Below are 288,358 nucleotides of genomic sequence, written 5' to 3' on the forward strand. Positions count from 1 at the left end.
GGTGGCTTAGGGCATTCTCTGAAGCAAGGTTCAGAGGAAGAAGTTAATCTCCAGTCTTAGATACTGAGTAAAAAGCAGATTTTTTGTAGGGAGGAGTTGCTCCTTCACCAGTACTTTGTATCTTGTCCAAACTGGTAAGAACCCCTGAACATCTACAGGATTGTGTATCCTCTCCTTGGGAGAAAGGGAGCTTCCAGCTTCAGAATCCCAAGGTGTCTGGAGTAGGAAATAGTTCAAGTGGCTAAGATCAAAGCGCTTCTGAATATGCCCAGAAAAGGAGATTTACATAAGCAATCGTCTGCTTTGAGAAGTTGGCTCTCTGTGGACTTTAAGATGTTTTGCTTTAGATCTGGGGCGCACAGAGATTTTTCCATAGCTAGTTTGCCACCAAGTAAGGCACTTAAAAATCTGTGTTTCTAGAATGTAGGTGCTCCTTAAAATAGCACTCCGTTTTGAAATTGGCAGATAGATTATTTGTATACACGTATTTAAATGCACACAGACACACACACAAATATATGTCGTTTGAATCCATTCACACACAAACACACAAGTCTATATAACATTTAAGCATAGTATGCATATATAATAAGATAATATATAAAATATGTTTCAAAAATGTTTAACTCCATTCAAAAAAGCCAGTACTGTCCCTTTTTCCAGATTTTGCAAAACTGCTATTTTGTGTTTATTCTTCAATTGAAACAAAATGTGAAGGACTTCTGTTTGTAGAAAGAAAGCAAACTATGATTTATTTGGGAAGGGTTTTTAGGTTTTTTTGGCAACCCAAAATTTAAAACAAAATAGCAAAAAAAAAAAAAAAAGGAAATTATTAAGTCTCCGATTTATTAAGTCTCCGATTTCTCACAAAGTTTTGCTTCATGAAAATGTTTTCACAATCTTTTTGAAATCTGTGTGGAAAGTTTTGCATCAGCTTTTGTGCAAAAGCAACAGTTAGGACTACAACTGATGCAGAGGGAAGGGACAGAAGTCTCCTGCACTTACCTTCAGACGCCTGCAAAATCTGCCACAAAATTTGGTACATAAGGGTGTCCAGGCCTTGACAGCGTCCTTCCTCCTCAAGAAGCCACTTACTGTTGTAGGTCTTCACAACAGGCTGATAGATCTGCTGATATTTCAAAAGCAGTTTCAAAATGACTCCAAAGGTGATATTCAAGATAATTGTGCCCAGTTGGGATCAGATTTTCAGAAGACGTCAGAAAATCTCATCCTTTCTGGTATATTTTAACTGGGTCAGTGTTTTTAATGTTCTGGCCCTGGGTTATTTTGTCTATGAGTTAGAAGAAACATTGAAATAGTAGCAACATCTTTTTCCGCACTGTGTTGATCACATGCAACAAATATTTCACAATAATAAGAGTAGCTTTGTTGAAGTGAGCTGCATAAATTGACTGCACAGCCTTAGGCATGGTGACTTTTCTTTTGTAAGGAGCTATTTCTTTTCTGTGCTCATTTAATTGTTTACTCCTACCATGTATTGTACATGGGAACTGTAGTCTCTGCTTATCAGATACCTGCCTTACACCATTTCTAGTGCATTTGTAAACAATTCCCAACTTTATAAGTTATCATTCGGGTTGAACTTTCAATCATCAATAACCCTAGTGATATGACAACTGGGGACTTGGTTAATAAGGCTGTGTGTAAAAGCTGGTTGGAGTATAGTTACTGTACTGCACTCTGGACTGGCACATCTTCCTTGACAAGACAAAAATTCTGCGCCTCTTTTACATGATATTTTGTTTCTGTATAGGAGAAAGTCAAGTTTGGCTTGCAATACATTGTCATTTTATGATAATACAAGGCAAGAAATTTCAGTTTAAGTAGTTCGGTTATCACAATTAGATTTGATCTAGCAAGATACATGGCTTGGGGGTAAAATAGTGGATTAAATTCAGGTTCTACTGAAGTCAATGGACAAACATCTACTGTATTCAGCAGAGCCTGGATGGAGCTCAGTCTTTCATTTTCAAAAATATGAAGGATATTTTAGGCAATAGGTAATTTAATTTTTGCACCACAGACGGGTGTCACATTTTGACTTCTTTTCCCTACCATATTAAAATATGTCTTCTTTGCTTTGAACCGCAAGTGAAGACCTCCTGTCTTTAAGTAAGTTTAAAAAAACCCAAATCTATCTCCAGCCCAGTTCAACTACACCGAATTGGTGGTGGGGCAGGGAGTGGAAACAGGCCATTTTAAAAGAGGGAATTAGACTACATTGACTTTATTATTATTGCCCTTGAACATTTTTAATAGGTACCAGTGGCTTATAAAAAAGAAAATCTATGCTGCACGTATAATCATAAACAAAAGTAAATAAACAGGCTTAGGTAATCTGTTTTAATGCACAAAGGTGAATTTCATATATTGTAGTGAGAGGCATAAACAGTGTTATCCAGGTTAATTTTCCTCAATATATTGTGTGCTGTCGGATAAAACTTCACGGGTATTCAGGCTCCCCCTCGATCCTGATTATCGTAAATAAAAGAAAGTTTGGCCCTTATATAAGTTATATTTTCAGGTTAGCAACCACTCTGTTTTGCTTTCCCTCTTCTCATAAATCAATTATTGCGACCTATTTAATTAAGAACAGATTAGAAACATTTTAATTGTTGTTTTTTAAATTTCCTTTGTACTGAAGTGCTACAGAGTTAGAACACCAAGCACAAAAGTGCACAGCCAACCATGACTAACCGCATAAAGCAAATAACAAGCTGTATGATCAAAAACGAAAGCCAGCGCCGTTCATGTGGAATAATAGAAATCATACCACCAAAACACTTCATACACATCTCATCTATCGACGTACACACTTGCTCAGCTCACATCACGCCTCAGGAATGCAGTTGCAAACAGAAAGGGACGTGCACGAGAGGTAAATACCCAGAGGGGAAGCCACGTTTCCCTGTGCCTCATCCTGATGGTACCTTACCCCTTCAGCTTGAGGCTCATCGGCTGCGGGGAGGGAAAGGCAGAGCAAGCTGTTACTCAGGACAGGCTTCTCTCCTTCCAGCTCTTCTGGAGACGTCCTCAGGGAGCTACGTCAAATATACGCACCGAACACTATTGCTCAGTATGGCTAAACGTGCCATGTTTGAGCTGGAAGGCTGGTAAGGGACAGTCACTACCTGTTCCCACCAGTCACAAAATGATGCCCCCCCAGAGCATACAAAAATCATCATGCAATGTTCTATTTGGGCCTGCGACATAGCCCGTGTCTTCAACACCATTAAAAATAACTTCCCCCCCCCCGCTGATTTTTCTCAGGGGTTGCAAAGGCCATTCTTATTTGAGCAAAGAAAATCTTACCTGCTTATGGGGTGCAACTGACAGTGGGGAAACACTGGATAGTTCTGGGAGAGGATAAAGAGATTTTACCAAGCGCATATTTTTTTACGTAGTGTTTTGAAACAAGCAAACAAAAGGCCAACCCTCTGCCTATTAACTGGAAAACAAATCCAGCTTAGAATTTTTGCTCAACTCTCGCTGCAGGAAATGGGAAAATTTCTGCTGTTTTGTGGGGAATGGGAGCAGGCCAGAGAGATGGGAATAACAACAAGCAGCCACCCACCAATAAAATACATGTAGTAAAGTACTGTCAGAGAGATCAAGGGCTTTGCATTCGCTTTAGGAAGGATTCAATTTCATTCTTAGTTCAGGCCAAGGAGGAGGAGATTCCATATTCCTGCAGTCGTTCATCCCAACTACTCCCCTACTGATTTTTAAAATCTGTTATGGCTCAGACCTTTCCTCACGCTTCAGAGGGGAGAGATGGCAGAGGGAACAAGAGCTCCTGAGGTTCCTCTCTACTCGTTATCCAAATACCCTTTAAAAATGCTGATGATGAGCGCTACATCTTTTAAATCCTCTGATTGTGACTTTAGTCAGGAGAAATTATATACCGGCCTAATTCTCTCTTGCATTCAGTGGGGACTCTAGCTGAGGGGAAAATTCAGCTCCACTGTAAATGGAAGGTGAATGCTGGGATGGCTGGGACAGAAACCTGCACCCTCTTCTCCAGCTCTACAGCCCCAATGCTGCTGCATTTTGCATTCACTGGAAGCAGCACATCTGTCCCTTTGGAAATCAGTGCTGCATGTATCAGTGCCAGAACAGAAACTTTCAGTTTGTTGAGTTGTTGACAGGCCAGTGTGCAACTGGAGATGATAACTCTGATATAAAATTTTAACTATGCAAATTCTCGTCCTTCAAGTCGTATCAGATACCCCCATTCACACAGGCATGAGTCTTTTCCTGTGCAAGTTCTTAGTTCACTGACCCCCAGAAGGTGTTGAGAAGACTTTCTGAGAGAATACTCAAGGGCCCTATTTTCTCTTTAGCATAATTCCTCTCAATTAGTGAGTGTTATAGGTCCAGAACTGATGACAATTTGGGTTGCGAGTCCTTAAAGAGTTGAACACAGTGTTGACCACAGTGTCCCGAGTAGTCTGCTAGATAGGCAGACTGCCTGTCCTAAGCCGTGTTCCTTATTTCTACCTTATTCTGAAGCACCAGTTTGCACCTCAGATCCACATTGGTAAAATATGGCCTTTGCTCATCTTTGAAAGCGCTCTGAGATCCAGGATGAGAGGTGTGGGATGCGTGCTAAACAGGGAACTAAACTATTCTTGATGCTTTGCAACCAGTTTGACAAAGTCTTTACCTCAAAGAAGGTATAATCTAAAAAATAAGAATAATAATAAAAAAAACATTAATTGCTGCCAGAAAAGTAAATTCAACCCTTTTAGAACTAATAATAACATTCAAACATATTGATACTCTTCCAGTGCCCATCATTAGCTAATTATTAAACAAAACTAAATATAAAGTTTGCTCTGTTCCACGTGCCCCAGTTTACAAAAGCTTATCTAATTTTAGGAAGCAAAATCAGAAAGAAAATCAGGTTACTGAAGGAAAATAAAATGGGTTTCAGATCATTGGACTTAAGCCCTCCCCAGCAGCTTATCGCTTTGCTGTTCTCCACACGCACTGGAGCAAGCCTGGCACTCACTGCAGAGGCCACTGGCAGCAAAGCAACTAATCTGAAGTTTACTGGGCACATTTTTGTGGCTGTGCTTAGGGAATGGCACCAAGTATCAAGCTGTACCTTGAGCTTCTGAGCAAACCAGTACAAAGGGTTTCTCTGTAGTGATGGGGCAGGGAACACACCACGGAGGTTCTGTTAATGCCAGGGAGACCATACTGCCAGTCTCCTCTTCACATCTGTCCCAGCAAGCTCAGCCTCTTGCCCTTAGGACACAGTCATCAAGGAATGGGTTTGCCTCTTCTTTTTGTTCTTGTTCTCCGTGGGAGGGGACAGTAATGCCAGTTGTACTCTGCATACCGGCAGGTACTGCTAAAGCACAGACTGAGCCTGTTTCTGAGCTCTCTGAGCTGCCTGCTGAGGTGAAGGAGCAGTAGAATTTCTGCTCCGGTTGCCAATTAGGCAGGTAACATATCCCTGAGAAAGATGATGTGCAAGAGCTAATTATTTTTGTGTGCTGCTGCCTGAATAATTTGAGTCTGCCAGATGCCCCTGAAAATCTCCCAGTTCTGTGGGAACTGAAAGGTTCAGCTTGTTCCTGACTCTTTTATGGAGTCAGACCCCAGAAAACTGCAAACTTTTAGCACAAAGGCTCCTCATCTGCTGGGGGGAAAGTGAATCACACCCATGAGAAACATGACGTAATAAAAAGGTCTCCAAATTTTTAGTGACCGCTGATTTGGTAAGAGCATGATGCACGCTACCCTGAAAGCCCGTCGCAGAGGTGAATCGACGCCACCGTACCTTGCACCATTTCCTTACGTTGCTCTTTGTCTTCTTCCCTGCGTGAGTCACTTGGGTTGTGATCCCTGGTTTACATGCCTCTAAAACCTCGTGCAATGTCGCCGTGACTGTTGTGCAGTTGGTAGAAGCTTTATGTGTTTATTGCATTACATTAGGTTTACATAAAATAAAATACCTCTATTTTGGATAAATAAATGACCTAAATGCCAGGATGACTGGTCTAACACAGTAAGTTTGCAGAAGGTGGTGGCATGGGGGAAGGTAGGTTGAACCCTGGCTTTGGGCTGATAGCCAGTCAGTTGTTAGTTTGAAATTGGGTTTTTTTCACTTCATGCTCTTAGTTGTCTACCTGTGAATGATAAAGAAAGAGACGACACTGTCACTGTACACATGAACTGATGTGGTTTTACTGCATTTGGCCACACACTTAGAAGAAATATGCTGGTACAGAGCAGCCACAGGTCTTGTCTCTGCCGCCGCTCCTTTCACAAAAGAATGATCTTTACATCAACAGTCTTCCATCCTTGGCTTCATAACGTTGCAGTCCTACCTTTTGCTCTTGGTCCGAATGCAGAGATTAAAAACACTCAGTTGATGCAAACGGTGGGTTGATACAACACACAGAATGGGGTGTAGATGTGCTTCACACAACAGAGAGCAGAATTGAAGGGGGAAATGTTGCTTGGAGGCAAGACGCCTCTTTAATTGAGTATGGCAAGGAAAATCAAATACCATATCTGCTTTTTTCCTGGAGTATATCGAGACTGATCATAACTAACATCTGTTCATGTTAAGCAAATACTTGTCATGATTTAAACTTCTGTTTGCATACAACTCTGAGTAGTGCATCTTAAAGTCATACATATTCATATAGGATGAAGAATGCATAATGTCTGCATAAAAAGATAAGCTGTATGACTATATATGAAGACAACAACTACAATTCTCACAGCACTGTCATTGGTTAATTTTAAAATATTCAAGCATTATTTAAAAAACAGTAAGCTGAACTTAAAACTACACTACGAAAAAATTGTATAACTGAACCAATGCTGACTTGTTTTCCTCCATATTAATCGATTTTAAAGTTTCCCTTTTTTTTTTTTTTTTTCCCTACCACTTTTTGTTAATTAGTTGTTATTTTAACCTCCAGTAACACGATCAGACTTCTTCTGCCTCTGGGCAATTGAGTTATGCTCTGATCTCGAGTTCTAAGGGAAATGTTCAATTTTATTTTTTTCCACAGTTGAATAAACAGTACCATGTATACTATCTCTTGTGTTAGAATAGTGTTGTCTTCACATAAGACTCAAATAATGGTATTAGTCATTCATTTCCTTGTACACATACACCCTATTGCGTGTTGACAGGTTTATAAGGATGCAGTGGCAGCCGTGGGTGCTGGGAAGCTCCTAGACGACAGCCTTTGAATCCTTGCAGTCCTGAGCAATGGTGCCTGAGTTAGTCTGTTTATTGTCTGCTTTCTCTCCCAGATGCTTGACTTGTCTGAAAGATTAATACATTAACAAGAGCGGTAAGGTCCAGGGTTGCACATCTTTAAGACATGTTTATTAGCAGATGGCACATGAGATTCAAAGGTCACCGTGGAAGGTAACATTTTAAAGTGAAACAACAATATTTATGTTCAAATGCTATGCTGATGAGATCATACGGAAAAATGTTTCTGATTAAATTAGTTTATAAATACCCACAATATATCTATTGAAAATTCCAAATGCCACTTTTAGTCTTCTTTCTTTCATTCTATTACTTCCTAATTTATTTAGTAACACAAGACTACCTTATTTTGTAAACAGACCAGCAGCTGGAAAAAAAAAATTTATACTGGACAGACAATCCCACTTTCTTAAGTAATTGAAAATCCAGTGTGAAACCTGGTTCTGTTGTCTACTACTTAAAGCTAATATTCCATATAAGAGTTTTTTAAGACCTGAAAGAAATTTTAACTTTTAAATTCTTTAGGGTAAAATTCATCTTGCAGACATAAGGACTTATTGGCAGATAGCTGTCCTTATTTACAGGCAATATCGTGTGCTACAACACATTTGACAAAAATCATGTTATGCTACTTACACAGAATCCACACAATGAAAAGAAAATCCTTTTCTTTAGGATTTCCATAGGAGGACTGTCTCATAGCTCATTAATAAACATTATTAGTAATGCTAAACCTGATATCTTGTTTATCCTCTCAAATTGTCACAAACTCTACGTAAATTCCAGAGGAAAGAGTTTTGCACAGGTTTAAAAGGGCAACTAAGCTCTTTAATTAACATTTCTTATCTACCACACCACACGGGCATTAAAATGCAGAAGATTTAAATGGTACTTACTTTTCATGTGATCCGTTTTCAACTTTCATAGCCCCTTCCACTGGATCCAGTCCTTGTTCTGAAAACTGTTTCAAGGCACTTAATGCTGCCTAAAGAAAAAATGAGTTGTCAAAAAACCCACTGACACAACTGTATTAACACCGAGTGAAGGAAGGTGTGTATTTTGATATTCTAGATTTAAATAATTTCCTGTATATCAAAGCCATTTAGGCTACAGAGCTAACAGAGCGGGTACATAACAGCTCCGTGATAAAGAGCTGTGCTTGTGCACGGGTTTGAGGTTATCTTCGTCTTCCTGGGTATATGAGTGACTTCCTTTTGTGTTCAATGTAAGCTTCACCATCTACATGAAGAGCATGATATACTTGTAGGGTTCTTTCCTCTCTGGCCTCTAAAGTCCCTCCAGCTTCCCCGTGTGCTTCCCTAGATCCCGCACTTTCTGGAGCTCCTAAGGACAAACTCTTGTCTTGGTAGATGATTGCAGAAGCTGTGAGCAACGGGAAGAGAGGGTCAAGCAGGACACTACCGACGCTTCAAGGCTGGATCTTGACCAACGCAGCAGACTGATGTCTTATACACAGGGATTGAAGTGTGCTAAACGGGGTGAGCCAATATGGGATGATTATGAAGCATCAGCAATAAAAGAATGATCAATTTTCAGCCAACATTTTTTTGCCCGAGTGCATTCTTTATTGACCAGCTTGTCTCATCTTCATGAGCCCTGCTTTAGGACGCAAAATTTGTTTTTCTCCCCCCACACAGCTGACTTTGAAAACACAACCAGCACAATAAAATAGTTGAGGTCAGTTCTGTCTTGAAGGTGAAATGTAAAGCAGAACTGAAAAACGGATTTTTCTCTTTTATCGCTCCCACCTAAGATGCATTCAGAACTAATCACAGGGGGAACAAAAGGTAACTTTTCACAGACACGGTCACCTAAGATAACAACTCAAACACTGGAACTGACTGCAGGCCCTATGGCACTGTTCTTCACTGTGAGGCAACAACTGCTGTTTAGAAAATTGGAAGTTGCTCTCTTCTTGATTGTTGGGACAGAAAGAATCTATGTCTCTGTCTTCACTTTCCATTCCTCTCGGAGAGCAGGGATTCTGTCCGGAACAGGAGCTGCCATTGTAATGAAGTACTAGATTTGCTTTCGTACTAATTCTTTGCCTGGATTCTCTCAACAGCTCCTTCCCTTGAAAGGTATGTTTATACAACTTAAATATTATTAGACAATGTGTATTTTGGTGAGATGAATAACAGCACAAAAATTGTCAGGCTGCCTTAAAGTAAGAGACCATATATCTCAGATTTGTCTATAGTAATGACTAACTGCTAAAGCTTCAGAAGGCTGTACAAGGTACTCCCCCCGTAATGCATGAAGGTGGAATCTTTCTAGTCTGTGAAGTTTTATCATTTTTTTGCCCTAGCAAACAAATAAAAACCTAAACATTTTCTGAAGTGTCTTGGTAAACCTCAGATTTCCACTGTAATTTACCCATCCACTCTACCTTTACCGTGTGTTCTGGGCCCCCTGTATCTGACAGCTAACCTGCTCTCTACTTGCTCCTTCTTCTCATCCATTGACATAATTTTCCCCTTCTTCTTAAAATCTCTGCTGCCCACATCTTTCTGTTTATCCTTTTTCCATGCTATGGCTAAGGGCTGAGCCTCAGCTTCACCTCAATAACAACTTTCCATTACAGGATCTTTCACTTTTGCCACCCACTGAGTTCCCCAGTGAATGAATTCCCCCTTTCCCCATTTCTTCTGTTTTTCTCGATGTTTTGATGTATTTGCATTTTTTTTTTTATAAGACAGCTCTTTCTCTACCACCTCATAGTGTCCCTTGCAATTTTAGATGTGCATTCTCCACTCCTATAAGCTCTACTCACCATCTGCCTTTCCATCCTTGATCTTGACTGCACAGCAAAACCGCCGTTTGTTCAATCCAAATAATTCCTTCCAGTGGCAACAAGGGTTTTGATCTACTCTCCTCTCAACTTCTCTGTTTATTCCAGTAATCAAACACATGTCTTCATCTCGATTTCTCTCTTCTCCTCCTCTCCCTGGGGTCCTTTTCATCACAATGCAAGCGCTACTTATCATGAGAGGAAGAGGAGGGATTTGGGCTCCTGCGCTGCCTTGCACAGGACTGCTTCTCTATTGTGCTTTAGTTCGTCATGGGTTAGCAACTATGAGAACCAAATAATTCAATGGGTAGGGTTTGGCACACAAGAATCTCCTGTCTTCTCATATCCTTTTTTCCTGATGCACATTAGCAAAACAATCAGGATCTCCCTTCTTATGCATGGTCATCTAAAAACCATTACCAGCGACCACGGCTAGGCGAGAAGGAAGCTGAGACATCTGCTCCTCCTACATTGTTGAACTTGTACCTCATCTGTTTTCGAACCCACCTTGTTTACTTTTTCATATCCATTCTTAGCTTCCGGGTCTGATGTGTGAATTGTAAACTTGTTGTGGAAGAACTGTTTGTTCAGGTTATTTGTTTGTACAATGGCTTGGATGAAAAGGCTCTGATCATAGCTGCTAAGGAGTACGGCCAAGCAATGTTTCATTCAAGATGAGATCACAGGTTGATCATATGATATGCAGAACAGTCTGATCTTGATCAGTGGTCACTGAAATCCCCAAATCATCAAGAGATGAATTAGACCAACCCAAACTTCCTAATTCCTTTCTAGAATTGCTCTGAATATGCGTATGTCTGTTACTTACTACTGTTTTACTCATAGAACTGGCTATTGCAAGGCATACCACATAAATTACAGAGCAGCTTTCAGGGTTGCTTTCCAGAGAAACTGCTTTGGAACTTCCTGGAGGAATATTGGACACCATCTCAACAGAAACAGATCACGAGAGCATCTCTTCTAACAGCAAGGGAAGAAGTACTACAGTATAAATAACGAATTCTTTGCCTGTAAGCATGGATCATTACTATATGGGTGTCAAGAAAGTAAATAAGGAACAATTAGAGGAAACATAAAATGAAGGTATGATTCAAGGTGTTTAATGACAAGCATGTTTAATACCAACACAACATCCAAATCCCAGTGCTTATAATGTGGTGCGGTCTCACTTGTCCATCTCACCGTTCTTCAACTCATGCCCTTGCCAAGCTGAAATGTGATATCAACGATAAGCTCTCAGATCTATTGTGTTTCTGAAACTAAATATCAGAGGGGGGAAATAGCAGGAAAGCAGTCCTGTACCTGCATCCTTGATCTTCCAAGTGGAGGTGTCAGGGTGTTTGCGTGAGCACTGTTGAAGAGCCAGCACTTTACACTGCCCCTCATTGCTACGTTTCTCACCTTTGCTGCTCTGGAAACCAATGATGTCTTCAAAAGTTCATGCTTCTCACTATTGAGTCCCTGCTCCCCACATCTTTTGCCTCGGTCCCACATCTTTTCCGAGCTACTCCAGTGTCCCTATTCTTCCCCTCCCTGCTATCCATCCCAGAGCTCTGATGTCTTATACAGCAGAAGCGATGATCACCTCTACTTCTTCACAAATCTCCCCTTACTTTTTCCCGCGTCTAAATGTTCTCCTACCCCTAACTGATCCCAGCTCTCAGAGCTAAACTTTCCTTCCCTAAGTCCTCCCAACCTCCTACACCTCCCAGTCCCTCTTTATCTTCCAGTTTCCTAACATATTCCAGGTTTATATGAGATCTGATTTCTTTTTCATGGAACCGTGTCTCTTTCTCTATGAGAGACCTGTGGGAGAAGCCTAACTACTTATATCCTAACTTTTGCAGCAACATTTTGGGAAAGTTTCTTTCCTTCTTAAAATGTCCATTCACGGGACGTGACCGATGTGCAGTGGAGGAATGGTAGAGAGCGCCTTGCAGTGTCTTAAAAACTCCCCCTTTTCCTTCTCCCATAGCCTGCTTACATTTGCAAGGATCAGCAAAGCAGAGAGAGGTTGGTAAGTAAACAATACTTTGGACTTTAATAGATGTCCTTAATGTTTCTCTTCTCCCCGTCGTGCCCCTAGACAGACATGAAGATGCTGGTTTCAGGAAGGAAGCTGGTAGCTGAGAGGCTGTGACCTGAATAGTCAGCAGAGTGACACAGAGCCCAAGTAATCTGCAGCGAAGAAGAGTTACAAGCAGACACCGGGCTAATTTAATCCATGATTCAATTCTATTAGTCCCAACAGATTTACACCACTTGGCTTAAATATAACTTGTGAATGGCAGAGAACTTAGGTTAAATGAAAAGGAAAGAAAAGAATGGAACATTTGACAGTGAATCTGGTGAACAATTTCCTCTTTTAAAAGCTCAACACTTCCTTCCATTGATATTTTTCTTACAATAGAGCATCTGCACAGATATAGAGAAATTTTTCTCTCCCCCAGAAGATTTTACAACTGTTTTGTGAGTGAAGCCCCATAGGTTACAGAACAGATGTCCTTACACATTTCTTGTATCACTTGTTTTCTGTGTAGCTACAACAGTGCCAAAAATACGATGCCAACAGGATGCACTGTGCTGCTAGCTGTTTGTCTTGGCTGCCATTTCCATTATTAGTATGTGTGTGTATCAGGATGGGGATGGATGTTTCCAGTCATTTTTTTAGCTTTCCTCGAGTCAATTGGCAATTAGTAAATAGCATTGAAACTTGCGAATATTCTTCCTGTTTCTCACTCTGGGGATTAAGCGTCTTATAATGACAATCTAGTAACATTAGATCATTCTTTTAGCAAGAACAGCAGACAGGCACTACACTAGCCCATGTGCATTTAAGACCACATCCTCATGATAAAATTTTCACATGTTTGTTTTAGCACAGCATGTGGTTTGCGTTTTTGCTCTTAAATCTATATTATATTTCAGATTATTCCATGAAGCTGAGAACTGTAAAAGTTTGTTGTTCTCTGTGGCCCTTCCAGTTGACTTTACCAAGGAGGTCTAAGACAATCCTAATAAACACACTGCTTGATACTCTTAGTTTACTGGTGATATGTCTCCTAACATCAGTTTTCTAAGTACATAAAAAAACATATTCAGCTTGGCTTTCATCAGTGTTTTCTGAAGACATAAAATTATAGGCAGAAATAGTTACGCTGCAAAACTGAATTGAGTCAGGGTCCAGAGCAGGTCACAAAGGACAAGATTTTACTACCTTTAGTAGCTGGGTCTTAGTTCCAGGTTGCGTTTGCAGAAGCAAGTGACTCACTGTGATTGTACTGCTTTTAGGCACATGCTATATTCATGATCAAGTCTCAGGCTGTGCCCGAGTTTAGGCTTGAGAAAATGCTTGCATGCCAGCTTAAAATGATAGACAGATCTAACTCTAGTCCTCGATTTCACTTGCAGGCCAGAAGCCTGGGCAACAGCAGAGCTAACGCATGAACAAACCGGTAGCAAGTGCATTTAGAAACGATCAATGTTCGTTTGTTTTCGAAGCCAAGAGAAAAAATGCCCCCCAAATCAGGGAGGCTCTTTCCCTCTCCCTGACAATTGAGGCCTCAAAAGGCAATATCATCTGTGCAGTAACATTGCAGCGAAGCTGTCTGCATCAGTAATGAGATGCTCTTCATGACTTTTTAATATGTGGATTTAAATTTCACATTTAAAGGCTATTGAAAAAACCCCAACAATATCACAGCTGTAGAGGTGAGTTTGAGGACTTAGTGTCCCAAAGCTGAGCAACTATTTAAATTTGTATGTATTCAAAATTATTGTTCTTGGTGACTATTTTTGCTTTCTCTTGATGAAGAAGTTTTTGACCAAGCTTCCACCTGGCTTTAACGAGTCCACACCCCAAATTGCATGCATAGAGAAACACGCAAAGGGAAGATATATATTGCTTGTGTAGACTTACATACATACACAAAGAGTAGCTAAAATTTGACTCCTTAACATATCCATTTAATTCTGGATTTACCAGGTTGGCTAAACAAAAACTATGTGATGGGTATTGCAAACAAATCCCTTTTTTCCCACAGCTTCTGTTGTAAATGAATTTACTATATCACAAGCAATAACTTCTGCTAGTTTTCGCCACTTTCCTCACAATGTGCCGTTCTCCCCAGTTGATTAGATTTCATGTGAACCAGTGTTAACATCTGTGTAAAAATTAAATTCAGAAAGGCTTTTCACGCTGCACAATGTAAACCTTAATTAAACGACTTTAAGCCCTTTCCTCACACAGTTTATGATATGCATGAAAAACACAGGGTTATAATCTGATTAACTCATGTAGTTTACATGGAAACAGCATTTTCCAAACTGATTAATCTCTGCACAAAGGCATAGTCACCTGATAGGCACCACAATTAAGGCTACTGATTGCACCTGTCAAGAGAAGGAGCTTGGAGGACAGAAGGAGTCCAGTATCTTCAAACAAAGAACGATGATTCACGGATGTAGCTTAGAGCAAGTCCCACGTAGTAGTTAATGCCACCCCCAGGCAACTCATGCAGCCAGCGTTTAAATGACACACAATCCACGTACAGACTGACCTTGCCAGCTTTCTGGGGGTAATCCTAAAGTAAGGATTAACTGTTCTTGAACAATTTTTTCCAATATATTAAGCAGATCTTCTGTCAAGAACAGCGTGCATGTCACCTTCTTTCACCTAGTTTTATCGGACACATGTACTCATTCCTCCATGCCTCTCAATATCCCAAGAAGTGGATAGAGTGAAAGACACTATTCAACAAGGAATTTTATTTCTGTAGGTTTTCATCTTCAACAATCTGCTTAAGAAGACTACTTGAATTAACAGTAGAGAGAGTCAATTAGGCATGGCTTGTTTTAGCATGTAAACCACCACACCAGAAATCTGACCACCATTCTTGGGACTATGCAATAATTCCAGACATAATGAATTACAAAGCATTATCTCAAAGGCCAAGAAAAAGCCACATGATCATCTGGGGTGAGACAGTTCTATTGCTTTAATGGTGATTCAAGGGTTTCTAGCCACAAAAAGAGAAAACCATACTGAAAAGCACCTAATTTTTACAATAATTAGAAGGTATGCTTTCATGTGAAGAGTCTTTGATAAATAATACTGAATGTCAAACTTAACGCTAATGTAAGAGATGAATCCAGGGTGGAGAGGCTAGTCTGCTTGCCGAGTTCAGGTTACTTGTGGGTGGGAATAAGAGAGGAAAGGATTGCTGAAAGATCTGTATGGGGCTCAGAGAAGAAATGTTCTTAAACCTGTATCTTTTCAGACTCCTCTCTCTCCACATATTCTCAACTGTGAGGAGCAACATTTTCAAGCGATACCAAAACGCTAACGTTTGCCTCCACGGCAATCTGTGCTGGAAACCAGTAAGCTGGCACTCCTTCATGAACATCTTGAAAGGGCTTTCAGGTTCAATGCTAGTATCTGCTGAGGTGTGTCTATGTCCTCCAACAGAGCAGTGTGAAAGTTCAGCCCCAGTATCAGCAGTTAAAAGAAGTCCCAACCAAGCCTCTTTTGTCAGATAATTTCAGTACCTTTTCAGTGTATGCTCTTCAGTCTGTACTGGTTCTGGTCTAGAAACTTGGAAGTTCTTTTAAAGTAAATTTATTTCTAAATTGAAAACTTCATATTTTTTCTTCAATTGTTACAATTGAAAGAACAAAGACAGAAAGAGATTCGTGCATCATCACAGTTTACTGATTAGCATGGGGAAAAATATTTTAAAATTAGATTTCCAAGTGTTTACAATGAATATATACAACAGAATTTCACCAGACAGCAATTTATCTTCACATTAATCTGGCTTCTCATTTTGTATGCTCAGACAAAAGCTACTTAACACTAACTTTCAGAAGGAGGTAGACATCTAAGTAATATAGGTGCTTTCAATAATTAGAGACTTCCAAATGAGAGCGTTTAGATGGCCAATTATTGTATGGGTAGGTAGATCATGCAATTGAGACAACACTCAAGCATGGTTAAGAAGCTGCAGACAAAAATTATAGGCGATTTTAAGAAACATGGCTTGAAACCCAAAACTGAAAACAGCAGAATGTATATCCTCAGGCAAAATCCTACACCAGCAGGGAAGAAAGGCCATGAATCACTGTCTCTTTCATCACTGATGGCTGGAAAATATCCTTGTCAGCTGTGTTCTCAGAACAATTTGGTTTATTTAATTATTTTTTTATAGGCATTTCTCCGCATCGCTGCCATAGATTTGCAAGTCCACTGTCATTAACCCCATCTGTATTGCAGGAGATTTTGACCTCGTGATTTCAAATAAGTGGACTGAGGTTCTCGACTGTGTAAGAGTTCATGGTGGCATCTAAAATATGCTGCAATAGACAATCCTCTTCATCTGTCTGACCTCCACAGTTCCATCCAGTTTTTAACATGACTGCCTACATAGCTAGCAGTACAGAAACAAGGCAAAGACCATGTCATTCCTCACCAGGGAATGGACCCTGACCCATATGATGAGTAGTGTAGATGCAGCCAGAACTGTTTTAACAAAACGAACGAGGGCTAAACTGAGCTGCATTTAAACAGCATGTAAGCATTTATTCTCTTATGTAAGTGGTTTTCTTAGGCAACCACTCATGCAGGACGGTAAAAAAAAATGGGCATTAAAATATTGTTATGAATTCTCAAAGATCCACACCAAAATTGAACAAAGTTCAAACTATCAAGTATTACCCAGCGTTTACTTCAATATGATTACTTTTCCATGTAAAGTAAACTGAACTTGTAAAACACACTCACTAGCGTTTAATTACTTTTCACCTCTACTTGCAAATACCCTTTTCTTCATGAAACAAAATGGCACTCAGGACCAGAGGTAGTTTTATTATTCCTGTTTTTAAAGAGAAGGAAACTGAAGCGAAGAGAGAGTGCATGAGCACATAAAAGGCTGGCCCAAGGTCAGGCAATAAAAGTAAGAATCAGTTTTACTAGTTTACATGCATTTTATCATAGCTCAAGACAGACAGAGAGCGATTCTGAAAAAAGGGTCTTTAATGATAGAAAATAAAAGAACAGTCTTCACGGCAGCCACAATTTTAATTTGAATGCCTCATTCCTGTCACTGTCACCCAGCAAGCTATAATTATCCCATTAATGTTAAACACTTTCCGTGACATAGCAGAGAAAAAGGCTCCCTTTTAAGAGAAGAGAGCAGGTGAGAGCCTCTAACAAATTTGTTTTGCTGAAATATTCTAAAGAGTACTTTTCCCCCCAATATTTTACCAAAATACATTTTTTTTCCTTTAAAGCTTGACATGTTTCTATTTCTAAAGACCGTACACTTTGCTGCAGACATGGGAGTAATTTCCTAAATATCAGATTCCTCGATTTTAGCAATTTTAAAATGAAAGAATGTTTGTTCTCTCATACCAAGACCATTACCTAAGATTTTAATTGCGTGTCGGTCTAAACATGACCAGAAACTTTGGTTTGAAGACAAAAGCAATAGATTACACTTAATGCAACGGACTGCCCATTGGCTTCTTCAAGCAGCACATTGTAGCTGGAACAATGGGGGACTTTAGCGCTGCAGATTCTTGCATTACCACATCTGTGATGAAGCCCATGTACTAAATTGTATCGTATCCCTGCTTCTGTGTAACTCTACTCCTGTGGCCAACATATCAGCATTCGGAGAAGGTTACTTGCACCTTCAGAGCCCTAACGACCAATCCCCCTCTTCATTCTCCAAGTCTCATTTTACAAGTCTGCATGTACGTCCAACAAAGTGACAAATCTTGATTGACAGCTAAAAGCATTATATTTAGCATATATGGCATGTAATTAGAAATTTGAGTGTTTCCAAAAGGCAAAAGTTTTTTGATTCTGATCTCAAAGTATTTTTACACTGCATTAACTGGTATTTTTCTCCTAATTGAAGTTGATTCAAGCGAGATCAGAGTCAGGCCCAAGAGCTACAGGCCAGACTTCTCATCTGAAGTAGTTTGTAATGTAATTTTGTTCTTGCTAACTGTTGATGGCTTGTCCTCATCCCATTTTAACCTGCAACCATCAGCTCCTTTAATGGAAGCGTCTATAAAGATCTTCTCTAAAATATGCTTTTCCAGCACACTTAATGTCTTTTAATGTCTTTCCAATTAAATCCAGATGTGAAAAGCTTAAGGAACAGTTCTCAGGACTGAAAAAGATGACATAAATCTTGCAGCTGACAGAGATCCCACTGAGCTCAGTTGGGGAAACTCACAGAGGACTTCTTGTGGGCCAGAAAAGCTGCTGGGTATAAAGACAGATGTGTATACTCCTATTAAAAAAATTTAAATAAAAACTGACTCCTACAATGAGGTATCCACAATTATCAGGGACATTACTAACTCAGTCCCTCAATGTGCTGAGCACATCCTGTGCGGTACAGATTTCCCTCATCTTTTCGGGAAGTTTATCAGAGTTGAAGGGGGTCACATCTGTTCAGGAAAGAGCCCTTCACCTTTCAGGATTGCAGCTCTTAAACCAGCGTAGGGGCTGATTCTGGAAAACGCTGTCCGTCTTGGTCTCATACTGCTATCAACAGGGAGATAGTGTGCTCAGCAAAGCGAGACTCTGAATTTCTGCCCTCTCTCCTTTACCTCCTCCATAATCAGGTTAGCAGATTAAATTGTGGTTTCATTATGGAAGAGTCCCCAAGTGTGCTATTAATTATAAATTCTTACCAATCATATGGGAAACTGGGCATTCCTAGTAGCTGACTACCACTGCTGGGCAAGTGCTGTTTGTGCAGCTGTCAGTTTGGGGGTTGTTTTGCTGCAATCACTTGTACGCTCTCAGGATTTTCTTTTATTTTTATTTTAACAACAGCAGATCATCTTATTTTGCCCCTCCCAAACTGTTTGTAAATGTGGGCTCAGCTCAAGCCACGTCTTTCAGAGAAACAGGAAACAATCCCCCCCACACACAGCTTGCGTTGAAGAAAGTTTCTAGAAAACTGCCCAACACTAACAGCTTTAATACTTTCCTACCCTCCTGCTACTTACTGATTTATTTTTGAAATTGGTAAATTATCCAGACAGATCAATGATTTTTAAAGAGCTACATCCTCATGAGACACCAGAAAGAAAAAAGGAAAAATGTTCCAGGACAGAAGAAAAACCCATTTCTAAATGAAGATGAAGTTTGAATCCACGTTCATTAGTGGCAGGAACTTCAGTAGAGACATTTTGGGTAGTGTTACTTAACTTTGTTTTTCTAATGGCCATAAAAAGGTTTTAGCACTGTTTGTGCTAAATGAGTGAGTGTACGGAAACATGAAACTAGATACCTGAATTAAAGGACAATCTTACATACTCAAGGACAACAATAAGTGATCAAATGTGGGATTTGGACGACAGCACAGGCCTAACACCGAAAGCCGTAGGCTCCTAAACACACACACACAAGAGCTCTTGAAGATAAAATTCCTCTAGTTCTTAAATTGCTTTATTTTCCACAATGGCCAGCACTTTTCAGACTATCACTCCTGCAGGGCTGAAGGCTGGATCTGACTCCCACCAAAATCAGTGCTTCATGACCATCACTCAGGAGACACGAGGAATGCCTTCCCTTGGAATGAGCCGCTGTCTCCACGAGGATCCCACTCTTGGCTAGCTCAGGGAATGAGCTCAAATCTCCTGTGCTTTGCTGCCAGGGACCACCAGGCCAGCTCTGATTTATAGCTTTTTCTTTGCAGTTTTATGATACAAGAATGTTCACTTGTAATTACAACAGCATTTTGTTGGCTTCCTGCCTTCACTTGGGTATGCACAACACCATATCCTTCATTCCAGCCTTTTTATGTCAAGGCCCAAAATTTGAGAAGAAAAGTACATCAGAAGTATTATAAAGATGCTGCAGATCTTGCTGCTTCCCAAAGAGGGGACTCATTCGTGTCTACCAGAGGGGACGTAGGACCAGCTGGATAGGACACCGAACGAGGAGTCGGCAGAAGAGCCGCTCAGGGTTCTTTCTTAGAAATACACTAAATCAAGAAACAAACCTTTTTATGAAAATATGTCAGTTTTGAAAAAAGATTATCTTGGTCCAGGATAGACTCTCGAGTCAAAATATCACAGACAAATGCCACAACATAACCACTGGGCTAATGACTGTGCTTGTAGTGGCACATTCATAGTTGCTTGTTCTTCTGTGTGAAAAAAAAATTCAGGAGGTCTCTAGTTCATTTCAAAGTGAATGAAAATACTTCAACTCTTAATGTGTTTTGTAAGATAAAAAAATCTATCTCACTCAAAAGACAGTGCCTCTGCCACTAATCTGCTGTGAGACCTTGAAGAACCACTTTAGCTCCGTATTTTTCAGACATATACTTAGCGCCTGACTTTGAGACCATCAAGTAGTATATTTCCATCACTTGTGGTGTAAACTTGATTTTGTCATTCTCAGTAGAGGTATACACTTCTTCAGAGGCAATTCCAGGTATTTTAGATACCATTTTAATAGTTAACTGTCAAACAATTTCCAGGTCTTTTAAACAAAGAATACTTCTGTGCTAGCTTAATTTATAGAGCCATATATGTCCCGTTCAAAGTGGCTGTGATTAAGAAGAAACACTAGGCTTAAATTTTTCTACGGAATGAGAAAAGTTTAAAGCCAATAAACTGTATCTAGGATTTTAGCTGGGAGATGAAATAAAGGACACGTTTGTTCCTGGTCACTGAATTTTTAACCTGGGTCTGCTGCTCCTGCTGTTAAGCTCCTATACATTCCTTAATAGCCTGTAGCGTCCAGCAATCCCAGCTCTCACTGTTTGGAATTAGGGGTGAATAGCAAATTAAAACCACTTTCTGGGGAGAGCTAGTATATGGCCAGTGGCACATATTCTGACAGAAGGCAGCAACTGAAAAGGTTAATATTTAAAAAGTGGGCTTCTTCCACAGATTTTTAAAATGTTTAGATTAGATGTATAAATTCCAACTCGGATCTGAGGATTCTGACAATATCTGGAAAATCTGGAAGGTGCTGCCGAATCTGGTGGATAAAACACAAGCTGTACTTTGTCTGGCCCTTAAGTACAGGAGAGGAGAGGTTGAGCCTTACACTTGGACTCAGCTATCTGTCTCAGGTATGAGAATACCTTTCAAGTCCCCCCAAAGTTTGCTTTTGTTGCACAGCAAGGAGGAAAAAACAACCCCAGTTTTCTAGCAATAAAAGAAAATTATACTATTTCTGTCCCCTCTATCCCTTTTCAAGCTTATATTCTTTTTTTTTTTTTAAGTAACATTTTTTAACCTGTCTTTTTGCAACACAGGAGTAGTATCATGACTTCATTGCTTCTCCTTTTACCTCAAAATCCTGTGAGGGTACTTGAGTATTTCCTAAAGGTGAAATAAAAAACTAATCTGCCGACAGTGACTCATCACTCCGGTGATCAAATCAAATGACAGCATTGCAGAAAACTCTAGTAATACATATTTTTCCCCTGCCTAGTCAAGTGCTGCTGTTTTACACACAAATTCAACCATTTCTTTAGCAAATGCATCTTGAGGTGATGGATTAGTCTTCACCTAAAATCTATACCAGCTACTTTCCTAATTATTTTGTGAAGTGGCAGATGTGATTTTTATTGGATTATTTTATATTTTCCACTGCTTGCAGATCCCCTTTTTAATGGAAAGGCCAAATCTACCCTCATATTCAGCTTCTACTAATGTTTGTATGTTGATTTAAGTAGGAACTTGCTGTGTGCACCTGGATTTGCTCTACAGTCATTAACTCCTACTTCTGGCTGCTACTGCAATACAGGTAGAAAGATAAAAAGAGTACTAATGATGTGGTGTGGATCAGGCACCATGAATACTGTCCTACATGCTTCTCTGGTAAGAAGGGTATACCTCGGGAACTATGTAGCTCAAAAAGTGCTTAAAGAGAGACATTAACGAGCAGGAACCAGATTTCCTCAAGAACTCTGACTTCTTAAATTCAGCAACGTCTCCAACTGGCAGCTCAGCAATGCAGATTAGACACTCCTTGACTCTGATTAACTGAGCTCTGCAACTACGGGCCTGGTTTTCCTCCATTTACAGTTACAGTCAAAAATATAGATATATGTTCAAAAATTTTACTGAACAGCTGGCTTTTAGTCTGGAAGATCTGCTAACGGCTATTTTATCATTTCATTCTAGCACCTATTATTAAAATCCATTAACCACAGCTGTCAAAAAGAGCTTACTCAAAATCTTGCTAGTTACAAAATAACCTGTCAGGGTTAGATTCAATAAAGAATTCAGGTGCTTACAAATTAGGCACTGTAAGAGCAAAGTTTTAAATAGCACATCCCTGGAATAAAATCAAAGGTCTAAAGTTAAGTACTCAGTTTTTTTATTTGGTGTTAAGAGGAGAGCCAGGATTTTCTGAAGAACGACCTGAGAAAGCCACATGCTGAGTAAGGAGCTACCTGCAAGCAACGAGGCACTCCAAGCCCAGAGCTGAACTCCTGCTCCTCTCTGGCACTCAGCTGCAAAGCCAGGACCACACGCAGAGGACCTGGCAGCTTGGTCAGCTAGTATCTACAGATGCACAGTCCTCTCCTCAAGAGAGCTGGCTCTTCCAGCTCTTTCACAGGCCTGAGGAGCGCTCACTGTTTTCATGGAGATGACAACCACTGGAGAAGTGGTTGGAGGTGAGACTCCCTTTTTTGACAATGGCACGGATGTGAGAACACTTGTCCAGAGTACGAGAGATACAGATTTTAGATTTCTTAGGTTTAAGCCAACGAACCACACGCCCTTTCTCCTAGGTGACAACTGAACCTCCAGAATCAGTGACAGGGAAGATACAGCTGTTGCAGAAACAAAGAATTCAACATTCATGGGTCGAAGAAAAGAGCACAGGGAAGAGCCTGACTCCATAGGCTAATGATCACAGCAGTTACTGAGCTATGCTGAGGATCACCCCATGCTCCCTAGATAATTTCTGTCAGTGGCTTCCTTAACTGGTAGGATGCAATAATAGTCCTTCTCATGCTTTCTCTGTGCAGTCCTGAGTAGTTCAAACTTTTGTTATACAGTGGCTATGGTTATCTGGGAAGGTTGATAAATAGCTGTACTAGCATTTAGACAGTCTCCTGTGACATGTCATTATGAATACCTTAAGGCTGTGGAAGGAACAGAGTCCGACTTCACATTTCCTGAGTAAGTCTATGTTACTGTGTAAAGCATGGAAACCACCAGCAACTGCTCCAACCACAGCTAAGAAAAGAAGCCTTCAGGATGTCTAATATTTTTCCACATGAGGCATGTTAATTAATATACAGCTGTATCTTAATAAAAGATTTTATTAAGATAAATAATAATAATCCTTCATTACTCAAGCTCTCTTTATGCAAATGATTCCAATAAACCTGCTCATGTATGTAAACCCTATGAGAAGGTTTCCAGGATCAGGCTATCTGCCATGATAGAGTAAAACCGAGTTGCTTAAAATCAACACACTCACAATAAAAGCAGAAATAATAATGTAACCTAAATGGCAGGAAGAGTAAAACATTATGCCCAGTCTCAGTTAGCTCTAAGAATTTGATATTTTTAGCTGTTACATAAACAATACAATTATAGCATGAGAGAAACACTAGCTAACACCAGAAGCAGCGAAAATACACTTATAACCACGCATATTATACAGCAATATTCTTCAAGCACAAATAAGACCTAACTGAAACCATGCTTAACCGTCATGCTATCGAGTTACAATAAAGAGAGGAGGAGATCAGACTTATTCTTTCCTTCACAATGAAATCAGTATAAACAAATCATATAATGTTTGGACACCAAACTCCTGAAACAAAGAGGCCTAGAAAATCTCTTAAAACCACCCACAGACTCCGCATGCTGGCCTGTGATTATACAACTGGAGAAGATCATCCAAACTGCGATGTAAACCAATGTCAGTCTGCAAATGATAGTACTACAATGGTTCTAACAAAAAATAAAGCAAGTCCCTGGAACAGCCACCACTTTCATGTTTATCTAACCATTTTCCCCATAAATGAGGAACACTTTTTTAAAAACTTAATCCCCATACTGACGATAATGGCTCTCTTGTGTGTCTTCACTAGACTGCAACACACATCCAGCTAAACAAAAATCAGCCTGGGACCAACAGTAAAGGAGAAGGCTTCCTAATGCCCCCCCAGTGCCTTCTGCATTTCAACCTGCTCCACTATGAAACCCATTTTGCCCTCATTATTTGTTATGTGGGAATATTCACCCTCATTTTTAGAAATATATATGCCAAACGGCATATCTCTTTCTCTTATAGGCTACACAGAAAAACAGAAGCCCAAATGCTGAAAACTTTCCAGTTCTTTCAGCAAAGCACAGTGTTTCTGTAGACCACGCTTCTGCCTCAGAACCGTAGTTTTTCTCCTTGCCTGGCAGCCAGGAGCGAATTATTCTAGATCTGAAAAAACATGTGCCTGTCGTGAAGAGATGCGAAAGAATATAGCCAATTCTCTGTCTACAGATGTCATCTCGAGAGTGTAAACCACTGTGTACTTCTTAGGTAAGGCTTCACAAGATGCAAGTCACACAGCTATATTCAGGACTCTAAAGCACTGGACCTACCCAGTTGCCCTGAAGGTGGGGTCTATGAGCTATCCTTTTTTTTTTTTTGCCTGTTTCCACTCAATTTAAGTTCCTACAAGGCTGAAAAATATTTTACTCAAATCAGAAGTTAACAATATGATACAATTGCTTTCCCTTTCACAAGTGCTGTGAAAAGCAGTGGCATTCTTTCTTTCTAGCTATGCTATAGAGGTATTTGATCATTCATACATGTACTTAGAAAAGAAACTTATTTCATTAAAATTAACTGCCTCTGCAAATTGGTTAATATTTCCCTAACATTAATCTCATTCTTGTCTTTAAGCCACAATTGACTGAACTGTAACTCAGTATCAACAATGGGTATTAATCATCCAAAAGAAAACAGAAGAAGCAGTAATGAACTGACAAAGCTTGTTAGTCTTCTCCAGTAAGGGTGCAACAATTAACAATACAGTGAATGAATATCAATCATTCAAATGCAGTAAAAAAAAAATCACTATATAAATAGAAGAAATGAAGAACGGTAGCTGACAAAAACTCAACAATCCCGGGGGAAAAAATCTAGTCATTATTACACTTCACAGACTGTGAAATAACAGTTTAATTATTAAGAAGATGGGGGGGGGGGGGGGGGGAGGATTGTATTAAAATGAATAAATTGCCATTCTTAAGAAAGTATCTTCTGCAGTACTTCCACAAAGGCTGTTCCCTCATATAGTCATATATGCTTCTTACATTGCTATATTACTAATATTTGATCTTTTCTAGTTTTTATTTACAATATAGGGCCTGGCTAAAAGCTGTGTTACTGGCATCAGTGTTACCAGCAGTTGCATGTTGAGTTAAAAACGCACTTATACATGAACAGTGCTTTTCGGGAAAAATAAGAAAAAAAAAAATCTTAGCTGCTCTTCGTGATCACTAGTTCTCATGTGTTTTATCTATTGCAGAGATTTCATCAAAACTGGTCATATATGAAGAGCTACGGTTAATTAATTTTCCCCAATATTTTGATATGATTTTTAATATGCAATTTTAATTTATAATGTTTGTAATTTGAATAGAATTTATTTTGAATTCTGAAGGCTAACCACAAAAGTAAAAAAAAAAAAAAAGAAACACGTCTTTTTAAAGTTGCATGTTCAATCCAAATGTAATTCCCAGCCTTCACTGGGGTAGGGGCAGGAAGGGGTTCTCGATAAACCCTCAGAATCGCACGCTGATATTTTTCGTACCGTAGTTACGAGTTCACAACGTACACTACATATTTCAATCAACAACATGCTTACTTTGCTAATAATTTCTAAAAAGAGCAAACCCCTCCTTATAACAGCTGCGGTGGCCTAGATGCCATAAAAGCAGAATGCCTTCGCTATGCAGGGGAGGGGCAGGCTTCCCCTCTGCGCAGGCACGCGGAGGTCCCAGCCAGCACCAGCCTTTCACAAGCACATCGTGCCCGATGGGGTTTGGCCACGGGAGAGGGCAGGAGCGTGTGCAGAACTGGTGTAATGAATAAAACACGGCATTAATTTATTCCTCGCTGTACAGATGGCAAAGGCGTTTCAGACCCGGTTTGCTGAGCGGAAAAGAGCAGCTTCAGCCCCGTGCCGCAGTCTCCCTCTTGCACCACAGCGCAACTGCCCAGTTTTTCTGATTTGGCAAGAGGATCAAGCTCCAGCCCTGAAAAACTGACTCCATAAAGAATATGACGTGCACATGCCAAATAACAACTTACCAAGTAGTCAGAGTTGATTGTTTCTGATGAACAGCACAGCTTGGCAGGCAGAGGAGCTTGTGGGAAGATAACATTTTCTATTGTTGTCTCTACAAAGCTCTTAATACACTGCTAGACTGAAAAGATCAAGCAACAAAAGCACTGATTTCTCCTGGAAAACAGCAAAGCTTCTTCCTTGTAAAGTATTGGGGAAGGTCCTACCTGGTAGTACTGCAAACGCCAGCCCCCCGTGCAGCACAGAGCTCCTAGCCTCCTCCCAAGATTATTAGTCTCTCTGGGCCTCATTCATGGTTTTCACCAGTTCCCCTCAGCAGTGAAAAATCAGTCACCGTGCTCATTTTACCCTTCGCTGTTTCAGTCTGTAGGTTGCTTTGGCTGATAGGGCAGATGCCGTCCCTGGGCATCCAAAGAGCTAAGCATGGGCTCAAACGGAAATGGAAGAAACAGGTTTTTGCCTCTAACATCCCGTAACAAGAAAAGGGTAAGCCGAGGGTGAGGTGAGGCTTGAGATCAGACAGAAACTGATCTGTGATCCTCATCATGCAAATGAGGGACTTAGTCATGCAGTTTTCTCTTTGGAGAATGCTACCAGGCAGGAGTAACTTGACAGCTGCACTCTCATAATAGCCAGTTCGGATTCCTGTGTACTCTTCAGTCCTGTACATTGTTTTATTACTTTGCATTTCGATGTAGAAACCTCCATGCACCTGCACTACACAGCACTAAGCCCTGCATCTACTAAATCTGCCAACACAGAAGCCAATTCAGCCGGTGGAATTATTCGATGTGGTCACTCACTACAAAGTGGGTCGAAAGCACAAACTTCTCTCAAGCCCACCACTGCGGAAACAACTGTAGCGTTTTACTGATGTGGGCAGGACCCAAGCGAGTAAAGGGCAATTTGCGGCACACTTGAAAAATAGGTTATTTTTGAAACAAAGGAACAAGGTTCCTTTGTTCAGTTTTAACATGTTTCTTGACTTGTGTTACCCACTTCTCCCTTTCCCATTCCCAAGGAAGGTTCCATTAATCATCCCTCTAATGGAAACACTTGTGTCTGATCACTGAGCAGTGGACACAGGCATAGTCTTGGGCATGCACTGAACAAGAAGCCCAAGGGAAGCCTAGCTGAAAAGTTTGGGAAAGCAAGGATGCCTTTTTAAAATAAACTTTGGAGAGGTCAGCAGGACAGCAAGGGGTCAGCACCAGGCAGCCAGTGGGTGGATGGCACAGGAGAAAGACAACAACACTTGTCATTAATTATATCTGTTGGAATGCTACACATTTTCCCCCCCAAGTGGTAGTACTCCAGACATCCAAGCACAATCTCTCCCACGTCCTACTCGACCCCAGGCAGGGCACATGCCAAGAAGCTTTCATACACTAGAAGCCAAGAAGTAGCTAATACAAGCAGAGGTTAAAGAATTTAAATTGTCCCTCACTTTGAAACGTTTTTTCTCTAGTTTAAAGCCATCCTCTCGTAACTGTCTCCTCTACCAGTGAAATACACGTTCTCTTAGAGCTACATATGGCTAGATTTCCGTGCCCAGCCTCAAGCTAACAGCACTCTGACTTTCTTTGGAGAGGATAAACTACTGGGAAGCCGACTGCACGGAACAAGAACTCTGCTCCTAAAATTGATCCTGCAAGATCCTAGTACCTTGTACCACTTACCAGGGCCTGGATGTATCTGATCTGCAAATCTGTTTTCTCCTATAAACATTTTTTGCAAAATGTCTGCAATGCAGTGCACCACTACAGGTGATGCTCTTGCAAAACTTTGAACCATCCCTATTTATAAAGCTAATTGTTTCATAACCAGTAGTATCTTTTATTTTAATAAAATCCCCAATAAATTGTTGATTGGAGAAAAAATGGCAGGCTAGTGATGCATGGACGGATCCATTCTCGCTTAACCCTGAACTCGCCAAGGACATAGTCTAAGTTCATTGTCTATTGTGAGCAGAAGGACACAGGTATCTCTGGAGCACGATTTATCCTGTCCTAAATAGGAGGGAGGAATCAACCACTGGAAATGCTTCTTTCTGTACTTTCACTATAGAGAAACCCATAAAACTAGCCCAACCCAGAGGCATTGTAGGTATTTGAAAGGTATGCAATATGGTTTAGTGACTGTATAGTTTATGAGGAAGCTTTGGATATTAGAACTCCAGCACAGTAGTTATAAATCATAAAATTTCTGCCCATTTCTGCAGAGTGGCCTGAGATGTCTTAAAATCAGCTAGTGGGGTTCTTTAGTGTGCGTGGAACAAAAAAGCAGAACCTGTGGGCAGGGTCGTGCCCAAGGAGAGTGGGGTGTCCCCTGTACACTGCAGAACCCTGTTTCGCACTAACGGAACTAGACAGAGATAACAGCTTGAGCAAGATCGATCTGGATATGCTAAGCCTTGTTAATGGGTTCTGATTATTAAGTAGGGAAGAAAAGAAAAGCCCGTGCCGGGGCCGCTGAAAAGCACTGCACTACTCTGTGGCTTAAGAAGAAATTCCTCTACAACGCAGGGAAACCCCCTACCCTAAATCCATCTAGTTAAGATTGCAGTAGAAAATAATATATATTTTTGTAGAGAACAAGGAGATCTTTAGAAAGGGAGAACTCCTCCAGCAGATAAAAAATAGACCGTGGCTGTGTTTTCATCTGAATGATGCATACAACAGGGAATATTTAAACTGAGGGTTACTGCCTGCCAGTTCAAGATCCAAGAAAGGCTTTGAACCCACAGCTTCGGAGCCCAAGTTAAGTCACCAAATGGTTTTGAGAGGTTTTATTTAACTTTTTTTTTTTTTCTATAGTTTTCAAGCTTTCATACAGTCATAAAACATGGGCAGAAATAGTCTCACTCTACAAACAGAAAAATATTGTGGAAGGGAGCATATGCTGTGGTAAGGCACAGTACCCACAGGAAAGTATTAATCATTTTTTTTTTTTACTGAAAAAAGGAAAAACTACCCAATGCTGAAAAAGTAGTAGCAGTGTAAAAGTAACTTGTTTGTTAGATGGATAAAGAACTCCAGAGTGACCCACAGTATTTGGCACTCAGAGGTCTCTTCTTCAATCCCAGCATTGAACAAGAGAGGTAAGAACAGAGACTGTTCCACATAAGAAATTAAAAAGCAACCCTTCCTGTTTTCCCCTCGGAAAACAACAGCAAATAAGGCAAATAATGAGCCTGCTTGTGTTGATTTAAACCATTTGCAAAACTGCAGTTCTGAGTTGTGCTTGTATTAACCAGAGACCGGATGCCAGGCTTCCTTTCCTATTTTGAGAAATTCATCATAGCTAAAAACTGCTTCCACGGGAGATGGAGGGACAGGCCTAAAACACAATGCAAAGACACTGAATTCACTATAAAAAAAAACCAAAGAGAAATTAAAAAGAGACCTGACAGAATCATCAGTTTCAAAAAGAAGCACCCTCAGGTAGCAGAATTTATTCCTCAGATTTCATCTGAGACCTCATTAATGAAAGCAAGTTGGCACCACACCCCAGTACACTTCCTTCAGTTTAGCTCCTCTCCCTCTCTGAAAACGTGCATTGATTTTCCTGGTCTGTGCTCCCTGGACCGGTGATGAAAGCTACGGGTTGGTGAGATTACTGTCCCATAGTTATAAACCACACAGATTCATCAATTCACAAAGCCAGAAGGGAATCCGAGTTGGTCTAGTCTGTCCTCCTAGATGTCCTACTATGATAGTGCTGTCCTTGTGTGTTGACCAGATAAATGCTCTCTCGCTCCACAGAACATTAGAGACATTTAGCAGCTTCTTTCCGTGGGTAAGCATTTTTCTGCTCAGAACTCATTCTTTGTCATCTGAATTTGCATACCTTCAGATTTTTGCTATTGGTTCTTATTATGTCCTTCTCAGCCAGATTAAAGAGTCCCTTAGGAACGAATAATTTTTTCTTCATAAGTACTTTGACGGAGTCAAGTGAGCTCCCAGTTTTTTCCTTTAGCCATTACATCAAATAAGCTTTCAGGTCTTTCACCAGAAGGCATTTCCCTCCACTTCCTCCAGCAGATACATTTTTGTGGCTGTTTTCTGAACTTACCTCAGTGTTTCCATATCCCTTTAAAAATGCTGACACCAGGACTAGATGAATTCTTCCAGAATCAGCTTGACTAATGCCATATACAAGGATATACCTTGTAACTCATACTTACTATTACCCATGACATTCACGGTCAAGTACTGTAATGGGAACTCTTATTCAGTTGCCCATCTTATATGACCCCCTGATCAGTTACTTACTTTTAGGCTAAAATTCTCCGTTGTGTCAGTATGGCTTTCATCCCTTGTTCCTTGATGATTAATTGTGCAGTTAGCTGTGTCAGGATGGACTTTGTTGAATCAGCTAGGCTTACCGCATTGTATTCTGCAACTTACCACCATTTAACACTCTGTTGGTCTTTGTGCTATCAGCAAATGTTACCGAGAGGTGATTTTATGCTTATTTCCAGACCACGGATGAACACACTGCATATAACCCAAATTAAAACTGAATTTTGAAGTGTTTATTCCTGTATAGTGTAGAGAAAGAGCAATAGAGTCTATTGCGTACTGGAACAGATTTCTCAGGATAACTCAGGAAATGCCACATATATATAATAAAAGTAAAAGGTCAGGTCAACTTTTCTGCTCTAGTCTCCAGTTTTGTGTAAACTAATGATAGGATTAAAATGGAGATATTTATATGTGCCCAGAAGACACTGCAGGTCAAGCTATCTGACTTCTGGGCAAATTAGGTATGTGGACACTCCTTTTTGAGCCTAGCACATGGCATGCTCAAAATCCATGGCCTTCTCACACTTCTTTGGCAGATTAGGCTTAAGGAATACATATGAGATCAAAGTCTTGAACTCTGTATCTCAGTTTGCTGCATTCTCAACAGAGCTAACAAAGGAGAAAAGAAAAGAAAAAAAAGTGATACCTAGCTCACAACTTTGTTATAATGTGAGAATAAAGTTGAATATTGCCAGCAATGTAAACTATCAAACTTGAAGCTGGGAGCCTTCAGTACTATATAGCTCGCTAACACAGAATACTGTATTCTGCTGAAATTAAATGTTTGAAAGTGTCCAAAAAGATCTTGCCTACTTGTGGTGGCTTCACTCTGGCTGGCAGCTAAGCCCCCACCCAACTGCTCGCTCACTCTCCCCCAGCAGGGTGGGGGTGAGAATTGGAACAGCAAAAGTGAGAAAAACTCATGGGTTGATAAACACAGTTTAATAATTGAAGAAAAAGGAGATAGATAAACACAAGTGATGTAAAGCCAATCACTCACCACCACTTACCACCAGGAGATCGATGTTCAGCCACTCTCCAAGTGATTGCTACCTTGGAAAAACTCCCCCCCCCGCTTAATTGCTGAACATGATGTTATACAACATGGAATATCTCCTTCACCAGCTGGGGTCGTGTCCCAGCTGTGTCTGCTCCCAACCTCTGGCCCACCCCAGCCTGCTTGCGTTGGGGCAGAGTGAGAAACAGAGGTGGCCTTGACGCTGTGCAAGCACTGTTCAGCAAGAGCTAAAACAGTGGTGTGTTATCAACACTCTTTTTATCACAAATCTAAACTGTAGCATCAGTCAGGCTGCTATACAGAAAATTAACTCCCTCCCAGCCAGACCCAGTATACTACTGGGCAACAATGGAACAATAACAGGTACAGAATTCACGATTAGGAAAGCAAGTGGTCAGATTGCTAACAGCTCTGCTCTAGCCCAAGTGGGTGTTTACCTTATTTGGCCACAGAGTATATAAAGTTGTAAATGGCTGTATATCCTGAATTCAACATCCTGAGACTGTAGATTGTTATAAACAACACAACTATGAATGCCCACCTCCTCTAAACAAGATTGCTTTCCTGTCAAGAAAATAAAAGCTATCCGTATCTTGTAAATGACAGGACTCTTTCCACACAAGACAAAAAGTTTCTTAAAACATAAGTTGTGCTTCACTGCATTTGTGCTGCTTTTTTAAAAAGTTGTTTTTATGTGAAACCCATTTGTCTTTATGGCCTTGCAGTCTTAAACTTCATGCTCTGCTTGCTTCAGTATTTGAAAATCAATTATTTCAAAGTATTAATGTTATGAAGAGTTAGTTGCACAGATTACCCTGAAAAAGATTGTTTAAAACATTTAAACTGCTTGAAATTATTTAGGGTGGCCTTACTTAGATATAAAAACAATGAGGTCCTTGCATCTTACTCTTTTATTAGCTAACCAGCTCATTTTAATTCTCAAAACTCACGTACTTACATGCTACTCACTGTACAGTAGCAGCCTGCACTGTCTCAATGACAGGATATTAAATACCCTGCACTCTGTTTCCATTTAGTGTAGAAAGGAATCTAGGTCTGTTGCATCCAGAAATGGAATTAAGTTATCAGAGAATATTGATTTCAACATTAAGAAATGTTGCGGCTTTGATGAAAAATCTAATTGTGAAATAAATTTAAAATAAAAAATAAGATAGAATATTAATTTCAAATAGAGAAATATAGACAAAGAAATATATAGACATAGAAATATAAGACAGAGTTCTGAAAATTCAGGTTTCTGCATCTTCCTCACTCAACTGTGATGTTATTACTGGCCAAAACCACTTGGGTTTGTTCCCATAGCTTAGCTAAAAGTTTATTTGTTGATATATGATCCCAGAAAAATCATTTTCTGAGTTGGGATAGGAAAACAGCTTAGACATCCAGCCCTTCCTCTGGAAAGGTTTTCTAAAGGCTCCATTGCTTCGGTCAGACTTTTGTGTCTGGGCTCATAATCTGGGAAGAGCAAATCCATGAATCCCCCAAAGTTATTATTTTATATAAAGTGACCTGTTCTCAGGCTGTTACTCCAACCAGGGAGGCTGGCAAGAGAGATGAGGGTTATACCTGCCTATAGTATAATAGGCTCTTCCCACTAAGCTCCTGAAAGCTGAAACACTGTGGATTTTCCATCTTATAAATATCCAATTTAAGAAGAAAAAAGCATCAGGTAATCCATAAATTTAAGTGATGCTGGGATCCCATTAAGAGCAGAAACCTTTGGACCTTTCTAAGTTTTACATTCCATCGCCTGAAGCGTTTCCTTGAATTCTTTCTTGCAGAGTTCAGTGTGTTGAACAATGGGATTTGAAGTTTGGAGGGGGAAGATTTTCGATACAATGGAATTATTTGAGACATGAACATAAGGTGGGAGAACGGGCACGGTCCACAGACTTTCAGCGCTCTTCAGGGCCAGACTCAGCTTATTTCACTCACTTTGGGGACTACTCCCAGGGTTTGCAATGCCTCCCACAGCCCATGCGCTTGGATTATCTTCAGGGAAAGTCAAAGTGGAGAGAAGGCAAGAAGGAGGGCTGCTGGGCACCCGCTTCTTGTCCCTGTATGAGACTGGGAGATAGCCAGAGTGTCTACCAGTCTCAGGAGCTCAAAAGCACTTCTCAAAAGGATTTTTCTAAATAGTGAGCTCAAATATTTTTGCTAGTAGTTATACCAAATGGATCAGAAAGTTGGAGAAAGTAGGTGGCAAGGGCATCTTATTAATTTGACTGTACAGATTGAAAATTACATTATTCTGAATTTTGCTCTTTTCTAGACCTGCCAGAAACAGGATGTCCTGAATCCAAGGTCTCCACACATAAAAAAACATCAAATCACATTACAAATACTCAGGCAAAGTAGCTCTGTCTTATGACAAGTCATATTCAATTCTCATTAGTATTTATCAACAGTGTCCATCCTTAATGAGAAAATTTTAATCCCTTGTTAAGTTTGAAGGAAGTACACAGGATGGCTTTGAAAAGTGGCTTTGTGTTTTTCCATTTATTATTAAATCTGTTTTTCTTTTTTTTTTTTTTTCTTTCTCTCAGGAAAGAAACCCCACTTCTTTATGTTCTCTTACAAATACTTTTTTCTCACTAGTTCGGATGAAACTTCACTACTTCTGATGAAGGAGGAAGTGGAGATGCCAACATTTGATGCTGATTCAGAGGCACCCACCACATGTTGTAAAAGTTGCTGCCTAAAAGGGATTATGTGTTCCTTGAACTATTATACACTTAAGAAGATATGAATAAACTTCCAAATTCCAAAATGATTAAAAAAATAGAAATACTCCCACAGAAGAGAAAAAAAAAAAAAAGAGAGAACCAAAAAGAAACTTGATGAAATGGAACCAAATCATGCCAAATTTTGCCAACACATTTTATATGAATAAGATGTCAGATGTCCTGGAGTTATTTATACAACTAGTCTACAAACAAGAACTGTCAGTACCAGAAAAAAATGGGTTTCATCTGCTTATTTTTTAGTTCCAGAACATTTACAAACCTGTAGCAAAGAATAATCTAAAAAAGACTGTCATGTTCAGTAGATTAAAGAATGAAGAATCAGAAGACTAGTTCAGTTTGTTATAATTCAGAGCAGCATTGAGGCTGATTAAGTCATGCTAGAGACTATACAGACCATACACGATGTGCAGTCTTCTTTGACCTCATCCTCCAGATCCTAGTTCAGAGGGTGAAAAACATCTGAAAGGATACCAACTTTTCAGAGCTTTCTTGGAGGCGATGGTCACTTTTCACTGAGGCTAGTTTCATTGTGACTGTCCTCAATCACCTCTTTGAAATACATTTGATATCTCCATGTCACTATTCAGTTTTTGATAAGTGTAAATTAAATTATTATCTCCTTCTTGTTTTCAAAAGTTCAGACAGAAAGAATAGAAAAGTTAGACCCTTAACTTCACTAGTCCTTGGCATTTATCAGAGGATTTTTTTTAATCAACAAAGAACCGTAGTGGCTGAAAATCTGGATGTAACAATCCAAGAATTACGGAATCAAACTATTTCATAATATATTGCAGTTCAGTTTCAGTATAACCCTAAGCTTTATTGCATTCTTCTCTTTAGAAGCAAATCTGCCTTAGGCATCCTATTTTTGACAGTCTAGAGTACATCCTCCATAAACCTAAATTCATATGGTAAGCTCTTATTCTTAAATCCAATTTTATCCTTATTTTAGGGGAAAAACTAGAGATAAGGATCAGTTTCTACACTTGCCCATAGCTGCTTCAGAAAAAGGAATGCAAACTGACAAAGCTTCTTTATTTCTACTTATTATTCTAATTACTTATCCAGTTTGGATCATGATTGCTTCTATTTATACTGGGAGCCTACACATTGCACTATTTCTGCATGACTGCTTGTCAAACAGACACCTCAAACAAGGATAAACAGCTCCCTTTCATAATTAGAAATTCAGAATTTTTTAGGGGAAACAAGTGAAACATATTTTTTAGATAGAAGGTGACTGAGCTGCGAATTGGAGCTGTATACCTCAAATTTAGTAATAGAGACAGCGAGAAGTAAAACAAAGTCCTAAAATAAACATCAGGGCTCACAGTACAGAAAGTAAACTTTTAGTAATAAACCATATTTGCACACATGAACTATTCAGTTTTTAACATGTTATTCAGCATGCAGCTATACTCTGTAGACATACTTTAAAAGTACGTCAAATGGTCCTGTTCTGACTAAAAGGTTACCCACAGTTAGTATGAAAGAGAACAAAAAAATTGTGTCGCAGTCGCTCTGCCTCTCTTTTGAAGAGTCATAAGAAAGAGGGTGAATGTGCAACACCAGCTTTCATTTACAAACCAACCAACATTTTAGGTCTTGTTATAAAGCCTTTACACACGGTACAGTTAGAAAAACAAAATCTGCACATCATTGTATGTTAGGAAACGATGCAGTTAAGCCGAAGTGACAGTCAAGTTTCCATCTGAAAATTAGGGCGGCTAATGGGGAGCATTGACACAAACTGTTTTTAGCCTCCGTGTAAGAACCTGACGTGCCAGTGACATGCCCTACAGGTCTGACTCACAGGCTGCTCTGCGTGACAAACTTCCTCCTTCACACACCGCGGAGCAAAGTAACACTGAGGAATTACTCGAGAGAAAGTTTGTCAACCCCTACAAATTTGGGCAGAAAGAAAAGCACGAGCCATTTTAGGAGAGCGGTACTTGACTTCCTTCCGAGGAAGCTAACGTAATGCAGTCCGCTTGTCAAGCGCCTGCTGTGGCGAGGTGGGGAGAGCGCTCCAGTTCGCCGGGCTGCAGTCAGCGTGGGATGCTGAGCACATTTCGAGTTGCGCCCCGAATCATGCAAGCATCCAATATGCTCACAACCGTTCTAGCAGTCATCCCGAAGATTTGCACATAACCCACGGCCACACAAAAAGAAGGTTGGAGCATATGGCAAGATTTTTAATTGCTCCAAAAGACATCAGAGAACTTTATAGGCAACCACAAACCATTACATATCCAAATGCTTCAAAGCTGTTTGTAAAATACCACTATCATGCTGTGGGACTGATCCTGCTGTCCTTCTGCTTTCCTTCAATAACCCCCTGTGGAGAATCTGAGAGTGCCTTGGCCCCGCAGCTCTTCATGGGATGGCATTTATTGAAAAATACCAGCAGAGAAAACACGAAGCTGTAGTTAGAAGATGCTGATGTAAGTGTAACTCCTTCAGATGCTAAGGAAGGCGTACATATACAATTACAATATCTTGCAGGTTCAGATTTGTCCTGCCGTCTGTCCAGTCTGTCTGCTCCAGCTTAGCAGTTTCGGTAAGGTGAGCATGCTCCCAAACAGGTGATGCGACACCTGCGAAATTCCCCTCATGTTCCCAGCCCCTTCCTCCTCCCCCATTCATCCTGCGTGAACACCCAGCCCTGAATATGCTATCTAATCCTAGAAGCTCCTTCTAGGACTGACTTACTGCCAGTTTTGGTCAGACAGCTGCTTTATCTTACCCTGCACTCAGGGCTCAGAGTCGCACCCACTTTGACCGACAAGAAGCAGCAAATTGCATTGCCTTGTTAATCTTTGAGACTGTCACAATGATTCACAGTGTGACAAGTTGGCAGTAGGGTTAAACTCAGAACTTCTGCTCCAAAAGTAAATGTCCCTTACACTTTAGATAAAGGAAAGCCTTTGAGAAACCTTTACTAGAGAAATGGTTATATGGATATTTCCTTTGGTGCAAATATCTGCTTAAGCAGTTCTTCTCCACTGCTATTCTCTCCACTCCCCAATCACCATTCCAGCCCTTGACTTGCTCCATTAATTATGCTGCTACAACTGTCTATCAGGACTTACCAGTGACCCGTCTACAATTAATTTGCCAGGAAGAGAGAAGTTATATTTCGGGTTGGTCAGTTTTCTCATCTCATTCATCTTAGAGGCCTGAAGAGTTGCACCAAGACAAGGGGCGGCATGTCACGCATACACGTTAGTGTCACCGCTAACAGGTGGTGTGTGTAACCATGCCCAAAGAACTACATTAGAAACATGATTCATTGGGAAGGTTAATTCAGTTATACAGGCTGACTCACAACAGGAACCACAGGTTTATTGTGGAATAGTGCAACTATGTTACTCTCTACAGAATACCAAGGCTAGTTTGGCAAGACGGCTAAGCCAATCTAACACCGTGTCACTGCTAAAATTAGCTGTCCAAGCTGTCACCTCCCACTCCAGCAACATGCTCCTGCTCCTGGTCTTCCACCACCATGGGCACCTGATCGACCCCCAGGTGGAGTCGTAAATCTCTTCACGTATTTTCGCAGGATTCATTTTTTCTAGGTCTAGACCTCTGAGCGGAGTCCCCGTGGGGGCAGGTGCCTGCACAAAGAAGCCAGGGTGATCGTGCAGTTGGGAGCGAGACGGCAGGAAAGGGACGAGACCGCCTCTGTCAGTAGCAGCTAGCAATTAAGTTGGTTTAGCTTTAGTGTCAGACTACATAATGACTAATGAAACACAAAGAAGCACTACCTGCCTGTCAGTCAATCCTCCAGTGAGCACAAAAGGGTAGGAAGGTTCATTCTCCTGCCTTAACCTGGTGGCATGTGTTAGAACTGGGCAAAGAAAGTGGATTAATTTCTGCTGAGCCGAGAGTTTTGGGAGGATAAGAGGCATGGCTCATTAGCTCCACTAGGTGTAGGGGAAGGGAGGGTGGCTTTTCACCTAGGGGCTTAGGTAAACACAGAAATTTGCAGGAAAGTCCTTTAAGCACTCAAGCTTGAGAGGAAACTTCAGACTAAAGTTCGCGTCTTAGCTGTCTTTTTAACTAACAGTGGAGATACATTTTCTGGAAATTACACATCGAGGAATAACTCTGTTTAGTCTCTACTCTGTGCAGGTTGTCATTTTTTATAGCCTTTTATCGATTCTTTGCTAAAAGGTTTCTGAAACGCAACTTCTCTCAGTTGGTGGTTTGACAATGCAGAGACTTTGGCAGTAATACCAGCTATAGAGTAAAAAGGGCTGATTCGGCATCCCTCTTAGCCTGAGATTTCCCACTTCTTGTAAGTGCCTATGCACTAAATGAGAGAAGGTAGGCTGTACAGATGAAGAAAGTCTTGTAATAAAATACTATGGTGCTTAGAAGCATGCTCTTCTACTCTGAATACCTAGATCTACTGGAAGGTGTGCCTGCCTATGGCAGCGGGGTTGGAACTAGATGATCTTTAAGGTTCCTTCCAACACAAACCATTCTATGATGATTCTATGAGTCTATGAATATCACCACAGGAACAACAACAACAACAACAAAAAAACTGGAGTAAATTGAGGGGAAAACAAAGATTTTATTTCTCTCTCTCTCTCTCTCACCTTGCCCACATCACAGCCTCAGCTGGGGGTATGCTCTGCTCCTCCCGCTGAGGCTGTGGCACTGTGCAGGCAACAGCTTTTAAGGTTCCCAGCAAGAGAGGAGACAGCTGCCTGACTCTATACGTGGTCATCTGGGAGAAGAAAGATCTGGATTTCATTTTCTATTATTAAGATTTGTTGTCTAGCTTATCTAAAGTTTTATTTTCTAAATATATGCACAGGTTTAGGTAATTTTAAGGTATAACAGGAAGATGTACTTGGAATTAAGCTACTATTACTACGATAGGAGCGTATTTGTTTATAGGGTGAGGTACAGACCCATAGCTCTTACATCTTCAAGTTAATCAGAACATTGGAGGTTTTATTAGCACCTAGTTTTAACCAGTTAACTCTTTGACTGCCTATAACACTAAAGACCTGTTTTAAAGTCAAAAGATCCAGTGAATTTAGTCCCAGTCTTTGAGGACTACACAGAATGTGGCAGGAACTTGGGCCATCCATGGTTAACGCTCTGCATGGCCAGTGCTACCTCTGTAGACGTACAGCCACAAGCTTGATGGCTATTACCCGAGGGGTCATCAGGAGCCTGGGCAGATCTCAGTGTGATAGAGGGAGCAATTTGTGTAGCTTTTGTAGCCTGTGTATAGGTTTAGCAATACTCTGACCACCCCAGTTAGCAGCTTACAGCACTGCAAGTGGACTCGAAGGTAAGTGCTTCTTCACTGCTGACGTTTTCTCCCAAACAAGATCTGTCAAGCCAGTTTTTCCTTTTAATTCTTCCAATCGAAGATTTGGGGCTAAACTACTGCCATTATCACAGAATCACGGAATGTACAGAGTTGGAAGGGACCTCTAGAGATCATCTAGTCCAACTCCCCTGCTAAAGCAGGATTGCCCAGAGCACATTACTCAGGACTGCATCCAGGCGGGTCTTGAAAATCTCCAGAGAAGGGGACTCCACAACCTCCCTGGGCAGCCTGTGCCAGTGCTCTGGCACCCTCACCGTAAAGAAGTTTTTCCGTGTATTTGAACAGAACTTCCTGTGTTCTAACTTGAGCCCATTACCCCTCGTCCTGTCACTGGGAACCATTGAAAAGAGCCTGGCTCCATCCTCCTTCAACCCACCCTTTAGATACTTGTAAGCATTAATAAGGTCTCCCCTCAGCTTTCTCTTCTCCAGGCTAAAGAGTCCCAGCTCTCTCAGCCTTTCCTCATAAGGCAGATGCTCCAAGCCCTTAATCATCTTAATTGCTCTTCGCTGGACTCGCTCCAGCAGTTGCCTGTCCCTCTTGAACTGGGGAGCCCAAAACTGGACACAGTATTCCAGTTGTGGCCTCACCAGTGCAGAGTAGAGGGGGAGAATGACCTCCCTCAACCTAAAAAACGGGATGAAACTGTGACTTCTCTCTTGTGGAATCCAGCCCTTCAAAGTTTAGGCAGTAATTCCAGGTTGTTTTCTTATCCAGTATTGCTTATTCACCTGTTACCAGCCCCACAATGTTTTCATTCAACAGAGAAAAATTTGCTTGATTCCTACCTCTCAACAAACAGAAATTAACTGGCTTGCTTGCAACCATGCATGAAGACATTAGATCCAGCTGCTGTATATCTACAGCAGGCCTCAAGTTAAGATTAAAGCGGTGCACAGTGCCAAGTAAATTGACCTAACCAGCAGTTTTCTCTGGAAAGAATACCGAACAGAGCTGTAATATACCTCCTCTAATTTTCTTGCATCAGCACTGAAGATAACATTAGGTATTTGCTTCACATCATTTACGAGGGAAAAAAAGCGTGCATGGGAAAGCGTAGCGAGGAGCTGAAGCGGTGAGAGAAAGGACTGGTGAAATGCAGGCTTGCGGGAAGGAATCTGGGACAGAAATAGCGAAGGGCATTAAAAACCCTTTCCTTTGGCATTTGCTTTCTCCAGGGCTATGCCACCCAGTAAAGAGAACTCCCACTTAAAGAGAACAGCCCGCCACAAAGCGGTTTGGGACAGGCTCCTGCTCCACTGGCACGACCTTACCCCAGGAGAGAGCTTGCGTGGGTGCCGATTTCACGCCATTTCCCCGTGCAAGCACAGCATCAGCAGCAGAAGCCCCCATGTCCCACCCACGTCCTCACCCGACACCTTGAGGCTGGGTTTCTGCGCAGTCCCTGCTCCGGCAGAGATTACTAATTACGGCAGTGGGGGTCCCTCGTGCTGACACCTGCCTACCCAGCCCCAAACTTCCAACTTCCTTCACAGAGGCCTCCTACAGGCATCACATTTGAACAGCCGTCAATCACCCGTGCCCCGGGCCAGAATCACGCAGGTGACCCGCAAGTGAAAGATTTTCCCTTCCTAATCCCCAGTAGCCATCGAGGGCTCTCTTTAACAACATAAGATGTCACTATGTCAAACAAAAATGGTACTAATTTCTGGTTAGGAGGCGAAAGTTAAATTTTGTTTCCTAATAATTATTTATATCAAAGAAGAAGAACACCGAATCAGTGACCCGTCCTTTACCTTTAGTTTTCTTTGAGCCCTCTGTTCCTTGGGAGAGCAAGAGCCATGGGAACCACGGTTCTCTAGGGCCCAGCAGCTCCACAGCCCAGCAAATCTGCTGTGTTACTTTGCCTGCCGTTATGCTCTAGTGAACAAAGAGCAGCAAGAAAGCTGAGCATTGAACGGTCAAGGGGACCGGGGACCAAAGGACATTCCACCTCCCTGCTTTCGAGGGGTGATGATAGGACAGGCAAAACCCATGTGCTAAATATGGTGTGGAGATGGCATCTTCAGTGGGCACTTGGACATGTATTAACCTTTAGATATTCATAGCTCAGCTGATAAGTCAAAGCACGTACTTGCTCCCTCTACCACTAAAATGATAAGGATCTAGATACTTGGGATTATATATGAGAGAGAAATCTTAATGAATTCAATATGGCACCTTTATGTTCCTTATTAAATGCAGATATTTTAAAAACATAAATGTATTCCTTCTGTGGGGAAACAAAAATACGGCTATTCTTCCCCCGTTGAAAAAAACAGCTTATGTGGCAATTTTTAGCTAGATTTGGTTTAAAAATGAACTGTGCACATAGAAAAAATACATCTTTTTCTAAAGAGAGACTTTCAAAGAAAGAGCCTTATGAAAATTAGCTATGCATTGGAGCCAAATATTTTATAAAAAGAACTTGGAAACAAAATACTGGTATTCTTTCTTGGATTACTCTCAAACGGAGGCTTCTGACTGTAATAGCATGCAGCACTTGCATGATATGGACAATTGCCTTGGGACTGAGAAATCAATTCTGCAAAGCACTAAAAATGTTGAAGATCAGCACTTCGCGGGATACCGCCGATACTCTTTCTGGGACCAGTTAGTTGCTGAGACACCCAAACTGACTTAGTGCTACTGATATATTTCAAATGCTAAACAGGATCTGCAGATCTGAATACTACTTTACTAAATGATGGTTCCTTCAAGCATGTACAGATTAATCCTTCCAAGTCGCTGCTGCAACAGACCGGTGTTTGTAAGTATACAAAAATTCTTCCAGAAAAGGTGTGGATTAACTTTGCAGGTCAAGGTATATGCACCATGTAAAACTGTGTTTTACTGGAGAGACAGTTAAATCCATTGTTTGGGAATGGATTAATTTATTTTATAGAGAAAATACTTAAGAAAAAATAACCAGGTATATACGTTTGTGGCTTAAGAATATCTAATGGTAAATAAAGGATCTACTTCATAAGGCATATATGGACTACAGCCATTTTACGACGTCTTAGATTGTTTCATCACCATTTTTTCCTATTCAGGTGCAATACTTCTGAAACAAGCTAATACTTATAGATTAAAGTGTTACAGATGAGTAACTACAGTCCAAAAACTTTAGGGTGAAGATTTAGAAAAGAATTAGCAAGAGTAGCTGTGTCAGTGCTGGTTGGCTTTCAAATACCTACCCATGGCTTCATTTTTCCTCATATATTTCCTCAGTTTTGAAAAATCAGTTTCTCTGATGACTTTTTTTTTTTTTTTTTTTTTAACCAAAGCATCTACGATCTCAGGTCACTTGGAAATCTATTCTCTCTTCCTACTAAAGCTTTTTGATAACTACACATTTTACACTTCTAACTACCAGTAGTGAAACAGTGAAGAGAGAGTTTCTAAAACTGAATCTTGTCAACAAATAAATCATTAGTATGCCACTTAAATAGTTTCACTCTTGGCATGCTAAATTTTCATGCTCTGATAAGATTTTGGCATGATCCTTTAATTATTCTTGCAAAGAACACAAATAATTAAATCATGAAGCACTCAGTTTTCTTGGTATTGTTCCCAATCAAAGGCAATATGACTATATGCAAAACATCACCACTGCTATTACAATGTAAATAAGGCAGTAAAACCCTAATAAAGAGATAAAAAGTAAATCATTACAGTGTATGAACTCTGCAAAAACTAAGTGGTTGGCTTCGTCATCCCCTGAAAATAGAGAATAATAAAAACTGCTTTAAAATGCCTATATAAAGGCTGAAGAAGTAAGCGGCTTTCCTTACGGAGTTTCTCAAACTCTCTTGTACAGCACAATTGGCTTTGTGTGTGTTTGGGGGAAAGGGGTCCAAAAGCTTCGTGAGTTATTCAAGAAATCTAGAAGTATTACAGAGGATGCGTCCCAGAACATTTTGTCCCTGGCTCAGAGCCTCTGCTCAGCAGCACAGACTAAAGGAAAGCATATTCTGAGGCTCTATAGTTGGTGCCTACCGGTGCTTATTTTCTTTGCACAGATATCCCGCACCCGCTCGCTTTCTTCCCCTAAGTGCCAGTGTCGGTGCAGAGGAGCAGTCTTCTCCGTGCTCCTCCTCTTTCGCCATGCTCTGTCTTTCCATTCTGATCTCTCTGGACACAAGGATTAGGCAGAAAAGGCAAACGCTCCAGGCCACAAACTGCTTTGTTCCTGCTGTAAGTAGGATGCACACATGGATAAGTCACCACTTACCTGTCACTCTGATACCATTGTATAAATTCTGAACGGGGGCTATGGTACAGAAACAGATATAAATGCTTAGTGTGTCCTCAGAGCCAGCTCTGGGCAGCTCCTTTTTCAGCTACAAATTTATGCGAATAATGTGTCCGAGATAACTAACTCTATCTGCTGCCTTGCCATCTATCTGCTGCCAAGACAGCCACAGCCTGTGGAAAGGAACATAGAACTGGGGCTAGCAACCTAATATACAAGTATAGCCTATTTCATAGAGCTTCAAGCACTTGATTAGACATAGTCCATAAAACTGTAAAACCAAAACCTGAAAAACATAGAGGCATTACCTATGAGATTGCCTACGCAACCTTGGTATGGTCCTTTACGTATGTGCAGTACGGCACAATCTTTAAATACATGCTCGTTCCATTCCTGTCCAATGCCACTCACAAGATAGAAGATGGGCATATTCAAAAGAGTAGCTTTTTTCCAAACTTGTCCCATCACAAACCCAAAGCTTCCTCATAAAGAAAGTGGCAAATTGAAAGGATGCTCTGGTATATGGGAAAGCAGCAGAGCTCACTGAGTAGAGCACTGTACCAAGGTTTATACTTCCAGATTTGTCACCAGGTTTGCTGAATTTTAGCAAGATGCTGAGCATCCTCGTGCTGCATTTCCCTATCTGTAACATAAGCAGAATGATACCCACTTTCTTGGTAAAGTACTTGAGACGCACCAGAGAAAAGTGCTATGCAATAAGCAGGTCTCTCTTTTGAAAGACAGGAGTTACACACCTCATACAGCCCTCCCTTGTCAGTGGAAAGATTGAAAAAACTCCACACCTTTCAGTTTAAACAAATCTAAACATTCCTAGTCCTTGGATCGCACCTGGAACTATTTATTACCAAGATCTGATCCTGTGATGGGATTAGTTCAGCCTCAGTGTTACAGTAACTCCACTGTGGTTTCACTCTTGTAACAGGGAATAAATATACATACTTCTGGCGTTATGTTTCATATTAGATGGTGAGCATATTTGTATGAGCCCTCATTTTCCCATTCAGCTTCAGAGGATCCCATTACAGAGTTTTGTATGGTTATTTTCTACTTCTGCATTGGGTCAAGCTTTCCCGAGGGTACACTTCTAATTCATGGTCTTCTACATTATTATTACCCTTTTGACCTAAATGATTAGCCAAAGTTTGAGGCCCTGAGGGCTGTTTCTATTAGGAGGAGAAAATTATGAAGTCAAGCATCATTTAGGCATATCTAGTTAAAAAAACACCTCCAAAGTCACCCGTCCCCAACTTCACTCTTGTTTCCTTGAATGCAGGAGACACCTACACAACAACAAAAAATCTCTGCCATCCCTTGCTGAAGCCTTTTCAGCCAGCACTCAGACCTTCGTGGAACCCGGCATAGTGCTTAAGTAATGCTTTTTTTTCCACTTTCTTTTCCTCCTTTGAGTCTTTTGCTGTGCTTTTTCTCCTGCTTTATCTGTTTTTCTTTCTTTCCCTTTTGTCCTTCTCTTTCAGATAAACCCAATCTCCACAGAGATTAATTTAATATCCAGTCATACCCATCTTCCACCTAGTTCAAATGCTTGAGCGTCCCCACGTACACTTTTGTTTCGGGAGGTGAAAAGTGCCTGAGATTAAGGTGGAGGCGGCTCTTGTTTGAACTGCTGCTAGCACGAGCTTACCTGTTCCTTACAGGAAGGATGTAACATTCACCAAGTTCCACAGGATTTCACCCAAAGACGCACGCCAAAAGTTTGCATTTTTCGAATGCTGTGGAGATCCTTCTGGTTTGCTTACGTACCCCACTCAGTTGGCTCGAGGTCTGCAGCCAAACCAACCCTTCTGCTGGTTGCGCCAGCAGTGTGAGTGGAGGAAGCAGCCCCGTCCTCCCCCAGCCTCATCTTCCTCACCGCTTGCAGCATACACAGCTGCAATAGCTCAAAGGAAAGCCCGGTAGAAGGTCAGGAATGAGAAGCCAAGGGTGGAGGGAAAGCAGGACGGCGCTTTTGGCATTGGTGTCAGCACACCTGGCTTGAAGTATTCATCAAACTAGCCTCAGCCCTTGAAATCTCCCTGAGCCTCGTGCAAGCAGAAGCGTAAAGTAGATGCCAGTAGCTGCCGGTTCTAATCTGAGAATTTGGATAGAGACTATCCAAATTCTACATCAGTTTATGGAAAAGCAGTGCATTTTTAAATTATGACATTATGAGCATAAAGGGTCTCAACATTTTCGACATGACGTATTTAAATATCTATGCAAATGAATCAGAGAACATAACAGGAAACATGCTCATGGTGAACTCTACCTTGATCCTGCACCAACACAAGGGGTTTTTGGTATTTCACAGCCTTAGTAGCTGGAACGCTCAAAAACTTTCAGAATTAATGACTCTCCAAAAGACCACTGTGAAAGAGGAGTACAATTTAAAGAGTGACTCGCCCAATGGTAACGGTGGCATTTGTGGCAAAGCACCTTCGTGCCCACATCCCCATCTCCCAGCCCATCTGATCACAGTGCTTTCCTCACAACGGGAGTCCAACTATTATCTTCAAAGGGGAAAACCCTGTGTGAGTAAGCTGTAAAAATAGCTAGAGAGCAGCACATCAGAGAATGCCCTGCTATTATTTCCTCTTGCAGATGCACGTTTTCAAGTCAATCTCTGGCATCAGATCGTGAGGCAATACACGCAGCATTCTCTAAACTACTTTAGGGGTTGTGCTATACCTATAAGCCCAATCTGTAACACAAATATGAAAGCGGAAAAAGTGTGCATAAAATATATATTACCACATTAATCTAAAAAGGACATTTGGCTAATATAAAATTCAGCATCATCTTCACTGATGGTTCAGGGAAATAAAGTTGTAATAAATTGCTGCAAGGCACAGTACTAATGATTGAATGAGGCTATGCAATTAAGATGTAACTTTTTAAATCACCTTTGAGGTTAAACGTAGAAGAATTATGAGTAAAAGGGCAATTAAATGCCAGACTTTTCAGTCTAAGGTCTCCTCATCTAAGATTCAGTTACCTAAATTGTTTTTCACTATTTCAGAGGAAGAGCTGGGTGTAACAATATTTCATCCCCTACAAGAGGAAGTAAAGAATACTCTTTCAAACAAAAGCATTACCAGGCTATCAAAATCTTTACAAAGAAAAATAAACTAATCAAGATTGATCTACAAGGGCTCTCAAGTTCCCAAATTCTTAAATGTTAACATTAGGTTATAAAAGGGAAAAGAAGTGTAAAATGTAGCCGTTATTATCTTCATATCACAATCTTGAGTAATATATATCTTAATGAAACATGAGTTGCATGAGCAGTGTACTTGATATTTCTATAATCTGTAACTTTTTATATAAATCTACATGCTGTGTTTAAAAATACTTTCCTTCTGAAATATTTTAAGATTTCTTTTTGAGGAGAAACATGGATCCACTTATGCTCTGATCCTGCAGACCCTTACATATCTGACTGACTTTAGTGTATATAACGTCTCTATTGAGTAAAACTATTCAAATTGAAGTGTTTTCAAGATTGTGAAGCCAATTTAAATTTTCTTCAAGGGACACATGAAAAATCCAATACTGACTGAAAAATCAAACTAGCTGCAAGCTACAGTTGTGCATGAAAATTATAAAAATATGCTTTGCATCGTATTTAAAATAGTAACCTTTTTTCTACATTTCCTTTCTCTTTCCAAGTGGCAATGTGCTAGTACATTGGTATAAATCAATATCAGAATTTTGTGCTGTCATATCATATCCCATCCAAAGTTTCCAAGGCATGTTAAGATGCAGCAATTTAATAACCTCCCTCATTTCATGAGGTTTTGTGTCTCTATTTCTAGCAGAAAAAAATGCGGGAAAAGGAACATAAGGAAAAAGGAATATAAGAAAACAGGTTTCCCACCCAAGATCAGTAATATTTTGATTACAGAGCTGTAAGATTTAGACTACTATATCTGCATCATATAAACAAATAAAGACCACATGCAATTTTCCCTTGAGCAGAATGAAGAAGGGAGAAAAGAAAGAAAGAAAGAAGCACATTTGACAGATGCTAGTCACATCACTTACTGCATGTCTAGAAAGACCTTAGAAGGCACATCTATTCCAAAATAACTAAATAAATTCAAAATTCACACCAGTTTGTTGCAAGAACTCAGTTTTTATTTTAAACTAAGAATGTGCTATTTTGCTCTGACTTAAAATAGCCATGCACAACCCTCCTTTAAAAAAATACCACACTGAAACATGTTCCCTTAAGACACACAAGGCAAAACTGATTCTCTTATGCATTGAAGTTAAACCAAAGTATCTCTAATTAAAAAAAAAAATAAATAAAAGAAGTATATTAAAATGTGGTGCTTTTTACCTTTTGCAAAACATACATCTTTATTTTCTCTTCATTTACACCATTAACCCTGTAGCAACTGTTGCAACGGTACTGTATGAGTTTAACTGTACAGCAGTTCAAAACAAGTAATGTTACTTACTGCTGCCAGATTAAAAATTCAGTTCTTCTATTTTCCAAAAACTTACAAGCCTCCTCACGGAGCTGTTTACAGTGGCCTTTCCAGCTTACCATTTCTGAGATACGTGGGCAGCTTTCCTGACACATGGAAAAGAGTGCAAATTACTTGAGTATTCAGCATCATAAAACACAGGCACTGATATAAAAGCTGAAAATGTGCATACCAGCTTTTTATTGTGCGTTTACAGCCCAATTGAAGTTTATGAATAAAGTTTCATTAAAACTTGAATTATTACATACTGGGCACGCTGGCATTATATTAGCACTGAACTCAAAAACAGAGTCAACTGCATTTCTGCTTGCTGTATGCAACTGAGCTTCTCTACGTCCATCTGTAATTTTCAAAAATTCCTCCTGCTTCTCCAACAGCCTTCTGCTAATTTTCTTCAATTTTCTGCTCCACTAACTTAAAAGTCATTTCCTTAAGAAAACAGATGACAGACAACCTGAGTGACTGATTATATTGTGCCATCACTTTGTTTTTTCTCCGAGGCCTTGGTTTAAGAGGATGGATGTTAGTGTAAATGACAGAAAGGGGAGCTTCGCATAGGATTTCACTTCTGTTCAAAGACAAGCTAATGCAACCTCGCTGAGGTGCAATCAACTTGACAAATGGATGCTGTGCAGCCCTGTGCCTCCCACTGAAACCCGAGAGTCTGATTTACACAATATTCCCCCTGTAAACGGAGGGAAGCCCAAATTCCAATCAGACTTAACGCTGCTCGGCTGTATAATGGGTTGATCTGATAATTCCTCCCATATAATGAAATCTGATAATAGTGGGAAAAAATACATCAGAGAGAAGGGAATACATTAATGAACTTGTAAAAATACACTTAAGTCTGAACGGATTTAATAAACAGAGGAGGGACGGCTCAAACCGGGAGTCTTCATATGTGGTCAGCAGTTCTCGGGTTTAACAATGAAGCTGACTGAAAATACAGAGTTTCTATTTACAGTTGACTACATTCACCACACCTTTTTTCAGATGGCCAGGAAAAGAAAAAAAAAGCATTTAAATATCAAAGTAAGCTTTGTAATATGTTTACATGTCTTGCCTTGTTCTGTTTCCCCTTCAAACTAAACTAATTCTATGATACAAGCTGTTTTCTCAGGGAAATGTGAGTCAGATAGAAATGTTTTCCTACTCAAGAAACAGCGTTTCATTTACTAACTGGAAAAAATAGGAAACATTTGCTTTTAGACTTTCAAGATTTTTTTTTTTAATTGAAAAACAAAGACAATTCCATTTCAAAACGCTTTTCACACAAGTTCAACAGCTGGCACAAAAATTAACTGAATGTTTACGCTGGAAAAATGTCACAGAAATGTCTATTAAAATCAGTATTTTTTGTGTATCATAATAAACTGCTCTGATTGTCATTGTTCTCTACAAATAAACATTTTGCCTTAGCAGCTACAATTGCGACCAGAAGCTGTTCTCACACATATATGAGTTGAGTAGTGCAGGACTTTATTTGCTTTGCTGTTGTCACAAATAAAAGAAAAAAAGAAAAAAACTTATGCAAACATTTCATGCTGAAGTGAATGGATTTCAACAGCTGCTGATTTGGTGACATCGAGAACCCCAGTGGAGATGTCCTGCTGAATTAACGTCTTGGAAATGTTAAAAAGAAACTTCAAACAGCCCTTGTTTAGCAGGCGGTCGAGGCTCGCTCTCGGTGGGGATCATGTGAAGACTAGCAGAGCAGTCACTCAGTCATGAATCAGACTTGTCAATAGTTGCCTATTTTCTCAACAGGTGTCTCAATCACACGCCATAATCCTTCCCCCCATAGTCTTCTGTTTAACAGAAATCGCTATCGCACAGGACACTGCTTTTGCTTGTATGAGATGTGTATCGATTTCTTCATCACCGACTCCCTCCTAGAGTCTCTACTGGACTTTGTACTTGGTATAAACATGTCTCTCTCGCCTATGTGAGCTAGCAGGGAAAGCACGAGAACTGTAACACGGGAGCGAGGAAGCATTTAATCCTTTGTTATTGCTGCAGATAAGCACGGCAAACACCAAACAATCATCCGCTCTTTTGTCAGATAATTATGAAATGCTATTATCTTGAGGTACCCTTTGTGAATCACTACGAGGTAACCACTTGGTACTCGGATGGAAAAAGGCATCACTGGCATCAAAGATCTTAGTGTAAATAAAAATGTTTCATAGGGAAATGTTTCGTAGTAACTAAATAAAAAATAAAAAGTTTCAATTAAAACCCCAGGAAGCCATTTTCAAATTATTATTTTTTTTATAACTAACTTTCAATGGCGAGTTTTTACAGCATTTTTTTTTGCAATTAAATTAATTTTGTTAAGTTTGGAAATCCTCATTTCTTTTATGTGACTCATACACACACATAACTACAAAAGTAAATTAAGCCCTATAGGTCACAGCTGTCAGAATCCTGAAGAAATGCAAGCATGCACAGAAAATTTTAAATTACCCACGGTTTTTACCCTATTAAAAAGTGTTTATCTCTATGCTTACAGCCAGCCACATCAGCATTACACAACACAACAGAAATATCTAGAGAACTTTTTCTTGGCTTTTCTGTCAAAAAGCAACGAACCAATAAATATTCTACAACACTTAGTAAGCTTGCGCAAATTGCATCATATATGATGTGAATGAGAACCAACTTTGTATCACCAAACTACTCTGGGCTTCCTGTTGTTACCTCTGTTTTCTGATTTTATGTGTATCATATGTACACAAAATACTGATGACCTGAAGTAATCTTTTGTATTTTCAGGCCGGTCTCTTCCTGTATGAGTGGAAGAAGTACGACTGTAAAATAATGTGGGCAGGTTAGTAGCAGCATGCTCCACTTCTATAGTAACAGCTCCTGTAGAAACTACAGCTTCTGCATGACTTACAAATTAAACATAAAAGGACACTCACCAAAAAATATATCAGCTTTATGCAATGTTTTGAGATCATAAGCCCCCTCGTATCAGACTTTGTAAAAAAGTTCCCTAAGGAAGGTAAACTCTCCAAATGTAGCATACAACTTAATAATTTCCAAATACGCTTGAAATTCATGCCAAATGAAGTTAGACAGTAAAACTGGTGCAGTTTGATCATACCAGCTGTATGTCAAAATTCTTCCACATTGTTGGATAACATGAAAGTGCAGCACCAGTTCCTGTCACCCTCAATTTAAAAACTTTTGATGTACTACCTCTGAGCATGGAGTTGTTTAAATACTATCTCTAACATCAGTAAGCTGCATGTACCACCTGCACCGTGACTTGAATTACTGAAACACAACACTACACAATTAAAGAGATCATCTCAGATTTCAGCAGAAAAAACATTGTACTGAAGAAATTTATATTAAAGGAAAATATTTAAAATATATTTCAAATGTGAAATATAATTTGATTGTGTATCTGATGTATACACAGATTATTAATTTCTAGAGGATACACCACAGTGACAAGTTAAGTACGTTGATAGATGCATATAGCCTGGGCCAGATCTTGAAAATGCTATTGAACTGAGTGCCTTTACGTACAAGTAATCCCTGTGAAATAATTTTAACTACTCGCACAAGTGCTTTGTGATTTGACATATAGGTTTCGTCATTTCTGTAAGAATAAACATAAAATATATACATTACTTCCTATGTTGTACAGACAGCTTATCAGTATATTTTTTTTGCTCTGAGGTAATTTGTAAGAATTTTGTTCCTACTCATAGCCTTAATTTTATTTTGTTCAACATTGTATAAGTATTTTGACATAAGACTGGATGAATCAATTGGTTTCAACAGGACTGCTCAGATGTATGCCGCTTCCTGTGCATTTGTAGACAGAAGACTTGCACTTTTTAAGATTTATTTTCCCTGTAATTTTTGACACTATGTAAGGATATTACACAGAGAATATGCCAGATGATTATTTAGAGAACACAAACACATTCTCAGCAAATGCAACCTTTAATGACATTTACTTACGAAACTCGCTGGGCACTGATTGATTGATGCTGAACGGGAGCCCAGCCTCACACAGACCACATTCATCAAAAGCATCCTAATCATACCAGCATATTAACATTTTGAACTTTACTCCCAGTACTCAAGGAATGCAACTCATGAAATAATGAAATTTAAGGGAAATCGAATCTTGTTTTCTGTATGTAAAGACCTACTTTCAACATAGATAATGCCTTCTCGCTGCATTCTCTGCTTTCTTGCCAGCAAGGAACAAGAATTGACAAAAAAACAGTTATTTTGGAGCAAACTCCTAGTGTTGAAATGTAATCATTGTAAAAACGGAACTTTCAACGGGTAATCTGCAATGATGCAAGTTCCATCTCATTCAGATGCAGCTCATTTATTCCAGAAAAAAAAGGACAAAATTAAAAAATGGAACAAACTACACCAGCAAAAGTAATGCAAAGGCTACAACAGCAAACCCTTAGACACATAGTCAGAATGGTATTGAGAACTGGGAAAGTGTTATTACCAGTAGAGACAGCATTAAGCTATCTCTGAGCTCCAAAGTTTAAAAGGTATATTGAAAGATTAGATGGTTCTGAAAAAGAGTTAGAAGAATAAGGTATGTAAATCTCCCCTGTATTTCAAGACTAAAGAAGCTTAAGTTATTCTGCTTATGAGATGAGGTATGGGTAACCTAATGGACCTGCGGTAGCTACAACGAGAGAGATTTGCAGGGAGACATCTCAAAAGTAACAGACAAAGGCAAAAAGATCTTGTAAAAGGTAGGGGAAGATAAGAAGAAAGGTACACAACTTCTCTCAGACTACAATAGGGTAAAAGTGATATTGAGCCTTTTCTTTCTTCTGCCAGATAAGGACCATAATGGAAACTTCAGCTGCAAACTCTGAAGCATTGTCTTGAGTAAGTTTCCAGCACCAATGCACTACACAGGCGTACTTGCACTCTCCATTTTAAGAGACCCGAAAAGACTTTTCTGACTTCTTCACATAATAGAAACCAAAACATGTCACCTGCTTATACCACTTTTAGCTGGCAACTTGGCTCGCTTGCCTTCTAATTTCTACTTGAAATGGAGAACGTGATTGGGAATGCAGAAGTATATAACATATGCCCAAGAGTCTTGTTCCATCTGATAAAGACCACCCCTGTCAAAATTGCACTCCTGCTCAAACCATCAGTCAAATACCAGTCTTTGATTCTCTGAGATGCTGCTGTCTTGGCTGTGAAATGATTTGTGAACTGGAACGAGGTTTTAGAAGGGAGGTCTAAGAGAGAAGAGGCATTAGCCAAAAGGAGACCTATGAGACACCGTGTCTCTTCAAGATACAACCCAGCACACACATCTGTTCTCAGGACAAGGGCTGTGAATTCCTGTGATTCCAACAATGAGCCTTTACTTTTCTGTACTTCCCTCCACCTCTTTTTCTAAATCCATGAACAAAGTTTTCCCTTTCAGTCACTTTTGGCCAGTGGAAGGCAATGGGCATGCAAGTACCAGCTACAACGCCTTGTAAAAGAAAATAGAAAGAGCAAAAAGCTCAAAATACAAATGATTTATTCTACTATAAAAGTTGTGATACGGCTGGAAACCACAGCTTTCATGCTGTTTGGACATTAAAAACTCACTATAGGAACATCAGTTCTTAGTATGACTGTGTTCAGAGACGCCGTGTTTTACTCTCGTGCACTTCAACAAGATCCCAGCCAAAACAAAGGTGGGATACTAAACCCAGGCTACGTTTGGTATTTCACCTCAAATCAACCCCCATTCACATCAGCTGAACTTGCATTTCTGACTGTACATTAGCACAGACCAGTCATCAGGTAATCTAATGGGGTGACCCATATGCAGACCTACACAAGTATGAAAATCTTTACTGGATCAGGAGGTTTGGTCAGAATTTCTTAATGAACTAATGGTGTGGCTACTCATCTGGTTCCGTTATAAACTGAATGAGTAAAGCTCCTGCAAAAGATAAAGCATGCATTTGTTAAAAAGCTGTGGGTGCTCTTTGTTTCTGAATACAGTAGTTTAAGGTATCTCAAATCAGAAGTCTAGAATTAGAGGGTATATTTGAAATGTAGCCTTTAATTTTTCTCTGGAGGCTTTAATTTGTACTTTGGACTTCGGATCACAGTCCATATTATTTTTGAAGCTTCACAATTAACCTTCAGCTTTACTAAAACTGTTCGGATAGCGTGAGTGCTACTATCCTGTTACACACCACGCTGTCCTCAGGCTGCTGATGGAACACATCTTGCCTAAATATCTCAGCAAGTGATAACCTTTGAAACAACTTCTGGTGGGTTGTTACATCAAACTGTTTCATATCTTCTCATGCTTTCTTTCATTAAAAGAAAGCCTTTCAAGCAAATAAGAATATATTCCTTCTCTTTTTTTTTAATCTTACACTTTATTTTAAATGCTACACTTTTTTATTTAACCAAAACAGTCTTCGGTAATTTTTAATCACTTAGCTTTTTTTATTAAAGTTGAAAGTTTATTGAAAATAGCCAGTTTGCTCCTTATCGCTTTTCTCACTGTTTAGTCGCGATCAGAAACAAGATGTTCCTTAAGATATTTCATACTTTCATCAGATTCTATACTTCCTGTTTTTCCAACTGGTTTCAGTACAGTTCTCTTCATTCCACTGCTTATTTTGTCACATTTCCCAAGTCTTACTATAACTCTGTTCTTGTTATATTGCTGTATGTTCTAGAGGCTATTTAGATATGAAGAGCTCTTGGCTTGTTATCCTAAAAGGCATATCTTGTACACAGAAAATAATCTGCTTCTGAAGTTAACACTTAGCTTGCTACTCTTCCTTCCAGTGACCCTCACTGATATAACGTATAACTGTGACAATTTTATTTGGTCATTGGCTTAACGCAAGTTATTTTGGTTTTTGACAGGTAAATAGAATCCTGCTGTTTTCTCATGACTTGCCAACACTGCTACGATAGGAAGATGTATGTCTAAACATACTAAAACACAGATTCATAAGGCAGATGCAGTATGATCTAAAAAGTGTAGTAAAGCAGTCATTTATCTAGCTGAACTGAGACTTACTGCACTTAAAAGGAGTGTGTTGAGGGGAAAGTGTGGACATTCATTGCCAAGCTGCTAGCTGACTCTTCAAGAAGGTCCTCTGCTGCTAAAAATGTATTCATGAGCTTCCCTCAAGAGACTCCCACTGTTGCTTTCACAGAGCTGCTCCAGCCATATTAAAGCTGTCAGCTTTTGCTTTTATTTTTCACATTTCATTACGTCTCTGTTAAAAGATTTCTTAAAGAGCAAAACTGAGGGTCCAAGTTGCCAAGTTTCTTTAAAATCCCAAATACTGTTTTTACTGAATGTTGGTCTTGTATCACTTAACCCTCAGAAACACTTTGACCTGAAGAGAGACACAAAGCCATCAGAAATAGGAAGGATGCAGCCAAAATTTTTAATTTTCATTACATGATAACTACTTCTTTTACTCTGATTAAAAGTCACAGCAAAACGGAGTCTTTGAGAAAAGAGGATGAATTTCAACCCTTTCCGTCTACATTTGTCTCAGGTATTACCTTTTCTAAATGCAAAATGATTCATTTAAAAGTATGACTTTCCCTTTTAAATGAAAATATATATTGTCCCAAACACAATTTCCTTACACTCTACTAAACACAGACAGGGATGGCTAGAGGCTACAAATCTTTAGGTTCTCCACTGATGCATTAACTAAACAAAAAAGACAACCTTACTTGTTTCAGAAAGCTTTATTAGAATAGGAATCTTTGAAGACAAACACAAAAGATTCTAATATGTTTAGATTTTATAATGTAAACAACTAATTTAATGCATCACTAGCAATATACAATAGTCGCCATCTTGCAACATGAATGCAAGTAAGAAACTGATGTAATCTGTGAGATATTTCAAAATAATTAATTTGAGAATAAAAAAAAGAACTTTTATTGTGTAAACTCTCCCTGTTTGCCTTTTTTAAAGGGATCAGAAAACTGGGGCAGTTGAACCTTTGCTAAATGAAGGTAACAAGCAATCGTTTGAACTGGCCTCTAAATTAAGAACAAGTAATTGCCTGAGAAAGGGTATTTGATCAAAAGGGTTTTAAGTGTTACGTATTAGGAGACTTCCAAAAAACTCCGCAAGACCCAGTTTATTTAAATGAGGGCCAAAAAACTTGGAAATTTTTGTAAATTTTCTCAAAGCAGTTTGACATGTCTAAATTGTGTATTTGCCAGCATGTCAGACTTCTTCTGTGCTAATATTTTATTTTGTAAGGGCAAATGGGGCTTTAAGCATTTTTGGGTCAAGCCAACATTTGATGCCTCCTTTTAATTTCCTTAACCCCCTCTCAAACCCATATCTTCTTGCTGAACTATTTTGCAGCTTAGAAAATTATAGCAAACATTCCTTTCCAATTTTTTTTTCTTTACTCTTATTCTCCTCATGAGCATGGGCAGATACACGATGACAAAAAAAAAAAAAAAAACCAAAACTTTCTACACACTGATCCCTGTTTATTTTTTATTTAACTTGAAAGAATGATCCTGTTTTCTGGCACACTCCAAAATCAAGCCGCAGGCCCTGCAGTATTATCTGCATTGATGAACTGAGGCGCCCTGGGAAGCCCCACTCACACGAACAAAGCTTCGTGTAGGCCCAGCTGGCCCCTGAATGACTGACAGTGTATTATTGTACCACTTCGCATAAATGACAATGGGGTATTGAGTCAAATACGACAACATGGAAACCTCTTCAATTCATAATTTCATACATCATGCTGTGCTAGAAAATATTACCCCAATTATTCAAAACACAGTTGAAGTATGAAATATTTAAGGAGTAGTCTGGAATAGGGCTGACTTGCTGAACAGCCCGACGTTTTGAAGTAATGGCTAAACGGGCTTTCTATGATCTCACAAACCAGCTAAAATCTTTACGTTACTGGGATGAGCCCTGTAGCCAGTATCAGGAAAAGGTGTGCTTTTTATGTAAATAGCTGAGGCATGATGGATATGGGGACTGCTCAGAGCCCCACTACTATCAGCACACAGAGAACTGAGCCTTCGGCACTTGCCTTACTTTATCCAGCTGCCAATATAAGAGATTCAGCAACAGCAGAGGTATAAACGTATGCCAAGATGTCCTTTATGAAGCCATGTCACATAACCAAGTTTTAAAAATCCTGAAGCAAATGTAAAGCTCCTTCATAGACAGCTGAAGAGCTGAATTCTGCGGAAAGGAAGCTCTCATTTTTGTCTGCAGGTTATACTTAGAAGAACTACACAAGGAAGGAAGAAGACAACTTTCTGGGTACTGCTGGGGAACACAGTGACTCTAACTGAACATGTCTCACGACCTTAAATTGCTTTTGTAGCCTGACCTAGCAGTCCCTGCTTGGGTTCCATGTGGCTACTTCCAACTATGAGGAGCACATGGCTGGGAGGTTTGAACAATGCCGCCACCAGCTGGATACGTACCGCTGGCAGGGATGGGGTTGGCTGTAGAGTAGGGTAAGAGTATTCTTCCTGAAAAATACATATACATTGTAAAAAGCAGGTTTCTGTTGGCTAAATCTGCTCCCAGACTTGGGACAGGTATTCTGCAATTTCAGTGGTAAATAACTTTAGAAACTTTGAAGTTATCTCTTACAGTTTGCTTAGCTTTGGCCTTCTGTAGGGAAAGCCAAAGGGCAAGATTCACTTGATGGTTGACACTGGGCTGTGGGAATTCATAGCTTAAGGCTCTTTGACTCCCAGGAGGATCCAAAACCTTCTTTTCACCTTTTAGAACAGTGCTCTAACTGCTGTTTTGTGGGGTATTACAAGACAAGAATTCCCCCAAACTCTTCTGTTCACGCAGCTCTACTGAGCACACTGGTTAGTGAGTCAAAGATGACTACTCTGTGGTTATCACTTTGTGTTCCTGTGGCTACCCAGCTGTGCTATTGTCTAGCACAAGGAGGGTTCCTACAGAGGATTCATGCTCCTCTGGGGACAAGCATGGAATAAAATTTACAGCTTCTGCATCTTGCATGAGTACATGAACCGCTGAGCTTGTAGGTAAAATAATTCTTCATCTTTCCCACCAGTTTTGTGAATCTCAGCCATTTTCCTAGTTTCACTACAAATGCCCAAGTACAAACAAATTATTTTTTTTGGCTAGAAGCATTTTTTTCTTTATTTTGGACCAAATTGAACTGTTTTTCTGAGGGGATGAAGGATAAGAGAGGAGATTTTGGACTGTAAAATCAATTATTTGTACAGCCGTAAGGATCTGTGGAAAACTAGGTCTCACACTCTCTCAAATGATGGGAAAAAGAAAGAATGAATATGAAAGAATACATATAAAATTTAAAGTTTAACTTAAGAGCTCACTGTTTTGGTTTTGTTTGATACCTCCATTTTAGTGTTTATTATCTCAAGTCCTGGATTCATGAGAGAGTGAATTACTTGGAAGCAGTCTTACATTTAGCATATGTGAAGGATCTTGAGGGAATGAAGCATTAGTATTGGCACACAGACGTTCTGTAAGGGCTACAAAATGGAGGACACAAGCACATACAGAGCTTCTGGGGATGAGGAACTCCTGTATCAAGTGAGGCTATTGCACATTTGATACTTTGAAGAGAAGGTTGGCTGGTGACTCCTTCCTGTCTCAAACAGTGGGATGTTCTGACTCGGTGATCTGAGAAACCCAGTGTGACTACAAAAACCTGTATGTGAAATGAGTTTGGGAGACGAGAGAGGGACTCGGATGCTATGTTAAATGAGTTACAGGAAAGAATATAAACACCTCTTTCCCTGGAGATGTCTGACACTTTCCACCAGGGCATCAATGCCAACCATGTTAAAAAAGGAAAGTAAAATCATTTTCTCAGGTAAACAATTAGCAGTTGAGCTCAGGTGAGTCTTCAGCTCTTTCTTGACGGGGTATTTAAAAAACCATCCAAGGAAGAAAACAGGATGTTGTTGCACCATGGTGTCTAGGCACTGGGTTTAATCTTAGTGGTCCTAAACATAGCTCCACGACTGCCTCTTGCTCAGCAGAGATCCAGACCTTTATGTACGACCTTTAATGTGCCAATCCGTGTTACAGGTAGCATAGCTAAGAGTAACTTTAGAACTGAACTTTAAATTGGACAGGAACTTGCCACGATCTGCACTGAGCATGCATGCATGACTCCTCTTATATTCTCCCTATTACTTGACAAAACTATTCCTTTGTTCCGCCGGTAATCCTACCTCTGCCCAGAATAGACACGAGTTTGCTACAACAGACTAAGAAAAGTGCTTCAGCGCTAAAAACATGGGCCAAACTACATAGAGATGAGTACATAGGTTTTGTAGACACAACAGCTGACAGGAGTTTGATGCAGGAAGGTGGTGCTGGAAGACAGTCCAAGTTTACAGAAGTGCTTAGGCTACCTCACCACCAGGGCTGGTTACGTTGTGTAGACCTATCTCGAAAAGAGGAAGGAAAAGTTGTTTAAACTCTGAAGACATAGTCAGAGGAAAATTGTACCACTTTGATGAAACTAAAGCAGTGACAGAGAGGAGCACTCAGTTTTGCTATCCCCCCCATACATAAGCCTGGCTATTCCCCTATAATTCTTATAAAACCCAACCTGCTTCATTTAAGTCTATTGTTGGAACATTTATTACGAGATCCTGGCTTCCTGAAATGCACCCTTGAAGCAAAGGGGTGTAGGATGTCAGATTTAGTTTCTACTTGCACTATGTTGTAGAGAACCAATACCAGATGCGATTTTGTCTCGACATTGCCACCATGCCGCCGTCTTCTGGAAGGATCATCTTGGTCACAGTCTTGGGAGTGGACGACTCTGTGCGCCTGCGCAAGGACTAAAGGCGCGAAAAGAGCAGGAAGAGGCTTGTATGGGACCAGCACTTCCGGTCGATAGCAAGCCATATATAAGGCTTTTGACGGGCTTCTCGGTGCTTTTTGTTCTCCTCGCCTCCCTGCTGCACGCATCTCCGGACCCCAGACTCGGCCGAAAACCGTTGGACTTGGGGTGGCAGTAGCGAACTCTCTCCCTCTTTCTTTGTTTCCTTCCTTACCCCCCTTTCCTTTCCCCTTTGCCTTCCCTTCTCTTTTTACCATTCTTTCTCGGGTTTTGTTAAGAAAACTAAGTAAAAGGTTGTACGACATTTGACTGACTTCAGTGTCTTAATCTCGTCCTTGGGATGATAACGAAACCTCCCCGACACTGGATTGGGACATATGTAGATCCAGGGGTAGCATGATGGTTATGCAAACAAAAAACTACGAAGCTTCATTTGTACTAGGTGAATGCATAATGCCAGCCATGGGATACTATTTCAAGAGAAGCGGAAAAATTAGGTGGCAAACACAATTTTCACAAAAGCACAGTTCTTCAGATGCAACATGTGCAAATCATTATTTTGTCTTGTAGAATGGTTAAGGAAATGTATATTGAAATGCCAATTATATAATTAGTGTGTTAAGCAACTTCATTGAATGACAAGTGCTTAAACACGAATCAACAAACAGACATAGCATTACTTTGATTAGTGTGTGAAAAATGCCACAGAATAACTTTGGCAAGCACAGGGTGGGCAACAAAGTTGAGTGTGCATTTGGCTAATACACTTGTTTGTCTAAAATGGAGGTGCCTGTAAAATAGGCAACTGAGTTTTGAGTGTCACTTTTGATTCATAAGGTTTGAAAGGTTTGAAAGTCCTAGAAATTAAAACGACCATGGTTATTAAAATGAAAATGCTGCCTATCGAGGGTCAAGATGAAAAATCCAGATCCTTGTAAATCCCAACTGCAAGACAAGCTGCTAGGAGTGTCTCCTTCCAGTTCATATTTGCCTCCATCTCTGTCACCAACTTTTGTCTAGTAGGTGTATGTCTAACCATTTTTAACTGTTGAGTAGGAGAAGAACCTACCTCTGTTGTCTTCCCTCCGTTTTTTCCTGCCAGGCAAAAAACTGTTAGATTTCTTGATACTGCAAGTGGGCTGAATCTGCTGCTGCAGCGTGACAAGGCAGAAAACTAACTGACACTTTTAGCTTTTCCAAACTTCTCCAATACCTTTCCCTTTTAAGCTTCTTCCCTTCCCTAACAGCCACAGCAGCAAGAGAAGTCAAGACTTTTACATTTCACCATTGGCCAGCTGAGCCTAAAATAACAGCAAAACAAAAAAAAAAAAGCAGACACGGCTTGCAAACTGAGGATAGCGAACAGCTGCCCCGTGGTCCGTGGAAGGTTGGCTCACTGCACGTTGTTAATGCCTTTCTTTTCACTTCCACATGCTACACTGCACTGAAAGCCTGCTAAAGGGGTTTTAATGCGAGCAACTACTAAGGGAGCAGTTACCAAACAGCTCAACTTCTCTAAGGCAGGGCTGCTACGATCCTGCCCTTCCTCCCTCCTTCTGCGTGCATTCCTCTTCTCGTCTTTCTGCCAGATCATGCTACTGCACAGTGAACAGGTTTAAGGGTACTATACAAGACAAACGTTTCTACAAGGAAATCACTTTTCTGTACGGTTAGTTTTTGCCTCATCCTCTTCAAGTGACATTTTACAAGGTGGGTAAGCTGATGTCATAGCTTGCTGCTGCGGAAGGGGATGACTCCCTCTCCTCTTCTCTTGGCTGGGCAGTCCTGATGTGTTCCTTGTTTCAGCTCTGGCACTCATCTAAGCCCCAGTGGGCCTCTTCAGCTCACTCAGCTGGCTAAACACTTGAATTAGTTTCTGCCAGCTCAGTGGTTTAGGGAGCAGCCAGGAGTGGAGATGAAGACAATGGGAAGGAACAATCAAGGTAGATTCTCCCACCTTGAGGATATTCAAAAGCTGCCTAGACACAGGCCTGGGCAGCCTGTTGTGGGTGGCCTTGACTGAGCAGGGGGGTTAGACCAGATGACATCCAAAGGTCCCTTCCAACCTCAACCATTCTGTGCTTCTGTGAACCTCACCACTCTTGTGAAACCCATAGCTGTCACCAGGATATTTCACCTTGTTTTTTTTCTTTTTCCAAGAGAGGAAGAAACAGTCCCCAAAACACACGTGGTCTTTGTTTGCTATCATTCACGTGCCAAGCACGTATGATAACCAGAGATTGCAACAGTAGCGTGTCATACCCTGCTGACATTACTGTGTGAGCAAACACACATACACAGAGCACTGAAAAATCCCATTCTGCATCTTCAGCAAGAGACAGTCAGATTGGGAAGCTGCTTGGGAAGACCTGAATGAGAGCACTGAAAGGGTCTGGCAGGGAGATAGCCATGCCTTGGTTTACATTCTGTTTCCATTCGGCAGTTAATTAGTAACTCACTTTTTGAAAATGAAAGATTACACATCCTGAACAAATACAAACGTTTGATCTCAGGCTCATCAAGGAAAACTTCAGCAGCTGCCAGGGAAAAGCAAATGTTCTGTCACGTACATCCAGACTGAGATAATGCGAAACAGAAGATGAAGAATACGGAGAGAATGTACCGATGCTTCCACACACAGCCATGGGGAGCACAGCAGATGAGGAAAAAGTACCAAATAGCAGACAACAACCTAGTGAGCCTAACTAAAACCTGATGGGATGACTCCTGACTGCAACGTGAACCTAAGAAGTGCAACTTTCCCAACACCACAAGACAAGAGTAAAGTGTGGTGCTATATATCAAAAGCAGTTTATATTTTGCTCCCACGTGGACTGTCTCTTTTGGAACACCAGGGACTCAGCTGTGGCCATGCCTGACCCACCCTGAATGTTACGGAGTCGTCAAGGAGAAGGCAGAAGCCAGCCAGATCCCACTGGCAGGAGAAGAAGACCTACTTGCGTGAGCTGTTTTTACAAGATCAGGTAGGAGTCCTGATGCTGAAGGGGCTGTGAAGGAATCACCAAGCTTTGGGAAAGCTGCTAGAAGATTTTTACTGAGTCAAACTAAAGTTTTCTCATTTTATTGAAGAAGCCATCCCAAAGAAATGAAAACTGCATTTACAGTGAATCATGTAGAAATGAGCTGACAAGTGAAGCATGTAACACCAGCCAAAAAAGGGAATACATGTATTTTTTAAAGAAAATCCTAACAGTTTCTCTTTTTTTGGCTGTGTCCAGGACACAAATACCCACTGTGAAGTAAATACGAATATCTAGAAAACACTAATTTTGCCTTAGAACCAAATTAATTTTAAGCAGGAATTAATGTAGTGTCCTGTAAATAATCTTTTTTTTTTCTGATGTGGAAAGGCATCTTAACAAAAACTCTAATCTCATTCATCTTCTTTGGTTACATCATTGGACAAATTCTCATCCTCTGCATACTCACTGAGTGCACCATAAGTTTTTTTGGCTATTGTTTTTCTTACAGATAAGTCAGCCAGTGACTCCAGCTAGCATAAATTCCCTGGATGCTGCTTCCCGAGCATGCCCTACAAGCAATTCTCAGACCATAGCAAATACAGAGACGTGGGCCTTCATATGTGTTATGTATTTGTTGTTACAAGGTAAAGTTCTTCGTGAACCTGAAGCTTCAACACCCCAGGCACTTCCCCTTGAGCCTGTCACCCATCTCTGAGGTCTTTTGTCCCTAGAGAACTACTTCTCCCCTTGCTTTATTCAAGTGACATCAGGAGCTGCTCACCTCTGGGCACCACCACAGTCCCTTAAACCGGCCCAGAAAAGCCTGTTTGCAGGCTCTTCCACTTCTACAGTTTCTGCCCCTGATTCTCTCCCCAGGTATTTTATACTTGAAAATAAAAGTGATAATAGCAATAGATTACAGGCAACTCTACTCAAATGTTATCTCTCCTAGAAAACAGAAATATACTATTTTATGCGTTGTAATGTGGAGAATTCTAAAAACATTGTCTAATATACAACACAAATATAATGGATGGGATTAAAAAAGCATAGACTCAAGACATGAGCATAAAAGATTGTCATCGCTTTAATAGCACATCTCGTTAGGACTATTGGGTGAAGTGAACACCAGAAGTCAGTACTAAAGAAATGGGCAGTATTGCTAGCTCCAAAACCCAAGCATATGTTAAAGCCTCCAAAATCATTTAAAAGTATTAAAATAATGAGAATTTAAGAACATGCACTGGTCTTCGAGCTGTGTCTTGAAATCTAAGTACAGAAGTGGTCACCCCTCAAAGAACATCAACTTACTGGGGGTTAAAAATTCAGTTGCACAGGCAGAGTACTCCACGGCAAGCATTCAAAACTCTCAAAATGGGCCCAAACTGTTCTTATCACCAGGACTGACTTTAAAATAATCTTATTAAAAAATAAATTTTCATACTTCCAATTTGCCTGTTGTTCAGCAAGCCTTAAGAATGCACCCAAGATGGTTTTTTTCAGGTTTTTCTTCACAGCTGTGAGAACCACAGAAGCGTATACCCCTGAAGCAGAGTTCTACAGCCACTTAGAGCTGAAGCACTCAGAAACCCAGCAATTATTACAAAGCCACAAAAGATGGTAACATTGCAAGTTTCCAAAATATACACGCAAACATGGAAGCCGAGTTTGACACTGGCTTGTTCAAGACATAGCAGAAGTGTCACTTCTTAGATTGAAGCTATGTCACAGGCTGTCTTGTATGACACAGGCTGTCCAATTTAATCTAGCTACCGTTACAGTAAGTCCAACAGTTTGTGTTTAGTGAAGTACATCTCTAACAACTTTATGGTATTGACTAGGAGTCTTTAGGGGAAACAGAAATCTCTACTTCCTTCAACGGTTTGCTCCAATAGCGTTACATCTTCTAACTAAAAGTTCTTGGTACGTCTTTGCTCCAGAATTCAAAGAGCTCTTCATATAACATAGTTGAATAAAGCTGTATTTATTTGTATTAGTTACAAGTAATTCAGTGTTCAATACTTTGAGAAGCGAAGTAGGCAGAACTCTGGAAGACTTTCACACTATGCAGTCTTAGAAACTGCCTTTATTCATTTTGGTGGGGTTTTTGAGCGCGCTCTTCCACTTACCTCTCACTTCCTCTGTTTATACCATGCCAGCGGCCTTTAGACATTCACTACCCCATTTCCCTACACTTTCTTAATTTTCTGCTCCGTTCCAACTATTTTTGCCTCCTATCTTTCAATTTTTCCCTTTTCTGTCTCCCACTCTTCATACCTTGAATTTTGTTAGTGACATAAATAGAACAACTACCTGGACTTCCTTTCTATTTCTTTGTATCACCCACATTCAGTTAATTCCTCAGCTTCACACTATGTGCCTAAAGTCCATCATAAGCCCTGAGAACAGGTTGTCTCCAGTCCCACAGCGAGGTAAAAAGTACCAGGATTCATTATCATTAAGGACAAACTCAGGTTTGCTTGAGAAAGCCACTAGAAAGTTGTGACCATTTTAACTAAAAGCTGCTTGTAGCTAAATTCTACTGAAAAAAAGCAAGCAAGCAAACAAACAAACAAAAAAACCCAAAGAATTGTGGCCAGTAAGGAAAGAGAAATTTATAGTTACAGTCAGATACTGGGAAACAGAAAATAGGAAAAGAATTAATTCAGGACAAAAATATTCTAAAACCCATTATATTTCTACTAAAGAGGTTGGCATACCTGAATGCAAAACCTAACAAAACCTGTGGCAGGCTAGACTGCAGTGGTACTTAAGGAATGTTTCCCTTTTTTACAGTTTGCCAATTGCTTCCACAATACTGCTTCACGATCAAATGAGAGACACCTTGTCAAGCAGGTAGTTGAAATACACACTAGTTAGTGTACTGGTATGAAATGTTTATTTTAATCTTAAATTGCTCAAATGAGGTATGTGGGGAAAAAATTTAAACTCATTAAAATCACAACCTAAACCAATCTAAAGAATGGAAACTCCCTACAGACTATGGGAAAAGAGCAAGTGACTTGAAAAAACGGCTGTGTCAAGTCTTGGCGTATTTGAAAAAGCAAGACGATATACTTATGGAGGACTGTAACCGCACTAGTATCTGCCAGGTAACAAATCTCCCACTGCATGTGAATAGAGAGATATATCTATATTGCAAAACACAAGTCGACTCGAAAAGGTAGACTAGAGCGCTAGAGATGCCATTGGCAACCCGTTTTGTTCTTTTTTTTTTTTTTTTCATTTCTGTTTCTTTTTTTGATCAAGGTATGCGGTCAGCTGTGGTTCTTCTGCCACAATATAGTGACAAATCTGGTATACAGCTGTCTTATTAGATATTCTCACACAACAGATTCTACCACTTTCCCACAGAGAAACTATTCCAGACTCTCAATCAGGCAGCTTTCCATTAAAAAAAAAAAAAAAAAAACCTAGAATTTATAGAATCCATATTTTAGAATGATCACGAGAACAATTATCTTCATAAGCACAGAAGTGGACAGATCCTGAAGTCAAACTATGCCAGGCCTTAGAGCTGACACAAATCTACGTGCCCCCATTGAAACCACAGGCTTTCAGGTGACTAGCCCACTCTAACCATTATACAATACAAAAGAGATAATTTAAAAGTAACAGATGACATAAGTTTAAGAAGAGTTTCTAGAATTTAAGTTTTATAGCATACGGCTATGTTGAACTTATTTAATTTGAAACTTTAAAACGTGGATAATTTAGCTTAAGACAGGCACAGCATTTCCATCTCCTATTTTTATGAGAAGAATATGAGTATCAAATAAACCTACTGCAAGGGAAATTGTAGAAAACCAAGCAAAATCATACCAATCACTCAGGAACAAGAAAGAAAAGTTGTTTTCATTTAAGTTGGTCCACTAAGAGCTCTAATTGTGTCATTAATTAATTCCAGTTCCTGACAAATACTTGATGCACTTTCTGTTTGTCTGCCAATGATTCATTTTTCTCTGTTTATTTAGGTGATGACAAATAATGCTTCAATCCAGTCCTGCCACCCCCATTATCAAATACCAGCAAGCAGTAGCATGTGTCTTCCCCAGAAAGTGGAATTCCTTCTATATTTAGGAAGGGGATGAGCAGAACTTTGCTACTCCTGACCAGTATGTGGATCTATTTTGTTACCCAGTGGCTGGCACTTGGCTTTTAGGTGGTTATTTTCTTTTGCTCTCAGCTCAGATGAAATCTTTGCACAAGTGATGTCGATTCAGTAATGCAACACCCACCCCATCAAAATATTTTTCTTTCCTTTTTAAGAACACTGTGGAAAATTACATAACTAAACCCAATGATGAACATTTTTTAAACTTCAAATTGAAGCAAGATTAGGAAATTCTAGCTTCGTAATGGCCCAAGCAAACTTAATTCTACCCCTTTGAGTACATGCTATGATATAAGCTTTATCCATGTGATTTTTTGCATTTTTTTTTCCTCCCAGAAGAATGTCCTGTTTAGAGCACTGAATGGGTACACTTGGGGATCAAACGAATGCTGCACATAATCTGGAATTTCCTAATTTCTAGGTGCTTGACTTTGCAGGCTCAATAACACTTTGTCATTTAGATGTCTTAAATATATAATTATTCAGATGGCTTAAATGTGCTTTTTGCTTACAAAGTCTTTTTTCTGTTTACATATCATACTCTAGCCTAAATAAATGCTAAGACAAAGGCCACGCTGGCTGGTAGCCCAGAATGTAGTTGTTACCAAATTGACAGGGACCACCTTAAACTCATTGAAATGTCTAAATATTGTATTTGAGTTATAACTAAATTTTAAAAGGCGATCTTTACTGCAAGAAAAATGGAGCGACTTTAGAACAGCATAAACAAGTTGCTGGATGAAATGAGAACTGAATGGATTATGTCTGTCGAAGTATGGTCTGACTTACCACAGCTCTCCGTTACTGTAAAACACCAAACACTTGAGGACAGGAAGTATCCTCATGTCACCGTGTAAATAACTAATGGGCTTAGTTTATGTTAACAACTAACTTAGAAACTGCCAACAAAAAAAACCCCACCAACCTAAAATATGGCTAAGAGTGTCCGAACCTTTTCCCCAAAAGTAACTAATTCTCATCATTCTTAGGGTGCTTTTTCCTTAGAGAATCTTACATAGAGTCTGATACAATGTACGGTAAATGTGAACACAGTACAATTTAAAGATGGCCTGTGAAGGCAAATAAAAATGGTACTTTTCCCAAGCTACTTAAGATCTGAAAGGTGCAAGGTTTGGTTTAAAGTTTTCTTCTACTTGTTTCCTTTTTGCTTTTAAAACTTTGGGAGTATCAAAGTCTTGTCTTGCTTTCATACAGAAGCGTGTTGGGAGGACAAGAAGACCAGAATGGAAGTCCCCCTCAGTTCCCATCTGAAGCAGCAGGGTGATGAGGGACTGAGATTCTTTTTTCTCCTGGCTTTTCGCCAGAAGCTTGAATTAAACATTTTAAGAACAGCCAAACAAAATGTGAGTTTTACACAGCCTGATTAAAATTCCCTTTCCCCTCTCAAATGCCAGTTTCTTGTGACAGATGATGGCTAGAGATGATGGCTTCACCTCCGCTTTTCCAGCTACCCATAATCTTCTAGTAAAAATAGCACAGACAAGACCTGATACATACATCAAATTAAACAAAACCTTTGCAGAAACATCCAATCTGCCTTTAAAACCAAAGCAAGCTCTTCAGACTTTCCTAATACGTCTTAAAAATATGTAAAAGGCAACATAGTTTTGTCTCCTTTTCGGGTCACTCTGTGTAGATCTAATCAGAATTTTACTCCGGCAAGGTAGGCAAATCCCAGGGACAAGAACATGCCATACGAAAAGCACAAGATGTGGTGAAATTTAAAATTTACTAATGCTGACATTCTGGCCTTACTAGATATTAATAAAATTACAAGAGTGTGGGGTGAAGGTATTATACCTGGTCATGGCTGGCTTCAATGGAGCTTCCGATACCTTGGAAAGTCATCTGCACAGGAGACAGTGTCAAACAGGTCATACACTCTTTGCCATTTTGTCTATCACTGTAGTGTACCTATAACAGAATAACATACGTAATCTGCTAAACACCAGGTTTGTACAAGGGAGTCACGCTAAAATACTGTCCCTTTTCAACAAGTTTGTAAGAAGAATTCCAAACATTTACATTGAATTCATCTTTAATATAAAAAAAAAAGGAGTGTGTAAAATATTCTAGGTAGCCACATACTGAACTGGGGCCAAATTTTCTGGCATGTCTGTTGGGCAGTTTTTGAAGTGATGTGTTCTTCAGTTTCTGAGACCTTTGAGACTAAATTCAAGATGTTGCATCTATACAAATATAAGAATCTAGTTTCAAGTTATAGTTTCCAGCCTAGATGTCGTTTTTAACAGCATTTTGTAGCTTAAGTTATAAAACATCCACGTAAATCATTATACCTCCCAAACCTTGGCGATAATAATTCAAATTTTTGAATTGTAATTCCATTTCTACTAAAATCCACTAACCCTTTTGACATGGCTAATGTTGCATAGTTGAACGTGATTTCCTAATTAAATCAAAATGACACATAAAATGGAGAAGAATTCACATTCTTCTTGAGATGTCTAGGCTATTCTTTTCTAAGAGTAACTCATTCCCTATGGATGTCAAGATGTGTATGTTGAACCTGAATCTTGCATGAAATACAGAGGAAGATAGTGCTTCTACTTGAATTATTTTCCTTGTCTTCGGGCTCCCTTCAGATAGTGCTTCAATCCCCTAAAGAAAGGATGGATTTTAATATGTTGAGACAAAATGAAATTAAATGTTGCCAGTGTTTCATTATTAAGAACAGGTTGCCACTCGTGCTGAATTGTTGAAATATTACAGTTCTCTGCGTAGCTCCTGGCTTCTAGACAGGCAGATCAAGCACTTTGTTCTACAGGAGAGGTGGAATTTAGTTTATGGTGGTAATTTACATTGGCTATGTGACCCCTGTCAGAAATGGAAAGAGAGATCAGCTCTGCTGGAGACAGACCTTTTATGTTAGTATCTATTTACAGCCGTATAGCTCTCAGGCAAAAGTTACATGATAAAGCCTCATCTTGATAGTTAGGCTACAAAATTAAACTATATTATTTCTGAAGACAACTAGGAACCATATTAGAGTTATTCCTGTGGAAATGATTTAGTGACGTATACGATACCTAATTGTACACCATGCATATTAAATCCCCTGCGCCTAACTCTTCTTTGCCACAGCTGCAAATTGGGAATACTTCAGCTGAAGCAAAACCAGTACAAAACTGGCCGAGTGAGGGGAAAACCAAGTCGGTGCCGTATTTCAGAATTACTTCACTGACAACACATCAAAACAGTTTTGCCGTGGCCAGAAGTAAGATACAGAACGCAAAATTCTCGCACTGTGTCTAGAAATACTGATTTCACTCAGCCCTTTAGAGCTTTCTGGATTATCCCTGTCTCTCTTCCTCTCAACCCCCACAATATGTGCCTACTAAATTGCTTGTGGCTTTCTGCCAGAAAAGCCATACTACTTACTTAGAAACCACAAGAGGCCCCTTCGCATATACAATGGTTTAACTTTGATTAATTGAAAGAGGTATGAAGGTATGAAATTTGGCTTGCAAATATAAACCAAAGTTCTTTAAATGTCAGGGACTACTGTTATGACAAGGACTTATCAAGCTTCCACAACTGTGGTATCTGGTTGCAAGCTAGAGATTCTGCTGAGTATGTGTTGTGGGAATGCGACGTGGAGAAATGGGGCAGAAAAGCTCAAGAGGACGATTCTGTACTGCAAACACGACATAGCAAAAGGGGCAAAATCTGGGGACCGAGCAAAGTACATGTCAGAGCGCGTACGAAGAAATGGAAAAATGGCACTTTCTGAACTGCATAGCATGTTTGTAGGCTGATTTTTAATGAGAATAGTATGAATAAGGTTACACTTCACTAATGTTCGCTGGAATAAAGCAAGGTTAACAAGCTGAAAGAACGATATCCAGAGGAGAAATTTATGATTAGTATTACATGACTCTATTATCTTCAGTAGCAGATTTGATCCACACCTCCTTTAGAGTCCCACATTGAAATGCAATAAACTCAGAATTTTTGTATCTTTCTAAGCTTAACTTTCCCACTGGAATTTCATGATGCACTTTTGGCCTCGTCTGAACGTATCAAGGCCATTACTTTGTAATTTCTTAGACAGCAGTCCTCTAATTATCTCTTGCCCAGTTGAACCAAAAGAAACACTTTCTATGGACATGTTAATGATATGACTAGTGATATAAAAAACCCCAAAAGACTGGACTTTGAATGGGGGGCAGAATAAAACTTTGTCCTTTCATCAAATCTCTCTAGTCTACAGATTTGTGCAGTCAGCAAAAAAATTCAGATTTCTTCTACATTTGGCATGCGTATGTGCAATTTCCCAGTAATCCTGTTTTGTTATTTATCAGTCCAGCTGCTACATTCTCAAACACACTATTTTATTCCTTTCTTCTTCAAATTTGATCTCTGATCCACAGTTCAGGGAGGTTTTGTCAACCCAGAGTGCTAGGTATTTACCTATTTGAGCAGAATGTCCAAAATAGGCACGCAGAAAGAAATGATGGTAGGCAAATAGTTATCAAATAGTCTGAATAGCAGCAGATACCTCTAGGTTTTCGGCCAGCCCTATGTTGCAAATATTCCAGTTTATATGTCCACACTACTATGACTAATTTTGGGAGGAACCTGAATGTCAATAAAACTTGTTTAAGAATATCATGTCATCTAAGGCAGGGGAACATGAAGGCACAGCAAACACTTGCTTCTGTACCTGCGACCAAGGAGTGGTGACTGAAGACCGGCCAAGTGCTCCGGCGGTGATTACGTGGCCATTATTGAGATTCACGATGACATTCTAAGTTCCTCAGTGCCTTAAGGGTCAAGAGTGCTGAACTACAGCTCATCTCCACAATAACTCTGTTAGGCAGGTAAGGACATTTTGCGGACAGACGTTAAACGACATATCCAAATTCACTTGGCACTGGCAGGAGTGAATGGCAGTACTGGGACTATAACCCATCATTAAGGCCTCTGACCTAAGAGGTCATTTTCCCTTTCTGTATATCATGGAGGTTATAATAACAGAGTTATGAAAATAATTACTATCTATGTCCAGGACCTAATTTTCAGGCTTCAATTTTTTGTAATTAAGGGACACTCACAAATTAGCTCAGTGCATTTTAAGGATGAAACAGCAATGAAATTTCACTCATTAAAATCCAGAATGTTTTATTTGGATAAAATATAAGCAGAGCTTTTCTAGAACAGCATTAGGATCTGTTTAGAAAATAATGGCCAGCACACGGATGTCTGTAGTGAGGGTTGTGCAAGTTTCTGAGTAAAACGCAACACTCCAGCCTCAGACTATTATGAGCGATTTTCAGGTAATTCTCCTCCAAGGTATGTCTACACAGCACAAAGCAGTGCCACAACAACAAGATCCTGGCAATAACTCTAAATGAGCCTGCTCATTTATTGGAAAAAAGCATACAACACTGCTAGCTTTTCTCCTGGGTAACTGCATACGTGAAGTACCTGAGCGAAATCATGTATAACCAGCTTCGGAATCCCAAACACAGCACTCCGCTGCGCTGCCTGGGCAGGGCACGAAGCCTCCGCGCGTAAAACGCAAAGTGCATCCCCAGCAGCAAAATAATGAAATAAATTCTAGAAGTAATTTTTTCCACAAGCACACGCCACGGATTTACTCGTACGCGTACGCCTTCATGTCCGATATTCTCACGGGACGCAACTGTATATCGTTTTCACGGATTGCTTCAGTCAGGAACAAGCTGCGTGGGATGGGTATGTATGGAGGGGTACTACAGACTGGCGCATGTATATAGAAATGTATGTGAAGGTCTGAAACCATTTGACAACGATGTTGAAATTTGGCCCTTGTTTTTAATATTTTGAATTACTGAAGAGATGCAAATATTTTGATGGACATTTATAGCTTCACATAAAGGAAGCTATAAGATGAATGTTTGCAATGCTACAAGTGAATGTGGAATGGCATAGACAAAATTCTCAACCTTCTATGTTATTTTATAAAGGAAAAACTAAATTACACTTCATAAAACCGCATAAGAAATTACATTTAAGGTTACTTCTATCATAACGCTGCTCCAAAAGCCGGAAATTTCCCATTTCTTTCGCATTTATATACAGATGTCTCTTGAATCTAGCTTTACTATATAGAATACCCTTCCCTATGTGCAAACGTTCTGATAGAAACTGTAAAAAAAACTGCAGGCTTTGTCTTGCAATAAGCTACTTTAACACACTGGATCAATATGCCATTTCAGATAATGGCCATAGTTAATCTGCATAAATTATTCTGTAAATACAACGCCCTAACTTCAAGCACAGGGCAGTCTGCTGCTCTTCAGTGGGCACTTCTGCATTTGAACATCCGTCCTTCTGCATGAACAAGGGCTACGGTTTACTGATTCACAACTGAGGAAGGTGAGCGACCTGTTATATCACCACACAGTAGTTAAGTTTAACCATACTATATTAAACAACTGCTAGAAACGAGCTAACTGTGCCTTAACAAGAGACTGAGGGGAGCAAAAATAAAGGCTACTATTTTCACACACTGTCGCTTAGATGTTCACAGTTTGAAACACAACTTCTGTCTGGCCAAACGCTTTCTTTCGTGAACATTTATTAACTTAAAAAAATAATATGAATTACCAAAAGAAAGAAGTCATCTGTGACACTGGAGTTCATGTTTCCAAACCAAAAACTACTCTGAGTCAAAGCATCAGCAGGAGTCTTAGAATGCGAGACAGAAATAAACTAGGTAATAAAATGCCATTATGTTCAGCAATGCACAAATCTTCTGGATTGACAAGCCCGGACTATTTTGTTAGAACAAAGGATGGTATTCCTTTAAATCTGCCCCTTAAAGGGACAGCACCCAATTTACTCCTGAATTTACAGAATAACTTCCAAGATTTTACATAGGTTGCTCTGGATTTACAGTGACAAGCAAACCAGAATGGGCTCAAAAATCAGATGTTAAAATAGCAATTCTGACTTGAACAAGAGTCTCATGAAACATTTTTCTTCCTTTAGCTTCCTAGTGAAATGCTTGTCTTTTCCATATTGGTCTATTATCTTCCTCTTTCTGTTGCTCATCTACTTAGTCATGTCATCTACTAAAAAAAAATAATTAAACAATCCTGTTTGTTTGTGCTCAAACTCTGTTTCATGCATATTTATTGGTGAAGAAATACTCCTGGTGAGAAAATAAATTGAATCTACTTGCTCATTTCAACCATTTTCTCAAAGCCAATATTAGGAGCTTTCACTGTATAGTGTTCTAGTACTTCAAAGGGTGAATCCTTGTATTATGCCCAGAGCTTTCCTAACAAAGAATAGATTGGTCTCTTCAGAAACGGAGCAGCACGAGAGAGATTCTGAATACCGCTTTGCGTTCTTACTACCTGCTTTACAATTCCAGATATTTTATTTGTGAAAGTAGAATAGGAATCCAGAAAAAAAAAAAAAAACAAAAAATAAAACTGGGGAGAAATCCTCATCGTATGAACAGTGTCTTTTACGAAAAGCTGAAGTATAGCTACAAAAAGCAAGACTGAGATGAAAAAAATTATCCCAGACGAAAAAATAAGACATATAATAAAAAAAAAAATTCAAAAAAATCAGAAAAAAAGCATTGATTCAAACTGTTTCCTGCAATGCTGGAGTTCCTTGATGTAGTGCGATTACTAAATATAGTATTTTACTAATCTCAGCAGGGAGCTGGCTAACTGCATGCCCGTCAGATGTTTTTAATGGTCACCCCCTGTGGAACAAATCTAAGGAGTCCATGAAAAACACCCACATTTAAAAAAGCCCCCTTGCTAGATCATTAAGGAAAGATAAAGGCCTGTACATTCGGATGTGATATATAACACAATCATTGTGTCAAGAAAACATATGTTTGATTAGCGCGCCTCAGGTTCATTAATCGCCGTGTCTGCTTCACAGCAGTGGGCAAAGTTTCCACCGTAGCTACTGCACAGAAGGGTAAAGACACTCGGTAGCCTAAAGACTGACAGCTCAGCAGTAAATCTTGAGCCAGTCCAACATGCTCCTCTCTTACAGGGCTCGAATAGCAGCTGTATCATAGTCTTAAATCTTCATTGAAATACAGTCCTAGGGTTTAGACTAAGAAATAAGGCCATTACTGCACCGTCAATTGGCAACAAGCAGCGGACTAAAGGCATTGTCACAGGTTACTGCGGTGGCATTTTACGTTCCTGAGTACAGTCAGGCAGGCACTTGACATCTATAAAAACGCGTGAGGTACGAATAAGAGCGAGAAAACTTACTTGATACAGTTCCCAAAGAGCATATACAAAATATCTGCTAAACGCAAAAAACAAGTTTATCGTCTGAGCCACAGAAGCTTGTACGTCCTTTTTTTCATGCTTTTCAGATACCCTCTGAATTCAGAGTTCCCGATTCAGTGATGCAGGAGAGCTGGAAAGTTTGGCCATAAATTGTGCTCAGTCAAGCAAGGGAGACCCAGCTCCACCCTACCCCTGGATGTGATGTTTGGTTCTAATTAAGAGAAAATTAGCTAACACCGCTGCTGCCGCAGCAGCGTACAGGATAATCAGTACAGTAAGGTGCTCACTGTTTGCCTTCCATCTGTTAAACCTTAACCCAAGTATGTAATTATAAAGACTGTTCCTGTGGAGCCCATGCAAAGCGAGCAACCATATTCTCAGTGGCTGGGATTCAAGGGTGCAGAGGGACCTGTTTGTCTGATCGGGAAGCTGAAATCAGGAGATGGGACATGGCTTTCTATAAGAAAAACACACTTAGGTTGAAGAGTATCGTGTTACCCTGTTCACTTCCTCTATTCTATAACTAAGACGTGTATCATTTTGTAGACATAGCAGAGAGTAGTTTAACTACAGTGATCTAAAACATTGAATACAATCCCCTAAAAAATGAGTAAGAAAAACATGATTTAAAAAAATAATAATTATTCAGACATTAAAACACCACAAAGCACTACAAAATAATGCAAATTATACCTGACTTTTTTTTTTTTTTTTCAGAAACAACGTGTCTGTCTCTGATCCATTCACCCATAATTATTTGGGTAAATACTGTATTTTCAGGGAGAGGAGTTGAAATTAATTTTATAATTTACAGTCAAAGGAAATACGAAAACCTGGCAACCCTGGGATCTCCCGTTTTCATCACGTGGCCTAACAAAAGAAGGGAGGTGAGGGAATTTGTGTTCTGCTAATAAAGTACACAGAGGACGAGCACAGTAGGGAGCATCTGTGGAGGAGCCCATGTCTCGGGTGTCATCCTGAACAACTGACTAAAGGGAGAGAGGAACTTGGTTAGTTTGGAGAGAGAAAATAGTTTGGGTTTAAAATCACTTTCTAGCAAAAGCATCAATGGAAATATGTTTTCACGTACGTTCTTTTTTCATTACGAAGGTTGTCACTGGAGTGAAGAGCGAAGCAAGCATTAACTATTCTCCGTTTACAAACTGCGTGTGAAAGCCCCAAACGCCGCATCAATGAAGAGGGAACAGGATCGCTGTGAAATTGTGAGTACAAAACTGGCTGCCCGAGTTTGCTGAAAGTCTGATGCTGATACAGACGCTGCTTTTGTGCACTAACCCAGATACAGGGCAGTATGCAGAAAGAACTACCCTTCTTTAATTAAAACAAGAAACAATCGTTTCACTTCTAAAAATCATCCAGCTTCACTGCGTTCCCAATTCTGAATGAGACTGATGGAGATAACAGCCAAAAAAAACCCACGAAAGCCTCAGCTTCAAGTCACAGTGAGAGGAATAAACTTTAACTCGACTCTTTTCTCCTTCTTCACTGTTTCTTAGTGCTTCTCTTTTTAAGGGTTTTTGCTCGAGAGCTGAGTTCCCTTATTATAATTAAAGCTAAACCCCAGTCTGCTATGAATTCACCATCACACCTTCACATTTTTGCCAGCTGAAACTTCCAGTCTTTCAAAGTTTTGGCTGTATTCCAAGCCAAGGTCTGTAGCTAAGTTATCAAGTCACCTTAGGATTTACTTAGAAAGATTTTGGCAGGGAACGCGGCCGGGTGCTTTTAGTGCCGACTGCAGTATTTTGAGAGATCCTGACAGCTTTTAAACTTTCTCATACATAAACCCCCTGAATTCTAAAATTGGTTATGAAAATATAATTCAAGTTTTTTCCATGGACCAAGTTACGTGCAGGGATATGTGGGAGGATTTTAATGGTTATTTGCAAGATTCCAAGGAGAAAAGCTAAAATGTTACCAAGGTGACATCCACACCACACCTGGGGACCCACGTGACACCATTAGCCACTTATTCTCAATTTACCTTCTTTCCTTTTACAAACTGAAACAAAAAAGAAGCACCTGGCTGTTTCTGGAGGCAAGAAGAGCAAAACTCCGGTAGCACTTGGATAAAGGGCTTTCTTCCTTGTAAGAGGGAGAGAGGTAACAATGGCCAGAACAGAAGAAATCTAGTTGAGACAGATTTCTGGCCAGAAGCCACGTAGTTGGAGACCTCATGTCAGAAAATTTACTGCCCCTTGTAGCTAGACTTGCATTTGTTTTCCTAATTCTGCATGCTCTTAAATTAATACAGAAACACTCTTCCCGCAGCGAATATTACCTCCTGCGGCATGCTCTGGTGAATTAACATGCCAGGTTTCCAAACTTACAGATCTTTCCTTAGAGAAACTGATACGAGAATGATTCTTATGGCTATCTTGTTGCAGGATGACTACCACTATTTTGACTTCCTTTGAGGTCAAAAATAAGGTAGTACGGACTACATGGTTTATAGTCAGCAGAAACATTTCTGAAATAAATGGAAACTAATAAAACCACTTCTTGTAGATCTACTCTGGGTCACTGCCATCAACTATGGTACTGCCTACCTTCTCTCTGAAGTTAGTTGATTAAAAAAACCTTATAAAACAGAATGGAATGAAGTCCAGGTGCTTTGATTTTTAAATGAAGCTTTCTCAAGAACAATTCTTGCTACCAACCTGTTCTGTTTTCTCTCGCCCTCTATTTCACATTCCCAACATGTTTTCTTACTTTTGGCTAGTCGTGTATAAATTAGGGTTTGGAGACCTTGAAGCCCTTACCTACATAACACAGCCATTTGACTTCAAGTTGATTTTCAGTGTAGTAGGACACCTGCAAGTTTCTGGGGGCCAGGTAAGGACTCTCAGTGAACAGGTTGCCCGGTGGCGTGCAAATCACAGATGCCCCTAGAATTATCAATAAAATCCTGACTGACCCTCTGCCTTGCTTGGAGGAAAATTCTTTCCTTGTTAATCTCTATTACCTTTGCAGCAAAGATAGCAGCTGTCTTGAATAAACGGGGAAGTTCTGTAGCAAATAACCTGATAAAAAAGTGTAAGTTTTCTTCAGAGCACAGAGACAGTAAGTCCACATGGATAAAAGGAGTTCTCCTGTTTCCTGAGCTCTGCCCAGTGGTACTCAACTGTAAAGGTGCCAGTAAAGTGTAGAAAGCTGTACTGGTTTAGGCTGGGATGGAGCTAACTTTCTTCAGAGCAGCTTGTATGGTGCTATGTTTTGGATTTGTGACCAAAACAGCGTTGTTAGCACACCTATGTTTTAGCCATTGCTGAGCAGTGCTCACACACCATGAAGGCCTTTTCCGCTTCTCACACCACCCTTCCAGCAAGCAGGCTGGGGGTGGGCAAGAAGGTGGGAGGGGACATGGCTGGGAGAGCTGTCAACAAGTTCTGACAGCAAATTTAACATCGGTCAAAGAGAAAGAGATCTGAGGTACAAGCAGGGTTGGGATTCACAAACCTTCGCAAACTCAGGCGGGACGGAGGCGAAGGTCACCCACCATCCTTTCCTTGGGAAGTCAGGCGCCAGTTCTGTGGTGCTGCGCTCGTTAGCAGCCACAGCTAAATCTGAGAGAGACCAGGAACCGGTCACAGCACAGCCTAAGCTATGACCAACGGCTGTTTTACACACTACGCCAAGCCTGAAGAAACCAGAGTTGCCCCTTTTTTGCACTTTCTGCCAGTGGCTGCATCCTTCAGCGAAAGCAGTGAGCAGACGCCGAGGAAGGTACCATTATCACTCACACCCAGAATGACTACCCACAGCACGTGAGGACGTGTCTGCACCAGACAACACAGTACAGGGCAGAAGTCTCAAAGGTATGACTGACTTCGGGCAACGAGTTCACAGCATGGGGCAACAGCCCAAACTTGCAAAACACTATGTAGTATGCAGCGTAGAAGTGAACTGGAAGTCAGGTACCTAATCTGCACAGGTGATTATGAAAATCCCACAAAGCATCTGCGTTTTTAGATGATTTTACACCTCTAAATGACTTGCTATTAGCATCCATAGTGCCTGCAGCAACTTTGAAGATGGTATTTAGGTGTTTTTTAAAGTTTGACCTGCTCCAAGAAACCTGCAATTACATACAGATCAGACCAAAACTATAGCTCTTTCCTTGAAATTCACTGAGGGATGAATCTCCCTGAAATTTTCCTCACCTATGTATCTCAGTAGTGAGATCTAAGCACTCCTAGACTGATTTCCAAATCCAACCTCCAACAAAGCAAAACGAGTGTTTGTTTTGTTTAAAGCCACTGTAGAGAAAGGTTTAAGCTCAGTGCCAACCTTTGGACAAAGTGCAGAAATTTAGTTTAGGCCCACCTCTGCCAACAATTCAAACCCATGTGCTGAAATGTATGTGTCCCAAGTAAACCTGACTCTAGAGCATCCAGCAGGACTCCTCCTGTGTGTGCAGTCACTCAGAAATGTAGGCCTGTGCTACTGATTGGGGAAATGAGAAACATTTAGAAACACCCAACAAGAAAACATTTAAATCTATCAATGCATAAAATGAAACAGTTAACCGCTAAACAAACGTGGAGGGGAAAAAAAGGAAAAGATATAAATTGTGTAACCGTTGCCATCAAAGGAATACATCACATCGAAACTATATTCTTTGTGAGGTTTTATTATGTAGCCACTACGGAGAAAAAGTTAAGATCTCTAAGTCCTGCCAGTGCAGCAAGCCAAGCACGGCTGCAGCCACGCACCAGGACTGACTGAGGGCGCTCAATCGCGGCTTTTTAAATTTTACGATCTTTGCTTCATGCAAACTCCCAGGGGAATTTCCTACCGGACTACCTGCAGCTCAGTAAAACCTGGAGGCTCAAACTATTCGTCTGTAAACAGCTTCTCTAAATGTTTCCATTTGAGCAAGCTCTCTGAATAACTTACTGCACTTAAACAGTCAGCAAAAATAACTGTAACTTTCCTCATCTAGTTACAGAACAATGGCCAAAATACCAAATAGTCACTTAAAAATAACGATTTCACCAAAGCTGAATTTTCCTTTAAACAATCTGTGGGCAAAGTCTGCAAAACAATTAACTGGTAGATCGTATTCATAAATATGAAGCAAGCACTAGAAATGCTTTATTCAAAGTATGTAAAGGCTTGCTTGAAGTATTTGTGTTTTATCATCACTGGTAATTTGAAGCCCGAGCCTTGAAAATATCCAAGCTAAACACCTGTTTTTCTGTGACACTGAGCTGCTGTTTACGAATTACAAATATCTTTAGAATAATAAGCCATAAACCATAAAAATGTAGTTTTTTAGTACTTTTCCATACATTGGTCCCAATAACTCTTAATATTAAGGGCTTACAATAGAACATGGCTGAGATCATGTACAAACAGTTTAGAAGAATGTAAATTAAACAACCACATTTTAAAGATGTGTCCCCTGCAGCTAAAGAAGTTCAAAAAAACCCATTCAAATAAGCAAATAACATGTTTTTTTACATTTACAAATGAAACATCATATGAGTATTTATTGATTTTTTTAAAAATTCAAAAATACATTGTAACAGAACAGAATGTATACGTTCTTCAATGAAAGACAAAACTATGGTTATCATCCGGACCAGAATACAAATACATGCTAACAATTTAAAAATCATTTTGGGTCATTCAGGAAACATGAAACAAGCTAGCTGTTTGCAAATGCAGTAGTTTTCTACTTAGTAAATATGCCTGAGAAAGTTAACCTGTAAAGAAATGGGCTTCTAAACTCTTAAACACAAAGAGCTTTCTAGGCTGAAATGGTGAAGAGACCTGCGATATGCACCTGACAGGCCACTGAGCCATTTCCCACAGAGATTCTGTTCGCTGCTCCAGCTCGGCTCCGCCACGCCGCAGCGGCAGAGTTTCACATCAATACCAGGCTTATTCAAGCGAGGTGTTAGAAAGCACGCTAAGATGATGTAAACCCATCCGTTACATACACAGCGGATAGACGTTAATAATCAAGATTCTCTACCAAACTTCTTGGTTCGTATCAGGTAAAAAGTAGTAGTCTAGTTCACGGATGAAACGGATTATCTTTTTTGGCTCAAGGTAAGACCCTTTAAAAACAATTTCTACATAAGCATCTAGAATCCAAGCATGAAAAAAACCAGGACAAACACAACTAATCATTTTACAGTAACCACATACTGTAGGCAAGTAGGAATCAAAACAGTAACAGAAATTGTGCATCGGTTCTATGAAAATAAAGTGTTACTAGTAGACACAAGCAATCTGACAAGATGTGAAAGCGAGCAGTGAAAACTTCACGGATTGAATTTCTTTTCGTCGGAATTAATCGGTTTCTACTGCAGGCAGGTAACAAACGGAACTCAGGAAAACTGAATTCCTATTAGCAGCTTAACTCTACTACGGTGAGGCTTAGGCTTTTACCGTTTCTTGCATTAAGAGACATTCAAACTCATGAATCCAAAATGACATTTTAAAAATGAAGACCAAAAGAAAGCTGAATGTACATTTTAGACAGAAACGGCGTTGGGTCAAATCCACAACTGGTGATATCTGATGTACGCAAATGTAATTGAACTATGCTGCTTATGCCAACAGAACATCTGACACTATTTCTCGAATTCTAACAGCCTCTTTTAAATCACTTCCAACAACTGCATACTTTGTAAATTACATGGGCTTTGATAAAAAAAAAACATTATCAGGCATGCAAAAATTCTAACAGAAACCTCCCGTTTCCAGAATTTAGTTACATGATCAAATTACATATGCTAGAACACGTGAAACCAACTTTTCAAATGAAACAAATTCAGAACTCTGAAAAGGAAAAAAAAACAAACAAACAAAAACTACGACAGGAAAAAGAATATTTCTACATAGCTGGTCCTATCCTCTGATGGTGCGACACAGGAAAATGAGCTACTATCCACATACATGTGTAATTTTGCTTGGAATGGTGATCGGGAAGAGGCTTCCTTTTCCCATCTTCCACACTGCAGAAATGAGTGGATGTGCTACAGAGGCTGTCACTGTCCTATGAAATGTAGGGTATTTGCCATTGCTGGACACAGGTCATCAGTGCTGAAGGACTCAAGCGCTGACCCAGCGCAGTTCATCTTACATTCTCTAGTATTGACTGTGATGTCAAAAACATTCTGCATTGCTCTGACACCAGGTCTGCTCCTAGGCTGCACCTTCGGATCAACATGTCGTTCTACAGGTTACAACTAAGAGGTGCAGGGTGGGAAGCAGAGTAACGGCTTTAACGACCCGGCCCAGAAGACAAACGCAACGTTAAGGTGGTGCGTCAGTACCTTCTGGATCAGAGCCAGAGAGAGAAACCAACACCAGAGCAGTATGTAAAGCTTCTAATGCCAAGAGGTGAAGACTCTCAAAGAAGTGCAAGTAAAAAGCATGATTTAAGCCTGTAATTATTTGGGGAGAATAAACAAAGGAGAGAAAGATGGCCTGCAGTAAGGTGAATGGAAGGAAGGAACAAAAAAAAAAAGAGAAGGAGGGACATGTACATTGGTGCAGGGTTGTATCTCCTGGACCCAGAAACTGCCTTGGACACCAGCTAACTTTACAAGATAAGTTACATGCGTGCCCACATTCAAGAGGGCAAGAGTGAAACCTTGATGGCAATGCTATGATTCTGGCTGAAGAGCTTCATTTTCCCCTTCCCATACCTGAAAGCCTTGAATCCTTGCCAAATACTCCAGCTGTTTTGAAGGCTGCACTGCAGAACAGGGGGAAGCAGGAGATATTCCTTTTAGACCTATGGCTTCGGCAGTTGGGGACGTTCCATTCATGAGAAGTTCCCTGGCAATCGTAGCTGTGCTATTTGTTGTAGGAGATATGCTGAAGAAAGAGCTAGAAGTCTGGCTCATTTCTTTGGGCGACAAATAGCTTACGGTGGTACCAGGGGCTGATTTGTTGCGGCTTGCTTCCATCTCCTGATAAACATCAGGAGAGAGATGGAGTATTCCCTTTGGTGCTGAAAATAAAAATAAAGATCATTCTCATTACTCTAGAATGGGTTTGACGTGCAGACGATTTTCATTAACATATTTTGCAGTGGAAAACAAAGTAAGCATTTAGAAGCAGTATCTTTTTTCCTACAGTAACTGTAAATGAAATTGCATAATTTATTTAGAAACAAAGCACATCTGCAGGGCCGCTCTTCTTCCTCTTCCCCCACTCTTTTTAAGAAGGTACAAACCTAGACTTTAAAACTGGGGCTAGCACAGAATACACAACATGAACGAATAAGCTTTGGAGATCTACAAACCACGAGCAACAGCTGCTACTTCAAAATAGTAGCATGATCGTTATTTCACTACAATCTTCTGCCTCCTACCTGATACAATATTTTAGGCTGTTATTTCACAAATAATTTACACTAGCCTACGTCAGCGCTGTCGCCACCAGAAGCGGTTCTTTCTTCTCCCACCTACAGCTGCTCTTTGCACTCTCCAGCTGCTCTGCGGCTTGTGCCAGCACCAGCACCTGTAGGACCACGCGGTGATGCTCATAACGAGCTGTTGGAGGCAAAAGAAGGGCAGGACAGCTTCTGGCGGTAGCAGCGCTGCCTCAAGTGCTGGCTTAAAGGGTTCGCTGAATTATAAAGGCAGCCCTGTGCTTAAATAACCTTAAATTGCCCTGCAGCCACATCCTTACTGTGCTAATGACTCTTTTGTGACAGATACATTTATTTATTTATTTATTTATTTATGCATTTAGCTGCATATATGGCATCCTATAGTTTGCAAATAGCTACTTGCCTTGTACAACATTTATACCGAACAGGGAAAGCATTTATGTGTCATCCTTAATACCAATAGGAGTTAGGGTAAAGACTAAAAAGACCTGAATTTATTTATGTGAATTACTTTTAAATATTTCCAGTGACAAGTAAATTAGGGATAATTTCGCTACGTTTCAAAATTTTTAATATATTTTTAGAACACATCTCAACCCTAAACCTGCTTGAAAACAGGAGTATATACTTGATCAGTTTTGCCGATGTTCCTGTGCATGGAAATGTGCAGAATTAAGGCTGAGGTTTGCTAGTTTTCACATACATGAAACACTGGTTGGAAACATTAATACCCTGTTTGCTGATACAAGAGGAAAACCTCTTTCCTATTATTAATAAATTGAAAAATGAGCTTGAAATGTGTAATCTCATATCAATAGCGTACTTTAATCTTCTAGCATATATCTGAAAATAACACGGGTCAACCTGAGCCATATGGCATTTCATTCTAGGGATGATAAACCTGTTTGTTAACTGATTTAGTAATCCCAAGAGAAATCAAAGGGTTCAATGCTTAATTCATTTGCAGTACACACTAAATTCATCTCAGAACGTAGAATAAATTCAAAGAAAAGAATTTCCAGTTACCTAGAAAGGATTCCTCTAATCCCAGTAGTGCAAGTAGTGTTTTTAAATAAAATGTCTACCACAAGGAGAAGACTTAAAAAATATTACCAGTAATTAATATCCTCATTTTCAGCTACATGGTAAAAATGGAACTTCCTCACTGCTGACTCGGCAAACTGCTTACAGGTGAATCTTTTAATCGATTTACTCACACATTTGGCTTTTAAATTAATATTGCTTTCAGAAAGCTGGAACATCCGCTTATCCCATTCACAAAGATGTATCTGTTATTCACCTGATTGCTCTCCCCACCTGCCTTTGTGGGGCTGGAGAGCCCGGCTGGACCTTGAATTCTAACTTTAAAGGTGTTTTACTCAGCCTTACAACTGGCCCCAAAGCCAGTAGACTGTGCGCTGACCCCTAGAGCTAAGCACAAATTCAAGACAACGCGACTGGGAAAGAAGGAGGACAAGGTCCCTAAAGTCTCTTTTTCTCCATTTGGGACAATTTAGAGGATAACCTTACCGATAACAACAACTGTGTAAACACATAGCATTATTTTATAGCGTATAAACACTGTATGACAGAGTGATTCTATACCCTTTTTCTGAGGCTATCATCTCCAAGACCTATCACCGCTCATATTTTAAAATAATCTTATACAAGAGACAAAATGAATGGAAATTAAAATAGATAATACAGATATTGATAGTTGATGTAGGGTTGCAAAACCATACAGCAACCATAATATTGAGCGGCAGGTGTTCACCACTTCCTAAGACCTCCTCACTGTAAATCTGATTTCCTACAAATATTTGAGAAATTAAAATTTAACCAAAGGTAAAACAATATACTTGTTTAGAAATAACATGACATTAGCCCCCCCAATCAATTTTAGAAAAACATAGTACAACATTAACTTAAAAAAAGTTTAAAGAAGATTAAAACCAAGTCCAGTGCTGCAGATGTCTGTTCCATTGATGTAATATTACTTAAAACAAACATTTTACATGCTTTCTCAGCCATTTCACTGTTTTTACATGATCCACCCAAATATCTAACTGCTGTCTGGAACAATGGTTTGGAATACTTCCAGATTACTAAGCTTTCTAAATGTTAAAATAACTAATATGCAGCATATGATGAATAAAAAGATATTGAGCAGAGTATAGCAAATGCTCCTAAAGTACTGACTTTACTCTAATGGTGATGTTAAATTAATAATAGTACTTTTACACTTACGCAACACCTTTCTGCTAAAGACTTCAAAGTGCTTTATAAGCAGTAATTAATTTAAATCATGCATTGGCTCTGAGAGGCAGATATTATATTACCATCATTGATTATCTCTGGAAACAAAGTAATGTAATATTCCAGACATTACATTAATATAGTTGCAAGCTATTAACTTTTTATATTCAGGGCCTATGTTTCATGAAGCTTCTTACAAACTTGTTTTAAAAAGCCAGTAAAAACTTGGTCTCTTTGAAAACTTCTATCAAGCATATATTGATTGTAATTCATTACCTATTTTTAATATATTACAGAGGATTTTTTTAATATCATTTCTCATTGTTCTCTGCTTGCTTCCACTCTACTGAATTGTAGAAGTGTGTCTATATATAACAGTTTAGTTACATTAGTAAAGATGTTCTCACAAGACAGGGAGTATGACATCAGAGGAGGAAGTGTAAGAACAAAAGAAATTTCTTCAGAAATTATCTTAATTAGTCTTCAAACAAGCACTTTAATAAAAAACGTGGGAGAAAGAAATACTATCCTCTCATACTTTTTTGCATTGCAGAACATCTCTAGGTGAATATTTTCATATTTTTGTTATGCTTTTCAGCTAAAAAAAATTTGGACTTTTGTGTCTGCTAAATATTTATCCCATACTGACTACACCATTCTCCAAAGGTAGCATCGTAATTATTAGGCATCACAGGATCTGTAATACTACCATTTAGACTAACAACACTGCACCTTCTGCTGGACATAACTTAGAGGTACATTCATGAAACATGTTAAAATAATTTCCATTTATATTATTTAAACCTGTGGGCAAATGCGCTATGACAATACGCAGGCTAGCTACGCGATGTAATCACTAACATTTGAAAAACATGTCTTATTCATCCTTGGCGGTAATTGTTAGCAGTCTCTCACAACCTTCTGAAGTCTCCGAAAACCCCACACCAAAGACCTCGCTTACCTAAGAACAAATTTCTTGATCTTCCATTCTCTACTTCTGCTGTCACGTACTACGCAACTGCAAAACAGTCCAGACTCCAAGGCAAATGTACGATTCAGATACAAAATGGCCCAGCGATCCTTCACAAGCCTTCCCCTTGAAGTGTAATCTTGGTGCTTTCGTTCCACTTATTCTCATAGGAGCAGCAGCAGAGGCAGTCTCCAAAAATCTGTACGAGTGCTGCTATTTTTATCCCTAACCCTTTCTCCACGGGTTCCCCTTGGCTGGGAAGGCAGGGTGCCCTTGGCTGGGAAGATGGGAGGACCTTTCTACAAAAGGGTCCCCCACTGCCGGACCTTCACTCCTTCTGGAGTTCACAGAAAATGAAACTAACCATCGGAGGGAACTTTCTGCATGGGGAATGGGGTGAGGAAGGAGAACGACTGACAATATCGCCAACTGAGCCTCAACGTAATAAGACTTGGCAAGAATGGAATTTGCTGATACAAAGACAGTGACAAGTTACCCCACAGTAGTGGACTACTAAGTCAGGAAAAGTTCAGAGTGATGACAGTGTTGCCTGCAGACTCACAGGTATTAGTGTCTATACTGGTACCACTGGTGTCCCATTTTCAATTTTCTACTTCTGTCAGGAGGACCAGAAAACATGAAAAGCTGAGATTTGATTATCATTCAACTCCAAAAGATGACCTACAGAATCAGGCTTGTATTGTCCATGCACATACAAGTAAGTGCAAATTTTCTCTTTGCTATATGACCAGCGCTGTAGGGATACTCTTCCTCTGCCTTCACTCAATGACTTTTCCTGGTTCAAGGTCACTCATTGACTTTTCATATTCCAAAGACACTTGGTCTAAACCATAACTTTATTCTTTCTCGCAGAACCATAATTTTCTCCCTGGGCTCTCACCTGTCCTACAGGAAAGCTATACTCGTTGGTGTGTCAGAAGCAGTGTCAGCTGATATATGACTTCCCCTGACATCCCTGAAGAGCACACACACCTTCCCTGCACTACAACCAGCGATAATGGGGCATCAGCATGAAGGAGTACTTTCGTGTCTTGTGTAATGATGCAAAGTAAACCATGATATAATTCTGCATATGACATGCTCATACATTAAGTTAAACACCCTGATACTTGAAATAACCCGTCACTGGACGAAAAAAAAAGATTGTTCATAAAGAGATAATCGGTATTTGGGGAACCGAATAAAATACTCGATACATAATAACCAAAAAGCTTGCTTTCAGATTATGCTCCCTGTATTCACATTGAATAAAGTCTTCTTATATAGCGCTGCTTAAAATATGTGGCAAAATCTTGTAGTGAGGCATTAAGGAGGAAAAGCTAGACCCAGGTCTAATCCTGACTTCACTATTATATAAGTTAAAATAGACAAAATCTTAAGAGGCATGGAGGACTTTCACATGCAACAATTCCCCCATAGAACTGGCAGGTTTTCAACATATCCTAGAATATGGCCCATTACAAATCCACTGAAAGCAAAAAAGAGAATTTACAAACCCAAGTAACTATTTCAATAATGACTGAAAAATATAAATATTATGATAAAAAGATACTATCATTTTATACTCCACTCATTATAAAAACCTATTTATATACTAGAATATTTTCAAATTTTGTTTTATTACCTCAGTAGGAACTCAGAAAACGTCAGTCAAACAACTGAATAGGCAAATAGTATGGCCATTATGTTCTCAGTAATAGTCCACACACAATCTTGGCTTGAAATACCAAGATGCAATCATTACCTACTTAACACAGCTATCTGTGGTATTTCTAAGTCACCAGCTACTGCAATATTCAGACATGAAAAAATGTTTTGTCATTACACAATGTCTTTCAATCAAAAGATCTCGTCTACACGACCTTAAACAAACTGATGTTATATAAAGTCACCCATTAAAATACTAGTTTATTTAACCTTAAAATAACTATGACACTGAAGTAAATACTATTTAGTTCTTCACAAAGTCAGGTCTTGATATCCTCAATTTTACCGGAACATTTTCTGTACAGCCGAAAAAGGGAATCGCAGTTTTGCAGGAGACATAAACTGCACTCCTTTTCTGTAACATTTGGTGTTTAACTCATGTGAGCACAGTCCCTTGAGATCTCCCACAGCTTTACTCCTGCTGGGGAACATAAGATTTTGGTAAAAATAAGACCTAGTGTTTGCAGTGGGGAATTTCTACAGGATATTCTATGAAATATTCCAACAGACAAAACACCTACACCATTATTTTTACATGATAATTTCTGCATCGTAAGTTTCTAACAATGTATAAGTGTACAGATAACCTAAGATGAAGATGAAGCAGGTTCTGAAAAGAATCAATCTAAATGCAGAAGAAAGGACAGTATTCTCATCAGTAAAGAGGATCAGCAAATTTGGAGCAGGAGCAAATCAAGCTAGTGAGCTGGCAGATCAAGGTGCTTGTAAAAGCTGCAAGAAAGTGATTTTTGAGGGGGTAAAGCAATTAGGAGAGTGCCTAAGTGCAACTGGAGGTGACCTGTGCAGGCAAGACTGTTCATTAACAGATTAAAAGGGGAATGAGAATTGTGATGAGGAAAACAAAGGCATGACCCACACGTAGAAGAGATGAAAGAATGAGCAAGTCTAGCAGACAAGGATAGAGAGGTTGCTGAAGCCAAGAAGGTCAAGGGGGACATCAACAAGCACAGCATAGGTATGAGTGAAGATGAAATGAGAGGAGGAGAAAGCAGTGGGGGAGTGGAAGTCATAGGGATAAGATGTTTGATGTGAAGGAAAGGGGATGGAAGAGAAAATCGAGAATTAAGTCTTGGTTCTGACAGCAATAAAACCTCGGTTCAAGTGATTCAATTCTTCAAGGACATTATTATCCTAGACCAAGGATGGGTTCCAGGTTGGGGGAAGGGAGTAGGAAAAGGAGAAAAGACTTCAGAAAACTGAAAGTATTTAAGAAACACAGTATTGAAGTTAATTGTGTGATACTGCTTCATTTACTTGACCGAAGACAGAAATCCAAACGCAGATAATTTGCAGAATGACATTATTAAATCTGAAATTGAGAGTTAACATCAAAAAAGAGCTCTGTGTTGCTATTTCACATGCAGGTTTTTTTCAAAGGAATAGACTAGCAACCTTAAACAAATGTAATTCGTATAGGAATTTTAGGGGACCGGGAAAAGCAAAAGAAGAATTTCTCTGAAATTACCTCTACCCACAGAGCTGGCTATCTACTGTCACGGTGGCTGTTTCCTCTTTATACATTTTATACATCAAGAGCTTAATGGCTAAGCAGTCTCCTAGAAAGCTAAGACTTGGGTTCCTTCTCAGCCGGAGGGCATCACAACCCTCACAGCCCAAGAGTATGTTTCTTACATATGCACAATCCATACTACTCAAGAACCAGGCAGCAGGTGGCTTGCAATACTTTTTTTTTTTTTTTTTTAACCTGTATCTAAAATATGCAGAATATAATATGTGTAAACCAACCAGGGAACACCACAATACATATCTGCACCTTCACTCACAAGTGCTTTAATCAATAGACAGACTACAAAGTCACGATTCCTTTAGATCACTCCTTCTCTGTGGATTTCTTGCATTTTGACAGCATCTGATTTTTTACTTTCCGCCTGCAAATCATGATACTAGAAACACATCTCCATAAGCAGCTGTCATTATCCAGATTACTCTGCACCCCATGAGTACTCTCCTTCTGGTTGAGATAGGAAAATTAATCTGAATCTCCCAACTTTCTGGATGCGTGTTTAAAACACTAAGTGTGTTAGAAATAAACATCGTACTCTAAACTCAGCAAAGACAGCATCACATCCAAAGACGTAAAACTTGCTGTACTTCAAGCACCTAACCGAGCATCTCAAAAAGGGAAACATGGGGAAAAGAGGACGATAAACTGCACTTGTGGTCTTACGCACCCGAGTTGTGAGCAAATCCCATTTACACACAAAAATGTTAATTTGGATCTTGCCACCAGTTCTCAAAACAGCGAGGAAAAAATAATGACACTCCCCTCCCTGTTTTGTTAATATTAGCTATTTTTTAATATTAGTCGTTTTAGAAATTTTTTCAACTATTTCAAAAAATATATGCAAGTCGTATTTAATTGGTATTATTCTGGATGAATTATTGTCTCATTCTCATTGCTAGATGAAACCGAAAAATATCACATTAATTATTAATAATGCCAAATACAGCACAGAATTCCTAGCTTCAGTAACTCAGGAAAGAAACAAAATGGGACAAACCTCCTCTGCCTCTTAATTTTACTATGCCTTCAGGTAGAAAGAAAATTTAGTTATCTCAGACTCTTGCTAGAAGATGGGATGAATCTTTTTTTTTTTTCAAATGCACACCAACTGAGCAGCTACAGAGGGAAGGTGTTATTTAAACATAACCAACTGCTATAAGAGACTCTACCCAAGGTCATGAGACATACAGAGTGTAGACCAGTGGCTCAGCTGATGGAACTGCTCCCTGGAAGGCACAGTGACGGTACAATGTTCATCTGACAGTACGTTTGCTAAAAACCCCCACAAAACAAAACAAAAAACCTCAAACCAAAGAGATGGAAAACTACTGTTCTGTGGCCTGTGCTTCATCAAATAAGTGGTCTTCTCATCTCCTCTTACTGAGGTTTCTATTCAGAATGACAAATAATTGAACAAATGTTTAGTGATGTATCAGTCTAACTCCTACCAACAGTGTATTATATTTGATAAAGTTTAGGAAGTTTGGAAGCAATTCAAAAGTCAAGTCCAATGAAACAGTAGTACTTAGCAAGCAAAAATGCACACAATCCACTGCAAATCATCTTTGAAATATACCCAAAAAGAATTAAGTATTTCAGCAAAATATAAAACATGTAAATTCCAATTAAAAATGTCTGAAATACAAAACAAAAACCTTATTTCCAAACTGTAGGCTTCAGTTACTGTTCATGGAAATACAGGGATATTAAATTAACTACTGGAAGTCTTCACCAACATCCCCACTTGAAAAATAAACATGTAGAGGACCATAAAAAAAAAGACTTCATAAAACTAGTGAGGGCCAGAATGATACAGTTCACATAAATTTTGTTTACTCCAAAGCAAACGTGTATTAGGATGCAAAATTTCATAAATATATGATTTATTTTGCATTAATTTTCTCTGAAAAAACTGGTGAAGAAACATGTAATTAAGAATTCGAATATAACCATACAGTTAGGGCGTACATTAACACCATCTATTGTCATATTTTTTATCTTTCTGATATTCTTAATCTGTTATTATATTTTTTAAAAAATGCTAAAATACATGTTAGTTATGGAAAAATGCTCAAATTTCCTCATCACAGATTTAAGAAACTCTTGTGAATATCTATTTGCTTTTTCCTCATTGCCTTTTTTTTTTTTTTAACTGAGAACAATTGCATGAGATCAAGTATCTTTGTTCCTTAGGAGATCATCAGCTCCTGCTGCTCATTTACCATCTGAAATCATAATCATCTGTTGGTGACAATCTAATCATCTTCACAGTAACTAATTGTGATGTCACAAACAAATGATTATGATTTCAGGTGGTGAACAAACAGCAGGAGCAGATGTACTCTGAAGAACAAAGACTGCACGAATCCCTAGTAATAAAATGTTAGGCAACAAAAACAAAGAGCCTGTCCTTTACAGAGAGGTAGGATTGCTCTGAATGTTTGGTTTTTTTTTTTATCATTAGATTTTCGATACTTACTTTGTGACTCCCAAAATTGGGGGAAATAGATAAAGGAAAACTATAGTACGGAAAATTGAGGCTGGGGAACATATAACAATAGTTAGGGATATTTTTGCCTTGATAGATTTATAATATATAAAACTGCTGTCATTTTTTTTTATTTTTATACATTTTTGTCCTTCATAGCTCATTTACAGCTTCTCCTAGAACACATACTGTATGATGTTTGTGATTACCCCATCCAGAAATATAAAACCAAAATATGTTTCCAAGAAAATGTACTTTGCGTTAGGATTGTTCATTTGTTTCATGTTTTGTTTTTGTTGATGACTGTTTAAGTCAAATCCAGAGAGATAAATGAGCATTCTGTTGACAGTAAACATCTGTATGGGCTGCAAATGCTTGTGGTCTGCCCACAGTGTCTCAGTGTCTCTTCCAGAAGCATCAGGGAAAAAACTCAGTCAAGGTTATTGTTAATTCATGTGTGAAAAATGTCTAAGATAACCCAAACCAAGAAAAAAATAGCTTCTTGTTTCTTCTTTAAGATTGTGAAATGAAGAGGAAAGGTAAAGAGGTAAACCTGTGGGAAGAAGTTTTGCCAGTGAGTAGGAGGAACAGAAGTGCTGCAAGGAGAGCTGCAAAAGTACACAGCAGAGGGGAACAGGAGATGTTAATTTTCAAGGACATTTAAAAGGTAATACCAAAAATGCATTGAACAAGTACATAGGAGGATACAGACTGAAGGATATTTCCCAGCAAAAACAAACTACGTAATAAGGGTACGATGAAATCTGTTCTTCAACTGTCCTACAACATATAACTGTTACAATTTTTGTTGTACTGAAGTATACACCTTCACTTTACTGTTCCAGTTTTATTTCACACGGTTTCAGATGGAAACACAGTGCATTATGCACACAAAGAAAGAGTATCTGCCTGAAAAAGGGAACTGATTCACAGTGTCCTAACAGGACACAATTGTTTTCTTGGAATAAAATTACCGGAAATCTGAGTACGAGCTGCCAAATGGTAGACGTAGCAATCTCAGAGTCTCAGATTTTCAAGACCGCTGAAAGTTAGGTTTTAGGGTCCCTTCTAGTACATAAAGGGGGCCTACAGGAAAGTGGGGAGGGACTTTTTAGAAGGGCAGGTAGCGATAGGACGAGGGGGGATGGCTTCAAACTGGAAGAGGGGAGATTTAGATTAGATACTAGGAAGAAATTTTTCACTTTAAGTGTAGTAAGGCACCGGAACAGGTTGCCCTGAGAAGTTGTGGCTGCCCCATCCCTGGAGGTGTTCAAGGCCAGGCTGGATGGGGCTTTGAGCAACCTGGTCTGGTGGGAGGTGCCCCTGCCCATGGCAGGGGGGTTGGTACTCAATGATCTTCAAGGTCCCTTCCAACCTAAAGCATTCTATGATTTTATGATTGGACTAGATGATCTCTAGAGGTCCCTTCCAACTCTGATAATTCTGTGATTCTGTGATATGATTCTATGAAATGCAAACTGTACATTTCTCTTATAAACAAGGATGTAGAAGGGAGGAGGAAGCTGCTCCATTTGCCCTCTTTAAAACTTCTTACAATAATGCTGATGCTGCAAGAGTAGATTACACCTACCCATAACTGTTGTTCTTAAATATAAACTGGCATCTTCATACCTGAAAGTATGTGACATTTTTGATCTCAAACAGTGGAATTTGTTTGGAACTGCCTTAAAAAACCCTGCGCTTCACAGGTGCATGACAGATCACGCATGCAAGTGATCTCTTCTTTCATTCAAAAGGAGAAGACACTTCAAACTTCCTCAGTTCTTCTTGACTACAAAGCTTTGACGTTATCTTGGACTCTGAGGCATAGGGGAAGATCAACGGGTGTGTGCAGGAAAAACTCCTAAAAATACTAGTTCTTCTTCAGGGTTTTTTTATGCATTCCCTGTGTGGGAAGCTAGCATGTAATATTCTTCCAGAAGAAGAGCAAGCAAAGTGCTCATAGGTAAGTATGTACTGGCAGACCATCCTCCTACTAAACGTCAGCACAGCATTTCAATAAGTATGTCTATGGAAAACCGGTGAGAAATATCAGGTGATACTGCCTAGACCTTCTCCAATCCCCTGACCTCAGTCACATCCTGAAAAACAGGCCTTTTCAGAGAGCCATTCAGTAGGAAGGTATCAGCTGAAATTACAGGTTACCTAAATAACATACAAAAAACGTTCACCACATTTTCTACCTGGGAATCTGTGATTCCTTCCTACATATTACAAACAAATGCTATGTTTTCAGAATGGCATGATACTTACCCATTGAAAGATCTACAGTATAGAAACTACTACTGTGCTTTTCTATATATAAGTATACTTTAATAGAATACCAATTGATACAGCAGATTCATAATTCTAGCAGAAAGGTTATTTTAGTTTAGAAGTGCCAAGAGAGGTTTCAATGAGAAACTCAAAAAGACAACCTATTAGAAATCCATTCAGCCAGGACTGATATCACAGTAACATGTTTAGAGAAGAAAAATGCATTTCTATGTCTTCTATGAATCCCAGATGAGACTGTAAGGTGAAGAAAGACTGATTTGTTCTCTACATAACTGTAACAGATTCATTCTCCTATGTCTTTATGCATAAATCACAATTAAGCTGTAAATTTAAAAAAAATACCCTAGAACAGAAAGGCCATTTATGAGGTGAAGAGTTAAAAAATCAGTAAAGAAAAAAGTGCCTGTTGATAGCATTTTGGGTTCAAACCCTTCCTATTTTGCAAAAGGGTAGCACAATCCTTCTGAAATAAAAAATGAGACACTTTAATCAGCTGAGTATCATTCATGTTGCCTCTAGATTGGAACCCTCAAAAAAGGAGTGACGGGATTGAGCACAGTGGTCTCTGAATAGCGCTGTCAGAAATAAATGCTCTATGGCTATTGACATGTTAGCTACATCTCCTTTGATTTCCAATGTCATTGCATATCAGAAGAATGGAAATGAGGGCACTTAGGAATGTCTTTTGTTCATTAGAAAATCATTCCAGACTGAAAAACCTGTTTCTGCACCATGGCCTGTGATTGCTGCAAAAAGGTCTGCGAGGAGGTAAATCTGTGGAGGAAAAAAAAAAAGTCCTTTTGATCAGCACAAGTTTAAAATATAATTTTTGTTGATCTTATCTCCTGTTGAGTGATTTTGCCTTTGTGTTCTCCTTCTAGATTTGGATTTACATGTATGACTGCCAAAGTTTTCTTGCCAGATGAAGCCTGGGAAAGGGATTGGTTTTTCTTGTTGGTGTAGTAGGTGGTCGTGATGTCATCTATAAATATCTTTGCTACAAAACACTGCAAGGACAGGAGAGAAGAGCTTGTGGTCTTACTCTTCTGTCCCAAACTCCAATATGTTAACATTTGAAGATGTTAACATTTGCAGATGTTTCATGGGCCATGTCCTTGGAGATTTTGACAATGCAAACACAAATCATCTAGAAGCATTGATCGGGATTGATCATAGGGCTGGAAGAAAGCAATTGATGAGAAGTCCTAGATCCAGTAGAATCCTGTCTTTCAGGGAAACACAATGTGTGTGTTTCTGGAGCTCAAGTGTGTGTCTGTCTCTAGTGCAATCCTTAGTTGAGGATTACTCTAAACAGTAATTCCAAAGCCAGTGAAAATCTAGTTATAAAGTCACAAAGGCCTGTCCTATTCATTACCTAGTACAATGAAACTGAAGTTTTCTATAGGCCCTTGTGCCTATAGATAGGACTCAAGGAAGAGAGACATTCCAGCAGTAAAAGCCGCTCAGAGTCAAGGATATTTTGAGCAATTTTCAGCCCATACAAGTCCATTGGACCAAATGTGATATATCACAGCATGCTGGGTCAACTGGCTTATGTCAATGGGAGGCCACCCTCTATTATCTTCAAAAAGTCATGGAGATCAGGATTTCTCCAATGCCTGGAGAAAGGCATCATTGTCATCAAAAACGGCCTGCTGGTCAGCCTTACTTTAGCCTCTGGGAAAATCATGCAGTAAGTCCTCTTAAAATCATTTGCGGGCACACAGAGGAGAAAAACCATTGGGAACAATCAGCATGAAGTTACCAAGGATTAAAAAAAAGCCTCAACAATCTTTTGCCTTTTATGATAAAATGACTGGATTTATGAATGGAGAGCAGTGGATGTCATTTACTTTGGCTTTAGCAAGGCTTTTGACATCGTGTCTCTTGCAGCATCCTTATATCCAAGCTGGGATGTTGGAGTCTATGTAGATGAACACTAGATGATGAAAAACTGTTTGGATGATCAGGCTTAGACAGTGGTTGGCTTTGGGAGACCTAATAGCAGCCTTCCAATACCTAAGAAGAGGTTGCCAAAAAGATGGAGCCAGGCACATTACTGAGGCATGCAGCAGAAGAACAAGACATGACAGTCATAAACAAACAAATGTTCTAACTGGGATAAAAGGAAAAAAAGTCAATGTGAAGATAATTAGGCATTGGAACATGCTTCCCAGAGAAGCTATGGAAACTTCATCCTTGGAGAACTGGAAAAAGACATAAGGAAACTTGTCTGAACTCTGTACCAACCCTGCTTTGAGCAGGCAGTTTAGCTAACCCAAAATCCCTTACAACCTGAAGGATTCAATGATTGAATGAGTAAATAAAAATCTTGATTCTCCACTCATTCATGTCTATGTTCACACACAGGACATTTGAGTTAATCCAACTAATTGCAATAAAAACTTTAAAATATTTACAGAAGGCATTTCAATTGTCTTGAATAATCCAAATCCTACAGAGACAAAGAGAAGTAAGTATTAATATAAATTTAGAGAGCAATACTTACTGTTACTTGTTGGCTCAGGAAACCCAACATTCTGGCCGTTCCAACTCTTGTTTTCTCCAAGCTGAAACAGGTAGAAAAAGACAAATAAGTAAAGAACAAACTACTCCTTAAACAGAACATTCACATTTTTAAATTTAGTTGAGAGGTTCTAAGAAGGATGACTTGGGATTGCTATATCTGCTCACAAAACTTTGCTAACACATCTTAATTTTTGTCTAAAATAGGTTATTTGAGGAATGTACCCTTCATGAATAAACATTAACAACTATTGCCTAACACTGAAATATAAATGTTTCCCCAAGGATTAGGCTCGACTCAATATGTTACCAGATCAGACTTAAAATCAAATGTTTTAAGCAGCTCTCTACTGAAAACATACACAGACAACAGAGAAATTACATTCTAAAACAAGATCCTAATATCTGCCTATGAAAGAATGCATAAACACTACAAAGTACTTTGGGTGTAATCTTAAAATATTTACTTGCTAGGAATCCATTTAGTTCCTGAAGGGGAAGCAAAAGAAGATTGCCATTTTCCATTATTTTAATATATAGACTTTTTTTTGAGGAAGCTAACTGTCTTCAAATTAATTTTATTATGTTTAACACTCAGTATTACTCTGACACGGAAAAGGGGAGCAATTAACGCAGCCGTTCAAAATGAGGCCATTCCTGAAGTCTGCAAAGTAAATAAGACGGCAGCGTTCTAGATCTATGGGTAAATGTGGATAAACAAGTCCAGGCTCCCTCATGACCTAGGAGCTATTGACAACCGGCTCGATGAACGTGAAACAAATGATCCTTTTCAGATTTCACTGGGATTTTATATGCAAATGGAAAACCTTACAGCAAAGCAGTCTATAGGCCATGACAGAGTTGTAATCATTTGCTCTGGAAGACAGGGTCGACTGGAAAGCAGAAGAGATGCAAAGGCGGATCAGCCAGCTGAAATCTACCTCTGCATCTCGGAGGTTACATTAAGGCTGTTTAGATTGTTGTAGTGCAGACTACTAGATGATATGTTCTCCTTGGGAAAGAAAAGGGAAGAGCACACTAAGGAAAGCAGCTATTCCAATGATTGTTTCCCTGCCTTTCCTCATCATGCACATCCCAACGTGCTCACAGCCTAGGCAACGTGCAATAGAAATGGGAAATGTTTAGTGGAAAGGGAGGGTAGGTATTAGAGCTGGCCCTTAAACCGGTCACCCGTCTCCATGCACTTTAATTTCACATAATTCATTTTATTTGTACTATGAAGCAGATAATACATATATTGGAAAACATGGAAGACGACAGTTCTTCAAATAAATAAGCAATATGAAATGTATAAATATGTCTGCATTTACTGCTGTCTGTTACAACAGCATGGTTATGCCATGAATCCATACTGTGCATCCGTAACATGACAGGAAAATCAGCACGAGCACGCTGCTACAAATACGATAAGAACATTTCCAACTCTCTTCATTCCTCTCTTTTTACTGTTTACTAACTTGATGATGATAGAGAATTTAACAAGAATTCATCTGTCAGTAAATCATCCTTAGTGCTGCTGTTTCACATGAACATAACCTACTCTGGTTTTCTTCTCTCTAAGAGAATGAAAGTGGCAAGAAGAAGTGGCAAGAAACGAAAAGATGAAAGCATGAAAAAATGAAGATATTACAACTCTTCATTCTCATCCGTAGAGCTAGAGCTCCGATAGCTGCAAAAAGTCTCCCAGGGCACTTGCAAATCGCTCTCCTCAGGGCTCTGCACAACCATTACTGATTTCTTCCAGGAATTGGATTACCTCAGAAAAGAGCAGAGCCTTTACTTTTTTACATTACCTGGATTACCTGGTTACCTGTGCTGCCATCAGCACTGTGCATGGCTCTTGTAACAATCTCAGGTCTTCATTAAAACAACCAATTTTATGCACCAGGGTTCAGGAAAAAACACTGAATTTGGTTTTGCTTTTTTTGTAAGTGAGGGGAAGGGGATGAAAGGACCGGGGGAGGGGCAGGGGAAAGAGAAGTTTCCATTTTTAAAAGCATCAAAAACAACACAAGTGAAAATTGTCCATTTAGATGCCAACCTGATACATCAACTAATCTGCACTGCACCCCATTTTGGATTGGAAGAGAGAAACAAGTATCTGCTAATGGTACATCTTGATTGTGCAATTTATATGGAAAGAATTTTGCAATGCTTAAATTGGTAGAGATCTAAGGGCTATTTTCCCTCTTCTCCAGCACAGTTTAGTTTGAGAATTAAAATGCTTTCATCTACACAAACTAACTTGTGTATCTGCTTTAAATATGTTCAGTCTGTTATATACAGAAGATAAAGCCAGATGTTCTAGATATTTTACGTCCTTAACCCTAACAAAGCTATAAAAATTTGTTCTATGATCTTGAATACTCCCACTACATAAAATTTGAGTAGTTCACATTTTTGGATACAGTATCATGTTTGCCAATTGTGTTCAGAATAATATTAGGCTATTCTAATTGTTATGCTATTCTAACAATTCTAAGATATCTACATCTGCTAGTATGTAATTAAACCTGTTTTTTTAAAGACAATGCACGTGTAAACAATAGCTTAATAAATGTAGGCAAATGAAGCAGCACCCCTTTTTAGCCACTCAATTTTTTTTAAGGATTTCAGTGTAACCACAAGTTTCCACTGTGTAGGGCTCTCCAAAGCAACTATGTTGTGGGCTGAATTTTTTCAGACTTTATCTATGAAAATTACTGAGTAAAAATAGTTCAGCCAATGTGAAATCCAAGAATGAAAATCTATGTTTTCCTATTAGAAAAAAAAGTTGCCTTTTCTGTTTCGCTTTGTTTTTCAAAAAGCCCTTTGGCCAAATTGGGAGTGAAGAAAAAATTGAAACTGGTAGAAAGTATCTTCTACAGCAGAAAAGTCTCAACATTCTGGTGAAAACGAATTATCATTTGACTCTGTCACAAGCCTTTTCTAAAACGGCTATGACTGCACAACACGTTCTCACTAGAAACACCGCCTAGCCTCCAACTACTCTGTTTAGAGGACCGCACGTTTGTATATGACTATGATATACAGTGAAGGATGTAGTGAAGGTGAGTGTGAATAGCATATACAGAGCTGCTCCTCTCAAAGGAGTTGAAAACAGAAGGAGGTGGAGCTAAATAATCAGTACAGCACTTATCTTTTCCCGGCTAGGAGTACAGAATGTATAGAACAGTGTCTTCTTTTTTTTTCTTTTCTTTTTTCTTACAAAAAAGAAATCGTGTTTCAGAAGATATATAGATACATACTATATTCAGATTTATCATGCAGTCCCTAGGAAAGCCCAGCAGAACATTCTGTTGACCTGGACTAGATGGTGCAGCCACAGCAAAGATTTAAGCCGTGATCAAAATACATACATGAAGTGACTCTGCATAAGACAGAAGCTGTTCAGAGTCCACAGCTCAGCCAAACACCTTACCAAATATCTTTTCAGGACACAAAAGGCAAAAACCGTAACACTCAATTTTGGTTACGAAACCTTCCATCAATAAACTCAAGACAGAAGAGGAGTGCTAAGTTGCACATAAGTAACATGGAAATACATACCTGCAACACATATGAATTTAAAATGTAATTTCTTCTCCACAAAAAAAATTACACACATTTTCTCTCTCAGTCATAAAACCTGAAAAGGCCATTATTTTTCTGGAATGCTTTTAGTGCGTACGCAATGGGAAGACAAACACTGACTACTATGACTGCTTCATGTATGAAAATTAATAACGTTCCTCTCAGTCCTCTCGTGGATGCCCAAAATGGAATAAAAGCAAGAGGCACGTTCATCCTGATTTGTAAGCAGAAATAGGCACACACATCACATGTACACTTTTGCACATACACTACTCTCTGGAACTACATTTGTGTTCTTAATTACTCTTACAGGAGGAGAGGCTGCACTTAACTGTAGCTATAGAGCTGTAGCTAAACGAAGGTTGATCTCTGACAAGCAACCCCCTAAAACAGGGGGTGCACAAGTTTAAGCTTCCGTTCTTAGTGATTAGCTGATAGGGCTAAGAAATCTAGAAAAGGGTAAAATGTGGGCATCGTAACAACTGGGTCTCACCTTTTCTGGCTGGTCTTGAAGAGGAGTAGAGGCTTTGTAACCCAGCTGTAGCAACATTGCTTCTGCTGCATTTCTTTTAGCTATTTTCTTGTTTGGGCCTGTTCCAGTAGTAATCTCATTACCTACTTTTACCTTAAAAAGAAAACATTGATCATAATCACGATAAATGCAAGACTCCTTAATACCACCACGTAATAAACTTGCTGACCGACCAACAACCGTCAGCTCTTTTGATGAAGATGCAATCTTGGAAAAGTAAGAACAGACCAAAAGGGGACTACAATACCGCTTCACATAGAGGAGCTTGTTTAGATTTTTCAGAAGGTCCCCAAACTTATACCAAGGAGTTACATTTTTCTGTATCTCAGTGCACACACACTTGTCTCTCTCTTCCACCAGCCTCTGTGCCAACCCCATTCTCTGTACTGAACATCTCCCCCGCTCTTGACCCCCCCCTCTTTCTTAACATGGGAGGCGCTACAGGATCTGGACTTCCTCGTCCTTGTAGGAATATTGCCTGCAGCAGCTCCCCAGCATCACCAGGACAGTATCCAGAACGAAAGAGACACAAACAATAACCTGCAGATTTAAATGAGAGTGGTTTCTAAAGAAAGATGAAACCCATGTTTGCATTCCTCCCCCTTTGTTGCACCGCCAGGAACACAGGGGCTGGGGCTGCTTTCTTTGCCGCACTTACATCTGACAAGCTTTTATCAACAGAGTCTTTGGAAAGAGGGTTCCTCGTTGGACCTGTGGTCTGTACTGAACAAGGGTTTCTGGCAAACAAGATGCCTTTCATACAACCAGGAGAAATTAAAACCTCAAAATAAAGATAAATTGTAGACAATGGATATCCACAAAGAGTCAGGTTCTAACTTATTTCTTGGGTTTGGTACCATTCTTGAACAGCTGAAGCTGTATGTGCCTGCTCTGTGATATCAGCACTGTTCTTGCTATTCACTTACGTGATATTCATAGCTCTTTGATAGCTACATTTCATTCTGTCCATTAAGTCATTTTATTTACCAAGTCTTCTCTTAAAATAGCATATGGTTTCAAAAGTGTGTTACAAAAAGGAAAGCAAAATAAAATAAAAATAATAAAATAGTCGAGGTGATCTGAATAAAAGAAACCTCAGAGGTCAAAGACCTGAAACAGTCTGGAAGGAGCTTTAAAAAATTGTAAAAACAGGCATACAATTGCTAAATAAATACTAAAAGTTATTTGGTAATTTATGTTCTTCAGTAATTATACACTTGTCTCAAATGATCATGTATCTATTTTCCTAAAAGCTTAGTTTTTCTTACTTAAATACCTATTTATTCTACATACAAAGAAGAGGTTGTAAATAAATAATAATGATCACGAATATCCCTTCAAAGTACATATATAATTAAACAGAAAGATTCGGCTACCTAAGACAGAAATAGTAATAATCTTGAAATAAAAGCCTTATCTTCTATGCAGTTCTGCAACCACAATTAGAAAATAGCCAATCTGCTACAAGTTTATATGCAATAAAATTGAGGGACTTTAATGGGACAAGACAAAATGATAATTTATAACATAGCTCAGAATAAATCAACGTGCTGCTATTTCTCAGACCTGTAAAACTGGTTTAGCTATTATTATAACCTCTATCAAGGATTAAAGGTCTGACTACAAAGAGAAAGAGCTTTCTGAAATTAACTTTGGGAACAGAACACCAACTAATGTCATCAGAGGTTTTCTTCTGTTTATCTAGTGGTCAGGACAAGTAATTGGATCCATTTCATCACATCTAAACTTGCTCTTTGTGTGACAGATAAAAATGAACATATTATCTCTGGATATTTTACTTCCACATTCAATTAAATTAAATGAAAACATTGTTTAAGTAGTTTATACAAAGGCTTTTTATTCTGATAAGATTTTTTGCATTTCATAATGAATCCACTAAGACTTCCTGAAGGCGGGAGAAACAGCGGTATGATTTTAGTGTGAAAATATCACAGAAGGGTAAAAATGAGGCTACGGTGTTTAAAAGTATACAAAATGAAGCAACTGATCTATGGGATTTCCTTGACTCTTTCTTTCACAAGTCTTCCTAGAAAAGGGAATCTTCTACGTATTCACTGCTTTTAAGATTTTTTTTTTTTTATTCATACCAAAGATTTTGCCATTATTGAGACTCCTCTGACGGAAAACCAAATTCTCGGCCCATCTTTCTAATATTGGATTGCATTACACAGTCCTTTTCTGACACCTCACACAACCATCTCTAACTGTGGACACTTCCACGGGGGTCTGAGCAAGGGAAAAGGGATGGTTTGTGAGAAGATCAGTTTTTTCCAAATACTTTCACATAGCATAAAAAGCTAGAAATCCAAGTTTATACTCATAAATCAGATTCTGCAACAAAAAGAACCCAATATGTTCTTTTGCTTCAGAGAGACAAATAAATCACCAAGAAAGACCACTGAGGTCCAGTGAAATGAGGATTGCTAGCCTGTCTTGATTGACATAAAGGAGGGACTTAGAGAATTAAGTGAAAAGGTAACTAATTTTCTGGAGGAGGACGTGCTGGAACGTCATAAATTCTGCTTGTGATTGGAAGGGGCATTTTGGTGTGGTTTGTAGACAACAAGTCAAAACATGTTGAGGTATGCTGTTCCGAATTATTCCGGCACAAAATTACCCCTGAGTGAAAACACAAGAGAAAAGAATTCTTTCCTGTTCCTGATCTTTCTTAACCTGCTGTTGTGGTATCTAATAAAATATCACGGTTATATCAAATCTTTGTGAATGTTCTTAATTTAAAAACTAAAGAAACATCAATGATCTACTGTTTCTGTATTAGGTCCAAAGTCTTTAACTGGACAGGCTAATAGACGTGATGGAAGGCGCTTTTTTTTGTGGTATTTCAGATATGAACAAAGCCACAAAGGAACTGAAAATCTGAAAAGATTTACAACACTATTTTTTTAAACCAAAATGCTTGGTAATATGGAGATATTCATATCCGTATTTCAGAATACTTGTTTGTATTGTAATCCCCTGATTGACATTAGTAAAAAAAAAATTTTTTTCAAAAAGACAAGTAAAACTAAATGAATCATGAATCATCAGGGATAAAGACAGAAACCATAAGGTGAAATAAAAATAAGAAGTGTATAAAAAATACAAAAGCACCACAAGAAAACCAACTAGAAGGCAGGTAACCTAATTGCCATTTGTTTCACCAAAAGAGCGATAAAAGTTCAAACGGGCTTTCTGATGCTGTATTTCATGCTTTTCTTGTATAACTGACCATACAGCAAAGAGCTAAGCACGGAGGGATTCGCTTCATATTATGCCACCATTTTGCTTGAGTTTCAACATAACATAGCAAGGGCGTTCATTATCTCTAACAGGACAGCAGATGATACCTGCATAACAAACTCTCGACGGCGAGGCATTCCTCTCTCTGAAAGGAGAACATACTCTGGCTCCTTCTCCTTTTTGGCCTGTTGGATCTGAGCCAGACGACTGATGGGATTCATTCCTTGACCATATTCTGGTCCAGTCTAAAACAGGTTTAAAAGAAAGAACCATTATTTCAGCATATATCCATACAACTATTACGCTGCTTCAAGAAATCATTTACTAGGGTTACCTCTTCTTTAATACTCCCTTGGAGAGCATAAGAAGTAAATTTCTTCCCATCCTGAGGCAGAAGATAAGAATCCTCAAGCTCAAAACTGCGGCAAAAAATACACACCTGTTGTCTGCCACTGTTGCCGGCAGTGTGCACACCTAACGTATGTAAGCTACTAATGCCCTCATCTATCTATGCAGGTCCTGTGGGGATGGATGAAAATCAGCAGATTCATCAGTCAACTATATCTTATTGCCCTATTTCTATGAGCCTTCCCCCTGACCTCTTAAAATCGGTTGCTACAATGCTGGAATATGCAGCACACTAAGAAGAGGTGAGATTTACATGGGGACGAAAAAGATTTGCCATATAACAAGGAAGCTGCCTCTCTCAGCCTTCCTGCCTTCCTTCTCAGCACTCCTGCCTTCCATCCTACAATGCAACTCAGGGTGTTTACTCTGTTGGAACGTCCCAGGAATTCACCCTCAAAATACTTTTATGTGCTGAAGCTAGGGAGGAGTATCTGCAATGGCTAGAAATGTTGCATGTTGTGAGCCACGCGCATAGTATTTCAAATGCTTATCAAACAGTAATCCTCACAATAACATGTCAAAAAGTATGGTTGGTGGGGGAATTGATCTGATGGGGGGAAAACAAAAGGACGGAGAGATTGGCCTGTCCAAGATTACACAGACAGGTGAAAAACTACAGTCCTTGCAAACTATCTAGTTCTGAAATCCTTTTAATATGTTATTACTCACGTGGCAAATGCTCTCTCAAAGCAAATAGCTATGAAAATATTTGTTCGTAGACCTTATGAAGAAATTAAGACCCCCAAAAATTTATCTGAAGTCATATTTAACTGATTTATATACTACAACACAAATGTAAACGCAAATGTAAATGTCATTTGAACGTAGAATTGGTTTTCTGTTATCGAGCTATTTCCTTTTCATTAAGCGATTTGCAGGAAAAGAGAAGATAAGCAGTCACGCTTGTTTGAGCTTCTCAAATAAGAACAAACAAGTGATCCAGAACCTAAAGAGATGATCAGCAACCGAAGACAAAGACCAGAGTGGAATATTATACTAAGAAAGCTGGGCAGCGAATCCTACATAGTGCATCTGCCGAATTGCTGTTGTTAGAGAAGTTGTTAGAGAAGATGTAGGTGAAAGAATGAAGACAATGTCATGCACAAGGGCAGCTGTGTGGGCAGGAAGCCAGCCAGAGACAAAATGCAGAGCAGGCTAAAGAAAGTGCGGGCCGTAAGATATAGCCTCATAGATATATATACAAATAAAAAGAAATTATTGTTGTCACTTGTTTTTGATGCTTAAAACGTGTGCAGGTTAAATCAGAAGAAATGGGCACACTGAAAGCATTTCAGAAGTTCGGATATTCAAAAAATAAAAAACTTCTGCATATCCAGATTATTTTGACTATTAACATCTCTTTCTAACATGGCCAACTTTAGATAATTCAGTTTGAGACTGTAATGATAAATGGTATATGGTAATATAAGAGATTTTTACATTATTATACCCTTAGCATCCTTCTTGAGAAAAACTTTCCAAAATGAGACAGCCAGAGCCAATAGCCTTTTCAGAGCTCGCAGTTTTAAAACTGCGTTAATGCTGATGGTTTTCCATTAAATAATTTTTAATGCTAATTTTTTCCTATAAGTGTTTGAGAATTAGGGCCCCGGAATTTCAGCAGGAGCCGGGTATGTAATTAACCTAGGATTTCTTGAAAAATCACTCATTCTGTTTTGAAGTCAAATGAAAAGAGGAAGTCGATGAAGTAAGTCCTTTGTACATTTTCCAAATCCAGTTTTGCACTCTCCAAACTATTTGCTTATTTTAGATGGATTTGCTTTTGGCTGCTCCTACAGAACTCTGCACTCAGTGTACTGAGTATATACATCTCTAATGGTCATACTTTTAGTAAAGTAAGTACTGATTTACTTATTTTCACAATCTACCAATGTAACACTCGATGAGGACTGAGTTCAAGCCATAATGGTATAATGCCGTCCAGCCTAACATAACGCAAGCCATAGACATAACATAATTCAGAAATAGTCAAGATTTTTTTTTAAAAAACTAACAAGAGGCAAATACAGAAAAAGAGATGAAATTTAGGTCCTAAAAGGGTATTCTGAAGCACAGGTTTTGGACGTGAAGGTTTTCCATTTTTTCCTGCAATTTTAGTCTCAAGGTTGCTGATCTGCATAGTATGGGGCAAAAGTGACCCTGTAACACCAGAGAGAAAGCAAGCGACTCTCCCCCATTATTTACACTGACCTAAAATGAGCAGGAAAGGCTACTAATGTGCCTTCACGTCTACCTAAATAACTATCTAACATGCCAGACGATAAAAAATCATGTACAAAGATTTTAACTACTTCCTCACAAAATAATACTTCCTGAAGTAAAATGAAATCTATCAGGTTTTGGCCACTTCCAAAGCCTCATCTTCTACACCGCACAGATGACAAGTTAATCTGGTTAGTTGTTCAGTGCTAAGACTAGGTAGTGATGCTTCATAAATCATGGACAGTGCGTGGCTCCTTTTGTCTGATCATTTGGAAGACTAATTACTTCAGATGACCCTTTGGTTTTGTATGAATTTAGGATGAGTAGACAAACCAGGGCTAGTTGCCATAGACTGACTGAATTGTAGAAGTAGCAATAAATCTATTGCCACCAAGAATAAAAGCACCATTTAAGAAGCTTGAGCTCACAAGAATCCAGAGCCTCTAAAGGAAGCCTCATCAGTGCAGCAAGAAGCATATTAATATCCCCTGAGACAGGGCATGTTTTAATGAAGGGACGGTTCAAAGTCCACAAGTCCTCCATGGGTTGGTCTCCAGTCAATTTTCTATCTGTATTTGAGAGCGAAAGAGCAGTATCAAACACAGGCACATGAAAGAGAAGAAGTACTGTCCTTTGGTGCATGACAAGTGATACACTAGGTTGAGATGTCAACATACTCTTGGCCTTCTTTCAAATCTTTCAAAAATCAAAACAAATCGAAGCCACAAAAATCCCGAATCTAGCTCCAGGAGGGGAGGAAGCTGGACTGAATACCATTTCCCCGTACATCTACTATTTCATGTATCTCTCTGCCTCCTCAAACTGGGGAGATGGGGGAAAGACCAGGGAGAGATCCACCATGTATGCTAGCAGGGCTTCCCAGAGGAGACGATGCTAAAAATGCACATGGCTACACAGAGCTGCTTAGAGGGTTTGATCCTCCACTGAACTTGAACCAAATCCCTGAAGACTTCAGTGTTGCAAGCTTGGTTCTTTAGTTAAGCACCTTACAAGCCATTATGTTTGAGAATTTCACAGCGTTCTCAGAATTCTCAAAAGTACAGGCATATTAGCACAGGCAAAAAAGTAACAGTATCAACAGAAAATGACAAATAAGCCTTTACTGATTTAAAATCTCAGTAACTGTTACTTTCTGAGCAAACAGTCTTAACTCTGTCAAAGGCAGACACATACCTTCAATATTGTTTTTGGACGTTTTTTAAAGTAAAGTTTTGGCTTTTCAATCACAGGAAGAGGAGGAAGTTTTTTAAGTTCTTGTAGGACAGCCATTGCGGCACGTTTCTTTGAGAGTTTCTTACTGTTGCCTTCTCCTTCTGCAGTGAATTCTCCTACTGTAACTCTCGTAACAAAACTCTTCATATGAGGAGGTCCACTTTCTTTAATCACCTTTTAAGCAAAAATAACATTGAGTCAATCACCCTATAAGAATGCAACTTAATGTTTGTATTTCTGCAATGTACTTACTACTAATGCAGTTTTCCTACTAACTGAAGGCACTTAGATGGGTTTTCATAAAATCTGGACAAGTATTAATGACAGGTTTGAGGACAAAAAAATAAGGCTAATTAGATAAAGCAAATCTATGCATCATATTCAGTGTTCCACAGAAAATACAATAGACCTATATTTTCAAAAAGACTTATGCAATAACGCAATACACAACAATAATGTATATTTAAACTAAAGCTGCTGTTTTTTTCCTTGCAAGGTGTTTCACGTACTACAGAAATTCAATTCATGACGGTCCAGCAGGCTTTGGCTATTTCTTTACATAAAATATATAAAAACCTATATTTATATGGCATCACTTCAACCCATTCATACATTTTTTCTATAATCATTAAAATATAGGTTGCTCACGCACAGTCCCAAACTTCAGTCTGAGAGAGCTGTATTTTAACGCTGTCCTAGCTGCAGGCAGCAGCTGCAGCTCTCAACTCTCACCTTGCTGGAGAACACAACTCAGAGCGATATCCCTTACAGCTGAACGGCTGCCACAGCTTTGCCTCCACAACTCTCAGCTGTCCCTCCCAACAGTACCGAAAGGAATTATCCAAAGAGCCACCATAACTCACACAGAAGCCAATCAGTTCTGAAAAGTTTAATTTATTCACTCCTTTCCAAACATATTCAGAACAACAATGAGAAAACCCATTTGAAGTACTTCACCGCAATTGAAAGTTACAATAATATGGAAAAAAATGAAGTTCTGAATGCTGTACCTTCCTTTAGCTCTTTTTTTTTATACACACACATCTCCTTTTAGGAGGCTATACTGTTAGGATGCGTTCACCAACAAATCACAGCACTGCAAGTGCTAAGATAGCCATCTCTTCATGTATGCACCATTTACTGGTCTGGACAATGTCTATCAGGAATTAGAGACCTCATTCGGGAAAAGGTTCGGTTATTTTGTTTGATGGGCGGAAGCAGCTACCTAATTTAATCTTTGTTTCTTGTAATGTGTATAAACGGACATTAGAGCATCTGACAGGCACCTCTTTGTATTATCTTCAAAATCAATACAAATACATATTTTTTCAGTAGGTGCAATTACATCAAACCTTTTGTTGAAGAAGTGTAACGCCTGAGTGCAAGGGAACGGAGGTAAAAGTGCTAGGGCCTTCTTGGTGTAATAACTATATTTTTAATGGGCTGAAACTTCAACCTTAATATTATTACAACATGTTTTGTATTAAAGTTCTTTTTATCAAGGTCGTGTCCCTTGCATTATTTAGTTTTGCTGTTCCACTGTAATGAGGTCTCCTTAGGCTTGTATTTCTTTTTTAAGCTCTCTTTTGTGGCAACTTCACCCAGTAAACACAATTATCACAGCATATATCAATAAAAAGACACAAAATGAAAATTAACAGAAAACTTCGTCTGCATTTTCCCAGAATAAGACGACATCTTTGCCAGCATGGGATTTTTCTGTTGTAGTCCAGGAGCGTTCCCACTCTAAGATTCCAGGTCATAGTTTCAGAAGCGTTTTCAAGATCACCTCACTTGAAAGTTGCCCACTAGTGCTTCGCCGCGTGAAAAGGCAGTGGTGCTTTTCGAGGTACTGACCCACACTGAGCCCTGGGAAGCTGCAGTGCCTGCACCAGGGCTGGGACGAGCCCAGGGCCAGGATCTCCCGCTCTCGGGCACAGTCGGGCTTCGTATCAGAGCTGAACACCTTCATCACACTGCAGTCTTTCCTACTCTGTTTCAAAGGCGTACTTTAATCCATCTTTGTACATTGCTATCCAACACGCTGGCTGTAAAAATTGGCTAAATTAACCTTCCTAAGGTTCTTAATCTTTACGTGGTCTTACTAATACCATGATATAGGTGTTTCTACTTATTGCAATATAATGTATTAATAAAATATACAAGAATGTCTATACTGACCAGATGAAAAAGGACAAAATAACTTGCTTAAGAAATATAATTGCTGAGTTCCTAAAATATTAGTTTTATGTAAATTTTCTCATATATATAAAAGCACCCATATATACACATGAAAAAGAATGTTACTACAAAACCACATTATATTTTCATATACATGAAAATATATTTCTTAATATAAAACTAATGTATTCCGGTGTGTTTTTCATCTTTTAAACTTCTAAGTATGTGACACAAGGTAAATAATTGCCTGGAAAACATTCAAAACTGTTTCTTTGTTAATGTATAAATGGAAAAAAGTCTGTGTCGTCAATGGAATGAACCCCATAGGACTCAGACGGGATCCGGATCAAGCTAAACATCCAAATTTGGTAATTTAGCAAAAAAAAATATTTACCTAACAACATTTTTGGTTAACCCCAGATTTTAGGTCTTTTTACTCCACATGATGTCAAACAGTTGTGTTGTAAGCCTAGGGACAGAAAACACTATAAAGAAATTCAGCCTTGGCTATCCAAGAATACTATATACATTACTACATTAAACTATTTCCTCAGTTGAAAGATACGACCCGTGGACCAAATCATGGCTAATTTAAAGCTGAGAATTTGATTGAGGGTGACAGTTCAATACACTTCTTTTTCTGTTCCGCTGATTTAAAGAATAACTCCAGCAAGAGAAAACACATGGGGCCAAAACACATCTAAGGTCAAGTTACATCAAGAGTGAATTTGGCTCAATTTAATGAATCACGCTGACAAATGAAAAACAGCAGTACGATTACAACGAAAGAGCAACGCTGCTTCAATTATTAAAGAGACTCCAGGTAGAAAATTCAAAAGATTACCACTAGATTAAATGGACATTAAAAAAAATAATAGAGGAGACAAAAAACAGGTCAACCAAAACATGTCACCTACATTCATGACTATTTAAAAGTTTTAAAATACTGATATATTCCCATGCCCACTTGTGCGGGCAGACATACCAGATTTTCCCAGTTTAAAACAAACAAACAAACAAACACAAAAAACCACATCTGGATGTTTTATTTAAACTGGAGTGAGGAACGGTGACCATCATGCTAAACCCAAATGAGAGCTGCTCAGTGTGTCAATCACCCATTCTGAAAGCCTTAATCCCCAGGAGAGCAGGAGCCAGATGGGTGTGAAACCTTTTGCTGAGAACCTGCTCGGTCTCCCAGAGTCAGCAATTTGGTCTGTTCCTGGATCAAAACACAGAATCTCTGCCTCACTGTGATAAGACCAGGACACAAGAAACTGCAACTCTTTTTCCCAGCAGAACACTGGAAGGGGATGGAAGGGCAGAAAATTTGCCTGTTCAGGCAAACTTTATCCCCTCACTCCTGATATTGAGAATGAGAAAAAGATATTGTTGTATTTGCTATTCTAAAGAAAGAATACTCCAATCCAAAGAAAAATGCTGAGAATAAAATGACAATCTGAAACATCCCAACATGTTCTAATACCTGAAGCTGCTGACCTCAATTATGTCTTCTAGGCTCACCCAACTCCTCACTAGCAAGTAGGAAATAAAAAACATATATGTTTGCAAGAGCACCAAAAAAAGCAAGATTTTAGCCTCCTGTCAAGGAGGGAATAAGAAGCAAAATGATCATTTTACAGCTGTTCTAACAATTCCTACAGCAATCAGTTTTGTATCCCTCCTTAAAAATTGTTCATTGAGTCCCACAAATGCGTTAGAGGAGCTGCATTTTGACTTAAAAGTTGATGAATAAAGCTTAGCTAAGGATGCACCAGTGAGAAGTACGGAGTAAAGCTTGTTCTTTGTTAGCATGAATACTTTTATTTTGGTTAATGATTCAATAGATAGAAAATCCATAAAACTTATCCTAAAGTTCCTAGGCAATTAAAACAAGGTATATTACATGAAACAGGATAGACAGAAGAAACCCACAGGCTTCTGCATGCTCTCCTTATTTTCCCCCTCTTGTGCAACTCTGAGGATGTGTTTACATAGAACTTTACATATCTTTATGACCACTACTTCATTGCATAACACAGCACTGTTGGAACATTGGCTAAAGCTTCATCAGATGAAGAAAAGGCAGATCATTTTATGGCCTTCACACAAAAAAAAAAGCTAGAGAAAGCTTTGATGCCTGCCTGGAATAACACAAAACCATTTGTAAATAAAATCCTATTAGAAACATCAGATCCTGGGGATTACCCATAATTGCTTAGCAGTTTTATTGAAATATAAGCCAGTACCAAGTTCAATCAAAACTCTATTTAAGAATGTCACCTATACTTAGATTTAAAGGAAGGAAATAACACAAAACCTGTCAGAAGAGCAAGAAACTGTCTTTTTCCAACGTTGTTAACATTCTTTGGCAAGTGACACGTTAGACTTTTCCTGTACTAAGTATCTCCACCTCATTCTCTCCTTACCAAATGCTCTCCCTTAAATAAGCCAAAACACAGGAATGAAGTTAAGAAGACATTCGAAGCACTATCCCTGTTTTCTTTCCAACCTCCAAGCTATTCTGTGACCCATGACCATTCATCTCCTTCTATTTTAGTGTATTGATTTGTATGGAACTATTCCAAATACTTTTAAATACTTAAGGTAGAAAATCATGTGTGAAAACTGAAACGTTAATTATAAGCTTCCTTTTTGAAACACAGGCATGTGTTTCCATTATGTCTGATTTTATGAGTTCTGGTCTTTCCATGTAGTTGCAAAAGGATACACCAACACCCCCAGTCACTCCACTTTTATGCCCAAGACTTCACTTTGTCTTAACTTCCTAATTCGTTCATATTATATGGACCATATATATGAAGCACATACTCACTTGTTATACTGAGGAATTCCTTGGTCAAAAACAATATTCTTTGTCTTTGGCTCTCTTACCTACCTTCTGAGAGATTTCTCAGATATCTAAGAAGGTCCAAATAGCTCACATGACATTAGCCAATTCATGGATATCAGCCAAACACATCAGTAAACTGCGTACAACACACTGTAAAGCATGCCACAGCATAATATACATTTTTTTGGCATGCAAATATGTGCCTATACTTCAAAAGGAAAAAGCGCTGGAGAAAATAACCATTACCAGTATAGGCATTACCCACGTCCTTCATATATACTCAGTTTAAATGTAAAACAAAAAGCAGGAAAATAAAACGTACCACTTACATTAGCATTTTCTGCATTGTTTTGGAAAAAAAAAAAAAAAGAAAAAAAAAAAGCCCAGCTTGAAAGTCTGGTGGTTCCTACCACAATAACATTAGATTTTTACAACCAGTTTGTGTAAGAGCTTTCTCATCAGAAAAATTTTCCTGTTACTATCACTCATTCTCCCATAGTTAGTTCATTGACAGTACCGGAGCTATTCCAAATATTCTTTATTACTTAAGATAAACAAAAGTGTCAGAAGCAGGTTCATAGATAAAATCATATGAAATGAGAAAAAAAAATCATGAAGGCTTAAGTAGAGATAGATAAGGAATCAAACAGTGTGGAAGATAAAAGATACCCATGACTTTCTCAAAACAGCACATTGGATGCAAAGTCTCTCAATGGGAACTTTTGTAGTGGATGAACGCCTACAGGTAAAGCAAAGCCTTTGGCTTACTCTTTTGAAGATTATTTCAAATCAGATTGAGTGTGGCTACTGATTCTAATCCCACGGCACTATACAGAAGATTCTCGAACTGTCTTTCTGCCATCCACAAATATTAGGTCTCTAATACTTCTTAAAGAGCATCTAATTTAATAATGAAAACTCAGTGTCTTAGACTCTGATACACTACCAATTTTTTTATTTGTAATTTGCATGAATTTAAATGTCATACTCATAACTAATATTTTTAACCGTGTTGAGTTTTAGTGGCACTTTTTTAATACTTTCTTAGCAAACACATAAATATATAATACATACCTCAAAACTGACAGGTATATTGCGCTTCAAAGCAATTTCAAACACTACGCTGATCTCAGACTTGTTTGCATCTTTATCTTCTTCTGATTCTTTTCCCGTTTCTCCATTCTGAAAATGAAGAATACATAACCATATTACAATTTTTAGAAGATAAAAAGATACAATAAGCTTCTCCCCTGATTTCTCAGAGACTTTGGAGTTCTCCCGTCATGCTGTGAATCAGTGTTTCTACACCCACCTCAGCACCCTGCTATCAGACACCCGCTGACTGTGAAGCCATACAGAAAGCACTTACGCTTCATAATGAAGGAACACATACACATTAATTTATAAATTAATGATAGATAGCAAAAGAACTTCTATGGATTTTAGTCTTATTAATGACATGGATAATAATCATCTGAATGCACGCTGCCTGTGTCAAACATGAGGATCAAACAGATCCTTTGGGCTGTTTCTCAGTCTCTCTGTGGGTACCCCTTCCAAGCAAGGAAAAAGTCTTCCGTACTTCATGGGAAGTGCAGAAGACTGTACTTCTCTCAGAAGAAATTCAGTGAATCCCCCCACACTTTGACTGGGTCACCAGGTTACAGGTGTCCTCAGCAGGTCCAGCTGGTTAATGGCCCCTCTGTCGACTTCCCTCTGGGAGTTATGACCAGTGTGGAAAGGTAGTGACAGAGAACAGCTTGCTCAACACAGAACGTTATTTATTTATCCATAGGAACATAACAAACAGAGAGGCTGAGAGATAAAACAACAAAAGGCACACGCAAACATTATCCTGCCTAAAATTCAGATTTGCTTTACAATTTTGGTAAGTTTTTTTTTTTTTTTTTTTTTCTCAGACAACCACCAGCATGGGGATCGGTTGCCTTCTGCAACAGCTACCTTTTGGTGTTTGTCCCACAAGCAACACCTTCCTTGGTCCTCAGAGGTTTCACTTTCAGCTACTTTTCAAACTGCAAAGCTCTGAATGTTTCAAACTGGGATCTCTCAACAACCATGTAACCTTGGCCAGGCTCCTAATTTTTTATTAGTGGAGGTAAACATCAAAGAAACTTGGGCTGAATTAGGTGGATTCCTGCAGAGTTCCCATCTTACATAACAAAGTCTGATCTAAATCTTCAGTCACCAGCATAGCTACAAAATGCCGATACTGAAGTTATAACATTAAAAAAGCATCAGGTTCTTCACATTAACAATGAAATTTATCAATCTTTTATTTGCAAACTCTTAATATTTTAATCTTTAAGATAATGCAGGACCAAAACTCCAGCAGTCAGCTACAGCATGCAGACTTGGAGCACTTTTTGTCTCACTATATGGTTGCAAAATTCTGAGTCTGAAAAAGCAATTTACACCCCTGACATTGGTCTTGAGCTAAAAACAAAGCAAAACTGTATAAAGTTTACAGAACCTGCTTAAAAAAACGTGTGCAGTGCAAAGCAGTAACAAGGGTAGTTAGAATGAAATTACGTAGGACCTCTTGCTCATTTCATACAATGAAATGTAAAGTACCACTGAACTCAAGAATTATTTATAGGACAGGGAAAGCATTGATCAGGTTCAGTGAGAAAGATCAACTGAAGAAAATTAAAAGGACAATATTTAAAAGTAAAAATACATTTCGGAGAGATAAAGAATATCAAACATAAAGAGTGGGGTACTACTGTAAAAAACCTTACTGAGAATCTTACTCAGTATTGTGTTCAATGAAGTTTGTGTTTTATAAAGGAGTTTTATAAAGGACACCAATAATCTGAAAAGCTTACAAAAAAAAAGCCACAAGGATGACCTACTGATTAGAAAAAACAACTTTAAGCCGAGACACTATGGAAACAATCAGTTCTATAAAAAGATTCAAAATTACTTAAGCATAATCTGTAAATGTATATGGGGGAGAGACTTTTGATTCTGTTTGTTACATTTAGCAAAGATAAGAAAATACCAATTAGATAGAAAACAAAGCTAAGTGAATTTAGAAGAAATACCTGGCAAACTATCTTTGAAATGGGGAATAATCAATCACTGGCATAATTTACACAAAATAATATAAAGCCCACTGGACTGTCACCAAGCTTTTAAGTCAAGAATGTTTAGGTTTTCTAGCTACATGCTAGCTTAACCAGATATGTAGTGTCTAACGGAGGAATTACTGTTTAAAATTTTCTGATTAATACAAACATATCAGTCTAGAAAATCCCCATTTGTCCCTTCTGCCCCTGCAATTTAACTCCTTGCATATTTTTCCACCAAACACGGCAGAGAGCCCAACCATGAGTGAAGAATAGGGAGGATCATAGAGTTTAAGGCTTAGACCTTAGTACTGAGCAATAAAGTTTCGAGCCTTAGTCATGTGACTTCCCTAAGGAAGATAAAATATGTTCAGGAGTGTCTCAAGTACTTTGGATTTAAATTTGATCCTCATTCCACAAATGACACTTTAATTCTAAGGCCTTTCTTTGCCTCCCATCTATGAGACAGCAGAGATGCTTTGGCAGACACACAATAGCTCTTTTATGAAAGCAGGTTCCCATTCAGCTGTAACCCTGCCCTGTTTGCCAATTCCTTCTTGGAATCTGCTCACCTGACGCTCTTCTGCACGTTTGCGCAATGGAGTATTAAGATGGTAACTGTCCTCTTCAGTGGTTTAATACAGAGAAAAGATTTTATCCTTAACTAAGTTTTTTTTAAAAAAGGAAAAAAAAGGGTATCTCAAAATGAAAGCAGAACATACAGAAGCCTGCATTAAGCAAACACGGTTATGAAGGCCAAAAGGTAAACTCATGTATTTACTGTGCTATATTCCACGGATCCCATTCCAGTGAAATTCACTCAGTTACTAATGGGATACAGGGCTAGATTGGTACCAGCAGGCCTGTCCTTGCTCCTCTCTCTGCTCTCCTTGGAAGCACAGTGGCAGTGACTGAGGAAGAAAGAAGCTCAACGTAGTAGTCACGTAACTGAGGCCAGCCAGGCTCTAATGTGTACTGCCTCTGATCCACGCACAATGTTTGAAGAATGGTGAATCAATCATGTTCCATGGCTGACCCGAGCAGGTCAGTTCTGCTGAAGGAAGCGGAGTTTTACTGAGCTGGACCATGTCCCACGGTGAGGGCACATTCCACCACTGCCTAGCAGCCCTACATAAACTTCCCATGACTAGCAGCAGGGAGGAGCCTGAACCTTGGCACCACGAAGCCCTTAAGCTCTACTTCAAACAACCTCCAGTTCTCTGGAGATCTACACTCAGCTCCACACAATGCAGCTCTTTGTACTCCATCATGACCTAGCCATAGTGTTACCTCCAGCCTCTCCAGTCACCTACAACTCTAATCCATGAAGTGACAGAGATGTTTCTTCATGACTAGCCCACAACCAGCTTCCTTTATCTTCAGCATGACCAAGAGAATATGTTTCCTGAGGACTCGATTTGGTCTCCTACCCACAGATCCTACAGTATCCCAAGTGGTCTTCAACTGCTGCAACAGAAACTCACAGTGCTCCCACAGGTCTTGTGACTACTATGTGAATGTCTCAGCTAATCTACAGTATTGTCTCCTGACAAGTCTTCCCTGTTTTTCTCATACCTAACCATGGATTTGGTTCAGTTTACATACATAACCTATAGTTGTGAACAGAAGAATGAAGTTACTTCATTAACCCATGAAAAAGGCAACGCTACAGTATGCTACAAGAATTTAGGAAACTCAATTTGCCATGCCTACATCTTCTAAAAGCCTGCACATCCTAACAGACACTGATGTAAACGGACACTAAATAGATCCAATTGGGCAAGAATGTTCATTAAAGATTTTATTACTTTTGCAAGGTAAATTACATAGCACATGGGCTACGAACTCAGTATATAAGCCAGGTACCTATCAATGTTACTTATATATATTATTTACTTCTGTCTACTACTAAACAGGGATTCCTCCTAAAACTATACATATTCGTTTTTAATAGTTTTCCTGTTTTGTTTTTTTTTTTTTTTTTTAAATCAATATTAAATATAGGAAGTGATTTTGAAGAGAATTTCCTGATCCAGAAAAATAACATGGCAAAAAAAAAGGGTGAGTCAAACTCTCTTTGGATCCAAAGGAGGATGTAAATGCAGGGTGAGGCAGAAAGAACAAAGATTTTCTTTAATACAGAAAATTATTTCCATTCTTAAAAAGCATCTCAAAACTACCACACAAGACACTGAAGGTACTATGAGTAATGTTTTGTACTGTGCGCAGGAGTTCAACAGGCATCATCAGAAAATATACAAAATAAAAAGATTGTCTCCTCATGCATTTATTTTGGCTTATTTGATTGGGCAATTTTATTATATTTGTCCCTTCAACTTGCAAAGATTATTCTGAGAATAATTTTTCTGTTAAGTGTTGTTTAAAATATGACATAACATTTTCATTTTTGAGTAACAATACACACCACTTACAAACATAGCACTGAGAAAGCTAACTACTTAAAAAGGTACTATGTGACCAAAAGCCTAAAACCATCAGACAGGTGATCAGTAGCTGTCAGTGAGCTCTGTCAGGTTCTTAGGTACATTGGGGACAAGTCATTTCAACTGTACAGATCACATTCCTAGCACAAAACACATTTAAGATTAATAACTCATTCTCCGTCAAGCTATTTAAGTCTAGTTAGTTGTGCTGTTATAAAGAAATAACAGTAACAATTTGTTAGTATTGCTTCTCCAATTACTAAGGATAATATGAAAAAAAACACTAAAAATTAAAGACTGAAAAACTGGCACTTAAAATGTTCAATTTGGTATCTTAACATGAAGATTAGGAACGGTTTTCTGAAACACAAACCTGAGGTAATTTTTCTGGAATAGGCTCATTCTGGAGAGCTTGAAGGGCCTTCATTGCAGCATTATGTCTAGCAGCTTGACGAGTCTTTCCTTCACCAAAAAACTCACTGTTGCCAACAGTTAACTGGACATAGAAAATTTTAGGCACTGGGCAGTGATACCTGGAAAGAAGCCATGAAAAGAAAACGACAATACAAGTTACAAATTTTAACCACCAATTTTATGTAATATAGAACAGTAATTAGGCATAAAACATTATCTCTTCTCACAGAGTAAGACCTAACACTCAAATACCCGGATTGTTCCTCATCGAGGCCAACAGTAACTCTGACAGCAGCTCCTATGTGCAAAGCAGCTCTTCACCCACATTTGCAGGGCTCTGCAATGAGCACTACTATACTTTAGCCCAACAGCCCAGCTCTGCTCTCTTCTTGGTTTGAGTCTTGAGAAGATGAAACCTCAGGAGAACAGAGAGCTCCAGCGGAAGCCATGCCTGGGAGACAACTCCTGTCCCATATGAAAGTGGCACGGAGGAAGAAGGATTCTGAGGACTCTCACCTGAAACCTGCCAGCATAGCTCAGCCCTGAGAGACAACAAAAAGTCAGACGGCAGAAAGGGAGGGACCTGGACAATGTACTTCTAGCCTCTTTTCAAAGCTCAAGTATTGAAACCGTTGTAGAGGATAAGGAGGAGTTCTCTTCCAAAGTGTAACAGAGGGTAGGGAGAAGCTCTCCTCCAACACTGTAATAGCCAAACACTTTCCGGGCACTGAAAGCAAAGCAGCAATCATCACCACAATGTTTTCCTTTTTTTTTTTTTTCCTTCCTACAGAAAAATTTCCAAATATAATGGCCGGGTTTGTTTTTCTGAATATGTCTGAAAGACACTGAAAGATAAACCAAAAAACTGAGTGTTTTCCTACAAACCAGCACTGCTGTTATTCCTCAAAGAAAGCAATATCTTGATGATTTATATCATCAGCTCCGCATCTCTATTTTCAGTAATAAAAATAGCTAACCCAACCCATACTCCCTGATCTGAAACCTGTCTCCCGCTAGCAACAAATGAAGAAAGAGACATAACGCCATTCTTGGATTTGGGCACTGTGACAACTACAAACATAAGACCTTGCCCACAGAAGCAATTTCTACAGAAAAGAAGTGTTCCACCTCCACCTTCCCCAGACTCAGAAAAAGCAATTCAGCACAGACAATTAGTTATAATCACTGTTAAAATTATAATCTTTTAAGACAACATTTCCAAAAAGTTCTCTAATTATATTCTACACAGGTGAGGGAATTTTCTTCCTTCTTTTCACTCTGTGGTCTAGTCTGCCTGGGCTCCTTCCTCAAAGGCTTTTCTAACACACTGGAGATTTAGTCCTTGGGAAAATACGCCTATATAAAAATTATTTCTCATTTATGACAAATAACTTGTGCATATTTTTCAGCAATGTAAAAAAGCCCAGGATTCCAAAAGCATGGCCAAAAAGTAGGTCCATGGCAACAAAGCTAGAATCACGCAAAAGCCCAGCAAAGTACTACATTTTCCTTCTTCCTCTTAAAGGATCCGTATTAAAGCACGCTCTCGCCATTATCATCTGTTGACATGGATGGTGATTTTTTTGTATGAAGACTTTCTGACTTTTCATTAGTAATTGTAATTAGTTTGTTTCAATTATAAAACAAAATAAAATGTTTTTCAGACAGCAGCACACTTCAAACCCAAATAAGTGTGAATAAGCACTCCAGTCTCAGTGTCCTTGAACTTTGTGCCTAATTCTAAAAATACATTGATATGGAAAGAGCAAAACTGTAACACTGGCTCCAACAAGCCTCCAACTAGGGGGTGAGCTAAGTTGCCTTTATGACATGCAAAAAGTGGATACGTACTTTGCTTTCCTATTTACAGTTTAACACAGTTATAGGGAATTATTAAGGCCTGGAAATGCATTTGCTTATGTAACATTTTCATAAAATTATAGAATAATTCAGGTTGGAAATGCTCCTGGAGGTTATCTGGTCCAACATAGCGCCCAAAGCAGGGTCAAACTCTGAAGTTACACTGCCTCGTTCAGGCACTGTCCAGGGAATTGGGGATATCTCCAAGGATGAAGATTCTGCAACATCTCTGAATAACTTGTTCCAGTGTTTGACCACTCTTTCTGGAAGAACACTGTAAAGCTCTTACATACATAATGAAACTCAAACACCATGGTGCCATTTGTTAACAAAGCAGCTGTCAAACCAAACAAACAGATATTTCAAGAATGTTAATTTCTATCCCACTCCACTATATCCTTCCTTGCTTCTGACATACAACATTCACCTTCTGCCTCCCTCTGCTTCTAAACGGTACAAACACAATACCAAGACACTATCACAGAATCACGGAATTTTCAGAGTTGGAAGGGACCTCTAGAGATCATCTAGTCCAACTCTCCTGCTAAAGCAGGATTGCCCAGAGCACATTACTCAGGACTGCATCCAGGCGTGTCTTGAAAATCTCCAGAGAAAGGGACTCCACAACCTCCCTGGGCACCCTGTGCCCGTGCTCTGGCACCCTCACCGTAAAGAAGTTTTTCTAGGTATTTGAACAGAACTTCCTATGTTCTAACTTGTGCCCATTACCCCTCGTCCTGTCACTGGGAACCATTGAAAAGAGCCTGGCTCCATCCTCCTTCAACCCACCCTTTAAATACTTGTACGCCATAATAAGGTCTCCCCTCAGCCTTCTCTTCTCCAGGCTAAAGAGTCCCAGCTCTCTCAGCCTTTCTCAGAAGGCAGATGCTCCAAGCCCTTAATCATCTTAGTTGCCCTTTGCTGGACTCGCTCCAGTGGTTCCCTGTCCCTCTTGAACTGGGGAGCCCAAAACTGGACACAGTATTCCAGTTGTGGCCTCAGCAGTGCAGAGTAGAGGGGGAGAATGACCTCCCTCGACCTACTGGCCACACTCTTCCCTAGGCAGCCCAGGATTCCATTGGCCTTTTTGGCAACAAGGGCACATTGCTGGGCCATGGATAATTTACTCTCTACCACGACCCCCAGATCCTTCTCCTCAGAACTACTTCCCAGCAGGTCCGCCCCTAACCTGTACTGGTGCCTAGAATTCTTCCTCCCCAGCTGCAGGACCTTAAACTTGCTTTTGTTGAACCTCATTAGGTTCTTCTCTGCCCAGCTCTCCAGCCTGTCCAGGTCACGCTGCATGGCAGCACGGCCCTCTGGGGTGTCAGCAACCCCACCCAGTTTGGTATCATCAGAGAACTTGCTGAGGATACACTCTGTCCCCTCATCCAGGTCATTCATGAATATATTAAACAAAATTGGACCGAGTATTGACCCCTGGGGGACACCACTGGTTACAGGCCTCCAACTAGACTCTGTGCCGCTGATCACAACCCTCTGAATTCTGTCCCACAGCCAACTCTCAGTCCAACTCACTGTTACCTCATCTAGCCCATACTTCCTCAGCTTCCTTATGAGGATGTTATGGGAGACAGTGTCAAAAGCCTTGCTAAAGTCAAGGTAGATGACATCTACGACTCTCCCCTCATCCAGCCAACCAGTTATAACATCATAGAAAGCTATCAGATTGGTCAAGCACGATTTACCCTTGGTAAATCCATGTTGACCACTTCCAATAACTTCCTGTTCCTCAATGTGTTTGGAGACGACATCCAGAATGAGTCGCTCCATTACCTTCCCAGGGACAGAGGTGAGACTAACCGGTCTGTAGTTCCCTGGGTCCTTCTTCTTGCCTTTTTTGAAGATCGGAGTGATGTCAGCCTTCCTCCAGTCCTCAGGCACCTCTCCTGTTCTCCAGGACCGTTCAAAGACGATGGAGAGTGGTCTAGCAATAACATCCGCCAGCTCTCTCAGCACTCACGGATGCATGCCATCAGGGCCCATGGACTTGTGAATGTCCAGCTTGGCCAAGTGGTCTCTGACACGGTCCTCCTCAACTGAGGGAAAATCTTCCTCTCTCCAGACCTTCGCCTTTGCCTTCAGAGTATGGGATTCATGAGGGACAGCTTTAGCAGTGAAGACCGAAGAAAAGAAGGCATTCAGTAACTCTGCCTTCTCTGTGTCTTCCACCACTAGGGCACCTGTCTCATTCACCAGTGGGCCTACATTTTCCCTAGTCTTCCTTTTTCTATTGATATACTGAAAGAATCTCTTCTTACTGTCTTTAACTGCAGTGGCCAAGCTGAGTTCTGATTGAGCTTTGGCCCTTCTCATTTTCCCCCCACATAGCTTTGTTATATCTTGATAGTCCTCATAAGTTGCCAACCCCCTTTTCCAGAGAATGTAAACTTTCCTTTTTTTCCTGAGGTCCAGCCAAAGTTCTCTATTTAGCCAGGCTGGTCTTCCTCCCCATCTGCTCGTTTTTCGAGACAAGGGAATGGCCTTCTCCTGCTTTTAAGAGCAGCTGCTTGAAGTATGCCCAGCCTTCCTGGGCACCTTTGCCCAAAGTGACAAAATCTACAATAAAAAAGTACAGTGGCTTCAGACTGAGATTTACCTCAAAAAGAATGGTAGTTTTTAAAATGAAAGGCAGAATTTCACCCTTTCCCTTCACTTAATGAGTTTACATAAACTGCTTCCTATAGCAACATTTTCCTTTGATTTATTGGTTTTATTTTGTTTGCAATATTACTTTAGGGAATATTAAAAATAAATCTAGGGAATATGCAGGCAATAGATATAAACAATACCTTGAAATAATTTAAATCTAAGAATCAGGAACAGGCCTTTGACACCAAACATAGGTCAAACTATATTTTCAAAGTGAAAAATATTGCACTTATTTAAAATCAAGGGGAAAATAATTAAAAGCTTCATTAGTATAGTCACCATCAACTCCACTTCTTCCACAGCTGGCTTAGAGCTGTCTGTCCCTGGCTCCTCTACACTGCTAATGTGATTCCTCTGAAAGTCCTTCCTTAGTTTACCCCGGAAACACAGAGTAGTTGAGGTGGGATGTGACCTCTGGAGATCCCCTAGTCCAACCCCCCTGCTCAAAGCAGATCAGTTAGAGCAGACTACTCAAGGCCACTTTCCGTTGGGTTTTGAGGATCTCCAAGGGTGGTTGATTCAACAGCCTGTCCCGCAATCTGCTCTGGTCTTTGACCACCCTCACAGTCAAAAAGTCCTTTCTTTTCTTATGATCAAATGGAATTTCTTGTATTTCAGTTTGTGCTTATTTTTCACCAGATACCACTAAAAAGAGCCTGCCTCCACCTTCTTTACTCATCCCCTTCACGTATTTTATACATATTGATAAGATCCCCCTGAGCCTTCTCTTCTGTCTAACCAGTCCCAGCCCTCTCCCTCTCCCCTCAGATGAGAGATGCTCCAGTCCCTTCATCACCTTAGTGACCCTTCACCGAATTTGTGCTGCTATGTCCATGTCTCTGTTGTACTGGGGAGCCCAAAAGTGGACCCAGCACTCCAGACATAGCCCCTCACTAGTGATGATTAGAGGGGAAGGATGACCTCCCTTGGCCTGTTGACAGCACTCTTCTAAATGCAGATCAGGATGCTGTTGGCCGCCTTTGTTGCAAGGGCACATTACTAGTTTATGTTTAACCTGGTGTCCACCAGGACCTCCAGGTCCTTCTCTGCAAAGCTGCTTCTCATCCAGTTGGCCTCCACTTACCTGCCCCAGACTTTCCTGTTGATCTCAGGGAACTGGGACTCCGGAAGGCCAGTCTTATTGGTAAAGACTGAGATGAAGGCATTTTGAGTACCTCCATCTTCTCCACGTCCTTTATCACCAGGCCCCCTACCCCACTCAACAGTCTAGTCTTCCTTTTGCTGCTGTAGAAGCCCATCTTGTTGCCCTTAACATCCTTTTCCAGATTCAACTCCAGACGGACTTCAGTTTTTCTAACCCCATAACTGCACACTTGTAAGGTGTCTCTACATTTATCCTCAGTCACCTCACCTGAGACATAAACCCTGTTTGAGTTTAGTCAGAAGTTCCTTGTTCATCCATGCAGGCTTCCTGCTGCCCTTGCTTGACTACCTGCACGTCAGGATGGACCATTAAACTGTTCTTGAGCTTGGAGGAGGTAAACCTTGACAAGCTCTCCTGGACTCCTTCTCTCTTCATGACTGTATTCCCTGGGATTATTCCAAGCAGGTCTCTGAAAAGACTCAAGTCTGCTATCCTGAAGTCCAGTTTGTGACCTGTGATATTTGCCTTGTTCTCTCCTCTCAAGATCCTGTCACTATCTCATGGTCACTGCACTGACCTCAACCTTCACATCCCTGACCCCCGTTCTTGTTTGAAAGTGTAAGTTCCAGAAGGAGTGCCCCTCACTGATTCCTCAATTGCCTATGCTAGAAAATTGTCACTGATGCAGTCCAGAAACCTCCTGGATTGCTTGTGCCTTGCTGTGATGTCCCTCCAACTCATACTGGCATAGTTAAATTCCCCATGAGGATCAGGGCCTGTGGCCATGAACCTTATTCCAGTTACCTGATAAAGACCTCATCTACTTCTTCTTGGATCATTCAGTCTGTAGGAGACAGACCGCAGTATTGCCTGCATTGGTATGACCTCCAGATCTGACCCATAAACCAGCTGTCTTATCACTCATCCTCAGGCAGAGCTCCATGCATTCCCACCGTCCTCTCACATAAAGGACAACACTCTGTCCTTGCCACCCTGGCCTGTCCTTCCTAAAGACACTGTACGCATCAACTGCAGCACTCCATTTGTGTGAGCTATACCACCACACCTCTGTGATCCCATTGAGGCTGCAGCCCTGCAGCAGCTGCACACAGACCTCTCATTCCTCCTTTTCATTCTGTGTGCTAAGTTTGATAGGGTACTGGCTCTTCAGAAAGGAACCCAAGTGCACTGATTTCCCAGAAAGGGTATAAGGACTTCCCCCACCATGCTGTCCTGTAAGCCTTTCTTTACTTGTGTGGGTACACTTGCGGTGAGGCTCCTTCAGCCCTGTTTTCTTGGGTTTAGGGTCTCTTGTCAACATCACTCTTAAGTCTTTGGTTACTAACTTGGCCCATCACATCCTCACTTGGTTATAGGTCAACTCCACTCTCCATCACTTTAAAGCTCTCTTGACCACTTCAGCCAACCTGTTAATAAAGATGCTTGCCCCACTTGGTCAGGTGGATCTGGTCTCTTCCAAGCACTGATCCTCAAAGAGGGCACCACAGTTGTAAAAATCCAATCTCTGTAGTCATGTAGTCATGCTTGTTATGCTTCATGTGTCCCCTTACAGTATGCCCGCAATGAAAAGCAACAGTAAGTAAGAGTCTGAGGAACAGACAGTCTCTGGCAGTTTATCCAGAATGTCCCAGTATAAGCCCTTGGTGAGAAGCAAACCTCCCTGCACAGCAGGTCAGGTTCACAGGTGGTGGTCTCCATCCCCTGCAGCAGGAAGCTGCCCACTGTTATCCCTTGCTGCTTCTTCTGGTGCTGCTACAGGGCTCAGATGCTTTGAGAGGCCCTCATCTGATGCCATGGCACTGAAATTGTAGTTGCAGATCTGCAGGTGGAACAGAAGCCTTCCTCCTGGTTCCAGAAGTTACAAGCTTCCAGCCTTTGCCATTACAGGACTCCCTGTTTCCCAGGCCAATAAGCACTGACTCTCCCTGCTCCTCCTATGGCATGGTTGGAGATTCAGGCTCTTGTACCTGTGGGGTCTCAGAGAATGTCCAGTTGATCTCTTATTCATCAGCTCTAGTGATGTCAGCATAGTTTGCTGACATCTTCCTGCATCTCCTTTACTTGGTAATACAGATCCTTTGACAGTGCTCAACTCCTGCAGACAAGACCCCTGTCTCCCCATCCCAGCTTCCAGCCCTCCCTGCAGCTGAAGGTCTGGAGAGCTGCATTTTCCCTCTGGAGCTAGATCTGACTTGAGGTCTCTGATGTTGCAGGGACAGCTGCTCCAGATGGTGCTAGGAACTGTGCCGTGTGGCGCATCACCACCATTGCTGAACACGCACACACTGTCCTGAGCAGAGTTTCTGGCTCCCTTCTGCGTGAACTGCTGTGCAAACTGCTGTATGTGCTGGCTGTCTTTGGGAGCGGTGCTTTAGGTCCTGCATGCATATGGGCTTCTCCCTAGTGCCTGCTGAATGGGTGCTTGACTCTCTCTAATCAGGAGACAGCTGGAAGAAGAGCTCAATGCAGCTTTTGATCAGGAGTAGCTGACAGAGCTTGTTGGCAGCTGCTAGAGCTTGCTAGAAGCCACAGTCTCCTGCAGCTATCCCTTCCCTGCAGCAACAGGCACCCTCAAGTTCCTCAAAGAGTTCCCAGGAATTCTCCCACCATCCCAGAAGTTGTTCTAGGAAGATTGAGAACTAAAGCCTGGTAACGGCTGCATCTGCTGGCTGCCTCTGTTAGCTGCAGTTTAGCACAGGATAAGCTCTGTCATGCAAAAGCAGTAGGCACCTTCATAGCACATCCCACCTGATTACTTCACAGTCCTCTTTAAATAAAAAGAAATGCAGTGGTTCTGTGAGCAGCTAGCTAGATTTAGGGAAAATAGAACATCCATCGGAAGTTCCTGTTTTTTACTGAGTTACTAGACCTACCTTTCTCTCCATTACACGCAAAGGAGGAAAGCACATGAACCTTAATCCACTTTATAAACTCAGATCCCACAACAGGCCCTCTCTTTTCCCTCACCCCTTCCCCACCTTTTCTTTTAAAGAGTGTTCAGGGAGCTATTTATGTGATAATATGGAAAAATGATATTCAGCCTGTGGCTCTAGAGCCTCATGCAGCTCTCTGGCATTGGCAGAATGATTAGGCTTTTACATGGTTTTGATTAAACTTTTCTTGCTCTGCTTGGCCTCAAGCAGAGTTAACAGAGCACTGATAATATGAACATTGCCAGAAAAGTGCAAAGGACCACCTGAAATCCTCAGAAAATGGACTAAATCTGTGAGCATATTGGCTTCTCTACAACATGGGGCGTGTCAAATAGAATCAAAACATCCTCCTCTTTCCAGTGGTGAGGACAGAGACTGTATTAACAAAAGCCTTAAAACTAATCATAACATTACAATCTGAAAGTACATTGCAACAATTAAACTGAGTTTTAATACGGAATGATTCTGCATCCTGAAGATGCACACTCATGTAAGGAACAGCCCCATGAAAAGATAAGATATCGTACCTGCCATTGATCATTAACAAACCTTCCCAATATGTTACATTTGAGTTACTAAAAATTACTGAAAACATTAGCAATCTGGGGAATATTTATATAGAATTTCCTGATTATTATACAATAACATATCAGCACAACATTTTACATCACAAGAACACCTAAATATCCGTCCTACACTCCTTAGTCCTCTGTTGCTCTGTTCAGCCACAGAACTGAAACAGTCAGGATTTGCAAGAATCACGGAATCACGGAGTTTCAGAGTTGGAAGGGACCTCTAGAGATCATCTAGTCCAACTCCCCTGCTAAAGCAGGATTGCCCAGAGCACATTACTCAGGACTGCATCCAGGCGCGTCTTGAAAATCTCCAGAGAAGGGGACTCCACAACCTCCCTGGGCAGCCTGTGCCAGTGCTCTGTCACCCTCACCGTAAAGAAGTGTTTCCGTGTATTTGAACGGAACTTCCTATGTTCTAACTTGTGCCCATTGCCCCTCGTCCTGTCACTGGGAACCATTGAAAAGAGCCTGGCTCCATCCTCCTTCAACCCACCCTTTAGATACTTGTACGCCATAATAAGGTGTCCCCTCAGCCTTCTCTTCTCCAGGCTAAAGAGTCCCAGCTCTCTCAGCCTTTCCTCATAAGGCAGATGCTCCAGTCCCCTAATCAACTTTGTAGCCCTTCGCTGAACTCGCTCCAGCAGTTCCCTGTCCTTCTTGAACTGGGGAGCCCAAAACTGGACACAGTATTCCAGTTGTGGCCTCACCAGTGCAGAGTAGAGGGGGAGAATGACCTCCCTCGACCTACTGGCCACACTCTTCCCTAGGCAGCCCAGGATTCCACTGGCCTTTTTGGCAACAAGGGCACATTGCAGGGTCATGGATAATTTACTGTCTACCACGACCCCCAGATCCTTCTCCTCAGAACTACTTCCCAGCAGGTCCACCCCTAACCTATACTGGTGCTTTGCATTCTTCCTCCCCAGCTGCAGGACCTTGCACTTGCTTTTGTTGAACCTCATTAGGTTCTTCTCTGCCCAGCTCTCCAGCCTGTCCAGGTCACGCTGCATGGCAGCACGGCCCTCTGGGGTGTCAGCAACCCCACCCAGTTTGGTATCATCAGAGAACTTGCTGAGGATACACTCTGTCCCCTCATCCAGGTCATTCATGAATATATTAAACAAAATTGGACCAAGTATTGACCCCTGGGGGACACCACTGGTTACAGGCCTCCAACTAGACTCTGAGCCACTGATCACAACCCTCTGAGTTCTGTCACACAGCCAGCTCTCAATCCACCTCACTGTCACTTCATCTAGCCCATACTTCCTCAGCTTCCTAATGAGGATGTTATGGGAGACAGTGTCAAAAGCCTTGCTAAAGTCAAGGTAGATGACATCTACGACTCTCCCCTCATCCAGTCAACCGGTTATAACATCATAGAAAGCTATCAGATTGGTCAAGCATGATTTACCCTTGGTAAATCCATGTTGACCACTTCCAATAACTTCCTGTTCCTCAGCGTGTTTGGAGATGACATCCAGAATGAGTCGCTTCATGTACGGACTTATTAGATTTCTGAAAGTTTTAAAACTACCTACATTTAAAGTATATGCATCTCCCTCACTCTACATGGTGGCTACAAAGGTTAGGATTTTCCTCTGGAGAAAGTTTTTATTTAAAAAAGATTCCCAGGTGATAGTGGCACACTCCTCAGAACACAAGTTGACAGACACAGCCTAGTGACAGAAGACTACAAGACTAGAAGACACCAAAAGGACATATGAAATTATAGGTTCAATTGGAAGGAAAAAAAATGTGATAAAGGATTTAACAACTAGTCACATAAAACCTATTTAAAACAAATTAATTTTCATACGGTTCTTCTGAACATTTGAGATTTTAAAGAAGATCCCTCAAATAAGAGGTCTGGAAAGCAGGTTCTTGTTCTTCTCTCTAAGGTTCATAGCATCAGAAAGCTACTTTTTAGCTAATGCCATTGGTATCACTTTAGAATAGTCAACCTGAAAAAGGATATTTGCTCTATGACTGTGACCTTGAATGCCAAGTTTCAGCAATGAGCAAATATTTACAACTAGTTATAAACCCCTAAAAATAGGGGTTCATAACAGAAATGCTGACAGACCTTAACTAAGTTGGTGTGAGCGGGCGCCACTATAATTAAATAAATCACCAAGGTCTGTTGACAATTAGAAAACTCATTTTGGTTTGCCACAGAGACAAACAAAAATTCTGTTCATTATAATTTTACTGGAATATGATGTCATAACATGTAAGCATACTGAAACAATCTGTTGCTTTTCTAGCCAAAATATTAATTGCATACTAAGGAGCCCTTGGGGCCTCTTCCTTTTTGGCCATCAAATCCACACACACAAAGACAAATAAAGTATTAGTACATACGTTATGTGTTCAAACTGCATTTCCTGCATTTCTCTGGATTCCTCAATGGCATAAACGTTTCTGAAAAATACTGTTACTTTATTCTTAGAAAGGGGAGAAAAACAAGTGCAAGCTGCAGCTCAAGGAAACCAGGACGTTTATTTAGATTTAGCCTCCTTCTCACTGTTAAAAACTCCAGTGAGGTTTTGTCTAAATTCTAATGGCCGATGTATTCTTCACCTATGTAAAAAAGAACAAATAAACCTAATTATTTCTCCACTACACAAGTGTTATAGGAAGTATTACCCTATTCCCATTTCATAGCGCAAAGTGAAGAGGAACAGGGATCATTTTGGCCAAGATGAGGGCCACTAAAATACGAGATACAACCTGGTACAGGCAAGTCATTCTTTAGATGCCAGCTCTGTGCTGAAAGGGTCACTCTCTGCACGTTTTCCCCTCTGGCTCCTTCTCCGTACCAGCTCAATCAAGCTGGCAGCCCTGCTGACACTGCTTAACCAGGAAAATGCTGTGAGCTTTGCGAAGGGAGGGATAGCGAACCACAGATTGTGCAGGGGAGTAGGAAACAGCATTCGCTGTGAACAACTTTTTCTCGGTAACAATTGAAATTTCTCTAGGGGAGCAAGTTGCTTAGTGCAGCTGTTCCCTGGCCATGCCCTGTTTTTCTAAGCAGTCCATTAGCCACGTGCATTTCTTACAGATGGGAGTTCTACGTTTTGAAGAATGAAACATCCCGTATAGCCACTTTTGTTTTCATATAGTCCACCTTCTGCTTCTTTCAGCAGGTCCACAACAACACCTGGGAACAAAGAGGCTCTCTTTTCCAAGCATTCCTTTTGAGAACTACAGTCCGTTATCCCTGAATCAGTCTGGCTGTCCTCTTCTAGATTACTTCCACATCCTCCACAAACATTCATAATGTAAAGCGTGCAAGGCAAGGCACTATGTATCACTTTTAGCCAAACACATCCCTTGTTAGATGGAAAGATAATTTTCTGAAATTTCTATTTCAGCTCATTTATTTATATAGCCTGTGACTGTTTTCCCTTTTCCTAATGTTGATCTCCCCTCAGCTACATAGACAAGATTTTTTAAAAAAATAATGATGTATACTTGCCCCAGATTATCCTTCATTCAAAAGATGGTTTTAAACTATAATCCAAATCTTTAAAATTAAATTAATACTGGATGATTCAATATTTTTTCTCTATATAATATTTTCTCTGGTAAGTTTATGAAACCCTTTTTGACCTAGTTTGTAGAAACCCCCTAAGCAAAAGAATGTTTAATTGACCATGTAAAAATTGTAAAGAACAACCATGTGATGGAATCATATTAACAGAGAGAGATTCAAAAGCAACTGTTATTTTTTTTAATAATAATGAGAAAATATAACAAAGATGCTTCTCATTTTAAAATATAGAAACCCCAAACCTTCTCTATTTCAAATGTAAAAACGTAAGTAAATCCTGCATTAAAAAGTTAAGATCCATGAGTTGCAGGCAACTGCATAATGTAGTCCTGTTTATCTGGTAAGGTCTATTAGAAAACAAATTAGGTACTTGCTTCCAGTGCTTCTGCTGGGAGGATGATCTAGAAACTGAGTTGATACTTAGGAATCTCCTCATGTTCAGCTTGGCTATACTTTTATATTTTGTTTTGTGTCAATACTCTTTTAACTCATATAGCTTATTTACTTTTTTGTTATGTTTACCCTCCAAGGCGAAGTTTCCCATTCCCTCTCAGCCTTTGTTTTGCAAGCGAACAAGTCAAGGTATTTTAGAAGTCTTCTATATAAAACACTACCCACTATCCTGACAATTCTTCACAGCCCTTCCCTATACTTGCTCCTCTTCTTGAATATAAGAGTCAAGAATGGTAGACAACATACCATATGAAAGGCTAACAGTGTTCCGTATAACAGCAGTATTTATGTATCTTTACCAGAAATATCTTGCTCAACTAATCTTAAAAATCACATTTGCCTCTCCTCTGGTTCATTCACATCAGTTGTTCTCAGTTTATCTTGCAAATAATTAGTGATATTAAGTAACACTCCTATTCTGTGATTTCCAACTGAATAACCCTCACGTGACAACAGAGTTAGTACTACTAGTGCCTATGGTGTTAAACTTACATTTTATACTGGAAAGTCTAGTCTCATCCCATTTCTAATGTGTCAGTCCTCACGATCATCCAACTCTTCCTCTATATCTTGATCTTCCTGTGTAGTGATGACGCCTTCTACACCCCATGAAAATTTTCCTACTTATTATGCAAACACCTTTAACAAAAATAATTAGAAAGGTTGATTCTAAAACTCGAAGAACTGCACTTAATAATCTTCCTCCAAGTTTGACTTCTAATACTGCTGATTATTTTTTTCTCCTTTCCCACCTTGCATTTCTTATACAAATCCCCATCTTCTTCAGTTTAATGAAGACAGTATCCTTATCTAATGCTATAAAATGCTTAACTGAATCCCACAAATATAAGCTTTACTTTACTCTCTTTACCTAAAAAAGGAGTGAACACATAACATGCAAGGTTAACACATTAGTCAGACACAATCTACCTGTAGTATACAGTAACTTCATGTTCAGTTTTATCCTTTGCTACTTCCACGACTTTATTTATACTTTCTTTTAAACTTTGTGCTGAGTCTGTGAATATTGCATGAAGTTAATGGTGATTCTCTTTTCTTTTCGTTTGTTTGGTTTTTTTTTTCCTTCTTTTCCTGGGCTAGAGACTATGCAGTTCCTTCAAGCAGCATGACTAACTTAATCAAAAAAATTGACTCATGTTTTCACAATCACAGTATCGAAACATTCCTGTGTAAAAAACAAAAGGGAGGGGGATTCAGTTTAACATAACATTATCTAATGTGGAATCTTCCCAGGAGAATTTGTGATGACAAGACGATAATATTGCCACACCACTGTATCTCTGAATTCCAAGTTGCTCAATACAGACAGTTGACTGAAATAAATACTTCAATATTTACTCTCTGCACATACCACTGCTTTGTTTACCATATGCAGTAAATATGTACATTAACAAGTAAAAAACAGTTGCTCATCAAAAGCAATTAGAAGAAACCAACAGAAAGCTACAGACGTTACAAGTTAAATCCTTTAACAGTCACAGATTAAGCTAACAATAATACAGCAAATGCATTGAGCCAGCTATGTAGTACAAGTAACAGAGATGGTTCCATGCACAGTAAGTTCAGATCTCTACTTCCACTTTTACTACTCTCTCTTCTTCAGTCTAAAGCTTAAAAGTCTAGATGAAGCACTTTTCAAAGTGCCAGAAGGGTCTCAAAACCAGCCCGAATACCTTTTTATTAAAACAAGAGATATGAGAGAAAAAAAACAAACAAACAAAGAAAAAGGCTACGAAGAAGTAAAAGGAAAAACCTACGGAAAAAAGGATCGTGAGATAAACCTTCCAAAGCATTGTACATTGGAGACTAAGTTAGAAAAAACAAGTGAAAAACAACAATCAAAATCAGTAAGACAGCACGGAAAAAAATGTTATGTGCCTCTGAAGAAGTATTTTTATCTGTCAACCGAATAACTACGTAATGAAAATGGTCAACACAAATTCAACTTATTCTTGACTGCAAAAATAGCATAAATAATACAAGAACATAACAAGAATACTGCCTCCAGAATTTAAGGCGTTGGAAAATGTCAAGTGGACAATGCTGGAATGGAGATGGGGGCTGGGGGAGAGGAATAGATAAATACAAGGAAAAAGAAAATGTTCTTTTCCGTGACATAAAAACAAGTACCATAAGAATAAAAGGGAAAACACAATGAAGCTGTGATGTACACTGTATACTTAGAGGTTAAAGCAGACATCCAGAAGACAAACATCTCAAACTCTTATCTACTTCAGCTCATAAAATTTCCCATGAACTGTATTACTCACTAATCTTTACAAGCATGCAGAGTGGTTACTGAGAATGCCGTCCAAATACCCATTACAGTAAAAGAACATAAACAATGTTGCATATCTGACTACAATATCATTTTCTTTCTACATAAGAAACTCATGTAAAAAAAAAAAAATCATGCCGCTTGCCAGCCTAGAGACTAAGCAAATGAGAAAACGAGGTACCTCACTCATTTAATTCTATCGTATATTCATACTGGTAATATAATGCTAATAAAAACGTTACTAACAAAATCATCTCAGGCCTTCATAGGAATTAATTAACCTAAAAGTCCACAGAGGAAGAACACCCAAGAAAGCTCATAGAGCGACTCTCACCATCCAAATTAACTTAAATTGAAATAACTAGTGTATATTGGGCTACATTCTGTTCCCACTTGGAGGAATGTAAACACACAGACATTAAATTTCATTATCCTGAGTAAAAAAAATTAACCTGTCATTTTAAACTTGGCAATTAAAGGACTGAAAGTAGGAACAAACTGAAAAACCACACTTAATTCTGGCTTAACAGGTCTCCTCTCAGCAGCTGAGTGCAGTTAGCTGAGGATGCACACTCCCCTACTTTGCTAGTTATCATCTCTCCATACTCTGAAAATGTACTATCATGGCCAGCTACAGCTTTTGTCTAGAAGTGTTCCCATCTGTGCCATCAGACTCGCAAAGAAATGAAATGTGAGATAGAGCGAGCTTGGTCAGTTGGAAAGGGAGAGCGTCTTGTGTTGCCCTGCACTGATCCTATCAAGATGCTGAAAACAACACGGATGGCCTTACGAAGGAAGCTTTATCTACACGTGGGAGGGCAAGGGAAGGGGTCTGTTAATCACAGTGAAGTTTGGAAGAGGGAAAAACATCAGAAAGCAAAAAGATGAGTGGTGAAGTCTTTCACTGCTTTGATTCCTTTCTCCATAAAAGCATAAAAAGAGCAGATTTCCTAGGGAGGCTTATTCATGACTTGCTGACATAATATTTTTTCAATTTTCAAACTTTAATGGACATAATGGATTTACACCAATGACTGACAAGTATATAAATTCATTGCTAATAAAAATGTGTAAGTAATGCAATGAAGGTGTAGCAGTAGGGGTCACCAATGCACAGCAACTTACCTCAGTGGATCCACTGAATACAATTTAGTACTGAATATTAATACAGAAAAAAAGTTAGATCATGTTAGATCAATATACTAAAATATAAAGTTGCAGACTTGCTAAAAGGTAGGAAAAGTAGAAAATGTTTATAAGATGGTGTGGAATTGTATTCTAGAAAGCAGGGACCCCAAAAAAGACTTGGAAGATAGAGATACCAAAGACTGTTGATTATATCATAGAACACCAGGTTGGAAGGGACCTCAAGGATCATCTGGTCCAACCTTTCTTAGCAAAAGCACAGTCTAGACAAGATGGCCCAGCACTCTGTCCAGCTGAATCTTAAAAGGGTCCAGTGATGGGGAATTCACCACTTCCCTGGGGAGATTACTCCAATGGATGATTGTTCTCACTGTGGAAATTTTTTTTCTTGTGTCCAATCAGAATCTCAAATCTCCCCAGGAGCAACTTGTATCCATTACCCCTTGCCTTTTTCATGTGACTCCTTGTACAAAGGGAGTCTCCATGTTTTTTGTAGCCACCCTTTAAATACTGGAACATGAGGATAAGGTCTCCCCTAAGCCTTCTTTTCTCAAGGCTGAACAAACCCAGTTCTCTCAGCCTTTCCTCATATGGCAGGCTTCACAGTCCTTTGGTCATCCTGGTGGCCCTTCTCTGGACCATCTCCAGCCTGTCCACATCTCTTTTGTATAGCGGGGACCAAAACTGAGCACAGTATTCCAGGTGTGGCCTGACAAGTGCTGAGTAGAGTGGGACAATGACTTCTTTATCTCTACTGGTGATGCCGTTGTTGATGCAACCCGGCATCCTGTTGGCTTGCTTTGCCACAGCAGCACACTGCTCACTCATACAGAGCTGCTTGTCCACCGGGACCCCCAGGTCCCTTTCCACAGAGCTGCTCCCCAGCTGGGTAGATCCCAGCCTGTACTGCACTCCTGGGTTACGTTTTCCCAGGTGCAAGACAGGTTGCCAGTTTGAAAAGGAGCTATTTACCACCACCCTGTGGGTACGGCATGTCAGCCAGTTACCCACCCTCCACATAGACCCCTTATCTATACCATAACTCATCCATTTGTGTAGCAGGAGGCTGTGGGGAACCATGTCGAAGCCCTAGAGAAATCCAGGTAGAAAATGTCCACCGCTCGTGCCACATCAACCGAGCAGGTTACTTTGTCGTAGAAGATGATCAGGTTTGTCAAGCACGATTTGCCCTTGGTGAATCCATGCTGGCTTTTCCCAATCACATGCTTCATTTGACTTGTGAATGGCCCCCAGGAGGATTTGTTCCATAACTTTCCCAGGAACTGAAGTAAGACTGTATGCGTATCTGAAATGGTTAATATGACCTTTGACTTAGTAAACAAGGCCAGTATAGAGATTACCTTTACTGAACTGAAGCTCAGCTGCTGATGTCCACCTCCTCAAGAATTCCCATTTCTGTTGCACTGACACTAATGTCAGACTTGAGTGTAACTCTGTAAGGTGATTAGACTCCACTTTCTCCTCTTTTGTCATAGAAAAAAGCCTCAAAGATAAGAGAGTAGGTGTTTTCCCAGAGATTATTTCCCTTTTGATCACAAACTAGGTGATTCATCCCCATTTCAGTGAAATAATCCTCCAAACAAATCGTGGTACCCAGTGCTGTGAGTGCAGCCATCCTTTCTGTGACAATAACCAATTTAATCTGGCGTTCCTCTTTAAAAAAATCCTAAAAAGACAAACAGATCTTGACAAGATCCTGGGAATCAGCATTTTGGAAGAGATGTTAACTGTACTTTCTTTCACAGAACACAAGCAGCCACCAAAATCACTACTGTAGACAAGACCTGAAGAGAAACTATAACACAGCGGTTGCTGGTGAGAATTTCTACATTCAGGCTCCATATATTCAATCACAAAAGAATTCTGAAAACCCTTCTTGAGAAATTTTAATACTTCCTCAATCTGTGGCAGAACTTTCAGATCAAAAGGGACAAAGACCTTGGACTAGGAGAGAGCACAATTCCAGTCAAAACTCTTACTGAGTTATAATCTGTTAAAAATTAGCCACTAACCTTCTTTCTGCTTGCTTCCCTCAGGAAAATTATGACGGCCTCTCAAACTAACATTTGAGCTGTAAGAGCAGTTCACCTGCGTCATTATAAAAATGCAAGCAGAGAACGTATTTACTGGTAACCAATGTTCAGGTTCTGGACGCAGCAAAGAGGCCATAATGAGAAGGGAGACCAATTAGTCTTGGCTCCATTGAAACCACTATCTCACAGGTGTCGCGACTGAAATATCCACAATTCAGCAGAAATACAGGAAAAAAATCAGGGTAAATATAAAGCTAACTGTGGGAAAAAAAGAAACACACCCAAAATGTTTCTGCTCCTGGAAGAGCATTCTGAATCAGCACTTATTTTTATACACACCAACACCATTAGTCTTCTCTCCATTTCCTGAAAGTAAAGCTGCCTTACTTTTGTGCAGAGAAAGGAATGGGGGACACCCAGTGAACTGCAAAGACAACAGACTGAAGAGATTCACAGGTGCTGGGGCAAGCTTTTGGCTCTGAAGATCTTTGAATCAGAAGGTTTACAGGAACTCTCCCAAGTAGAAAAGCAATGTTGACAGACAGACATTAGGCAACCAAAGATGAGAAGGATCTGTACTTCACCTCTTTATGCTTTTCAGCCTAAGTGAGAACAAGAAAAGTCACAGCTAGAACTTGGACATGCAGATCTGGGGCCAGATGTACCTTCTCCGGAGCACAGAAAGATCTGAGGAAGTTGAAAACCCAAAGAAAAGAATCTACCAAAACCTTGTCCCATAGATGGAAGCTTTAGGAGAAATATCCAAAATGTGGGCAAAGGACCACAAAAGGAAAGGGCAGTCCTCTTACCCAACAGAGTAAGAAAGCAAGCGGTTTGAGGAGCTCAGTATATCCTGAAAGAAGATTAAGAAACATATTAATTAAAAGAAGAATAAAGTATTGGGACTCAGAAGTTCCTCTGTAAATAGGGCCAAGAGGTCATTGGCAACACTACTTAATCTTGAGTGAAGATAGTTTAAAAGAATGCAATGGTGCAAAACCCCATGTCCTACATACCACATTTTAGGCATGAAGAGTGATGAAGTGTCATGAAGTGTCTAGATGCTCTACAGCTAAGGCTGAAAAGATTTTAATGGTATCAGGTAAGTGCATTGACTTGGAGAATGAAGAGACACTGTACGGCGAATACTATCCACAAAGCTTGCTCTATATTCTGTCAGCTTGGTTTTTAATCTACATAACTTTATTTTAACAGCTGTCAATGTAATATTGTAAGTACACTTAAGACTATATATTTTATTGATCCCTGATAGGTTAAATGCACCCATTAACGCAGTGGATGTCAGCCACAGGATGCATTTGTCAGAAGGATTACATGCGTGCCGTGCCAGGACATGTCACCTAACACCATCCCGTAAGCACTGTGAAACTTCACCGCAACAGGGTGAGGGGACTGCAGAAAAACCGCTTTCGAACAGAATGTAATGGAGTCTGTAGATTCCACAGCAGGATCTGGGTTTTCTGATCCCAGATACTCTATGTATTTTTATGATTTAAAACACTGCAGAAATTAAACATTAGCTGTCAAAAATTTTATTGCAGGAATAAATATCCTCTGTCGTTTTAGGAATTTTTATATTTTTTTTTAAGCCAACCATACTAATCACCATTGTCTAAACTGATAGCTACTGGCAATGGCAAAGCTCATCACCTGCAAGCTCCCTTGCCACTGTTCTTTTGGGAAAACTATCTTAAGACAAACAGATGTTTCTGCTGTTTTAAACCAACAGGAAATGGACTGACTTTCTCCCTTTTCCTTTCCTAGAAACAAATACTAGCAAAGAAAAATCCTAGCACAGCTGTACTCAACACTTTCCTTATAACAATATGTCTGTGTGGGAGGCAGGCACTGAGTGGGAACAAACAGGCCAGGGGAAGTGAAATGTAGCATGCCGAAGATGAGCACAAAGAATTCATTTAAAAGTCTGTGAGTGGATTATTACACCGTAATGTTGATACACTAGCAGGGTAATAACAGTGTGATGTACAAGAGTTTGCTTTAAGATATGATCTGAATCCTATCTCAACCGGTAATGTACAAAACTGAATCAATTACCAACTGGCAATCTCAATCACTTCCAAGTGAATAGATGTTCAAACCATCAGAAAGCTTCATTAGTATGAACAGAGTGCAGGTTTGGGGGCCGAGCTGCAGCCTTATCTTTAAGGAAATGTCTTTAGATTAAGCCTGAGAAATGAGTAATATGGTGAAATGCAGAATTCTTGCTGTCTTTGCGTGGATAAACCAAGCACTTCAATTTTCACTGCTGACAAACTGGCACCTTTTACTCACAGTAGTTTTACATAAAAAAAAGGGAAAATGCCGTTGAATTTATTGTATTACAGCCTCAGTCATTACGGGAGAAGAAAACTTGAAGAAAATGATGAGACAAAACATTGCACCAAACCTGGTTTTAATTGTTTTATGCTGCAATTACGACATTTTAAAGTCATGAAAAGCTTCAGAATAGAAAAAGGCAACTTTTGAAAGACTGCTTCTGCTGTGAAATTCTTGCAGCAAAACACAAATTCATGCTGCCATCTAATGGTTTAAATCAGCCGTTTCCCGCTGAACAATTAAATTGCTAATCTGAACAATCACTTGCATTACTCTTAGGACTACTCTCTTTCCCTAAATTTTAACTCTCTGAAATCTGTATCTGTTGTTCAGAATGAAATTACGATGTGTTTAAGGAGATATAACCTATTCTAACCAAACTCTTAATTTCTATTTCCAAGTATCACAGTATCACAGTATCACAGTATGCTAGGGATTGGAAGGGACCTCAAAAGATCATCTAGTCCAATCCCCCTGTCGGAGCAGGAACACCTAGATGAGGTTGCACAGGAAGGCGTCCAGGCGAGTTTTGAATGTCTCCAGAGAAGGAGACTCCACAACCTCCCTGGGCAGCCTGTTCCAGTGCTCTGGCACCCTCACTGAGAAGAAGTTTCTTCTCAAATTTAAGTGGAACCTCTTGTGTTCCAGCTTGAATCCATTACCCCTTGTCCTAATTAGTACATTCTAATATTTCTTCCAAAAGGGTTTGTGTCCTTTCGTCCAAAGGGTTGGGAGGAGAGCACGGAATGCAGAAAGTAGTTTTCGCAAAGTCAGTCAGTAAATATCCTTATCATCACACCCCTTAATCAAAAAAAATCAAATTTTAAGAACAAAACTTTGCAACATTGACTGGAAATGCAGGCAAAGCACCTCTGACTCTCTCAGGTCTTTTTAGGGGAGGGATGTTGTGCCCTATGGTTGAAGTCTGAAGCTGACAACTGTAGCAAGGTAAAAATCCCTGTGCCACCCCACACTGCTGCTGACCAAGGGGGTTGTTCTGCTGTGACTAACTCAGTTTAATGCAACAGGCTTCAGAACCGAGGGTCCACTTCACCTGCGGAGCGAGGACACTGGTGTCCACAGCCTAACAGCTTTTTGCAGCAAAATAATGCTTTGTTCAATCAAAAGCATTTCAGTACTTGCATGCCTGCCTCTCCTTAGAACTGTTACTACCCAGATACATCCCTAAGGAGTTTGTTCTTCTGATACTTTCCCTCCTCTCGTTGCGGAGCGATTTTTATCTTTTTCAAGTCCTTCCACTGTGATAGTCAGATGACTCCCATGATAGCACTCATGAAGCTATTACAAATCAACATTCTTAGGATTATTTCTCAGAGTAGGATTCAGTTCGAGATTCAGATGCCTAAATTTATGTATTTAGTTAACGGGTAGAAACTATTACTATTACAGTGAAGCTCTGGAGAGATCCATACGAAATGTAGACATTGTAGTTTATGGCGCGACAAACAGCATTCTAGACCAGTGAGTGCTCTGACTAGACCTTCCACTGGTTATAACAGAATACTGGGTTTCTAGTGCACAAGCAGAGACTATTTGAGAGGCGCCTCAGCTTGTATCTGAATCCCACCACCATCTAGCTGCCTAAATACCAGCACAAAGTACCATTTGAGATGCAGTTGCATACCTAAGGCATCCGCATCATGTGACACAGGGCTCATCCATGAAAAGCAGAAGTTTCCCATGAATAGCTGGAGTCCTGGTGGATTATATGAAATGGTACGATGACTGAACCCTGCTTTTAGGGATTCCTTCAATTGCCTAAACTTAGCTACGCGGGGCCATTTGAAATGCTCTAGGGTATCTTGCCTGGCCTTCAGCTGCCATTCTAGTAAAAGCCTCCTCTAGGTCTTCTGCCAAATCCACCAGTCCCATGTGGATGTCTCAAAAACCCTACAATGTCCCAAGCGGCACTAGAGGCCTATGTTTAGGCAACTTAGTGTCCTCACATCTGCCGCAGTACATATGCTTGGGGAAAAAAAATCTGCTTTGTACACAGCTGTGCATAAAATCCTCTTCTGTTGCAGAAAGCCTCAATAGAAAGCCTTCATAACTGGAATTCAGTAACAGACAATGGGCTAATCATGTGCCTACAGCCATGAAAAGACTCCACGAAGTAATCTGAACTTTACCTTTTCCAGGCTACTGACTGATCTAATCAATACCAGATCAAAGTCTTTCAGATCCAACAAACCTTTACATTATCCGCTGGACTATTTGTGCCTCAAATGGAAAAGGCTCTCCATGCAGAGAAAGGTTTCCTGCTAGAAGGTAAACAGGGTGCTCAGGCAGCACGGAAGGACTTCTAAAGGCCAAGAGAATTTCAGACTTCATTCCCTCTCTCTGTAAATTAGATAACTGGGCTGTATAATTGTAGGTGTACTTCTGGAGATAGTCACAACAGATTTTACGTTGTCTTCTGCAGTGCAACCCGTTCACTTCAAAATTTGGCTTCTACAGTTGTTCTCCTGGCTAGATTTTCCTTTTTTTTCCCCATGGAACTATGTAACTTTTGTGAAACAAATGAAGTTGGGTGAGGATTTAGATTGCATTGCTAAGCACTCACGTCAAGTAACACTAGCCTCAAATCCATTCCCTTTGATGCACGTATTTAATCTTTAACTCACCATTCATATAAGAAACAAACTTTTCATTTTATTCCATTCTTTCACCATGCAATTTTTTAATTATCTGATCTGAGGATTTTAGTGATTTATCCAATAATCACACAGTTTATTCTCTTTCTGATCATTAGATTGGAGAACATGTTAGTCCACTATGAAGCTAGCAGTTGCAGACATCGTTGGCCAAAGACCAGTCCTCAAACTTCCTTTTACTATACCTCATTTTTAAAGTGCTGATTCAGTATTTAGGGCACTGGTCCACGGAGCTGATATACATAATTTCAGGAGCAACTAAGCCTAAGAAAACAGTCCCATGCAGCAACTCAGTATCCAGCAGGGGAGCTACCTACCCGGTAGGTAGGATCTACATGCCCAGGTAGGGTGATGCTCTGTGCTCTGTGGCCAGGCAACTTGGCTGGCTCCAGAAGAGGTAAGAATATGCCTCTTCTCTGTTTCTCTGAGCTTGGTCTTGCAAACAGCACTGTAAAGAAGCATTCCCTAACATCAAAGAAATATGTGCTCAGAATGACAGGGCTGTGAAGAAAAAGAAGAGGAGGAATGGTCTGTGCGTTCTCCCCCATGCACTAAGCAGAACAGTGATAGTCTTTTCCTCAGTCTGTCATATACAATACATATGCAGGAAGAAGCAACCATATACAAAATTAACATGAAAGTTCAATGCAGCAGAAGCTGTCAAAGTGCACAGAAGCTGTAGTTTATCCCAGGGACACTACCACTTTGCGTGACATGCTTGTAGAACTATCACACCATCCGAATTCCTCAAAACCAAGCAAGAAACTGCTTTAATTACTTTGTTTCTATTCTTTAGCTTGTCATTGTTTTGTATATTCTTTGTTCCTATACTTCACAAGTGTTTTTAATTTTTTTTTAATAAAGGTTTTTCAAGCTCTCTAGATTGTGGTGAGACACATTTTAAGGAATGCTATATAATAAGCAAATAACTTCTGAATCCTCCAAAAAACCAAGGGTTTAGTTTTGTGATCTCTTAAACACTACTTTCCTTACTAAAACATCAAAAGCTGCTGTTCAGTTTCTAGTGGTTTTATTTCTTGGCTGAAAACACTTAGATTAGGTAAGACTGCAAGATACCATTTCTGCTTTGTCACTTACAGACTTTCTATAACTGAAAATACTGCAGGACAGCTAAACTTCAGGAAAGACTCTCTTCAACTCCAATCGAAGAAAAAATAACTTATACTAAAACAAACCCACATTCAATGGCAACAAGGCAAGCTGGATGACCCCGTGGTCAGAACCGATCTCTTCTTTTATTGTTCAATTGCTCTAATTTGAACAGCCACGGTTCTAATTTTTTTTGCGTGGTTTAAGCCAACTGCACGCTCAGGGATGTGAGGGAGTACGGTTCTAGCATTGGCTACAGATATGAGCAGTATGCACATGTTTCATCCTCAGCTCTGCCAATACTTCTCAAACCTGACCCGCTGTTTCAAGGCTTGGCCTCTTCTGGGTAGCATGCCAGTTCTACTGAACCGTGCCAAATGGTGTGCTGACAAACACGCAACCTAAATCAGTTAGCAAACAGCCCCTGAAAGCATCAGCACTTCCCTCCCCAGAGTCAGTCTGTAAAGCTCTTAGATAAAAGAAGCCATATAAAATGCAACGTTCACCATTTTTAGCTTTTCTGTAATGTATATTGTTTGAATTGAAAGGTCCTCATGTGCCTTTGTTGCAAAATCGCTCAAAGCTCCAAGTTGTGAAGCTTTAAATACATAGTATACAACTGGTAAATTCTGAGTCACAAACCAGTTTTTTTCCTTTATTATAATTTCTGGTAGTAATTTAGAAACCTTTGTTAAATAAAGTTTTCTAACATGGCTGGACCCAGGGTTGACAGCTTTTTTAAAAGCTCTGCCTCATGAGAGGCCATCAAGCTTCCTAGTACCAAAGTCGCATGGATTTTACTTGAATAATGAAAATCCAGAGAGGACTCCAAAGCTGTCTCACCAGAGTGAGATGAAAAAAAAGTTTGAAATTCTTATCTATATTGTGAAATGAACTGCAGTATATAGATACCCAACCTGCCAGAGACCTAAGCTGATAACTTCACATGATTCAGCTCAGCATCACACAGACTTTATCAGCTCGTGTCAAGACGCAGTGTAATGGCAACGGCCCAATGCTGTTAACAATCTAGCAAGTATTGCATTGACTAGCTTGAGTGAAGGAAGAGTCAATAACATCCATACCTCATCCACTCTCACGCTGGACTGCATTTTATCTACTTAACTACCCCTAAGAGGGGAGCAGACTTGTCCCGTACTTCCTAACTTGGCAAAGGAAGAGACTTACAACCTTACCCTGGGGTTACACGCTGCCTTAGATGCCTCACCCTCTGCTGTGCTAAAAGTTTGGCATTTGCAATTCTGTAGCCTGCCTTCCACTTGCAGTTCTGTAACCCTTCACCTAAGCCCCCTGGCCAGTGTTTTCCAGAGTTTCTCTGGCTGTAATTTTCCCTTGTTGTTCTCATCATGCTGTTATTCTCAAGGCCTTTCACCTGCAAATACCAATACGTTGACAGCGTTGTATCTATACTGTACTGTTGAAGCCCTTCTCTCCTCTGCCCTTTTCCTATGCCTTGACAGTAGCTTTTGGTATACACTACAGACCCCAATAACATGCATACACAAAGCTCAATTAGCAGCCAGCGTTCAGCCCTGATGCAGCACTACCATAAACAGGAACAAGCAACAGAGAGCTTGAGCAGGTCCTGATGAAAACCATAGAACCACCACGGGAAAGTGTTATATGGAACTTGCTGCATGGGAAAGGTCACCCAGAGGAAGATGCCCATCTGGGAGACTCTACCACTTCCCTTCCAAGCTGGCCACTGGGAAAACTCCCCTTTCTCTTTTTTTTCCTCTCATTTGTCCACTTTCCTTTTTTTTGTGAAAATAACTTTCACCTTCAGTATCAATTTACACCATCAGCTACAGACCTTGTAAATGGATCTTTGCATCTTGCCTGTAAACCTGTCTCAACATCCTCTGTGCAACACACTGCCCATATAAATATGCTATACTGCACGTGAGAGCATAGTTCTTCACGTGCTTAAATCAACCTGAGCTGCCCTTAACTTCCAAACACACATTCCTGCCCCCTCTCCAGTGAGGGCACAAGCTTCTGTGTGACTAGGTGAGGAAGTATTTAAGGACAGTTGTAAGTCTAGGAGTAACTTCTCCCCTCCTCTCTGCGCTTCCCCTCGACAAAATTGATTCGATTCCGAGCAGCTCAACTCCCAGTGCTGGAGCCAGGAAACTTGCAGGGACACAAAGGAAGGAGGAGGAATCACTACCACCTCAACATAAATCATCTTAGCCTGACATGGAAGCTAGCCCTCAACTCTGCATACAAATAGCAGCTCTTAGACCACATTTCCATGAGTTGCTGAAAAGGATCTTTTGTGCCACTTGAAGCACTAGACTTAACTGGTCTAGAGATATGCCCTGGGATGAACTTAATGCTTTTTTTTTTTTTTCTTCAAGTCACTCATGTTGCCAGAATTGGAGTTCCCTAACACAATCTCCTAATCTTAATCTGTATTTTAACCTATTTGAAAAGCACATTTTTTTTAAGCAGAGATCAATAAAGGGAATTTAGTCGCAGTATAAAAGACAAAAACAGCTTCCAACTTATTTAGCATATTTTGTATCTGTTTTCACAACAGATAATAAATCCAGTCAAAACCTGATGGAAATTAAAAATATTGATTATAGCATGTTACGCAAATTATTTTTCAAATCTTATTTTCAAACAGTCTACATGGTCTGCATTTAATTGGGGGTCTAACAACACTTCCATTCTACTACTGAACTGCTAAAAATCAGCAAAAAAATGCTAAACACAACATGTCAGTAAATTACGTTAGAAGGTAATAAACGTAACATATCATACGACAGGAACATAATACAGTACCACAGCATGTGCTTCACATTTGGGACTTCGCTCGCTATTCTAAGAGACCCAGAATCCGGGCTTCTCTCCTGTGAGGGCGGGTAGGAGGTGCACAGCGATCCCGCCTGGCAGAGGAGCGGGATCCTGTGCATCACAGAGCCAGCGACCCGCGCTGCGGCCAGCCGGAGCTGGGGCAGGCTGCGCCGTGCTGCAGGGCCCGTGGCCAGCGCAGCTCGCAGGACAGGGCTGTGCTGCACAAACCCCTTCGGCTGCAGGACAGACTCGCTGCAAGAGAGGGGCCCGCAGGCAGCTCCCCGTCGGTACCACCTGCGTGGCTTTACCTTTATCTAACAGCGCAGCAAGAAGTTCTCAGGTGAACATGGTTTCTGTTTTGACTATAGCAATGGCAAGGTTGTTTCCTTCTAAGAAAATCCTGTAAGAGCGTGAATGACCAAAAAGGGGAGGATCTCTGCTGCAGCCAAGGTCTGCACGGCACAATGCACGTGGGTCTCAGTCCTGTTCGGTGCCATACCTCACAGAGTCTACGTGCCTTCCTTACTGGGGTCATAACGGACCAGCACCTCCCAACGCAAAACAAGGCAATGAACAATTATTTCCAACACAGGAGTGTTGGAAACAGTATTATATGGCATCATTCTTCTGTTTCCTCTTTACTCCGGTATGCGAGTGTGAGCTGCTGTATTCACGGAGGGTATGTGTTTATGCAGGTGGACTACTTAATTTTAGTTATTTATCAATTTCCTAACCACAGTATTATTAGCCACCTTGTGTGGACAACTGCACTCAAATAGGCACAGCGAAGCAGGCAAGCAGAGATTTGGGCCTTCTGTCCCACCATGCCTGACTGTTCTGTGATCAGAAAAATCAAATGTCCTGGGCTACCTAATTTGTCCAGAGAAATAAAGCTCATGTATCATTTCACCCTAACATGGAAACATGGTTCCCATGAAAGATAGTTCCCAAAGAAGCGAACTTAAAGACTGCACGAGACGTACTAATCATTTTATATGAAAAGAAAACTTAAAAGTTAGCAACTGGTAAGTGTTTTGGGGTTCTGCTTCACCAATGTATTTCAGTAAGTAAGTTCAGATTCCAGAATTCACCATTTATGTTTTTTACTAGCTTTTTACTAGCTTTTACCAGCTTTTTTGTATGTGAGTCAAACTAATCTCATTATAAAAGCAGTTCAAATAAATGTAGGATTTCTAAGTGTTAACAAAACTAATTTCAGGCACCATAGTTAGCTTTTTAAACCATGACATATGTAAGCGGAGACTCAGGTCAGCAGTGACTAGAAATACAACACAAGCAATACAATAATCAGGCACTGTTCTGTAGAGTAATGAAAGAGTTTTCTTCCAAGTTATTTTTGTTTGGTTTGTTTGTTTTTGTCTTTTACAGTTCTAGGTATTGTTGCTATTAAAAGACAAAAAATCAGAATGAAACATTAAAACCCTGAAGTTATCATAATTTAAACATCTGGGAAAAATTAAAATATTAAGTCAACTGAAATATTTTCCTTAGACAATTCTGAAATGCTGCATTTTCATTTCAGACGCCTAAATTTTTAAACAATGCTGTAAATTCAAATTCTAATAAAAGAGTAATTTTGAACCAAAACACTTCTTCATAATCCCTTTCTTTTTGATAATTATGAGATGCATAAAAATTAACAGCAAATCCATTAAGCAAACCTTTATAAGAAAGGCAACATTTTTCATTGACAAAACATGCTATTAGAAATCCCTGACCTCTTTTAGATGTTTCTTATTTTACAGATTATACTTGGTATCACTTTTGGAGCTCCAAAAGACCTAATCTAATATAGCTCCTCTGCGGAAAAATAAGGAAAAATGGGAAGAAAACCCATCTCAGAGAAAGAAGTTCTTAGGATTGCAAATTAATACATATGTTATCTTAAGTTTCTCTCAGACTGTTGCATTAGATACAAATTACATTTAATTCAGGATGAGCTAGAACAGTTTTTCCTATCTGTACTAAAATTGTACAAATACCAAAGATGAAAATGTTTCAAAAACTTAGAATATATTGAAGAATAAAATAGTTGGTGGTCAGTTAAGAAAACTGCTCCGCACACTTAATTTATTTTTTTTTTAATCTTTAAGAAACGATAGTTTAAAAAACAAAATTTTGAATACTGTTTTCGCAACAATTACTCAAACTTACTACTGTAAAGACAGCATTGATGGAGGGCTCTGAATACAGGTTTCTAAACTGTGAAATAAAGGATATTTCCCAACCAAACACTGAAGATAAAGGAACTGAGATAGTTGACGAGGCAAAATGGTTAAAAAAATGGAAACCTGAGAATGGTTTCAAGCCAGTTTTCAAAATACAGCCCTACAAGTTTTATATCCAATTTCTAAAAAAAAGAGTGCTTCATTTTCAATGATACAGATTCTAACCACATGACACAACAGCAAAGAAAAGCAAAACCTCTCTCTGAAGTTAATGCTCTGCCTCCTCACTGCCATGGCTGTAGATTGTAACTCCAGTATGCACATTAAAAAAATAGAAACAGTTGGTTTACATGTCTTTATTCCTTTTGACGTGCTTAGGGCACCTGTCTTCTTTTAGAAGGAGATTATGCATGTTTCTAAATAAGGCTGCAGAGACTCGCCTTAGTAAAAATCTTAGTTTTATTTTACTCTAAAATAACCTAGGAAGTTTATAAAGATTTAGAACACACTGATAACCAAAGAATAAAAACCACCAAATAATAGAAAAAGTACAAACCTCTGATTGTACATGCCCCGGAAATTATAATTTGCTCTATAATTGGGAATTGGCTTTGGATCTAATGGCCTGTAGATGGCAGGCTCTCCTCTTTTCATAGCCAGACCATTCAGCTCCACTGTTGGAGTTATACTGCCTGAAAAAAACCAAAGAATACATGTAAGGCACTTAAACCACAAATACTGCAAAACACACAAGCAGGACTGAGATGAGCAGCATAGAGCGAGCTGCATGATATTTTTTTGCTCTTAAATTAAAAAAGAAGCAACTACAATGACATTTTAGTTTCTCTAAAACACTGGAATATAGATGCCAACTTAATCACAAGCAATAAAAAAGAACACTTAAACATTTATCTCTATGCAGTTTCAGTAGATTAATCTTCACATATGAATGAGAAAGTCAGTCCCTGTAATCAAGCTGGTTATTCATCTTTCCAAAGTGCTTATAATACATCACGACACTTTCTGAGACTATAAAGATAAAAGAATAATGTCTCTTCCCACTGAATCCATAAAATAAAGCCACAAATAGAGCAAAGAGGCATTGAAACAAGCAAGCAGTAAGAGGCATTACTGCAGTCATTTGGTAATCTTACAAGAAGTTAAAAAAATATTTTATTTGCAAGACTTAAAAACTTAAGACTATGACTAAAAGCAAATGATCTAACGGGAATGACCTAACAAACTGAAAACACAACTACTGGAAATCAGTGTCACTACAGCCATCTACTGGTGACAGGATACAAAAATAGAAAGCAGCCAGCACTTGCCCACTTGCACCGTCTCCAAAATGCCAAATAAAAAGGTACACTGTGACTTCATTTATATTTTTTTAAAATAAAATGTTCAGCTACAGTATTCCCCACTTGTGCTGCTGTAAGAAAATCCTAAATGAGCTAAATGTACATTCCAATAAAAAGGAGTTAATATTTTCTCAAAATATTTTCATAAGAGGTTAAATAAGTCCAGCCTTAAAACAGCTATGATGACTCTGCTAGTCTGTCATTGAGGCTTTATATGCCAATTGATGAAAATTTTTATGCGATCCTTATTCAAAAACTTCCAGCAATGACAATTTTAATATTTTCCAGAGCAAAGAATGACTGTGAATTCAACTATATACTATAAATGGAAAATGTAATTTTGATGAGAAGATACCTGTGCATATGCAATACACCTTTCTCAGAGCCAAATTACTGTGTTGTGATACATTTTTTTTAATGAATTCTCTTAAAGCCTGTTTCTTTTGTTATCAGCTTTTCCCTTTAAGAATATGCTCAAAGCCACATAGTGGGTAATACTCTCCAGTGTCAAAAATCAAACCCAGAATCCCTTTTTATAGAAGTCACAGTGACTCTGAAGGACACAGGGTGAAAGCAGCATCCTGGGTCTGAAGAAGTAATATATTGATCTCCAAAGGAGCAAGAGAATACTATCGCACCACTCTCAAACAATCATTAATGGGTAATGCTCAGGATAATACTCACAGCTCTAAAGGAAACCTACTCCTGCTTTTTCTCCAATTAAGAGAAGATTAACTGCAAAACTATACCATTTTAAGAAACTGACTGAAGAAGGCTTTTTTTAAAGAGGGGGGGCAGAGTGAAACAAAAAGAGAAAGGAAAAGGGGGGAAAGGGAGGAAAAAAGAAGTGCAAAAAAGAAAAACAAAGGAAAAGATAGCTTTTTTTCCTCACTGTTTGCTTTCTTTTATATTAGTTGGAAATCAAGTTAGGATTTTTTTTTTTAATTTCACAGAATCACAGAATTTTCAGAGTTGGAAGGGACCTCTAGAGATCATCTAGTCCAACTCCCCTGCTAAAGCAGGATTGCCCAGAGCACATTACTCAGGACTGCATCCAGGAGGGTCTGGAAAATCTCCAGAGAAGGGGACTCCACAACCTCCCTGGGCAGCCTCTGCCAGTGCTCTGTCACCATCACCGTAAAGAAGTGTTTCCGTGTATTTGAACGGAACTTCCTGTGTTCTAACTTGTCCCCATTGCCCCTCGTCCTGTCACTGGGAACCATTGAAAAGAGCCTGGCTCCATCCTCCTTCAACCCACCCTTTAGATACTTGTAAGCATTAATAAGGTCTCCCCTCAGCCTTCTCTTCTCCAGGCTAAAGAGTCGCAGCTCTCTCAGCCTTTCCTCATAAGGGAGATGCTCCAAGCTCTTAATCATCTTAGTTGCCCTATTTTATTGAACAAGACAGAACAGATCACTAAACACATGGCTAAGATGTATACCTGAAAAGGTGTTGCATGCACAGAAAGCAACTCACAGGTAACACCTCAGAAATGAAGGATGCAAGACACCATATACGTTCTTTCTATTATTCAAACAACAGTTTCTAAAGCCATCTGAAAGCTTTTCAAAAGCATGAAGGAAAACTCACGATGCAGGAAATTACCTGTCAAAGTTCTCATGCCAAATCCTGACCTTTTATTAATACCACAGATGCAATTTCACAGGATTGGACCAGATAAAATTTCCAATTTCATTGGAAAATTATCTAAAATAACTCAAGGAGAAATGCTTTATTATGGTAATGATGGTCAATTCAATCTCGTTTTGTTCTGTCTGTCTGCTGTTGATCACATACAATCACTTTGTATACATACATCTGAGCCTTATCTAAATAATATATTCACTTCCAGTTCAACCATTTCAGGCACATTAAAAATTCTCCTGTGCAAACTCACTACAGGTTCTTCATTACACTATCGTACCTATAAGACAACTATGTGGAGTCTCATCCTCCAACTTAACATATATCTTGTTAAATTTATTTATTAGTGGTACAATACTCCCACGCTTCAAAAAGATCATAGATTTAACAGAGGAAAATGTCATACCTGGATTATTGTTAACATTATTTTTGGGCGGTCTAGGCGTTGGTTTGGGAAGGGTAGTTTCATTCAATGCTTTGCTAGCAGCAGCATGTTGGGCCTTTTTAATACTGCTTCCTTCAGCTTCCCAGGTCTGTTCTCCGAGAGTCAGCTGCACTGTGAACATCTTCAAAGACAAAGAACAGGTAAACACTGGCAAGATTATCACTGTGGATTAGAGCAATCCGTATAAAAACTTCCAGGGCTGAAGGGAAACCATGCTCTCTTTTCATTATATTCAACTCCCAGATAACTCATCTGATTCTTACAGAGATCACTGAGTCTTTATCAGTGGACAACATTTGGCCTTTCAAACGACAAAGTAAAATAGTGTAATGTTAATGTCAACTGTCAAAGAACAGAATAATATTTAAACCAAGTAATAATAACTGCAAACTGATCCTCTGCTCTTGGGAGACTGTGTACAGGTCAGTTAAGACCACATTTCTTCACACATTTGAACACGGCTAGTCACGTGTAGAAAACAGGTAAAGAATGCTACTAAAAAAAAAGTAATTTTGTAATAATTCTGAATGGATATAAATGACTGTACACTCCTCAAGGCAGCGAAGAATTTGGCCCAAATAGTTTTATCCAGTGAAAGAATTTCTCACAAAACTTGATTTCTGAAAATAATCTGTGTTGTTAGGGCACAGTCATAACTCAAACATGTTCAAAAATATAAAGTAAGAAAGAAAAGAAGTATTATCTTTTTGAATGAAACTGCAGGTCTTTAATGTGGACTCTATAGTGAATACAGGAACTCTAAAAATTCAAAGTTCAGAAACGGAATACTGATAAAAACCATATATATTTCAAAATCTGCAATAAAGGACTATTTCAAGCAGTATCTATGCTGTGCAAGTGGTGAAGATAAAATTCAATGCATGTTTAAGATATTAGATATAGTCATCTTCTGTGTGATACATACATGTTCTGTTTAAATTTGAGCATCTAAGAACAAGAGAAGAAAGGGCAAGAACTCAACATCTTTTCCACATCCATTCCATACAAATAAGGCAGGATTTAATAGTCAGATACATATAGTAAACTAAGATATACCTACCTCAGAAAACCGACTAACTTACTTGAGGTAACATAAAGAAATCTGCATATTAGTGTGAGCAGTACAGTAAAATCTTCATTTTGATATTTATTTTTCAATATATATAATAATATAATATATAATAATATAATTTCTAAAATCATTTAAACTTGCTGGATCTAGGACCAAGTTTCTAGAGATGCGCGTGATGGGCAACCTTTAAATTTGCCTTTACATATATTTTCATTTAGCATGTACTTGCAAACAAGCATCTGAAAACAAGTATGTATGTGCCTCCCAATTCAGCCCTATACACACACGCACACAGTACAGATGAACTGAATGCTATAAATACCTACTTGTGTCTTAATTACAAGCTTGAGTTTTGGCCCACTGTAATTTTCAGAAGCACACTGCAAGTCCCCGTATCACAGTTCCTATCACCATGTTGTTTTTTCCACAGCAGTCATGACAATTTCCTCACAGACAAGGCGGAAGAGAGAAATAGTCTCTTAATTTTGCACTCTGTCAAACCCTGTCCTCACCTGAAAGCTAAGCTGGGTATTAGAGCTAAACACCCATAATTATATAAATTATCTATAAACATACATCTTTATTACTAAAAGAACTGAAATTTGATTTCTGGATCTGGAGTTCATATATTTTATATTTTGACAGAAAGTATGGGTGTAATATTTTTGTAGTAGGAGAATAAGCTTGAATTTTAATAAAAATATGATGAACAATGGCCGCTTATCTACCTATAACTCTCCTCTTAGTGTTTAGAGTAATAAACAGGAATTCAAGATAATAAAGGGCTTGCTCAGTAAATTTCTATAGCTAGAGCTCTAACCTTCTCACGTAGCCCATCTGACAAAAAAACTCACACAACAGTAGGTGGGAATTTAATTAAAGGAATAAAACTACCTAAAATCAATATCTGGAGCAGCCAATGAAGTATTCAAGTTCTGCAAGACCAGAGCTGACAGTTCTGCTATGGACTGAGAGGCATTTCTCACCAATTTTCTGAGAAAGTTTGTATTCCTTACATCCAACCTAATTTACCTGATGGCTAGAGAACGGAAATGCAAAAGCCACTGTGCTTTGTGCTTGTCTTCACTCCGCTGTGCTCATAAGGTCAGTCCCCCTTAGCTCTGGCAATTCTTTCCTCCTCACTTTTCCTGCATGTAGCTCTTCCTCTCCTCCTTCCCAGCCTTTTGAAGTGCTACGTCCCTTACCCTTTTCCTTCTTCTCTCTACCGCCATCCATTTCCTTTTGCCACTGTTGCTTTTAAATTTGACTCCTGAGATATCATTGACATAGAAGCACAGATGATCAATCTGACTAATGTACTTGAAAATGTCATTAATGCTAACAAAGACTTTCTGATTTTTCTTATGAAGAAGAATCCACCTGGAGGGCAGACTCCTAGAAACCCTAACTGCACTGTCAGGCAGCACCACTTCTCTCATAGTGCCACTGTTTCTAGTTTCCCATTTCACCCCAATTGTCAAAATTTACTTTCCAGAGACAACTAGAAAAAAAGGATATAAAAATTTACTAGCATTTGTGGTCACGACACAGACAGCTGTCTTGTAGAACATGTCTCTGAAAAGCATGAAAACCACGAGTGGACAGGAACAGATTATGTGTAGGAGGAAAGTAATGTGAGACGCTCCTTAAATGGCAAACAGCAGCAGCAGCATTACACCCTTCAGGTCATGCTTACTAGGACAAACTCGGCTCTGTTCCACATGTTCTATCAGGTATATCATCATATTACCAGCAAGACATTATACTCAACTGCTACCACAGTCATAATGATTTCTACGTCTCTGCTTTTCGTAGGTCAAAGTTACACAAGTCTGCATAATCTTATTAATAACACCCTTGTTCTTCATCCCCTTCCCTCCTCTGTTTTTCTCATTTGCTGCCCAGGCCGCAATCAGACTTAATATTCTTCTGAGTCTACAGAGCACATATCTTTTTTTGACCACTATGAGTGAAATTAAAAATAATAGGAGGCAAACTAAAAAACAAAAAAATTAAGAAAACCATTGAAAATCTGGCTTTCAAAAGTGCAGCTAATGCAGGCTCAAGTCATTTCAATGATACTAGTTCCTTTAAAAGTAGTAACAAATATATGTGAACTATTTCTTATCCTGCTAAAATTTAAAGTATAGCATCAATGTAATGTAACTCAAATTTCTTTTCAGCTGAGGAATACGAACAGCCAAACGCACAGCCTTTGGAAGCACTTCTTATTTCACAATAATGGAAAAAGGTAACAAAATAAATATACAACACAACAGTGAGAAGTTACAGGAAGCGCAAAAGTTTAACATGCCGCAAACTAAAACCAGTGTATCCTGTGGTGCCAAACGCCTCCAGGAAGGGGAAGAGCACATCAATTTCCATTCCCAATGAGGGATCCTAAAAGCTTGCCGATTCTCAGCATCCCTGCACCTGCTGACATCCTTTACACCGGCATAAAGGATTCACGAACACCAGCCAAACCAGAAAGTCAGTGATCTGCATCAACTCTGAGCTAGTTGACAACTTAATGTGCAACTGAGAAACAAGGGGCAACGGCAGAGAGACAGTCCACAACTCACTGAAACTGTTACTAACCTGCAGTGTGACCCCGCTGTCTTACGCAGTTTTGCGACTCTAGAAATACTGAGTGCAAAGTAGCTAGTAATTGCACAACTGTCTCTCTGAGAGTTTTTCAGGTATTTTTCTCCTCCCCCAGGTTGGCCTTAGCTAGGGAGGAAATTCAAAATTGTGTCTCATGAGAATATCCCTCTGTGTTCCCCATCATCCGAAAGCATCCTAATTCGTACTTATGAAATTAAGTTGGATATCCAAACTGACGTGCGAACTGACCAGAATTAACTGTCAGTTCACTAGAAACTTTAATACTATAATCATATTTGGAGTCGTAATATTGCGATAAATCTTAAAGTTGAACAGAATTTAAAGGAAAGAACAGTAATAGTTTGTGCCCTATAATGCGGGATGCAAAGATATGGTATCAATGCCATCAATTTAGGGACACAGAATCACAGCAATAAGCACTTTAAAAAAATGACACAAACTAGCTTTGTTTTCATCTGCACTGCCATGAAACAAATGCAGAGGTAGTTATCAGGGGCACGCTGACTGGGGAGAAGGATTCATGCAGCGTAAAAAGCAAATGCTCCATAATGATTAAGAAAGGGTGGTGATACCCTGGGAAGACCTTCATAAGGTCTTTATAGAGACCAACAAATATAAACTCAAAGGTGGAAGTCAAAGTAAGGTACAAAATGACCTACAGGGCATCAACAGAAATACAAACATACCTTCTGAAAGCATAAAAACAAAAAAAAAGAAAGCAAAAAAGAGTAAGAAGCCCCTTACACTAGAAATGTGGCTGTGTTTGACAAGCGCACTCGTCCAGACCATGACATTATCTGTTCAGCATTTACGGTATGGCTCATCACCTGGAACTGTGACCTTACCTTGGCATGAGCAGGCCCTCTTTCATTCAGAAGCTTATACTGGGGTTGAATTCTATTGAAACGGGCTAACTCATTTACCAGACACATTGGAGTTTTCTCTTTGGGGTTTGCCATGTTATCTTGGAGAGGAGCTGTAAATAAAGAGTCTGTAAAGTTTTTGTGGAGAAATGTATTCTTCACAACTTCGCAAAGCTTTGCAAAAGCAGCAGCATGCTTAGAAAAGAAAATACTTTGGCTAAAAAATAATTTTTGCACATATGCTAAATATGATGTTTAAATACCATTTACATATTAATCATATGAGAATATGCATTTTACAATAGCCATTTTGATTACATGCAATTTAAAAAAACACAACTATTTCTTTCCAAAATGTCTCTATAAAAGATGACAGTGTGGAAGGACATATACATATGCTACATTTTCTACATCACCAAAGTTTACTGTCAGATGTATACTGGTTCCAGGAATTGACTACTCTTTCAGAATGGTTTCTCAACACTTTGAAGCAGAAGTGGATAGCATAAGAGTTGCAAGATAAATATAGCAGATGAAATCCTGTGTTCCTCACTTGCTTCTCCCTGCTTCTTCCCAGTGTTTTAGAGTTTTCTCACAATAATGAAGTCACTCTCAGAGCACTCCCAGAGAACACCTTTCCTCCCCCTTTGAAGATTTTGTTCTGCTTTTCTTAGACTACTTACTTCATGTATACTGCCTTACTATTTTTTAACTTTTTCAACTTATTTGTATTTAGCCCTAACACTGTCATTTCTCGCTAAATTTTTGAGGATAACGTTTCTGTATTTTACTCCTAGTTCAGCATAGGAACTTCACCATTAATTAGGCTACAAAGGAAACACCAAATACTGCCAAGCAGTCTGAAGACATTCTGTTCTAGGGAAGAGAAATACACTTGGAGACCTTCCTGCACCACTAAAACTTCTCTATAAAAGATATGCTCAGAATTTGACAAAACAGACATGTTCTTTTCTGAGCTTTTATATCATTGATCAACACTTCATTGTAAGTCTGAGCTCAGCTAAAGAAAAGTTAGTAAACTATTTAGTCAAAATATTTTTCTAAGGGATTTTTTTATTTTATTTTAATCCTCTTTAAGACTTAACTTTTTTTTTTTTTTTATTAACAAGTCATCAAAAAGATTCATTTGAACACCAAAGAAAATATACCTGGACCAACTTACCTGGTGAGTTGCTAGAAGGCGCAGGATCCACAAGGCCGGCAGTAGGACTGCTACAGCTGGCAGCCGATTCTGAAATGGATCCGTTCATTGAGGACGGCAGACCCAGTGTATTTGTAGTTGTAACTGGTAGGGGTAGCACCATAGGGGACATGGTAGGTCCAGACAGGTTTGCTGTAGTCTGCATCTTAACTTGTGCCATTGCCTATCACTGCAATAAACAAATTATGAAGAGGGCACTTTGCATTTTGAACATCAAATCACAGTAGTGATATTAACAACACTTCTTTTTTGCTCCTGGATCTGGGTCTCAAAAGTATCCTCAAAAGTCATGCCTCTGTACACATTACTTCCAAACTGATGCACAGAGAAACACAGCTCACAGCCAAAGAACATCACCGGAGTAGAACGCGCATGCCCTGACTCCAGGCTCTGTTGCTCAACTCTGGGGGAACCCTGCCTGAAATACAGCAGGAAGAATGATTATTCTAGAATAAAAGTCCATATAATTATTCTCTGAATAAGATTAGTACCTTCCAATTTCTCCAAGAGAGGATGTCTTTGCAACAAACTGTCATAGCAACCTTTTGCCATAGTTTTTCCAGTAAAGTGCACACAAAATACCAAATAAGGCCACAATCCCTATTTTTTCTGCCTGTTACCAAACTAGAAAAGAGAAAAAATAAGAAAACAACCAATCAACTAACAACAGCCAAAGAAGCAAGTTCTGAAAAATCACTGCTTACCCAGTCAACAGGTGGAGCACTTCAATCCTCATACAAATTACTAGCACAGGTACCAGGATTTCCTAAACTAGCTTTTAATGCAGCGCCTAAAGCATTTACCTGGAATATGCCAGGTACTAATTATCTCTCTCCATGTGCCCAAATGAGCTTCTTTATTACCAATACCTATTCTCTGGCTAAGTCTACACTCGTAAACAAATCAGGGCCAGGGCACGGCTCCTTCATACTGTTCACTGAGAGTATGCTCCTTGGCAAAATTTTGGCTGCTGACAAAAAACTCTTGCAAAAACCACATGGGAGCAGTTCAGAGACCAGCAGGCACCCCAGGCAATCCACTCAAATAAGGGAGGAGGCAGTCATTCTCAGTCCTCCAGGGAAAAGTCTTGGGCTTCTCCTTTTGGCATCAGGAGCAAACAGGATGATGTATTTTATTCAGTAGCATGGACGTAGACTGTATTTTTTAGGGTTCATACACATGACATGATCTGCACAGAGCAGATAGAGAGCCAAACCCCGCAGCAGCCAACAGACAGCCTGGGGACCTGGGACCTCTCCCAGAAGCAGCTCTGGTCCCTCTGGCTAAGGCAGGGGAGGAGAGGAGCCCAGCTCTCCTCCGTCATTGGCAGCACCCTTACCACTAAGCTCTTTGCTACTTCTGCCGGGGTAATTCTCTCTTCCTAAGCAAAAATCCCATCCACCACAAGAAAAACTTTCTAACTAAGGTCTTATTGAAACCAGTACAACTACATAAAAGATTTTCATTACATCAGTATTTTTGCCTCCCTTCAAATCCATTAAAAAATATCCAAGTATCTCTACTCAGAGGGACAGTATTGTTGGATTAAGATTGCAAATCACTCAATGCACCATGGAGTACAACTACTTTAACACAGTTGCACTAGTATAACGAAAATAATAAAACCTATTACTGTGACTCTGTGCTTTCGAGAAGAGATTCAGACTGGAATGCCATTTTTATTACTGAGGAAAGACAGATGACTGACTTAAATCTTTGGAAAGGCAAAAGTAAAAAAATTAAAAATGAAGCTGAGATGCAATCGCTTGCCCTTTTCCTAAATATCGTAAGTAAAATGCTAACAGTAGCAGATTTTAAAAATACATGTGCAGTTAGATGAGATATATTCAAATAATTCATGTGTTCAAAAATATGGACTAAATTCAGACTGTAAAAATCCTACTGTTACTTAACAGTAAATGTCATACAATACAGCAGTATTGTTAGAAGTGTCTAACTTAAAGACTGAGAATGTGTATAACTATAGAATTCTTTGGTATACTATGTGTTTAATTCTGATTTTAAATATAGTATAGATCACAATGAATTAAAAAAGTTTCTTAGTTGTAAACATCAAAGTCAATGATGGCAGAACCAGGCCGTATTTATTATATATCTTTAAAATGAAACCAACATAATATGAAATATCATCACAGTAATTAAAGTTTAGCAAAGTTCTTAAGAGTATTTACAGCATTTTAGCTTATAACCATGAGTACAAGAAAGTTGTCACTCATATAATACTGTATGAGATACTACTGAACACCTATTCTCAGGCCCCGTCAGTTGTGAATTATCCTTCCAGCTTCCAGTGTTTTGAAAGTTTATTCTTCTTTTCAAGAAAGCAGAAATTACTAATAACTAAATAGAAACATGTGTTTTATGAAATATATTTATAGCTCCTATAGTATTGCTGGGATATTTTGTAGGATTGATCCTTTTCTATTGAGGATAAAAAAATCAGTTTAATAATAGTAGCAAGGAACTGTAAAAATGAACAAGATAAAGATATTCTCCACCCTACAGTAAAGTACGTAGGAATTAAACTGTGAAATCAGAATAAAATCATAACATATTAGGTGTTGGGGTTTGCTTGTTTTATTAGTTTTCTCGTGTATCTAAAGCTGAAGAGCTCCTACAAGAAATTATAACTATTTTGTAAATTAATCTGCATAAACAAAGATGCCCAGAAGGTAAATATAATTGCAGGGACTAACTCTTTAAGTACATCTGATATGAAGATAATCAATTAGTAATCCACTCTAAAAATCCATTAATAGAAAGATAACACAGAGAATATAGTTTTTATGGTGCTGTCACGTCATTTTCACATTACCAAGCAAATAATCTTTAATGTCATCACAAAAAAGGGGACAAAACCTATATGCTACATCTTTTCTTTACATACATACCAGTTTCATACTATTTTATAATCAGTGTCACAAAAAACATTTTGTGGCCTTCCAGCCACCAGCACAACCCTGTTTGCTACTACACAACAAAACGGAGGACTTGGGGGGGGGGAAAACGTTCACTAAGATGGTCAGAGATTAAATATAATCAAAATAATTTTAAGTCTTCTACATGGGTATTTTTGAAAATTCTGGCATACATAAAAGAGAGCGTTTACTTAGGACATTACAAATACAATTAGAAAAGCCCAAACACCTCATTTCAGATAGCTAACCCAACTCACATCTCGGAAAGCGCTACACCCAAGTGCCTCCAGAGGAGTTTCCCTGCATGCCAGGCAGTGGTTACCGACGCTTGGAGCTCTCTGAGAAAGCTGGACTGCACAGCTGCGGCTGCCAGCTCTGTGTCTTTATCGAGCCGCCAGCTGCCGCGCCGAGACATCACAGCAATGATACCTCTTACGGTCTTAATCACATACATGTCTACCCAGTCGAAGTTCGCAAGTCGCAGTGCTGCCATTTTTGTGAAGTTCTATTCCAGAGCTCATGGTGCCTTCTGAAATGCTGCAATGCTTTTTCCTCTCTTACTCGAACCTGCACAGCTGTATTAGAAATGCTATGGCAGGCATTTAAAGGGATGTAAATATACTATAATTGCATTTTACTTCCTTTCTGCTTTTGAAAGCACTTTGTACATAGGCAATTACACAGGTTTCATTAAACGGTATTAACTTTCTTGTTAAACTATGTATAAGCTGTAAATTTTCCTCTCACACTAAAAATAACTAAACCAAAACAAACTCGCATTAAAAGAACAAAACAAAACTGCCTCACATTTTAAAGTGAAAATATTGCTGTTGAATATTCAATTCATTTTTCTTGTAAGTTAGGAAACACAACATTAATTTAGTTATATCTACAGATGCAGAATATTTTTAACAACTGTTAATACACTTATGTCATGCTAAAAAGCACCACACAACATAAAGAATTACTTATATTTTTTTCTAATTATTATCATTTCTTGTACTTTTCTGGAACATAAATACTTTATATCCTTAGTTCTTATGACGTAATACATGAACTAAATGCTCAGGTGAAATGATTCTTAGAATATGTCACTCTAATTGAATAAAGAAAGACAAAGTAAATAAGACAACACACAAGGCAGACAACACAAACAGTGAGTTTTCAAGTTAAACACATTAAACGCACTGCCACAAGGTGGAAAAAATTAAAAAGCAATACTTGACTTGAAACACAAGTTGTATGAAAAACTAACAGTCAGAGAAACTAATGACCTGAACAGCTGAAACGGAAGACCGGACTTCATCTGTGCAGAAAGTGAAAATGCATATATGTAGTAGGGTGCCACCACACTTTCACACTGCTCCATCATACAACCCAACATACCAAATCTGATCTGTGTACAAACATGTAACACAGGGCATGTACTAAGTATTTGTGTAGTGCTTTACAAGTGTAACAACTGAGGGTCAGATACTGCCGAGTAAGAAAAATTACTTGACGTATCTTGTAGCTCATATACCCAATACTTCTGCTTATACATTCTAATCTGTACCTAGGTTTCACAGCACCATCACGTTATTGACTCCAGGTCCTTTTTTGCAGAACAGCTACCCAGCAAGTTCTAGCCTGTGCTCTGTTCGCAAATCTGACTGTTCTGCAGCGGAGGCTTTTTTCTTGTCTTCCTTTAATTCACTTATAAGAAAAAAGAAAGAAAGCAAAAAGACAATCGTTTCAATTTTTCAAGATCACATTGAATTCTACTTCTGGTTCTAAAATTTTTGCAGTCTCCTCTAAGCATGCTTTACAGCATCTACAAATTTAATAAGTGTACTGTTTCATCCACATCATTAATGAAAATATTGAAACGTACAGGAACAGCGTTACAATAAACTGGGGGCAGTGCCTAAGCAGGCAGCATCTCAAGGTTTTTTTCCAGACCAACCCTTGCTTTGGTTAGCAGCTTGTTAATGAGATTCTTCTGTAAAAGTCCCAAGTCACAGAACCCTAATAGAGTTAACAACTTCCTAGGTATGGAGGATTTGGTTTTAGTTTTAGCCTTAAAATTCCATTAAACTCTCCATACTCCTTCTATTCTCCTGATATTACTTCACTTGCTCAGTTACACAAAAGCATACAAAACTGCCAAAAAGTAAAATGTATTTCTTGTGTGCTGTTTCTCACATTTACGGTAAATATTTATACATATATGTACTTTAATATGAAAAATACTACGGAAGTCCTAAGCTTTATGTAATTTCTTTTTACTGTGTTGTATCTAGCAGCTTCTTTGGGGATGACAGAAAACACACAGCTCTGCATTACCTTCAGAGCAAGCTCTTAATTTAATCTTTACTGTTCTATAAAAATCAAATAATGAGATAGCCATTCAGGAGCAGTTTAGCAAGAGCATGACTTAAACCAACAGTCAGCAGATGGTTATCTAAAATTACTATCGAATTTTACCTTATTTATACATTTTACACAGGCAAAATTGACAAAACTATGCATGAAATCGCACAGGGTCTATACCTGTGTGTGTATACATATATTACATATTACTGCTGGTCTCTACTGTTTGTCCTCCCCATCACTTTGTCGCTTTTTGCCTTACTAGGGTCGGTTTGCTAACAGCCAAACCGATCTAACGACTTGCTGCCACAGCAGGAGACAATCCCATGTCCTCTCTCCCCTACAGCAAAAAGCTAATACCTTTCCCTCCATTTACCTCACTGAACCAGCTCAGGCACGGGTGAGGAGGAAGATCAGAGGATCGTCCCCGTCTGTACAGGGAGGGCCATAAACTCCTGACCCGGAGTGGGTGTAAGGAATCAGCCCTTTCAACTCCTGCTAATCAGCTTAGCTTCGCTGCCGAACTGTCCACCGAAGTTCAGCTCCTTCACACAAACCCCACGATCCCACGTGCAACAATTTCATTTTCAGAAACCTGCAGCCTGTTTTGGAGGGGTTTTTTGGTTTTGTTCTACAGAGCCTTACACTAGAGAATCTTCATTTCAGTGGAAATCTGGACACAGCCACTGGCTAATTAACAACTAAGTAATACATGAAACCAAGTGAAGTTAGGCCTTAAAAACATTTTACTTTCCTGAAGTATAAGGGGGGGAAATAATTATTAACTCTTTTATTTTGGTTACTTTGATAAAATAAATTACAACCAAAGACAAAAACACACACAAAAAGGCAGGTGAATTGAGGCAGAATATTAGGGACTAAGTCAAAATCCAAGGAGCTGCAAGGCCTACAAAAAGGATTGCTCAGCGCTACACCCATGCCCTGAGGACTGACTAAACACTAGCTTCTTATAAGCAGCATCCTCTGCTCTGGGACTGGGGCAGAAGACTGTTGCAGATAAAGCCCGGGACGGCGAGGTAGGGCCAGGAGGCTCCAGTGAACGCCAGGTCAGAACATTCAATCCCATCGCACTTTCAGAAAACACAAAAGTTGTTTTCGTAAGGATATTATCATGCACGGAGGAATATCCTCAGGAAATTCCTATATAAGATCAGTAAGAAGCTTTCTGAGGAGAGGCAGGAAGGTATTTTTGGAAAAAAAAACAACAAGTAGGAAATTGAACAGATTAAAAATCCGCACTCATAATACTTTTCAGCCACTTCTTCAAACAGCAGCCAGCTCAACTTCCCTTTTGAATTACTACACATGACAAGCACATTAAAACAACAACAAAAAAAGGCCTGAAGACTCAGAAGACTGAGCTGGAAACTGCTTCATCTTGCAGGCTTCTTTCATCATGAAACTATATCTGTTCCCCAATTTCCAGTGCTATGTTGATCCAAGATGCTACATGAAGCATACGAGTCTATAAATCAATGACCACATTACCATTACTTGGGAATACATATTATTTACATCTGTCACCGATTCAATCCTTCTCTAACAACTCTCTTTACAATAGCTTTGTGTAATTTTGAAAAGAAAGGAAAAATTCCAAACAAAACCAAACCAGACAAATAAGGTAACTAATTACAGAATTGAGATTTTCTCAATCAACAAAATGGCCAAAGGTGGGGATTTTTGTTGCCATTTAATTATGATGTGTTAGCAAGGGGGCTAGAATGAAAGAAGTTTACCCTGCAATTGAGATAAGATTCATACAACTTGAAATACATACTATATGTCACAGAGCAAACAAATATAATAAGCAAACGTTTTGGATGTAGTAAATTGCTGAAGCCACTACAGCAAAAGACAAATAACTAATATGAAAGACGTGATCTACAAGGCCATCTACATGCACAGTGGATCTTACACCAGAACAGTTACCCACACCATACAGTACTGTTGTACAGTGAAATATGAGGATTCAGGTAAGGTTTAAAAACATCTGTAATTTAAGTTTCCAAATATAAGCAAGGTGACTAAACTGCCACTGGAGTCAAAGCAAATACAGTATGGAACTCAGTAGTCCACCCACGGTTTACCAGTGCCATTTGAGATGTCCTAAGATATCACATCTGGATACCTGCATATTCCATCAGCTGCTGCTTCAACATGCACAAGTTCTCCCTTGGAAGACCCATGCCACACCTGACACTGCGTGTGGCAGATGGTTCGGCTAAACCCCAACATGAAAAGGCAATGAAATGGCAATAGTGTATGTGCATAAACAAATGTGTTACACCACTACTCAATACAGCCAGTGGACCCAGGGAGTTATTCAAGGTGATCAACAAGCAGATTTCTACCTTAGAATTAGCTAAGCCACTCAGCTGAGCAGCAGCTGAAGTCTAGACAGGATAACTTAGTGTCTCAAACAGCACTAGATGCCAAAATATAGGCAACTGAGGCCTACCCAAAGTCTACTGCCAAACCTGTCATCGACAAACAAGCAATCATGGACCTTATTGAAACTAGCAGACACAATTAAGAAGCAAATAAACTCTCTTGCAGAGAGGTTTGCCACGTAATGTATTTGCCTAAGACAGGTCTTTTTGTAAGGGATGGAAAACGCAGGCGTTAGGACACTGACTATAATTGTGCACATTTTCATGTGCAAGAGCCTAAAAACTTTTAACAAGAGAAACTTAACAGAAAGCGGAGCATATTGACAGGCAGGAATGCAACTCTTCCCTTGCTTCCCTGGCAACAGCCAGGCTGATGTGAAAAAGCTGAGAAAGGAGCAACTCGGGCCACGGTGTATCTTACTGCGTACAGCAAAACTGAACAACCCCAGCCTGTACACATGGCTAATTTTCTCTTCTAACAGAGAAATTATAGTCAGGTCCTGTATATACCGGACAGCCACTTGAATTCTCAAGTGGAAACTTCACAGGCAGACATGAAACAGATCCCAAGGAGAAAAACTTTATTAATATTCATCTTGAGCCACGATGGAAAAAAGGATTGTTATTTGCACAAAACAACCTCACAGATACCACAAACCACTGAAGGAAAGGCTAAAACAAAACAAAAAAAAAAAAAACCAAACATCTGGAAATCCCTTAGAGAAGGCAGCCTGCAACCACAGCAAACACTTTGTGGGGACAGCTGCTTGGCATCAGGGCAGTTCAAGTAGCTTAATTACAAAATTCCTGTTTGAAATGACAAGTGAGATCAATCAGATTATCAACTCCAAGGTTTCAATGTCAGAAGAAAACGAAAAGATAAGGAAAGTCCATCTGTTGCATCAGAAACTGAGCCAGTTGGGCATCTCAATGCTTTTCAAACTGTTTATAACCCAAAGCCCAAGGGGAAAGATTAGGTTGTTTCATATAAATGTCCAGCATTTCACAAAGATAAACTCATCAGAAAGTTTATTTGTCTCAATTTATTGTTGCTGTCCAGAAAGCAGAGATGATGATCAAAAAACCATGGAAATTTCCAACAGCCAAAATGAACTAACCCAGTTCTCACGCTGCCACAAACTTTATGCCCAGAGAAGATATCGAACCAGCCAGCCAGAATATTGCTTCAGACACAGTCATCTGTTTGACCCAGCCAGGATACCCTGAATTATTACAGAGAAGAAAATGTGAATCAAGAAGATGGGGTGCATCAAGAAGAGTGTGGCCAGCAGGTTGAGGGAGGTTACCCTCCCTCTCTACTCTGCCCTGGTGAGGCTGCATCTGGAGTGCTGTGTCCAGTTCTGGGCTCCCCAGTTCAAGAAGAACAGGGAACTGCTGGAGAGGGTCAAGCAAAGGGCTACAAAGTTGATTAGGGGACTGGAACACCTCTCTTATGAGGAAAGACTGAGGGACTTGGGTCTTTTTAGTCTAGAGAAAAGAAGATTGAGGGGGGATCTTATTAATTCTTATCGATACTTAAAGGGAGGGTGCCAGGGGGATGAGAACAGTCTTTTTTCAGTAGTGCCCAGTGATAGGACAAGAGGTAACAGGCACAAACTTGAACATAGGAAGTTGCATCTTAACATTGAGGGTGGCAGAGCACTGCAACAGGCTGCCCAGAGAGGTTGTGGACTCTCTCACACTGGAGATATTCAAAACACACCTGGACGCTGTCCTGTGCAACCTGCTGTAGGTGACCCTGATCAGCCAGGAGGGTTGGACTAGATAACCTCCAGAGGTCCCTTCCAACCCTGACCATTCTGTGATTCTGTGAAATTCCTCCATGAAACACCAAGGTGATCATCACAGCCACCTCTGTGGTAAGCCTTCGACATCCAAAACCCATCACGGTTTGAGGTATATCCAAAAAAATAGCTTATAGAAGCCTCTACAGCCTTACAGATCAGAGGCAGGGCATCACACACACACTCCCCATTGCTCGAGGGTAATATTCTCCTTTCTATTCGTCTACTGCAACTGGGAGCAACCACTAATCCAAAGGACAAAAGCTGGCTGTCTAATATTGTAACTCTTTAGATCTCTTCCTTACCATGACTGTAAACTACCTATGACTTCTTGAAAACTGAAAACTTGTATCTCCCCAGACACTCTGCGATACACAGTTGTATCTGTAACATTTTTTAAAAGATTACCTCACCTGGTCCCACAATCCTTGGAGAAGGGAGAGTAGGACAATTAAGAGAGACTCTAGACAACACTAATACAAATTAATCTGAATTTCCACGGCTACCTCAAAATTTACCCACACAAAACATATCAGAAAGGTTCAAGGAGACAACTAAGTAATCTAGTGACTCCAGAAATTTTGAATACAGAAACTGAGATTAGAAAAATGTGGAATTAATTATTGGATATTTTTTTTTGGTTGGTTGGTTGTTTTTTTACTTTCTGGGATAAGTCATTCAAGCACAACCATTTAAGTATTCCACTGAGACTCGAAGTGTTATGCTGAAATGGTTATCGGTTGTCACCACATACAGAGGTCATCGTATGATCTTACTGCAGATGATGGGCAGGTAATCCACATTCGCCTTAGGTTAAACAAAAATTAGTTACTAACCTTTTTCATGAAGAAAAATAGCTGGAAAGAAGGGAAGCCTAAGACACTAGTTTAACAATCAATCATCAGCTTAAAAGTGCAGAAGGGGATTAAGTAAGTAAATGAAAAAAACATGACTCAGACTTGACACACTGCCGCTACAGACTCGTTTGCATCAAGGCTGTAATTGGTTCCTTATTAGTGATACTAAAGTCTAATCAGATCTCCTTCCAAGAGTTCAGTTTCTTATTTAACTAGTATTTTTAAATTTCTCTCATATATTTTTCTAAAAGCTGTATTTTTTTCTATTTGTGCGGGCAACTAGTAGTTATATTCCTAACGTCTCAAATAAGCTTTGACTGACTAAATTACAAAATACTCTTATTCTGAGTAAAACATCTCTCCAACTGTTATTTTGTTCTGAAGCAGGCAAAAATTACTTCTTGACTACAAGTTTATTCCTCAACTAGAAACTGCATATTATTAATGGAATTCAGAAAATTATCTTGGTTTTCCTTGACTGCCTGTGACAAACTACTTCTCAGATCATTTCAAGTAACAAAACTTAGTGGAGTAACAGAAACATACCTTTTTCTTTGCAAAAAGTTACAGCTCTTGCTACCAGCCCTCCTCACACCATAATCATTCCCCTATCATTAACAGCTGATTAACCGATCCTCAGAGAAGGAGGCTTCAGTGGACAAAGCTGCAGGTGTTGTGCTCTGTTGTTAGAAGTAGATAAAATTCTCTTTTGTGTGCTCTTTTTGTTCTTCAGGAGTGTATTTAAACAAAAACAGTATTTCACAGCTGGAGTGATGAATGCCCACCTTGAAGTCTCATACAACTTCCAAGAAGTTGCAGCTCCCAGACACAGCTGAAGTCAAGCTGCCATCTCCTGAACACACGTTCTGCTGCAGCACAGAACCTCCACGCATCTGGCAGGATGGCAAAAGGTTAATCTCTGGAGTTGAATCAGAGAGGAGAATACTGAAATAACAACCAACAACAGAAAGGAAGAGTGCTGGTAAAAAGAGATTTGGTTCAAATAGAGCAGCACACTGTGAGTGCACAGAACCAGCATGATAAAACCAGGAGACTTTTCCCTCCAACTCCTTATATACTAGTGGTACCGAGTAGGATATATCATAAGATAGCAAATAAGAGATGCCCATCCATATAGCTGATGATTCAGAATAACTTGTTTCCCCCAGACCAAAGCAAGTTATAAGCATAATACTACAGGAAAAAATGTAAACAAACTGTGAAATAAAATTTGGAATTCTTTCAAGTATTTTTACACAGATAAAGAGTCAGAAACAACAGAAAGGACAACTCTGGCTAAAAGTGCAACCTGATCCAGTAGTAACATGAAATTATTCAAAATAAAAGGAAACGGCACTTAGAAATAAGCAAAAGTGAAAAAGAAGTTTGCATATATGAGGAACCACGACACTGTTCACAACAGCATAGTCTCACAACTACATGGAGACAGAATGGATGGACAGATGAGGCTCTGAGCTGCCCTTTATTAAAGGCATGACTTTCTCAGCACTTACTGTACTTTCAGGACTCCAGGGTCATTAGCATCAGCAGGGCAAAGTTAGCTTTTGTGACTCTGGAACCACCCTAAACCAGAGTGAAATAACAAACTTGCTTTTGAACTTGCTGGGAGCTAACACTTCCGTTCATTACTGAGCTAAGACTCTTGTTCCTTACCTTCAAAACCAAAATCAAATACACAAAAAGCACTTCAAAAGGGAAGAAGAACCCCATTTTCTATGCTCTCCAACAGAATCACACAGAATCACAGAATTTTCAGAGTTGGAAGGGACCTCTAGAGATCATCTAGTCCAACTCCCCTGCTAAAGCAGGATTGCCCAGAGCACATTACTCAGGACTGCATCCAGGCGGGTCTTGAAAATCTCCAGAAAAGGGGACTCCACAACCTCCCTGGGCAGCCTGTGCCAGTGCTCTGTCACCATCACCGTAAAGAATTTTTTCCGTGTATTTGAACGGAACTTCCTGTGTTCTAACTTGAGCCCATTGCCCCTCGTCCTGTCACTGGGAACCATTGAAAAGAGCCTGGCTCCATCCTCCTTCAACCCACCCTTTAGATACTTGTACGCCATAATAAGGTCTCCCCTCAGCCTTCTCTTCTCCAGGCTAAAGAGTCCCAGCTCTCTCAGCCTTTCCTCATAAGGCAGATGCTCCAAGCCCTTAATCATCTTAGTTGCCCTTCGCTGGACTCGCTCCAGCAGTTGCCTGTCCCTCTTGAACTGGGGAGCCCAAAACTGGACACAGTATTCCAGTTGTGGCCTCACCAGTGCAGAGTAGAGGGGGAGAATGACCTCCCTCAACCTACTGGCCACAGAACGCATACTATTTTGCTACATATATAAGCCTAATACGCTGCGTGGGTATATACATATGTATATGCCTAATCACCTCCTGTAAAAAAGGATGCTCCTTGTTAACAAAGGGAAGGAGCGCTCCTTGTTAACAAAGGGAAGGAGCGCTCTTAGCCCAAAGGCCATCCAACATCTAGGTTGTGATGACACGCAGCATTACTTTAGGTAAAAGTACAGACCCCAGAGCTGGGGAGCAGAGGTCTGCAATCCAGCACAATAGCAGACACCCCCATTTGAAAAGCTGAGTAGGCCCTGGAACTAGAATTGCCTTGGCCAACCCTGTTCACCTGCAGGGCTCTGTCCTGCCGTATCTTGGGGATATATCAGTTATGTATTAGTTTGATAGTAACTATGTGTCCCTTTCTCCTGTCAGCTATGAGGTGCCTGAACAAAGGTAAACAGTACCAGGCAGTATTTGCAATGATAGCAAATAAAGCTGCTGCTTTTTAGGTGCAAGAGATCTCAAAAATCCCAGTGGGCACAGAGTTGGCTTAAAAGGCTTGAAAAAGTTCAAAGTACTACCATGCCAAAAAAAAATAAGAAACCAACCATTTCAAATCCAGAATGAGTAAGTTGCTGCCAGCATCTCTTTCACAGTACTTGGAAGTACAGTATTAAAGTTATGTTATTAAAGATGCATTTCACCAGCTACAGCAGCAGTTTGCTCTCATGCCTACCCATAAGGAAGATGAACGTTACAAAGTATCAAGGGGCTCTGACTGCAGTGGGATTTGAAGAGAAGCAGAAAAAGAGTCAAAAGTTTTATGAACAGGTCAATGGCCACACAAAAAAGGGCCTCCAAAGCCACCTCCTCAGGTGAGTTGACAATGAATTGCTAGTTTCAGAAGAGCCCTGTAATATAACAGCTGAAGGAAAGTGCTATACCAATTCTTCTCCTGCAATCTGGCAAATACCTATGGTTGCCTGCAAGTCCATGTCCAGACTGTCCTCATGAATGACAACTCCATCAAGTCCATGGAAACAAGATCCAGTCCCAGCACCTTCAATGACTTTTCCCTTGTTTAAGGCTCTGAGTGATAAAGACTGGCCAGTTGAAGAGGGGTGAAGAAAAGACGATGCGGATCATTCTCCCTTCTGAAGAGGTCAAATCCTATATCTAACCCTGTGGATTCAGCTAAAAGAGAATGCTGAGAGATGTCTCTGAGAAACCAGAGTGAGCTTTACCTACCTCCTGGTCCAGGACAAGCTTCTCATCCCCCTTCATCCCCCTGGACAGACAGCCTTAGTTGCTGTGCAGAAGCTAAGAGGACACCTATTTCATACAAGACCAGTAAATGCATTGCACTGAATTGTAAGAGGGTTAAGAAGGGTTTTCAAGAAAATTCCTCTGGAGACATTCAGTAGGATTTCCAGGCCATAAAAAGGTACAAAAGGAACGTCTCTTTGGTGTATGCTCTTTAAACAAAATACCCACTCGCACTATCCACTTGAGGGACACTGCCACCACAGATGGAACACAGTTCAAAGCAGGCAGGTTTCAGTACTATCAGATACGCGAGACTGGAACAAAAAGCAGAGAAAACATTTTCCACAGTCTGGAAAGGAAAAAGCACTGCAACCTAGTATTCAGGACTGAAGAAGGACCAGAAGGGGGAAAAAATTAAAACAAACAAAAAACCCCAAACATGTGACATTTTAACAAGAGATTTTAGGTTATTTCTTATTCTTAACAGCCAAAGCTCCTACGGACTTCATTATTTCGTTTCTCTATTTGTATCAGTATGACTGGATATGCTACAAATTGACCAAACATCACTCTGTGTCAGCTCTGCGCTTTCACCTTGGGAACAGTGTATCTTGATTTCTTCCCTTCAGAATGTATCAGTTGTGTGGATGTGTCTGGGTGACATAGAAGTTGTTCTCTGTCACTTAGAGCCACTTATCCAGAGAACTTCAGTTACTGACATCAATCTGTATGTTTAGTATATTGAAATTTCCTTATATTTGTGCAATACTGCCTCTTTAACTGGGTTTATTGTATGAGAAACTGGAAACTACAAATACCTAACAGCTGCCAAAAATAAGAAATTAAGAATAGCAATAAAAATTAGGTTCCTCATCTCTTAAAGAACTCTTTGTTCCAACAGGTGACCATTTCCATTGCAAGAAACTTCCCCAGAAAATCTGGTCTCTTGCACTCAAAAACGTTTCCTTCAGCCTGGAGGCAAACAGCCTCCTCAAAGCTGGCAAGCAGCGAAACTGGAAGCGTGACCACTGCCAGTATGATCCTTTGGAAGTTTTGAAGAGAAGATGAGACTGTAAACATACCCTTTGAGCATGTGGTACTATGGTAAACATCTTAGCAAGCTGTCTTTTCCCAGAAACTAAGGATAGCAGGTTAACCCATACTCACCATAATACTTAGCCACTCGCTATCACCACGACCTCCCCAAATATCAACGGGAATCTGTGTTCAAACACTGACTTCCAATTAGTCTAAAAAAAGATGCCCCCCCCCCCTCATTTTAATGGTGAATAAATTAGAAGATTATGGGGATACAGAAATATACTGAAGTCCCAAAATTAAATAATTCAATATGCAAAAAAAGAGTGTTATTTACCAGGAAAATTAAGTTTCATAGTTTGATTTTATTTGGTTAAGTATCAATAAATTTGTAACATACTACTGATGTACTATACAGAAATGTACTTGACTAAAGCAAAATAAAAGATGCACTACAACACAGGTGAGCACACTGTGACCCTGGAGTACAGATTTCACTACTGGGAAAATTTCCAAATACTACCAGCTTAAAAAAAAAAAAAAAAAACAGAACAAAAAAAAAAAAAACAACAACAACCAAAACCCAACACAAAACAGTTGCTGTTGAGATGAAGTATGAACAAACCTTAGCAGCTACAGACATGCATGTGACTTAAGTATTACACTACCACAGATGGTTTTTCAAAATTCATTTTTAGATAAGGAGTTGTGACAAGCAATTTTTTTTTATTCTAAATCGTTTCCAGAACAACGCCTGACAAGACATCTCTCAGATTTTTACTGAACTCTTGATCTTTTAATGCAAACATACTTTGGATAATGCTGATCATGGCTGGTCGCTGACAATGAGCAGACCCCCTAAATGCAGAGCCCTTGACTTTATATATATATATGTGCATATAGATATAAACTATGTTATACATAGGTTCCATTTCCTCTCCTCCCAGAGCTTGTCACATGCTCCCACCAACTCTGCTCCCTGCCTTGCACCATATATCCTCTCCTCTGTAGGCAAAACTGCCAGCCCCATTCCCTGACCTGCCTTCACAGGACCCCTGCCTCGTGCTTTAGATGCCCCTCAACCAAATGGAAACCCCTGTCTTATCCTTCTGATCTGCTGGTTTCAGAGGCCACATATAAGGTACACATCAGCAGACGAAGGAGGGGTGGCGAGGCAAGAGCCCCAGGCATGTCCTCCAGCAGCAAAACCCTTACATGGGTGTATTCACAAGCATTAATGCAGTGAAACCAGCAACAGGAACAGCCAAGTAGCATGAAGGCAGAGAGGGGTAGCAGGAATTCCTGGTTTCCCACGTGGATTTTGACATCAGTACCCACAGCAACTTTAAGAGCGCCATTCTATGCTTTTGTTTCTCTTCCTCTTTTTGGAAGAGAGAGAAAATTCAAGAACTATTGTGAAAAACAAAGGCTATGCATGACCCAAAGATTAGAAAGGCAAAATAATTGGTTCTGGCAAAAGACAGGCCTAATTCTTATAGATCCTGCTGCTGCTGATAGGAAATCAATGCAAGCAGGGGAAGGAAAAGTGAAGCTTTGGTGGCTTATTAACAGAAGTTACATTGCTACAGTTATCCCGAAAAGATGCAGTTAGGTCCTTCCCCACCACATCAGTGTGACCAGTGTGAGGAAGCAGATACTTGACTCTCCAACATGAGAAAATCTGTGCACATGTATACATGTATTTAGGAAGTATATCCTCCCAAAAACTGGCACTAAAAACTACACGCTTTATAAGGCCCGCTCTCCAATGGGATGATATTATAAGAAGATGTATACTGGGCTGAAGGACTGGACATAATTGATGAGGTTTTTCAGTCTATTCAAAGACTGACAAATCAATAGCCACGTATTTCGGGCAGGTCAAAACAGTCTAGATAGAGCATGACAGGTGCAGCTTTCCTAATGGTTAGAGAAGCAGCCTTGGAATCGGAGGATCTGCTCACTACAGCCTGTTGCCTAACCTTCCCAAGGTCACTTTTCATGACACCTTACAAATAAAACACATAGTATTTGATTCACTTCCCACATTCACACCAATGTAAACTAGGATTACAGTGGAGTTATGTTTATAAGCCTGTGCAGGAAAATCAAACCCAATATTTGCCCCCAAGGAAGTGGCTCATTGAGTTAAGTGCTTAATTAAACTTGGTGAAGTCAAAGATGGGGATAAACTTTTTAGTAGGGCCTGTTGCAATAGGACAAGGGGTAGTGGTTTTAAAGTAAAAGAGTTTAGATTAGATTAGTTTAGACTAGATTTAGTTTAGATTTAGACTAGATAGAAGGAAGTGATTTTTTTACAACGAGGGTGGTGAAGCACTGGCACAGGTTGCCCAGAGAGGTGGTAGATGCCCCATCCCTGGAAATAATCATGTTCAGGTTGGATGGTGCTCTGAGCAACCTGATCTAGTTGAAGATGTCCCTGCTCACTGCAGGTGGGGTGGACTAGATTACCTTTAAAAGTCCCTTGCAACCCAAACCATTCTATGATTAAAACACCTCTGATCAGGTTTTCCTAGAAATAAAATTAGGAAGTTCCTTTACAAACTATTTTCACAATTCAGGATCTAAGATTGTTCAAATTTATTATTATTTTGACATAATTCTTAGGGAACAAGGTAGCTTAAGCTGGCAATGAGATATATAAAGGCTTTGGCCTCTAGATCACAACCTGAACTGAACCCAAGCTAGATGACTTCTGCTAAAGCTGAGCAACGTTGCTGAAAAGTTCTCTGCAAAGCAAAGAAAATCTGAATTGTCCCTTCCCCTCAAAAACTGTGAACAAGCAGGCGGTCTCAATCGTGTTCCCAGTTGTCAGCAAATAGGAATCTTCGCAAAGACAGGCAAGAACAGAAATCTCCCTTCAGGAGTTTTTCTAGAGCAAAGCTAAGGTTCAGCAGCTGGAAATCTTACACTGCTGCTGACATTCTAGAAAAAAATTATTTAATTCAGAAATCTGTCAGCCTGGCACTGTTTATATAGGCAGCAATGTCACAACAAAGCCTGAAGAGAACCTCCCTGTATTTAGTAATTGGCTTAAATACATTAATATTAGTACACTGGTGATTAGATTGCTAACCTGGAATTACCACACAGCTCAGGAGGACCTTACTCCTGCGCAGCTTGATGCCACTAGTAACGTGAGATATAGCTCACTTACAGAAGTGCAATGCAACTTCACCTAGTTACACCAGAGCAAATAGTCTTACTTTTGTCTTGCAGCGCTGTGGTTACTCATGCACATCCCTCAGTACTGTTTAATACAGTATTTCATGCAAAAAGAGGGGCTACAGCAGCAACACTTCATCTTCTCTTTTGTATAATACAAACTTTTTTTTAGTACCATGGTAGTTGCACAGGGAGGCTTCCAAGCATGGCCCGAGAAGCTTACATCTTGGTATCCAGAGAAACAGCTTGCTGGCCGTAAGGCAACGCTGGGCAGATGCACTGTGGGGAAATTTTTCGTTTGGGTATCACCGCCTTGGCGGGTGGAACCCTGAGCACTACAAGGCACACAGCTCCGCTGGGGGATTCGCCCTCCCAGCACGCCCCGAGCAGCCCACGCTGTCCCTGGCTGTGACTTCCAGGCCTGGCTGAGATCGAGATGAACTTTCTCCCACCAGAGAGACCTGAACACCTGGAAAATGCTGCCCACCGCCTGAGCGGCCTGGGCTAGGCCCTTCAACAGCAGTGTCCCCCTGGGTCCCACCCCCCACCTCAACGACAGCCCCGAAGTCCTCATGCCGGGCGAAGGCCGGCAAACCGCCCCGCTGCCCATCTCTTCGTGGAAGAGACGCCGACATCCATTTTGGGAGTGGGAGAGCCTAGTCCTGCTGGCGAAGTTTCGGGCCCTGTCCGAAGTTTGGGGGGGGGGAGGGTAGGGCAGCGCAGGGGTGACTTAACATGGCGTAGAAAAACGCAGCGGCCGAGCTGCGGGGTCCGCGCCGCTGACCGGGCGAGGAATGCCCGACGCCCCTCGCCCCGCCGGCGGCGAGCTGCCACCCAGCGCCCCCCGAGGCCGCGCACCTCAGCCCGGCGCCGCCGAGCCCGGGAGGGCACGCCGGGCCGAGGCGGGCCACAGAGACGGAGGGGCAAGTTCAGGTGGCACCCAACGACTTCCCGAGGTCCCTTCAGGCAGGGCAGGCCCGGCCCGGCGCGGTCCCCGCCGAGCCCAGCCCCACCGCACGGCCCGGCACGGCTCGGCCCCGCCGGCCGCGGCCCGGCCTCGCCGCAACGGCCGCTGCCAGCAGCCGGACTCGGTGTGTGTGTGTGGCGGGGATGGGGGGGGGAAACTCCGGCGGGGGCTCCACCGCGGCCCCCCGGAGGCGGCGGCGCCGGGGCGGCCCACCTGTGCCCCCGCGCTCGCCTCCTCCACCCCTCAGCGGGTGGCTGTAGGGGCCCCGGGGCGGATGGCGGGGTTGGTGCCTCCTCCACCGCCGATCCCCCCTCCTCCCCCGGAACGGAGCGGACCGGCACCGCCGTGGCGCAGAAGCGGGGAGATGTGTGTGTGGGGAACCGAGGGGCCGGCGGAGCCCTCGCCCCGGCGGGAGGAGGGGAGCAAGACGGGACGGGGACTCGGACATCATGGCTGAAGCAACACCCCCTCCCCTTCGGCCTTGGGCCGGCGGCGCTCCCCACCCCGGTCCCGCGGCCTCCCCCCGCCCGGCGGCGGGGCGCGGGGCCGCTTCCCGCGGGCCCGGTTACCTGCTTCCCGGGGACACTTTGGAGACGCCTCCAACATCGGCAAACACTAAAGAGAACTGACCCCGCCGCCGCGGCGGCCGCCGCCGGCCCCAACCACTCCTCCCCCCCCACACACCCCCCGTCGCCCTCCCGCCGCCGCCCCGCCTCAACGCCGCCCTCCACCTCTTCTCCCCCCTCCCCCCGCCTCTCCGCCGCCGCCTCCGCCGCGTCCCGCCGCCCGCCGAGGCTTCCCGGCGCCGCGCCCGGGGCCTCGATCCCCCCCCGCTCCCGCCGCACGAATGGCCCCGTCCGCGTCGTTTCCCCGGACCGCTGAGGCGGGGCGGCAGCGCCCCTAGGGGCGGCGCGGCGCCGTTACACCGCCTCAGCTCCGCGGCGGGGCCCGCGGCTCCCCGTCTCTCCTGTGGGGCCGGAGGGACGCGTCTCCTCCGGCGGTGGGCGAGGTGGAGCGGCCTCGGCCAGCGCCGGGTGGGGAAGCCGCGACCCGGCCCCACTGCCCTGACCAGGGCAGCAGCAGGAGCCCAGGGTCCCCATGGTGGTTGCAAAACCTCCCTTCCTTAGGCGTTGCCAGGGCTTAGCTAGTCACGATTTTAAGCTAAAAGAAGGCAGATTTAGACTACTTTTTTTTTTTTTTTTTTTCTCAGGGGGAGGGTGGTGAGAGGCCAGCACAGGTTGCCTGGAGAGGTGGTAGATGCCCCATCTCTGGAAACGTTCAAGGTCAGGTTGGACAGTGCTCTGAGCAACCTCATCTAGTTGAAGAACATAAAATGGTTGGGGTTGGAAGGGACCTTAAAGATCATCGAGTTCCAAGGCCCCTGCCATGAGCAGGGACATCTCCCACTACTAGACCAGGTTGCTCAAAGTCCCATCCAACCTGGCCTTGAACACCTCCAGGGATGGAGCAGCCACAACTTCTCTGGGCAACCTGTTCCAGTGCCTCACCATCCTCAGAGTGAAAAATTTCTTCTTAATATCTATTCTAAATCTACCTTTTTCCAAGTTGAAGCCATTCCCCCTCATCCTATCACTATGTGCCCTGGTTAAAAGCCCCTCCCCATCTTTCCTGTAGGCTCCCTTCAGATACTGGAAGGCCGCTATAAGGTCTCCCTGGAGCCTTCTCTTCTCCAGACTGAACAATCCTCACTGCAGAGGGCGTGGACTACCTGATCTTTCACAGTCCCTTCCAACCCAAACCATTCTCTGATGCCAGCTGAAGCCATGGCTAATTCAGTGCATATTTTTTGGACCACCCTGTTGCCGTGCCCTTCCAACCAACATCTGGCCTGTGGTTCTGCCACCAACAAACATTTACCTTGTTGCCTCCTTTCAGGGTTTTTCATGTCCCCTATAGAAGGCAGAGATGGACAGAAGAAATAACAATAAAAAAAAAAAAAAAGCAAAGCACTTAGTAGTTAGATTTGGGGATGTGCAAAATTGAGATTAAAGGCTATATAGTTTCTTGGAGATAAAGTCTTCCTTTAAATTGGAAGTTAAAGAAGAATAAAAGGGGAACAACTATCAAATAAATTAATTTCTGATCATCTTTAGCGTCAAAAAGATAACATTCAAATTCTTTATCTCAAAGTAATCAAAAAGTTTATTATTCATTAAAAAGAAAAAAAGAAGGCTTCTGACTTTAATCCACAATCCCACTTAATTCAGTTTGTAATAATCTGCTCTCTTGATTGGCTCGAGTAATTATTTGCCAAGTTAGACAAACCAGGAATTTTTAAATCCACAGCAAAGCCAGGTAGAAGCATCAGAACTTGAAGCAATGAATTTCCTGCCTGATTGGCAAGAATACAGTAACAAAACTCTGCAGGCTTAGGAACAAAACCTTTATCTTTTATGCCTTTATCTTTTTATGAGGCAATTGGACTTTAATGATAGCTATGAGAGTTAGAACATTACATATAGCAAACGTAATTTAAGAAAAAACAACAGATATTTTACTCAGGATCAGAATGAATCCAGAGTGCAGATTTCCTCCAGTATCTGTTATTCCATGAGATTTTTATTTTTTTTTAAATCATGACTTGTAACCAAGTGGTGGATCTTTATGAAAACTGAGCAAAAACAAGAAAAAGATGTAGCCTGACAGGATTCCGAAGCACTCATGGTATAGACACACTCTAATAGCACATCGCCCAGCTGAATTTTGGTAGTAAGCTTGCACATTTTAGACAAGAATTTACACACCAAATACATGTAATGACACGTAGATACTCATAATACAGCCCTGCCACTAAGTGATAGCAACGTTTTATTCGGAGTAACAGAACACTAGTGTGACATTTACAACTTGTTTAAACACACTTTAGGAACTCAGCATTTGCTAAGATAGTTCTATACATACCCTGTATTCAGCTGTGGTGGCTCGTCATCCTCTTCTCCTCATTCCTCCGTTGTTTAGTTTTCTTTTTCTGAGATTCCTTACCCCTTATTTTGTTTTAAGAACTGAGCACAGAAGTACACAGTATAATACAATTTCTTATGTATTCTTCTGATATAATTTAGAAATGGATAATAATGCAAGTACTTTTCATAAGGCTACTACACGTTTTTGCATAAGTAAAGCTCATTCAGATGCTAAAGCACAATGACGTCATCTATAAATTTGTGGTTGGTTTTTTTTTTAATTTGTTGTTGGGTGTTTTTTTGTATTTACGTCAAATTTTACTTTTTACAATTTACTTTTTACTTTACTTACTGTTAGTAGTTTGAAGAACAACCCTATAGTACAGCATATACTTAGTATCAGTGTACCCAGCAGAAAAACGCATTCAATGGATGTCAGAATCAGGTTATAGGGGAAGTTCTCCAAACATTCTACAATAGATAGATATAATTCCAACAAGCCTCTAAAATCTCCAGTCTGTGCTATTATTTCAATAACTAACAGTTTTACAATATTGCTATTACTACACTGCTAAAAGCTTAGTTTAAAAACATCTCTTGAAATATATGTGGCAACTCAGAAGAGTCCCGTATCTTAATATGCATTCTGTGCTGCAAATGGCATAGAGCTGAAAGAAAACTGAATACAAAACAGCAAATTCTACCCCAAAACTTACCATATATATAATTTTAAATACACTGGCAACTTCTGGAACTAATTTTGTCCAGGTATAAAACAAAGGAACAAGTATTTTATAATTATTTTAATTCTATAATACTGTTTTGCCTTTTAATAAGTTTCCTATATGATTGGAGCTCTACATATACGGACAACTAAGTTGCATTACTAGGAACTCTTTAGATTTACTGTACCTTTATGGTTTGTTTTTTTTCCTCCTACTGTTGAGATATGGGATAAAGCCTAGCCAGTGCCTCCAATAAGAGCAGCTTAATAGAACCTAAAATAGTCTCGATTTTTGAAAATGAGATGCATAGTTTATATATACTCATCTACTCCGCTTCAATGGGAGTGTCATGACTTGCCCAACAATCTAGTTTCAGTAAGTTGTTAATAGGAGTGATTAATTCAGTACACAGTTTGAAAACAAGAGGAAGAAAAAAAGCCACATTAATGCCTAAATGCCTGCACAAATGCCTAACTGGGGGAAATGGTGCAGAGTAATTCTGTTTGGTCTGTATACACGAGTGCAGGACACAAAGACACTTGGGTTTGTCATTTTTAACCTCAGATTCAGAAAAAATAAATTGGTACTTTCAAGCTGACTTGCAAAAATAAAAATATTTTAATTTTTACTGATAAAATTTATTATTAGAATTTTAATTTAAAAAAAAAAGTCATCAAGAAATGAGTTTCCACCACTCAATACACACCAGTGCAACAAAACAACACAAACAAAAAAAAAAATCCCCGAATCATTGACAGAACCACAGAAGCAGGAGCCTGCTTTTAAATCAATACATAAGAAACAGAAAAATTGCTTGGAAAGGACCTCTGAAAGTCATCTGCTCCACCATCCTCCCTGCCCCCTCAAAGTACGACCAACATTAAAGCTGGATCTGACTTTGGAGTTAGCAGGTTGCTCAGTTTACTTTTGTACAACCTCTTCCAGTGATCTGTTCCAGGGTTTGATAAAGTTTCCTTTTAGCTGTACTTTTAAAATGTATATTAAAGAACTTAGATGATATTTTGATACTAAAGTCAAAAGAATAATTAAGCTAATGCAGAGTGCTCATAATATACCAATAGGAAGTGGATAATGCATTATTTGTAGTCATTCAACGGAACGAAAGCCTCTAATAGCTTAATACCAGAAGAATAGGTCACTTAATTTTTTTTATAACATTTTTCCAACAACTAAAAGCTATTAGAAAAGCAAAAGCCAGGACTTTGGGATTACATTTGATTAAAGTCCAGTATTATTAATAAAGCTAAGTCTAATCAGACCAATGCTCTCCCCAATTACAGGTGTAGAACTGTGACTATGAAAGTAGATTTTTGACTACAAAGCATGTCATACAAGTGACTAAAACAATTTATCACCTTATGCAGTACATAGAATGAGAGACACGAACAAACCAAGATATATCAAACTTCAGAGTAAATACTATACAGAGTTTTTTCAGGTAATGGAAACCATTTATTCCTTATGCTCCAGAAGACTCACGAGCACTGAACTTTAACAACTCACATAACACATTATCTCTCATGATTCATGTCTAAAATGTGAGTTCCCTAAATCAGATGAATCACACAATCATTTCAAGAATCTAAATGAAGTGAACTAGAACTTGCACTTGTCAGCATATATTCAACTTCTTCCGTCACTTCAAATACTGTAAGGACATTGTGCAACCTCCAGGTCCTCATCTCCTTTAGCAAGTATCGTTTTTTCAGAACACACCAAAGTGAATCCAACCAAAACGATGTGCTGATTTTGCAACTACCAGCATCTAGGTATCTTATCATCAGGGTATCAAAGTCATTTCTTAATTTGTTGGCCTACTGACCCAAATTCAGATGGCCTTGCAGGTAGAATTGTATTTTCCTGTAATTATTTGATCCCATTGCTCTCATAGATCAGTGCTGGAAACAGTAAATCCTTGTCAAAATAAAAGGTTCACCCTTTTAATAATGCTAGTGAAATTTAAAAATTATACTGGTAAATTATTTTATAGGAAATATGAGGAGGTTTATTATATATTCAGAAAACTTCACATTGTTCATTATCCTAGTTCATGTATCCAAAACTCCACGAAAGCTAGCCCTAAGTCTCTAGTTTTAATTAGCACATTTAGTTTGATTTGGGTTATAACGACATGACTGGTTTTATGTCAGCTCTTTCCATCACTCTCCATTTATTTTCAACACACGAAACTGTAAGAACTTTCTGTACAGTCATCCCGCCTTCTTAGAACTACAGAAAATGTGTTTATGCATATTTATGCCTATTTAGCATAGTAACTGCATAAACCTGTGTGTGTGCGCGCGCGTGTGTATGCCCAGTTAGTTAATACACACAAGTTCATCATCTATGTTGGATGTAGGAAATGTTTTGTATTTCCTGTGTGTTTTCCAGATTTAGAAAAACCTAGGTTTGGATTATTCCTGTAGAACACAGATCAACACATTTTAGAAGAAAACACAGATAATTCAGGCCAATTAGGGCTTCAAATCTCATGACAACAGGCAACAAAGAAAAACGTAACTGCAGCTTGATGAATTAGCAAGAATAATACCAGAACTACCAACCTGAAGATCACAGGGTATCAGTTTTCCATTACAAAGCGCACAGTGAGACACAGCGAGCAAGGTCCTGCACCTGGGGAGGAAGAATGCTAGGCACCAGTACAGGTTAGGGGCGGACCTGCTGGGAAGTAGCTCGGAGGAGAAGGATCTGGGGGTCCTGGTAGACAGTAAATTATCCATGGCCCAGCAATGTGCCCTTGTTGCCAAAAAGGCCAACGGAATCCTGGGCTGCACAGGGAAGAGTGTGGCCAGTAGGTCGAGGGAGGTCATTCTCCCCCTCTACTCTGCACTGGTGAGGCCACAACTGGAATACTGTGTCCAGTTTTGGGCTCCCCAGTTCAAGAGGGACAGGCAACTGCTGGAGCGAGTCCAGCGAAGGGCAACTAAGATGATTAAGGGCTTGGAGCATCTGCCTTACGAGGAAAGGCTGAGAGAGCTGGGACTCTTTAGCCTGGAGAAGAGAAGGCTGAGGGGAGACCTTATTAATGCTTACAAGTATCTAAAGGGTGGGTTGAAGGAGGATGGAGCCAGGCTCTTTTCAATGGTTCCCAGTGACAGGACGAGGGGCAACGGGCACAAGTTAGAACACAGGAAGTTCCGTTCAAATACACGGAAACACTTCTTTACGGTGAGGGTGACGGAGCACTGGCACAGGCTGCCCAGGGAGGTTGTGGAGTCCCCTTCCCTGGAGATTTTCAAGACCCGCCTGGATGCAGTCCTGAGTAATGTGCTCTGGGCAATCCTGCTTTAGCAGGGGAGTTGGGCTAGATGATCTCTAGAGGTCCCTTCCAACTTTGAAAATTCTGTGATTCTGTGATTTAGGAATGGCCCATTTGTGCATTACTGGGCTTTGCTTCTTCATGAGAATACACTGGCTTTGCTCAGGAGAGAAGTACAGGAAAGCTAAAGCCTAATTACAGGCCAAAGCAGCAACAGATTCTGTAAGATTAAATTCCTGTTTACAAGCCTGGTTTGGGGTTTTTTTGTTTGTTTGTTTGGGTTTTGCTTTACTGATAGCACTCTGACTACATAAAAAGGCCTTCAAACAAGTCCAGACATGATGCTCTTTTCATGGACTGTGTTATACCAGAGCATCGCGCCCATCTTGAAGTGCTTTAGATTCTCATTAGTGCCTCTCACTGCAGGCACCAACTACAACAGCATACTTCACACACAACTGAAGCTACACCAGTAACAGCACGGGGCTGTCTGCACATCAGTGTCAATAGCAGGTACACTTATTGGCACAGTCGTGCTGGTGAGAGATTGTACCTAACCACACCTATTGACAACTTTACAAGCAGCAGACTGCAATGGACTAGGTCACAGAGACAGCAGGGATCAGGCCCTTTAAATCTTGAAGAAAGTTAAGGCCAGTGTTGGAAATGAAAATTAAATATTTCACTCATCGCCAAATACATTCTTGTACCGGCATTAAATTTATCTGATATAGTTAAGTAGATGTAAAAGGAGAATTGTCTGGGGAGAATTGAATCGGTAGGAAGGTGCTTTCCATTTTGCATAGTCCGTTTGCTTTTCCACCCAGCTGTGTAAGCGACACTGCTACAAAACGTGTTGTGTACTTCACTAACAATCTTATATTCCATACAACAGCAGGCTAGTTAAGGCAAACACAGCCTAGTCCTCCTAAAATACTCCTTTTATTGCAGGACAGTGGAAAAACTCTGCAACAAGTTGAAAAGGACTTGAATTTTGACCGTTTTGTAGAAGTAAAAAAAAATGACTTAAGGCAATTGGGCAAGATTATAAAATTATACAGTAAGCTAAACCTATATTAAATTAGTAAGTTTTTTAATTATTATTCTCTTGGAACGAGGACTATCTTAGACATACATGGAGTCAAATGGCAAGCAGAAAAGAGAAATTCTCTGTACACAGCATTATGCAGACTTTGCATATAGAAAAAGGCTTCCCCCCAGAAACAAACAAAAAAAAAAGCAAGCTTTGGAAGTCACTAGTATTGTAAACACGAATCAGAAAACAACATAAAGGGCTTATCATAGTCAATAGGAACAATACTGAAGCATTGCCTACACGTGCTGGTAAGTATAGAATCTCATGAATGGAAACAATAAAAGCAAGGACAATCAGCAGCATTGTCACTCAAATCATGTTTGTTTTTAGACGATTACTGATGCTTCCAATTTGCTGTTAGCACTATCTCCTGCAATCGTACACTAGTTTCAGTCTCAGTTTGCCCAATTTTTTAAGTGACAGCTCTTAGCACTACTTCCAGGGATGGCAGCAACATATAGCTTCAAAACATGTGAAGTGTTACTGAATAAACAGTAGGTTCTACGTGAGTTGGAAACAGAGAATCTATGCATCCCCACCTACATCAAATGCAATTGAACTATTCAGTTTCACCTACAAAGTAGCCATTTCTAGGTGGGTTTAACCATGCAAGAAATTTGTTGTATATTATGCATGTTATAGCATTTAGCACTGTAACTTTTTCCACAGGACAACAGTGAATAAATAGCATTACAATGTATTCTGAAAGAGAGACAAATCACATCTATATTAGATGGAGTTGGTTAAAGCTGCTTGGCTTCAGATCATTTCACAGTCCTGTCAAAATTAAGTCTCCAACCCTTAGTAAAGTTTTGTTGGTTTGTTTTTTTTTTTGGGGGGGGGGGACTGCTAATAAAACTATAAATTACTGGCAGCACAGAAGCACAAATATTGTCATACATGTAAGCTGACAAAAATAGCTGGACTGAATTCTATTGCTATATGAAGGTGTAATACCGTTGTCAGTAAGTTTTGCAGCAGTTCAAATGTTATAATTTAAAAAAAAAAAAAAAAACAAACACAAAACAGTCAGTGCAACATTCTCCAGTTAGTAACACCTCCCTCCCCCAACTTATCCTGTATCATCACCAAATCATCAATTTGCAATTATGAGCTAGCTATCCTAGGGCAATGGGAGTTTGGGGGTTATAGGAGTTCTGGGATATTTTGAGAATCAACAGAAATGCACTAACTGGATGTTTCTACTAAAATATTGCAGTATAGCACTTTATTGAGCCAGACCTTTCCCACCCATCCAATAATTTACCAAAAGCATTAGTTTTGTGATGACTGAATCTGACAATTTAAGCAAGAGTAACCCCCCACATAATTTGAGAAGTTCAGTGTTCATTTAATGAGAGAATACTACTAATCTACTACCTGAACAGCAATTAAAAACGCTTAAAAAGGGAACAGCTATGACAGATATGTACATTTTTCAATTCCTCTAAAAGTTTAAACATGCCTTCATAGAAGTTAGCAAAACATCCCCATGTCTGAAGCTGGTTTGATCCCTCAAAGCCATATTAAGGCAAAACATAAGCAATCTACTAGGCACTGTGTCTTTACAGATAGATGAAAACCATGCCAAGATTTTCAAATCAGTTTCCTCACTACACCTACAGTTCACTATGGAACTCAGTATGTTATTGGTTTACATAGACATTTGACAAAAGAAAAGAATTAAACAGAAAAAACACCTTAGATAATAAAATCCAAATTTGGAGGGAGGCAGCCTCTAAGTTTCTACTTCAAGACACAAACTAGAAAATGCTCACTTCCTTTTCTCCAGATTATTTTTAATGCATTATCTTGACTTAAAAAAAAGAAAGAATTAAAATGTAGAAGTTGATGAAAACTTGCACTTTCAAAATAAACGCTATAAATAATACGGTCCTTGATACTGCATCAAGGAAGGTAAAATATAACATACATATCAAGGTGGATATACGCTAAAATCAACTTGGATTAATGCATGGCCTATTAACTTATTAACCATCTTTAGTATGTACCTACACATAAAACTACTGTGGAGACCAAACCCAAGAAATAAAACTCTGCGACAGAAAGAAGCAGCATTCTGGTGCTGACCAGACTCCTTTCCAGAGGCCAAATCCTGAAATAATGCCTTGTGAATATAATCATAAAATGGTTTAGAGTTGGAAAGGACCTTGAACATCATCGAGTTCCAACCCCCTGCCATAAACAGGGACACCTTCCACTAGACCAGGTTGCCCAAGTCCACGTCCAGCCTGGCCTTGAACACCTCCAGGGATGGGGCCTCAACAACCTCCCTGGGCAATCCGTACCAGTGCCTTAAGAAAGAATTAAGTAAATGCTTTACCTTGCGACAAACTCCTAACAGTGACAAGATCCTTTCTTAAAATCAAGCAAGGTGCATTAACAGCTGCCTTGACATGCATTAAAAAGCCATCTTGCCACACAACTGTATGGAATCGACTTACGCAGAGATGATCACAAATTTTCTAGCTAGATTTTTGGTTACTCCGAAGAGAACCCCGAGATATTAAACGGGAGGTGCAGCAAGGGATGCTCCATACTGGGCTGGCTGGCACAAGACAACTCTTGTCATACTTATGCTGGCACATCCAATACTGGATGAAAAGTTTAGATGGATTTGCATTTCAGAAATCATTCAGGAAGACCTCAGCCTTACTATATTGCATGCTACAGTCGCTAACGTAAGGAAACTCGCCGCCTTCTTGATGAAATGACAATTCATACCAACATCCAAGTGGTAAACCTTTATAATATTCACTTTCAAAAAGTGTTGCACAGAAATGAGCTTAAAAAAACCCAACATTACAAAGTAGCTAATGAGAAAAGTATAGAAGTAGACGACATATTTAGATGGGCATAAGAACTATTTAGAGACCTTTTTTTGAAAAGAATCACAAGCTTCTCTATATAGTATTCCCTAGTAGTACCTGAGAAACCAGGAAGACACGAGTAATGTCCAGATATGATTCAGTCTATTCCTACAGATTAAGGGAAGGAAGGAAGCTATCAGAAGGAACTTTCAGAATTACAAAAACACATAGCAAAATACCATGCCAGGTCTATTTTTCACCTGCAAGACTTCAGAATCTCATCAGGCACAGTATGAAGTCTACTTGGCTCCGAGTTTACTAGGATTTCTGGAAAAATTATTGCAAAGGCAAAAAGGAACCTATAGCCTCAGTTCATGGAGAGGCCTATCCATGCTCTGAGGTGTAAAGTTTGATTAGACCAGTGGTTTTTCTTTGTATAGCATACCCCAGCAAACTCTGATATTGGTTTTCATACAGGACTTTGATCCTTCAGTTGCATTGTGACCATAGTTGCTTTGTATTTGCCCTCTGACGCTTTTGAAGAGCTTCATAACATAAGAATTACAGCTTGGTGCAATTACTAATGTCATCTTTAAAAAAAACAAAAACAAAACAAAACCAAAAAAAACCCACACAAAAAACCAAACCACCATGCCACCAGCCACCAATTCTCTGAGAATCTTCAGAAATCTATCAAACTTAACCTTCAAGACATGGTTGTTTCCCCTCTTGTTTCTCCCTCCCACCCCACTTTGGGATCATAGCTTATCTCCATATGGCATCCTCTGCGTGTTAGTCAACACAATTTGCAGGAGCATTTGGAAGATCATTCCCAACACATGATTGTCTGGACTATTACTTGTTCAAGGAAGCTGAAGTCACCTGTTACTCCAGCATGATGCTTAAGACAGAAGTTACTGCTTGGGGCATATGATAATGCACAGATACATAAAAGAATAAAAGAGTTGTAGCACAAAACCCAGTGTGATACAAAACAGATTAGTGCAAGGTAATGCCCCCAATTTCTTTTTTCCCCATAAACTCAAATCCTTATGCAAATCAAGACTTCAGGCTCAATATACACTAAATCATCTGGAAATTGGGTGCTTCATCAGTCATGACTTGTTTACTTAGTGATGTATACTTCCTATACTGCTACTTTCAGAGTACTAATCTTCAATAAATTGTCTACACCCAATAAATAAAGGTGCACTTTATTTTGTGCATGTGAAATATAGCTATCAATGTTTTCTGTAGACATATGGACAGTTTAGAGAGTAAGAGAGAGACAGTCCAGAGCTATTCGTCCTTCGGCACCAGTCAGAATGACAGCTGTCACACACCCTTTACTGACCCAATAATAAATTGAGTTCAAAACCATCAGATTTCCATCTTTTGAACAAGACCTTCCTAAGAAGGGGTGAGACAAGGAACAGTGTGGTTTTGTCTTGAAAACCTCCTACCACAGTGCAAGAGTCCTCTTCTTTAAGCTTACAATAGACAAATGAGATTTGTATCTGTGACTTCTGTCTCAAGTGTTTTCCATGTTATAAGACAACTGTACCACATTTGGTTTTCTATCTAATCTCAAGAACATCTGATTTGTAACATAATGATTACCTTCCTTTCGGAAAATAACTAAGCATTTTCTGAGCAGCTTCACTGAATCTGTAACTCTAGATTTGATTAAGGTTTGACAATGTTGGTTTGATAAACTTAACCAAAAATATCCACATGGAGAAATGCTAGCAGCCTTGTTATTTAAAACAAACAAACAAACCAACCAACCAACCAACAAAAAAAGAAACAAAACCCAAAAAGCCAACCAAAAAAATCCTGGGCACAAAAAATGAAGGCACCTAAATTGAGAGGTAATAGATCACTCAACACTTTGGAACAACTTCATAATTTTTACTAGAAAACAGAGTTACAACAGATAGGAGAATCCTCTGCCACAGATTGTCATAGGCAGTCCAGACTTCCAGCTCCCAGGCTTCTCATAGCACATAACTCAGCTTCTGCATAAAACAAGGTTTCTAGTACTTTACATTATGCATAAAAGTCTAAAGATGCAAATCAGGTTTCAGCCATCACCTCCCAAACCCCAGCTGCACAATCCTTTCCATTTCTTGTACTAGCTCTGAAGCTCTTGATTATGCAGCAAGATGATTCAATTTGTTAATAGAGAAGAAAGATTTTCACTTTTTCTTCTCAAGTCGGTTTCTGACTGGTTTAACATGCTAAATCGTCTCAGTGCAGACTAACACAATAAAGTTAGATGCAAGGTAGGAATGTGAATCATTGAGGCTGGAAAGGAAGGAGGAGGAGGAGTACAAATTTCTCCTTTTCAGTGGCAGTAAACTAAGAAGACAATGAATAGCAGGACTCCTGCTTGATGTTATCTTTAAGGATAAAATGCCCTGGAAAACTGCATTAGCACCATTCAGATAATACTGGGAAGAGAAAGGGCCCAGAAAGTTCATCTGAACAGATTTAACCCCGACCTAGTTGGCAGAAAGCACTCCAAAGGGCTCCAAAAGAATAAATTCCCACCTCCTGAAGACATGTTTTAAAGTCTTATGGAGACGTTAAATACCAAAAGACAGACCAGCATGAGGGAAACAACTGTGGTCAGTGTTACAGGATTTCAGATTGTAACATCTTTCTTTGAGGCTATCATTATGGTTTCCAGTTCTTCAGTGGATTCCTATTCCAGAAAGAGTCTCTTGTAAGGAGCTCTTTCACCAAAAAAGGACACTTCAAAAGACACATGAACTGGAGGGAGTTAAATACAATCTAACCTACAATCACTGATACACACCTTAAGACCTCCTGTGGAATATTATACTAAAAAAGACTGTGGACAGAGGCTTATCAATCTGATCTCTACACTGATATCATACACTGCATGTTCAATTGATTTTGCATTTAGTTTTTGCTTTTCAAATACAAAATAATTATCTGAATGAAACCCACACAGGTTCCTAAGGAAGCCACTTCATGATAGCAATTACTCTGGAACTACAAAGTTAATGAAAATGCTCTTGCTTTGTAACTTAAAAAAACCCTCACTTTTAAGTAGCTCCAACTTAAAGTTGAATCAATTGCTCAAAAACCCCTCAAACACTACTTTAAAAAGTACTTAAGAACTGGAGGAAAAAATATATGGCAAGCAAACAGAATATCCTGCATTGCTATTATCAGTAAAATGAAATAAAAGCAGTGCTAAGTACTTTCGAATTTGCATTTCTGAATTATATTTCAATATAGTAAAAGAAGGCTCATGACATTTTTACTCTTCCAATTTTGTTAAGGTGTTTTAAAGCCCGATGGTTTGGAATGTTCATAGAAGTCCTTGAAACAACAGGCCAACAAGTACCTGACACAGAACCATTCCCAAGCCTCCCTTCCCACCCTGCTGTGTAGCCGCAGCTGGAGTACCACTAAAGCAGCTTAACTCCCCTTATCCAGTTCATCGCTCAACTGTTCAGGTACCATTGCTTATGAGGGCAAACCCAAACTGGCTTGAGTGATATGGATTAAAAGTAACTGGTTTTAGAAGAAAGTTAATTCAAACCAATTTTTTCAGAATGATCAGGATTTGTGAGTGTGCAAGCGTAACATAATGCTGAGTTGCTTTACCAGAGAAGACAAAAACTATACTAGCTTTGTTGGGGGGGAAGCCAGAAATTATATAGCTGCACTATCACAAAGCTTTTAATATCAACATGACATGTTCTAAGAAACATGAGTGCAACCGGTGGGTTTTCTCCCCGTTTTTAAAACTTAATTCATTTTAATAAATATTTACATATACAAAAAAGAGATCACCAAGAATAGGACTGGAAAGTCTTATTATCCATTATATTTAAACCCTTCCTGACAGACATTTGTTTAATCTGTTCTTTAAAATTTAATTACTGACATGGGAATTTTATCGTCTCCTTAGACCATAACTTTAAAACCTGAGATGTGAACTGTATTTTGTCAGACTTTCAAATAAAAGTAGTAACTAAAAATCAAACATCCAGAACAGTATTCATAACATATATGTGAATTAAAAAACTTAATTTTTCACAAAAATAGGTTTTTTAGGTATGAAGAAAGTGCCTTACTTTTTCCGAAACAGAAGCCATCATGTCTTGAATAAAAAATTGTACAGAACTGAAAGCAATTATTGATACGAGGCAGCAAAAGTTTCATTTAGCAGTCCTGACATATGCTAACAAAGTAACAGAAACTCTCTTCCCACCACTGGAAGCAAACAAGAATTCTGCATCTGAAACTCCCCATTCAATATTTGAATTGTTTGTCAAATGGCAAAGAACTATTTCATTATCTATGAGAAACGAAACCACTACATCTTAGTGATTTATTTTTTTTCTCCTAAATAAACTTTTCCCTTCAGCTGTTAAAACAGATACTCTCTAGAGAAAAGAGAAAACACCTCACTATTATCCAAATTCCTCCCTTGATATCCATCACAGCATTTTGAAATTACTGACAGCTTTGTCAAGAGTAGCTGAATGTAAGGAACGGTGCTTCTGCACTCCACCATGAAAAGGTTCACACGTATTTCCATTCAAGGGTAGTAATCTATTTTAAAACAAGAATTTATTGTGTTATAGTATAAAGACACTAAACACAAAACAAGGTGTTTAACAACATGAACATTGACACAAAATAAAAGCAAGATCATTTCAAGCCAATTCTGTAACCATTTCATGTGAGAAATTCCAAGTGAAAGGAAGTTACGTACACAGGGTCACCCTACAGAAAGGGTGGCACCACCTTCATCTAGTTCAAACCCTGTTTCAGGACATCATAGCATTGTCTGAATCATTGCATTATTTTGAGGGCTTCAGTGGTATATAGGCTTTGTCTTGGCCCTCTGCATATAGGTGAACTTACCCACAGATCTACGAGAGAACAAGTGGAGGCATTTCTACTGTAAACTAAAAGACCTGAGGTACATTCTCTTCTAATCTACCTTGCATTTTTTTGATCTAAGTCTTTTATAGGTGGGGCTATTAAAGAGCAGCATAAATTTCGTTATTTAACTTCATTGTAGTCCATGTGATAGCATATAACAATAAAATGTATAATGCTTTGCACTACAACACACATCTTCAACAAAATACATACAGTATATCACAAAGCTTCTCTGAAACCATGTATGGTAGTATGGCAAGCCACCATATGAAAAGATACAAGAATCTGAGATGTACTTGAATCGTTCCTTCAGAGACCTTACCTTGTGTCACAATAAGGTCTCTTTCCCGTGGACTATTTGAAAGGATCCATTGTGTGAACCATTCATACATGAATTTCTTGAAGATGCATCAATCATTTCAATCAACACAGAGCAGTTAACATGAATATACAGATTAAGTATCAGATTACTGCTCTTTCATATGAACCATTTCCAAAAATAACCAGTTTGATTAACTCACAACAATAAAATTTCTCTAAATAAAAAGTTAGGAGCAAAACTAATTCATTTGCTTAAAATGATTATTTTTGGCTCTTAAAAGAAACTGAATTCTAAGTTTTAAAGGCTCATTGTGAAAATATATACACACATCAAATTTATATTCAAAGCTAGATTTTACCATTGAGTTTTAAAGGCCAAGAGATATTTTCAATACAGTAGAAAAAATAGCAGTTCCTGAAGTATATTGTAGTCTCACTTCACTGGCAATATCCATAATTCAGCTGCTGTACAAAATACTTCTCTGAAGCAAATCCACCTGAACTCTATCCACCCTGAGTTAAGCATCTATACTTTTTTAAAAGGTTTTAAACATTATGTAACAGAGAAGTATGTACAAGGCTATAAAACTTGTCAGTTATCATACAGCAATAAGAAAATAATACATCAGAATTTCCAGCCAATTTATTTTGTTTGTTATGGTAGTTATTCATTCTGGGTTGGGTTTGGAGTTGTTGGGGTTTTTTTTGGCTTTTTTTGTTTGTTTTTAAATCAAGTAGTTACTTGATTTAGACATTCATGCATTAATTGCTTGAATTATTTTTTTTTTTGAGTGCAACAATAAGGCAACAGTAAAAAAAAAGTTATAGAAATTTTGCATATGTGTAAAGGTATTAAGTTTATAAAAGTGCTTCCTAAAAAGACAACCTAATTGCGGTATCAAAATATTAGAGTGGTGAGAACAACTATAATTTCAGTAAATGTTGCTCCATAGAAAAACGTCAATCAATCAGATAGGCTTTTTCCTCTTTTTTGGTGAAGTAAAAGCCTGGAAAAAAAATTGGTATGGCTGCGTGGGACAAGCAAGTTAAGAAAATATACTTTAGTCTAAACTTAAATAAGAAGGTCCACACTTTTTTGTCAAAACATTAAGCCTCTGTCAAAAATGTATTTTTTTTTTCTTTTTATAGTACAGGATTAAAAGACAAGATGATGCTTACAAGATAAAGAAATAATTTACATGAAAATATCTTCTGACAAAGCTTTTCAATCAAAATATTGTTTTGTAACATTCAAACATGACATACAACAACAAAAGAAACAGTGAATGCAAACAAAAAAATGTTATATGGATTGCTTTCAAACACATAAATAAATGAAATATTGGTGTAGGCAGTAGGGCTCATGCTGATGGCTAGCAGGAAATAACAGTGTGCAATCTATTTGGAAAAAGCTCTAAAGTACAAATTACAAGCCCAATTACGGACTGCAGCAAGTTCAGTTATATCACTGCCATCCTGTCCTATCTCCAAAATAAATTCTTGATTAAATCACTCATACCCTAAATTACTCATACCTTTGCTTCAGAGATATGAATAACTATATACAAAAAGTAGTTTTATTTCACCATAGGGATAACATTGTACCTCTCTGCCAATGTCACTTGAAAAACCTTCCATGTCAAAACAATTTGACAGCAGATAAACAATTTAATAAATATGCAATGATCTTATTACAGTCCTTCAGCTAAGCATGTTAACTCATGCTGCTAGTTTTGTGATCACAGTGCATAGAATCCAAATATAAAAGAATGGGGTGGCTTTTAAGGTAATGGTAGATCCCTTGCTTATAATCCAAATATATCCAAAACTTTCATAAGCTCTGTCATGCATGAATCTTTTTTTTTTTTTTTGTGGCAGGAGCAAAACCTTTCCCTGGTACAATGTCCATTGCCGGCAATGGATGCACCAAAACCGCCAAGGAACTCAGTTTTATTGCACAATATATGAAGACCTGGAATTCTTCCAAAAGCTTAAAATAAAAATAATGGAATTATTCTGACATTTCTGGACACCTGCATTAATACTGTATGACTAATAAAAGCATGTCAGTTGCATGGACTGAACCAGCGATCAACATGCGCCCAGAATGCACACTAGTAAAAATGCAGTCAAAGGAAGTAGTCTTCATTGCCTATAGGTCACTTCCAGTCAAAGGTTAAAGTTCAAAGACTGAATGATCAAAGTGCTCATTTTCTCAGTAGGACTATCTTCTGCTACGAGGATCACAAAATGGTGGCATCAACATGTGTCATCTTTAAAATAAAAGAAGAGCATTTATGGAAAACATATAAACATTCAAAGTCCAAATTAGCAAGGTGCTGTATGTAGAAATAATTCCTAGCATAGACAGTAACATGCAGTGGAAATACACCAATTGAATAACTCTGCAGTTCTGTTCAATAACATCTCAGGAAAAAGAGAATATCAAACATAAAACTTCCAAAATACACATACACCCCCAAGCATATTAGTATTGGCAAATATTCCATTAAAAAGACAGTAATTACCACACTCGATATTTAGAAAGCCACTCATCAGGAAATCGAAAGACCAAACATGCTCAACATTTTTCCCCCCTCGAAGTGCAGCAGGTCCACACCAGTTATCAAATGGAGAAATCCTTTTACAAGGAATATCTAGCGATAAGAGCTGTCAGAGCAGGCTTCTCCTGATGCATTCTCAACCCTCTATAGATATAAATACATATATATGTATATTCACTGATTTCTCAAGGATCAACATGAACTATAGCTGACAGAATTACGCAAAAATAATAGGTTACTACCATAATTCTAAAATCCTAAACCTGAAAATAACTTACATTCACTAAATTTTAGATACTGTGATTGAACAGAACATATTACAAAAAAAAAAAAAGTGTGTATTCTCTGCCAATCTCTTCTGCATTATGCTCAATATTAAAGTAAATATTTGACTGTGAAAGGTCTCCCTTTTAAAGTTTCTCTTCCACACATCAACCTGCAGTATATTTGCATCTGGTAACAGTAAATATTAAGCTTGTTAACAGAAAGCAAACTTACTGTCTGGTTATTTTTAATGCACTTATTTGTAATCTCACAGACTTAGAAAATGTAGCCTCATAAAGAGTATTTTTACTATTTATGGATTTAGTATCTATAAAGTAGCAGCCAACAATTCTACATTCTCATTGGAAAACATGTCATCAATACTATTACAAGTAAAAAACCTCTTCATTTTCATTGTAGGGTACTGTACATCTAAAAAAGATTAGACAAGGATGCAAGACAGATAGAAGGGGTATTTAGATGGTGTACTAAAAGCTTAGGCAGTAAGGAGGTGCTGGTTGAAAACAAACACCATTGCCCTCTTTTTTCACAGAAATCTACCTCCTGACAACATCAAAACCAGGCAACAGCTCTATGAAACCAATTTCAGCCTGGATGCCCAAGAAAACTGTATCTGGAAGATCCTCCTTTGCCTTTAACACAACATGATCAACTCTCAGATTAAAATTCAACACAAAATTCAATGTACAGTTGAAACAGACATTGGGTAGGGCAGACAATAGGGCAGAAATATTTTTAGTTATTAAAGATCAGTAGTTTTGAAAGAGGGTAGCAAACAAGACCCATAACTCTGCTTATGGAATAAGTTGCTTTGTTGGGACAGGGATGAAATTACAGCTGAAAAATTCTGTAATAAGCTAAATGCACAGAGACACTTGTTTACGTGTCAGAATATATCTCAAAGTGTCACTTTATCCCTCTGCGTTCATATCTGTTTGCTTTACATCAGCTCCCAACCATGCACTATTTGCTCCCAGCTAAATAAATCCCAGGCACTTACTGGACAAAAAAAATTTCCTTCAAATGCATATATTAAAAGTGATGACAATCTTACTCCTTTCTCATCAAAACACAGGGATTCAATTTCACATTCAAGCTAAGCCAGTCCAGTGGCAAGCTGACAAAAGAAGAGACAGAACCACTTTGCGTCTCCCTCCACATGTGTATTAGCACTGGCATTCATTTCACTCAGTGGTTACCCTCAGACAGCTCGTTTTCTTTCTTGGTTGGAATTGGTTTTTCTCCCCTAAATTACCCAGCCCAAAAGTGTATCAACCACAAGATTATATATGTGACAATTTAGTTGAAGCAGGAGCAGAAAATGAAGGTGACAGAATCACCTTTTCCAAGGGCTTGTGAATCTTTTCAGGTGTACATAACATCGAAGACAGTTATTTTCCAGAGAGAAGTGGTTAAAATTAGCAGACAAGCTACACTTCCCATTTTAGTGTAACCTACCATTTCTTCAAACCCATTAAGGAAACATTGAAAATGTAAAGATTGTGCCTTGGCAGTCTTGTTTTATGTCCACAGAAGAGAAACAAAATTACTTGTAACTTTGTGACACACAAAACTTGAAGGAAAAACCCTCTAGCATTTAAGAAAATTTGTGTCCAGTGGGTATGTTTTAGTTTTTAATGAAAGACTTTAATGGTGGAGGGGAAAAGCCCAATGAACTTTTAATCATATCCTCCTTTGTAATTAGTACTTAAAAAGGAAGTTAAAAAACAAATGGAAATATTACGAAGCAAAATAGTATGAGATGTTTAAATGAACTGACTTGCTTTCCCTCACCACAGGTTGCCTTTTAGGTAGCTTGAATTTGGGGAGGGGCAGGGTTTTCTGACTTTCAGAAAACAGACATTGCGTAGTTACTTCAAAGTAATTAAATTACTTGTTTAGTGGACTATAAGCAGCCTGATGGTGTTGAGCCACAATTATATTACATTTTTTCCAGAGTAAGAGAACCCACATTTCTTTTCATACTCATTTGGTGTTTTGCTTGTTTAACTCAAACTGAATTTCATGAATATGAAATCAAAGTAGTATCTGCAGACTGTTCTCCTTGATAGACTTCAATCCTGAATCAAAACGAGACTAATACAAATTCAAAGTAGACAGAACATATTTTCATCACAAGATAAAGTCAATAAATGAAATTTCACTTGTTTCTCTTTAAAAATAACTAGAAAGTGAAAATAAAAAAAAAGTTAATAAAAAACTCTCCCAAAATTGCCAATAAAGAGAAAGCAAAACTAGAAACGGAGAAACATCAAACACATTACAAGAGCATGAAAAAAGAAAGAGAAGAGAAAGTGACTATAGAATAATCTGGTGACAGTGAAAAACCCCAGCCTCACAGGCAATAGGCTTACTATTCTTGAATTCAATTTTAAAAACAACATAATGTACAACCACACAATAAACAGTCCTAAATTTCTTAAATAATTCTTAATCCCATGACATAGAACTCTCCTCTTACTGTAATTGAAGTTACTTTGGTTTAGATATATTGTTAGAGTATTACAAGAAACAGAGTTTCATTCTGTTACATTACCATATATCAAAAAACCCATGGGTCTCAGCAAGTATTATGAAACTCTCAAGTTTCTCTTGTTAAGGCATCCACAGGCTTTTAAGAATCTAAGGGTGAAGGCTTTGGCATTTGAGTTCCAGTCAATAACTCCCACTGTCTCAAAATACCTGGTCTCATTTCATACAGGGGACAGAACATGTCCGGGGTGGGGACACAGTGAAAAACAGAGGATGTCTTATGATGGAGCTTTCAGTGAAACATAGTGACAGGACCAACTCCTCCTGCACCACCCTAGCATACACTGTTACCTGGTCTAATACATCCCTTCCCAAAATACATGGGCTTCCAATAACTGCCAGTACATATATGTACAGTATTTTCCTAGGGAAAGCAAAGACAGTATTGACCAACAAATGAGAAGAAAAGTATAGCCTGTCTCTACCCCTTCCTCCTTTCTTTCCTCACCAATGGAGTGGATAAGACAAGAACATACAGCCAACCCCAGCTCTGGGAAGAGGATCACAACGTTGAGGCAGAAGAAAGAAGCCACACAGTATAACAGCCAGAGAGCACACATAAACAAAAAAGCCCAAACAAAACAAAACACACTGAAACCAAAACAATATAACACTATCAATGCAGACACTGTAGTACTATATGTAGCAATTTTAGTGTGGGGTTTTTTTTAATCGTATACAAATAGAGTCTTATTACTATATTACTGACTATTAGTTCTTAAGAGCCTCTAAGCTAGCCAACTGTCCCACACTGGAAATTCTAATTAACAGTGGAAAATCATTAAAACACTCAGCTCTTTACAAACATATAGGCATCTTTTAATCGCTGTAAAAGCTCTTAAAGGGTTACCAACAATAACAAAAAAAAAACCCACTGGGTTTAAAGCTAAAACTAGTTTCATTATGGGCCTTCCTCAATCCCAAACTTGAGACTTGTCATGGACTAATACAGTTTACAAGAACTTTCATTAAAATTCAATCCTACAATTTAAAACATATAAATATGCGCTGTTTAAATTTCCATCAGGAATTATTAAAATGTGATATAAAAAAATCACAGCAGAGTATTTCAGAAACAGGATTTTAATAACTTTTTGAAATTTAAAAATTAGTTTAAGGCTTTAAATGCATTTATCCTACTTTCCTACATTTTAATTGCCTTCAGCCTGAAAAAAACTTCAAAATTCCCGGTCCTAATTAAATACTTACCATGATACCACCATTTTGTTTTCTTTGGATTCTTGTTACATGTTCTTACATAAAATGAGTTATCTGGAGGTCGCCTCTGCAACAGAAGAAAAGACCTACAAATAATCAAACCATCCTCATGTTGTAATAAACGAGCTATTTAATAAGGCTTATGAAAGGCTTCATGTGAATGGAGTGAAAATGAGGTAACAGGCTAGACCTTTCAAGAAAAATCTCTTAAGGATCCAGGTAAGAACTCTTACTGGAGATATGCCAAGCAAAAAATTAATGAAAAATATCAAACAGTTTGAAGATAGATAGGGTGAGGAATAAATAAAAAAGACAACAAAAAGCAACGCACAAGAAGTGAACAGCTGTTGTTCAAAAAAAACCCAAATGAGATTCCTTTGCAGTTTGGAATCTAATTATATTAGATCCAATTCACATCCATAAGTCTCAGCTTGGAGTGAGTGAAAAAATGAACTAAAACAAACATCTATATCTGACCAATACTTCATATTCTTCAGCTTTCTTCCTAAGCATCATCATTATGCAAAACCAAAGTCATAGGATACAATACAAAGGCATTTTGGTGGTGTTTTTCTACCACATACACATGACAAGGACTGACTGGGAAGCGACATGAATAGGTATGTTTGGATAGAACAGATGTACAAGCTCTGACCACATGTAACTTCCACAGATATTCCACTGTGAAAGAAATGGTCAAGAGTAAAATGCTAATCTCTTTATAAAAAAAAAAAAGGCCTAAAGGTATCAGTGCCACTCATCTATGACCAAAAAAGCAGCTTAGCACCATTTACTTTCCTGAAATGAAATTGACCAAGATCACTGAAATAGTACAGCTGCAAAGCCATACAAACATCTGCATTAAAGACATTTCAATAGTCATTTTGCACTACCTTTAGAGACTAAATCAATTTACAAATAATTGTCCTAAAACATGACTGAACTCCACAATTAGTACAACTGGAAGAGTTCCATTCAATCTTCTTTTCCAATAATGATATATGAGTATGAGCAGGTTACCATGAAAAAAGTGACAAAGTACTCACTGCACTGTTTATTTTGCAGTTCTAGCTTAGTATTTTTTCAGTAGTAGCAATGTAGCTATAGCAGTTTTGCCTATTTTAGAATTTGAGAAATTAAAATCTCACTTGGCAGAGTAGAATTTACTTATTCTACTCCAACAGTGCTAAAAAAGCCCATACCTTTTCTTTGCAGCTGGAAAGCATGCTAATAATGCTAAGACAAACAGATTGCACTGAGAGAGCTGGAGACCAGTCTTCTGTTAGAATGGATAAACAGATATGACCATTGCTATAAACATGAGGATGAACAGGAATATTGTCTCCAGTAAACATGACCTAAAAAAAAAGAGAAGAACAAACATAATTGTAATTCACGTTTTAAATAAGACTGTATTGCTTTTGGCAAAACAATAACATCTTATTTACGAAGTGGATCTGACATTTTCACTTATACTAAATAATACACTTCATCATGTTAATTCCTTTTTGGAAACTATTAATTGAAATGTAAAATAAAGCAATGGAAGCCTAAGTAGCTAGTGAAGATGAAGTTAAATAAATGGTTAAGTGTCAGGTTTTTCTATGAGTATTTACGTAGGATAGAAAAACGCAAAGGTAACAGCATAAAGACATCAAATTAAACTTTTTATATCTTCTAGCCTCAGTCTTTCATGTTCTAAGAAATACAGATGCCTAGCTGAAGCACTGGATTTTAATGATTTCATAAGCCACAACGTTATACACCAGGAAACACAACAAGATTCTATAACCCTGGACACAACAGAAATTAAGTTCTGAACAACTCATCCAGGTTCCAGCATAAAGAGTAAAATGCATCAATCCTATTAACTATAAAATAAAGGACTTGTACAACTGAAGTATGTTACCATATAGGAAATATATTTTCAGATAATTATTTCAAATGGAATATGGTTTTATTTCACATGGATGAATATGGAAGAACAGCATTTAGAACCTTGACTCCTCTGTATTAAAAGACAGTCAAAAAAAGGTTACAAAATCAATTTTGACAACTATTTATGTTACACCAAGATTTTGTCAGTTGGCTCAGAACCAATGAAAATAGAGTAAAAGTGAAACCTTTGTAGCAGCATTATCCTCCCAAGCTCCTTATCCAACATAACCACTGTCATCTTTTATGCAGTCGCATTATAAATCTCTACCACTCATAACCATAATACCCAGAAGCCTCTTAAGTGTTTCCTAAGTTATATAGATACATGTATGTGTACAAATATGTATACATGTAGACAACATGCCCACCTCATCACTGACTACAGGAAAGAAGCAATACCATCACATGGGAAATTGAAATTAGAGAGCTTAACTTATTTGCCAAATGGCGGATAAGTTTCTAAGGCAGCTGAAAAGCTGGATGCAGAATGATCTTTCATAGGTCTTTAAATGGAGAACAATCAGCCATTGGAATAATCTCCCCAGGGAAGTGGAAGATTCCCCATCATCAGACACTTTTAAGATTCACCTGGACAGAGTGCTGGACCGTCTTGTCTAGACCATGCTTTTGCCAAGAAAGGTTGGACCAGATGATCGTAGAGGTTCCTTCCAACCTGGTTTTCTATGAGTTTATGAAACTGACATTTCTTAAGCATTGAAGAGCTTACCTTCATAATCCAGTAATGTATTTCACTTCTAACTAATGTCTTCCTTTTGTAGGAAAACCAGAATTAGGCGTACTAGGTAAGTAAAAGCATGCACACTGTGATAGACAATGTACATTTAAAGGCAGAAAACAACTAAGCAATTAAGAAGCAGAAGTGTACACAGTCAATTCACAGTAAGTAGATTTGCAGGAGACAGAATTATGACCCAGATGAACGTCCTGCACAGCAGCATTTTTATAATGAAAATTCTAGCCACCTACAACAATCAAGTATCCAGTACTTAAATACTTGTTTTCTGTGCTAAAAATCAGTGTACATGTACGGATCTAACTTGCTGTTTTACAATAAATTGCACAGAGCCACACACACCTGCTGGGTAATGACTACAAACAGTACCTACTCGGAACCAAATGAAAGTGGCTACTCTCCTGTGAGTCACCTATGAGTAGTTCACTGCAAACATGATGGGGTACAGAAGTACAGGTGGCCAGTTTGTTCCTTAGAATTTAAGACTGAAATGTCAGCATTCTAGTTTTTTATGATGGTACCTAAAAACACATTTATAGTTTAAGTGTCTCTCACAGATCTGTGCTTCAGTTTCAACACCAATGAGAAAAGTGTCAGAGATCACTCTTGGAATAAGCTGTAACAAACAGGACAAGAACTAAGGCACTCTTGCTTTCCTTTGTCCTTTTTCAGAGGAGCGGGAGTGACTTACCAGCCACGTGCAACATTCCCTTCAGGTAATGGAGGGATGGATGTTCAGAGCTCATTCTGCAGCCTAGTAGTATTGTTGCCCTTTCAGTTCTTTATGTTGCCATGAAAGCAACACAGTATCTCACACCTCTATTACAACCACTAGATTCGCAGGCTTCTCTTAAAGATGTCATGTATCTATGACAATCCCTACCACAAGCACAGTATTTTCCCCAGCTGTATTACAAACGGCAGCAGCGAAGATGAAAGAGGCGTAGAAACAAACTAGGGGAAAAAAAAAAAAAAAGACACTGGAAGCAAAAAGAGAGGGGATGAAGCAGTTCGTTGTTTACTCTACTACACTGCAGTGAAGAAGACCTCCCTACTTTACCGTGTTGCTCTTTCACACAATATGAATATCAACCTCAGAGAAGCCCCCGGTTTACACTGCTCTTTCATCACCTATGAAACCAAGTAGACTGTCACAGCACTGTACCTCACTGCAGAGTCATTTTTAAAAGAAAAGGCATCTGCACAATGTGTTTAATACAAATTAAAGTAACTAAACCTCACATTAGGATATGTGGATGATATTAATATTTAGCACATGTCATGCAGCTATAACCTAAAGTGACCGTTAAGGAAGAAGTAAGCAAGCAATTACCTGAGGCGAATCAAAAGGATACCGACTACTGAACTTAAATAGAAGCTGAAATTTCTCCCCTTCATATAGTGTTCCTGGAGCACCTTCCATGTCTACAATCCACCTAAGGAACGGGGAAAAAATCGTTAGTATTGCAGACTGTCAAATCATAATTTTACTCCTGGAGCATGGGGCTAATCAAATCAGTTACCAATCACAGCCAAATCTTCTGAACTCTCCATTAGTATCACAACTGTCACAAAAGTGAACAACACATCAAGCCTGCATTTGAAAGAAAAAAGCTTGGTATTTTACATACAGTCATTAATATAGTGCCACAAATTATACAAGAAATTATAACTTGAACTCAACACAGACCCATCAGTTCCTAATAAAATGACTGTTAATGTGAGACAACAAAGCTGAAACAAAACATGTGTTCCCGAGTTTATTCCTATACAAAAACAGGCCTGGAAGAAAACAAACTAGTATGTATTCTCTTCCATGTTGTTTTACTTTTCTGTCAAGGAAATCATCAATACAGTTTATTAAAATAAAACCTTTATCCAACGGGGAATGGCAATGCTCCTCTTGCACTTACACCTGTGAAAAACTCAGACATTAAATGGTATATAACCTGGCAAGTAATGGAACCAAAACTGGAAAAGTCAATAGTATAAAAAGGAAAAGGTCACAGAAAATAAAAAAACAAAACCAAAAGGCAGCTTTGCAACTGTAATAAATATAACACCTCAACATATTACAGCATTATTCTTCTGCTTCTGCTCCTTCCATCACAATAATATGGAAGTAATTGACAGGTGGAGTTGGCGGAACTGAGAGGTGTTGGGTGCAGGTTTTTTGCTGTGGTTGGTTTTGGGTTGGGTTGTTGGCTTTTTCTAAATCCAGTCAAAAACAGAGGCTTTGCATATTGTTCAACACATAGAGCAACACTGCTATCTAACTTCTGTCATTTTGGAGTTCTGTTGTTCATCACACCACCATTCTTTGTGGTATTGATTCCCCATTTTTGTCTTTCACCCTTGATTGAGTTTTACACATTTGAGCAATACAATAACATAGAGATTCAGCAAGAGACTACAAAAATACTTATTTACATTAGACTCAAGTGAGGCAGTTAAGATTTTTCAGAACAGCAACGTGTACAGAAAAGTCAACATCTCCTCCCTCTGGCAGTCTGATGATCCTATTCCCAACCTCTTTATCCCTGTCATATACACTCTCCCTATGTATGTAAGCTGCACACTTTTATAGCTTCCCCTCTATTACTCTTTTTCTTTCCCTGAGAAAAACTGCTTCTCTACTGCACTGCTAGCTGTCACACTCTTCAGGAGGAATGCACCTAGTTGAAGGCCTGTAACCAGTGGTGTCCCCCAGGGGTCAATACTTGGTCCAATTTTGTTTAATATATTCATTAATGACCTGAATGAGGGGACAGAATGTATCCTCAGCAAGTTTGCTGATGATACCAAACTGGGTGGGGTGGCTGACACCCCAGAGGGCCGTGCTGCCATCCAGCGTGACCTGGACAGGCTGGAGAGCCGGGCAGAAAAGAACCTAATGAGGTTCAACAAAAGCAAGTGCAAGGTCCTGCACCTGGGGAGGAAGAATGCTAGGCACCAGTATAGGTTAGGGGCGGACCTGCTGGGAAGTAGTTCTGAGGAGAAGGATCTGGGGGTCCTGGTAGACAGTAAATTACCCATGGCCCAGCAATGTGCCCTTGTTGCCAAAAAGGCCAATGAATCCTGGGCTGCACAGGGAAGAGTGTGGCCAGTAGGTCGAGGGAGGTCATTCTCCCCCTCTACTCTGCACTGCTGAGGCCACAACTGGAATACTGTGTCCAGTTTTGGGCTCCCCAGTTCAAGAGGGAAAGGGAACTGCTGGAGCGAGTCCAGCAAAGGGCAACTAAGATGATTAAGAGCTTGGAGCATCTGCCTTATGAGGAAAGGCTGAGAGAGCTGCGACTCTTTAGCCTGGAGAAGAGAAGGCTGGGGGGAGACTTTATTATGGCATACAAGTATCTAAAGGGTGGGTTGAAGGAGGATGGAGCCAGGCTCTTTTCAGTGGTTCCAAGTGACAGGATGAGGGGCAATGGGCACAAGTTAGAACACAGGAAGTTCCGTTCAAATACACGGAAAAACTTCTTTACGGTGATGGTGACAGAGCACTGGCAGAGGCTGCCCAGGGAGGTTGTGGAGTCCCCTTCTCTGGAGATTTTCAAGACGCGCCTGGATGCAGTCCTGAGTAATGTGCTCTGGGCAATCCTGCTTTAGCAGGGGAGTTGGACTAGATGATCTCTAGAGGTCCCTTCCAATTCTGAAAACTCCGTGATTCCTTGATTCAACAGTAGCATGATGACGGCTGTACTAGTGTTCAGTATTTTAATTCTGTGAAGACTTCTTCAATTCAATCTATTTGCTCTCCAGGACACTTATCTCTTTTAATACCTTCTGCTTTTACATTTATACAAATGCTGCACCAATACTCTTCAGCTTTATTGGTCCTTGTGATCCAGAAACCTTCACTTTCAAGTTTTTAAAATAGTTTCATTTACTAAGTAGAAGATAACTCTGCCTGAACATTGTTCCTTTTATGGTCAAGAAATCACTAGAACCTCTTTCCTGTGTGCTTTACAGTTCAACCATCTCAAATTTCTAATCCTTGTGTATTTAAAATAAATGATTGCTTAACATTTCAAATGACCCAGTTACATCATGGGATCCAATTATTTTATTCAACATCTTTCAAAACCAAGCTAGTATTGCTACACAAATCTTTACTGCACCAGTTCAAATTGCAACTTAATGATCTCAGAACACACTACTTCTCATCAAAACCCTCAAAGAGAAAAAAAAAAAATACAATGTTACTTGTGACAGAAAGCTTCTTAAACAGTGACAATTCCAAAATCTAGCATGACAGTAAACAGGAATTTTTTATTTGCAAGGTATTAAAATTGTACATGGCAGAAAAAAAACCCAATGAGATAGTACTTTAGGAACAGAGACATCCTAAGAAAGATGGTAATCCACAAAGAAAAAAAAAAAAAGTTGTTTTTTTTTTTTTCTTTTTCATCTGTTTATCTGCTGTAAATTTTCACTTACTAGCTGGGTTTGGTTTTTTTTTTTTTTTTTTGTTTAAATGAGTGAAAAACACTTGCAATAATAGTCTGGGTCCTTTTTTTTTTTCCCCAGAAAATTTGAGTATTTTGCATCAGTGGCCAGTCTGTCCCAAACCATGACATCAAAGAGCACCCAAAATAAAGCAAGAAATACAAGCAGTAATTCAGAAGCTGTACAGCAGTTTATTATTATTTTTACCAAACTCTGGAAAGTGCTATTTCAATTTGTTTTAGTCATATTCATCTGCATGAACTATCACAAAATACAGCATCATTTAAAAAGCAAGTTTAACTCAGTATACGCAACACTCAGAAAAGCCACACATAATGTGGTCTGAGTGCCACCACCAAAAATGCAGATGTGAAGCAACATCAGAAGTCAGCTCTATGTTGTTTTTAAATAGATCCATTAATCAATAATATAGTACAGAACATAGAGCCTGAGATTCATACCTTCATAAATGTTTACATCTGCTACAAATTTTTTTAACATTTCTGTAAAATTAAACTAAGAAAATTATCTAAAAGAAATGTCAACACAGTCTACCTATTTTGAATTTAATTCTATTAAAATATAGTTTAAATACCAGGAACAACATCTGTCCATTTAAATGGACAGAACACAATATTTCACCGTGTTTCCATTTTGCAAATCACAGAAAAAAAACCTGCAGTAGGGATGAAAGTGCAAAGAAACGTACTTAGATAACTTTACTCTTTAAGAAGCTTCCTCGACTTGCTTAGAGAAAGAAGGTAATAAAAATTAACAGCTACAAAATATACTCGACACAAACAATGCAGAAACTTTAAACCAACTACTCCATTATTCCAACAAATTTAGAGGGGTTTCAGAGGTTAGTAGCTATGAGAGATTGTTAAATTATTTTATTCTAAAATATGCAGATGCTTTTACCAATTGACATTTTGTTGGACAGCAAAATGCCTAATAAAAATTTAACTAATTTACTATCCAGTCCCTGAGAGTGTCCAGCATGTTACTGCAATATGCTCATTAGGTAGAACAATGTTTCACTCCCTAGACTAAAAGTAGAAATTCAGAATGTTAGTTGGAATAAGGGGTGAAAATAGCATGCAGAGGACTTTTCATTACTTACACTTTTCAGCTTAATAGCAAAAATAAAATAGTATGTATACTTACTGTGTAATTGAATTTTGTACACTCTTTTCATTTAGAGTCATTCCTGGAGGTGGATCATTTTGCAATGCCAATAGTTCTTTTTGTAATCGTTTCTATAAAGAAATTGCACAGAATATTTGAAATATTAAATAAAATTCAACAATAAACATGCACAGTAAAGTACATTTCATCCATTACTGAAAGGTAAAAGTTTTTGAAAATTTAAATACAAAGTGAAACTGAAAGGTGAGAAAGAGGGAAGACTCCTCTTGTAGAAATTAAACTGAAAAGTCACAGGCAAAAGAAATCACAGGCCTTAAACCTATACTTTGTTGATAAGATGCAATGGCACTTACATTTGCAACACTGCTAAGTGAAGAACTGTTGCGTTACGAAATACATGGAAGTATCCTGGATCTTGTCATATTACAATGTCAATCAGAGCTCTAGACCTAGCAGTATACGTTTCCTATTCCCCTGATAGCATCAGATTTACAATTAATTCTCCAAGATTTTAACAACACAACCCTTCCTCCCTCAAGTAATTTCTGATACTTCTGTCTGGCATCTGTGCACGTCCTTGCCTCTTTCTAAGTCATCCCAGAGCACAGAACACAAAAGTAAAACAAGGCTACGTGACTTGCAGAACGCAAACTATTTTATAACTTTATAGTAACTACAACTTGGAACCTACAGAGTTGCAACATTTAGAAAAGTGTTACACCAGTAGTTCAGGTAATTATTATCTATTTTGACAGGGATAAACCTGTAACCACAACCAGCTGTTTCTGTAACTACCGGAACCGTTTCTTACAATCTAGGGAAATGCAAACTCTATGAAGTGCTACCATTGGCACTGCTTTCAGAGTGTATTTTCTCCATATAAACAGTTATGCAATATGTTTTGTCATTTCCAAGCCATCTAGATAACAGAAAGTTCAAGGCTTTCCCATTTCTTACTCTCCTTTCTCCCGGTGACGATTTTAACGTTTACTGCCTACGAGTCCACTTCCATCATCTCAGTAGTCAAAATGACCTTATGTAAGATTTCAGCATGACCTGGTACTGAAGAGGTTCAACATACAATTTTTTAAAATGTAGGTTGATCATGCATTTGTAACCATTTCTTACTAATTTTCCAAACTTTTCAGATGCTTAGTAGAACTTAAAAAAATCCATAGGGGAAAATCAAAGGTGTTCATATGTCAACACAGAAGTGATTCAGTATCTCATTAATACCTTTGAAATAGAACTACAATAAATTCAGACACACAACTCCTAAAGAAAATGTCCTCATACATTTACAATTTACATTTTGAAATCACTTTTCGTCTCTATCTAGCAGCCCTGAAAACTTGCTTTCGGCTTCTATTTTCAAAGTTCCTACCTTGAACCCAAATACACACTTTAAAAGTCTTTTATTTGGAAGCAATTAAACAAATATGTTTTGAAATGAAATGTTATACAATAAAAGAATTTTAAAGGCTGTTATAACTGATGTACAGATATAAACAAACTGAAAAAACAATGCTAGCATTTTCATAAGAAAGCTATATACATCGCTAACACAGTGAAAAAGAGATTAGACACCTAGTGTTCATCTTTTGCTTTCTGCACAGTTTAAGAAAATTTCAGATTATAAACACAAGTGGTTTACACCACTATTATGAATTAAACTGCAAAAGAACAAAGTTCCAGAACCATTTTACAAATCCTTCATTTGAGTGGCAGAGATGTTTTGAAGTCAATACTTTATGACGCCTTCCAGGACCATCATCGAATAAATCCCTACGGCAGTCAACCTGTGTATGTCTTGTCATATAGATCATCATACCAAGAAATATTTCAAAAGTTCAGAGATTAGACCCTTACATGATAGGGGAAAATTCAAACTCTTTCCCTTAAAGAGGAGATTTGGAAACATTAGGTAAAAAACAGTAAAGAACAAATGTATACAAGAACAGCAAATAATTCAGTAGATCCATTTACTTATACATGTAGACCAACTCTACAGTTCTATCTTTATAAAAAGGAGCCTAAAATCCATTTTAAAATTAAATTAAAAACAGCCACATTAAGGTATAAGTATCTGATCACAGTAATTTGAAAACTGGAAATTCTGTTTGTACTGTATCCCACCAAAAATCCCAGTTTCTCAAGACTTAAAATATCCTCTTATTTGAAGTTTGGACCTTTGGCTCTTTTCTCCAACAACCATCTTTTCAGTTTAATACAGTCTCAGTCACTCTTTTATCCAACTCACTAATGCAAAAATATTCTGACTGCTTCACAGCTTTTAAGTTCTCACATATAATATTTATGGTTCTTTCTAAAACACCAGTAACTCAAAGGGGAAAAAAATTAAATTAAAATGTGTACTTGATCAGCACTAAAGTGCTCTGTTCCTCTGATCTTTCTCTGACACTGTCATGGAGGCCTGTCAATTAAACACAAATAATACATACAGACAACAAATTGCTTCTCATCAGTTTTAACACAAAATGTATTAAGATCCAAAAATGCATCGCACAGAAATAACAGGAGATACTATTTATACTTCCAGTCAAAAGTATCACAGTAAGCAAAATAATTTCTTTTTTTGTCTTTAAAAATATGATCATTTCCAAGTTAGCCAGGTCAAACAAGTATCAACCTAAGTTCAGTCTGACCTGCATTTGCAGCTCTCAGTAAGAATATCAGTAAAAAACCACCACATCCATGTCATTCCCATATAAAGCTGAAAAGAGCACATTCAGTAGAAAATGGATACATTAGCTGGCTATTAATCGAAAGAAACTCAACAACGTAAGCCACTCAGAAAAGCAAGCCTATAACATTGCTAGTGTTACTATGAAATGAAAACAAGCTTTAGCAAAGAAATTTATTACTTTGAAATAAGGGAATCCACAAAGAAAACCTGCCTATGATTACCTATTATGCACAGAAAACTCCAGTGCAATTCTGATTAACAGTAAATTCCTAGGCACAGCTCCACGCTGGAAAGATAGAGAGGGGATGCAGAGGTCAAGAAGCCTGCAGCTCTTCTGGACTTGTTCTTCATGCAGAGCAATGTCCCAAACAGAACCAAGTATCAGCAAAAGGTGTTATTCCCTTCAGCTTGACTGTAACCACTCTAACCCTATGCCTATCTGAAGTATCAGCTTGTGTTCTCCATTATACTATGCCCTTACAGATTTCACGTATCTCAACTTTTTTACCCTTCAGGGTAAGGCCTGGAAAAAAAATCCCACAAAACAAAACAAAAAATAGAAACCACCAACCAAAAGAAAATCCCACAAATGAAGAGGATATCACCCCAGAGCTGCAGGCAATCAGGACAGAAGACCAACAACTGCTATAAGAGATGGCACAGAATCCTTTTCACTTTTCTTCTCTCCAGCTATACTGACTATCTTGGATAACTTCCCTTGAGATTAAAGGACAAAAATACCATTTTGTAATAAATTCCTAGATTTCTCCAGTCCCCATAATGACAGGAACTCTGTAAGTGTTACACAGCTCCAGGGGAAAAAAAATGCTTTTAAAGATTTCGTAAGTAATACTCTAACTGCAACAGTCTAAAGACAGAAGCAAGGAAAAGTCCTTACACAAAGATAATTACTTTTATTGAACCAACTAATACACATTTAAGATGTGATACTTACAGGAATACTAGCCCTTACTTGGGGTTTTTCCCAACCAGAATAATAAAATACACTATCTATTTTACAACTCTACTATTCCATTAACCATGCCATGCAATTTAATCATACCTTATCTGACAAACACAGCTGGGTACCTTTAATAGGTTTTTACCAGACATTTTAAAAATTTGGTTTGTTCTATCAAGCATCACCTCAATTATTTCTGTACAAACTAATGAATAGCTGCCTATAGACCTTTTCCAGAAGACGCTCAAGTGCACTTTATAGCAACTATAACATAATTGTAGAGGGTATTATAGCCTACTAACCAGAATTCATTCAAATACTGAAAAAGTGTTTTAAGAGAGGGGCTAACTAATATTTAGAAAATTGTTTTTTAATGAACCTCTCTAGTCAATGTACTCCAGTGTTTGACTACCCTTATGGTATAAAATATTTCTTTTATACCTTATGGGAATATCTCGTGTACCAAATTGTGTTTGTTGCCCTTTGTCTTCTTACTGTGGCCGCATTTTCCCTATCACCCTCCCATTAGGTTGTTGTAGACATCAGCAAGATCTTCCTTTTGCCTTCTCTTCTTAAGGATGAAGAAATCCAGTCAGCATCTTTAAGTCACGTAGTTCAGCCCCTAACTATCTCAGTGGTCATCTGTTGGACTCGCTTCAGCACATGAATGTCTTTTTTGTACTGGGACTCCCTTTAGGGAGTACCCCAGATGTGGTCTCAAGTGCCAGTGAGAGGGGAAGAATCACTGTCCTGGAGCTGCTGGCTACATGCTTGCACACACAGCCCAGTATGCACCCAAGGATATTCAGAAAATTTGGAAGATACTCTCCAAAGACATTATGAAGCAATATTTTTTTATTCCTCTCTCCCTTACCACAACTTAAAATAATTTGTCTCATATTGTGTCTCGTTAATACACAAAATTAGGTTATCAGGAGCCAGATCTAGATTAGAAAAAAAAAATTTTAAAAATAAATCTCTCAAATTAAGCCCTTGAAGGACAGATTTATACAGTTAAATTAGGAAATTGAGCTCCTGGTTACCATAGTAATTCAGAAAACATCTAAAGTTTAAAGGCAACAACCTGAAATTAATTCCTCTTTGGTGTTTAACAATTATGATACTATCTGACCAAAGGGGTTACAAACAACATTAATTTTCTCAGAGTAACACTAAGTCTAAAGGCTATACGCACTCTTAGCTTCAAGATAATTCAGTTATGTACTTTTAAAGAACATAACTCATATACCAAGCCCACACACATTACATACAAAAGGCACGCTGCAACTGTAAGTTCCTGAAATCAAGCATTTGAAGAGGAACAGTTTCAGAGAGAAAAAGGCTTTCCATGTATTTGATGGGCATGAATACAGAAAACTTTTTCTGCCACAAAATTCTTGAGAATTAGCAGCAACATACATAGCAGGCCTAAGTATAATGGATTAACATTTTTCAGGCAATTTTAACTACCTCATTTGTAGAATCTTATAAACGTAGGAGTTGAAGATTCCTTAGGGAAGTCACCTCTCCATCTTCCTAACATAAGGATGGATGGATTAAAGATTCTTAAAATATCCTTGTAGTTAAAAACCTTTAACATTCTCCACATCACCATATCTCTTGCTTTTATAATTGGAAGAATTTTCTTCACAGTAAGAGATCTAGGTGAGTTGAATAAACTACGTCAAAATACTGCTCATTACTCTTCATGGATACAGAAGAGAATTCTCTTACTTAGTTCAATTTACTTCTCTCCTTCTACAATATTTAGTAAACTAAACACATAATTCTTTCAACTCCCCCTTCTCCAAGTCTCATTTTCTAAGCATTTAATTTTTGCTGGTACTCAGCTGGCTCCTTAAATTTGTAGTTTTTATATATATACACACATATTCATATATATATATTAAAAAAGAAGAATGCTTTGTGATGACATCTATGTGAATATATCCCAGAGATTTTTTTTTCATTATAGCAGCCCAATACTTTTGACTTACACTCAGTCCACACTCATAACCCGGAGTCTCTTCCATGGGAGAACTGGTCAGACTGCTGCTCATAAATTAGACTCCCTCTTCCCACTCTCCTCCCCTTATTAAATACTTTGCAGCTTTCTCTACTAAATTGCATCGGTTTGATTTTAAACTTTGTCCACTTGTCACATACGTATTTTGTAAGAACACTTACATGCCAATCATCCAAGCTGCTTTCAGAAAGCACGAAGCACTCACCTTGACAGAACCAAATGCCCTCTCTCAATCAGACACCCAGTTCAAACAAGAGTGTGATTTTACTACAACCAAACTACAATTGTGATACCTTGCAGCTAATAAAAAAAAAAAAAAAAGAAGAAGAATCCATTGATTTATACCAAATTTTGCTTGTGTGGTTATTCAAATATCACACTAATGCAAGTCAAAAATATTTGTACAATCAGAATACAGCTACTGCTCCTCTTTCGCAATAGTTATCGCACAGTAAGAGGAGGAAATCATGTTAGTTCAATGTGATTCTTCTTCTGAAATCCATTCTGGCTACTTTTTATCTAGGTATTCACAGGTTAATTGTCTATTATATCCTGTGGGTATCAGAGACTATTCATTCCAGTGATTTCCAAAAGCCACCCTTTCACATTATAGTAGAAGTAGTATTTATCATCTGGCAACTCAAAATAAACAAAGAACTCAGATTCACATTGCTTAAACACTTAAAAAAATCCAAAACCAACAGCTGAATCTTAGTGATTGACATAAGATCCAATGCCTAAAAGGTATTGAATCTGTCCTTTTTGTTTGACATGATTTACCTAAATTAACAACAATGAGACATGAATATCTGTATCATCAATTCTTTGCTTTCCTTTTCTGTTCACAGGCTCATCCCTTTCTTCATCTTTCTAGTGATTTAGAAAACCTTTCTTCAGGCTTCTCAAATCTGCTAGTTTAAAACAATGCAGCACGGATGGATTTCACTCCCATACACTTGTCCCCTTCTTTCATATTGAGCTTCAGCAGTAAATACTTATTTTCACTTTTCTGTTTTGTACAAAGCCTTTTCAGTCTTCAAGTCACTAAATAGCTCCTCATGTAGCCATACTGACTTTTCTTATATTTCCTATATTTTTGCATATTGACAGAGCTTGCCATTGTAAATTTGTGTTTTCTTCTAGAAACTTGTAGCCCTTCAACACTCTTAATTATCAGTCCTTCTTTATTTACAGATCTCAAGCTATGTTAAGACATGGATATCTAAAGTCAATACCATTATTACTTTTGCTTTTTTTCTTACCATGAATCAAGAATGCCTTTTTTTTTTTTCACCACATAGATACTCAAGTTGCTTTCAGCCTCTCAACCAACTTCTTTATGTCAAAATACAAGCTAGTGCAGCTATTCACTCCCACAATAACCTCCAAACAGTTGTTTTCTATACATTGACATGGTCTTGGGAGCTGTACTTGCTCTATTGTTCTTTTCATATCCAAGACCATCTTTCCAATGTTTCTGCTAATCCATCATAAGATTTCATATAAAAGCTCCCTTCCTGCTTGTCCACTTTCTATTTAAAGAGACTGCGAAATAAAACATAGACTGCAATCATGCACTTATTTACACAAAGGGGGAATACATGAAGCATACACAAGCAATCTTGTAAACCATTAAAAAAAAAAAAAAAAAAAAAATCAAGTAAACCAAAACTAAATTGGATCAAATTGGCCAAAACATTCACAGAGCAGAACAGCAGAGTAGGAAGATCTGAAACCAAGACTGGGTAACAGCACGGTCCTTCGACTAAAGGAATAACTAGCTGCAAAAGGGAAAGACTAGTGAAGTAGTTTAGACAAGTATTTGCAAAAAGGTGGAAGTCTTTGAAACCAAGATTACTTAATTCACCTACCTCCACAGGAAAAGATGATACAAGGATGAAATCAAAGAACACAGCTTAACACTGATCCAAACATCAGTTCCAAAAGAAAGTTTATTCAAGTAGTTGAGACATGACTGACATAGGAATGGCTTGTATTCTGTTGCTAATTTCATCAAATAGGATTTGCGTAACCCCTTCAGTTATCCTCCACAGATTTTCTAAAGTGTCAAGTTCATAAGACTTCTGCAAAGCTTATGGAGCAAAGAATACCAACTGGATGTCAGTGGAGTAAAATTCCTGCTGGCTCCCCAGATAGCTCACAACAACCTGTATCATTTCAATCCTGATGGATGGAATTCACTGTCTGTCATGGTTGAAGTTAAATATACCTCTGAAGCCAATAGCTTCTAGCACCTTTGCTAAGCAAAAATACACTTTTTTCTCCAAATTGGCACACATCTTACTTGGCCAACTCTGAAACTGGTATGGTAACATCTCAAATGCCACAGCTAAATTCTCACTTGTGTTGATTCCTGGTGAATTACATGAAGAAGCAGAAGGCAGGACAGAAGCATATAAAAAGATGCAATATGTCAAAAGGGGGAGGGTAGCAATTTAGGACAGGAGATTTGGAGGTTGGCAACATGAGTATTTCAGAATGCATCTCCTAGAATAAGATAGTTTAGTTACTGTGCACCATTGAGCTACATGTTATACATCATATAAATGTTTATTAACAGATACAAAATTGTTTCACTGGCCTCTGTGTCCATGTCAGCTACCTCAAAAGGCAATAACCTAGATTCCTAAAGCATGTATGACAATATCACCACCACATTCCCCAAAATCAGGGATATTTTTTCCAATTCTACCACAAAAAAGATCATACCCACAGACAGACGGGAAGACAGACTTTAACCTCAAACCCCCATAAAGCAACAGTGCAGTCAAAGGTATTTTCCTCCCCTGCCATGAAAACTTATCTAGCTCTTGTAAGTATGCAAAAATTACCTCTCTCAATACCTTTAAAAAGGAGTACCACAATACCCAGTGTCTACTTTCAGTTCTAAGCCCATTGTCAGAACTCTTAAACCAGCTTTGCCCTTCCCTTGGAAAACTGGAGCCTAGAAAGTTAAACTTTAACAAAGCTATATGCAAACAAAAATATGTGTACAGTAAAGAAGTAAGGCACCATTAGTTATAGGGGTCACTACTAAGTACAAATTATGTACATATAGCTGAAAGCAACTAAGATAGCCAATTAATATTGTTTCAGTTAATGTATTATACGCCATAATTGGGAGTGGGCAAAGCATTCATACACTGCTACATTGGCTCTGTTGATTAGCAGTAAAATATTAACACCATAATCCAATGAAGTTTGATTGTGTTCCCATACTCATGGCTTATTATCTTCTCGGAGCTGAAAATACAAACTTTATAAACGTAAACGATACAAAGAAAATAAAATTGAAGAAAGATCAACGCATATATTCAACCACCTTATCTTTGCAATTCCTGAATATTCCACTTTTTGGTGTTTCGAGAAATGCCACAAGATACGCAGTGTCCTAAATGCATAATATCTTAAATGGGTAAACTAAATTATGAAGTATTTCAGTCAGATACTTTACCTATGAACAACCTTTGATATCGACTTGAAGGTTCATTTTCAAAACTTTTTTTTTTTTTAAGAGAAAGAAAGGAAGAGAGAGAAAAGCTGAGCTGATTAAACCAAAAGGAGATTCAGTTCAAGACAGGATATATTAAGTGCAGTGGTAAGAGTTTGGCAGAAGACAGCTGGGGGAAAGACAATTTTTCTCTACCAGTAGAGCAAGAAGCGGAAAGTGGGCAAGCAGCTTCCTTTAGTTTCTGCCAGAGGAAATCTTCCATCACCATACCTTCTTTTACCACTAACACAAGCTGTGATGGGCAGTTAAGCTGGAATGCGGTGGCCTTTTCACCTGGAGGGGTAGACCCACACTCAGTTAGGCAGTATCGCGAGGATACAAAGAAACTGAAAGATGGAACAGCAACTTCTCAAACTAGGAAGCACGGGAGTCCAAAACATCTGTGCTTGAATTTTGTTAGAAACCTTCTATTTCCATGCACTCGAATTCCATTTTCTTTGTTGCGATGATGTAAGAAAGGAGTAACCTTCCAAGTCCAAGCCCTCCTAGACACTGTAAACTCAAATCTTAAGCTGGCTTGGAGATCAAAGAGGAAGAAAAATTAACTTATAAATAGTTCAAAGTTAAAAATTATTTCCACAGGGGCTCCACTCTTATTTTATGCTGGAAAAGTTGCTGCATCCTGAGGGGACCTAACAATATTTCTTCAGTAACTACCGATGATTCTCCTTCACACTCAAATATTGAAATGTACCCAGCAAACTCTGTTAGCACAAAAGCACTGTCAGTCCTATGATGAAGTCCTGGCAAAGAATTTACATTTCACTTACAAGCTACAGGCTGTCACCTCCTCCCCCATTCAACTTACAAAATGTTTCACAAAAACATCCTTTCTGTTTTGAAGAAGTTTTTGCATGCAGGAGACAGATTTTTTTTCAAGCACTCCCTCACTCAACGGAGGCAAATAGTAACCTTGTACCAGAACAGGAGGAGCTGTTAACAGGCTGCAACAACAGTGTTTTTACACCACCACCATGTTGTTTCATAAGCAAAGCTGTTACTAGTCTGCCAGTACAACATACTAGCCTGAGAGTAAGACCAGTAACAACTCTATGTTCAGTATTTTGGTTCTTCCATTCACACATTTCTTACTGAAAAGTATCTCAAAACCAGAATATGAAGTTCTAAACTCTGGGTAGATAGTCCTCCTTTTCAAACAAAACTCATAAAAAAAATATTAAACAGTGTAAATATTGCTGGAACTGATTGCATGTTACTCTCTAATTAGAAACCTAACTTTAAATATGAAAAAGCTCTCAAATAGAAGAGAAACAAGATAAAGAACTATGACATTTAAGAAAAAATTACCTGCTACAGTCCATCTTGCTACTTAAGAAATCTAAAGAAAAGATGAAAGAGACAGTTCCTACAAATTCAAAAAAACACAATCTTTGTTTTCTAATCAATCATTCAAGAAAGCCTCTGGAGCGTATATCCTATTAATCATGTGAAATCATTTGGCCCAGACTCCCAAACTCACAAGCCATCCAGACACTTGATTATCAGAGTCCTGGGCAAATGTCTCCTAATCAAAGTTCTTATGGTAAGATTTAATCAAGGCGCAGAGGAGGAAAGAAAGTTAATTGACTGGATGTGCCCAATTAAAGCTTCAGCAGGGCATATAACAAAACAGCTTCACAAAATACTCTGTACACAAAAAATAATACCAGGATTTGAATTTGAAGAATTGGTTTTGAGTTTTATCTATTTTTGGCTGAATATCAGGTTTTCAATCTGTACTGAGAATGCAGAAGCAGATTAGTCTCCTCCTTCTCATTTCTAATAAAACATGTTAACATCTGGCAACCCAGTTCTAATGTTATTTTCCCAGACCAATCCATACTTCAAGTCCCGAATGTCGGGCATTTTGTGCATTTCTGCCTTTTTAAAGGAATGGAAAGGCAATGCATGAATCTTTTAACAAGCTACTTAAAAGTAAGTTTTCACCACTAATTTTTTGTTCTTCTGAGCATTTAAAAATTTCATTACATTATGGATTGGGGGAGGGAAGGAGGAAGAATTGTTGATTTTTCAGTTCAGTAAAAGAATATTATCTTCACATGCCCCAAGATATTCTAAAATATTTGACTGGGTGGTCAAAGCGACATGGTCCTCTTCTACAGTGAATAATATGCTCGACTTAAACTCACTAAGAGACGAGATCAACCTGAAATCAGAACTACAGTATAATTAAAGATAAACCAATAACTACACACGCACAAAACATTCTGTACTCCACAGTCCAAAAAGCTTTTTGCCAGATAATCAGATTTTTACCATGAATCTATCATTTTAAAGCAAATTAAGTGAAATCCACTAATGAAGAATAAAACAAAACTGACAGCTAGTCACCTGCTTTATAAATGGAATCTTCAAATGTAACAATGCCCAGCACAACCCTCACACAGTACTAAAAAAGATTAAATTATTTGTGTTTGACTTTAAGAACAACAGTCTGGCATTATTAGAACTGCTTCAGTTAAAGAAATGAATTTAAGATAATAGCAAGGGCTGGCACAATGAGGGCAACCATATGTCCACCAGAGAATTTCATATCCTTATAAAAACCATTCCAAAGATTGATAACCGAGATAAAATGCTGTATTCTGATAATAAGCCTTTCGGAAAGAAAAGGAACAAAACATTGGAAGCTGCAAACTACAACAAGATTTAAATACTCATCAAATCTGTATCCCTAAATATGACAGGAAAAGAATTTCTAACTTAGGAAACCTCAATCCATTTAGTTTCCTTGTCCCTTCTCATTATTGGCCACCAATTTATAATCAAGAAGAAATAAATAAAACTATGTGAACAAGTAGAATCAAATTCTATGATGCATTTCATTCCAGCAGACTTTTAGGAACAAAATTTGCTATACTGTAGTGAACTATTATCAACATTTACTGGCATATATACCGGATTTTTTTTCTTGAGGCTGATCAAGCAGTATTTTTAACTAAGTTGGATAAAAAAGATGACAACTTTGTATTTGTAATCACCCAAGGAGAAAGTTGGTTTTTAATACTATGTAGGAAAGGATGAATAGTTAGTATTCTTAATCAGATCATTAATTATCAAAAATAAGGTGTCTTGTGATTCCTGTTAACTTCTGTCCTTTCTTTTCTAACACAGTAATACTGTACCCAGGAAGGCAAATGATGGGGTTCCCTCTCTTCTCCCTCTGCCACCCCAGATTGATACTTGTTTTTCATTCTAGTGATTAAGGTCACCTCAGAGGAAAAACAAACAAAACCAAAGACAAAAAAGCAAAAACTGCAAAGGCTGGCACAGATTCCAGAATACCTTTTGAAAGCCCTCAACTATCAAAAGCAGACAGAAGACAGGTTACCTGACCTTCATCCCATCACAAAATATTACTTACTGGCTCTTCTTTTTTTAAAACATTTAACCTATTTACTGCATTTTCATTTGGTTTTAGTAAATGAAGTTATAATAGGCTTAAATGAACGTGTAATATTGTCTCTTCCTCCATTCAAAAGGCCAAAACACAACCCACAGTTGACAGTTCCATCACAGTCCTTCACTACTTCAAAACCACGCAAGATGCACAAATCTTTGGCTTCAAGTACTGATTAAAAGACCTTCGTTGTCCTATTCCCCTCTGCCCCAGTGGGAACTTTAGCCTGCAAACTGCTTGAAAGCTCATCTCTCCTTTGTAAACAAAGGCTATGTAAGATATACGATCATTATACCAAACGCTTTGTATTTGCTGAACACAGCCATAACTATGGGTAAGTTCAAAGGAAGTCATGCCTTCTCTCTTTCATATTAATAGAAGTAATTTAATCACATAATCTCTGGGAGTATTCACCAGTACAGCCTATACCTGCATAACATATAGTGAAGATCTTTTAGTCTGAATGTCTTAGCTCAGTATAATTTGAGCAAACAATTTAAGAAAGTGCTTGATCACTGAGTTTTGCAAATTGTTTTAGCTAAGCTGCTTTAGCTTATTAATTACAAACTCACAGAGCTTTCCAAGGGAGCAGCTTAACAAGACAACATTCCCTGGCTTTTGCAGATCTATTGTTTCTCTTTTCCCCTTCTCAGAGCTTGAATAGCTAGGCCTAAAAGCCAGTACAAGACATTATCAAACTCTGAGCAAAAATATTTACAATCAACTAGAATAACTATTCTTTACAAGTAGTATCTGCTGTCTCTTATTTTCCTGATTTAAATCATACATGTATTCATGAAATACCAATGTGACAGGTTGAAAGCATCCGTGGTTTTCTACGTTTTAGCTATATAGTTGGTCTATTCGGAAGAAAGATCTGCTGATAATGCTCTGGGACACTGGTTTCAGTAAACTTGTCTACTACTGCTTTCTTTTTCGTAAGTGAATTCTCCCATTCTAGCTCAAAAATTGTGCAGTTGCTGCACAGGAAAAGTGTTTCCCAAAACTCTATTTACACAAGCAGATACAAAAACAAGCAAGTGAGACTCCTTAGGGCCTAAGGCTTTGGTTTTATTTATCTTCACTGACTTAAAGACGATAAATTTTGTACTTCACTTGATATTAAACTCACTTGAAAAGTTTATTAAAAAAGCACCAAGATTAACTCATTTTGGTAAAATAACTATAAATTATGCATTTTTCTGTAGCATGGCTATATGCCAAAACTAATATACCCCATATCAGTACAGACTGATAACTGAAGGTTACATAAAGGACTAACAATCTCTTAGTGGACAGGAGAAATGCTTTTTACTCTCCACTTATTCTGGTCTCAATTATGGTACTTGCATTTTTCAGTTTACAAAAAAAGATTGAAATCTTTATCTTCAAAAGTATTTCATCAATGGCACCACTAAATACTTCAAGTTGTTACTAACTACCAATAATTTCATTGTGTTTATATGCCAGAAGTGGTTATATAATTACAGTAAACACTCATTTTCTTTTTATTTTTTTAAATATTTTATTTGAAATAACAAAAACAGCACCCTGTACTGTGACATTTAGCAGGACACATGCAACATCACTGACGTTGCAGTCAACTGAAAGCTTTCCTCACTTAAGGTTGGGTTTGTTACGGTTTTTTGGGAAGATATATCAAAAATAGCTTAGAACTTTTTCCTGGACAAAGTGATCAAATAAGTAAAGAGAAAATTATTTCCAAATTATTAAAGAAAAATGCTGCCAATATTGAAGAAAGAATAAGCAATAAGCAATTGTTCTGAGAACAGCTGGAAACACAGAACTTCTACTGAGACTAAAAGAGCAGGTAAAGATTAGAACCAAGGAAGTCTAACCAGAACTGGGCATATCCAGACCATAATATTTTCTTATAATGTAATTATAAATGCAATTTTGCTTGAGATTTCAGTGGCTTGTACACATTTTCCCCATCCCATACCCCACTGGCTGAAAACACTGGGGTGAAACTTCTGGGAAGCTTTTGTATTGCTACTGGCTTGTGTTTAGCGATAAAAGTTCCCGGTGATCCCAAGCTAACATGAATTCTGCATTGTCATCTAGCACAATTATTTTATTAAACACCTGTTTAGACATACATTTTGAAAAAAAAAATCTATTGCTGTAACTTTTCAAGCAGCACTTTTATTTCAATGTGTGCATGTGTTCTGATGGCAGCCCACCAACAGGCAGTTTTCAAGGGAAAAAAAAAACAAACCCTGATAACATGAATGCATGGTGAAGGCTAACATTCTACATTCTTTACTAAAGCTGTTTGTGTCATTAATTACAATAGCTCTGTGTTTAATCAGATTTAAATATCTACATGTACAAATTTCATGTGTCTAACTTCAAAGGAAAAAACACAGGCTATTTTGGTGATAAAATGCAAACCTAAACCTGTTCCCATAGGTGTGTTTGTGAAAGCTGTTTCAATATGTGCAGTCATAATTCAGGGTTGGAAGTAACTTGGTATTAAAAGTGAAAGGAAGGGAAAGGTAAAACTGTAGTAATTAAAGTGTCAGCATTATGGATAAAGTCAATCTTTCGAGTTTAAGACGCAAATACTCGTTATCTGTGACTTTAGGGAAAGGCCTTAATTATCTAAACACTTTGTACAGCAATGATATATTTTCTGTACATTTTCAAATGAACTTCCTTGGTTCTATTTTTCACCTGTTCTTCTATTCTTAATGCTAGTTCTGTGTTTCCAGCTGTTCTGAGAACAACTGCTTATTATTTCGTCAGTATTTACCACATTTTTATGTTATCTATAGCTTTAAGACTTCAGGTTACAAAAGATGCTACACCAAATCTTCCAAAGCAAATCCATTCTATTTACTTGTTGTACACTACTTAGAAATTTTCAGAATATTTCTGTTTTTCTTTTCAGGAAAAGTTGTATAAGCTTGTGTTTATTCTGGGAATAATATTGGAAAAAATAGTCTTTTTTCTTCAAGGTTTGTTTGGGGTTTTGTTTGACGATTTTTTTTTAAGAAAAAATATTATTTACTTAAAGTTATGCAAACCAGGTTGAAAGCAATCTAGCAGTGCCAAATTAACCACCACTTTGGACAACACAGCTGTTAGAAAACAAAACACAGGATCTTGTCAACATTTTCTGGAAGAAAAGCATTACAGAAAACTACCATTAAAGAATGTCCACACAGAGTCCTGAAATCTTGCTCACCTGGGAAGGTGTCTACTATTGAGAAACTTGCTAATTTTACAGTTCACTTACTAATTTTCTTTTATGCTTCCTGTTTATTAAAAAAAAAAAAAAATCCTATCCAATTCCTTTTCTGATTTGTTAAACTACATTACTAATTTACTAAACTCAGGAAAAAGTCATCAGAACATTACACAACTAGCAACATAAAGACAAAAAAAAAACCTTCCCTAAGTTTCCTTGAATCTCCTCATCAAGACAACAGAACACTATTAAAAGTGTAATATTACAGCTAGTATTCCTAAAATGAAAGCAATTACAACATTAGACCATAGCTGTATTTTCAGGAAGTGAGTACTACCTCCACACTTATCTTACTTTGAGGCAACATTTGTCATTCATGTATCCTAAACAACCTCATTTAATTTATAAACATTATCCCTTTACAGAGGGAGCAACAGGAATGAGGGTGAGGCAAGCTGTAGAAGGTCATTTACTAGGCCAGAGACAGCAACACAGCACAGGTTTACAAAGTCCCATGGAGTGTCTCCTTCAAGTTTCACAACTGTCATTTCCCTATAGTTTTCACAGTTTTATAAAAGATACTGCTTAATAAATTATTGCCTCTTTTTTGCAGCAATGTTCAGACTTCCACAAGCATGAAAAGAGCAGCGTTACAAAAACGCACTTGCCAGAAAGACCTGATAAAACGAAGGCAGATCAGGCTATCTGTCTAAACTACTGCTAAATGAAGAACATTCTGTACAGTACATACAAGTTCTTGATCCCATTTCAATAACTCAGAAAGACACATCGTGGCTTTTTTATGCTTCTAAACTTCATAAGTAGAATTTTTAGCCCATGCAGTTCAATGCTTCGACAATTTAACTCTTTTTAGCTATGCTAAATCCAAGCCATGAGGACAACTAAACTAATTTAATTCAGTTTGTATACTCTTTCTTGGCTGTTCCACTACTAGTGACAAAAAATACGTTATACCAGACCAAAATGAAAACAAGAGAAAGCAGCAGTTTGAGGAAGGAAATAGAAGTGCTAGATCATCCAGATCTAAAAACAAAATGGAAAACTGTAAAAATTAAAAAAAAAAAAAAAGCAGAGCAGTTACAGGTGAAATAAGGAAAGACAGAAGCCACTGCCACAAAACCCAGCAATCTTTTCTCCTGCCCCAGTCACAATAAATCACCACCCACTCGGAGCAACACACAGTGAAAGTGATCCATTCTTCCACAGCAATTTCTGCAGCCTCTATTTAAGAACTCCTTCGGAGAAGGTATGAATAAATAATTCATCTGGAAATACCTGTCAAGCAGCAGGATGCTTCATGTTTTCACCTACAGCAACCCCATCCAACCAAGTAAAACCAGACGTTTTCTGTCCACAGGACTGACGCCACATTACAGTTTCATTTTACGGAGAGAAAGAGGACCCCCACGGGCAACACGGGCACACGGCTTAGGCCAAAACTTGTCTGCCCCAGACCCCTGTGCCCGAGAATTACAGTGCCGTGGCCACAGAAACGCCCGGGAAGATGGAGTTGTTGGTCACATCCTTCGACACTACCCTCACACTGTCACAGGGGGGTCTCCCTGACATCGTCCCCCCCCTACATTGCGGCCACACCGCCAGGAGAGGGGGACGAAGCCGCGGCCCCCTCAGACCCTGCCGAGGGGAAGAGAACCCTTCGCCCTCCCCCCTTGCCTGCCCGAAGAGAGGGGGCATCGCTGCCAAACCTCTCTCGGAGGTAACTCGCCTCCCCTCATCGCCCCGGTGCCTCTCGCCGCCCTCCACCTCCTCCCCCGCCCGCCATCCTGCCCCGCCCGCCCTCACTTGCGGCTCCCTCCTCCCCTCTCCACCGCAGCCGGGGCCCGGCCTCGCCCCTCACAGCCTGCCCCCGGGGGTCCCAGCTCCATCCCGGCCCTACTCTGCCTCCACACTCCCTGGCCGAGCGGCCACCGCTCCCCCTACCCCCGCGGCCGCGCCGGAGCCGCCGCGCAACCGATCCCCTCAACCTCTGCCCAGCAGCTGCTCTGCCCGTACCGCTCTCCGGAGCGCACCACCACGCACACGCCCAGGGCAACGGCTCCTCCCGGCTCCAAGCTGCTGCTGCCACCACCACTCCTGCCGCTGCCGCCGCCACTGCCACTGCCACTGCCACTGCCACTGCCACCGCCGCCGCTCGGCTCCCGCTCCCGTCCCCGGGCCCCGGCGGTGCCCCGGCTCCGCCGCAAGCTCCTCACCTGCATGGACGCCATGATGGATCCTCCCCCTCCCCTCTGCGCCGCCGGCCCGGACCCACAGAGACGCAGCGCCGCGCGCCCGTCCCCTCCCGGTCACGTGCCCGCGCCACCGGCCAGGCGGCCGCGCATGCGCGGAGAGAGGGCGGGGCGGGTGTCGGCCTCAGGCTGTTGCTGCTGCCGCTGCCGTGGCTGGGCCCCGGTGCTGCCCTCTCCCCTCCCCCTGCTCGCCTCGGCGGCGGCGGGTAGGAGACCGCGCCGGGTTGCCCTGCGGCCGGGGAGGGAAGCTCCGTCGACTCCCCCGATGGGAGCGGGCCTCAGGGCCGGCCATCACCGGAGGCGGGAGGGGGCTGACCCCCCGCCTGGCCTCGCTGTGAAGGTTTTTAGCTCTGCGCGTCCAGAGCCTTTAAGGGATTTAGTTAATGCCGGCTGTGCCCTTTTATGGGTTTCTGCGGGCTCTCCTCAGGTCTGGTGTGTCCTGGCGGGAAGGTCGGATTAGGGATCCCTGGCAGGCCCGACCCGGCCCGTCCCGGCCCCCCTCCGTGGGCTCGGGGCTGCCGGCTGTGGGAGAAGGCCTTGCCGGCGGCTTGAGGTGATGGACGGTTCTCCTGGCCAGGAGAGACGTCTGTCTATGCTTTCCGTGGTACTCTGCCACAGGTCTGCAGATAACGTGAGCCTCCTCTGCAGTGGTGGTCTGGTGGTATACATGTCCAAATTAGTATGGGGTACGTTTTAAATGGGAGCAGTTTTGGATTCTATGTTTTCCTTTCCTGGACTGGAATGTCTTCTCTCCTTTGCACTGGATGATTTTGTGGTAACTGTGTCGGTGAGAATAAACAAGCACCACCCACTAGGAGCAACCTGCATGCAATCAATAAAGAAAGCAATTTCCAGAAACACTTTTCATAAAGTGGGTATTTCAGACCTAATGGATCCTCAAGATAAAACTACAAAATGTTTTTTGCAAAGACAAACCTATAAAACTCATAATCCTAGTGGATACGTAAAATCAAGGATTTAATAGAGATACTGATTTTAGAGCTCATAATCTCCATCTCCCCGCTGCTGTCGCTGTACGTTCCAAAAACATTGAAGTACTTTTCTCTGTCCCTTCACACCCACGCTTTCTGATGATGCTAAAGAATCCCCTTGGGTCACTTATGCTCCCTCAGTGGCACCTGATTTTTTCTTCACAGACGGCCTAACTGATACACATCCAATTAAATTGTTGAACAATTGTTCTCTGTTTGTATTTACCTTTGAAATCTTTCATTTTTAGACCTTAAGAAAGGTTTGTGCATCTGAAAGCCTGCCTACTTTCTTTAACCGTTTTATTCAGCGTGGTGCAAGATACTACTACCTACGAGCTTTACCTTCCAGTATGTTTTTATGCATCCTCCACTTTGAAAATGGCTAACTGGAGGAAAACAAAAACCCAGCACAAAGTGGCATCAGCTTCCAACTTGTAGCCAGCGTCAGCCGCATTGCCGATGTTAAAGTGAGCATACAAACTTCTGAGGTTTGCGTAAAGGGAAGAACAGAAGGCAGCAGCAGGATCCTTGCCCCTAGCTGCAAAAGGGAACGAGCCTCTTGTCTTTGCAGGAATTTGCTGATAACAGAATTAAGTATGTGTCAGTTTTTGACTAGGAAAGGAGACTAGCCTACCAAAAGTAAGGCTGGAAAAAGTATCATGATGTAAAACGAATCCCATACTTGTGGTCCTTTAAATTCAACCTCGATTCTCAGTCACAAACTATAGGCTTCTGACACCGTGCAAACTGACATTGCTCTACTGACTTAACTTAAATAACACTTAAGTCAGAAGAGTCTTGCTCTGTGTGTTTTCCCTGGAAGTCAGTATTTATGTACTATATGATTTTGCGACACAGTTCAGGTTGCAGAGGATTTATTGCACTAAGTAGACATTTAAATCTGGTAGCGGTTTCTTTCTCCTGCAGTTCTTCAGAACTAACTTAGGCTGTTAGAGCATTAAGTGGAACGTCGCTATTTCTGTTTTACTACATGTTGTTGTTTTGCATGATCCAAACATATGTTTATCCTAAAATACATTTCTTAATACCATATGCCACAAAGATAGCAAGAACATCAAGTTTAAGCAATGGACATGTGTTCAGCTATAAACATGGACATATTGACTATCCATGTTGATGTAATCACAGTGAGATAAAACTGGTTTCAATCCATTTTATTCAGTTTCTTAACCCTGTTCCAGAAAACCCTGTTCAAGGTCAGAAGATATGAAAAGGCATAAGCTTGTGAATGCCAGCACACTTCATAGACTGCAAGCTGGTTTTGCATGGAAAGATCAGCTTAGTAAGCCTTAAGCTAACTGCAATCAGTACAAATATGACTTCTACTCTGTGATAAAGAAAAAATATCTCTGGACGAAAAGCCACCATAGCAAAAAATCATAGCTTTTAACTGTCCTTATGTTTGAGAAGTCTTTTTTCCTATCACAGAGCTTTGCAATGATTAAAAACAAGGTACCTACCACATTTTGGACTAAAATAGTGTTTCCTGAGGTAACTTAATCTGTGCTGCAAATCCCATTCCTATCTACAGCAGGCATGAAAAGCAAGGGGTAGTTTGCCCTTCACATGAACAGATTACACAAACAAATTACTACCCACACTAACTTAACTGGGTATGTAAGAAACTAAGGCGTTACTCTGCAGCTGAAACTCGTGACTAGAATGCCCCCATCCCTAAATTCACTTTAAGTAGAGTTTATTCTTACAGGACTATCGAAGGTATCTTCTATCACTGTTGTCACATCTTTGTTTTTTAAAGTGTCATGCAATTGCCTAATATATATGTGCAACATTTTTAGCTCCTCGTCATCAAGGGAATAGGGGCAGCTGGAGAATTACCCTGTGTTTTATGGCGTTTTTCCTTTTCCCCAAGCCGGTAACCAGGCTTGCAGAGTGCTTTTTAATACGTGGTTTTATACAGTGCATAATGCTATAGGGATTCAATCTCTTAAGCGCAGTAAGAAAACAAACACTATTAGCAGAGTCCCAGAAAGACTTTATATGACTATCAGTATTTTCTTCCTTAAATACAGTTCCATTCTTGATTTTGTGATGGCTCGTAGTATTCTTTGTTCTAAGTTATTCAGTAATCTCAGCAATGAAGGGCCCAAAATCCCAGAGTGGGTAGATTTCACAAGGAGTTAGTTATATTGTAATTTGCTGTTCATTTCAGTGTGGACCTTTACCTATGCAAAATGTAGAGGAAAACACTTTTGCAGTTAACCCTTCCTAATCTGTTGCAGGTGCAGACATAGCCAATGCAATAGTTGTTTGTTTTTTAAAAAAGCAAGCTTTAGTATTTGGCTAATGAAGCCTGATCCCTCACCAGCCAACCTAAGTTTTGCCAGAGACTTCAAGGATTGGAGTCCTAAGTCCCAAATATTCAAAACTTTAGGGGTAAGATGAATTTCATCTGTTACCTTCATTATTTCAGAAGTTATCTTGCTCTGATCTGATCAAATACATGATTATGACTCACATATCAGAAACGTATAAGGCAAATCATGAAAATCGTACCTCCTACTAAAAATGTTTCTGTAAATATTCATGAATTTGATCTAAAAATCCACTTTTCTTCAGTTTGCGTTACCTTACGTTTACAGAAAAAATGTGCCTAATGTTCAAACTGCATTTATTTGATAATTTTCTGATGTATCTAGCCAGTTTCACAGAAGTCAAATATGTTTGATTAGGGGCCTTATATTCCATATATATTCCATTCCCTCTGTCATCTATGTTTTCAAACATTACCAAACATTTTTTCCTCTGCTCTACCTTTTTTCCTGCATCATTCTTCTATATACTGAATTATTACTGCCTGCTTCTTTACAATTTCTGCCACAATAATAACACAGGAGCTTGATTTGTTTTGTCCAAGTCCACTGTACCTTTGAGCTTTCCCACACAGAAATCAACTGTACATCACGTTAACCTCTCCTTGTTACTCCAGTGACATAGCAACCATAATCTACGGTGCCAGGAGACCGCATCTCACAAGCATGGAGGACTACGTACCTCTCAGAGGCATCGTGCCAACTTCTCCTTCCACTCCTGCCTGCCAGTTTCAGGAAGGGCACTGAGTTTAAGAAGTCTGTGGAACAGAGACCTTGTGATAAACGCAAGCTTGATGCACCTGCAGGAAACGCTGTCTGCATCATGCAAGGAAAAGATGTAGAATCAAACCAAGGCAAGGTTATAGCAAGAATACAAAAGAACATGCATACAGAGCTAAAAATGAAAAATGCCCTAAATTTGCAAGATATCTTTGACCTGTTGAGATTTTATTGTTGTTTTACTCCTTAGTGATAAAGTAGCTTTTTCATCAATGGCTTGTTCCATTTTTATCTTACTTAGTTCTGCATAGTAACAGGTGCATTATCACTTCCATCCCGAGACTTTAAAAGGGATAAATGGAGGCTAAAGGAGAGGTTTCACTTTATTACAGATCTGCTGCAAGTACAGCATCTGCAGAAGAGGGTCATCCTGTTCTCAGCTGTCATGTGCTTCCATTTCTTCTCTTGTAAAGGATTTGACAATTTTACAGTCACTGTGGGATCTGTGGCCTTCAGCTTGTCCACAGCAACACTAAACTACCAAAATCATTTTCCATCAGGTCAGGAAAAGAATCTCTCCTGGTCACACAGTTGTTACAATTGCTGCAGGGGAAGAAGGAGGACATGTGGCCAGGGAAAGGAGTGGTATTGCCTGTTTTAGTAATACGTCATAATTACCAACTTGTAGTAATTGTCAAGCCATGTTTTTTTGGCACCAGTAATCCTCTAACTCTTATAAATGCTGTAAAGATAAATACTTATAAAAATAAAAGCTATAAAAATTTTAAATAATGAGGATTGTGTAGGACCTATACTCAGTGAAATAGATGAATATATTAGAAAGTGCAAGGTTATATAATTATTAAAAGTTCTTCCAGGTCAAAAGCATCTGTTTCCAGAGCCCATGCGAGCAGGTTGATTACTGTGTCTATCAAATACATGGGTTCAGACTCTGCTCAGTGATAATACATACCTTTAATATTGAAATATAACTATAATTTAGGTGTTGGTGGTTTTTTCTAATCTGTGAACTGAAGGCTTCTCAGGTAAGCCCAAGAGGTATATGAATACCTGGTTGATTTTGTTATTGGGAATACGAGGAAGTGACTCTGACTTCATAACTAATGAAAAAGATACTGATAAGGAATTTTCAAAATGAAGTAGCCGTTTGGTCTCGTTAGTCTAGAAGCAAGATAAAATTGCTGGAGAAGATGCTTCTCAGGTAACTTATACAGCTGTGCAATAAACTATCACAGCTCCCTGAAGGATGAGGAGCAAATCCTCCACACGCGCACATCAGACTGCATACTGCCATCACCGGACCCTGCACACCACTTACGGACTCTGCAGATTTTTCAGGCCTGTGCACCAAGATGACACTGGTCCAGCCCGTTGGTTTGCATCTGTTTAATGTCCCTCTGGAAAGACAAGACTTCGTATGGGATATGACTGCCATGAAAGGAAGCTATGTAATGAAAACACAATGGATGAGTGGTTGCTTGACTATTTCAGCTAAATATTTTCAGACAGTTCTCTTGTTAAGTCATAGTTGTTTATTACAAGTCAAATATTTTTCGTTATTTGAGTGCTCTATGACAAATCTGAAAGCAGCTTAAATGTCAGAGCAATGTTGATATATCATTTACATGTTTCAAGTAGTTTGCTACAAATAATTCTGACTCAAATGGAGCGTCACTTCTGGAAAACATTATATGTCAATTTAGTAGGGTAATGCAGGAAGTTTTTCCCTGTATAAAAAGCGAACTTAAATCCTTTGTGCCAAATGCATTTAGATTCTGGATATTTTTCAGGCTTGGTGATACCAAACAAAACTGAGAACTCTTTATGTAAGAGTGAATTCACCTGCATAACAAGTACCCCGTTGTTTTACTAGACAGAGTAACAAGAATTTACAGCAACCTAAGACATGAATTATGTGTTACTTATGGTTTTGTGTAGTGGTGATTTTGGAGATAAATTTTTCTATTATTAAGTGCAAATAGGATACCAGTAGTATCTTTTTTTACAGGAAGAAAAGCCTTAGCTATGAATTCTTAACTGAAAAGGCATTTTAAAATTTGAATTAACATTAAAGGAATTAACAGTATTAGTTTTTAACTTCAAAGTAACTTCTGGTTGAGGAAAGAAATTGGCAACAAATAAATAAGGAGTAGCATTAATCCATGCCTGTATTCCTAAAAAAAACCTAATCTCACCAAACTATGCTGAAAACCAGTAATTTTAGCACTGTACAGTAAGATTTTAATTTATCTAAAAAGTCTCAGGTTGTTACGTTATGCAATCTAAACACAGTACATATTTCAGGGTCGATTTTAACTGAACGAGTGAGGCTACAAAACATTACATGATTAACATCTTGAAAACTGAGTGCATAAGTTCAATAGGATAAAGCGTTGAAGTACTCCGTTTGTCAAAGAACAATCACAATCTTGCCTCACTGATTCTCCTCCCACGTAGTGTGGGAGGAAAATCCTGCATTCTGTAAACATAAAGCAGTAACATGGCAGAGAGAAATATCTTTTCTTTTTTTTTTTTTTTATCTCAGTGACCTTTCTCCCATAGAAGAGATATTGCACCACAACCTACCTTTTAGATGTGACATACTCAAAGCTTTATTTCATGACACATAACACTTGTTAAAACTTGAATTGATAAAAACTCACCGTTCTTTTCTCTGTGCTGCCCCAGTGATGACACTCAAACAAGCTTTATACGTGACTGATAATAATCACAAAATCTACTATGTGTTTTTATCTAGCTTTTCCAATTGTGCAATACCTTGAGTTCACAGCATTGGTTCCTTCCCATAAAATTGCCACCGAATAAGCTACATTTAAAAAGAAATCCAACTCCAATCCAGTTTATTATTTGTCAAAAAATCCTTCAAAGTTGAGTTTTTGCACAGGAAAAAACTACCTAATGCCTTTTGTGCCAATTGCAAAGCTTTGGTCTGTCTTTAAAAACCAGCATAATAGTTAATTTCCAAATGCACTCGATCTTAAAATAATAAGTTCCTGCTATTTTTCTCTTATTCAGCTGTTGAAATTAAGTTTACACCACAGCCTCCATCCTTAGTTTTCCACTGGGAAAACCTGCTATTTATGCTTTTGTTGACTCTGCAGTAGCTGTTACTCTCTTAAATTATACTGCAACATCTGAGAAAAAAATAAACTGGAGACACAACACAGATTGAGAAGTTATTTTCTTGTCCCATTAATTTCCTTGTCCACTTATCTATCACATAAAAAAAACCCAACAAAAAACAAATAGCCACTGCTGAAACTTATGCCAGTGAAATCCAATATACAGTGATAAAATGTAGACAAAAGCAACCAATTTTCCACACTTACTACTGTTAGTTAAGCAATACCCTTTAGACATCGTCTTCAGTGCAGCTGTTGAATACAATGGAGTGGTGAATCTTGATGGTGAGTCCTCCTTTCTTCAACCTCAAAGCCAGAAAGGACTCCCACGTCTTGCGGGGCAGAGCTCTGATTGTGCTGGATGCACAGACCATTTCGCGTTGGAGACCAGCAGAGACTCCTTCAGCAGCTTATACTCAAACAACGAAAACCCATAAACCAGCAGGACTTTTCTCATTGCTTACAGTTAGTGAAGAATTTGCAACTTTTTATGGTTAAATCAGTGGCTCAGTTTGACGTTCAAGCCATCAGACACAGGACTAGCTTACTAAGTAAAAAGGACTATTAGGGGGACACGTGAAGTCTTCAAAATACCCTCTTCAAGGCTGTGCAATATCATCCTTTTTTAGTACTTCATTACTTCTTTTATGAGAAAGTGAATACTTGCAATTCAGGGGAGCACAGATACCTAAACACTTTAAATCTATGAAACTCTTCAGAACTATGAAAAAAACCCCTTTAATTTTACACATGCTGTTTCACCACCTATTACTCAAATATTAATTATATTAGCAATTTGCTCACCACATAGCCATGAAAACTATGATTCTACATATGAATAGTTGCTCTGCAAAGTCATAAATCAACAGAAACACAGGTTTACAAATTTTCAATTTTGAAATTTATTTAGAACTCAGGGGTTAAGCGTGGTAAGTTTCCAATTGTCTGATAATAGCATACCCATGTCACTATCACGGAAATTGCACTAATTCCCTCTGCCCCCCTCCCCCTTAGAAATCTGCAGGTTAGTTTTAACAGCCGGTGGTTTTGCAAATAGTGTGCTCTAGGACACTACTGCATTTCCTGAGTGTTCAAAGCTACTGTATGATACATTAAGCTGAAGGAAAAACAACAAAATTATTATTCAGAACTAAACTAGCTATTTTACCTTACTGCTGAAGTATGGAATCATAAAATGCGGCATATTTTATCAGGAGATTGTTTTGGAATGCTTAAAAAGGAAGGGGGGGGGAATCCACCTTTTTAAAAAAATGACTTCTTTTTTACTTCAATTTTAAACTAAGTATTTTTTCACTTCAAGTTATTAACCTCAAGACTATTAAAAACGGCCAAAAAACTTAAGACTCGCTCAGACTGAAACACAGTTGGGACTAAAATATCCGTGTTGGTATTCCTTGACCTTTTAGGGTATTCCTAGTGGCTCTAACAAAAGCAGCATAACAGGGTATCTCTGGTTTGTGTTTATCTTTTTAGTGCTCTTCAAAATGAGTTACTAACAGCACTGACCAGAGTGCTTAAACATAGGATTTCAGACAATCGCCTTGCAATGCACTTCAGCTTTATCGTGCAAAACCAATCTAGTCGTAAACATCCCCACATTAAACACAATAAATTGTGCCAAAGTACATGATGTGAATAAACACCAGCTAATCTATCAACACATTGACAAATGTCAGCTTGTCTATCAAGCATTGTTCAAGCCCAGAGTGAAATTTCATTTGTCAGAACTGAACTCCTCCATGGGCAGACTGCATAGTCTAGGTATAAAGTTACTCGTTTCTGTCCAGAAAAATCTCTTCAAAGTTGTATTTACGTTGGCAATTGGGTTTAGAGGAGAGTTTCATCCCTCTAAATTCACGATTGGTTGATACATCAGTAAAGAGGTCCCACCATCTGTCAGTGGGATTTTTCCATGAAAGACCACAACCACTTCTTGATCGAAACAAAGCTGAAGCAGTGGCAGCTGATGGAAACGCTAACTACATTGTTCTTGCATCATTTTTTATGATGCATTAGATTTATTCTCATTTACAGATGATTTTGGTAGAAGGGTTCTTCAGGCTGCAGCTGAACAAAAAGCAACTTCTGGTCTTAAGTTTAATTTTTTTTTTCTTAATGGGAATTTGTTTTGAACAAAGAACTGATAGTATGCGCAACTACCAGCAGGAACTACCAAGAAATGATGTGTTCCACTCTAGTACTATGTCAGTGGCTTGCCAATCCTTTTCCCCTAAAATATTTGTAAAAACATTGGAAATACCTATGAAATTTATAAAACAGCTCCTTAAACATCTGGTTAATGCCCTTTCCTTCAAATATAAAAGACCTCCGGTTTCAGGGTCTTTTTCTGTGGATACAAGGGAGAGGTCGAGGAAGAGGTAAAAGATAGGATAACTGCTATCTTTTCAGTTGCTATCTTACAAAATTTAAGTGACTACTACTCTAAAGATTAAATACAGACTTTACATAACCAATCACAACAATGGAAATAAACCAGAACTGAAACCATATAAAATCCATATCAGGTCAAGTGATAGTACATTAAGAATAACCTTGTATGTTATACAGAAGATAATATACACAGATTGTAACAGTTATTTTTCCCCTTAAAAGCCACTGTCAGTAGGATCAGTGTCTTACTGTACAGACAAGTGACTTGGATATTTGTAATTATTAACGGGGAAAATTAAGGTTATAAAAGAAAAATGTATCAAGAACACCTTTATGCATGTCTATACTATGATTTAAATTAAAAGTCTTAAGCATATTCCTACATACTCCACTTCCATTTAGGTTGAAATATCACTGTCAGTATACAAACCTTAGGGAGGGCACTTCTAATCTAGATAGTATAACTATGCTAAAGGACAGCTATCTTACAAAGGAGATTAAGTTCAGATGTTTAGAAACTTTAACAATAAGAGAAAGTTAGAAACCCTAAACGGCTACTCGTATTTAAGGATAATTACTTTTTAGAGAGCATTAGACTAAACTCCAGTATTTTCTATGGTCATTGTATTAAAAGAAAGTTCTACCACACCTAAAGGATAAGGCATAGCCATCTACTAATTGGCATATTTGTTTATTTGTCTCAGTTTGTGAAAAGGTCCTTATTTGTGTAAGCAGCAAAACAAACTTCAACTGAATGATTGCTATATGCAAAAGGACTGAAGGCAATTGCCTCTGCAGTGAACTTTACAGTTCTCAACAGCACACACGCAACATGCTATCTGAAAAAAGTTACTAACTGAACTACATGTATTAAATACTGAAAAAAGTTTTACATTTTTTATTATAATTTATTTTATTTAACAATCTAAGAAGTTTGCGGCCATCAGAAGTTCCAGTGCAATTTCAGGTGCAATTGGGAATTCAGGAATCTCCGTCGAGCTGTTAGTATAGCGGACCTTGTAGGTGAAATACATGCATACTTTGGATAGGACATGGGATGGGATCTCTCTAAAATTCACCTCATTTGTTTCATTTTCTGCAAACTGTCCTGTAGAAAATAACAAAAACAAAACACCAAACCAAAAGTCAGAATCTCAATTCACTGCAAAATGATATACCAACACATTCTAAACAGACTTGTGTTAAGTCCCCTGTTTCTGGATATTAGATTCTTCAGTGTAAAGCAGGATATGCCACATTCACCACCCTCAAGAATATTAAGATCCCCCGCATTACAAAATATTTATTTTGGCTGCAGCCTTTTAACAATATTCTGAACAACTACACCAGAAATTTAAGTTTAATTCTGATGCTTGCTTGATAGGTGCTCCAAAACTGTAGTGTGCTCAGCTCTAAAGGTGACAGTAACAACAATAAAAAAAAAAAAAAGTGGTATCAATCCAAATTTCTAGCTGTCCTATAATAAGAAAAGTTTATAGATATTACGTATCTGCAGATGCACACTTAGCAGCAGCCCTACTATTTCTATAGGAATCTCCTAACTACAAAGCAGAGCTATTTACTAATGTCTACACACATTTGTGTAGAAATATCTGCATGCACTGAAGCCAATCTGGCTTGAATTCTAGTACAGGAACAGTAGGAAGTAACAGAAGAGATGTTAGCATGTTGGCAATGTCACAGTACTGAAATAGAGAGCACTTCGACATCAGTGAAACTGTGACCTACTGAACTAGACAGCAAGAGTAGTTTTCTTTGTGAACCCATTTATCTCGCTAGTTTTTATACAAAACATTCTTGAATACCGACTCCTTTACACAATCGGTTTTCTAGCCCTCTAAGCAGGCTGCTTTGCCTTTTATTCCTTCACATTGTGGAACACATTCAGGGCAGGTCTTGTAACTACTCTTCCTTTTACGTGTCTGGGAGGCTGACATGGACTGGATCAGACAAAACAGATCTGCTACATATTTTCAAATGAAACCATTACCATGACATTTAGCAGAACATTAAGCTGAGAATTTTAATTGCTCGGTTTGCCCAACTATTACTAAGTAATTTAAAACTATATTAAGCAAATAGATCTCTCCAGTAATCCCCCTCACCAGAATCTAAAAGAGAATATAAGAATGACCATATTCAGACCAGAGCTCTGTGGAGCCTACTGCCCACCCCTCAAGTGGCCAAAGGTAAATGTATGGGATGAGGGTACAGAAGAGGGAAAGCACATGTTTACTTCTCCCTGTTCTCCCCTCCACCCTTTCAGTCTTCAAGAATTAGTTCAGACACTTCTTAAACTAGAGGTAGTCTCATAAATTCAGTAACACTAAAAGTTCTACCATGGAGGTGGCAATGAAGAACTACCAACTCCTGTGTTTTGAACTTGACAGCTACACATTTCATGTAATACCCTCAAGTTCTCATACCATGGGAAACTAATAGTAATGACGCCATAAGATCGCTAACTGTCAAAAGCAGACAGAGTCAAATTATATGTCTGGTAGCACAATTCCCCACAGAGGCAGACTGTTCCACTGGAAACAGGAACTAGGCAGGATCTGGAAAAGTTACCATTTATTTCAACTTTCACTCACAGCATGATACAAATTCAAACTGTCCAAAAGTGAAAATAAAGGACGTGAAAAAAAGGACAAAATCTTTTGCACCTACCTGGTCCACTCAACATAGCTTTTATCGTTCCTGATGTTAATGCATGCTCTCTTTTTACAATGAACTCATGGCCATCGGAGGATATTAACTTCACATACATAGCATCTGGGCCCTCACACCCACCATATGTTTTCTCTTCTCCATCTATAATGGAAAGCAAATTAACAGTTTCAGAACACAATGACTGACTCACATCACTGAAAATGCAAGCTGCGGTCTTTTCTATGCTATGTGGGCAGACTGAAGAACCCATTACAAGCAGAAATAAGACACAAGCATTCTGCGTATTTGAAGACAACTTCTCTGAAGTGCTCAGCAATGTTTTAAAGTAAAATTTTTATTAAAAGTAGAATTATTTTTTTTAATAAACATCTCTCTTCTCTCATTTCTCCATCACCCAATTCTTACATGATTTCAAAAATCTACGTGGGGATGAAATTTTCCTTTAGACATTCTTAAGTGAATTGAACATGCTACTGCTTTATAAGGCTATTGCTATGTTTATCATACTAGTACTTACTGAAAGTTACCGAAACACATATCTATATATTTAAAAATACAGACTGCAAGGAAAAAAAAAAAAACAGTCAGCATTCCTCTACTGAAGAAATTACATGAAGTAAGACTCATCCTTCCCCCACTGCCCAGCCAGACCCAGAACCATACGGTGTTAGTGCACACCTGTGTTGTGACTTTTGGTGGAAAACAGGGTAAGTGCCAAAGCACTAAACCCAAGGAAATTTGGGAGCTCTCCCCGCAGCAGTTTTGACTGTGGTTTCCCTTCTGTCTCACTACATACCTGCTCTCTACTTGGTTTCTCTAGATGCCCTTACTCCTTTCCTTTTCTGTTCATTCATCTAGTTTCTCCTAACAGCACTATCTTTAAAAGTTGAAAAAACAACATTACTGTTGCTATCACTGCACTGTTCACTCCGTGCAGTCTTAACAGTTTCCCCAGCTTGCACCTCTCTTGTCTATTTAGGCAGCACACCCTCTGGGGTAGGAACCACTGACTGCTTTGTGCCTGTATGGTGCTCAGCACTATTGGATACTGTCGCACTAAGGACACAGTCTCTATACTTGCTCTTTACCTGTTTCTGTAAACTCTTAAGTAATAAAGACTGCAGTAATATTAAAATATTTTTGAAAAAATGAGTGCAAAAAAACCCCCACCCCACTAAATATAAAATTAGTATCAAATTCAGACTGGAAAGTTAACGCCCTCTTTCAAATAGTGTATTTACTAAGGGACTAATATAGCAAGTATTGCTAGAATTCCATTAAAAATACTTGAATTTGACACCACACAAAATTTGATTTTCAGAACAGTATTAATCTTGACAAAGTTAAAAATGAAAGTCCTGGAAGCTCTTCCAGCTTGGAAAAGTGTAACAGAAGAGATGTGTATGCTTCTAGAAAAGTAATAATACACTGCCAGTATTTCATGATTGTACGCAGAAGTACAGAAGATAAAACAGAGATAAACTACAAACTTCACATTTGATTGCTAGTGTTTTTTCTCCTGACAAAACAAATAATAGAAATTATATTAATTATATTAGAATAAGTACCTTGCATGGCATCTAGTGTTACAGTAAATATAACATTCCCCCAATCAATTGCTTTGTGAATTTCAAGTTAAAATTGAATTTCCATGTAGTTATTGCCAATTTTAATGAAGTACTGCCAGTGCCAAAGACGCTAAAATATGTTCAGAAAAAGTATAGATAAAACCAGAATCTGTCCAATCATGTTTCATTAACCAGTCACTTGTAGAGGCAGATACAACAGTTTCAGACATTTAGTCAGATCACACACAACGTAATTTATCAGAAATCAGTGCTTATTATGATCTCTTAGTCAGAATTCAACAGGCTGACCTTAGTTAACAAACAAAAAAATAAAACAGTACATAGTGAAATTTTATTGTCCACTATCGAAAAGTTCAGTGCTGTAAAAGCCTAAAGGCATCCTATTTTAGTATATGCATTTTCAGTACTATGCACATTAAGCAAGTGAAATTGTTACATAGATGCACTCTGAACAAGTCTCTTGACAAATGAACAGTCACTTGAGAAAATCCTCCTGAAAAACATTTGTAGGAAGTTCCATTAACTTTTGAGGCTACAAGAAAAATAGTGAGAAGATCAACATTTAAAGTCTTACAATCCATCTCCTCTACCAATGTATGAGAGAAAATGCTTCACATTACAGGAAACAAAAAAACACCTCTAAGATGATGAGCTTACCCATTCTCTTCTTATAAAAAAAAATTATTCCTTTTCAACAGCGGCTTTTGCAGTAGGAGCGTCTGAAAAAAAACACAAGTGGCAATATTTTCAGTCAGTAGCACAATTTCTTAAGTCAGCTTTAGTTATTAGCCTGTTATTATAAACACCCTTCAGAAAAGAATATGATTATACACAGCATGCAATGTTGATGAGCATTACATTTTGAAAACATTATGTTTTGAAATTTATCTTCGCTATCCAGATCTCTCTACCGTATTCAAGAATCTCTAAATTTTAGCTTACTTTGTAAAGAAGTTGTTCCCCTAAGCTTTTTGAAGACCCTCGCCTATAAAGTCTACAGTTATTTCAAGAGCCTTTTATCACTACAGACACCATCCATGCAATAGTATTGGGGAGGTAAAGAAAGCAAATTTTGCCACACTGCAAAAGGCACTTAAGGAGACTGAATGGCTTGTTTACAGAAAAAAAATTAAAAAGTCAGGGAACAGTTCACTATGCTGTGAATAAAGAAGTGGTTGTCTTGCCATTCAGAGGGTCCTTAACAAACTGGAGAAAGGGCCTAACAGGAAACGTATGAAGTTCATCAAGGGGAAATGTAAACCCCTGCACCTTGGGAAGAATCACCCCAGGCACCAGTATCAGCTGGAAAGCAGCTTTGCAGAAAGATACCTGGGCATGCTGGTGGACACCAAGTTGAATGTGAGCCAGCAACATGGCCTCACAGCGAAGGTGGCCAACAGCGATGCCAGCAGGTCGAGGCAGATGATCCTGCCCCTCCACTACTCAGCAGTAGTGGGACACATCTGGAGTGCTGGGTCCAGCTCTGGGCTCCCCAGTATATACCAGACTGAATTGAGTCTTGCAAAAGGCCACAAAGATGACTGAGGGATTGGAGTGCCTGTCATCTGAGAAGTGGCTGAGAGAACTGGGGTTGTTTAGCCTGCAGAAGAGAAGGCTCAGGGATCAGTCTAATCAGTGTGCACTAAATACCTGCTCTCCAACCTGTCCTTCCCAGAAGATTGACAGTTCCTGATAGAGCCACCAATGTCACCTAGATAATCTACTTCAGACATTTAATGTAGGTCTTCACATGGTAAGTTAACCAGGAGCTTCCATAGCTTATAAATTGGCGTCCAGCTTGCTGCATACATATTTTGCCATGTAAATGAATCCAAAGAGTTAGCGAAATAGAAGCACTTATTCGCAAAACAAATCTGGTACGTTCAGATGCAACATATATTTCTTTATGCTGAACTACATCTCTGCTGTGGAAAAGAAAACTTTGGAAGAGAAATTCCACCCACCCACCTGCTGTCCTAAAATTCCTTTCATGTCAATAGCTACCCTCCAAACATTAACCCGTACAAATCAATGAACTACTGTTATGTGCCCACAGGTTCAGGAAAACAGCACCAGTGATTCTGGGTGGTTTCCCAGCCAATATCCAGGGCTGGTGGCAACAAAGAGACTGTTAAGAATTCTGACAATCCGTGTTGTTGCTTTTCAAAGCAACAAGCAACAGCAGAGGCGCGAACTATGATTACTCATTAGAGAAGGACCCCAGAGTGGGAGGCGTGAAAAAACAGCATAGACACCACTTCCCCATCCCCTCCGTCCCATGTTTCTTGTAAAAGCTTAGGAAAAAATGTAAGGAAGATGAAGAAGGAGCTACAAGATTTGGAGGAAGTTTTACAGAGATCTCTCCTCTTCAGAAGATGCAGCTCTGCTATTGCCGATAGCTTCACTTCTCAACAGCATTTCAATGTTGATTTATTCCATCTCCCTTTTTCCATAACTACAAATATAAACAGTCTGAATGTTTCCTCAAGCTTTTACAAGAAGGCACTCTGTTACATACACCTAATCAAATGAAACATGCAAATAGTTTTTAGTTGTCTGTGGAGAACTGAGCAAAAAAGCATCCTCCACTTACATTGTTCTTTGAAAATTATCCTGATTTTACAGAAGTATTTTATAAAATATTTTCCTTCCCCACTGGCATAAGGAACATCTTCACCTGTACTCTTGCAGGTGAAAAGTTCCTGAATAGAAGGCACATTTAAAAATGCTCTTTGAGAGTCAATTTGTGTAACCTTTTGTAGAGATACCTTAATCTTGAGTGCTAAATGCCTTCGCCATTTTCAGTAATTCCAGGAGCTCATCCAAGGCAATTCATTTGGGTGTTGGAACAGTTGGATGAGATCCTTCACCCTATTTCAACAGTTTTTGTAAATGGAACTGAAGCATCTTATTGGAGAATCTCTGTTGCTCAGAAACTGAAGGGATACCTTGCAGTATTACTGCTACTTCGCAGAAGATCAACACTTGTGCTACTGCTTTCTCTAGCCACAAAACCCTTCCCTACATTCCAAAAGAGCACTGAAACCACTTATGATTTATAAATAACAATAATTTAAAAAAAACACAGAAGTGATACCATTTTGTGGACGTAATGGTGACGATAAAATGTGCCTTGTTTTCCAATATAAATAATGCCATTTAATACAGGAATGAAGACAGGCTAGTTAGTGGGAATGTAAATATATTAACACCTTGCAAAGTAAAAGCATAACTTGAGAAGGCCAATATATTGAAGCTGGGGAACTGAAAATGTCTACACCAAAACATTAGAGCTGTCCCAAAAAGTGCAATGAACATTTTAATAAAACCAAATGAAATGTGCTATCATAAAAAAAACCAAACAACACAGTAGTTAACACCTAATGAAAAAAAAAAAAATCAGGCTCAGTGGTCCGAGTTCAATTGTTTTAAAAACAGGATAATAATACAGTAAGCATTAGCAGACTTAGGACATGCTGGACTAATCCAATACCTAAAAAATGAACCAGTCATTTCCTTGAAAAAAGGAAACTCATAAAAGATGTAGTATGGACTCAGTATATTATCTGAGGTAAAATAAATGGGATAAGAGGGTAATCTTAAAATGAGAAAGAATTTTTTTGCAAGAGTACAGTATGATGTTGCAAACATGGAACAATTGGACTAGAAAAGAACTACTAGTTCCTCCAAAAATTATATCAAACTTTTTTATTTTTTTAAGCAATGCTGTCAGAAGAGAATAGGTAGATTTAGATGAGACGGAAGTGGAAAGCACTGGCAACAAAATGGGAACAGAGTATCATACACACAAGCGACCAGTCTTGAAAAATGGCATACGTGAAATTAAAGAATATGAAATGAAAGATTCCTGCACGTATGGACCAATACAAGTTTCTTTCATGTAGTCTGGGCTTGTTATTTGGGAGTATAGTCATTCCGCGGTCAACTATAAACTGATGCAGCTCTGTTGGGGGGGGGAAAAAAAAGAGGGGGGCGGGGAAGAGGCAAATGCACATCAAGGATTTCTTTGCAATAGAGGTATGGAAATATAAACATTGTTGCACATAAGCAACAACTTGTCTGGAATACTACACGCAATTCTGCATTCCTGTTTTCAAGAAAAAGAATTTCTAATTGCAAGAACTGGAGAAGGGAGCTACTGATATGACCAAAGAGCCTGTTGTATAAAAGAAAAATTAGTCTTGCTTACTCAGCTTAGCAAAATAAAAGCGGAAGGAAGATAAATATAACAATTCATTAAAAGGATAAACATCAAAGAAGAAGAAGTATGCCAACATTAGTCCTCAGTTTAAGCCCAACAAATAAACATAAACTAAAAAAAGAATAAAATTTATACTGCTATTCCAGAATCCAATTTTGGTTCTGAATACAGAACATAACTAACATTCTGTTGCCAAAAGTAAAAGAAGCAGAAAGCCTACCTGCTTTTAAGAAAAAGACATCATACATCCTATTATATGATGCATTTAACAAGTAAGGAAGGGATACAGTTTTGTTTCACGCAGTCTCTTTTCTGATATAGCAGCATGTCATTAAAAAAAAAATCTAAAAAATAATTGTGACTATTATTAGGAGTATAGATTTATTCCTGACAAAATATGGACAGCAGAGAGCACATAAAAATCAGAGCCAATGCAACAAAAAAGGAGAAAAGGAAATAAAAACAAGAAACCCAGGAAACCTGAAAAACCTAAAAAACCAATAACCTGTTAGCATCTATTGGTTCCTCTTCTGGATCAAGAAGGGTTCAGAGTGTTATGACACTTTATGAAGATTAGAACACACTGCAGTTCAAGATTATTATTTTGTGAAAAGCATCTTCTTCCCAACAACTACACTCAAGTTATCTGAGACAGTATTAACATGATCTTGCGTAAGCCTCAGCCTGTTTTTTCAGTCAACTATCTTACTGGTTCATAAATTTACAGAAAAATAAGTAGAACAGCAGAAGACATACACACAAAAATTGGCACAGAAAACATGCAACATTTGGTTTATTTATTTTTTGATAGAAATCTTGATTTCTTATTTAACATCCCCCCAAACCAGAAAAAACCCCACACATAGTATTAGACAGATGAAGGATGTAGAAATCCCTGCCACACACAAGTCATCACTTGTGCATATAGCAAAAGGAGTATGAAGGGAAATTTTATGCACAAAAATATTTCATTTAATTGACAACTGCACGCCCTTAAGTATTAAATAATAGGTTAGTAACAGGAAAGTCAAGTGACCTGATATGTTCTCTTACCAGAAATTCTTTTCTTACATTATATTTTCCAATACACTATTTATTGCAAAACATGTTACTATGTTTTCTTTCTGTATAAGAAAAACAATATAAATTACAACATTTGCTAAAACAACATGAAGAAAGAGACTCGGTGAGATTTCTGAAGATGCCTGGTAACTACTTAATTACTTTTCCACATTTTATAGCTGTCCCGTCTGACTTCACCAAGACTACACCAATGCAGCAATAGAGAAGAGAACAATCCAAGTTTTCTGAACACTCAAGCATTTACCTTTTTTATTATATATTTCTGACCTGACTACTTCAGACTCCTGCAAAGAACCAGTAATTTTTGTTGAAGTACACTCACGATCCCATTTACCCTTCAAGAAGCTTATGTGGTATTACCAATTAGGTAGGTCAGCTTCCTGCCTTTAATCTCAAAAAATCACATATATTAGGTATTATTGTTCACCTGCCTTGCCTCCCTCACACCCCCCAAAAAAGTGAGCAAAACCTGCATTTTTTAAGAGAAAGATTACATAAAAAGGATATGCTGCTTTTTAATCAGTGAGGGAGAATACAACTAAAACCAGTGTATTTGGCATAGAAACTTTCCAACCAGTCTAAAAAGGAAACTCTTGCTGCAGAAAACAAAATTCTCGTTAGATATTAGAGAACCAAAAATTTTCACAACTTGCTAGAATATTTACAACTAGGAGGTAGAATATAGTAAAGTATCATAAAACATGCTAATTAACCCACACAAAGCAAATGTTCTTGTTAGCACACTTAAACATCTTATTCTCCTCCCATACTATGGTATAGTGAGTTTAGTTTGATGTCTTTCTTGCTTCTCTTGAGCATCAAATGGAAGAAAAAAACATGAAGCATGTCCATGACCTTCTCACCTCACTCACAAAGCTGCATGCTCATCTCCCAAGCTTCCCAGAATTTACAGAATATAATCTCCTTGTATATCTTGTGTGCTGATAAGACTGGAATAGACTTAAAGGACATACGCTAATTTAACTGAACACATGCAACTGCTTTACAGATTCTAGAACCCCGTTGCACAACAAAATTAAATCTGTGCAAACATTTCAAGCACTCAGACTCTTTGATCCCATTCTAAGTTTTTAAAGGTCTAAGAAAATTCAAATGCCTTCCAACTCATTAGCTGTGCAACAACACACACAGCTTTTGTATACTTCAGCTGGTAACATTTCTGTATTCTACACTATCAATTTTTTGAAAATGTGGGGCAAATAACACAAATGCTTTCACAATTCCTAGGTTAGTTTAGAAGGCAAATGTGACATTTTCTGGGTGTCATTTGTATATTAGTTCATCAGTAAACAAAGGCTGTTGTGTGTTGAAACAGTAGCCTCCTACCGTTCAATCCTAAATTCTACTCTTATTCTTGACCCTATGCACTAACTTGTTTAAATATACCACTCTTCAGTTTAGTATTCATTGTTTAGTATGCATCAAAAAATAATTAATATAAATAAGGATTGAAGCATATTTAGAAAAAACAGGAGGTTAAGCCGGTACAACGTGATTTCCAAATCAGCTGATTCACTATTCCATATTCACAGGCACTAAAATTCAAACATTTGGGGGCAAACTGAAGTGTGACAGGGAAGTATAATACAGATGAATGCTCGTTAAGGTAAACAGGAGATGAGGTAGGACACCATGTATAGAGTATGAAAGATCTCATATAAGATGTTCTTTTTCTAACTAAGGAAACTTTCCTTTTCAGTAATTCCCAAGAAAGTTTTAAGGGGAAAAAAAAGGGCAGGGGGTGTTACTGTTTTCTTCCTAACATGCCATAAAAGCCCTGTACTGTACACCTCTTGCCATTAGGGGAAGAAAAGCTGCTAGCATATTGCAAAATTTTACAGGGCACGGATTTCTGCCCTCTCATTCATCAAAAACTACTGTTATGCAAAATACCCTGTAATGAAGACAATTAAATTCTGAACCTTTCCAGGTGCAAGAGAACTTGTCAAAATACATCAAAATTCCTTTATTTTAATCTGACAAAACCCATACTTTTATGACAAAACTTAAGGGTTTCTTGTAATATATACACTGAGAATTGCAAAAACGCAGTAAAACATCTGAAGCTAAGTATACTTTCCAAATATATTCCCTTATCCCCATACAAAACGTAAGAGACAGAAACACGAATAGAAATATATCAGAAAAAGAAATAGAGATAGAAGACACTTCAGAGAATCAAATGGATCTCCTCACCATAGCAGTATTGAGTCTTCACATTAAGACTACATGAAACTACCTAAATCTGTTCATCACCCATTCTAGTATAAAAAAAGAAATCTCAAGTTCTCTGATACAAGAAAAAAATTAAATGCTGAAGTGCTGAAAGTGTCTAAAGATTATCTTAAAGCTCCCAATATTAATGGGAAATGCTAGTGAAAATTTTACTGACATAACATAAGCACATTAAGAGGCTGATCTCAAGGTATAAGGCGTGCACTACATGTGCAAAGACAGTAGGCAATGTATTATAAAAAAACTAATTAACACTTATTCCCCTTCTAAGCAACTCTTCAGTTAATAAATATTATTTCTCTCCCAACAATTTTTTTTTGTCCTTAGTAGAGCAAAAGCAGGAAATTTGAGCAAGTAAGGGATTATTCAAAAAATAAGTGCACAACGTGATTCTTATCCTAAAGGTTTCTCACTTCTGTATTTATCTATGTTTTTTTGGCTTGCTTCCAAAGTGAACTTTTTGCAAGTGATCTTCAGCAAACCCAAGTAAACAAATGGTTCATGACTATCTAAGTCTCCCTACAGTACAAAGCTTAACTCACAATCTACAGTATTAAAAGATCTTTAATAAAGTTCCTGCACGTAGTATTACATGGTGTAAGATTAAACTGGCTGTCAAAGTTAACTGCTAGCATCACCATTTTCATACATATATCGGAAGCCACCAATAGCTTACCAATGCTCAGGTTCCCTTACATTAAAGCAGAATCTCCCTCTGAGGAACACAAGGCACTCAAAAGCTTATTTTTCTTACTACATGTAAGCGTATCGCCCTTTTCTGTCAACCTTGCTTTGTTTATATTCGTTGACCATTACAGCTAAAGCACTTTAACCAGCACTTCTCACCTTGGTATAACAACCCCTGGGGGTGCATCCTAAATTCTTTCGGCCTTAGTGTTTCCCCTCTCTCTAGGGCCTGGCGTGGAAAGAGGGTGGACGTCATTTGTGGCGGAAAAAGTTTAAGAGGGATATTTAATTAAAACACCGTTCCGGAAAGCCCCTTTCCCGGCAGCGCCTGGATTTCAAGGAGACCACTTCAATCCCGCACGCAGAGGAGAGAAACGCGCCATCCGCCACCGTCCCGGCGGGGGAACCCTGACATACCTCCGCAGCCCTCCACACAACCCCCTCGACGGCTCCCCGCGTCCCCCCGGCCGCTTCCAAGCCTCTCCGCTCCGCGGCCCGGCTTCCGTCCAGCTCCCCCCGGCCTCTGGAAGCAGGGGGAGCGCGGCGCGGAGGCCGAGGCCCGCTCCCCTCCGAGGGGCAAGCGCCGGGGGCTCCCCTTTCCCCATTTTCCGCCCGCCTCACCCCCTCGGACGGCGGCGGCGGGGCCTCCCCGCCCCCAGCGGAGCCAGTCCCCGCCGCCCCCGCGGCCACTCACTCGGCAGCGCCGCTCCCTCCGCCCCGCTCGCAGGGCCCCCGCGGTGTCGGGCCAGCTGCCTCACAAGCACTTCCGGCAAGGTCAGAGGGTACTTCCGGATCGGGGCGAGCACCCAGTCTACCCCCCCGCGCCCTGCCCTTGGCAGGCGTGTGGCGCTCGGGCTCCCGGCATGCTGTGCGGCGGGGAGCGGTGCATGCTGGGGCGCGTAGTTCCCGGGAGTGGGTGCCGGTCCGCCATGTTAGGAGCGGCGCGGGGAAGATGTTGAGACGGGGTTCCCTGCTTGGAGGGAGCCGCGGTGCCCGAGGGCAGCGCCCAGGGCAAGCAAAGTCCGAAACTCACTGGCGGCGGATCCTAATTGTGCGGGCACACGCTCTCGGTCTGCCCCCCCGCCCGGCTGTCCCCACGAACGCCGTGCCCGTGCCATCCCCGGGAACCCGCCTGAGAAACCCCCACCACCCGCGGGGCCGGAGCGCGGTATCGCCGAGAGGGGGCGCGCCGCAGGCGGGCGGACCCTTGCTGCCGGCGGAACCAAAGTGCGGGGCTGCGGGGCTGCGGGGGTTGTCTCACGCTGCATTGCCCCGGCTCTCCCCTCGCCGGTGGCTCCGGGACGCGGCTCGACATGCTGCTGCTGCTGCGGGCTGCCGGCTGCCGGCGCCCCGCCGCCCCGGCCTCCGTCACAGCCGCCGCCTGGCTGCGGGGCGCCGCTCACCGCAGGCCCCCGGCTGCCAGCCGCCGCCGGGCCGCTCTGCCCGGCCTGCCCGTCGTCTCGGGGGCCCAGCAGGTGGTGTGGGGGGCGGCGGTGAGGGGGGAGGCGGCCCCGCTCCCCCGGAGGAGCCGGCCGGGGCGGGGGGGCGGCGGTCCTCGGCTTCGCGGCTTTTTTCTTGCGAAAAAATGGGGAGTCTTAAGGAGGGAAGCGGCGTTCCCCTCAGGGGATGCCGGGGATCAGACGGGGAGGTGGCAGGCGCGGGGGCTGGGAATGTCTCCCTGCGAAGCCGTATGTAAAATGATGGCAAGCGTGATATTCGTCAGTGGGGCTGCAAATACTCAATGATAATTTGGGCTATCTAAATGGAAGGTGGTTGAAACAGTCGAGCAACATATTCGTTGGAGTTTGTGGTGTGCTTTGTAGTATAACCTAACTTTAATCCGTAATGTAAGATGCTGGGTATAGGTTCAGGGCAAGGAGAAACTTCGTGTATGTATATATATATGTGTGTGTGTGTATATATATATATAAATGTAGATCAGTGCTGATGTTGCTTGGCCACGTATTGCTTTCGTCTTTCAGGTTGCATCTTTTCAAGGAGTGGCTGTTCGCAGCCTCTGCACGTCCTCGCCTCATGATCACCCAGAACACGGAAGATTAGTTTATAAAGGAAATTTGGCAAAGGCAGTGTTAGGTATGTGACTTGAAGTGATTTGTATTGCTTTTTTTTTTTTTAATCTTAACAGTGTTTAAATAACTTTAAAATGCAACGTTATAGAAGAGAATGCTCTTCTTTCCAACTCTGCTAAAACCTGGATCCCCTGTACAAGAAAAAATATGTGGTGGTGGTGCTTGGTTTCTGCTTTTACACTTAGGTGTCCATGGAGTTCTGTAGGTACTGTCCATCTCTAACCCCTCAACCTCCTGTTTCTCTTGCAGCCTTTAAGTGCATTACCTAATCCCGTAGTGAACAAAGACTATCTCTAACTGCTATTTGCATTCTGTATGCTTTCAAATGTTACTGAAATGTTTTTGAAGTAGGCAGGTACTATAATGAAAGTCAGTATCTGTAATGAGCATTTGTTGGTCGTTCTGTGATCAGTTAATGTTACAAAGACCTAGTGAAAAATAATCCATTGGATGTTTTCTGATACACATTTTTAGAATGTGTCTTAAGAATGAAATATGTCTTAACATACTTAATTATCACAGCATCTTAAACTACTTGTTCTCATGGTGGCTTAAGGACTGTGGGTGATCTACAACACTGGCTACTGTCTTTCAAGCTGCACACAAGATGGCTATGGAGTACTTGTTAATACTGAATAAGTTTTTCAAGTTATGTATGGTGGGGGACCAAGCAAGCTTCTTTGTAATGGACACTGAGCGTCAACATTAGTTGTTGATGGCGAGAGAAATTCCTGATCATATCTGTGATGATTATTGTTATGTGTGTCCATGTCTGGAGTCAAGTTTCTTTTGAAATCAGTTTCCTATCTGTGAAGTGAAAACTTCATATAGCTATGAGCCGTCTTCATCATAGAAATACAGCCAGCGACCGGCTTTGATAAAATCAACATGAACATGTGAAGAAAACAGAATAGTAGTGGCAAGAAGACAGGGTTGAATTTTCAATGGTTTCTTTGTGAACTTTAAAAAAAGAAAAGTGGATTTTCGGTAAGCTCAGCTGTTCGAGTAATGCCATTGATATATAATAGCAGAGCTTATGTAATTATAGAGATCATTTTACTCATAAGTATTAACCTTCATTTTCTTTTTGTTTTGTTTTGTGTAGGTGTGAAGTTTTTCTCTTACTCCACCAGCATATTCAACCTGTTCATGATGCCCTACATCATGCTCAAAACTGGTATTGGATTTGAAAGCCTGTTTATACAAGCTGCCTTTTATGGGTTGATTGGTTTTTTTACATTTGTAACACCAGTTACTTTGCATATCCTTACAAAAGGCTATGTGATTCGACTCTATTATAAAGACGAAATGGACATGTATACAGCCATTACGTACAATGCGATCTTGGCAGAAAAAGCAACTGTTTTCCATCAGAAAGATGTAAAGATTCCAGACATCACCAAGATGTTTACAACATTTTATGCTAAAACGAAATCAATGCTTGTTAATCCAACGCTTTTCCCGAATCCTCAGGATTATAACCATCTCATGGGCTATGACAAATCCCTTTACTTTAACTTAGAGGAGGAGAAGGAAGCTGATGAAAGGAAATAATTTGAAGATGATGAATGTCACTATCATTGTTCATGGTGCAGTGCTATATATGTGAAAGAATGTAAAATTCTATTACACTTCCTTAAGTATCGAATAGCTAGAGTTCCCCAAATGCATTTTGGAATGTATAAAAAAAAAACCAACATTTTTTTTTAAACTTGTAAACAATGTGAGGGTTTCTTCAGAGTTGATGACACAAAACATAGTAAAAAAAAAAATATGCATAGATCTGGCTCGTGCTTGTCTGTTCTTGGCTTGGTTTTTGTTGTTAGGTGTCCAGGAGAACTGTAAAATATGTGGGCTGTGTGGCAATCTCACCATCTCCATTTCAAAAGGAACTGTTTGTACAAAAAAAAATCATAAGTACTCATTACCTGTCAAGTACATAGTTAAGCTTTTAAGCCTTAAAGATTAGTTGTATTTAATCCAAAAAGATCAGGCTTTTTTGTCTATCCTGCTGGTGGTGTAAAGGGAGTGGAGATGGCTTGGACTTCCCTTTGTGAGAACATCGGTAGCCAGGAGGAGCCTACAGAAAGCAGACAGATGTTGTTGCTAGTTTCTGCTACAGCCTTCTTTTAAAGGCCTGCAGGCCTCTGAAAAAGACGGGGAGAATGGTTGTGTCGTCTAATAATCTCTAGCTACTCACGCCTACTAAATGGTTTCTTCAGCTAAAGTCCCAAGGAACCGTGTCCCCAGAGATGGAGAACAAGAAGCCTCTCTTTTGTCGGGTGAGGGGAAGCACCTTAGTGTAAGATTTGCTCTGTGAATATCCCATTGAAAACGTTCTGTATTTGAACCGACTTCAAGAAAATACTAGCAGCTAGGGGTTAAAGTGGGCTCTGTCAGCATTTACGTAAGGTGGGGAAGCAAAGGGGAATCTCCTGTAGAGTACTGTATAGGTCTTGTGCCTTTAAAAAACATACCTCTTCATTTTTAGCACCACAAAGAAAGCCACCTTTAGCTAGAGTAAAAAGAGGATTAGATCTCTTTGTGTGACTAGACTGGCTAGTTCTGCACTCTGAGTATGTGGAAATTGGATTTAAATGTTCTTAGCCAAAGGAGAGGTTTGTCATGTAAACTGACAGATACTTGTTTTCAAATCATGAAAGGCCTAAATATTTTGAGGTTTAAAAAATATTAAAAAAAAAAGCAAAATTCAAGTGAATCCTTTTGTATTAGCAGCACCCTTTGTAATAAGTAAATCTGATGCTTGCTACTAATTGTCATCCTGATACTGCAAATAAAAAATAATTATAGCTACCTTTACAGATGTTTATTAAGTTCTAGCTGAAAAAATGTATTTAAAAGTCTAAATGTCTTCCAAGACTATTATTTCAGTTTCGTGTCATAGGATGACACTGTAGGTCATATTGAAACGTCAGTGTTTTTAAATGTTGTTTTTCTGACTGTTGAAAGTGCTCTCAATGTACTTGATGGGTAATTAAAAGGCAAATCATCCCATCCAGATATTTTTAGGGTAAATCTTTTGTGTTGGCAGAGCTATAACTTTACAAGCCTAATCTAGCCCCATTAAGCCAGTATCACATGCTAGGTAATGATAATATAAAAAAGAAAAAAAGTCCATAAATTATACTGAAGATGTGAGGCCAGTAACAAGAAATTCTGATCACCTGGTTGTACTACTTGTCCTTATTGAAACAATGTTTTACACCTAATTAAAAATAATCTTTCCATTCTTCCCGTCTGATGCGTTCGCTCTCTTCTTGTGCTTGTGAATAAAGTTAACTTCCTCTTTAAATGCCAAACACAGGGAGAACAGGAAATAGAGTTTGCAAGAGAAAGTAAAGGAAAGGCCACAAAATTCTATATAGGTACCCCTTGAGCAATATCAAAATCCTCAGCCTTTTATTCTGACTGCAGAAAATTTTCACTGTTAAATCTGAGATTTGGCTGATTCAGATTTAAGCAGCAATAATAAGAGATTTCCATCCTAGCGATAAGTTTCTCAAAAAACCTTCTGTTTCTTCTATCTGTTTGTCTTCTGGCAGTGAGATGCAAGTTAAGCTAGTAGGTGGATTTCTGACACAGATGATTAAAAAAAAATTTAAAAATCCAGATTTCTATTAGAAGTTAGATGAGGATTTTGGTCGTGATGTAATCTCAGAAAAGTATTTTATATTTCCAATGTGCAACTTGAAAATAATGGTAATTCCATAGCTTTCATTTAATAGTACTTTTATATTAAAGAAAGGGAAGACCAAACTTACTAGAGATGCTTATATTTTACCTGCTTCGACTTTGTTTGCTGCTAACTTGGCAAATTCAGTTTGGGAAACAACCAAGTTGTAAATCTAAAAGTCATAATACTTGTTACGGTTGCCAAGTATGTATGGCTTTGGCCCCATCCCTCTTAGCGTTTCCACCTCTGCCCGTCCTTGTGTATAATACCAGGATTCTCAGATTTTGCTTTTTTGCAGTTTTTTCTTACAGTGTGTACTTAGAATCATAAAATCATTTAAACTGGAAAAGACCCTTAAGATTGCTGAGTCCAACTGTTAGCCTAATACTGCCAAGTCCACCACTGAACCATGTCTCTAAGCGCCACATATCCGCATCCTTTAAATACCTTCAGGGATGGTGACTCAACCCCTTCCCTGGGCAGCCTGTTCCAATGCCTGACAACCATTCCAGTGAAGAAATCTTTCCTAATATCCAATCTAAACCTCCCCTGGGGCAACTTGAAGCCATTTCCTCTTGTCCTATTGCCTGTTAATTTGGAGAAGAGACCGATCCCCCCTCGATCCCCCCTCGCTACAACCTCCTTTCAGGTAGATGTAGAGAGTGATAGGGTCCCTCCTCAGCCTCCTTTTGTCCAGGCTAAACAACCCCAGTTCCCTCAGCCGCTCCTCATAAGACTTGTGCTCTAGACCCCTCACCAGCTTCATTGCTCTTCTCTGGACATGCTCCAGCACTTCAATGTCTGTCTTGTAGTGAGGGGCCCAAAACCGAACACAGTACTCGAGTATACTTGGACATACATGACTGGAACTTGTTGAGAGCAGTAGAGACTAGTATTCAAACAACTGTAGTTTCTTCTTCCCATTAGAAACAAAATAAAGGAATGGAAATGTAATCCAAAAAGACTTCTAGGTGCTTTCTGTTTGTCTTTGGGTTCTGAAGAGTCTGGCTGAATACAGGTATTTTACAGTGCACTTCAAAGTGGGAAACTCTAAAATGCTTGGTGTCCTTCTAAGCTAGGGAATGCGCATAGACCAAAAGAGGCCCTCTTGCTCCTAACAAATCCTGCAAGAGAACTGACGGTAGCGTTGTCATGGTTTCAATTGACAGATTGCTATCAAGTCATTCCCAAAGCCTGGTTATGTTAGCTCCACATCCTTCACAATCCTATTGATCTTGTGAACTGCTATTTTCTTCTAGTTTATTTTCTTTGGTTTTATACACTTGGTGAAAAGCAGTTCTAATTGCGGAAGTATTACTCCCTGCTAACATTTTCACCCCTGGAAGTCACCGATGTTTCTTTGGGCATAGGTAATTTGTGTACACCATGGAAGAAACAATTCCTTTATAAGACCTAGTGAATGTGCTCATACACGTGGAGATTCTGAAGGAAATACTGATGTAGAAACCTGATCTTCTAAAATATGTGACTTACCAGCTGTCTCATTTGCAAGGCTACACCTACGTTGAAGGTTGCCGGCTCCCACAGCCTTTCCAGCACCAACCAAGCACTTGTCCCTGGCAGATGGGTCTCACAGCTTACCCTGGTACCAGTTTCATTCAATCTGGTGTGAAGACCAGGAATGTATGAAATGATTCAACCCTCTTTCCTAGACAGTGGCTTCCTGTCCCTTTCCAGCCTTAAAGAGCTTCCACAGAAGGTCATAGGTGACTGCTTTTTTTCATAGGAAAACAGACAGGATCCATGCGAATTTCTCTTTTCGGTCTTTGACTGCACACTATTATCTTGCCAGTGTCCCTCTCCCATTTTCTCAAGTTTTTGGCTTTGTCCACAGTATTATTAATTAGTCCCTGTCTGGTTTTAATTGTAAAGTACAATACTTCTTGTCATTCTTTAATGTTATTTTTTAAATTAAGTTATCCCACAACCCTCAGCTTTTTCTTGCAAACATAAAAAAATCTGATGAGAAAATTGTCCCCTTTTGATACTTTGAAGAGAAATCTTTAAAGCCCAGAGGTACTTCACACTCTTAACCACACTCTCTAGAATCAAAAGGTAACTAATTTCACTGGAGCTTGCTATATTAAAAACCAAAGTCATCACGTTAGCAAAGATGAAGAAAATCTGAGTAGATTTTTGCACGGTACAGCGAGAGCCTAATTTAGGGGATGGAAACTTCATGAAGTTCTGTTTGTGCTGTAAAAACTAAGAGCACACATGTGAATTATTACAATTGCTCAGTATAACTTAATAGGTGGAAACTTGGTAGGCTGCTGCAATTCGGTTGCCCTGGAGTTCTGTGGTCATACCACAAATTTCTTCATGCTCCCACATACAACATGGCCTGCTGCAACCCCCCTGAGAAACGGGACAAGTGTGCTAGCTACGAGTTGGATCCACTGTAATAAGATTATCCCCCAGCTCCACAGACCTCAGCGAGCAGCTATTTTAAGCAGGGAAGAACAGAGAACAAGAGCAAATGACCGCAAAACATGTCCAGCTGTCTCCATTTCTGGAATACCAGGGTGGACAGCGTTGCTGTGGTGTGCTTTCTGTCAGCCTCAGGTAGGACACAGCCCTTTCTTCTCCCTTCACCCTCTGCTTTCTCTTCTCCTTGACAACTTTAATGGTTTAATGTATACTTTAAGAGTATAACTCTCAGCTTTAATCTTAAACTTGGCTCAGAAAGAATAAACCGTAAGCCTACTGGCAACAGACAGAGGGTTATTTCCAACATAATTGTTTCCACAGGATACCACCTGGTGTGTATTTGCTTCCCTGAATGGCCTCCAGTGATTTAATGTGTTATATTCAAATCAAACCGCTAAGCCAAAGTGCGTACGGCATTTTAAATAATGTATTAAAAACAATGCACATCGCTTTTTCTTTCTTTCCACGACTATTTGCTTTCTTACTCCAACGCTACCAGCTCACCATTGGGTATGTGCTGGTGCACTGCTCCTGGGTCGGGCTGCCCTGGCGCCCTCGGGTGCGATATCAGCTGTGTGTAGCAGAGCTGAATCCTCTACCTCTTTCTGGCATCCCTGGGCTTGATTTTCCACTTCCACTATCAACATTGTCAAAGATAGGATGAGAAGATTTGAGAAGGGAGATTTACTCACGAATCACTGCAATTTTCCACTTTTTATGTTGATTGCCAAGTGTGGTTTTGTTTTGTGAATACATGCCTTATATATAGCCCCTTTATATTGCAGTGTCTTCAGCAGCAGCCCTAAACCCAGGATCAGAAGTAACAAACACGTCTGCTTCCAGCTGCAAAAAGACATACTTCACAAATGGTCCTGCAAGGTAAATTAAATTATTATTGCCTCTTTCTTTATTGAATAAATGTGTTTAACATCTTAAGAGAGTTTTCCATTAATGTGAGGTTTTGGTACAGGCCAAGAACGAGGACATAATTTTTAATTCTGACTGACTAACACTTTGAAAGAGAGCGCTTTCCTCTGCTGTACTGATATACTATTATTTGTTTTTCTGTGATGGGATATTATGATAATATGTATTATAAATCTTTCCTGAGGGAGATTTCAGTGACTTATAAGTGCTTATCTGCTCAAAGTACTCATCTGCAGCCAACAATCCAAACACAAAGTGATTATTTTGAAAAGCAATCACAAGTAAGTTAAGCATTTTTTAGATATATTGAGAAAGAGGATAAAAATACCATAAATTAGTTTAAGGATTTTAACCACAAATCAGTGAGGAGGCTTGGAATTAAACTTCTACTCTCACCTTCTTTGACGTAGACAGAATGAAAAGTCATAGGTATGAAGTCCTAAATTTTCTAGACTTGGACTTATTTTATGTACTGTTAATTGGATATGAGAGTTGGTCCCTACTGAATGTAGTTGCAAATGATTTCAAAATAAATGAAGTAAATTGCCACAACACTAGTGAAGTAACACTATTGTGTAGCTCTTTCCACTTCTCTTTCTCTCCCTCTCATGTTCTTTCTGGATCAGAGTATAGAAGAAAAAAAGATTATAGTAAAGAAAGAGTATTTAGTAAAAGTAAAATATATAGAAGTTTATGTCCTTCCTCTCCAGTGCCCTTCACACTGACTAGAAAGGGACAGAGCAGACTCCTCTCCATAGTGCACTAGTTTGGGCCTTCAGCGAGCGTCACAAGAGGTCAGTTCTATGAATGGCATTGATAAGAGTAATCAAAAGCCGCAAGCATCTAAAACTGAATTTGCTGAAAATATTTTAAAATTATTGAGGTTATTTTGATTTAAGGGCAATTTGACCAGATACAATGGTCAAGGCTGTAGACTTCGTAATTGTGGTCGTAAGTGATATCTTAGCCCTGATACCAGCAGAACTTACTGTTCCCATTTTCCCATTGGCCAGCCAGATCCTTTTTAAAGTGGAGCCTAATTGTGCTGTTTTTTTAAAGCATTGGAATAGTCTTGACTTGTGCAGTAAACGTGCAATAAGAAACAGGAGAGGATACAGAGGTTTCCCCATGTGTCTGTCCGTCTAAGCCACCAGGGGGGACTCATTCCTCATCTATATCACTTAGAGCAGCAAGTGTCTTAAAAAAAACCCCACCTATTCTTGAACCAGGTCTAGAAAGTCCAGGAGTTCAGCAGAGAGCTTGTCTTCATTGATGTTAAAAGAGCTTTTGTATAAAATCTTTAAAATCTGCAGCGCCCTTTCCAGTCTGCCCATGAGTACATCGGCCACCCAACACACTGCGCAGCGAAGCGAGGACAAGTCTGGCCGCAGAGGGACAGATGGGCTTTCAGCCGGGTGATGGTGTATGTCAACAGGGCACAGGCAGCGCCGTCTCATGCCTGCTTCAAACTGACCTGTGACTTTTACTAAATCTATTGGACTGACGGAAGATTCGGCAGAGAGCCTGGCTTGGCGTCTCGGTGACGAGGCTCACTCTGTGTCAGTGACCATGGCATTGTGGTTGAAAGGAACCTTTTTGGGACTGTACATGCGCAAGGTAGCTCTTCTTCAGGGGCTGCTTCATCACCCCTTAGTGGCTGTCTCATTACTCCATTGGTTTTTCCAGCTACTACAGCCTTCCCAATTTATTTCAATTTCGTTACGTATTTTACTAAGCAAAATTTGGCCATTTTGAAACAGAACTGTATTATTGCTGTGATTACAAAGGGTTTGTATGTTTTATAGCATTCTATTAAACAACAGCAAAAATCTGTGTGCCATTTATGTACTCCGGAGCTCTGTCAGGAAAGTTGTATAATTTTGAATTTCCACTTAAAAGCCAAATGTTAGAAGTTTCTTTCAGTCTTGAACTCTGTCAGGCTGATGGGACTCTTCTTGTGGTCTGTGGAAGCATTTGGAAATACTGAAGAGAATTCTCTAGCCATATTAAAATTTCAAATTTTTATCTTGTTTTGTGAATTATTACATGCATTAAATCGTTAGTTGATACTTTTAGGTAGTTTTAATAGAATTCTCACTCACTCCCCTTCTTCTGGGCACAATCAGTCATGTTTCTGTGCGTGTCGCTGTTCCTAAACTATCTTCAGCATTACATGTTTGGAATTCTGAAAACAAAATTCTTAATCTTTTGCTACTTTATCATTAAAATATGTAAAATATTACCCTGGTGTGCACAGAATTTGTGAGAATAAAAGGTTTTAGACACTGTGATGGGGCGTGGGGAGAGTTAGAGCAATTGATTAAGTTATGTTTGTTGTAAAGAATTTTTATTGATTTTCCTGCTTAGCTCAAAACCAAATCCCTGTCTGTTTCATATACTGCTTCTTTTTCATAACAAATGCAATTTCTGATCTAAGAGAAGCCTCCATACATATATACAGATCAAAAAGGTACTCGTGAGAAAATAATTTGGTTAAGTTCCGTAAGTCATTCTTCCATAAATTCAGTAAGTTTCCATATTTCATTATATTCAGAAAAAAAATGTAATTGTGTTTCCTGTCTGTTAGATGGTAATTGTGCTCTCTTGAATGAGGTATCTGTTTTCGTAGTTGGAACTGGCAATATTGGTGGGTTTGTGCAGTACAAGCTGACCCAGTTTAGTCCATAGAACCAATATTTTAGATACAGGAAAAATATGCTGTTCTTCGTGTATTGCACTAGCAGCCAGAAATAAGGCGGGTGAGGGGGGGGTATCCAATACCAAAACTGCTTTAAGAGTTTTTGGTTTAGTGTTTCAAATTTGAGTACCAAAATCTACAACCTGGACTGTTTTCAACATCCCAGGTTAAAATCGAGCTCCTACCCTCTCTCCAGCTGTGACCGGTAGATTCTGTGTCCTTGCAGAAACATCTCACTCAAAATTTCAGGACAGCTTTTGCTATTAACTGTCTCAAGTTCGGTGTCCGCTGGCCCCACGGCTGTGCCCTGCAGCCACACACCAGTCCGGGGTTGGGCTCTGCTCTGGGGCAAATCGAGGCTGCGGGGAAGAGCACGGGAGAAGGTCACAGAAGGAGGATAGGTGGGGGACGTGGGGCTTATCAGTCATAATTTTATGGATTTTTAAGATTTTTTTCACTAGGAAGTTTAACTGTGGTAGATACAGCTTTGAAGATGGTAGCTGAGACAGTGCAGGACAGTGGTTCCGCTCAATAACATGTCAGATGGTCGCATGCAGCTCCCATCCTTACCTCCGTTTGGAAATACATCATCTCATTATACTCCTCCGGAGCACTGGTGTGTTCTTAAAGCACGGTGAGCTTTGTAAGAGATTCATTCTGAAACCTTCTGAGAGTTATTGACTACCATATCAATAAAAGAGTGGACTTATTGACTACCATATCAATAAAAGAGTGGACTTATTGACTACCATATCAATAAGAATGGACTTGATTTTCACCATTTATGGATTTTTCTCTTCTTTATTATATACAGGAAACTCTGTGAGTGTTTGAAATTATGCCTTAACAAATGTTACATCTGATGAGTCAACTAAACTTGCCCTTTACGTGCTTCTGGTAATCACAATTTTACTTCTCCTCACTTCCCCATTTCACACAGTTTTCTCTTTCATTTTTCACTCGTGGCTTGAGCTACGCTGTCTGGGGAAAATGTAACAACAAAGGCAGAAATCCTTTTTCTTCACAAAATTTATTGTGATGATAACTGATAGTGCTGCAGTAAGATTAATCAAGATTGCACAGAATTTGGCAAAATAACCGAATATTCCCTGAAGACATGTGACTGAGGCTGACTGTGCTGAATTTTTGTTCCTCTTTCCCCAAAACAAAGTTTTAGGCCATCGAATACCGAGCCAAAAAAGTAACCATGTTTGGACTTTTTTTCCTCATTTTATTCACCCCTGGAGTCAGTGAATTTCTTTGTACATCGTCAGATCTAGAAATGTCATATACTTTTTGTGGTAAGTAAAAAAATAGCTTATTTTTTTCTTACTGGTGTTTGCACAATAATTACTGTAGCCTGAGAGAATGTGTACTTCCTTTCATTTTTTTTTTCTGTTATTAATTACCCTATTATAAGAATTGTACGGCATAGGCGTAAATATTACCACAATGCTGGTTGCAGCAGCTAAGAGAGAAGTTTACTCCCAAATAGAGCAGGCGTGGTTTGATTCAGGAAATATTAGAAGATAAGGGATTTAAATTTGCTTTGCAAGTATTGTGTTGCATGAATTATCCACATTGATTTAACCAATATACTACAATGAAAAGCTTTAAGTAAGTGGAAAAAAAAGGAGGAATGTGGTATTCTGCCAGGCTGGAGGATCAGTCAGGCTCTGGGACAACATAGTGTGTCCCTTCTTGCCGTGTCTGTGTCGTGGGCCACTGGATCTATGTAGTTCACTGAGTTTTTCGGTCCACTCTGCAAGAATTTGGCACCTCCCTGATGTCCATGTTGAAGAGGCTCAGTGTGCCCATGTGGACTCAGTGGCCAGAAGGTGGGCTTTTGAGGAGATATTTCGCAAGGAAAGGCCCATGTCTTTTGAAAATCTGTGTAAAAGAGCTATATAGACTGAGGCACAGGAGGAGATGTGTATTTTGGGTACTTTGCTTTACATTAATAGTCATGCTAAAAATGTATTAAGGCTAAAATTGGCGGTGCTGAAGCTTGCGAACCAAACCGTGGAGACCACGGTGAGTTTTGTTTGCCCTTTTTTTCTGTCGCAATTTCCCATGCGTAATTGCACCCAAGATGAGAAGCTGACTGCTGGTTACCAACAGCCAGCCAGTTTCCCTTTGCGCGCCCCTTGCATTGATCCCCGAAGCACAAGGCAGAACCCCTCAGTGTAAATCACCCTGCCGGCCTGTTTGCTCCGTCCGGGTTCGCACAGGGAGCATCCCCCTGCCCCAGCCTGCCCCCAGGCCCCCGTCAAGCAGGGTGCCTCTCCAGCAACAGCATAAGGAAGAGGGCAGGAGTAAGCTGAATTGAACAGCCTTCATTCAAAAAAAAAAAATAATAATAATAATAATAAATAAAATAAAAAATAAAAATAAAATTAAAATTAAAATTAAAATTAAAAATAAAAATACAAATAAAAATAAAAATAAAAATAAAAATAAAAATAAAAATACTGACTGGAAATCCTTCCAAAAGATTAACTTTTAAAAAATTAAAATATGAGCTAATGGACTCTAGATTTGATTCGATACAGATTGTATGATGCTTCATCACACTGCACCTGACACAGTGCATTGTACAATGCCAGGTGGGTCGGGTCACTTACAGAGCACTCAAAGGCTCATTTACATTATCCTGGAAAATGCTGGTACATTAAAAACATTTTTAGCTGTTGTCAGCAAGTTTATATAGATTCCATGGTTAGGATAAGTAGGGATATTTTCAGCAGAGGACCGTGCTGGCTTAATGCGAATAAAAAGTTTGTGTAACTTCAAACGAGAAATAAAGCTACTTTTGATCTGAGTTTTGTGTGCAAAATATCAACCAAATAATTGTCTTTTCTTGCTACTTGAGGAAATATGATATTATTTTTGCCCTCTAAGCATATAAATAATAAAAAATGTTTAAAATACATATTTAATATTTAATATGGATATTTATCTTAGTCAATTTTATAGTATATACCTTACAGTATGTAATTTTTTAAAATGTGTATGTGTTTATTGTGAGTGTGTATGAATGTCTATTTTTATTATTTTCCTATGAGCCTATTCACACTACTAATATGAAATACTTTTTTCCTGTAGATTCTACAGCTCATGCTTTCACATTTAACCTGACACCTTGCAGCACCATGAACAAACGCGTCTGGAATGCTACTCTTACCTGGATTCCAAGTGAGTCCCTCTTGACCAGACAATTACATTCTGCAAATGCAAAAAGCTGACACTTCATCCTAAATGCCAGATGATTTAGGAGATCAGCTTCTGTGGTTAAAAATTGAGTAGATAAACTACAGTGACGGACAGAAAAGATGATTTGTGGAAATAAGCATACGTGAGTTTTACTTGTTGGAGCAGTTAGCGGGTCTCTGCACGCTAACAGGCACTGTACGCGCAAATCTGAGGAGGTTTAGGTGCACGTGCGTTTGTCAGGAAGAAGCAGATGAGATTAGCGGCACACAAGCTCTTCTGGCCTGGAGAAGAGTCAAGTCTTTTTTAAGGAGAGAGAATATCATTAGGCTGTTCGAGTATGGCAGGACTTCTACTAAGAATATGCGTGTTCCAGAAGCTGGAGATGGGACTGGATTGTGTACGCAAAGCCAACTTTAATCTTCAAACCCAGCTTTAAGCTGGCAAGCTGAGTTACTTATGAAATGGCTGTATCATAAACTTCACCTTCTGAGTGAAAACTCTGGAGCCGAACTAAGGTTGCTTCCCTAGAAAGATAACTCTGTGGTGGCCACCAGCATTCAGGACAGTTAGTTTGTAACACCTGCTTGAAACTACAGAGTCCTCATCTGAGTATTTATTTGGGTAATCTGTGGAGCTGAGTCAACTCTGTTATCTTTGCTGAAGAAATTAAAACAGATTTTGAAATTGTTCGCTCAAATACTTTTTAAGACTGATTTTTTTTGTTGAAAACCAGCTTTTTATTTTTCTGGAAGTAACAGTTTTCAATACATGTATTTTTGTTAGTTTTGGGGGGAGTCTTTAAAAAATACTGTATTTCACAGAAAACTAGTTTTTATTGAAACAATGTGTCTGCATCTATGTTTTTCCTCCCCACCTGCTGCCATTTTCTTACTTGCAATGTCTTAACTAGGAAGTGACATCACCTTTTTGAAGATTGTCTTCAACGTTTGGTACGAAGGTGCCAAAGCGTTACACTGGAAAGAAATCCTCTGCAGCGGAGCCGACGACGAATACTCAGTGTGCGCATCACTGAAAGGAGGTCGGTGTGGAAAATGCACGGTGCCTTCCCCTTGCCTGGCAGGTTCCCCCCACAAACAGTGCCATACCCTGCCAGCCCTTTTTCACCACTAAGCAGATTTCTGAAAATACTAATGGATCGACCCAGGCGGACAGATTTTTCTCTCCGCCGCCTAGAGCGGTTCACCTCGCTTGGCAGGCAGCAGACTTCAGAACAGGCAGTTCTCCAGTGCCAGAACCCCACTAAAATAGAGAGTTTCCAAATTCTACGCTTTAACATCCACGTACTGCAGTTTCCATCTCTGTAAATTAGGATTACTAATATCCTTCATCTCATTATGACATTTGTATTGTCAACATCTCTTAAGTGACATGGAAAGACTACATTTGACTGGACTGTACACAAAACTTGAGAGGAGCTACAAGCACTACCAATATCCAGATCACAGTTTATTTACATGTGTGTCTGGATGGGTTTTTAAAGAGATTCTCTACACCCATGAATAATGCTTTTTTTAAGCAAGAGTCAATCCTGTTGTAGGGGCTAACGAACATTAACATGACACAGACCCAGATCCAGAGAACTCAGGTTGGATATCAGACTGAAAGCGAGAAAGACCAGGAGGAACATCAAAATAGGCCATCCATGTTTTCCTTTCTTTAAAAATGAATATCGTCTCTCTTCACTCGTCATTCTGCTGAACTACTATTACAAGTTAAATTATTGGAGTTATCACGGTAGGATGGGTCTGTAGGAGATGTTGCAGGAGCATTGTGGTTAATTTCTATTTTCCAACATCTGGTTTAGACAAATAGGCAGAGGTCTGGGAGGAGAAATAGGAGGGTTTTATCACTGAAAGAGCAAGTGGCATTGGTGGTGCTGCTGAGAGATATGCCATATTGCTTTTAAGTTATTTAGGAAGTTGGATTGATGGCTTTGTGATTAACTAACCATTTATATTACAATTCTCTCTGTTTTACAGAAACAATTACAGCAGAATTTGACATTAAAGGTGCAAGAATAACATTTCCAAAGGTACTTTTCAGTATTTTATATAGAGAAATAACTGTAGTAAAATGACATACTTCTATATATTTTCTGGAAAGAGATGTTCACTAAAACTGTAGAACACAGCAAAAGGAAATGTCAGAAAACTTTCTCATGCTTGAAGTGATGACTCTGGAATGGTAGCATCTCTGAAATGCTAAATGTCCTCAGGTTATTATTCCTCTATTATTCCCTCTTTATCTTATAAAAGAAAAGACCAAAAGTATTCATTAACGTCACCTTGACCATTCCATTTTGTTTGATAAATTACTGTGTTTTCTTTTACCTCTTTGAGTAAATTAATCCATATTCTTTCTGCCCATTTTGTTCTTTATTTTACGTTCTCTTCACACTCTGGTCTGTTCCTCCCTGAAACCCTTTTCAAAGACTTGAAGAGGGATAACAATATCCAAAAGTAAAAGTAATGTAGCACCAATCCTCAGGTTAGCCCACTTTCATGCAACACCTGCCTCATCAGCCACTTGAGCCTTCCCAAGGCCCTAACATTAGCCTTACCATCCCTATTAGTCCCTACAAATGTCACTGAGGAGCTCCTACTGGCACAAAATCTCCAGCCTCCCCTTAACTCAAAGCTCATGGGCCTCGAACAGAGTTGAACTCCAGCCCAGCAACTCTTCTAGCCCCACAGCTGGTAGTAGACAGGAATGTCCTCTGCTGTAAACAGTTCACATATAGATGAGGTTCCTCTGGCAGACCTGACTTTTCCTGATGGGACTCTGCCACACCAGGAGCCAGCCCTAATCATAAACTTTAACATAAGCTGGAAACTCTTGCAAGCCTCCCAGTCTTTAGTCCTAAAAGCCCATCAGCTCCCAAGCACTCATCCCCAGTTTGCCATATCAGAAGAGGAAGGTGACAAGTGTCCAAGAAGGTAGGGTAAGACCTGGGTTCAGTAAAGGCCATCAAGCTATTGTTTGTCCTGGTGCCTACAAAAGTCTGTCTGTGCGAGGGTGTGAAGATGGGTAGACAACAGCTAAACCTGGGACTGTCCAGTACTGTTACAAGACTAGTCAGAAGCTGTGCGGTGTGTAGCCTGGAGGATTTCCCTAAGACTGATTGTAAAATACAGAGGCTGTTGTTGCAGCTTCCTATGGTCTGAATATGGGTATTGGGGCAAAAAGGGGGCAGGAAGAAGAAAATTGGAGTGTTGACAGGGCTGAATCCTTGCTAGATGTAAGCTATGGGGGCTGGTAAGGTTACTGCCTCACAGCGGGGGAAAAAAGAAGCCCATTGCTGCAGAACACAGCCTGGCATATCAGCCCGGGTAATTCCTGCTTATGGAGTCAGAAACATTACTCCAGAGAAGGGCTCTGGAAGGGGGAGGAGACGCCCTTAGGAGCGCAGGACTCGTTGGCTTGAGAGAGGACCCTGACAAGGGCAAGCTGGACCACAGCCTACTGCTGTTCCTTAGTGCCCCGGTCATGAGAAGAAAGTCTAGCAATATTTTTTTGTGTATACATATATCTGAACATACCCATGATAACAGTCCCTGATGGGAATCTTTCTTTTTACACCTTAACAGGAATAACCAGAACCATTCCAAGTTACTTGGACAAAAGTGGGAAGAATTATGCACTAATTTTCTTTTTTTTTTTCTTGCTTGCTTTTAGGGCGATTATAACATTATTTTACAAGGGTTCTCTGACGATTCTGAGAATAATATGATCATATGCTTGAATTTCACCATGATAGTAAAACAAGACACTTTCTGAATGCGACCAACATTTCAAATAATTCCAGAGCATGGAGGTTGCTTCTGCAAGCAACCGGAATACAAGCTGACAAATAATAAGCACACTAATTTTCCTGAGGTAGAATACATCATGTACTGTCTGGAAAGCTACATGATGGATAGTCTTATCCATTTATAGCACTGCTGTAATCAGGTGCTCAGCCAATGTGCACAAAATCTCTGGGAACCAGGCATCCTGGTTAATCCACCGAATGACCCTGATTGGATGTCAGGCTGAGGACCATGTTTTGGTGCTGTGCCTTGAGTTATGAAAAAGCCGGTTGCTTCTGACTGCACTAAACTAATACAAGAACTTTTGAAGTGTAAGAATCAGTTCACCAGTACTCAGTTTAATCTATAACAGCAATTGAATCTGGGAACCCTGTTGGTTTTGAGATTTTTTTCTTTCAACAATAAAACCTTATTGTACAATCAATTTGAGAAATGGTTTTTATTCTCCTGTCATTTTCTGATTATCTTTGGAGGTTTCCTAATGTTCTGCTCTGTTTGCACTGAGCCGAACCAGAGGGGTATCAATTTGTTATGTGGTACCGGTTGATGTGAATAAAATCCAGAGATGTTTCCCGTTACACTGATCTGGTACGGCTGGATTTAGCCTTCCAGACCTGTAACCACAACCCCATAGCATGTTTTTATCTCTTGCTCAGAGTCTGAGAGGGAGACACTACACAAGCTGTCTCCTTCAGAAGCAGGAGGACGGTCAGTGCCCAACAGGTTGATCTTTTTCTCCGTTACCAAAAGCTTGTCTAAAGCTCCTGCTGTGCCTTCTGCCTCTTGGGCAACCCGACATTCAGTACCCACTTTCACTCTCTGCTGTGCCTCCACACCTAAGACCTTCAGTAAGATTTTGATGGAGTATAAGGTTTGGTCCTTAGGAAGAGAGCTGGCATCCTTTCAGACCTCACGGTGCTTTGGTGCCGCTGTATGGTGAAAGACACCTGGCTGGGACAGCGTACAAATGTTTCTTGCCTTCAGACAGGTATCCTCCTTACGACGTTATGACGCCATGTCCTCTTTTCATCCTCAGCCCCCAGCCAGCGGTTGCTTAGTGAGTTCAGATGCTTTTCTCTGAGGAACAGGCCGGTGTTGAAGGCACACGTTGCACTGGCTGCCAGGTCGTGCTGTGTCTAGCAGATTGCTTCCAAATGCCTGGAAAAATGAAAAACCAGAACAAACCAACTCTCAGGCTGCTAAATACCAAGCATGAAAATTAGTAGAAGTGAAGACTTTAATCTCACTTTACACTCAAAGAGGTCTTTGAATGGAGTATCAGAAAAAGAAAAAAAAAAAACAAACAAAAACCCCACACCCAAATATATGGATACTCCATTTAAAAATTGGTTTCAATACAGCTAATTTGTCAATCTAAAGCAAAATCATCAAAACCCAATAAAAAGATAAGAAGCAGAGCTGCATTACAGTGGAGACAAGAACCCACGATTACATCCAAGTGGCAATGGCAAAGCATCTATGCTTGCACTCAGTCCACAGGCTGTTCCAGGAGCAGTCCATGACCGAGTATCGCAGCACCTCCTCCTCACATTTGAAACAAGCTACTAGAGTTGCAATCAGTTTCCTCTTAATCTAAAATATCAATCAAAAAGCAGGCAGAGACCCTGATAACTAATTCTTACTTTTCTTCTTCTATTTTGCTCATTTCAGATAGCATCACTGGTCTAGGGAACAGTCCTACTGTGTGATGTCCCTGAGTACCCACTTCACAGCGGCCAGCAGCGGCCAGGTGAAGCCTCAGAACAGTTTTTAGTGACAAAGTGTTCTGAGACTTTTGGTGCCCTGAATTATTTGGGGTATTAGAAGAAACGTTCTGTTTAGTAGGAGGGACTAGCAGCTCCTGGAAATCAAGGACATTCACATGCTCTATTTTTCATAAACATGGGTTTTAATGTCTTATAGATGTTACAGAAAATTTACAGTACATGTAAAGGTAGAAATAGACTTTCTGTATCTAAATAGAGGCATTTACAGATAAATGTACGTATTCAGTAGCTTGCATTGCAGTGTAGATCTTCAGTTGAAGGGCTATGATTACACACGCCAGCGGACAGGATTGTGAGGCAGAACGCAGGAGCCACAACTTTACAAAGCAAAGACCTTTCAAAGGCCTCAAACTCCCTCCTGCGCGTTGCCCGAAAGTTTCCACTTACTGCAGTGCTGGTGGCTGTTGCGCTGTGTTCCCCCATAGACAAGAGGAGATGATAGTTTTTTGTGAGGTGTAAGGTCACGGAAACAGCTTACCCCGAAATCACCATGATACCATAGGGTGAAGGGCACAGCTGAAGGCAGAGCTTTGCACTGCGTGTCTTGTTCCCAGGACAGACCTGTTACAAGGCTTTCCTTTCTTCTGCTGTCGCCCAGAGCTGACAGAAGTTACCATTTAACTTTTCTCCTTTCCAAACTTTCCTGAGCCCATACTCAGGGCTCTACAGCAAAGAGGAGTCTATGTAGGATGAGGTGAATTACTTGGACTCGGTAAAGACTGATCCGAATGTTTCCATTTTCTTCAATTTATTGGGTCAGTAAACTTTGATTCATTTTTTACTTCTTCATTTCCTGGCTCTGTCCAGAGTTTGAATGAGGTGAGCGCTGTACAGTAAACCATTCACTGAGTATTTCTTGCTTAAAATATTCAGGGATACCTACACATCCTGAGATACCTGTATTTTGCCAGGAGTTCCCGTGCGCTGTACAAAACCCTCTCCCCTGAAAGCCGAAATAAATCAAGGGAGGCCTCGTGTGTGGCATACTTAGCTGAAACTAATATCTAAAGCCTTCACAAATATCTTTTTCTCTCCCTCATTACTGTTGTTTTTAAGCGGCTGTCAGGATTTGCTGCAGATGGGAAAATAGCTTTTCTTCACCCCCTCACCCTCTGTCGCCAAATATGTAATTATCAGAAGAAGCAGTTCCTGTAAAATGTGTTTTCCAATAAGAGGCACAGTTTTTGAGCTGTGTTATTACAGTTTCATTTGATAAAAACAGTAAAGCACGCACAATTTCAAAGTAGAGAAGTCCTGCTGACCGCAATAACATATACATGTTGTGGCTGAAATTGTAACATCATTTGAGATAAACACACAAAGAATATTCCATGTAATTCAGGTGTTAATGACAGCATATCTTGTTTCCAGGGATGTACTGGAAGGCATAAGCAATCCCTCAGTCACCAGTTAGCTTCACTGGTGAAAAGCGCGCGTCCTCATACTGAACAAATAAACTCCAGTGTGCCCGCAGCGAGAAGGAGTCGGACTTGATGACGCAGGAGACGCGTCCTGATCTGTGTTACAGGCACCACGAGAGAAACATAGCGGCGTTAATCCCTTTTTGCACTTTTTTTTTTTTTTTTTCTTTTTTCCTCGTCAGAAAATGCTAGTAATTGCCTTTGAAGTGTCAGCGTAGCACATTACGCTGAACGACTTCAGCTGCTTCGGTCTGCCCGCGCGTTCCTGCCAGCACAGGGAGTTCAGGGGCGGCAGATGGGGATAGTGACATTTCTGATGGGAAGAGACGGGGAGGGAGGGAAGGAAAGGAGGGAGGGAGGGCAGCTCATGCCCGCAGAGCTCAGGGGAGAGAGGACAGGAGAAAGAAAATTTGGAAACTCTCCTCGCTGGCGTTAGAAATGGCTGGACTTTGGAAATCCCGGAAAATAGTCCCTGTGCCTGCGCACCGAGCCTTGTGGATTCCCGGCACAGGGGCCTTACTGCGTGGCTGCTGTGGGCGGGTATGTCCATAACCTCTTCTCCTCAAGATGCATTTTACTACTGGCAGAGAGAAACCTTACATACATATTTAATAAATATACATATATACACAGATGTATTTGACTAGATAAGTTATAACATTGTCCTAAAGCTTCTGTCTGAAAAAAAAATCCTTTTTTTTTTTTTTTCTTGATCTTTATATAGCCTAAACAGCTGCCTTAGCTACAGGTTTTTAAATTTAAATTTCTTACTAACGTAATTTCTTGCTGGCAAAACTTTTAATAGTAAACCTAACTCTTTGCTCACAGGAGGGAACAGTCACTCATTCTGAGTATTAAAGTCCCCGTCTGCCCATTTTCCTGCCCTGCACAAAACCTTCAAATACTACATCTACTCAGTAGCTGATAATTTTTTCTTAAGTTGTAACTTCTGCTAACTGTGCACATCCATTGTGTGTTTTGTTTTCCAAGAGGTTTGGCATCTGTCCTGAAGAAGTACCTCATACTGATTATTAAATTGGTTTAATTCTTATATACATTCTGTTCAGCCAGATTTGATTGTCATTTCTCTGTATTACCCATATTTTTTGTATTTTTAATACAGTAGTGTAGTTTAACAATTTCAGTAACGCAAATGAAAAAAAACAACAACAAAACACAACCCTACGATAAATAAAGCTAAATACAGAAAATCAAAAGTTTAGCATTAGTCCTCTGAAAGCAATAGAATTGAAAAATTTTCCCTTCACTTATGAGATGTATAAAGGAGGAAATAATCAAACAAAACATAATGCACACAAGAGTGAGCTGTTGTTCACTTTGACCCTAAATTAATTTCACCCTGTTTTAGAATGACTTGACTTTATTTCACATCTGAATATCAGATGAACATACTGGTAGTTACCTTTTATAATCATACATTGCACTGAAGAAATCTGCCCAATGTCTGTGGGCATCGCATGCAGTGCAGTGGAATTTTTCTTATGTCTTTAAAGCCTTAAAGATGCCCTAATAGCACAGCTATAACATGAACAATGAACATCAGTAATGAAAGTTTCATGTGCAACTCTCAGAAAAACACTGTCAGCAGCAGTAAGCCTTTTTGGTTCCCCAATCTACCTTACAGTGAGTCTGACTGTTAGATACATAATTTTTCCAACCTGTAAAAGTTTTGATGATTTTAATATTCTAATTATAGAGGAAAAAGTATCCTAAAAAAAATCTAAAGTAATTGCTTATCTAGGACAATCCAAAATATTAAAATAAAGAAAAAGTATTCTCAGATGAGTAGTAAGAAAAAAAATGGTAGTTGGGTGAAATAAATAATTTTGATAACTTCAGAATTTTGTGTATTTATTTTGACCCAATAACTTAAAAAAGGCAGGCTTCAACTCACTGAAATTTGAGACGCTTCAGCAAGTAAGAAATATTTTCTTGCTTTTTGTTTTTGACAAATTGACATTATTCAAGGAAAGACCATTGTGCCACAAAATTGTTGTGATTCTGCTGATAAGTCAGGAGTCAAGCTGTGATAGTTGAACTCATATTAGTATCTACTTGACAACCTGAGTTGCCCTATAGGGTACAGGTGCACAGCCCAGTTCTAAATGACTTTATATGCTCTCTTCTGGAATTGATACGTTAAGGCTTTACAAACAATACAACAGGAAGCAGGATGTCAGGGGGAGCAGATCAAACCATATATATGTTGACTTTGTAAATTATAATTGCCTTTTAGTACTTTTGGTTTTATAAAAAGCAAATAGAACAAATAAACAGACCAATACTCCTCCTCCTCATGCACCTTTAGGAGTATATGGTGAAGGTGACCAAAATTGAGAATAGAATAGAATAGAATAGAATAGAATAGAATAGAATAGAATAGAATAGAATAGAATAGAATAGAATAGAATAGTTCGGTTGGAAGGGACCTACATTGATCATCTAGTCCAACCGCCTGACCATTTCAGGGCTGACCAAAAGTTAAAGCATATTTTAGTGAAATCCTGGACCTGACTGGCCAACTTCTGATAAGCTCCCCCGGTTAGAGGTGTTGAGTATCTCCAAATCTTACTGAAGCTGAGAGCTGGATATACTCAGCAATACATATTTTCATATATCCCAATCTTGGCACAGTCATAACGCAAAAAAAAAAAAAAAAAAAAAATTAAATGTAGATGAGAAGTCTGTGATAAAATAAAGACATGATATTTCCTTCCAGGCTGGTATTGGTTCTATTGCAAATGTTTTATACAAAAGTTACTTGGTTCAAGATGCTGAGCCTGCATGTCTGTGAGTGGGACAGGGGAGCAAGACAGGAGGGAACGCCTTCTTCTGGCCCTGCTGGAGGAACAGCACTCTGTAAAGTCCCCAGTCACTGTCACTGCCGTGATGGGAGTGGAAAAGTGGCTGCTCCCAGTTTTACTGCTGCTCCATCGATAGTACAGCTAATCCTGGTGACAATCCACTTCTTCACCCCAAAATCACAGTGTATTGGGGAGAAACTATGGAATAAAATGATGAATATAATTTCAGTTTTGAAAATGTAGAAGAAAATAAGGAAGAAAGTATAGGTGCAGTAAACAGTTACATAAAGTATACAATCAAACATAAGATGTTTGAAATATTTATAGACGAAACATTGCAATATCAGTGAGTCAGGCACTAATATTAGGTTTATTTGAAAGAGGAGAGTTTCTCCAAACATTCTGTCAATACAACAAGGATGACTAAGGCACCATAATTCTGTGAGAAGAGCTAAAATTCACCATGAGCTCAAGGTATTCAGTAATTACAATTATAATTATCTGTTTTTTTAATACTTGGATTGCAGTGGTGCCTTCTGTAAGTAGCTTGTAATCAGGACTGTTGCTTCCCTGCTGCGCACTGTATAAATATTTATGAAATTAGTAAAATAATAATTTAAGTGTTCTTTGAAATATGAATCATGGCCAGATCCAAAGCACCTGCTAAGCATATAGCCCCAAGAGGGTGACCCAGAATCTCTTAATTCTGCAGTGAGATTGTTTGACATCTCCAAAGAGCAACCCAGAAACCCTACACAATGAGGGGACTGGCTCCGTGCAGTGCAAGATATCTTTCTGCTAAGGATGGCAGACAAACTGAATCAATTCTTATTTTCCAGTGCAATTCCCACCATAATTTGTATTTCAAAGCATTAACATCCTGAAAAGCATATCGCATGACACAGTAAAGTATATACCAGAATCTAAGCCCAAGGATTTTGCTGGAATACCAAGATGAAAATAAAGTCAGACGCCTAACTGTGATGGGTCTTGACCATACACATTGTTTGGATGTTTAAATTGATGTTACATGGATTTTACATCAAATTCAGCCTGTTTTGCAAGGGTGTCGCATGTTTCCAAGGGTCATCCCATTGACCACAGTTCTGCGAACTATAAGATGGTAGGCAAGCTAAACTACCTTATTTTCCACCACAACAAATTAAGTGGCTGTGTTATTAGAAAGATCCTAACAGAAGAAGAGCATTGATGCAATCTCTAGACCAAAACACTGACCCTTTCAGTGACTGTTTTCTCTATTTTTAGTCTTGATCTGGAGGTTAAGAGACCAATCTAAGAATAAAGCAATGTAGTTTTAGGCTCATTGCCCTAATGTTCACTGTAATCAGGTGGAAACCTTTAGGTCTTCTGTCTCTTGGTAGGACTGGATTGTTGTCCAGTTTCCCAGAGGTCATTCGCAGGAACCACTGTAGACTTGTGGACATGAGGAACACCAGCGTCAGTCTTTGGTGGACTGGGGTAGCTACAGCCAGCCAACAACCAGCAGCTGCTTCTCTGCAGGGCTGTAAGCCTTCACCGCCGTATGGATCTGAAGTAGTCTGATCTTACAAATTAATCTGTTTTCTCTAAACTCACTGTAGTAAAACCAAAATGTCATTAGGCAATCTTTGCCTGTGTTGTAAGAGGGACCTTGGAGGAAGTAAACAATTAGCAGTGATACAATGAAACTGTCTTGTCTCCTGGTCTGTTTTTTTTTCACCCCAAAATAATTAAGAGGTCAAACTCATTAACTACATAACAAAGTATTATTTGCATTTTGGCCAGATACAAACTATCAAAAGAAAGTGAAGGCATCCGATCCTGAGGTTCAAACTACTGGAAACAGTAGAAACAGAAGTAATCCGCACCATGGTAAGTGTCTTGTCATGCGCACAGTAACACAGAGAGAATCTGGCAGCTGTGTGGTCACCTCCGCTTTCCACACATGCTACATTTTTCTACCAAGAAGAAATAAATATCAAAGGGTTAAAAAAACCCGAGCTGACTCTCATCTTGCTAGATTTCCAAAATTTCCAAGTTCTTAAATCTTAAATCCCGTACATGAAGTTGTGATTATTCCCATTTCCTGCCTTCCCTTAAAACCGTGAAGCGATTTGTACACTTGGAGTCGAAGTGAAGGTCTCCCCACTGAGCGAGGGGTTTGCCCTGTTACTGGGGGTGCGTTTTAGTGACTGCAGAACAGCAAGGGTTTTCACACAAGCCAGGAACCACTACTTTATAAAAGCATATATGCTAAATAATGAAACTTATCGTATCCTACAGCATATATTTTTTGAGTCGTCTCCCTTCAGGAGATCTCGATGAGCATGAAAGCAAAATGCACAACGTTGCCTGCACGCTTTATGTTGTTTTCACTCTATTCATTTCTGCTGGGGAAAAAGAAATAAATTAATATTTGACTACTTGAACAGATAAGATAAATACTAAAATGTTCAAGAAAGAAACAGAATAAGCTCTGTTTAGGCTTTAAATGCTAAATAACTCTTCCAAAGTTGGTATCAAGCCCGGAATAAAAGGAGAAGGTTGGCTGTAAGTTAGTGCCTCACTTTGTAAAATCAACAACTGCTCTCTGAATTACAGTGCTAGGAGACCTTATCCTTGCTGACGATTGACAGGCTATTATCTCGCTGAATAAAAAATGAGCAATCAGACGTGAAAGGAAGCTCTGTACTTGGAACCAAATTCTACACATCTTTAAGCGTGACACAAACTTGCTTAAGTCAATGAAGCCATTTTTTAGAAGGATTTTTATGGCTTGGCCCTTGATAAGATAAGTGCCTACGCATAATATGCACTTGTCACTATGCTCCTGAATGACTCAAAAGACTAGTAACGTGGCAGAAAGCCTTTCACCTGTAGACTGTCAGTTTGAATCTGTCAAGCAACCAAAAGTCCCTGCTGCAAGAAATTTTATGCAAAAATCCCAAGCAGTGCGAGGAGAATATTAAGGCTGCATGTCCAGTTATGTACTCCAATGGGGAAGGGTTGCCACTCATTTTTAATGTGCCCCTTTCTGCTACAGCCTTACGATTTAATAACCCAAGCACATATCACCTTTTGAGCAGTGCGGTACAGGCGTTTTCCCCACGTCTGCAGAAATCTTTGCTTTGATGAACAGAAGTTTTTATTTGGTTTCGGAGCACCCTGTAAGCTTATCACCATCTAAGTGAAGGAACACACAAATAAGCACCCATTTGAGTGGCATGACACATCACGGTCACTGTCATCATCAAAGTTTAGTTGTACTGAAAATATCTTTCCTGAAAATTGATTGTGTTAAAATATCGAAGCTGAAAGGAGAAAAAACATGTTTAAACTATGTGGAAATCAGTCCCTCATATAATCAGGAATATTGGTGATTGCTAGTTGCAGATTAAATAGTTTTAGCCTCCTGGGATATCGTTTGCTGCCATCAACTGAAATGCAAGAGACCTAAATGCTCCCTTAGCTTTTTCACAGGAAAATATGAACAGGAATATGAACACTCGAACAAGTATCCCTCCTAAAGCCAAATTCTGTTGCCTTAATTTTTCCTGGAAACTCCCCCTTTGAAGGTCTCCTTTTTCCTGCAGATCTCTTCACGTATTAGCAAATTTTCTCACCTCCCCTTACTTCAAGACCTACTGCGTAAAATTTTCCCACAACAGGGTCACTGAACTCCATGCACAGGCTAAAGTTCTGAAGAAGGTTTTGTTGCAGCACTTCCCACTGGCTGAATCAGCACCTTTTCACACTTCCTATGAAAAGAGAGCTGGATGAAGATGGTAATTCCTGTGGTGGCCACGTATGTTTCTTCTGCTGCAGCAGGCAGAGTTTTTCTCAGCGTGGTTGTATAGTAAAACTGTCTGCAACGCCACACGGCGAGTTTTGAGGAAAAAATGGGTTAAGACTCCTGAAAACTCCTGTGACGCTTGGAACAGACAGAGCTGGAAAGTCTTCATAACATTGTAATTTATTGGGATTCTGATTCTCGGTCAGCGCTCATAACATTCACTATCAGGTCAAGTCTTTCAGGAGCTGCTGTTGGGCTGGAGGCAAAGCTCAGATTTAGTCATACAGCACTGAAATCAAGAGAACTATTTTCTTGCTTAAAACGAGGCGTTAATTATCCTAGTAATTGAAACCAGACTAATTAACTCGGAGGGTGATTGACATCACGCAACCAGATTTATAAGAAAAAAAGCAGTAGCGGTGATGCTGAGCCACTGCGGAGATGCTGAGCCACCGCGGGAGCCTGCAGCGGAGCGTGCTCAAGGATCCCTCGTCCAAAGAACGGTACTTTGTTTGTATGCTAATTGCGGCAAAACCTGCCACAATTGCTCAAGCTGCCTGCTGTAATTGCTGAAGCAGCTCCGCAGCCTGATGCTGAGCGCTGTGGGGAGCTGACTAGCTTGGCTGCAATGGTGAGTGCACCACCGCTGAGGTCAGGGACCTCCTGTGCTGCATGGCCCATGGGCAGACTGGAGTTGCAGCAGAGCTGCTTCTGCAGGCACCAGCTCGGGTCTGGGCTCATTAACACCTCTCCCCCTCCCTTGTTCCCTGTTTGCACCCAAGGAGGAAGAGGAGGTTGTCTCATCTGTTGGTACGGAAACGGAGAGTCATCTGGATTCAGCAACAACTGTGCGCACCTCTGCCCGTAGTTCAACATCAGCCTGAAAGCAAAGCTGGGAAATATTATTATTCAGTGGAAGGGAAGTGAAGAGCTTCTGTTGCCTTGGAGCTATTGTTTCTCTCTCTGACAGGGCTGCTTTGAATATTAAAGAACCTAATAGCGATTCAAATTAAAAACTGTGATTAACATTTTGTACCAGCCTAGTGTGCTTATGCTGTGAGAAAGCAAGAGATAATAGAAAACTATCCAAAGCCTGTCTTGCAAAAGTGGACAAGTTCATTAAGTTGTATGGTGGCTGCTGCAATAAAGGTATTTTATAGTGCAAAATGACTCCTGTTTGGCATTTGGCATAAAGCTACTGTTCTGGTGAAAGCAGAAAACATTTCTTCTTTAATTTTTAATTAATAATTTAATTTAACAGGAAGCACTTTTTCTTTCATTTTTGTGTTGTGGTTTTTCTTTGTTGTTGCTGTTGCCGGGAACACTACTGTGAATATATCCTGCAATGGAACGTCCATGAATATTATTTTTAGATGCAGCTTTGACATTCTTTTTTACAGGTCTAGTATTAATTTTAAACATTTTTTCTTGCTTCCGCTGCTATCTTCAGTTACCACCCCCATACCAGCCACGTGCCCTTATGCATTCTTTCAATTTTTATTTTCAAGACAAGCTCCAGCTATTCTATTTAAATGTCTTCTTTAAATTTTACTTAGAACTGCTAACTAAATTTGTTCTGTATACAGCTTTTGTGTATGAGAAATATGGCCAAAAATGATTGTTCTTTTCAACATGAGATGCTAGAAATGTTTACTCATAATGAAAAACAGAAATAAAGATAATAGCTGATGAAAAGAATAATGTGTCCCTGTGTATGAATATATATATATAAGCTTTAGCAGACATAGCAAAGGGGCTGGAGCTTCTTTTTAGCACCAGCTGATGGGGTTCAGGCTCCTACAGAGCCTGATGTAGTCACCTTGCTGCATGTGTTCCCTTCACTCTCCCCATTTGGGTCAGGGCTGCAACTACCCTTACAGCATGGATATGTTGAGGTTATTAGGGAGGAAACCCATTTCTGCACAGAAGACCCTCATTAGATCGTTACATTGTCCCTTATGTACAGATGTTGATCTCATCCATAAAGATAAAAGGTCACCTGAACCTTTCCTGAATTTTATGAAATGCGGACACACAAAAAAAACCCCAAACACCTCTGACCTGGAGAAAATTGTCACAAGTTATTTCTCCTTGCAAGCTGTACCTTGTGATAAGGAGTGTTAAGCAGCCACGGCTTAGAGTATTACAACATTCAGAGTGCTGAAAAATCCAGTGATAATGTGAAGCCAGTGCATTTGAACGTGCACATTAGAGGTTCTCAGAATTGGCTCCTGCGTCTGGTTTTGTTGGTCATGGTCTGTTCAAAACTGAAGAAAGCACACCTTTTTCTATTGTTTTACAATTATTGGAAAAATTCCAGGTAGTGAAAGTTGATACAAACCCATTAACTTTATTCAGAGCCAGCAAGTCTTTGCAACAGTTCCAGCGGCTATTTGACACAATGCAGTTTGGACAGGTTTTTTGACGTATTAAAAATTAGTCTAAACTTATGCTCCTGCAGAAAGTATTCCAATAGAAGTCCTACAGCAATAGGACTTTTCATTTGCTCGCTTTGAAATATGACACTAACCTGCTTGCTAATAAGCTGTGTAATTGCTAATGAGCAGGTGTAGGACCTCAAGGGTGTAGAGTGTCTGTGTGTCCCATGCAACGAGAAGGAAACATTCCCGTAATTTTCACTGAAATGCTGAGAAGAGCTAAAGGTTTCTTCAAAGAATCTGGGAAAAGAAGATCCATAAAACTCAAACAGCGATTTTCCAAAGGTGATGTCTTTAGTCTTGGGATGATGATAAGTTTCTGCTGCCACTGCTGTCAGTTGTGACTGACAGTGGTCCTTCAGATTTGCTGATAGAAGCACCCTGTGCTACTGGAAGAATCTGGCTGCCAAGTGTAAGCCTGCTTTAGGATGTGGCAGGAAAATGGAGGGGTGATGCTCCTGCTGGAGCTGAAGCATCCACAAATGTGAAATTTTTCTGCTAGGCCCCCCGTCATGTTGTCCTGAAAGGGGTTTCACTGGAAACCTGTCTACATATGATGGCCGTGCAGAGAGCTGCAGAATGTGGAGATCCTGATTTTGTTTCCTGGGCGGCTGAAACAGGGAGTCACCGATCGCAAACACATTTGGCAGACCAGAAAGTGGTGCCTGGGAGAGCACTCTGACCACACCAGACCAAACACAGAAACTAAACTCTGCCCCTGACTACCTGGACAAGAGCGTGTGTGGTTGAGTCTCTTCATAACAACAGACTAGCAGGCAACCCAACAGGACTGGATATTTACTGAAATGTAGACACTTCAGTGCCTTATAGTCCTCCCAGACTTTTTTATGTATCCCTAAAGAAATTCCTGAACAGCTTGCTTTTAACTGAGGTTTTACACCTCCACAGGGCAGTGTTAAAACTGAATGCAGTATTTATTCTGGCTTGTGTGGCAAGAAAGGAAGAATTACAAGCTTGTAGCTCGCACGTGGCTTCAAATTTGGAGACTGTTCAGCAAATAGAAATCCTTACTCTACAAAATATAAAGCAGCCTTTCCACTGGGTTCAGAAAATAACGTACAGCAGTCTAAGTGACAAAAAGTTAAGTGTTTAACAATGAAGGTGTTGATGCTAGCAAAATATAACAAAGAGAGAAGATGGTTTATTAGATTTACCAGGTTAGCACTTCATTTACAGAAGATTGCTTTATCTATTTAATAGCCAGCAGTAACGAGGCTTTTGATTTCATATCTTACTACAGCGTTTTGCCTTTTTCTGGCTACTCTGTGGAATGAGAATTTAAATCAAACTTGAAGAAAGAGGTTACACACAATAATATTCTGCCATCACTTATGGATAAAAAGATTCACTTAGGTTTATACATACACGAGAGAAGGAAAGTCTTTTGACTTGAGCGGAATATTTGATGACTGAGGAAAGCTTAAGGAAAAAAGGAGAATGTAGTGAAATCTACAGCTTTAAGGTGGACTCAAGTCCGGATTTCTCTGCCCAGCCGTTACCTGCTAGAGTAGCTTTGCAGTTCGCTCAGAAGACACTAAGCTACTTCTGTAGAAAGGATCATTGGTACTCGTAAGGACTTTACTTGCCACGAAGCAGTTCAGCTAGTGATCACCTGTGGATTTTGTAATGAAATAAAGGAATATATTGTCCAAAGTCAACAGCAAGCAAACCTAAGGGAAGGAAAAGTCCTTTGGGGTACTTGGCGAGTAGACTATATTGGACCCGTGGCATATATCTCGGAAGGGTGGAAATTCACTATGATTGGTGTTGAAAAGGTGAGCAGTTCGCATAATGCTTACCCTATACACACCACATTCGGATTGGGTTTAATCCTGTGGCAGGGTTAAACCAATGGCTTGCTGTGCAGCCAGTGCCACAAGAGATACAGTCAGATAATGGGTGACTTTTTAAAAATAAAATAATACAGGAATGTATCTTATGGAGTTAAGCGGACTTTCCACTTACTCTATCAGCCTCAGGGTAGTAGTATAGTAGAAAGAGGGAATGGGCTGCTTAAATAGCAACTCAAATGGCAAAATGGTGATGCTGACAGGGAAAGAAAATCATGGCAGGATATGCGAGTGCTGAACTCCCAATAGGAGCAAGCAAAAGCTGTCGTTCAACCCACATGCTACAGAAAGCATTCATCTAGAGAGTACATGAGGTCTGCCCTGAACTTCGTTATAGAATGACTGGAATAAAACCACTGCTTAATGAGAGTGCTGGTGCAATGTAATGTCACTAGAGACCTGTGGACAACTTTAGAGAGACCATAAAGCTAACCTCATTGATACTGGTCCCTTAGGGCCAATATGGGTCATAGTGTATTCTCAAATTGAGGAACTGCGAACCTTAATCACCAAATATGAAAAGGTTATTATTTGTGAAAAGCAGGTGACCATCGCTATCGAACATGATACTGGCCGGATTGTCAGAATTGCGACGGAAATAGAACAAACTGCTGGACATCATTGGTATGATGTTTTTATGAGAATTGCACCATCTGCAAATGGCATATCACATCTTATGTTACATCCTATGATCATTGTATTATTATGCTGTATTTTATTAGTTTTGCTATTAATATGTTTTTATGTCCGTGTTTATCACTTATCTCACCGTGCTGAAAGCACGCGTCACCAGTTGTTACCTGATTTGGGCTTAAGTGAGGGCCCAGATCTTCCCCCTGCCCTCATCCCCGGCAAGGCAAGAGGAGTAACGCTACCTCCACTTGCTGTGGCACTGGGTTTGCTGGGTGTTCGGTGTACACCAAAGGGCGAGTATGACTGTTGACTCAGCTCCGTTTTTTGGCCCAACACGCAGCTCGTGTCACAGCCTGACGTGTGCCAGAGCAGCCATTGGGGCACACCGAGAGCATCGTGCGGGCAGGATGCAGTGGGAAGAAGACATACGGGCCACTCTGCAGCTGTTGTCACCTGCAGCCTGGTGTCCCCTGCAGCTCCCATTTCCTGCAGAGGAACCGTCTGTTTCTTCAGAATCCACTAACCTATGGAAACGTATAGACCAGCCTCCCAGGCTGGAAGGTAGAAATACACCAGCTTACCCAAAAAGCCTCTGGGGCGGCTCTGTCAGCAGCCAGACTGCTGAGGCTCCCGCAGTCTCCTGTGTGGCACAGGGATGTCCACACCATGAGGGAGGAGGAAGGACGAGCACGCTCACCATCAGCTGATAGCTGCTTTGCCTACAGGTGTGCAAGCTGGAGAGTTTGTGAGCTAGACAATTTGTGAATTAATGAAGTGGTGAATTAGAGAATTCATGTGTTACACCAGTCTGCACAAAGGTCAACAAGCCCAGATTTCATTATTTCTTTTTAACTTAATGAACTCCTGAAATAAAGCTTAATTTTCTGAGTATGTTGTCCTGTAAATTTTAGACATCTGAACAGACAGTGACATTTTGACATGCAGAAGAGGTAAAAAAATGGCAGAGAAAGTGAAAACTGGCAAATTCCTTCCTTCAATTGATGTGTATCTCTGATTACTAAAGTTTATTCAGTTTAGACATGAGATGGATACAACATGCGTAGCATAGGATACCTGTAAATCACTGGGGATTTAGACATTTCTTAAGTAACAATAGTATTTATTTTTTTAAAAGAGAGATGCTTCTGTTCTGGTCTTTCAGGATGAGAAAAATCTTTGCCCCTTGATCTAAAACTTTCAGGTAAGAGTTAAAGTTTCTTCCTTTTCTTTGTCTGTCACTATTTCTGTAGGGGTTAGAAGATCTGCCTCGAGACATGCCTCGATCCAGAAAGACCGGGGTGAGGTAAGGTTGTTTGCATTTGTACTTGTGAGGATTTACTTTAGACACAATTACTCCAGTTCAGATGTTTAAAGATTTGCTCTTTCTCTTGTTTTAGCTTGAGAGAATTATTCTTACTCATAAAAGACAAGATCCTAATCCAAACCTCTTAGCTTTCTCTGAGGACCTCTGCTGTAAGTTTTTTCAGTCAGTTTCTCCTTCCCTTCCCTACCATTGTCCTTATCTAGGGAATTTTCCTCTGCTGAAGGAGACTACAAAGCTTACAACATGCCATGCATATCTTACATACTGTCCTGGGAGTCAGCTGCAGAGTCACCATTTCTGTCTGTTGTCCAGTCAATGAAAATAGATTCTCAGTCCTACAATTACAAATCACAACACAGGTCCCGGCTGCCTCGCTGACTTTACTTGCTTTACATGAACAGGAAGGTGGAAGGGGCAAGATTTTCAAAGAAAAAGGCTACGCCACTAGCTAGTTACTGACTCAAATAAGCTAACTCCAAAGCCGCCCAGTGGATTTTAGGGCAAAACTCTCTTTCCCTTCTAAGAAGAAGCTCCACAGTCCTTTGGTGTTTGACAAGAAAGCAGACTGGCTGAAAGCATTCTGGAAAAGCTGCTTCCCAGCTCTCTTACAGCAAGCGTTTGCTCATTAGTAGGTGTCGCTTGCTAGAACTGACTCCACCGCAGCCTCTCAAGTACTGTCAGTCAGCGGCTTTGATTGCTGGGGATTTCTCGAAGCGAGTGACAAATGTTTCCTTTCAACTGATGCGCTGAGGAAACTGGCAATTACCAAAAACATTAGATCTCACTGTTTAAGCCTCTTGATGTCTGTGCGTGAGGCCAACTGCCACTCTCTGAGATGAAGAGTGGTTCACCTCGATGTATCGGGATGTACAGGCTTTCATGTGCCACTATCGCTCCTGTGTTTGTATCAGGACTACACCAGCAACGGGCTAAAGAGTGGGTGTTGGGGGAGACTCAGGGAACTTAAACTGCAAAAGGGATTAGTAGCTTTGTTACACAAGACTAGAGGTTTAATTCAAAGGCATGCAGAGCCCAGCACTTCTTTTACGTCTGAGATGATTGGCTTATTGCTTGTAATAACATCACTGTTGAGGGTAAGTGAATGTGGAATTCACCTGCATTTCCCTCTTATATTTTATTGCCTGTTCCTTTAGAAGTTCAGTGATTATTTGGCAGAGAGCCTGGTAGCAAGAACAGAAGGTGTCTACCGAAAGGTTGGTCACTATATTCCATTTCTTTGTGCATGAGTAAACAGCATATATCCAGCATATATCTTTGTGCATGCGTAAGCAGCATATATTGTGGAAGCAATCCACAGTCCAGCAAGACAATGGCAATCTTAATAACAAACAAGTGCACAAAGAAGTAAACCCAATTCTGCAGAGATGCGGCAAAGGAACAGCAACAAAACTTGTTGTGGAGAGGCCTTTAAGGTCTGTCTGTTTGAGGCCTGGCAGGCCTTTGTGTCCTGCAACGCAGCATTGGCACTGACTGCAGAAGCTGAGGCTGGGCACCTCTCTTTTGCTGACTCTGCCATGGGATGGTTATCTCTGACAGAGCAAGCAGCTGAGGTCAGAAATCCTGGAACAGCTCAGGGAGGCTTGCCAGGTTTCATCTGTCAACAACCTGGCTTTTCTATTGCATGGATCCACCATGTGGATCCATGGGAAGTGGCTAATGAAGGTCTTGAAGTTGCAGTCGGCAGCCTGGCAAGGGAAAAGTGATGCGTGGATACAACAGTTCTCAGCTGATTGCCAAAAAAAAAAAAAAAAAAAAAAAAGGAGTGGGGAGGTACTCTTTGTGGCCCCAGTGAGGAATAATAAAAATTGTGGGGAGGATCTGCTCTGACATCTGGTTCGTGTTGCTGCAAGCCATCCCTGCACATCCTTTCCTTGCTGAGGTGGCCTGAGGGTATGCAGAGCCATGGCTGTGGTTTGTCACAGTTTTAAGTGACAGTTCTTTTAGGCTTTGTTTTTCTGTCCTCTTGCTAGTGTCACAAATAGTTTACATAATGGTCGTCAGTGAGCAAGTGGGAAGTACAGAAGTGCAATTCATCATCTTCAGGAAAGACAGGTTAATGTGTGAGGCACCTTCCCAGGTCTCAGGAGGAGCAGATTCAATTCCTTTGCTCTAACCAGAGCTCGTGCAAGAGTGACTCCACCTGGGCTGCTTTACACACAGAAATCTTAGATACCCACCTCATGTCTACAGCACCACAGACATGTCTGACTGATGGTGCAGCCTTGGGGCAGCAGGTCCCGTTCATCCCACACGTGATGGACTCACTGTGCACAACCCCCCTGGCGCTTCTGGGGGCCACGCGCCCTGGGCAGAAGCAGACCTCTGGACACACAGTCCGCTGTGATGGTCTTGGTAAAGAAAGAAAGCATTTGGGACTGAAATGTTAAGTGATCTTGGACGCTCTCTCATTCAGTTTCTGCTGTGTTCACAAAAAAGGACTTTGTAGTGTCTTGGAGAAGAAGCAGACTGCACCAACAAAACAGCAGACACCATCTTCAGTCTGAACAAAACAAGCTGCAAAATCCTGATTTTTTGACTGGTGATTTAAGTAAAAATTTAACAAAAAGCAAGAATTAATCAAATGCAGGTAGTAATGATGTAAATACTAGAGCTCCTCTGCTTGGCACTCACCAAGGCCAGTTGGCTGAACAGAGTCTGTGCAGGATTGAGTTGGACAGGAGTCCCTGAACACTTACCAACTGCATCTTAACTGAGTATACACTTTGATTTTTCAGCAAGTAACTGAGGAGAACATTGAACTGCAAGTGAAACGCTTGTGGAGACCACCAGACAGAGTAACTAAGCTGAATGAACAGTTCACGGCACTTGAGATCTGCCGTGAATTTAGGTGTTTCTTCAACTCATGAGCATTTTATAAGTGTTATGCAACTTTCTGTTCATTATTTGGTATTCAACCTGAATCAAGTAGGACTTTAACTTAGGAACAAACTAGGGGCATGATAATGAATTTCTGTGGCAGAATCTGACCCTGCACTAATCTCTATGTTGTTGTATGTCCCCAAGAGATGGAATAATAAATAGTCCAAGAGAAGCATTGACTACTGAGTGTATGACTGCGAGCAGTCCGTGTGTGTCATGTTTTGGTGCATGGTGTAGCTGGTAGATGCCTTGCACTCTGGTAGTCAGAGTCAGGCTGAAATCTTCACTCATGGTTTTGCATTATCTGAAGAGGCAGGAAGGATGTTAGGGAGAGAAGGCAGACAGTAAAATTTATGGAGGTTCAGGAAAGGTTAAACATGTTTTTTTTGGGCTAGGGACATCTTGCCCATGTGTTATTCTTGAGTAAAATTCTAATAAGAGGTGTTAACTGGCTTCAGTTTCTGTCAAGTCAATATAGTTTCAGCTGTGAAATATTTCACAATGTTGTTGTCTGACAAATGACATTTCTTCTGTGCTGGGATGCTGTTGATACCTTTTGGGAGTTCTGTCTCTCCACTTTGTAGGAAAA

At 39.6% G+C, this 288,358-nt stretch overlaps 5 protein-coding genes across 8 annotated transcripts; 2 read left to right on the forward strand and 3 right to left on the reverse strand.

Annotated features, from left to right (window-relative positions):
* Nucleotides 1-6,197: 6,197 nt before the first annotated feature.
* Nucleotides 6,198-179,188, reverse strand: STAU2 (staufen double-stranded RNA binding protein 2). 3 transcript variants are annotated; one of them, XM_082479188.1, is made up of 15 exons: nt 179,102-179,188; nt 159,366-159,573; nt 158,165-158,295; nt 153,584-153,743; nt 150,729-150,864; nt 120,302-120,461; nt 115,470-115,577; nt 109,322-109,534; nt 105,604-105,741; nt 102,197-102,328; nt 98,093-98,153; nt 83,606-83,913; nt 69,442-69,555; nt 8,167-8,255; nt 6,198-7,318 (listed from the first exon to the last, which is right to left on the reverse strand). In XM_082479188.1, the coding sequence occupies exons 2-15, from the start codon at nt 159,562-159,564 to the stop codon at nt 7,225-7,227; spliced, it is 2,043 nt and encodes a 680-aa protein (XP_082335314.1). In that variant the 5' UTR covers nt 159,565-159,573; nt 179,102-179,188; the 3' UTR covers nt 6,198-7,224. The 3 variants fall into 3 exon arrangements, with proteins under 3 accessions (XP_082335314.1, XP_082335315.1, XP_082335316.1); XM_082479189.1 differs by lacking the exon at nt 179,102-179,188 and adding an exon at nt 177,741-177,772; XM_082479190.1 differs by lacking the exon at nt 69,442-69,555.
* A 20,431-nt stretch (nt 179,189-199,619) lies between these two features.
* On the reverse strand, nt 199,620-227,685 carry UBE2W (ubiquitin conjugating enzyme E2 W; the record flags this gene model as incomplete). The annotated part of the gene is given in 7 exon segments (XM_082499235.1): nt 199,620-199,696; nt 201,274-201,364; nt 201,366-201,368; nt 202,485-202,640; nt 205,308-205,410; nt 209,588-209,679; nt 227,665-227,685. Coding segments are annotated over 7 exon segments (537 nt in total). The 5' UTR covers nt 227,680-227,685.
* A 10,289-nt stretch (nt 227,686-237,974) lies between these two features.
* ELOC (elongin C) lies at nt 237,975-250,681 on the reverse strand. Of its 2 annotated transcripts, none has more exons than XM_082479386.1 (4): nt 250,033-250,162; nt 242,283-242,344; nt 240,034-240,177; nt 237,975-238,450 (listed from the first exon to the last, which is right to left on the reverse strand). In XM_082479386.1, the coding sequence occupies exons 2-4, from the start codon at nt 242,284-242,286 to the stop codon at nt 238,260-238,262; spliced, it is 339 nt and encodes a 112-aa protein (XP_082335512.1). In that variant the 5' UTR covers nt 242,287-242,344; nt 250,033-250,162; the 3' UTR covers nt 237,975-238,259. The 2 variants fall into 2 exon arrangements, with proteins under 2 accessions (XP_082335512.1, XP_082335511.1); XM_082479385.1 differs by lacking the exon at nt 250,033-250,162 and adding an exon at nt 250,568-250,681 and having other exon boundaries at nt 237,976-238,450.
* Nucleotides 250,682-251,186: 505 nt separating this feature from the next.
* On the forward strand, nt 251,187-255,214 carry TMEM70 (transmembrane protein 70; the record flags this gene model as incomplete). The annotated part of the gene is made up of 3 exons (XM_082479549.1): nt 251,187-251,348; nt 251,856-251,967; nt 253,069-255,214. 3 exons carry the CDS (start codon nt 251,187-251,189, stop codon nt 253,515-253,517), a joined length of 723 nt encoding a protein of 240 aa, XP_082335675.1. The 3' UTR covers nt 253,518-255,214.
* Nucleotides 255,215-262,923: 7,709 nt separating this feature from the next.
* LY96 (lymphocyte antigen 96) lies at nt 262,924-269,194 on the forward strand. The gene is made up of 5 exons (XM_082479721.1): nt 262,924-263,034; nt 264,839-264,928; nt 265,857-265,985; nt 266,947-266,999; nt 268,643-269,194. The coding sequence occupies exons 1-5, from the start codon at nt 262,941-262,943 to the stop codon at nt 268,742-268,744; spliced, it is 468 nt and encodes a 155-aa protein (XP_082335847.1). The 5' UTR covers nt 262,924-262,940; the 3' UTR covers nt 268,745-269,194.
* The last annotated feature ends 19,164 nt before the right edge of the window (nt 269,195-288,358 follow it).

This window comes from Vanellus vanellus, assembly GCF_965231255.1.
Source record: "Vanellus vanellus genome assembly, chromosome: 2".
Lineage (NCBI taxonomy): Eukaryota > Metazoa > Chordata > Aves > Charadriiformes > Charadriidae > Vanellus > Vanellus vanellus.

Excerpts from the sequence above, each read along its gene's own strand:
- STAU2 (XM_082479188.1), bottom strand. The coding sequence starts at position 159,564 with ATGGCACAAGTTAAGATGCAGACTACAGCAAACCTGTCTGGACCTACC. Across the intron at positions 69,556-83,605 it reads CAAGGATTCAAGGCTTTCAG|GTACACTACAGTGATAGACA; the intron begins GTATGGGAAGGG and ends ATTCTGTTATAG. Across the intron at positions 8,256-69,441 it reads TTGAAGCCAGCCATGACCAG|GCAGCATTAAGTGCCTTGAA; the intron begins GTATAATACCTT and ends TTTTTTCTTTAG.
- ELOC (XM_082479386.1), bottom strand. Across the intron at positions 238,451-240,033 it reads AGCTATGTTGAGTGGACCAG|GACAGTTTGCAGAAAATGAA; the intron begins GTAGGTGCAAAA and ends TATTTTCTACAG.
- LY96 (XM_082479721.1), top strand. The coding sequence starts at position 262,941 with ATGTTTGGACTTTTTTTCCTCATTTTATTCACCCCTGGAGTCAGTGAA. Across the intron at positions 264,929-265,856 it reads TACTCTTACCTGGATTCCAA|GAAGTGACATCACCTTTTTG; the intron begins GTGAGTCCCTCT and ends TGTCTTAACTAG. Across the intron at positions 267,000-268,642 it reads CAAGAATAACATTTCCAAAG|GGCGATTATAACATTATTTT; the intron begins GTACTTTTCAGT and ends GCTTGCTTTTAG.